Source organism: Telopea speciosissima, chromosome 1 (genome assembly GCF_018873765.1).
Source record: "Telopea speciosissima isolate NSW1024214 ecotype Mountain lineage chromosome 1, Tspe_v1, whole genome shotgun sequence".
NCBI classification, from domain to species: domain Eukaryota; kingdom Viridiplantae; phylum Streptophyta; class Magnoliopsida; order Proteales; family Proteaceae; genus Telopea; species Telopea speciosissima.
Genome location: NC_057916.1, coordinates 7,388,028 through 7,675,380, shown reverse-complemented (window position 1 = coordinate 7,675,380; position 287,353 = coordinate 7,388,028). Strand labels below are relative to the sequence as shown.

Here is a 287,353-nt window from a genome sequence, read left to right as displayed (position 1 = left end):
CCAATCGTGTGGCTTCCTGCATGGAAACCGTTGGCGTTAGTATCCTCATGTCACGGTATATGAAGGCATTCAAGGTGCCAGAGTTTTCCAATGTGTTTGGTCTACTACTTTATCTCATGATGAGTTTTTGAAGGATAGAAGATCAAATAGGCAATGGTTTGTTTACTACTGAATACTAGTTAGTAGGCACAACAGAAACTAAAATACCAATAGGATAAAAAATTAAGCAAATTTACCAGAGAGTGCAACAAGATCAACAATGTGAAGCCCCTGGAGTTTGAATTTAGTAAGGATTGTCCGGAATGTGTTGTTTGGTGCAGGAATGTTGTGGTTAGAACCACTTACGCTTGCACCTCTAGAGTCTCTTCTTCCCAATGGTACTTCCCAGGTAGGACCACCAGTCTACACATTTAACATCTCATCTTGGTCAGTTCATAAAAATTGGTTTTCTTAAGAAGGTAGCAGATTTGGGTTCTTACCAGGACAGTGGAATCTCTAGCAGCAAGAGCCAAGATATCAGCACAGGACACAGTTTCTGGGCATTCTTTCTCCAGAGCTGATTTTATCTCATCAATGACTTCAAACCCTCTTGTTGAGTTCCTGTTTGGATTTGATGTCTTCTCACTTATAATGGTACCAATGCTATCCAACAGAAGGGATCCATCACAGCCCTATAACTCAGAAAACATATGTTGGGTTCAGTGAGAGAAGAAAATATTACATGTATAAAAGAAAGAGAAAAAGGAGGGTGGTAAGAGTATATCATTCAATGTCAATTGGTGTATATGGACAACATATGGAGAAAGAACCTTAACAAAACAGTCATGGAAATGTAGTCTGAGCAATGAAGCAGCCATTCGAGTCTCTTTTGCAACAGCCTGTGCTACTACCGACTTCACAATCTCCTGGGCTTTCGGGCACGAGAGGTCATAGAACTGTGGATAGAGGTAACCACCATTGCTCTTCTGGGAGAAACATAGTGAAGCAGAGGCAAAAAGTGAAAGAATCATGAGAAAGCTAATAGAGAGAGCCATAGTTTTGCTCTGTTTTCCCTTCCCTTGTATAAGACCAAGTTCTTCTATAAAGCAAACCTTAAGAAGTGGAGGAGACTCTCTCTCTCAATTCTCCAGGTTGTTTGATATGAAAATTGAGTATGGGTTTTGGGTATTATATATTGAAGAGACTATAGAAAATAGTCCAGAGAAAGGAGGGGAAAAGATAATGTGGAGTTAGTAGCTTAATTTGCAGCATATGATTCTTTAATTATCAGAAGATTAAAGGGAATTTCTTTAAGAGATCCTTTCTAAGTGCAAGAAGTTGATAGCCTCACATTATCAACTTAAATCGTCAACTCTAAAACCACTATGACAAACAACCCCCATCAACTCCATCATCTCCACAATTCAACTCAGCTAAATGGGGTTGGCTACACAAATTATAATTCATCGTTTAATAATATTGAAAGTCATTTTTTTTTTCGGGGTTAATCCAAAGCCATTCTAAGTATAAAATAATAAGAATAATATATTTAATCTATATGAAACGTTTGTTCTATTTTCAATGTTCTTCGCTTTAAATGAATTAATGTTTTAATTTGTAGATCCACATACTTTTATTCCTTTCCATACCCTTTTTTCACACTTATATTTTTGCTACTCTTTCACAATAAATTTTGTCTCGGTATTTTCTGGATGAAGAATGATAGGAATCTCTTCAAGTAGATTTTTTTTTTCACAGAGAGAGAGAGAGAGAGAGAGAAGAATCTCAAATTTGGCCATGGAGAGCAGTGTTTAAGGAAGTATCGATTCGAATTGGCTCGTATCAGACAGATTTGCTCATGGTTTTCAATACTTTTTTATTAACTTTTTTAACCTTAGTTCGTACGGATCCATCGATATGCGATTGCCCCAGAATCGGTATACAGATTAGGTGATTTCGGAAAATTATCTCTTCCGGTTTCCTGCCGAACCCAGTTCCTCTAATAGGGAAGGGGGTGGGTGGACCCCACCTGGGCAGTGTGTTCGGCAGGGGTAGGGTGATCTTGATTTCCCCCCCCCCCTTTTGTTAGAGAAACTGGGGAACTGGACCAGACTGGGAATTGGAGGAGATAAAGCGGCAAACCAAAATCAATCCCCTAAAACCATGATGGAGAGAGCATTAACCTTTGTTCTTGTCATTGTTAGTGTTGACTCATGACTCAGAACATCTGCCCTCGTTCATTATTTTGTGATTCTTCGTTGTACTTTATGTGGTGTAGGATTGTTAAAGATGTGTGGGGGAACAGGTAAGAGTTTGGAGAACTACTTTGATATGTCAAAGACAACAACTTTTGTCTAAGAGAAGATCATTAGTGAGAGAATATTAATTAGGTAGCTCATTTCATAGTGCCATTCTGTTTGACTGGTCAGTCAATGGAAGTGAAAGTTCTCATCAGTCAATGGAGGTAAATGATTGAATTAGAGCCTGAAATTTGACATGATGGTTAATTTTGATCATTCGCTGGACATCCAATGGTCAAAATTGACACATCATCTTTCTCTGTGAAACAACTAGATGTGCCATCGGGCCCATCGACAGATATTTTTTCCTTCATGGACTCTACCCTGTTATCTTAATATTTTTCAGGAATGAACTTCAGTTTCAGGGTCATGAATCATTACTATACTACAGATCTTCTCTAGGGTTGTAGCACAGTAAGTTCAACAGCACCAGTAAGTTATGCTGATTAGACCCTCAAAAGAGCAAACATTAGTTTGTCAAAGAACCAATGTGCTGATTCATCTGTGGGAGGTGGCCCGGCCAGAGGCTAGCTAGCAGTGAAGACAGAGTAACCGAATCGTTGTCCCCTCCAATTCGCTGCCCCCTCCAATTTCTCCAATTCCTCACATGGGGGTGGGAAGGACCACCCTACCCCTTGCCAGAAAACACTGCCCAAGGTGGGGTCCACTCCCCCCTATTAGAGGAATTGGTGGAATTGGAGGTGAATGCGAATTGGAGGTGATAATTATTCCAGAGTAACCCTGGGAGGGTTGAAGAACTAGCCTTTAGTTTTACATTCCAACATTTAATAATATACAAATAATGAACCAACTAATATAACATTTCAGAACAGCCAAAGGGTACGAGATTTGAATCTGCTAAAATTTATATTCTCCCATCAATTATCCAGGAGACATCCAAGATACATATTACCAAACTAAATAAGGAAGACAATTGATTCATATCCAAAACAAGATTGGGTTCAGTATCTGTTAAGGCAATTATATTCAACTGGAACAAGAAAAGAGCAATTTCTAACTCACAAAGCAGAATATTTATGGAATATCATTTAGAAACTTAATATTCAACCTACTCATATGATTTTCTTTTTATGGAAATGTATTCATCAAGCATTACCAACTGATGATATTATATGCAAATGGGTTGAACACATGACAAACTCATTAAACTAAAGAAGAATCACCAACTCATTGTCATTCCATAAGTACTGAATTACAACAAGAGTTTGGAAAGGATGATATTAAGTAACATATTAGAGGGTTCCCTCCCATGTATGGTAGTAGTTGTTGTTTCTAGCTTTGTATATTTTTGCACACCCCACCCACCACAAAAAAAAACTTGTGGCAAAAATGAACCCAAACATTTATTATGTACACATTTTTCTTACATAACAAAAGAGCTTTCTTTAAATTTAAAACAAAATATTAAAACACTAAACTAGTTTTTATGGCCGCTCTGTCACAGGCACTTGCTCAACAGAACCATGTGTTTCAACATTAACCACAACATCTGAAACTTCACCACCACACCCACACCCTTCAACTTCCCTTCTTGCATCAGAGACCTCTTCCGCAGTACTAATGCAATAGCTGCCTCTCTCTTACCCTATGTTCTCTCTCTCAACCCCTGTTTGAACAGAGGTTCCAACCTCATGTCTAATTCTTGAGGATTCCGGATAAGATTGTACTTCGTCAGCCTGGGCTTCAATTCGATCGTCAGAATGGTCAGTCTCAGCTTTAGGAGATGGTAAGAGGGAGAAGCGACAAAGAGGACAGGTGGTGTGGGTAGCAAGCCAGTGGTCAATGCAATCCATGTGAAAAGTGTGGCCACATGCAGGTATTTGTTGAAGCTTATCCTCAGCTTGGTAATCCCCCAGGCATACTGAACATCTGCATAAGGCCAAAGGGTGTTTTTAAGTGAGAATTGGAAGATAATAATTAAAAGATCATAATGAGCGGGAAAAAATAGAGTAATTTGAATGTCCTATATTTTCCTACAAAGATATTGAGGTACTCTAGAGTTGTCCAATGTTTGCTTTTCTAGAAATACCATTATTGCTAATAAAGTTATATCCATAACAATGATTTCAGTGCTGGGATCTTTGATCATTTTTGTAATATGTCTCCCCAGCAAGGCAATCTTAAGAAACCAAATATCCTGTACCTCCAAACAAACTAAAACGGTTAGCTTGCTATAGAGCTTTAAAAATGAGACCCATGACCAACCCTAACAGACACTTGTGATTCCCCATATTCAGAGATCTCTCTTCTCATTTTGTAATTGGTCCAGTTATTGAGAGGGTTCAAAGTTGGAAACAGAAGCTTTCACCTTCTCTGGTCCGAGTCTTTGGTTGATCAGGCAACACCCAGATTTGAACTGGGGAAAAGGTTTGCAGACCCCTATCTTACCACTTGGCCATGCTGCCAAAACAATACAAAACTCGTTATTAAAGAGGCCTCCAATTGCTTGGAAATTCTCAGCTATACGGGGGACTTGGATTGTGAGTAAACGCAATTTATCAAGAAGGTGGTCAACTTTCGCATGAAAGAAAGTAAAAGAACGAGAGTTTATGCTATTGTTATCAAACTTTTCATCATCCAGCTCGAACTGAATGCAGGCGCACACAAGCAATAAGTGTGCTCCCATGTCAAGGCATGCTAATGCACAATGGATAAAAACTCTTGTAATATTTGTTTTATTGACCCCCTTGCAATGCTCTATTTGAAAGTAGGAAAAGGGTGGGGGGGGGGGGGGGGGAGGGAACAAGAAGGGAGCTAATTCATATGGAATGAGAGCTCATGAAAGGAAAGTTCATTATGTTTAAAAGTCAGCCCAACATGGGTTAATTGATTATGGAGTACATGATATAAAAAATCTCTGTTGTTTGAACCTTGCATTCCACGGTCCTCACCAGCTTATCCAGGAAAATCCCTGATGAGCCGGATCCAGAAGTTCTAAAGGTATTGCAAACTTTAGATTTATCAAGTGCGGGATACAAACATGTGTTTGAGATGGCACAGTATTGTCCATAAGATGGAGAAATAGAAGGGGAGAGGGGGGGAGCCTGCTTAAGGGAGTGAGATGACAATTCGATAATGCTAAATGAGTCAAGTTCATAATTGGCACACAGATTTGTTAGAAAAACCTTTCCTCTACCCACCCTACCCCTTTTAAGGCAAACATAATGGTTTTATTAACCAGTGGCTACATCAATAGAAACTCACACTCAATGTAGGTCAACTACCTACCCCTTAACCAGGTTCAGAAAACCATGCTGATTTTGATTACTTTGAAAGGAAGATGATCATCCTTCAATAACGTGATGGCATAAAAATAAAAAAAAACCTACAAGAAGGATGGTCCTTTATCAGGGAATGGCCTTGAGAAAGCTTTGGAGAACTTGGACCAACCCAATCCAACCCAACCCAACCCTCACTTTCAGCCCCACAAGGTCTTCCAAAAGGTGTGGCAACCCAAGAGATACATCCAGGGTGCATCGCACTTAGTGGCCCATGGATGTGAATAGCCAGCTTAAAACACTAATTCGACCATACTGCTGTATGTGGCTTGTCTAATTTCCATTTTATTCAGTTCAGGCAGTCTACTAGTCCCATTATCTAAGTTGTCATTTCAAATTCCACATTCTAGCGGAATTATGAAGCTGATATTCAGTCTTTATTTTCTTGAAAGCAAGTCAAGTGTGATTTTCTAGTTTCAATTTTGTGTCACGTTAGGAGTTGGATAAGGCTGGATGCGTACATGACTATAGAACATATGCTAGACTCTATACAACAAAAACTCGCACAGAGTTTCTTCCTTGTTTTTGTGGTTATTGGGCATTTTCTAAATTAATGTACTCATGATTGGGTTATTCCTCATAGATTTGCTTAGCTGAAAAACTGAATCAATAGTTCTTGCATCAACAAAAAAAATACTTATCCTTCCCAGCTCATCTTACCTAATACTCTTTCTAGTTCATCTACTAGTTCTATTTCTAGGGGTTGTTGCATGATAAGATGGTAATAGCTCAGCTGCCAGCATGAGGACATGCTGTAACCAAAAAAGTGAAATAAAGTTAACTTCTAATCTGCTTCCGAAATTAAGACCTGTTGTAACTGATACTCCCTACAACTGGACACAAAATACCCTTTATGGGTTCCAAGAGTGGGACCCACAAAGCAGGAAAAAAATCCATTTGGTCTTCCCTCTTGTACAGTTCTAACCTAATCCAATTACGAAACTTCAGGAGATATTAATTTGTCCCAGTAGAGAGCCACGCCTGCAATCTGCTTGGTCATTGGGTAGGAAGAAGTGTCATGAGAGTTTTGCCAAAAAAAAGTGTTGTTAGAAGTTGTGCCACATTGTCAAATATGGTCACCATCTTGCTGACCTTTTCCATGGCCATCTTATGCAACCAATAAAAAGGTTTGGGGTGTCAAGCTTATTTAGATATGCTTCATTCCAAATGTAATTCTTGGCATCAATGTAAGCTGTTTTGAATTATCCTTCTCTTTTAACTATACTGTCCAGATAAAAATAAATAAATATTGGAAAACTAAGAATGAGATAGAAAGCTATATGCTGGATAGAGCAAGTAACATGGTTTAACTGTAACTAACATCAGACTTGGTATCCTTGGGGAGACAGTGAATCTAAGCCATTGAACTCCAACAAGAAGAAATGTGTACTGAAAAAAAAATTAGATACATGGAGAAATAGAATAAAGACTCCTTGATTGGTTAATAAAAAAAACAGAAAATTTGAACATGGACAAGAATTGGACCAGTGAAGGATGCAAGCATTAGGTCCGAGAAGTGAAAAGATCATGCAGGAGAATTCTGAAACATCTATGTTGCACTATTATTTGTCGAAAGGAGCATGCCAGAACTAGCATTTAAGTATCAGGATCGGATCAAGCATGTCGACCAATTGATATTGGGATTGGTGGAGACAGATCCACTACATGGTATCAATCCCCCAAAAATCGACCAGGATAGGGTGGGATTGATCAATCCAGATCAGGATGAGCAGAATCCGATCAGATCGGATCCTGGATCCCGAATTCTAAATGCTTAAAAACCAGAAATTATAAAAATCATTCTAGCTACTTCTCTTCATCAACTGAAAGTAAAAAACCAACCGTTCGGACAAAATTAGTAAATCACCAAACAATATATCTAGAATTTCCTTTCATTTTAGTCCTTCCTAATCTAATTTTAATCCACCTATCCACAGATGAAACTTGAACAGTTGAACCAACATGCAGTCGATGGACTGGGGGGGGGGGGGGGGTTGGACAACCATGACTTTCAAGGTAAAACGAAAACTTATCTAATTGAAACAAACTACATCATCAATTTGTTTTTCTCAAAAGTAAAAGGGAAAACTTAGCCACTAAGATGGTCCATCTGAGTCATATCTGGATTAGTAACGAATCAATGCATTTTAGCATGTTGATTCAGAAACAAGAACAAGAACGCCACCAATAAGTTTTCCTAAATTATGAGATTAAAAGTTTTTGACTGTAGGCCAGTCCAAAAGTTCAAAGATGTTGAAGTAGCTACAGCGTTTAGCTTGTTCACAAGTTTCTCAAGTAGTTTGACTCATCCTGAGATCTTCCCCCCCCCCCCCCTCTCCATTTTTGCATCCCTATATATTTCTGATGAATTTCATTGTTATCCATCCAAGAACGAAAGATGATGTTCTTCAACTAAGATCTTAATACTCTACTAACAACTCCACTAAGATCTAGATTTTTCAAACTATTGGAAGAATTTTCAAGACATGGCCAACAGTCATTCCATGTTAAAAAACTGTAGATATAAATAATCTTAGAAGATTCTTTAAGACATAGCCAACAGTCATTCCATACTATAAAACCATTGATATAACTACTCTTAGAAGAATCTTTAAGACATGGCCAACAGTCATTCCATACTAAAAAACTGTTGATACAGCTAATGGAAATGATGCAAAGTCCAAAAAAGCAAGCAGTAAGTACTCAAAGAAATCCCACTCACAGTGTATCCTTGACAGAAAAGCTTTCCTTGAATACGATTATCGGTAGCATCTCTCTATGCTCCTTCTTCAAACCTAATTCTGATGGCTGCAACACAATACCAAAGTTATAAAAGGAAAGTACATCTGTGAGTAAAACATGGGGAAATGCCAAAAACATAAAATCAATAAATAAGAACTAATTCATAATCTTACTCTGGAGATGGGTTCCGAAATCCCGTTGAATGTCCTCATCCGCAAAGATGACCAATCAACCCTGCCTCGACGAAGATAGAAAAAGTAAAATAGGAAAAGAAGAATAAAAGTGAAGATAATTGGTATGGAAAAGATGAAAGCTTGGTATAGTTTCAGTTCAGCTGAAGCTGTTGAGCAACAAGCAGGCGAGTCTGGATAGTTATAAGACATCACCAACCGCCCTCAAAAGCCTCAAATCCCATAAATAAAATAATAAGTTTAAAAAAAACAGAGTCAAACTTGAAAGAAAGATCCCTACGATAAAATAAGACCCAGACCAGAAAAAATAAACAAAAATTATGAGAATTAAATTTTAATGCTATTGAGACGAAAACCAGGAAAAAAAAATCCAGAGCAAGAAATACACCAAAACAAGAATCAAACAGAGTCAATCCGCTTCAAAATGAGAACTACTCAACTCAAAATCTCAATGACCCCAAAATCCGTCTTACACTAAAAACCCAAAAGTTGGAAAATAGCTAGAATTTCAATTAATCCAAAACACAAGAAAAAAAAAAAGGATCGAAACAAGAGAGAGAGTCAATGACGAATAAACAGAATACAACGGCAGAAGGAAGAAAAGAAAGGAAAATCAGAGAAGATCACATTAACTAGAATGCATAGTTGAGGTGATACATAGAAGAAGGAAGGAAGGCCCTGAATTAAATCAATGGCTTGAATTCAGCTAGAAGAAAATGACAGAACGAAATTATAAAACTATAATGGCTACAGAAAGCCGTTGTCCATATCAAAGAATAGGACCGTTGTTCTATCAAGAATAGACTAATTAATTAAAAAAAAAGGGGGAAACAGTTTTGATGGTTCCTAGGTACTTCTTAAATCATCTCAATCTGTAACTAGAAACCCTAAACTGAAAACTCACAAAACAAAGGTGTAGATCACAACCTCAAGCACCTTGAAACTGAATCCAGTTGAGGACTTCAATATTACTCAGCATTCTCTGCATCTCAATTCTCAACTCTCAACTCATAACCGATAGAGTTTTAACGGATTTATGATATTTTAAAAATGACAGCTGTCAACAGTTGAAGAAGCCAAGAAGATTCCCATTCAGTGAAGCTGACCTTATGTAAGGTATCAATTTCTGAACGTCAGATTGGAATCAGATGGGAATCTAAGTCTAACTAAGACTGTATGATACTATCTTAATGTTGATTTGTTTCTTGCTTCCAATCGGACGGTTGAAACTCGATACCTCATCGGAGAAGTAGGAGATTAGCACAACATCAGTTGACCCAAACATCCTTTCCCCATAGATAAACTAATTAGATTTTGGAGATCAGCATCTGATTCTGATCCTGAGTTGTGCTTGTGCATATGAATGGAGGATGGAGATCAAGTTTTGAATAATGGGTCCCACTTGATTTTTTAAGAAGAGAAAACTTGAGAGATTGTTTTAGGACCGAGTTTTCCTTAAGCCATGTTCAAGGGAGAATCTTTTGACGAGTGCATTCAATTGGTGTCGATAGGGTGTCGCCCAACCTAGGGGCTATATTTGACCATTTAAAAATAAAGGGATGTTTTAGGACCCTAGGATGGTGGGTTTTCTTCTGTTGAGAAAAAAAAGAAATCTTTTGATGGGCATTTTATTTCTGTCACATGGCAGCCCAAGATGAATATTATGAATATGTTGGCCAAAAGGTCTTTCTTTATCATTGGTCAAAATTCAATTAGATCTGCACGGTAGTAATTGAATCAAACTTGACATGTAAACAAAGGACCATACACTCTACCTCTCCACAAAATTTAGGCCAAATCCAACCTATAATGTGACAAATATTAAGATTGTAAAAATAGAAAACAAAAACCCTAAAGTGGGGGACTTATAACTTCCCTCAGGTTCCCTACCCGGTCAAGTTCGTAGGTTCCTCTCATAGGGAATAGGAAATGATGACCTCACCCCCTGCCCGAACACACTACTCGAGTGGGGTGAGGTCGTCATTTCCGCCCTCCCTATGAGAGGAATCTACGAACCTGACCGGACAGGAAACCTAAGAGGAGAAAAATTCAAAGTGGATGGTGGGTCAACCAAGAAACCAATATTACTCTTTTTAAAAATTTTAGCATCTAATTTTTCACTTTCTATTCCCTAATGATGTTATAAATTTGTAAGGTACAGCACTAATAGTGCAAAGTGAAGGTCAGATGCTACCATCAGTACCAGACTACCTAACAGCCAAAGAACCAATTTCAAAACCAAGTGATAGCACCTTTATTGACATATATTTAACTAAGCACCTTCAAATGAATGGTTATTTCTTTTGGTAAACCAAATGAATGGTTATTAAATATTGACTTGTTAACCATTATGTTCAACCATTTTGATAATCTTTTTATTTATTTGAGGTAAATTTTCATAATTACTTAGAGGAACCTACCCATCAATGGAATTTTTTTGATCCTTATCCATAAAGGTCATCTATTTTACTATAGACCGGCCATATATACCAACTGGTCCTCACAATTGGCCTAGCAAAACCATAACCATAAGTTATGAGAAGAAGAATCATAATCGTAATGATAATAATGGTCACCTTGCCCATATGTCACCACTTATTGGTAAACCAGAACCTTTTAAATGAATATACTATTAGAAAGAGGGGTTCTCTAAACAAACGGCATAGAGAAGCACATTTATGAGGTACGGTAAAATAATATCATATATGGGAGGGCAGCGAGGTTATTCATGTGAGGAGGAGAGAGTTAGACACAAAGGTGCAAGCGTACCCTACTTCAGTGGCTTAGAGAACGTTTTCCCATACTATTATATGAAATTGATTTTTTTTTTTTTTTTTTCCTTTTAAAGGGAGATGGATCTACACGCTACAACAATAGTAACAATGACTCAGCCTTATCCGAACTAAATGGGGTTTGGCTATATGGATCCTTGCCTCTCCAATCAGCTTTATTTGAGGTCATATTTGATACAAGGCCCAAAAAAGAGAACGTGTTTTAAACGTGCTTAAAATAAGAATGCTTTTCGTTTGCCCTTTTTTCTCATATGTGTAGGAAATATACAACAAACGTGTTTAGAATGGTAAAAAACGGGAACGCGATTAAAATGCAATTTTAAACGTGTTTTTTTTTTTTTTGCTAACTAAGAACATGATCATGCCACCTCAAACGACTTTCTTGAAGCTTATCGTGTATCAGACAAAACTACTTTTAAACCAGTTTTGATCATTCCTTACTTTATCCTTCCTAGTTTTGCCACACATCCATCTTAACATCTTTATCTCCGCCACATTAAATTTATCTACATGATGCATCTTAACTGCTCAATATTTCACATCATACATCGTAGCCAGTCGTTGTATTGATTGTGCTATAAATTTTATTTTAAAGTTTTAAAGAAAAACATCGATCACACAAACACTCTGAGAGATGAGTATCACATATTACAATATCTAAAATTCTTCACTTTGTCATATATTAAGGAATCACTTTCAATTTCTATTTATTATTTAACATGTTGATTTAGACTACTTGTGAAAAAGAGAGGATGAGAGATCTTTAGATTAGTCAAATATTCAATTTTCGTAGGTACCCACATCAATTTTATGGTCAATAATATACTTAATTTTCCCACATAACACTAATCATTGAAATACCTATTTTAGTTAAAGAACAATTCTTGAGAAAGATAACTTTGTCATTTTTTTGCTTCCCCATGTTGTAAAATGCAAAATGATTCTAGGTTAAATGTACCAAATGAAGTTCTAGGATAACAGATACATGGGCAGCCTGTATAGGGGGGGAGTAGGGTGGTCATTGCGTCCATCCAATGTGCCTAGGTGCAGGCTGCACTACGACACAAAGAACCGTGCCCTATATATATATATTAAAATAATAGAATATACTGACACATGTGGATCTCTCTAAGTTTCCAACACCTATCAATATTGTAGTAATAAAACAAACCGGTCTAAGACAAGACCAGGCTTAATTCTCTCTGTCCTCAACCATGCCTCATTTGTATTCTCTTCCTTTCCTTCTTCCCCTACTTTCTTTTTTTCCTCCCAATAAGTAAACTCTGACACAAACGTCTCACTCATCCCTTCTCTCACGTCTCTCTCTTGCCAACTCACTCCCCACTTCTTTTGGAAGCAATATTTTCTCAAGGCAAGGGATAGTACACAGCCTAGGGCGAACCAATGAGGGGCTGATGAAACGAGAGAGAGAGAGAGAGAGAGAGAGGATTGTTCGCACGCCCTTACGCCTAGACACGAGTGGTGAAATGATCACCCCACCCCTATGTTGAATGCCTAGACATGCTTTCTCAGTAGCCTCCATGTTGACACAACATGCTTTTTCATTGGTCCTCACGTTGACATAGGGGCCGTGTGACCAAGCAGCTACAGTTCTTGATTATTGAACTAATTCATTTTCGGTTTTTTTATTTTTTGGGTCTGGCGGTCCATATAACAAAACTATTCTTAGGTGCCTTTTATGATGTGAGAATGGATTGTTCTGAAATTTTGTAGATAGATAGAGCCCTACATCTCTTTTTTAAATGATAAGTTTTAACCCGAATATAGTCGGCCACATGGTAAACAGATCATTGAAAACTTAGGAATTTGATATGAGATACCTTGAGGAGAATACCTGTGTAACCATCTCAACAACATACTAATTATAACTGGAGTACCTAGGGAGAATACATTTTACTTAGAATAATTGTGTAACCATCTCAACACCATACTAATAATAAAAAGGAAAAATTATGTTTATCATTCCTATAGTTTGAAAAATTACACTGATCCCCTTAAAATTACACTTACCCCCTCCAAAAGGGAGGTAGATGTAATTTTAAGAAAAATCAATGTAATTTTTTCAAACTATAAGGATTTTTTTATAATTTTCCCTAATAAAAATTACATTAGGACTGAATTTTGCCAGAGGATATTATTGACTTTGTATAGTCGGAGGAATTATAATGACCCTAGATAGGTGCTTGAACCCTACTCTACAAGTGGTAAAGGAAAACTTCTACCATTAACTTTTGTGAAATTTAAGGGAAAAAGTTCTTTGTCCGGGAGTGTGGCCTACGCCAGCACTCCCATGAGTCTATTTCTCTCCTCATGTGAAAAGACACCTCTACCCCCTTGTTTTAAGGAGGAGAGAGATAGACACATGGGAGTGCTGGCTTAGGCCACACTGCCGTACAGAAAACCGCTTACCAAAATTTAATTACCATGTTTGGTATATTGATAAATTAATTATACCATTATTCTTGGTAATGATTGCATAACTCTTCTCTTGTTGGAAAAAAGAACTCTGTCGGGGAAACACACCCATGAGTCCATCTCTCTCCTTCCCATATGAAAGACACTTTTACCCCCTTATCTTGAGGAGGAGAGAGAAAGACACGGGAGTGTGGCATACGAAAACTACGTCCCTTTGTTTTTATTTTAGTTTCACGTCACCACCTCAGATCTAACAAAATGACCCCTAAGTAAAATTCTATCACTATAATTAGCAAAATCATTGCCTGTAATGGTTATAACTTCCATCTTATTTTTGTTTAAATTTCACTTTCCTTCAACTAGATCAGATGGAGCCTAAGGGGCAAGGATTTTTTTTGTTTTTTTTTGGGGTTGGGGGGGAGTGATTCCAGCCAGTAACAAAACCAAAAAATAAATTTCCATAGATCTAAGCATCACACAGTTGTGATCAAGGGTAGCTCAAGGTTCCACCCATATATATCATTCATGTTCTGAAACTGCCGGAGGCCAGATCTTAGGAAATTCCTAAGGAATCACAACCCGTCAAGGTAACCTGCAGTAGAAGCAAAAATACTCAGTCGTAGACACCTCACATGTAATCCAGCCATGTCTTTAACCAACCAAGGTGAATGTTAACTTCACCCTTAGTTACGATCGACTGCATGCGAAATCATTTTATTTCTGGCCAAAAATAGGGGAAAAAATATGTTCCTATTTACAAATTTAAAATGCAAAGTTTTCCTTCACTGTAGTTTCTCCACGGGTGAAGTGATCCTATGAGTGGACTCTTCGGTCAACATTACACTCCCACCCCCCCCCCCCCCCCAATTGATGAAGTCGAAACTACCCTCCCCCTTGATCATCTGATGGTGCCAAACTGCCAATGCCCATGGTGAAGGGAAACTCGGTCCTAAAAGATTTTTCACCTTGACAGTGCATGTCCCGAGAAACAGTTGCCCAAATACAGCATGGGTTTTCTCCCTGATCCACACACACACCTAAATAAAACTAAGATTTGTTTTTTTTTTTTTTTTTTTTTACAGTTTTGCAGAGTCCTGGCCAACAAGGTCTATTTTGAAGCAATTATATAATGCTTGATCATGCAGTTGTGGGGTTACATTTAGAGTTTAGACCATCATTTTCTCAGGTACAGAAGAATTCAAGTCAGAAAACTAATATTTCAGCAATTAAAGACATACCTGACTTTGCCAATCATCTACCGAACAATAAAATGTCCTTAGTTATTATACAATCATTCACCATAGTGAATAATATCTTATATACAAAGGGTTGTGTTAAGAGTTCAAGGGTTGTTAAGCATCCCGTACCTTGAGCTTGACTTCTCTGGGGGAATGTAGTTGCTTCTTTGGGCTTGAAGGAGTAGGACCAAACTTGGAAACCAGATACTTGAAACATGGTAGAAGCACAAGGTAGAGTGCACCCAAGATGAATGGAGCCGCAATGAGCCAGCCAAGCAACTGTAAGAAGTAACAAGTTTTTAAAATGAGAGAGATTTCAAAATGTCCTGTATGATCTTCAATCAAAGAGATTCAGACAACGTAGTAGACTTATGGCTTGTTTAGCATATTCATTGTGCATATTCATTACGTTCCAGTAAAGCTAATAGTTCAAGAAGAAATTTAGTGATGCAGAGTTACCTTAAAACTTATTGAGAGCTTCCTAACAGCCAGCCAACAAGCCAAACAAAGGGTAAAACAAGGCAGACTCATTGATGCTGTTTGGGTAGGTTTTCAAGATACTATTATTTGTTTCAAGTAATGGAACACAGCATTACTGAGAATACCCGGAACGTCTGGAACAACTCCAAGCAAAGTATTCAAACAGCTACTTGGTAACAGATGGCTGTCTATTGACCACGTGCCGACAAGATGCCAAAAAATGCAAGTGACCCATATGGTTTGGAAAGTGGAGATGTGTTTACAGAAGTGGTAAGCTATCGTCTATTGATTCAGTAATCGAAAATGTTCAGCGCAACTCAACTATACTTGTCCCTATTATATGGTCCAGCTACAAACTATAGCTAGGGCAACACCTTCAGTTCAATCATAAGTTGTCAAACCTTTTAATATTCTCCCAGCAAATCTCCTATTTGGTTTTTAACTCAAGCTAAATACTAATCAAAACAAAAAGGAAAATTCGATAACATCAGAAAGCCATATACCACACTCACTATCAAGAAACATATGATCATAGAATGGACATGGCAGAGACAAGGCTGGAGATGGGCAGATGGAGCAGGAAAGAAAATATGAGAAATGCTCATAATTGCAGGAATTTAGAGGCATAGTCCCCAAAGCAAATAAAAAGGAGGGGGGGGGGGGGATTGATTCATTCAAGCATCATATTTGTCAAGGTTTAAAAACACGGAATTGGGTACAGGATCGGTCTCCATCAATTCAATTTGATTCGAATTCAAATCGACCTGGAATTGGCCAAACTTGTTTGACTCAGTCAGAAATCCTTTATGAAGAATCAGGGTTAATCGGAATCGGCTTCTGTTCATTCGAATAGGAAAATTCGGTCGATTCTGATCTGATTTTTAAAACTTTCATAACTGTAGACTAATTCCTATACAGAACTCAACTAAAAATGAATAAAATAACATAATACTTGCATGGCTGTGATCATTTGACCCTATAATTGTTGATGCAGAAGGTCTCCCAAGTGGTGCCCAACAATGATGGATTTCAGTCCCTCTGGCTATAATGTTCTTATTATCTCCCCTCACACCAGTGTTTTATGCAACTGGTCCCAAGCCCGGATAAAGTAGGAGGGTTGGTGTGTCAGGTTGGCAGCCAGCATTGTAAAAACTTTAGCCAAACCCTTTTTCATGGATCCTATAGGATCTATATAACTGACCCCATTTAGTTGGGATAAGGCTGAGCTGAGCATTTATCAACCCCCCCCCCCACCCCAAAAAAAAAAAAAAAAAAAAAAAAACAAAAACCCAAAAATCTCCTAAGCAGTGCTTAATGATGTTAGATGCCAACCTTGTGCCTAGTGATGTGCTTATTAAGAAATCAATCTCTAACTCTTACCTTTTGGGGAATTGTTGGCTTCTGTTTGTTTAGAAATTGGATTTTAGTTAGGCAGCTACTTCTCAAGAATTTTTGACATTGCCCTGCCCCCCACCCAGGATGCAAGGAACAGGGTTTTACATTGGCAGGCGGCCACTGCCTCAGTGCCTATGTAACAGGGATACTGCCATCTTTGGTCATCTGGGAGCTATGGAAGGAAAGGAACAACAGGAGACACGAGGACAAGAAGCGGACAGCTAGCACCATAATTGAATGCATTAAAACCTGGGTGAGGGAACTTCACTATCCGTCAAAGGTAGGCACTCACGGATCTGCCAGAGATGGACTACTTTTGCAGTGTCTTGGCTTGATGCCACCTGTCCCCAGGAGGAAGCGCCCTATCCCGGTGTATTGGTGCCCCCCGTTTATCTCAGTTAAGCTGAATGTGGATGGTGCATGTCGTGGTAACCCAGGCCTGGGCGGCGGGGGAGGGATCATTAGGAATCGACAAGGGGAGGTTCTGGCTGCTTTCTCTAACTTTTATGGCCCTTGCACTAATTCTCTGGCGGGGCTGAGGGCTTTAAGGGATGGGCTGAAGGTGTGCGAGGAGATGGGTCTTTTGGACGTGGTGGTTAATTGTGATTCAGAGGTAACAGTCAAAGTAGTTAATATGAAGAGGTGTAGTCTGTGGAGAGTATGGTATCTCTTTAAGGAGATTCAGGACTTAGTGGTTGCCACACGGGCCTGTGTTTCTTTTGCCTTTCGGGAAAGCAATAGAGTGGCTGACTGGTTGGCCAATCTTTCTTGTGACACTGAGACTTCAGCCAGGTTTCAGCCTGGTTGCATCCCTTTGGGACCTCTGCAGGTCATTCTTCGTGAAGACAAGGGTGGTTTACCAGTTCTACGGAATTAAAGCCTTTGCTTCTTACTCATGTAAGGGTGGGTTAGACTTTTTGAGCGGTGTGTCCTCTTGATGTCGCGGGTTGGGGTAAGGCGGTATGTCCCCCCCTGTATTCTTTATTATTTTATTTGTTTTTAATAAAAGCTTAGGGGCCAGCCCAGGTCCCAGATAATATTCGGGATAAAAAAAATAAAAAAAAAAGGTAGGCGGGTCTGTCTCACACTAGAGAAAGCAATTTCATTTCTAGTGACAAAGTTAACCCCTAGTTTTATGGAAATTTATCCATCATGTTCAATTCTCATTTTTTCCCTAATCTTTTACATCTAATACTTTTCTTTCAATATTTTAATATTTATGAACAACCTTAAGAAAATAAATTTCAAAAAACTACAGTTAAAAAATCATGATCTCAAGGTCTGGAGGAAATATGTTGGGTAGAGAGGGGGGTACATACCGCATGGGCAATGCTGAGTAGGACTTCCCACGAAGCTTGGCCAGTAAATACTTTCTTTAATGCATCAGAGGTTAATGGGAAATGAGGACCACCAGAAATGACTTCCCCAAAGCGCAAGAAAGGAATCACCAGACTGAAAACAAACACAGCAATGACAACGAGAACATGAAGTGGATATAGAATTCTAGATAATCTGAAAAATAAGCCCAAACAGTCAAACTAATTCTCCATGCTCCAATTTGCAGACTTCCCTAGTTTTGAAAACATATAAATGTGGCTGGATCTGCCAAATGCATGGTTATTTATTTAATTCTTGGGTAATTTAAGAAGGGAGATTACACATCTCATGAACTACATTCTAGGGTTCTCTTGCCCCTGCGAAGCCTCATTATTAGTTAAACCTTTATCCTTCTTAGAAATTAGACATGACAAATGCTATAAATAAAAAGTAAATCAAACAAGAAATGCCCAAAAATCACATTCTTCACTTCTTTTACAAATAAAATAAGACACAAAATGAAGGCCACGTTCTTCTAAACAGTGGGAAATTCTGCAGCCTTAAATATAGGAATGTGCACCATATGCACCTGATAAGTATCATACTGTATTCTCTTTATTAGGAGAGTACAGATATTGAATCAGACTGACAATTCTATTATAGCCAATGTATACTATTTCAACAACTGCCACAGATGCATCCCTTTGGAGGATTAACTCTTTATTACATTTTCTGGACAAATTGATGCACAGGCAGAGAAACAAATGCAATGCACATCTATGATAGGTTTAGTTTTATCAGAGTTGTCCATGGCATGCACCCAAAACAATACATACAAATGCCCAACAGAGAAGAACAATGCATACAGGCCTATGCTGTTGCACATAAAGCATGAAGACGAGAGATGCCTCAGTAAGCGAAGCTGGAACCTAGTGTGTATCCAAAGGGCATAATTAGTTTTTGATAATATTACATGGTGACTATGTAAAAACAACAGGTCAACTTGTTTGTTGCCAGAATAGGTTGGGTTATGGCTACTCTACAATTATATGATCCTCTATTCTATATCTTTTATATCCCGCGAATTTCAAGGAGACCCAAAAGGGCAAGTATCAAGAAGCATATAGGCATTATGAAAGTGCTGACCTCATTTTTTCTTTTTCCACTTCCTATATTGGGTTTGTATGTTCAATGTATGTGTCCTAACTCCTAACTGCTTGCCCATGTGAGTGGCATATATGCATTCTCGCATGATAAAATGCTTGAGTTTGAATTCCATATGAAAGTAAGGAACCTAAATTCACATTCATATACATATGTTACTTTATCATCTAGTGAAAAAAAAGGTGTATCCAGTGCACGAGGCTCCCGTCACTGCGGGGTTTGGGGAGGGTCATAATGTATGCAGCCTTACCCCCACTTCACGGAGAGGCTGGAACATATATTTTAACTGAGATTCCCTCTACTCAGAAAACTTCGTGACAGGCTTATAAGTCTTAACACGAGCTCCTCGTACAAATTATCATTCATTAATCCAAATCACCGCTCAGTCTCTGGCTCTCTGCATTGCTAGTTTTGAAGCAATGCAGTCACTTAAGGCTCCGTTTGTTTCACAGTAAATATTTTATAGGAATTACTTAAAAGCAAAAAGAAATTGTATTGGCCAAAAAGGCAGAAATTATTTTATGGAAAAACAATACAAAACTTGGGAAAATGGCTTCAATATTAAACTTCTAAGGAGGAAGTAAATGGCAGCTCAATACAAACAAATTTTATAAATGAAAGCCAATTTATTGGGAAAAAAATTTCCTCCAAAACAAACAAAACCTTAAAGAAATAAATTCAGAAGGATTTGATGATACAAGATAAGGCTAAATATTGATTACCTCAACTCTACTGGAGTAGCAACAAAGTTTGCAAGCATCACACTTGGAGAATGACAACGTGAACCAAGCAGCGCAATAGCCATCCCACAAAGAAAGAAGGTGACCCCTTATAATTGCAAAATGAACTTCAATATCAGATGCTGATGATTAAAGTAAAAAAAGGAGAAGAGCATTCAAACTGCCTCAGATATCAGGATACATTTTTAAAAGACATATATGAGACATAAGTGGCAATTTGGTGCATATTTAACAATGTTGAGACATCAGCATCACACATAAAGATTTTTTAATAGACCAAAGAAGATAAACAGATCCATCAGAGTTCAAACTGAGCTCAAATTTGAACTTACTTGTCCAGATGATAGATGTGATGCAATCAAATTTCAAACCAAAAATAATGAGAAACTCACCAACCAGGCCGGCATGATTGGTTTTCATTTTTGGACTACTTCATCAACTACTATGGTCTCAAGCTTCTCTAAATCAGTTATAAGAAGGATAGAGTATCAGACATGCAAGCCTCCAAAATCCGAAACAAGGACCGAGGCTTGAACAATTAATTGATACGTATATCTCCAAAACAAGTCATTCTAACTTCCTCCTTCGAAGTGGAAAGGCACACTCACATTGGAACTGGTTGATAAGATTATTCAAGAACACTTTCTACTTTCTTTCCTCCTTTTCTATTATATATATAAAAAAAGGTAGGTGAAGTAAGTCAATAGTAGGTCAAACTATGAGAATACATGTTTTTTCTGTATTATGGTGCATGCTAGTACAAGTGAAAGGAACAATCAATAGGAAATATAGGATAAAAGGAAGCATCCAACTACGATCAACGTTGCACTAACTTACATTCAAGAGACACACAGAAGTTTCTAAATGAGTGTCCAGCTGTGTCCGGCTCAAAATACACGAGAAATCTATGAAGGGGGAGTGGTGAACAAATCATATACTGTTTCTGTATTCAACTTTGGAAATTTTTTACTTACTTCGATAGTTTTCTCCGCTGACAATTATAAGAATGTAGAATAATCAGGCCAATTAACATGGCTTCAAATACTCAGTAGCTAATCTCAATTCAACTATAGGTTCAAACCATCCTAGCCGAATCATAACTTGGACTGCTGCAGGGGCATATCCAGGATTTCCTGGGGCAGAGGGGGAATTAGACTTCTAGCAGTTTCAAATAAATGAATAAGGGGAAATTTCTTTCATTCCCCTATACTTGGCCTATATTAACCCAAACTCCCCTAACCAAAACTTGTTTTCTAATTCCCCCAGAAAAGTGAACTTCCACCTCTGTTTCTCCATTGGTAATTCAAAATTCCTAAACTACACCTGTCCCCTCCCACAGTACCCCTCTGGCAGCACCCCCTCCAGCCTTCTGGCTACAAAGTACTCCCCGTTGTTGGGTACATTGTCTCTCTTGCATCTTGTACTGTTTAATACACTTTAAACTCACTCCTCTTTCCTTGAGAGGAAAAAAAAAACTTAAAACCTCATTGCAGAACCCTACTTTCCTCATTTTAAAGAGGAGCTACAACTATGCCTCAAATTGTTCGATCTCGTCTTCTCCCCTTCATTTCCAAGAACGATAGAACCTTCTGTTCTATCGTTTCCACAAACCCTCCAAAGGATCCAATCATCTCTTATGCATCTCTTCTAAATGATCAACTTCCTCCTCCTCCACCTCCCGGTTCTACGCCCCAAAAGAAATCATGGAATTTCCTCAAGTTTGGCATTCTCGGAGCTCTTACTGTAGCTGCTGCCCCTGCTGGTTATGCTACTTACGGTAAGTTCCTCTTCTTCTATTCTTTCAGTATTGCTTTTTTTTGAACTATTTCGTTCATTGTGTATTCTTGGTATCTCTACTTCTGGTTGGGTTCTATCAGCATTTTGGGAGCAACCTACAATCAGAAACCCCTTCTCGTTTCTTGATAAATTAATATTGAAATATAAGCACCCTTGTTTCTCTCGGATTCACCTTTTCACTACAATCAGATGATTCCCGTGTCTTACTTTCTGAAATTCCTTGTTGCTTGCATTGCAGTTTACACCTTGAAAGAAGTGGATAACATGAAAAAGGCTTTACAGGAACCTGAAAATCCTCAACCCCTCCAACTACGAAGTTGCTACCTTCCACTATGCCTCCTCTCGCATTGAAATCTCCAATGTGCAGCCTCTACTACCGCATCTGATGGCGCCCTTGATTATGTATCTGCAAACTTCGGTGATTCGTCCACCAGTGCAGGTTTCAAGGTCTCCGGGGCAGACCCACTACCAATGGACAGGCGACCGTTACTGCCGACACAGTTTCAGTTCCCTCCAATAGGGCTTCCAGGCTCTTCCATGTAGGCATCAACGGTTTCCTAAAGGACAGAGAAGACATGATGAGTGCCAGCAAAGATGCCGGACTTGCATTGCTTAAGCGACCAATTCCCAACAATGATATCAAACAAACCGATCCAGTTTGGGGTGAATCAAATAGCTTGAGCCAGAAATTGGGGAGATGCAGAGTGCCGGAGGGGTACTGCGGGAGGGGACAGGGTAATCTAGGGATTTTGAATTATCAGGGGAGAAAGAGAGGTGGAAATTCACTTTTCTAGGGGAATCAGAAAAGAGGTTTTAGGGGAGTGATAGAAATTTCTCCAATGATTAAGAATAAATGGTTAAGGACATTACAATTGATTATGATTCATATAAATTAATCTATCTCCTCTATTGAGGAATTTTTACGAAGCAATTATAATTAACGTCATCACTCATCACACCTAATAAACCAATTGTTGATAAGTAATAAATCCATCATGAGATCAATCGACAAAGAACTTTACAGGAAAATACAGAGGAGATAGTAGTAGTAGCCTAATAATAATGATGATGATGACTATGATATTTGCTTCTTTTCACCTGATTCCTGGGGAGGTGGGAGAGAGAGAGAGAGAGAGATCTTCAATGATGCGGATCTGGAACCTTGATTAGAAATTAAAAACCAAATATAAAAAAAAATAAAAAATTTGGGCCAGTGGCTGTTAATTTATGCTATATTCAGGAAATACGAGGAAAAAATTCAAATTCTGTGGACCATGGTTAGACGTTAGGGGATCTGCCACCTCTGAAGTGCCAAAGTTCACTTTGACCAAGACACTAGGACAAACACCAACTTATAAATTGGAGGTGGAGATATTCCTTAGATAAATATTAGCAGTAAGGCATCCTTATTTAAACTCATGCCATTCTTAAGAAAATTTACAAATGGACAAACTTCAGAAGAAAATGAAGTAAATGCTACAAATCCATACCTTAGGGTCAGTCTGATGTCCAACAAGCCAACAAAGCATGCTGGAATTCAGGCTCAAGAAAAGAAGCTAGGTTTTATGGTGTTTTCTATGGACTGGGTTTTATTTATTAGAAATTCAGTAGCAGTTTCAATAACTGAAAATTATGTTTCAAGTGAGGAAAGAGAGCTGGAATTTAGCAGGTTTCAAAGAGAAGTGATGGTTTAAGACTTCTTTACTTATGAATCAAGTCTTCAGAAACCCTCCTCCCGCTGATTTCAAGAATTGGATGAAAATAATCTTAAGGAACATATATAGTGATACCATTAGTTTGGTGTTGAGAATCCTTGTACTTTTATTCCAATGCCTCAGCCTGTCTCGTTTTTGTTACCATTGTTTGTACTTTGTAGGCCTTTTGTTTATCCAAACCTTCCCCCTCCCACTTCTCTACAAAGCCCTTTTAAGAGAAAAACAGTACCTGGAATGCCTGACTAGGGCTCTGATGGGGTTTTGTAAATCTGGGGATGGTGTAGTGACATACAGATTAAAGAATATGCATATGTATGTGATCACTGTATATGTTAGAAAAAAAAAAGAGGTGTATGTTAAACAACTTCCAGGGTAGCTGTATAAAAATGCTACTACTCACATTCTAAACTCAGAATCTTCCCACCCCCTCCCGCTCTTTTGGACACTACTAAGATAACTACATGGTTTCAAGCCACCAAAATTTTAGCACTCTTAAAATTTAAGTTGCTGAGCTCATCTGATTATATTACTGTATACATGTGTTTTGTATTTCAGTAGCATCATTTCTCAACTTGTTAAGTGGATTGAGTTCAAAGACCAGAATACAGAGATGCTCATACCACATATGGGGAATACTCCCAAAGTGAAGCCAAGAGCTGTCGAAAATGCAAGTTGCTTCGGTTCTGCACCCCTGCAAAAATTGGCAGAAAATTGGCAGAAAATTCATGAAGTTGATCACTCGTTAGCAAAGATTATACATACGACCTTCAATCCAAAAACAAAGAAAGAAAATTTCTTTAAGCGATACCAATCAATTCCAAAAACATAGATTTGCTAAATTTTACAGTTCTCGAACAAATTAAATTTTGATTTGAATATCTGCATAGAAACTTGAAATGAAATACCCTAATGAAAAAGGGGGGGAAAAACGATATAAGGGCCGCCACCCACTTCGGTAGAGCAGAAATGTTGGAGACACATTACCTATGGAGAATTTGCAAGAGAGGATCCACCACCTTCCTGTTGAACCATGAGATCAACCCAATCCTCGCGATCGGCATTTCCAATAGAAACCCACCTTGTGAACAGAGAAAATTAAGAGGAAACAAAACACTTTTTATTGGGTTCCCTCGAAATCAATCATCAAGCCAAATTAGGGTTTCTTGGATAGTAAATTTGTAATTTATCAACCAAAGCCCCTGTATTTTAATTTTCTTTTCCTGCAACAGGAATTTCATTCATTCAGAATGAGGTTGCAGTTTTCAAATGAAAATTTTCAGATTCTTTACTTTGATTTTCTGTTAATTTTAAAATCCTCACACGTTAGGAATGGATTGTAGGCACATGACATGAAGAATCAAAGAGCAGAGGAAACTCATTAAAAATGGCGGATTATATTCCTTTTTAATTATGAATTGTCTTTATAGTTATCTTTAAAGAGGATGATGATCTGTTAGTTGGCATGGAACTGTTGGTGAAGGAAGAGGAGGCGTTGGAGGCAAGCAAGAGTGGAATTAATTCCATAAATTAATTATAACTCAATTATATAACACATTTTCTGGACACGTGTAGTAGGCTCGTTCAGACAAAGACAGAGAGACAAGAGATACAGAGAGAGAGACAGAGCAGAGACGTGTTGTTAGGTTACTCACGAGACAAGTGTGTGTTGTGTATCTCCCAGTCAAACAGATGGAAATGGAAGGATTGGGTTAATAAAAGGGTTTTAAAACACGGAATCGGAGATGGAATTGATCATTGGCAATTCTGATCCGGATCGGATCGAAATCGACTGGAATTAGTCTTAAAAATACCTTAGAATTGATTCTCAGATTCAAAAACAGGGAATAACTAGGGTTTGTGGGTGTAAATCGGTCATGTCGAATCAGTAGAACTTGAGATCGATCATGGACGATTCATCAATCTAATGGATCTATTATAGAAGACAACAATTAGGTTAGCACTGCGTATTAGCAAGAGTAGGTGTCGCAATCATGGATTCAAGAATCCGAATCAGATCAGCCGATTCCAAGCCAAATTGGCCGATGTCAATTCCGATTCCTGCTGATTCGTTTTGACTGATTCCCTTTCAAAATCTAGAGTTAGGGAAGATTTCGTCCAATTCTTGTCGATTCCTAATATATTCTGGCCATTTTTCTATTTAATCTTATTTGGAATCGGCTGAGACGAATGATCCTAGGTGTGTCAATTTGGCCAATCATTCTCTAGTTGAGATTCTAGTTTTAGATCCAATTATATGATTCTAGGTGAAGGGAAAAAGAATGCCGCTTGGTCACGTGGTTCCTGTGTTTAGATAATGAAGGACACAAATTTTTATCCCTCAATCCATTGTGATCAAAAAAATCCATCCATGTCGATAACCCTATGTGTGCTTTCATTGGCCCTTGCGATGTTGTAGGGGCTACACATCCAATCGGCGATCTTGTGCCCATAATGGGTGCATTCGTGCAGTAAAACCCTGTATATTTATAAAGGGTAAAAGAACTTTATACCTGGTCGCATGGCTCTGTGCTAAGACACAGGAGCGTGAAAAATTACCGTCCAACCCCTTTTGAAATAAAAAATCACATCCGTATTGATACTTATGTGTGCTCTCTCATTGGGCTCGTGCTAGTACAACAATCTCTTGCCCATTTATAAATTTAAATTTCCAAAGCCAGGCCTGTGGAAACACGGGCCGGGCTGGACTGGCGGCCCATTTCCATCCCATAACTATATGCTACTCATAGCTTACTGTGATGCAAGGGGGGATTCATGGTGGATGCAAAATCACATTTCCAGAGAATTTCCTTTTTAAGTTATTTTTAAGGCTTCACATCGAAGATTAAGTAAAAATGGCTTTCAAATACTCTGAAATTCATTCAAACCAAATCATACCAAAAAACACACTAGTACACACTAAAAGAACAACAACAACAACAAAACGTTGCCATGATGATGAGTGGCAAAACCATACAATCTGTAGGCCTTTGGTTTCCCAAATCTAATCTGAATTCTAAGATTCATGAAACAGTTTTGGGAGAATTGAGTGGAAACAGGTGAAGTAATTCCGGTTCAGCATTTCCCGGTCTGCACCGCGGTGAAGAATGCAAGTAAAACCGTCTTTCTTTGATTGCTTTCTCTTCTTCTTCTCTGTCAATATCAGACACTACCATCGTTGCTTCTTCTTCTGTGATGAAAAGGTTTGAGAAAGCCTTTGATGGGGTGCCCAAAGGGCTTGCAATGAAGCTGAAATTAACAGACTCACAAGTGGAGAAAACTAGTTCCGTGGAATAAAAGCCAGCTTTTGAATGTTGGAGAATGGTTGGACCCGGTTTGATTTTCAAACCGGGTTTTACTACCTCCAGCTTTGACATCATGTATCGCCGTCTCTCGTAGAGTTTGGACATTTGCCTCTTGAGGCCTGAGACCTTTGGTGTTGCCCCTTCGTTGCCTGCATCATTGGATGAGAACTTAGGGGATGATAATTGGCAATCACCACCGTTGGGGGATAGACCGGTTAACCGCTGAACAAGCTCCCGGAAACCGGTTATATCGGTCTGAACGAACATTGTCAAGGGTGCTGGTTTATCCATCATTCTATTGTGAATTGGTTACTTAAGAGAAAGTGTGTATATATATGTGATTGTGTATGTTGGGAGTCTAAGAGAGAAAGAGAGATCTTGTAAAAGTAGGTAAAATTGGTTCCACTTTATTAAAGGGAAATCAAGACCACAAATATTGGCTTATGACTCTATATCTATATCTATAATATAAAGGCCTAACTTGCCAAGAAAATACAGGGATAACATTAAGAAACAATTAGTGTTTGGGAGAGACCCTTTAGTGATATGGTCACACCAATGAGAGTGAGAAAGAGAATTCCTAACTTACCAAGAAAGAAGATGGACAAGCAGCTTCAAAGTCACAACGAACAAGCTTATGCTGCTGATTTGTCTTCTATTGGCTCGCATTGGTAGGCTCTACCTAAATCGACCAGTTGAAGCCTAAGACCGACTCGATCAATTAATAATTGGGCAGTCCTAGTGCAAGGTAGTGGCTCGATGATCACCTAATTGGGACTGACCGATAACGGGTTATTCATAACTGGATTAACCTGTTTAAGCTTTTTTTTTCCAATTATAATCTGTTTAACGAGCGTTTATGACCCATTCATAGCCCAATTAGTCAATTAGCCCATTTAAATCCCAATTATAACTCGAGTAGCCCAATTACCTTGAGTCAGAATTGAAAGTCAACCAACCAAATAGAAAAGTATCCATGCCTTAGCCTATGAGGGCGATTACCTAAATGAGTAAAGGCCTTAATTTGATGGGGACCAATTAAGCCGACGGAGCCCGACTGCTTGACACCCCTAGCTTTACCCATTCTATCATTACCTAACAACTTCGGAGAAGAGTTTTGGAGGGTGCTGACCAAAGCATTTCGGAGCATTGATATGTACATCGAAGGCATAATATACAAAGACTTTAACAGTTAGATCTTTAATTTTTCTTATTCAGTAACTTATCTAAGTGGAATCAGCTACAAAAAAAGGTACCCAGTGCATGTGGCTTCCGCCACTGTGGGGTCTGGGAGGATCATAATGTACTTAATTTTATCCTAACTTTGCGTAGAGACTGTTTCCCAGTTCAAACTTATGACCACTAGGTCACAATAGAGCAACTTTACTGTCGCACCGAGATCTGCCTTCTTATTGAATTTTTTATCATGCCTCCAAAAAATTGTATCGACTTAAGAAGTAAATGGGTTCTTTTGAATTGTAGATGAACAAAATGTACAACTAAGACAACTTTGAGTTGTACCAACCAAGTAACCAACTGATTAAAACACCCTTAAATCTAGCTGATTTTTGTAATCCTCTTATAAATTTCTCCAGTTTCATATTTGATCTTATTTTTTTACTATTATTTTATTCTTTAATAAATAATATAGCAAAAAATCAATTAAACTTACCTCAGGTAACGTAATCCCCAAATTTATTAAGGAATCAAAAACTCTAAAAAATCATAGATTTTAGAAAATCTCTGATGCTTCCCTATTCCAATTTTTAAGGCCTGACCAAATTTAGGCCGATTCTAATTCGATCTGATCCGGTCCAAATTGATGGAGATTGATCTCATGTCTGATTTTGTATAATTGAACCTTACGTAAAGCATCTTTTGTGATAGTCCTTTTAAAGGAGCACACAAAAGATGCGACTTGCTTAGGGCTTATTTCTCTATATGAGATCATCAAGAGGCATAAGTGCATAACAAACACCCTTTAAGATGGTCTTATTTTAGTTAGTTCGAGCCCAAATTTCTAATTAGAATATCTTATATAGACTGTTTTTTCCTCAAGCAATGGTGGAGGAGGAATTCCTTCACCGATGACCATTATTGCACTTGGATGAGTATTAAGGAACCATAGAAGACAATTCGGACCTCCAACAAATAGGATAGGGAGTAGTAATCTAGTAATACAGTAGATTCGATAGTGTTTCCTTCACCGTTGGTGATCAACGAAAATTTTTTCCTAATATCTTACTCATCTTTGACCCGTAGGGTAAATTTGAGTATGAAAGCATTATTTTTTGTAGCATAATCAAAATTTTGATTAAGATTTGAATGGTTGGGGTAATGGTTAAATAGATGGCAGATGCATATGATTGAGATTACTTCCATTCAACATTTAACTTCATTGTCATCTATCCATCCAACAATAAATATTGCATACTAACTCTTGATTAATGATTCAATAATAGAAAAAACAAAATTATAAAAAAAATTAAACGTTAGCCATTTGGTCGAGATAGACTACATAATTTTACAGATATCTAATGATCGGACCAACCGAATTAACACTCAAAACATGGCAAAATTGAATCATTTACCACCCATAGAGGCCTCTCTAAGATTCTTTCCATATTTCCATTCCATGTGTGGATTGATAGTCGTACTGACAGCCGAGCTGCATTAGGAGATGTGAGTGGGAAACAAGGGAAGTAATTCCGGTTCAACATTTCCTGGTTTAGAACGGGGAGAAGGATGTAAATAAAACCTTCTTTCTCTGATGGCTTTCTCCTCTTCTTCTTCTTCTTCTTCAGTAGAGATAGAAAGGTTTAATAAAGCCTTAGATGGAGTGCCCAAAGGGCTTGTAGTGATAGCAAAGTTACCAGATTTGGAAAGAGAGAAAACCCGGTCCATGGACTCAGATAAACCGGGTTTTACTATCTCCAGCCTAGACTTTGTATGTTGCCGCCTCTCATGGAGACTGGATTTGGGTCTCTTGACACCTGTGACCTTCACAGTTGCCCCTTCAATGGTAGGAGGTAAAGTGGTTGATTGACGATCGCAATCGGTGGTAGAACCGGTTAATCGTTGAACAAGTTCTCGGAAGCTGGTTTTATCTGCCTGGATGAATGTGGTTGATGGTGCCAAACCTTGTTCGTTTGCCGATTTTGCCATCTGCCTTTTGCCACTATGAACTCTTCAATCTATTGCATTTACATAATAATTTTGGATTGATGTTAGAATTCAAGTGGTCGGTCAGATGGAACTAAAATTTTGTGAACAAATAGACCCCTAGATGTCCCGGTCATAAGAGACATGCTTGCATGGACATACGTTGATGTATTCTAATACATGAGAGGTTATTTGATTGAATTTGGGACTTATGACTTTAAGATAAATAATGGACAACCCTAAAATGCTAAGGGCGTATCCAATGCATGTGGCTCTCGTGACTATGGGGTCTGATGAGGGTCATAATGTACGTAACCTTACCCCTGTTTTCACAGAAAGACTGTTTTTAGACACCCCTGATATCCTACTTATCCGCAATTAGGTGGCCCACCTCAATAATGTAACTAGCCTACCATACATGTATGATAATTTATGTTTAAAGACATCTGTGATGATGTCGTGATGATGATGATGGATAGTATAAATTGGCCGTGAATATTAGATAGAGTACCTAAAAAGGGGCAGAAAATTTTCAGCCGCCAAGAGTGTTAGCTTAGAATTAAGATCAATGGATTATATATTAGGTTAGCTATAGGTAGGCATAGAGTAGTTAATCAAATAATATAACCAAATTCTTAGACCTGTTTTCTTCCATGCAAAAGCCTTCCCGTCCCCTGCCGGCATACACATGAAACCTTGAATCAACTTGATCTCGAAGGTGATTCATAACCCTTTTGGGTCTTGATGAGGAACAGGACTCTTCTTTTCACAAGGCTAAAGGGGTTGGGGATCTGTATCTTGATTCATCTATTTTGGTCCCAAAACAAATGAAAACAACAAAAAAAAGCTAGGGTTTTGTTATTGACAAACTTCTTTGTAGTCTTAGATTTTTCAATACGAACTTTATTTTGCTATTTTATGGTCAAATCCATTTGGGTTAAAACTTAACATATGAGTAGCGAAGAGACCTTGAGGTCTAACTATTCATAAAATTTCAGTCTCGTCCAACTTACCACATGGTAGAACTACATATATACCTCCGTCTATAAAACCGTAGAAAGCCATGGAATCTATAGTGTTTCAAAACTTTGAAAGCGAATTTGAATTTAAAAGAGAGTACGCACAAAAGAAAATAAGAACCTCCCTAACCCATTAGAATCCAAAGCCCTCTCTATATATGGAGAAGAAGAAGAGGAAGAAATGATATATTGTAGCGTACCTCTAGAGCCTGCCTTGATTACTTTCTTGGCATCCAAGAGAAACAGATCATTCTCTTCTTAAGCAAATAAGAGCTGCAGGAAACATTTCCTCACCACAATGTTGCATGTTAATTTCTTCTATATCAAGACGAGAGAGAGAGAGAGAGAGAGAGAGAGAGAGAGACGTATTTAGGTAAAATTGGACTTGTTCTTATTCCACCTTTTCAACAAACAGTAAGGTTCTACTTGTCCGAACACTGGCATCAAGGCTTTTTCTTAGGAAGAAGCTTCTCTCTCTCTCTCTCTCTTTTTATTTCTTTTGCTGATGAAGTCATGAAGTGGTAGGAGTAGGAGGTAGGGATTAGGGACTGGATCAGAAAAGTTATCGTTACCTCATGATATTATTATTGGTAGTCTACTTGTTCAACTCACCCAAAACTCCACACCAATAAAAGAGTTGAGTAGGGGGTGGCCGGGTCAGATTAGATTGCCAACCTTGGAGATGTGGGAGTGGGTGTTTTCTAGGGGAAAAGTATACATGGTAGGATGGAATTTAATGATGACAGATATTGTCATTTTGTGTTCTGAAAACCAAACAAGGAATTAATTCAATTCATTAGCTTAGTCAAACACGAATTTATCTAGACATTCGATATTTCACACGACACCAGAGTGCAGTTTTGAGTTACAAATTATCCAATAAGGAGGAAAAGCTCAAGCATCTACACACTGGCATCGTACTTTTTTGTAAATGTGCAGAATAGAATCATAATAACTAGATTTGAGTTTTTCTCTTAATTGATTAATGAAACAACTAGGGGATTTGGTCATGCACACACAATTGAGTGCAATTTGATTAGGAGGAACGAATATTTAAAGATGAAGAAAGTTTGGTTGCCCACCCCTTATATAGATAGTGTGGTAGTTTCTCATTTCCATTATACTTTTAGTGGCATTGATTCTTAAATTATTGTACATTCCACTCACCACCCTTACTTCTTTTAGTGTATGTTGCGTATCGAACATGAAAAAATTATAAATTAGACCTCTAGAAAAATCAAAGAAATGATAATTTGTGATGACAAAAGTTTTCTTTCACCGTAGATGAAGAGAACATCCATGGATCGAGGGTAATAATTATTCTCCCCTGTATACTGACAAAATGTCCTTCACGAGTCCTAGAGTATCATTCAATTACAATGTTAGCCATAGATCGTGGGTGAGGAAAAACTTGGTCCATTGGTGATTATCATATATATACTTTTTTCGATAGATAATTACCACGTTCTTTTTTTGGGGGGGGGGGTAAAATTACCATGTTCTTTGGGATACTAAATTTGGTCATAACTTTGAAAATTGGACTAAACCAACAGTTACATCGGCAATTTTGTGTGCTCCTATGTCTGGGCATAGGATCCACATGACCAAGTAATATTCTTTTTCCATGAAATTTAGGGAGAAAGAATAGTAACCGATGTTGTGCCTGGGCGTATACCTGTTCCAGACATAACCCAACACGAAAAGACCAACGCTACTCCTAGTCCTTTCTACCTTTCTAGTGGACATCTTTGGTCTTTTCGTGTTGGGCTGTGTCTGGGCACAGGTACATGCCTAGACACAACACCGATTAGTGTTACTTTTCCTTGAAATTTATTAAGGAAGGGAATTCCCCACGCCGCTAGGGCGGGAAAATCTCTCATTCCATACCAATTGAGGCTAGGGGAGTTGTATCATTCATATGGGCCCCACATGATCGGGGGAATGGAAAAATAATAATAATAGAATAAACCATATGAGGGAAGGGGAGGGGGATACAGTAATTAGAAGCTTTTACCCTTCTATTAAAATTCTTAAACCTATAAATCTTATATTATATCCTTTGAGTAAGACATATGTTTGACTAATAAATCATCTGGCACACTTCAACAATTAAATCAAGTGAAAAAAAGACAAAAAGTGAACCATCCAACGATATCTAGAATGGAATTGAACAATTTGTACTAAGTAATAATGTAATCGTCATCCTCATCTATACCAAATAATCTATCCATAAACAAAACCACTTTAATCGATCATAGGCTATAACGTTTGCGTCATGTGTAAGTTCTTTTCTACTCTTTCTCTTAAAAAATGGATTAACTGGGGAAAACTCATTTTAATTCTTTTCTACTCTTTCTCTTAAAAAATGGATTAACTGGGGAAAACTCATTTTAAACTATCTTTCTTGATAAGCTTATCAAGATGCATGCATGATCACGTATGTCAAATGCTATTTTATTTTACGGAGAATGTTTTTTGTGCCAAGGCCGTCGGCTGCGCCCAGACACATGGGGTGGGTAAAATGACCACCCTACCCCCTGAATGGCAGACCCATGTGTCTGTGTGTTTTCCTATAATCTTATTTTCAAATCTCTATTTTGTCACTTGAAAATTTTGGTTTGAACTGAAATCATATTTGCGAGGAAGTTAGGACCATGAAGTCTACTAATCCACAAAATTTAGGTTCCATCAAATATGTAACATTACAAATATTCAAGCCGCGATAAATTAATCAATCCGCGCCTTTCTGATTAGTTCTTCCCAGTCATTATAATTTGAAGATTATTTTATGGGAGAATGTTCTCTGTGCTGCAGAGCAAGCTGCACCCAAGCACATGGGCAACCTATGCAGGGTGGTCACTGCGTCCACCCTCATGTGCCTGGGCGCAGCCTATGTTGCGGCATAGAGAACATCACTGCTTATTATATATAAACCCTAAAACAATACGCAAGCTTATAGTTTTAGAATCAGTCATAACATGCGAGTGTACGTAGGTTTTGGGACTAAGAACACGAACACGAAAGGATTTATTAAATCTGTCCAGGTTAAATTCATCTTCGAATAATTTAAGAATAATATCTCCATGCTCCATAGTGAAAAATAACACATAATAATTAATAATTATAATAATAAGTTATTATTGTTTTTAATGAGTGTTATATGACAAGTAACCTCTTTTAATCCACTAGATGTTTAACAAAATGGAGATCTAAACCAGCTAATGAGAACCCTGGCTTCCAAGACCAAAGAGATTAATTAGTAATACCAAAAGTAATATAATAATTTTCTTTTATTTAGTTTGAAAAATGTTGAGAAAGTAATGCATACATAAGATGGCTCAATGCAATAATCTAATCTAATCTAATTCTTAGGAGAAATAGAACATTAGTTTGTTTTGGTGACCTAGTCAGAAAAAGGAAATGAACCAGGGATTTAAATCATGGTATTGGTACTCCATTCGGCCAATATGATATGGATCATCCGTATCAGGCTGGATTGGATCATTTTGCCCTCAATTTAGACAAAAGTTGATTTTTAGACCATTTTATCCTCACAAGATACCTACAACAATGATCTGTATTGACATTAGTCTCCAACGATAACAAGATTATCGGTTGATATACCAATACGATACCAATACTTAATTCAATGGCTTGGACATAATTGATGACAATTCTGCCCGGGCTTGAAATGAGTACATTGCTGTGGACTTGATGTTGTGTTCAATTAATTGGATCTTAACGATCTGTATTGATATATTTTGTTTAATTTTCAGAAAATCATCAGCGACATCCCCTGTAATAGCCCGTTAAATTAATGCAACTTCATTAAATACCAAAATATCAATTTTAGTTTAAAAATTAATAGAAAAAATCTTTTAACTGTTAATTAGTGATGTCAACATTTTAGTATTTTTGTAAAGATATTTTTGCCCTTCCCCCGTACAACAACTGTACATATTTTCGTCTTCCTAAGTCGAACAACACTTCTCGTCTCTTTTGTTTTTTCCGATCGCCGCCGCCGCCGCCGCCTCCTCCAGCCCTCCTTCGCTCGGTCTTACTCTCCCTCCCTTGCAACCCCGCCACCATCCTCTCTAGTCTCCCGTGCCCCACCATGCTCTCAGCAATCCAACCCCATAGAGCAGAGACTCAATACGAAAGCCCCACTTGCAGATCCGCCGCAGACGAACAAGAGGAAAACAAGAGCCCATCCTCTGTAATTCACTACAGCTCGTGGTGTTCAGATTCTTTACAAACTCCAAATTTGGAAGATCAAGGAAAGAGTCCACCGAGATCCTAAACTTTAAAGTCAAAGATAAAAATAAACACTACTTACCCACTACAAGGAATTTGTCAAAAACGCAGGGGAAGAAGGAAACCAAGTTTGCAATTTCTGATTGAGCAATTGGATCACAGATTCCCAGAGTTGTAAACAAGAGAACACTACGATAAGAAGGGCAAAGCAAATTTTCCTTTATTGGGTCACAAATTTTCCTATAGGGCAAACCTCTAAAATCCTATTGAAAAAAGTATCTTCGAGAGAATTTCATTTCACTCAAATTGTTTCTTTCGATTCACTTGGATCCCTGCAATCGTTCTTCGAGTGAGAACGTTTTTTGTTTTTTTTTTTTTGGTTCCGGAAGAGAACTAGGGTTTTGATTCGAGAACAGAGCAATTAATTTGCCATTATATTACATGGAATTCTCAGGGATCGTGTGCAGCCCACAGAGGATGGGTTGCTCGTATTAGATCTCTCTGCAACTGTAACCATCCATGTGATTAGTCTCGATGGAAGTAGAGGATCCTCTGCTCTGTTCTAACCAGCCAGGGGAAGAAGGTGGGTGATGGTGGCACTTGCCAAAGCCTGTTCTCCCAACCAAGGATGGAGGGGAGTGAGTTGTTGAAGGGGAAGCGCCCTTGAACGTATCCCAGATTTCCAATGGCGCTGGAGAAGTGGGGAGAAGCCGGTGCGAGAGGAAGAAGGAAAGGTGCAATGGCGCCGATCAGTTGCACGCACAAGGGTGGGTTGGTTGAGAGAGAGAGAGAGCAGGAGTGGCGGTGAAGGGAGGGAGATACACTTGCGGGTTGATTGAATGATTGAGATACCTTCCATTTCATCCAACAGCTTAAAAGATGCTAATGGTATAGGGTATTTTAGTCATTTGCATTCAGCTCGGTTAACTCCGTTAATTTTTAGATCAAAATTGATATTTTGGTGTTTAGCGGAGTTGCATTAATTTAACGTGCTATCGGAGGGGGTGTTGCTCATAATCTCCCTTAATTTTCTGTTAAAAAGGCTAATATTTCCAAAAGCCCATGCTTTGGACTTGATCTTGTGTTCGATTAATAGAATAAACAAAATTTAATTGAAATTTAAAAAAAATAATCAACAAACAGGTCTTTATTTTTAAAATAGTATAAATAGTAACATGTAACACAAACAAGAGAATTAGAAGCTAATTCTGCTCAACCTAGAGTCTTTGTCCAAACCATTTCGTTCTCGTTTATCCAATGACAAACTTCAATTAGGCCTGAGCCAAAACCCAGCTTAAAAGCAATATGGTTTGGATTCCAAGTTGATATATCATAGTGGCATACCATGATCGCATGATTCACTTTCTTCTTAGCATGTATATCAATTGTGTATACTTTTAATTTTTGTAAAACATGACAATAATAGACTTGAAATGGGAATGATTGACTATGACATAAGGCTGGTGGTTCAAAGAGGTTTCCATATATGAGTTTCACAGTTCCAATTGTGACATTCTCATAAGATCCTTCAATGCTCTCAGTACTCCATAAATGTACATGGTGCCCTAATCTCTTAACAACAAAATCGATTAGATCCTCAGCAGATGTTGCACATGTACATTGCTCGCCTCGAATAGGGCTCTTCTCACATGTCTTGAGGGTTTCTTGAATGTACTCATCCATGTTTGATTCATCTACCACACCAAAAAGCTTCTTTAATTCCTTGATTTGGGCAAAGGAAAATGGGATTTTTGATGCCAGAGAACGCGGCAAGAATGATTTATATGACATTGGATCCCTTAGATCAGGGATAAGCATGAAACCTCCTTCTTTCACCATTGACTCTCGGAAAAATAACAATCCCCCTTGGCTGGCAACTGACAATGGTGTTTCATTTGGAAGCTGGCCATCATATTTCAGTTTGGCATCATTCCATGGGACTATTGGTGGCAGGGTTGTGTTGTTGGTTGTCTTTTTCTCTAATGCATTTTTAGAACAAGCAACATTGGCTTGCTTACAAAATGATGGCAAGTGGGAAGACAATTCATTCTCTTCCACAAGTTTTATAAATACTGTCACCTGATGGAGGCTTAATGGAGAAGCCTTTGCAGCTAACCAATGTGGAGGTTTTGGAAGACCAATATACTCTTCCCAATACTGTGAGAACGCGTTTTCAGCTTGAGAATGCTGCATTTTCATAGAGAAATTGGTTAACAACCAAATAAGAAATAGCTACTTTGAAATGAAAGGGTAAGAGAAAAGCATCATATATATCTTACACTTATAAAGTATGCTACTGTGAGAAGTCCAAGCAATAGAATTGGATGTGTCATGGTGGAACTTAAACAGAGAACAAAATGAGACTGGTTTATAACTTTTTGGGAATGAGTTGTGTTGCTGCATGGAGAGGGGTGTAATGAATTTATACAGAGGGAAATATCAAAAAAAAAAAATAAAAAAAGGGAGAAGTTTATGTGAGTCCCCTAAATTTACTTGTCAAATTTCAATGCCAAATTGAATCTTATAATCCTATTGTATTGTCATTTTTCTTCTATTTTAGCCATACATTTATTTTAACTATTTCTACACAAGTTTGAATGTCTAATGAGCATTTAAAGCCTTATTTTGCCATGGTGTCTAACCCAATAGGCTCTAAACTTGAACCCAAAGGGGAAGTGAATTATTCCATTTCCTTGGTTGCCAGCCTTGTAGCAGTAACATTCTGCTAAAATGGTAATTGCAAACGAAAACAAGAAAAGACAACTAAGAAAAGCACACGTTCAATGAATGGGACCTATACCTTCTCCTTTTAAAAGCTTATATAGGTCACTTAATTCTTCTGACATTCATAACTTACCAAAAATTTGGATCTTAGAAATTTTCTGAAATGAAGACACATCAACCAAAAAGTTGGTTTCCTAAAGTTTTTTCTAATTAAGCATATATATATATATATATATATTTTATTTTTTTTTATTTATTTTTTTATTATTTTTTTTTTGAAGAACCTAGTCCATACATTTTTCAGATCAAAATAACCCCCCACATGGTTAGCCCGAGGAACAATACAACTTGCCACTCTAGGAACCAATTTTAAGTTTCGGGTCAAACTGCATGATTATGGAAGGCAAACTTTGAGAGGTTAGGAAACTTAAAAATGTAATAATAGCAAGAATTGGTAAGAATAATTTAGGCACAGGAAAATAACACAGTTGTTGTTTAAGGAATTTTTGGGAGTACATAAACTAAGCTATGTCTATTGTAGCAACCTGTAAAATTTTCATTGTTAGAAGCTTTATGGGAACAGTGTTTTAACTGACAGGCTCTAGGGGGTATCTCTAGACCGGCACCAACTTTTTTCCACATGCAAGGGTGATGTGGCGATTTCAATCATATAGATATATAGAAATGGTTTAGGATTGCCCAAATGTAAAATTTCAGACCTAGATTCAAGCATATACCTTCCCATGAATTGACATATTTACTTATATTTTCAACTGTTTATTGTTTTTTTTTTTTTATTCATTTTCACTAGATTTCAAAGCTTTAATTTGCCACTTGGTAACTCTTTTTTGATTAAAACTTGATGTGAACAAGGAACTTGGGCTCTACTTGTCCACAAGTTTCAGCTCTATCCAATGTGTCATATGGTAGATATTTGTAGCGATTTAAAGATAACAAACTTCTCCCAAGGCTAATAGACATACATGAAGAAAAAGATTTCTTTTCCCCCCTCTCATCTTCTTTTCTACCATCAATACTTCAAGTGGATTGCAATGCCAGCTCAAATGATTAGCCCTACACAAGGTTTGTGAATAAGTAATTGTATGATAATGAAAGGAATAACCCCCTCCTTACAACCAACTTAATTTTTTTCCACAATCTTCTCCCAATAATTTTTTGTCGTGCTCAAAATAGCAATACACATTTGTGTAATGCAGTCTGCTTACATTTGAACACTCAAAACTCACTTATTCAGCTTTTTCAAAAACTAGGAACTACATCTTTGAGTATACTCCTTAACAAGCTTTGCAAATGACGAGGATTTTATCTCTAGCAATTTGGTTGGGGAATCATATTCATGTACAAGTCCTACAAAAGAGAAGAAAATATATTAGTCTAATGGCAAGCACTAGAAAAGGTTGATAAGACATCTTATTGAACTCGATCAACTAAATCAATTTGATAGTAGTATAGTAATTATTAGCCACTAACCATTATCGAGAAGGAGGACCATATGAACATCAAGAATTGATGTTATCCTATGTGCGATTGTGATGACAGTAGACCCTAAGAAGTGTTGACTAAGGGTTTGCTGAATTAGATAGTCAGTCGCAGTATCCACTGATGCAGTAGCTTCATCGAGCACTAACACTTTGCTCCTTTTGAGTAATGCTCGCCCTAAACAAACTAGCTGCCTTTGACCCATACTCCAATTCTCTCCATTCTCAGTAACTGAGACAACCATCATATGCTATTCAGGATATTATTTTCACTAACTTTTCTTCCCCTACTTTTTGTTGGGGGACTAGGAGGAGTGCACTAGAACTTAGATATATCATACAATAATAATTTTTGAAAGATTTTTGCACTTGTGCATATATGAATAAGTGTTGTGCAACTTTGGTATAGAGCAAATGTGAGCAGAAACCAACCTGCAGAAGCAAGCTTTCCTTCTTTCTTTCTAACTTCATCACCAAGCTGGACTCTATCTAAAGCCTAAGACAACAAAAAGTCCATGTCAACTTACCACATTGCTTTATTATTCCAAATGGAAAAGTATTGACCATTAAAGATGAGCTAAGCAAAAGATGAAATGAACAAGCAAAGGGGTTCCAATTAAGTGGAAATGAAAAATAGGACAATAAAAATAATGCACTTCTCAAGTCCCAATGAAAAGAATCTCTTAGGACAAATTTGCCTAAAGATGATTCAATGCATCCAATGAAATGACTTCAATATTTCACGAGCAAGGATTTCTAAAATTGAAAACATAAATAAATAAAAAGACAATGACCATGTGAAATGAGTTTATAGAGTTATATGTCCCCACCAGTCAATTGCAATGTGTTTGTTTTGTGTGTGAATCATCAGTGAGCAAAAACTGTCCATCCTATCTGTGTCAATATTTAAAGATTTCCACAACTATGAAAAATAAAATCCCACCTCCCAAATCTGTTCATTAGTGTACTCTTCAAGTGGGTCAAGATTGCTTCTTAGAGTCCCCTCAAACATTGTTGGGTCTTGTGGGATGATGTTCAATCTTGACCGCAAGTCATGAAGGCCAATCTTAGAAATATTGATACCATCAATCCAAATCTGACCGGTTGCAGGTTCAAGCATACGGAAGAGAGCTTGCACAAGAGTTGATTTACCACTTCCCGTTCACCCAACGATGCCAGTCTTCATTCCTCCAAGAAAGGTGCACGTGAGACCTCGCAAAACAAGAGGAAGGTGTGGGGCATACCTTATCTACATACAATATTATTAAATAATCAATTATGAAGTTTAATAAAATTCCATAAGAGTAATAAGAATTATCTAATAATATTAGGGTTTAGCGGGTCTATTCCACAAAAATGATAAAATAAGTATGGGAAAAAAAGACTTCAAGAATCTAGATTGGGGATTACCTGCAAATCAACAATATCAACTTTCCCTTGCATTGGCCATTCATGACCTGGCCTATTATCTTCTACCAATAACAGGGGTTCACTAGGGATGCAGGCGTATTGTAGTATTCTCTCAACAGATATGAATCTAGTTTCAAGTTGGTTAAGATCCCATAAGACCCCATGCATGCTAAAACTAAGCCCATATGTAACTGCTAGACCCATAACACCTTCAAAAGAAAAAAGAAAATAAATTCAATTCAATTGAAAATCATTCTTTAATATGACCAATCAATCATGGGCGTTGCACAAAAGGGTGATTTTATTAAAACTCAAGTACAACTCTTTACCAGGACTAAGTACTCCCTTCGGTAGTGAAATCAAGAAAACCAATGAGACAGCATATGTAATGGATGCTAATATATCCATGCGTATGCATAACCACTCCATTGCACCAGAAAAATGAAATTTAGGTCGGGAATACCCATCCACCAACTTGAGGTTTGTATCTATAAATCTCTCTTCTTGATCGAAACACCTGATTGTGGCTGAACCTAAACTAGATTCAGCAAAATGTTGTATAATTGGAGCCTGACATACTCCAAATAGGCGTGATAGTTCACGTGTTGCAGATATGTAGTATTTCTACAAGACGAGATTAACAAAAATAAAAATTGGTACAAAGTAAAAGAAAAAAAATTTGCAATGAATGTATAATTAGTGATGAGAAAATGATAAAGTTTTTTTTTTGTTTTTAAAGCAAATTCTAATGTGGGCCTACTCATTATAAATGGTTGATAGCAGCACCATCATCATGGATGAAATGGTAGAAAAATATTTTATTCTATTTACTTTACTTCAATAGTTCTCTTTTGAATGGTTACCTTTTCTATTTTATGTACATTACTTATATGCTAATTATATCTTGAAATTCCTTTTCCCAAATTCATAGAGAAGAATAGTAAACATGAACACAGGTATATGAAATTTGTGATATCCATTTTCATTTTTTTTCTCAAATTTTTAGTGATATTAATAAATTTTAAATTATATAAATAACTCTGTCTATATCCAATTTTTTTCTATATATAAATTTTCTAATGATGGATTGGACTATATGGTCTTATTCATTGTCGCCAAAAGAACATGAATAAGTAATTTAATATAAAAACTGTAGTGTAGTTCAGCCTAGCTAGGTATTTCTCTTAGGCTTAGTGCAATGTTGTCCCTTGCTTAGCATAAAGTATATGGCTCACACGCTTTACTTAGGAAAGAAAAATGGATGTTAAGCAAAGATGGAAAGAAAGAAGGAAAGTAAAAAAGAAAAAACGATAGGAAGGAACAAAAATACTTCACATTGGAAATAATCAAATAATTAATAATGTAGCACATGTTCCTAGGTGGTCCACCTGGATAGTCATCTCTTGACTGCCCAAATATCAGCCACATAACAGTTTCATTGTTTCAACTTTTGTCAATGTGGAACGTCCAAATCACCAACTATCCATGCATCAAATTTGAGCCCTAAATGATTGAGAATTCAACTTTCAAAACTTTGGGCAACTTCATGTCAGTCATTAAAATACAAGGGTAGAAACCCAAACACAATGAAACGTACAATCAGATTTGATCCGAAACTTGACACAGGACTAACCCAAATGGGGAAGAACTATACAATGATTGTCTTGTCAAACCACTAAGGCAAGGCTCTTAGTCAGGCCGTCTAATGGACATTTTCCCTTTAATACTTAATATTTAATTATTGAACCAATTTAAAGTTTAAACTTGCCTTTTTCATTTTAAAATTATCTATTTATTTGTTTTCACAGTTTTTAATCGATTTATTATTTAACTAGTGCAAAAGATGAAAAATTATTTATTAAGTTATTATTTGAAAATTCTTCCCTGGTCGACAAACCAGATAATGGAGTAAGGGTGTCAATATGTTCGATTTTCGTTTTTCAATTTGATTCAAGATACAATATGTACAACCCAAACCGAATAATTTTCATAAACTCAAAACCAAAACCGAACCGACTCAGTTCAGTTTTATTCATTTCCTATATGGTTTATGTAGTCGGTTTCGTTCAACTCGTACATGGTCTCGGTAATTCAGTGCAAATTCGATTTAAGTGGAAATAACCTACTGAAACAAATGAAAATGGGAAGGAAATTGCAACCTCATAAAGCTATGGTCCCACAATGTCAAATCCAATATCTTTTAACCCTTTTTACAATACTCAACAAAGAAACTCATAGTAGGTAATTTAACACAACTCAACAAAGACACATGATAAAGTTTAGTATGGTTTAGGTTCGATTCGGTTTGAATACGTTATTTTTTATTAGGTTTGGTTTAAAAGGATGGTTTTTGTCTAAAAGCAAAATTGAACCAAGTAAAAGTTCACTTTTTAAAACCATAACCCAACCAAAATTTTTTGCTCGATTTGTTTTAAACGGCTAGTTTTGATTTATCTTTTTGTTTTCGGTTCTATATTGACACCCTTAAAGGGGGGAGACCTAATTCCACCACATGGAAGAATCAAATGGTAAATCTGTTGGATATAAAGGTCTATAGGAGATGGTCTAGATAGACTAAATAAATTTTAGACCCAAATTCAATCATTACCCTTTGTAATATAATATCTTCCCATGTATGTCCATGCACCCCCTTCTTGGCCCTTGCACCCATGTTATATCCGTAGGTTTTTTATGATTTGTTTTGGCATATGGCCTACTCTGTTTGAGCTGAAACTTGACATATGAGCAAGGAGCTTTGGGATCTACTGTTTACAAAATTTCAGCCCAATCTGATTTGTCATGTGGGAAATAGAGGCACCAGACTATGGCTTAGTTATGTGGACCGTAAGACTAAAAAACCTTCTCCCTTTATTAGTTGTTAATTTTTTGTTAATTATTAACTTATTTTTAATTCGAGCTCCAACCGACAGAGCTACCACTAGCTAGAGCTAATTTGTCAATTATATTATTCCAAAAGCAAAGCCATGTCGCTTTAGGTGCACTTTGACAACATTGGCGCTCTATGGTCTTTTCTTTTCAAACAATTTTTGTAAGCGAAAGACTATATTGCTTGTATTAATTTACATGAAAAATATGTAGTTGGAAAAATGGAATTTTGCATGTATTTTTTACAAATTCAAGAAGAATATTGCAGTGTAGGTCACAACTTTCACACCTAAACATAAATGCACCCACCACTAAATCAAATTTGGGGTGAACAAAAAAAAATTAAGAATTCAATGATCACACAGCTTTAAAAACTTTTATTATGGTTTGTTAACCATGGAAAGATATAACAAAGCTTGATTTGAAAATTTAATCATGAGAAGTGGAAGTGGATAAAGAATTACCTGGTACCAGATGCATATCACAATCATCGGAATAAAAATTATTAATATTTTCCATGCAACCTGTGACATTACTATAACAGTTCCCATAAATCCTACGACCGAGATAAGAAGTTGTTCAATTTGATTTGGAATAAATGTATCAACTGTAGTTTGATCTATGGATACCTGTATATAAAAATAGAGTTTATTTAAAAATTAAAATTATATCAAATTTTATGATGATCAAATAAGATCGTTTGGATCCCAAGAGTAAATAAGCATATTTACTAACCCGATTTAGAATCATTCCACTTGGAGTAGAATAAAAAAATGACTGTGGAGCACGAAAAATGCAAAAATGCAATTTGTTGAAGAGCAAAGTGGATGTCTTGTACCCAGTAGTTACAATGAGCGTGGACCTTATAAGTGCACAAAGAGAGCTTCCAATGATCAAAGCAACATAAACAAAAATGAGAGTGGATTCTTCTACTAATAGGTTGCAATTCCTCTGAAATAGGAGTAGCCAACACCGTCCAGTAACTACTAAGTATTTGGAGAAGCTCAACGAGAATTTGTGCCAGTAATATGAATGGAACAAAAGCCCCTTTATATGTTGCGTTAACATACTTCCAATAGATTGAAAGACTAACTCCATCCTTTTCTCTCTTTTTTTCTTGGACAATCTGCCCTTCTAACCCAACTAGTTTTTCAATTTTGCAGTTTTTGGGTTCTCTTTCCTCATCAGCTTGAATAGATTTCTCGCTACACTGAATATTACCATCTTTCTCACTATTAATTAAACTATCTGAAGCAATTCCATAGTCGACATAATTAAGGTTTGCTAAAGCTTTCTTATGTGCACCCACTAATTCCGTAAAGTCATTTCCTAAACTAATAATTTTTTTGTATTTTCCTGCTTGAGTAATCCTTCCATCTCTCATAACCTGCAAAACAAGAAAAAATAAATAATTACTCTCAAGCAAGGTTGAGGAACTAGCAGTCGAAAACAGAAAGATGGAATATTCTTACCAAGATAAGATCAGCACAAGGTAAAAACTCTACTTGGTGGGTAATATAAATTACAGTTTTTGAACCCAGTATTCCCAGCAAACATTCCTGTCATAAAAGTTTAGATGTTCTCTTCAACAAGAATTTTCAATTATTTAAAAGAGTCAAATTGGCATACCTATTAATATAATCTATTTTTCATAACGATAAATGACTTTAAACAATAGGTCTTATGCAAGAACATGTATCGTGTATATGTATGTCTTGTTTATTTAAACAATCATGATGATTTCTTCCTTTGAGAACAAATTCCATTTTTTGGTAAACAAAATTGTGATGTAAGCAATGTAATGTAAGCTTTAAGCCAATTTCATCAAAGGCAGAACACCTTAAATAGATGAGTTCCTGGGTGAGCATCCACAGCACTAAAAGGGTCATCAAGGAGGTAAATATCAGCATCATGGTATAAAGCACGAGCAATCTGGATTCTTTGCTTCTGTCCGCTACTCAAGTTGATCCCCCTCTCCCCTATGATAGTTTGATCCCCAAAGGCACACAATTCTAGGTCCTTCTTCAATGAACATGCATCAATGATCATTTCGTACCTTTCCTTGTCCATCTCCTTGCCAAACAATATATTGTCTACTATCTTGCCACTCTGTATGCAAGGTGATTGTGCAACGTAGGCTTTTATCCCATTTAACTTAATGGTTCCAGATACCTTTGGCACTTCCCCCAATATGCATGAAAGTAGGCTTGACTTTCCTGACCCTATAGAACCACAAATGGCTACTCGCATACCATGGTGCACTCGAAAATTAAGATCTTTTAATGTGAGACTAGAAGAGTGAAGATCCCAAGAGAAATTTCCATTAACTATCTCAACTGCAACCTCAACATCATCTGTTGGAAGTGTTTGCACTGTATTCGGATGAAGATCATCGAGACAAAGAAACAAGACTATCCTATTAAGGGAGACTTTAGTCTGAATTACCATGGAGATTGTATCTGGTAGATTATAAATAGGAATTTGCAATATCTCAAATGTTGCAAGTGCAGATAGAATGTTTCCCGACCCTAGCGGAATTCCCATAAGCATACAAAACCCGAAAGTAGCCATGGATACAAACATGGGAGCTGAGGAGTAAACAAAGGCATTAATAGCTGATGTATAAAGTAACTTTTTTAACCATCTTGTTTCAAAGTTCCTAAGCTCAATTATCTTTGCCAAAAACTTCATCTCCCAACCCTGGAGTTTGAGAATCCTTATATTCTTTAGAGCTTCAGATGTCGCCTTCATCCTTCGATCCTTTGAATCCATCAATTCCCCTTGAAATTTCTCTTGTAATTTTCCAATTGGAACATTTGTTAACATCAAAATCATTGTGGAAACAAAAGCTACAAGTGAAGCGAGCCCAAGGTTCTTGTACAAGATCAACAATGCTAAAACAATTTGGACAGGGACCTTCCATATATCATGCAAGTACCAACTGAAAAAACCAATCCTCTCAACATCAACACTCATCAAATTAATGTTCTCCCCACTAGTGTGGATCTGTTTTGATTGACTTGAAAGCCTGAGACCCTTCTTATAGATTATTGAGAATAAGGCAGCACGGACCCTAATTGCCATCTTTCGCAATTGAAAGAATAAATGTCTCTCTGAGAGGCACCTTATAAGCTTTGAAAGAAAGAAAATAAATACTAGCACAAAGCCTTTATAATTTAGTTGGTGAGGGTTATTGAGATACTGAACAAAGGTGTCAATAAGGTATGGTCCAACATACGAAGCCAATGTGCATACAATGGAGAGTAGAGTCGTCCATAGAATTTCTTTCGATGTTGAGAAAATTAATGCCTTCACCAGGTTGAGTGTGCTTACCTGACCACCATTATCACCAAATTCAAGTTTGTTCCTAAAACAAGCAAAGACTACTTTGGCACTATCACAATTGGTAACTTGAGGAACGTCTTCAAGGTCCAATGTTTTTTTATACCCAAGTGTAAGCAATGGGCCCATCCAACCAAAAATAAAACTACTAAAAAGATTAGCATTTGCATAAGGAGTTACATCCTCTCCACTGACACTTGATCCCTGCCCATAGTCACTATTCAAAAAAGGCTCCAACAGATGGAAATCATCATCTTCTCGTCCCTTGGCAAATAACCCAACATAAAAAAATAACAAACTAGCAATAATGGATATAGCATCAGAGACCCATAATAGGAATGGCAAGGATAAATGTTTCCAATAAAAATGAAGATGTATTACAAGATAGGAACAAGACAATAGGAAGTAGAAGAAGCACCAAATCCTTAGTAGAATAGGAAACCTGTGCTTAATTGAATAGGAAAACTGGGTGTGCAAGCAAGCAGAGATCATAAACCAAGTGAGTGTTCTGAATGTAAAATCCAATTGGGCAACAAGTTTTAGAAGAGACCAACCTAATCTATACACAGAGAGATAATTTAATATGCATAATAGAAAACCACAGAAACATAGACACATGCAAGATATAAGGGCTGACCAATAGCATAAAAAGTACGTATTTTTCAATATTGGTTTTGAATTTTCAAGGATAGGCATTTTGCGTCTCTTGCAAACCCATGAAATGGATAAAATTAATAACAAAATTAGGTGTGAAGAAGCAGAAAAACCGTGCAAAAAAATGGTTTCAGAAGACTGTGAGAAGAATATAAAGATATTCATATCATTGTTTGATTCTTTTAAAGCATCCATATTTGCAATTTTCCTTTCTTCTGTTTATAATTGGTGGCTCAGTTTAGGCGAGTCCAACACAAATCCTAGAAGCCCCACGTTGTGAATTGATGCAGGCCCATTTGCGAAAATGTTGTGGAAATTCCAGCATTTAAATACCAATGCTCCATTTCCATCTTATGTTCCTGAAAGACTTAGAAAAAAAATTAGTCTCAATATAACCGTTTAGTTGATCTTGTTAATGAACAGATATAACAGAAAATGTTTGAAAATATAATGAACAAGAGAATTGATAAAATTTTCTTAGAAATCAAGAATGGAAGCAGCTGTATTCATGTATGATTTAGTCCATGTTCAATTAAGAACATGGATAGATAGAATAGAAACTGAATAATATGAGAAGAAATAAAACAATAAATATTTTAGAATTAATATATTGGAGCAAAATTCAAGGAAAGACAAATAACTTCATATCTTAAGACACAAAGTGATGCAACGCAGTAGATTTCTATAGAAAAATAAAAAACTAAACTTCTAAAATACTAGATCCATATAAGAAGTTCCAAATAATGTAACGAAAGATATAACACCAACAGCATAATTAACTTGTGAATAGAACTGTCAAATGTTGACATACAGTAGTAGGGCCCAACCATTGCCACTTGATGATCATCGAATGCAAGGGGTAATAGTGACAAAACATGGAACTAACCACACTCAACCTGATTTTATCCATAAATCAATAACTACATTAAGTTATACACCAAGTAAATTGATTCATTCGATCCATCTCAAATAATCAATACCTTGTGGAGAAATGGAAGTCCAATCCATATGGACCTCCAGATAGTTCAATTCTTTGTGTATTTTTGTGTTCTGTCCTCCTTCGGCCGTCCCTTGGGGTTTTTCGATGTGGATCAACTTTTGAACCCTTGTAGGTTTTAAGGTACTTTGGGTCCTCCTAGCACCTTATAAAGCATGTCTCTGAATGGCTAATGGGGTAGCCTCCTAGTGTTTGTACATTGTTTTTCTTTTTCCTTTTCAATAATTTGATATTATCTCTAAAAAATTACAATTTCATTTTTTGTATACGGTAATCCTGAACTATAAATCAATCACCCGTTGAGTAATTCACTAAATTATAAGTGACTCGTTTCAATCCATTTCATATGATCAATACAAATTCATTTATTATATACAATAACTGGCCAGAACTTTTTCTGGTTAATTAGCAATTGGGGACTTCAGGTTGTGTGGCTTCATTCTTCTTGAAGGTTGCCTTTAGTGTATCTCATCACTCCTCTTTTTTTCCCTTTCAAATAAAATTGAAATCAGAGGCAAGATTGGTTCTGACAACAACATTGTTCTTGATAATGGTAGAGATTGACACATTGTTGCTAGTTGGAGCATTCTTATCTCCTTCTTAAATGTAATTCGCCCTCCCTAGAGCTTTCCCTATTGGGTTTTGCTCCCCCAACCCCTCTCTCTCCTTTCTCCCCTCCTCTCTCGGATGCTTTTGTAACTATTGTGTTTTTGTAGAATATAATTTCCATTCACCCAAAAAAAAAAAAAAAAAGCTTGGTGGAGAGAGAGAGAGAAGAAGAACTAAACAAAACCTTCTTGCAACCTAATCATATGTTGAACTAATTTCCTGGTTTTTACCGTGTTTCATTGATTCTGAAACCTCATAGATAACAATACAAACCTCAATCCTGCTCAAAAGAAAGGAAAGAAAAAAGGAATCACACAGGTTTTCTGGAGAGAGAGATAGAGATGCACCTTGACGAAGAAGTTTCAAATTGTTCCTTGTTTCTGGAATCTGGAGAGAAGGACTTCTCAATGAACCAAACAATTTCCCTTGCACCTCTTCAACAAACTTGGACCCTGGCCTCAACATGGGAAGCGCCCAGATGTCGGAGAGCAGACTGCGCATAACCTCCCACACCCTGAGAAATAGGAAAAGAAATATTGTTGGAAAGAGGTCGACCTAAAATCGGAGGATTTTCTCAGAGTTTTATTTTCTCACAGTTGATTGATTAAGGGCGTCCATTTGGGATCGGAACCGTCCCAATACCGTTTCGTTAAAATCCGATATCGGACCGTTCCATTTACTAATGAGACAGTACTAATATCTGATTTTGGTACCGAATGATAAATGGGGCAGGACGGTTCTAGGATGGGATTTCCAACGGTATCATACCGAAATATCAATTAGTCTTGGATGGTACCGAAACTGCTAGTACCCTTTAAAAGGAAAAAGTATATAATATCTTTTTTTTAAAAAAAAAAGAAAGGGTATAAAATTACAACTCATTAGGGCTGAACTAATTGCCTTTTGAATACAAAGAGGAACAAGGTCAATAGCCGTAGCTTGAAGTCTCTCCTCCACAGTAACCTACTACGGTGCTACTCTCTCCTCCCTCCTCTCTCGACCAACTACATCTACCAGGTTCTTCCTTTTGCACTTCGTACTTGTACCATACTACTATGTGACATTGTGATATATATAGAGTTTTGTTTGGAAAAATAAAAAAGGAAACACAACGGGATTCTTCCATTTTGTAGGACTTCTCTAGATTTAAAAAAAAATGAGAAGCTTATTACATGTGATCTCGGGGAGTTTGAAGAAGTAAAACTATGATTTCATAATTTAAGTTGTTTTATAAAAAGCAGTAGACAACTTAAGATTTCATGATAGTGAAAAAATTCCACAAACACTAATCCGCCTTGTTAGAAACAATTAAATTTCTTCTCCCTTTTTCTACAGTGCCTAGAACCGTTTAAGAATCGGTACCGTTCCGTCCCGTTAGTAATCCAGACTAGGATCTAGGTTTGGTCCAGTTAACTAAATGGGACTGTACTGGGATTGGCATTTTTGGTACCGGTACTGGTACCATCCCGTCCCAAATATCGGAACCGTCCCAATTGACACCCTTACAGTTGATGTGCTCACACACTCACATCCTTAACATCCGCATCTCACAAATTCACCCTCAAAAAAGGGAAAATTACAAGATTACCTATAACCGAGTTTTACTTTAGAGCAAAACTAAATTACCAAGTCTTTCATTTAACTAATATAGCAACAACAAAGATTGGAATTACAAAAGTACCCAATACAGTAACCTCTATATGTAACCCCTACGAATTGGACATTTTTGTCCCTAAGATCGCACCGACCTCTCTCTCCCTGTGGGTGATCCCTTCTCCTGAAATTGGTGTTGCATCGCCTAGACAATTCATTCTCCTCCATAAGTTTCATAAGCATTGCCACTTGATGGAAGTTTAATGGAGAAGTCTTTGCAGCAAGCCAACGTGGAAGGTGTGGATGAAACCTATTTGCTATTCCCAACTCCCCTTTAGCTTTCCACCAGGTCTCCAGCATGTGTCATCTTCTCTCCTCCTCTTTTGGAAAATACTCTCTTAGGAGATTTCCTACAGATATCTGTCAAAATAAAAGACAAATTCAACTCAATACAACTTATCCCAGTTAAATGGGGTCGCTACATGAATCCACTTTCGTCAATCAACTCTGTTCAAGCCATACTTAATTCCAATCTTAAGCTAAGTATGTCTTTACTCATCACTTCTTGTAGAGTAAATTTAAGCCTGCCCCTGACTGTTTTAGCATAGATCCTAGCAAAGGAATCCTAATAAATATGCAAAATTAATTAAACTAAGGTTCAATGGAATGTTTAGTGTATATATGTAATATCTTACATGCCAGTCCAATTCTATTCTATCTCGCATTAGTTCCTTGATGGGAGGGTGTATTACCATCTATATATCAGATTCAAGGTCCTCTCTCTCTCTCTCTCTCTCTCTCTCACCTGCTATCACACTTGTAACGACGCATAAAAATTCCATGAAAACGAAACAAAGAGAGAGGGGAAATGATGTGTTAGGAGTATCCACTAGGTAGGACCAGGTCCAGACTCCAGTCTAGTCCGGCCAGTCCTTAATAGCTCGACCAGGTTTTAATATCTTTTATTTAAGGGAAGATTATGTTTACCACTCCTGTAGTTTGAAAAAATTACATCAATCCCTCTTAAAATTATGCCTACCCCCTTCAAAGGAGAGGTGGATGTAATTTTTAGGAGGATCGATGTAATTTTTTCAAACTACAGCGGATTTTTTATAGTTTTTCCCCAAAGGATCGATGTAATTTTTTCAAACTACAGAGATGGTAAACATAATTTTCCCTTTATTTAAAAAATATCCAAAAACCTTGAAATATTTGAAATTTCATAATCGTTTAATTATAAATCCAAAATTCACGATTTAAGTGTCGTTGGAAACAATCTTCTGAGTATTATTTAATAGTGTTAAAATTGGAAACTGGTTTGGTCCAAAATGTTTTAGAAAATCTGTTCAACTGTGGGTCCTCAAGCCAAAAATTACATTTTTTAATACGAGGGTCTTTATTTTGAAAATCGCCTAATTATGAAAAATAAATCGATTTCAAGGCCGTTTGACTGATCTACCTTATAAGACTATAGTATTTTGTTAATTTTAAGACGTACTATTTTTGTAATTTCTCTAAGATGATTTAAATTATTAAATTCCCACCAAAAAAAAAGATTTAAATTATTAAACCGAGGCTACATAAGGCCTCCTCAACCAAAATTACGCCGTACACCAACTTATTGGGTTGCAATTCACCATCACTCCAAACATCCCAAGGGTGAGAAAATTAGGTGACCATAAAAGGGTGATCATGTGGCTATTTTAAGTGTATAGATAATTAGAAAATGGTCTAATGCGGGGGCTATATATCAAATTTTAGACTTTGATTCAAACATATACTCTCCCATTTATTGGCATATTCACCTGTATTTTCAATTGTCCATTTTTAAAAAGTTATATTTTTAACTAAAGTTTCAAAAATTTATTTTGTCACTTCACTAACTCCATTTAAGTTAAAACTTAACCTTGGGCCCTACTTGTCCAAAAAGTTTCAGCTCCATCCATTGTATGACATGTGGTAGATATTTGAGGCAGTCTAAAGATACCGCCAAACTACTTAACTTCTCCCAAGGTTTATATACATGCATGAAAAAGATTTCCTTTTTGCCCTCTCATTTTCTTTTCTACCCGCAATACTCAACTGAATTCCAATGCAACTTAAATGATTACAGTTAACTTTGATATCTCATCCACCGTCTTCTTCTGACAAAATTTTAGCATATTTCTAATAGCAATGGTCCTTAGTCTAACGTAGCCTGCTTACATTTGAACATTCAAAACTCACTTAAACCTCTTAATAATTAAGAACTACATCTTCGAGTATACTCTTTAACAAGCTTTGCAAATGATGAGGACTTGATCTCTAACAATTTGGTTGGGGAATCAAACTCCACTACAAGACCTGTTTAATACAAGAAAACACATCAACAGATTAGGTAAGCATAAAAAAAAGGATGAGAGGACATATTACCGAACTCATCTGAGCCCATTTGATTGGGGTGTACTAATTACTAGCTACTAACCATTATCGAGAAGAAGGACCGTATCGATATAAAGAATTGATGTTATCCTATGTGCGATTGTGATGACAGTAGAGCTTGAGAATTGTTGCCTAACCGTTTGTTGAAGATAGTCAGTCGCAGTATCCATTGATGCAGTAGCTTCATCTAGTACAAACAATTTGCTCCTCTTGAGCAATACCCGCCCTAAACATATTAGTTGTCTTTGACCCATGCTCCAATTCTCTCCATTCTCAGTCACTGTAAAATTTATACCATATGAAAATGATTTAACTATTTAGGATTTTATTTTCATAAAATTTTCTTCCCTTATATTTAGTCAGGAAAGGGCTCGGACATTGAGTTGTGCACTAGAAGTTAAAGATAGCATACAATAATAATTTTGGAAGGATTGTGCACTTGTACATGTATAAATTGATGCTGAGAAACTTTGGTATAGAGTAAATTTGAGAAGAAACATACCTATAGAATCAAGCATCCCTTCCTGCTTTCTAATTTCATCACCAAGTTGGCATCTATCTAAAGTCTAAGGCAACAAAATATACATGTCAACTTACCACCTTTCTTGATTATTCGAGATAATATAGAAGTGATAATTAAATATGAGCTAAGCAAAAAATAAAATGAACAAGAATGGAGGTGCCAAGTGGAAATGGAAAATAGAGCAGTGAAATAGTGCACTTCCCATGTCCCAACTAAGAGCATATCAGTTTGAATGCCATTTCTCTTCTATTTTAGCCATTCATTTATTTTAACTATTTCTACACAAGTTTGAATGTCTAATATGAACATTTAAAGCCTTATTTTGCCATGAAGTCTAACCCAATAGGCCCTAAATTTGAACCCAAAGGGGAAGTGAATTATTCCATTTCCTTGCCTTCCAGCCTTGTAGCAGCAACATTCTACTAAAATGGTAATTGCAAACGAAAACAAGAAAAGACAACTAAGAAAAGCACGTGTTCAATGAATGGGACGTATACCTTCCCCTTTTAAAAGCTTATATAGGTCACTTAATTCTTCTGACATTCTTAACTTACCAAAAATTTGGATCTTAGGAATTTTCTGAAATGAAGACACATCAACCAAAAAGTTGATTTCCTAAAGTTTTAGTTAATTAAGCACATATATTTTTTTTATGAAGAACCTAGGCCATACATTTTTTAGATCAGAATAACCTCCCACATGGTTAGCCCGATGAACAATACAAATTGCCACTCTAGGAACCAATTTTGAGTTTCCGGTCAGACTGCATAATTATGGAAGGCAAACTTTGAGAGGTTAGAAAACTTAAAAATGTAATAATAATGAGAGTTGGTAAGAAAAATTTAGGCACAGGAAAACAACATAGTTGTTATTTAAGGAAATTTTGGGAGTATATAAACTAAGCTATGTCTAATGTAGCAACCAGTAAAATTTTCATTGTTAGAAGCTTTATGGAAATCGTGTTTTGATTGACTAGCTCTAGAGGGCATCTCGAGACCGGCACCAACTTTTTCCACATGGAAAGGTTATGTGACAATTTCAATCATATAGACATATAGAAAAATGGTTTAGGAATGCCCAAATGTAAAATTTCAGACTTAGATTCTAGCATATACCTTCCTTATATTTTTCAGCTGTTTATTGTTTTTTTTTTTTTTTATTCATTTTCACTGGATTTCAAAGCTTTAATTTTCCACTTGGTAACTATATTTTGATTAAAACTTAACGTGAACAAAGAACCTAAACTCTACTTGTCCACAAGTTTCAACTCTGTCCAGCCATATGCTACATATTTGTAACGATATAAAGATAACAAATTTCTCCCAAGGCTAATAGACATGCATGAAGAAAAAGATTTCTTTTGATGGGATTTAAGCATCCGATCATTTGGCATCATTCCCAATGCTTCTTTTGCTGGGAAAAATAACATCCCCTAAGTAATAGTGTTCCACGTACGTTCCTTCTTTCTTTTGCTGGAAATTTTGTGCTACATTTTTTACTCGGATTGAACAGTCTTCTGAGTTGTGACATATCCTTTCATCATATCCCTGTTGCTTACCTAAGTATCGTATATGGTTTCGATAAATACAATATTAGAAAAGGAGAGATTTTAAATTGCAAATTATTTTGATTAAATACACCTTAATCCATGGAAATTGAAGCAACAATGCTAGGGTTTTTTTTTTACTCGACTAGCTATTTCACTACCTAGGCGCGGTACACTGCCCTTATGTCCAGACACAGGGGTACATGAAATGATCAACACACTCCATGGAAAGGCTGAAAATCTCGAGGGTGCGGTGGTCAGGGGATGCGCTCTGCACGCATCCAGGTATCTTTTTCATTGTTTCAATATCTTCCTTCTTTTTCTTCTCCGACTATGAAGGAGTGAGACTATAGATATGATTGCTTCACAAAAATATTAATTAAATTGTGATTGACGAAACTTATAGTTATGAAAATATATGTTATAATAGTAATAATAATAAAAAAAACCAGACTAGGTGAGTTTTATGGATCAAGTTCCTCTCCTGCAATTCCAACGCCCAAGGAAGCATTCAACAGTGCTGGATTACTGGGTGTACGGGGATGTGTGCCTACGTGGGGCCTAGCACATGGCCTAACGTGCCCAACAGCCTAGTATCGTTGGATGCCCTCTTGGGCATTCCCTGGCTTTGCGCTTGCAGAAGAGGAGCTGAATCCGAGTTTTACATGACTAGAGCAAAAACATTGAATCAATTTGTACTAAGTAATAATGTAATCGTCATCCTCATTTATAGCAATTAATCTATCTATAAACAAATCCACTTTAATCGATCAAAGGCTATAACGATTGAGTCATGTGTAAGTTCTTTTCTACTCTCTCTTAAAAAATGGATTATTGGGGAAAACTCATTTTAAACCATCTGCCTTGATAAGCTTATCAAGATGCATGCATGATCATGTATGTCAAATGCTATTTTATTTTACGGAGAATGTTTTCTATGCTAGGGGTGCAGGCTGCGCCCAAATATATGGGGTAGGTGAAATGACCACCCTACCCCCTAAAAGGCAGGCTCATGTGTCTGGGCATAGGCTGCGTTGCGGCACAGAGAAAATCAGCCCTTTATTTTAATCAAATATCCTCTTATATATTGGCATGCATCCTCCTGTATATCTATGCATGGTTGCCTAAGTTCAAACACTACTGTGTGTGTTCCTATAATCTTATTATCAAATCTCTATGTTGTTACTTGACAAATTTTGTTTGAACTGAAATTATATTTACAAGAAAATTAGGACCATAAAGCGTACTAATCCACAAAATTTGGGTTCCATCAAATCTGTAACATTACAAATATTCAAGCAGCGATAAATTAATCAATCTGTGCCTTTTTGATTAGTTCTTCCCGACCATTATAATTTGAAGATTATTATATGGGAGAATGTTCTCAATCTGTGCCACAGCACAAGCTGCACCCAGGCACATGGGCAGGGTGGTCATTCTGTCCACCCCATGTGCCTGGGCGCAGCCTATGCTGCGGCACAGACAACAACGCTCCTTATTATATATAAACCCTAAAACAATATGCAAGCTTATAGTTTTAGAATCAGTCATACCATGTGAGTGTACGTAGGGTTTTTGGGACTAAGAAGACGAACACGAACACGAACACGAAAGGTTTTATTAAATCTGTCCAGGTTAAATTCATCTTCGAATAATTTAAGAATAATATCTCCATACTCCATAGTAAAAAATAACACATAATAATTAATAATTATAATAAAATATTATTATTATTATTAATGAGTGTTACATGACAAGTAACCTCTTTTAATCCACAAGATGTTTAACAAAATGGGGATCTAAACCAGCTAATGAGAACCCTGGCTTCCAAGACCAAAACCAAAGAGATTAATTAGTAATACCAAAAGTAATACAATAATTTTTATTTTTATTTTTTGTTTGAAAAATGTTGAGAAAGTAATGCATACATAAGATGGTTCAATGCAACAATCTAATCTAATTCTTAGGAAAAATAGAATATTAGTTTGTTCTGGCGACCTAGTCAGAAAAAGAAATGAACCAGGGATTTATATCACGGTATTTGTCTCGGCCGATATGATATGGATCGTCCGTAACAGGCTGGATTGGATCATTTTGCCCTCAATTTAGATAAAAGTTTATTTTTAGACCATTTTATCCTCACAAGATACCGACAACAACGATATGTATTGATATCGGTCTCCAATGATAACAATACTATCGGCCGATAATACTAATAAGATACCAATACTTAATTCAATGGATTGGACACAATTGATGACAATTCTGCCCTGGCTTGAAATGAGTACATTGTGGTGGACTTGATCTTGTGTTTGATTAATTGGATCTTAATAACCATCTTAGAGAAAAGTTTACAGGTTCTACTGTTTAATTAACACAATTGGATCAACTCTGTTTAATTTTGTGTCAAAAAGGCAAATATTTCCAACAGCCCATGCTACCTACTAGCTAGTATTTCTTGTCCTGGCAATAGCTAACCAGGAAAGATGGCATAGAACAAATTTGTGGCTTGGGCCTGGGCATGTAGAACTTGCCTTCAGTGCATGTTCAACTCCTCCAGTGTCAGATTTAATAAGGCTTTGGCTATGAACAAACTTGTACAGTTAACAAACTTAGCAAATTCACAAATGCCACAACGAATTACAATCTAAACAAAAAAAAAATGCAACTTGAAGATTAGAAACAAAATGCTTTTATCCAACACTAAAAGAAGGGTCAATGAACCCACAGAGCCTTAAAATTAGTGATGCTGAAGAAACCAAAAACGATTCATAAGTAGAAGAGACTGTTATGTGCAATAGTCCCACATCGGTCCCATAAGGGATTGGATGTGTCATATAAATATTGGGTTCCCTCCCTTAGGGCACGTGACCAAGCAGGTGAGCTTCCAATCGAAGTTCTTTTTTCCATTATTTAATTAACTCTAATTATGATTCACATGACCAATTAGATAATGGTCAAGTATATCTCTTAGTGTTTGATTTGGATTCTAAATTAAGGAAACCTAATCTAAGCCAACTAAAGGGAATAGAATTCTATTCTATCTCGCATTAGTTCCTTGATGGAAGGGTGCATTACCATCTATATATAAGAGTTAAGGTCGTTCCTCTCTCTCTCTCTCTCACCTGCTATCACATTTGTAACGACGCATAAAAATTCCATGAAAACGAAACAAAGAGAGAGGGGAAATGATGTGCAAGGATTATCCACTAGGTAGGACCAGGTTTTTTTCCTACAAAAAAAGAAAAAGGACCAGGTTTTAATATCTTTTAGGGCTCATGTTCTCAGTGTCGCAGCAACAGTGCTACGCCCAGACACATTGACTTGCCACTTAGGGCAGGGTGGTCATTGTGCCCACCCCCATGTGTCGGGCGTAGCCTACACCCCGACACAGAGAACATTATAAGGTAAAATACCTTATAAGACGTATTTTATTAATTTTAAGATGTACTATTTTTGCAATTTCTCTAAGATGATTTAAATTATTAAACCGAGGCTAGATAAGGCCTCCTCAACCAAAATTACGCCTTACACCAAATTATAGGGTAGCGATTCATCATCACTCCAAACATCCCAAGGGTGACACAATTAGGTGACCATAAAAGGGTGATGATGTGGCTATTTTAAGTGTACAAATATTTATAAAATGGTCTAGTGTGGGCTATATGTCAAATTTTAAACTCAGATTCAAACATATATATACTCTCCCATTTATTGGCATATTCACCTGTATTTTCAGTTATCCATTTTTAAAATAGTTATATTTTTAACTGAAGTTTCAAAGATTTATTTTGTCACCTTTCCATTTAAGTTAAAACTTAACCTTGGGCCCTACTTGTCCAAAAGTTTCAGTTCCATCCATTGTATGACATGTGGTAGATATTTGAGGCAGTCTAAAGATACCGCCAAACTACTTAACTTCTCCCAAGGTTTATATACATGCATGAAAATAATTTCCTTTTCCTTCTCATTTTCTTTTCTACCCGCAATACTCAACTGAATTCCAGTGCAACTTAAATGATTACAAGCAGCTTTGATATCTCATCCACCGTCTTCTTCTGACAAAATTTTGGCATATTTCTAATAGCAATGGTCCTTAGTCTAATGCAACCTGCTTACATTTGAACATTAAAAACTCACTTAAACCTTTTAATAATTAAGAACTACATCTTCGAGTATACTCCTTAACAAGCTTTGCAAATGATGAGGACTTGATCTCTAACTATTTGGTTGGGGAATCAAACTCCACTACAAGGCCTGTTTAATACAAGAAAACATAGCAACAGATTAGATAAGCATAAAAAAAAGGATGAGAGGACATATTACCGAACTCATCTGAGTCCATTTGATTGGGGTGTACTAATTACTAGCTACTAACCATTATCGAGAACGAGGACCATATCGATATCAAGAATTGATGTTATCCTATGTGCGATTGTGATGACAGTAGAGCTTGAGAATTGTTGCCTAAGAGTTTGTTGAATTAGATAGTTAGTCCCAGTATCCATTGATGCAGTAGCTTCATCTAGTACTAACAATTTGCTCCTCTTGAGCAATACCCGCCCTAAACATATTAGTTGTCTTTGACCCATGCTCCAATTCTCTCCATTCTCAGTCACTGTAAAATTCATACCATATGAAAATAGTTTAGCTATTTAGGATTTTATTTTCATAAAATTTTCTTCCCTTATATTTAGTCAGGAAAGGGCTCGGACATTGAGTTGTGCATTAGAAGTTAGAGATAGCATACAATAATAATTTGGGAAGGATTGTGCACTTGTGCATATATAAATTGATGTTGAGAAACTTTGGTATAGAGTAAATTTGAGAGGAAACATACCTGTAGAATCGAGCATCCCTTCCTTCTTTCTAATTTCATCACCAAGTTGGCATCTATCTAAAGTCTAAGGCAACAAAATATCCATGTCAACTTACCACCTTTCTTGATTATTCGAGATAATATAGAAGTGATAATTAAATACGAGCTAAGCAAAAGATGAAATGAACAAGAATGGGGGTGCCCAGTGGAAATGAAAAATAGAGCAGTGAAATAGTGCACTTCCCTTGTCCCAACTAAGAGCATATCTTAGGTTTGGCCTAAAGGTGATCCAATGCATCCAAAGAAACGATTTCAATATCTCAGTCGAAAGGATTTCAAAAATTGAACTCAAAAAAGGGAAAAAATCAAGATGACCACTACAAATCAATTCATAGTGATACATATCCCCAAACAATAAATTATGATGTGTTCATTGTGTGTACGAATCACCCGTAAGAAGAAGATATGCCTATCCTATCTTTGTCATTGATTGAAAGGTATTCATCAAATAAAAAAGGCCTACCTCCCAGATCTGTTCATCACTATATTCATTAAAAGGATCAAGATTGCTACTTAGAGTACCCTCAAACATTGTTGGGTCTTGTGGAATAATACTCAATCTTGACCTCAAATCATGAAGGCCAATCTTGGAAATGTTGATATCATCTATCCAAATCTGACCGGCTGTAGGTTCAAGCATACGAAAGAGAGCATGTACAAGAGTTGATTTACCACTTCCCGTTCGTCCAACAATGCCAATCTTCATTCCTCCAGAAAATGTGCATGTGAGACCTCGCAAGATAAGAGGAAGTTGGGGAGCATACCGGACCTACATACATATTAAGTAATCAAATCATGAAGCTTATCAAAATTCCATACGATAAAAGAATTGTCCAACAACTTTATATTTCAAAGGGCAATTCTTATGAAACGATGAGGTAAGAAAATAAAGATTTGAGGAATCTAAATTTGGGATTACCTGTAGATCAACAATTTCAACTTTCCCTTGCGAGGGCCATCTATGATCTAGTCTATTTTCATCTACCAATAGAGGGGGTTCACTAGGGATGCAAGTATATTGCAGTATTCTCTCAACGGATATGATTCTATTTTCAAGATGGGTCAGATCCCATACAATCCCATGCATACTAAAACCAAGCCCATATGTGATTGCTAAACCGACAACACCTTCAAGAGAGAAAATAAAACAAAATAAATTCTAAATCATACTTTTAAGTGTGTAGTCAATAATGTTTACATAAAGGATGATTTATTAGAAACCAAGTTCAAATTTTTACCAGGACTGGGTATTCCCTTCGGCAATAAGATCAAGAAAACCAAAAATATAGCATATGTGACGGATGCCATAATATCCAAGCGGAAGCATAACCACTCTATTGCACCAGAGAAATAAAATTTGGGTCGGGAATACCCATCCACTAGCTTGAGATTTGTGTCCATAAACCTCTCTTCTTGGTTGAAACACCTGATTGTGGTTGAACCTAAACAAGATTCAGCGAAATGTTGTATAATTGGAGCCTGGCATACTCCAGCAAGTCGTGATAATTCTCGTGCTGTAGAAGTATAGCATTGCTACAAGTCAAAGGTTCATAAAAAATAAAATTAGGTACAATGTAAAGATATGTAATAAATGTACAGTTAGTAAAAAAATGATACTTTTTTATCAGGTATTTTTAAATGTTAGCTGTTTACATTTAGATTGTTGATGGTGACACCTTCATCATGGATGAAAATGGAAAAATACTCATTCAGCGAGAGAAAATCAATTTACATGAAGATTTTTTATTGTAAAAATGGATTTCTTACATATATTCTTTATAAAAATTAAAGAAGAATATTTAAGGTTTAAATCACCATTTTCACACCCAAGCATATATACATCTACCACTAAATCCATTTTGGCATGAACAAAGCAAATTCAAATTCAGTAATAAAAAAAAAAAAAAACTTGAACCAACTTGTACTACATGCTGTTAACCAAGGGGAAGACATGACTAACCTTGATTTGGAAGTGGAAGTGACTATAGACTTACCTGGTACCAGATGCATGTCACAGACATTGGGATAAAAACTATTAACATTTGCCATGCAACCTGTGACATTACTGCAATAGTTCCCAGGAATCCTATGATTGAGATAAGAAATTCTTCTATACGAGTTGGAATCGAGGTATCAACTGCACTTTGATCCATGGATACCTGTATAAAAAAATAGAGTTTATTTAAATTTTAAAATCATATTTACTTTTCATGGTGAGAAAATAAGGTTATTTGGTTCTAAGAGTAAATAAGCATATCTACTAATCCGATTTAAAATCCTTCCACTTGGAGTATAATCAAAAAATAACAAAGGAGCACGAAATATGCACAAATGCATTTTGTTGAAGAACAAAGTGGTTGTCTTATATCCAACAGTTGCAATAAGCATTGACCTTATAAGTACACAAAGGGAGCTTCCAAGAGATAAAACAACATAAATAAATATGAGTTTCGATCGTCTAACATGAGGCCTCACATCCTCTGAACCGGAAGTTGCCAACACCATCCAATAACTACTGGCAATGAGGAGAAGCTGAAAAAGAATTTGAACCAGCAATATCAATGGTACAAAAACCCCTTTATATGCAGTAGTAACATACTTCCAATAGACTGAAAAACTAACTGCACCATTTTCTCTTTTCTCTCTTGGATAAGCTGCACTTCAAGCTTAACCTGTTTCTTCATTTTGTAGTTTTCATATTCCCCTTCCTCATCATCTTGAGTAGATTTCTCGCTACCCAACATATTAGCATTTTCTTCATCATTAACTAAAGTATCCAAAGCAACCCCATGTTCGACAGAAAGATCTGACAAAGCTTTCTTTTGTGCACCCACTAATTCCATAAAGTCAGTTCCTGAACTAAGAATTTCTTCATACTTTCCTACTTGAGTGATTTGTCCATCTCTCATAACCTGTCAAATAAGAGAAGGTAAGTAACCACTCTCAAATCTGGTTGAGGGACTTTAAGTTGGAAAAGAAAGATGGTATCTTCTCACCAGAATAAGATTAGCAGACCGTAAAAACTTTATTTGGTGGGTAACATAAATGACTGTTTTTGAATCCAAAATTCCCAATAAACACTCCTGTCACAAAAATTCGGATGTTCACATTTAGTAACTCAAAAATAATATTCAACTATAAAAAGAGCCAAGTAGTTATACATATTAATATATTTATTTTTTACCACGATAAGTATTTTCAAAATATAGGTTATGCATCGCTAAATATCATGTGTCTATATATCTTGTTTATTTAGACATCCATGAGATTTCATTCTTAGATCAATTTTTAGATCAATCTTAGGCATGATTTGGTATGATTTATATTTCAATTTCATGGGATGATTTCTAATTCGGAAATTGTTTGGTTTGATTATGCATTTTATTTTAGTGAAATAGAAAACAAATTTCACTGAAATTTTGAAATAAATGAGAAGTTCTATCATGAAATTGAAATTGCATTCGCTCTTTCTTTTTAATGAGCACATGGTTAATTTAATGGGCAAAGTGATAATTTCACATTAAAAATAAAACACCGTCCTTTTTTCTCTTGATGGTCCCACCACTGCCATTGCCACCACTGCCACCATACTACCACCACAATCACCATCATGCCACCGCCACGACCACTACCTTGCTACCACCACCGCCTTAATTGCCAACACCACCCCTTCCCAACCCTGCCGCACCCTGCCACTGCCATCACCACCATCTCCCAAAGAAATGTAGAGAATATATTCTTAGAAATTAAACTACCAAATGGATTTCTTGTTCTTGAAATATATGAGATTGATGCAACCAAACAATGAAAATTAATTTGAAATTGAAACAAAAATCATACAAAATCAGGCCTTAGTTTCTAATGAACAAAATGTAATGTAAATAATGATATATGTAGCTTCAAGCAAATTTCATTAAGAAAAGCTTTAGAAGTAGAGGTAAAGGGGAAATTACCTTAAAAAGATGAGTTCCTGTGTGAACATCCACAGCACTAAAAGGATCATCAAGCAAATAAATATCAGCATCATGGTATAAAGCACGTGCAATCTGGATTCTTTGCTTTTGCCCACCACTTAGGTTAATCCCCCTCTCCCCTATTATAGTTTGGTCCCCAAAGGCAAACAATTCTAGGTCCTTCTTCAATGAACATGCTTTAAGGATCATCTCATACCTTTTCTCGTCCATCTCCTTACCAAACAATATATTGTCTATAATTTTGCCACTTTGTATCCAAGGTGATTGTGCAACGTAGGCCTTTTTACCATTCAATTTAATGACTCCAGATACCATCGGCACTTCCCCTAATAAACATGAAAGTAGGCTTGACTTGCCTGACCCAACAGAACCACAAACAGCCACTCTCATACCACGATACACTCTAAAATTAAGATATTTTAATGTGAGAATAGGGGAATGAAGATCCCAAGAGAAATTTCCCTCAACTATCTCAACTGCAACCTCGATATTATCTCTTGGAATCTCTTGTACTATATTCGGATGAAAATCATCGAGACAAAGGAATGAGACTATTCTATCGAGGGAAACTTTAGTCTGTACTACCATGGATATTGTGTCTGGGAGATTATAAATGGGCCCTTGGAGTATTTCAAATGTTGCAAGTGCAGATAGAATCTTCCCCGACGCTAGCGGAATTTCCATAAGGATACAAAACCCAAAAGTAACCATGGATAAAAAGATGGGAGCCGATAAGTAGACAAATATAGTCATAGCTAATGTATAAAGTAACTTCTTTAACCATCTTGTTTCAAAGTTCCTGAGTTCAATTATGTTAGCCAAGAATCTCATCTCCCAACCCTGGAGCTTGAGAATCCTTATATTTCTTAGAGCTTCAGAAGTCACCTTCATCCTTTGATCTTTTGAATCCATTAACTTCCCCTGAAATTTCTCTTGTAGTTTTCCTAGTGGAAGATTTGCTAACATTAAGATCATTGTGGTGACAAAAGCTACAATTGAAGCAAGTCCAATGCTCTTGTACAAGATCAATAATGCTAGAACAACTTGAAGATGCACCTTCCATATATCGTGCAAGTACCAACTGAAAAGACCAGTCCTCTCAACATCAACACTCATCAAATTAATGTTCTCCCCACAATTGTGGCCTTGCTTTGATTGACTTGAAAGCTTGAGACCCTTTTCATAGATTATTGCGAACAAGGCAGCGCAGACTCTTATTGCCATATTTCGTAATAGAAAAGACAAGTGTCTATCTGAGAGGCAATTTATGAGCTTTGAAAGGAAGAAAATCAAAACTAGTGCATAGCCTTTGTATTTTAGTTGGTGAGGGCTATTGAGATATTGAACAAAGGCATCAATAAGGTATGGTCCAACATAAGAAGCCAATGTGCATAAAATGGAGAATAGAGCGGTCCATACAATTTCTTTCCACATTGAGAGAATCAATGTCTTTCCCAGCTTGAGTGTGCTTAACTGGCCACCATTACCACTGTCATTACCATCAGAATCAAGTTTATTTCTAAAATGAGTGAAGACCGCATTGGCACTATCATAATTGGCAAGTTGAGGAACATCTTGAAGGTCTAGTGTTTTTTTACCCCCGAGTACAAGCAAAGGGCCCATCCAAGCGAAAGTAAAAATATTAAGAAGATTGGCATTTGCATAAGGAGTTACACTCTCTCTACCAATATTTGATCCTTGTTCGTCGTCACCATTTTTATGACTAGAACTATTTTTCAAAAGAGGCACCGAAAGATGGAGATCTTCGCCTTCTCGCCCCTTGCCAAACAACCCAGCATACCAAAAGAACAAACCAGTAATAATGGATAAGACATCAGAGAACCATAGTAGGAATGGTAAGGACGAATATTTCCAATAGAAACCAAGATGTATAACAAAATAGACACAAGAGATTAGGAAGTAGAAAGCCCACCAAATTCTTAGCACAATGGGGAACTTGCGCTCACTTGAATAAAAAAGTTGAATGTACATGTAAGCAGAGATCACAAACCATGAGAGTGTTCTAAACGAAAAATCCAATTGGAAAACGAGCTTTGGATAAGACCAACCATGTCTATACCCAGAGAGGCAGTTTGATACGCATAAGAGAAGATCACAAAAAGACAGACCCATGCATGATATAAAGACTGACCAATAGTGTAAAGAGTATGTTTTTTTCCACATTGGTTTTGAATTTTCATGGGTAGGCATCGTGCATCTCTTGCAAGCCCAAAACAAGGATAAAAATAATAACAAAATTAGGTGTGAAGAAGCAGAAAATCCATGAAGGAAAAGGATTCCAAAAGGTTGCGAAAAGAATATCCAGATGTTCATATCATTCTTTGATTCTTCAAAACCATCCATGTTTATAAACTTTCTTTTCTTATGTTTGTAATTCGGTGGCTTAGCTCAGTCAGGTCCAATGCAATTCCCATAAGTTTTACCACATTTTGAATTGATGCAGACTCATTTGTAAAAATGTTGTGGAAACTTTTTGAGAAAGACTTAGACCAATAATTGAACCTCAATATCACCGTTAGATGTAGTTGAACCTGTAAATGAACCCAAAAAAAATGAAATTGTTTGAAATTATATAAAGAGAGAGAATTATTCAATTCTTTATAGAAAAATAAAGAGTGGAAAAACTGCAGTTATATATGATTTAGTCCATGTTCAATTAAGAACATCAATAGAGAGGATATGAACTTACTAATATCAGATGATTTAAAGTTCACATAATTGAGCAAAATGCAAGGTAAGGAAAAGATCTTTTATCATAAGAACACCAAATGAAGCATTGTGTCAGACTTCTATGGCAGAAAAATAAAACCTTGCAAAATATATACCAGATCCTCATACGAAGTTCCAATAATGTAACCATACAAATAACATCAGCAACATAAACAGAGCTATCAAATGTAACATACAATAGCCATTTTTTTAAAGAAAACCTGTCCAACCATTGATGGCAACTTGAAGATCATCGAATGTGAGAGAAGGGTAGGGGAGGGAGGGGGGGGAGGGAATGCTAGTGACAAAACAAAACGACCAACCACTCTAAACATGTTCTTTATGAATTAATAACTGGATGGAGTTATATCAACTAATTAAGTGATTTCATTTTCATCTCTTTGAAGTTTCAACATTTCTATGGTCAATCAGCTGCCACTGTTCATTGATGATCACAAACCTCTGTTTTAAATCTCACACCTGCTAGTACAAAACTACCTCAATCCTGCTTAATAGAATTGAAGAAAAACAAGAATTCCACATGGGTTTGCAGAGAGAGAGAGAGAGAGAGAGAGAGGTGCACCTTGACGAATGAAGAAGCCTCCAATTAAATTAACCCGTGTTTGTGGATGATAGAACGTTAAACTTCTTTGTGCGTACTTCTTCGTCGGACCAAAATTTTCCTCTGCACCTCTTCAACGAACTTGGGCTTTATTGGCCTCTTCTAGTACCTTATCTCAACACGGGAAATGAGCGTGTATGAGTTGGCTTGAAAACTTCCTGAAAAATTACAGGTCCGTAACCTCTGGAAGGCGCAAACTTCCTGAGAAATAGGAAATAGGAAATAGGAAAGTGGTTGAGAGATTGCGTTGGATGTCCAAACCCTTGGATCTACTATAAATAGGGTTCCCCTTTGCAGTTGAAAATACAAATCTCAGACTCCTGGTAGAGGAGACTTCAGAATTCAAGATCTCAAACAGTTTAGAACTTTATACAAAGATAAAAGATAAATTGAAGATAGAAACAAAAAAAAAACAAAAAAAAACCCTGGAAATACTTAAAACACAAAAATCGAATCACTGAATCTCTCAAAGACTCAAAATCCATTATGCAAAATTGCAAATCCGGCCAATTGGGCGATGCCACATAGGCAAACATGAGATACCTCAGGGGCTGTCCCTGCAGTACCACAGGACCCTTGGCGTCTCTAGATAAGACCCCACGGCCACATTGGGAGGGAGTTCCTTGAATTAAAATCCTCTACAATATCGGTGGGGCAGCGGTGCACATCCGACGGCACAGCGAGAGGCCATGTGGCACACATGGCTTCCTTAGTTTAGAAAAAAAAAAAAAAAGGCACACGGAGAGAAGCTTAGTTAGTAAGTTCGTATATAATACACGTATTATACATGTATCTAAACGTTTAATTCAAAAAATATTTTAACATATGTTTTCGTATATATGGTAAAATACTCATTTTCTAAGTGCACCAGTATTATACATTATTAAACACGAATTAAATGCGCTAATACTTTTTAATTTAAGTTTAGTTTTGCTAAAAAAAAACACAAACTCAAAACTTAAAGAAGAAAAAATGCAAAACAAAATTTTCACAAAATACAATTTTGGTCTTCTTCTCTTCGAACCCTAGCCGTTGATGCCCCATTCCATTCATCTTCTTCATCTCCGTTCTTCATTTCGATTCGTGATCAGCAATTGCAGCTGGGTAAATTGGTGATTGCGAGAGGCAAATGAACTTCATTGGTGATGTTAGTTCATCTTAGAAATGAGTTCATTGATGTGAGCTCATCTTAGAATTGAGTTCTGGAACACATTATGCCTTATTTTTTTTTTCTAATGTCAGATGAGATACTTTTATTAATATTTTGATTTGTTAAATGATAATCTTATGAGATGTAATAGGGAATACTTTGTTGTGAGGTTTCTTTTTGATAAAATCATTGTCTATATACTATTATTTTGTTTATTAGGTGGTGTATATCTATTACTTAATGAATATATGCCTGTATTTTTGCTTATAGAGTGGCCGTATTAAATACATAATTAACACGTATCATATTATTATCGTATGCGTTTTATTACAACAGATTTTTGAAAAATATTATTGCCGTCTAGTCCATTTAATTGCCGAATGTATCCATTCCCGTCAAGTGTCGTTCCCAAACTTACTAAGGAGAGAAGGGAAGAGAGAGAGAGAGATTGTTTGCCAGGGAAACTCTACTAGTTTTGCTCCAAAAACCACATCCCAACACCACTCCAGAACCCAAGAAATGTATAGAGAGGGTTCTCCTTCACTCAATGAGAGAAGGGTTTACTCTCTCCTCTCACAGAAACCCCAAAATCACCAAAATACCCCAGCAAACAATTGAAAAAAGTAAGCAAAATAGGTCATTATTTATCCTCCAAATAGCTTTCATATTGAGAGAAAAAAGTAAAATATTATCTCAAAGAATTGCTTTCATATTGGATTTTTCTTGGTGGATTGAGCATGTCTAGCTAAAAACTTTATGCTGGACAATTGAAAAAAAAAATTATATTAAAGCTTGAAAGACACAATACGCAAGCAGAATAGGTCATTAATTTATCCTCCAAATAAGATAAGCGGTAACATGTAATGCAAAGAAGAGAATTGGAAGATAATCTGTATCTTCAAATGTTGCTCAACCTAGAGTCTTTGGTCCACACCACTCCATTCTCAATTATCCAATGACAGATTTCAATTAGGCCTGGGCCAAAACCCAACAGCTTAAAAGCAGTGTGGTTTGGATTCCAAGTTGATGTGTCATAGTGGCATGCCATGATCGCATGATTCACTTTCTTCCGAGCATGTATATCAACTGCATATACTTTTACTTTTGATAAAACATGGCAATAATAGACTTGAAATGGGAATGGTTGACTATGGCATATGGCTGGTGGTTCAGAGAAGTTTCCATGTACGAGTTTCAAAGATCCAATTGTGGCATTCTCATAAGATCCTTCGATGCTCTCAGTACTCCATATGCGTACATGGTGCCCTAATTTCTCGACAACAAAATCGATGAGATCCTCAGCGGAAGTCACACAAGTTCTCTGCTCGCCTCGAGTGGGACTCTTCTCACATATCTTGAGGGTGACTTGAATGTACTCATCCATCTCTGATTCATCCACCACAGCAAAAAGCTTCTTCAATTCCTTGATCCGGGCAAAGCAAAATGGGATTTTTGATGCTAGAGTTCGTGGCAAAAATGATTTATATGATGTTTGATCCCTAAGATCAGGGACAGGTATGGAACCTCCCTCTTTCACCATTGACTCCCTAAAATATGGCAATCCCCCTTGTTTGGCAACCGACAGAGATATATCTGGGAGGTCATCATACTTTACTTTGAAAGCATTCCACTTGGCTATTGGTGGCAGGTTTGTGTCATCCATTGTCTTTTTCATTAGTGCATTTGTAGAACAAGCAACATTAGCCTGCTCACAGAACGAGCATAGGTGAGAAGCTAATTCATTTTCCTCCATAAGTTTCATAAATGATGCCACCTGATGGAGGCTTAGTGGAGAAGCCTTTGCCGCTAACCAATGTGGAGGATGTGGAAGACCAAAATGCTCTTTCCAGTATTGTGAGAAAGAATTTTCAGCTTCAGAACCCTACAATTTCATGGGGAATAAATAACTAACAAATAATAAAGATAAAACAAGAACAAGAAATAACCACATTCAAATAAATGGATAATGTAAAGACATCAATTTTCTTACATTAAAGTATGCTACTATCAAAAGTCCAAGCAACAGAATGGGATCTGTCATGATGGAACTGAAGCAGAGAATGGAATGAGTTGGGTATGTGTCTTTGTGGGGAGGAGTTGGGTTCTTTGCATGGAGAGGGGGGTGTTTATTTTATAGAGGGAAAGTTTAGTAAACCAACAAATTAAAAAAGTTTCCAGCTGATCAACACCTTTGTTGGTGCCAAATTTTTTGGATTGAATTGCCCTTTGTCTCACTCCACCAGATAAATGAAGGCAATGGCAAAATTGGAATGTGATGTAGGTGTGTGTGTGTGTTTGGCAACCAGACTTTACTAAATAAATTGCAGTTGGTTTCAAAGGTACCAAACTATTTTACTAAGTAAATTGTAACCAACTCTACCTTCCTATTCTTCCTCGATTTTTAACGTCCTTCCTCAACTCCTCCACCTGATGAGTTTTGGGGAGTGGATAGTGGCATTTTCCTTTCTTAGAATCCTTCAAGGAGAGTTTGGAATAAACAACGAATATGTGAAGAAGGGATTTAGTTTTTGATTATCTTTTTCCATGTCCGCTAACAACAGCAATGCCAAGGAAAGTCTCTGTCAGTCCCTAAACAGTTAAACATCTTCTATAATTTCCCAGTTTCCCCCATGAAAAGTGAAAAAATTTCTCTTTTGTGACTACCATGGAGGCAAACTTCCAACTACCTTTCAATCCTTAAATAAATTTTTAAATACCAAAATTACCCCTCAATTCGAATATAACTTACCATCCTAGCCAAGGAAAAGCTTCAAGAACCTAATCATTAATCGTATACATCAGCACATGACAATTGAAAATACAAGGGTTGAAAAGGACAATTCAAATTGCTAAGAAAAGTGTTCAACGAAAAGGACCCAAACCTTCCCCATTTAAAAGGTTATCGATCACTTATTTCCTCTAACGTTCTTAGCTTACCAGAAATTGGAATGTTAGATATCTGAAACAAAAACATAATAATCAAAAGTTGATGTCCTAAAGTATTATTTGATTAAAAAGATCTTTTTATTTTTTGTGAAGAACCTCAACCATATGTTTTTGCAGTTAGAATAACCTCCCACATGGTTGGCTATAGGAACAATTCAAATTGCTGTTCTAGGAACCAATTTTGAGATTTTCAAGTCAGAATGTAAGACCATGGAAGGAAAACTATGAGAGGAGGGGAAACTCGAAAACCACAACAAGAATTGGCATGAAGACATAAAGAAAAGTTAAGGCAATTGTTATTCATGGAAATTCTGTAATAGGTAAATTACAATATGTTTAGTGTAGTAACAGGCAAATTTTCTCTTTTAGAAGCTTTATGGTGAACAATTTTTTGAATGGCAAGCTTTTGAAGGTATGTCAAATTTTCCCCAAATATATAGTGTTGGCCACATGTCAAATTTTTCTCAGATTGAAGCATATAGCCTCCCACATATTGGCATATTCACTTGTATTTTCAGCCGCGTTTTTCTTTTTTAAAGATAACATTTTTTCACTAGATTTCTAAAGCTTTATTTGCCATTTGGCCAACTTCATTTTGGATAATGGTAGATATTTGTGACGGTCTAAAGATACTATTGGACCACTAAACCTTCACCCAAGAGTTATATATATGCATGAAGAAAACTTTTTTTTTTTCTCTCATCTTCTATTCTAACCCAATACTTCAACTGAATGCATGCCAACTCAAATGACTAAAATCAGCCTTGATATATATTCCATCATCTTCTCCTAACAAAATTTTGTCCTACTCCAAATAGCAATCCACCTCAGTCAAATACTCTAATGCATCTAATTGTTTACATTTGAACAATCAAAATTACTTATTTTGCCTTTCAAAAACCAGGAAATACATATACACCTTAACATGTTTTGCAAATAATGAAATTGATATCGAGCAATTTGGTTGGGAAATCATATTCCAGTACAAATCCTGCTTAAAACAATAAAACATATCAATCTGATCAAGCAAACACCAGAAAAGGATGAGAAGATGTATTAACGAACTCAACTGAACCCATTTAATTGTGGGGTACTGATTACTAGTTACCAACCATCATCGAGAAGGATGTCCAGATCAATATCAGGAATGATGTTATCCTATATGCAATTGTGATGACAATAGACTGTGAGAAGAGTTGACTAAGCATTTGCTGAATTAGATAGTCAGTCACGGTATCCACTAATGGAGCAACTTAATTGAGTACTAACACTTTGCCCCTTTTGAGTAATACCCACCCCAAAATGACTAGTTGCCATATCCCATGCTCCGATTCTCTCCATTCTCAGTCTCTGTGAGAACTAACAACCACCATATAAAAAATGTTGAGCTATTCAAGATCTTATTTTCATTAACTTTTCATTCCCTTTTATTTTGCCGGAAAAGGGTTGGGGTCTAGGAGGTTGGATTGTGCACTAGAAAGATATATCATATAATAATACACTTGCTTGTGTAAATTGATGTTGAGAAACTTTGGTATAGAGTATATAAGTTAAGAATCCAATCTATAAAAACTTCCCATCCTTCTTTCTAACTTCGTCACCAAGTTGGAATCTATCTAAAGCCTAGGATAACAAACAGTCCATTCAACATACCAGCTTGCTTGATTCTTCAAGAGGACATAAAAATGAACAGCCAAATGAAAATGGAAAACAAGGAAATAAAATAGTGCACTTCCTAGGTCCCAACCAATTAAGAGAATTCCTTTAGGCCAAACTTGGCCCAAAAATGATTTTAATATCTCAATAGAATGGATATCACAAATTGGACTAAAAATAAAAGGAAGATGACCACAAGAAAGGAATTCATATAGACTTTATAAACTAGATCCAACCCTACAGTACTTGAATTAATTAAATGCAATGTGTTCTTGTGCTTAATGCCTCTTTAGTTTTTAGGTTTCGATTTAACATTTAAATAAATGAAACATCTGAGATCAATGTCTGACAACATTCAATGAGCAAGCTTTCAGTAGTATTCTTTTTTTTTTTTGCACAAAATAATTTTATTTTCATTAATAAGATCTACATAGTATACAACGCAAAAAACAAGCCATATGTGTGTGTGGGACATATATCTCTGTTTTAATAACAAACAAAAATTTTATAAATATAACAGCAGCAATAAAAAAATGGATCACAACTAGAATCAACAACCCTCAAACCCCCTTACACCCATTCATCCTCCATCAGAAGAATATAATGCCTCAAATTTTAATGGAAAATGAAAGTTTTAAAGCCTTCCCCAAAAAGTCAGACACATTCACATCATTGCACTCCTTGTGAGACGGAACAAAAAAGGGTGTGTACCCAAAGCATGAGGCTCCCACCACTGTTGGGTCTAGGGAGGGTCATAATGTACGCAGCCTTACCCCCGCTTCACGAAGAGGCTGTTTCCCGACTCAAACCCACGACCACTAGGTCACAATGGAGCAACCTTACCATTGTGCCAAGGTCCACCCTCTAAGACAGAACCCACACAGTTAATGTCCAACAAACATATTTACACATAGTAGACAAGTTCAGTTCTTACCTTCTAATAACCTACATATCGATCCAACCAAAGACACAAAACCAAAGCAAAATGTAGCATCTTCCATAGCAATTTCCCCCTCACAACAAATCTCCCTTTCGGCCATGATAAGAAGATGATATCAAATTCCTTAAAAAATAATGCCATAATCCAGCTGAGAATCGACAAGTAACCAAAATATGCAAAAATCAACTCATTTGAATTTCCACATGGAACACACTTACTTGCCAAGGCCACCGACGTGTATGAGGATCTTTTCAAATGACACCAGCCAAGCAAATGCTTTGACCCTTGGCGGCATTGGTTCCCCACTGCTTTCTTAGATCGGAATCTTGTAAGTCTCCACCTTCTCTTATCAGCTTTGGGACCTGCATCAATAAATCATGTAGAAGCGGCTCCAACATAATACTCCACTAGCTGCTCCTCATTCAGAGAGATATCACCCCAATTGAACTTCCATACCACCCTGCGCCCCATTCTCTTCAAATATGAAGAGATAGCAGCATTCACATTCACTCCTTGGTATAGATTACAATACAATATCACCCAACCAGTCCAGTTGTCTTCCTACAGTCTTGTTCTTTCTCCAATTCTCACAATCCAATCCACTCTTTGTAAATATATATATTTTTTGTATTTGGCTATTCCTTTCCAAATACCCAACTGATAAGACAGCCTCACCTCCCATGTCTTCAACCCCACACTTCCAAAGAGTCAATTTAGGCCTGCCCCTGGAACTAAATGGGGTCGAAATCAAAGATACATGTCAAAACAGAAGAGGATTCAACTCAACTAGTCTTATCCCAACTAAATGGGACTAAATGGGACTAAATGGGGTCACAATACAGGTCCTCTTTTGTCAATTAACTCTGTTCATAGCTATACTTGTACCAGTCCCCTAACCTAAGTATGTCGTACCTCACCACTTTTTGTAGAGTCAATTTAGGCCTGCCCCTGGCTCTTTTAGCATGGATCCTAGCAGAGGACGAGTCCTAATAAATATGAGGAATTTATTAAACTAAGGTTGAATAGAATGTTTAACGTAAATGTATAATATCTTATATGCAAATGTAATACCCAATAGCAGCAGAAGACTTTTGCGGGCAGGGAATGCAGTTGTATTTGGCTAGTCTTCTTTCTTCTTCTTTTCTTTATTTTAAAAATGTGATAAATATTGTTCATGAAATGATTTATTTTTCCTGAACAAAATATCATACATATTTTTTTATCACATATACGGGCTATTAGATGCAAGCATGAGAAAATAGGTTATGAAGAGGGGCACGAGAGAAGAACACATACCTTTAAATTGAGATATCAAGATTTAATAACTCTAATTCAGAATTTGGAACATGACTAGCCAAGTTCAACTGCATTCCCAACCCATCAATGACACAATAGATCTCGTCGGACCTTGGATGGGATGTGTCTCCAACCAGAAACTTATGCATCCTATTATCCACTTCTATCCAACTATATGCAGCTGTTTTCCGCACTCTATTGCCAATCATCATTTTCCTCACTTCTAATGCTTCTTGCCATCTCCCCACATCAGCATATATGTTAGAAAGAAGAACGTAGTTCGATGAGTTCTCTGGCTCTAAAACAAGTAGCTTCTCAACTGCCTGCTCGGCAAGCTCTACATTGGAAAAGATCCTACAAGCACTCAGTAAGGTACCCCATATGACAACATTGGGCTCCACTTCCATTTGACATATAAATTCAAATGCCTCTTGTAACCTCCCCGATCTACAAAAGAGATCCACAATACAAGCGCAGTGCTCAACCTTTGGTATAATGTTGTGATCTGATCTCATACTCTTAAAGAATTTAAGTCCCAGTTCAACAAGACCTGCATGTGTGCAAGCAGTTAACAAGCTCACAAATGTTATGTCATTTGGTTTCACCTCAGTTTCTTTCATTTTGTCATAAAGAGCAATAGCATCCTCAGCAAACCCATTAATTGCTAGCCCTCCAATAATGGAATTCCAAGAAACAATGTCTCTATGAATCACCTGATCAAAGACTTGACGAGCTTTTCTGATGTTCCCACATTTAGCATACATATCTATCAAAGCAGCGCACACATAGACATTCAAGGTCAATCCTTCACTTTCTATGTAGCTGCCTATGCGCTCCCCATCTTCTACTGAACCCATCTGAGCACAAGACGATAGAGCACTCACTAATGTTACATCATTTGGCTGGATGTTTTCACTTCTCATCAAATCAAAGAGCTCTAGAGCCTCATTTGGTCTGCCGTTTTGGGCATATCCCGTGATCATTGCACTCCATGCAACGACATCCCTTTCAAGCATCCGATCAAACTCTTGGCGTGCTTCGTCGACAGCCCCACACTTCACATACATTTCCAATATCGCAGTTGATACAATCATATTCATACACAACTTGTTTTGATTGATTAATTTCTTAACTTTCAAACCCATCTCCAAGTTCCCTAACTTGGCACAAATAGATAGAATAGTCACCAGAGTCGTTTCATTTGGCGGAAATTTCTCAGCTTCCATCATTTCGAAAATACTCAGCGATTCATGAAGATAACCATTATGTGCGTAGCAAGAAATCATGGAATTCCATGAAACAACTGTTCTCACAGTCATCTCATCAAACAATTTCCGTGCAGCTAAAACCTCCCCAGATTTAGAGTACCCAGATATCAAGCAGTTGTAAGAAACTGGATCCCTCACCACAATTTCATCAAAAACCTGCTTGGCAGAGTGCAAATCACCAGTTTTCGCATACATATCTATCAAAGCAGTCTGGATAAAGACATTTGAAACAAACCCACACTTCATTACAAGAGAATGGATCTGTTTTCCTTCTTTGATCGCCAACAACGAAGCACAGGACCTAAGAACAGGTGGAAATGCATAACAAGCGGTCTGGGTTCTATTATGGTATATGGAAGAGAATGTCTCTATAGCTTCCTTGTCCAAAGATAGTTTGGAGTAAGTGGAAATGATAGAAGTACAGAGATATTCGTCCGGTTGAGGTATTTGATCGAAAACAATGCGAGCATAGTCAACTACGGACAAATCTAACAGTCTCCTAACGAAGAGTGGGGAGACACCAGGGTACTTTCTTATGACGAGAGTATGGATTTGCTTCAGCTGGTTCTTGTGCACAGAAGATCCAAGCAAAGATATCAGATATTGCTCCATATAGAGGGGGAGAAATGGACTTTTGTGCACCGACAAGTTTCTAGCATTCCTCTGCATATGGAATGGAACATAGTCTGCAGAATAGCCGTTAGACCACTCCTCCCAGATCAGTTGCAAAAGCTGTCAGAGTAAGCATTGCTTCTTAATCTCAACAACCGCCCTCTTTCCCCACCACAACATCATCCATCGATTCCCTCACCTTCTCTCCCATTGAAGCTAGTCCTTCACAGACTCCATACTCTGATCCCGTCGCATAGACCCAAGCAGAGTCCTTCAAGCAATGGCACAGAGTTGAGGTGGTTCGACCGCAACTCCTCCTCCTCGACTTCTTTGTCTATGAGACGAGAATTTCTCAATCAATTTGTCATATAATAATACGTACGCAATGCCTGAGGTCAGAGGTGTAAGAAAATTAAGAACTTCAAAAATTACTCAGATACTCTCGAGTCATCAAGCGCATCTGGTGTAGTGGTATCATAGTACCCTCCCACGGTACTGACCAGGGTTCGATTCCCTGGATGCGCAAACCATTATTTTTTATTTTTGGAACCACTGCGGAGTTATCTGGTCTTTGCTTTTGGAGCCACTGCCGGGTTATCTGGTCTTTAGATTCAGTAGTCACATTGGCATACTGTTTGTGGCAACTTTAATCTCTGAATGCATCAAATCAGATGAAATGTTGGGGTGAGATCTGTGTATTTCATACAGCAAATGCATGGAAAGTGTAGTTCTGTGCTCACATTTCTTAGCCAATCATGCATTTCCCAGATTAGATTATACTGAACCAGTTACAGCCAATGGATTTGATTGAGTCTTAGTTTTAGATCATATCATTCAAACTTCAAGTTAATAAATATGAGAAGAAGAATATCCATGAATCAATGAATTCCTGAAAAGAGTTGTATCAGATAAAGTATTCAGTTCAGAAGTTGCAAAATGAAGGCACAGTTGCTTTCCAAAATCAAATGTCAGGAGGATCAATAAAGACAACAGAAAATTGCAGATGCACAAAGGCCTTCTAATTGCATCCAATCTGTAGGGAGGGAATTAAAATGTTTTGCACTCACTGTTGGTTTTGGTCATTAATTGCAGTAAGGTTGTTGATAATCAAAGCAAAGGACTGGTAAATAAAAAAATCCACTGCATGACTGAAACCAGTATCGAATGATTATCAATGTCCCCAACTCTTGACAAAACCCATATGACTTTGGGCCAAAAGCAAGTTCAACCCCAAGCAAGTTGATTGTATTTGAAAAAACCAAAAAACAAGTTGACTGTATTTGTGAATCACAATTGAATCCCTGAAATATACATGGAACCGTAGATTGGAATACAAAGAGTTACCAAAGAATATCGAATTAGGCGGGTGATTCAATAATACACAAAACCACCGAGAAAGACAAGTATAGAAGGCCCAAGTTCAAAATCCCTACATACAAAATTTTAATTTACTAAAAATTGATGGATCAAAACAAGGGGAAAATGCCTATCAAAGAAAAGAAAATCCTTCGTCAAGGCATTCTGTTCTAATTTCCTGCATAAGGTGTTGAAGAAGAGTGGGATTGCTGGTGACAATGGCATCTACACATTCCAACAGCATTTTGCGCATGGAAACTTGATCATCAACTGTCCAAGCATAAACCTTCTTATTGCTCCCATGCAAAATCTTCACAAGTTTCTCATTAATCAAAGGGTGGTAAACACCAACAACCGTAGCACCTTTCATCCTCAATAAGTTTGTTCTAACACCGGTTGATGGATCCTTCATAACAATGTAACCAACCTGCACAATAGCACCATAAAATAAAGTGAAAGGAAAAAGTGATGTTAGATTCAGACATGCAAAAATATAATGCTTTAGTGGAAAGACAATAATTTAACTACTAAGGTTCAATCAAATTTGGGTAATAGTATCTCCTATCCTTGCATCCCTTTTGCAAATCAATTACCTGTCACTGAAAAAGGTATGATAGCACTGTCTTTTTGCCCTTAGGTGGCATGCTGAGCCGCACTAGACTAAACACAACAGGCTAAAGCATGACCTCTCTACAAACTGGATTTGAAACAAGACTCTATCCAAACCTATAGGCCCAAAATGAAACCCAAGCCAGACCAGGGAAACCCTGCCCTTAAACCTCTCTAGCAAACCCTGCACTAAATTGCAGACATCAGGATTGAAATTTGGATCACTGCTCTCAAGAATTGCTGAAATGGCCAGGTACTGTATGAATGATTTAAATAAAATTTACAGGATCCTTTCTTTCAACTTTCAAATCCATTGATCAAGATTGAAAAATTCAGGATTGAAATTTGGATCACTGCTCTCAACAATTGCTGAAATGGCCAGGTACTTTATGAATGATTTAAATAAAATTTACAGGATCCTTTCTTTCAACTTTCAAATCCATTGATCAAGATTGAAAAATTCACACCCTAATCCATCGTAAGTTCTACCAATGCGCCCCTTATAAATGTACAAAGGAAGAAAGGGTCGTAAAAAGGAAAGAACAGTATTTTCTTAAGAAAAAATCCCTTACTGTAGTGTCTGATGAGAGATTAATCACATCCCTCACTAAAATGTCACTTTTAGCCCAAACTAGGCAGTTTTTACATCGTGTCTTCTCCACCTGCAAAAGTTTTTAAGGAAAGCCTCAGTGATTACATTGAGGGAGAGAGAGAGCATCAAAGAGTATGAAACTCAACCTCCAATTTTCAAGTTGAAACAGCCCAGGTAAAAGAAACTTTCAAATCTATTTGCACGCACTAATGCACCTCCTACAACAAATTGGTTAAGTAGAAGAAGGTTTAAATTTCAATATTTGCAAGAGAGTTTCCAGGGCAATGATACAAGTTATAAGCCCAGTCACAAAATCCTAATACAACTTGCGTTTCACCATACTAGGAAAGAACCAGGATTTGTTTCTGATGAAAGTCAGATCCAAGTCACATTAGTCTCAGTGGTGAACCCATAGAACACATTGCACAAGGAAACAAGTAGTCGATGAGAAAATTGAGCCAAACTAATCCCAGAGCTCTTAGTACACCAAGTGAATCAGTGCATTCTGAATTTCCACTACTGTCAGGAACATCAGTGTAGTCAAATTTCCTCACGTAGGAGCTGAACCATAGTGAGGCAAACCTGTAGAACCTCACCAAGGCCTAGGCAAGGAAGTATTACCAAAGAATCTTGAAAGGGTCCCGAGACCAATGAGAAAATAACATCTTTCTGTCCTTAGTCATTGGCAACTCGCACCAAAAAGGAGAAAGTTTGACTATATCACCATATCCACATCACAGAAGATGAAGAGATGAGCCAAATAGTCTTCAGCATGAGCTTCACTTGAGACCTTTAGGATTATCAGTGCACCTTTTTGCTTGTCTTTACCTTTTATTAACAAACAGAGAGAGAGAGAGAGCTTACAACAGAAATAATGTCCCTTGCAAGCCCTTGCTCATATGATGGAGGCCCAACTTTTACATCCAGTATCACCTGCCGAACTGACCTTGACACTGACTGCAAGAAGATAAAACAGCTGCCATGATTAACGGAAAGAACTTTTTTGGGGGGAAAAATCCATACATATAATTCAAGTCATGCTACATAATTCAAGTCAACCTAGACATTGTCAAAGAAACATTAAGTAAGTAAATGTATCATATTCATTAAAATTCCAATAATGAGAGAAAGGGAAGCTGACAGAGCGGCAAATCAACAAACTAATTCAAGACGTACCGTCAAAGCATCTTCAATCATAGGAATATCTTGATCATCGAACTGTTGTAGGAACTGATGCCTGCCACTGAGTTCTTTTATCTAAAACCAAAGGGTTGGTGATAAATAAAAGAATGTTGAGTTTTGAACAAATGTTAAATTTTGCCACCTATGTAGCTGCTTATAAACTAACGAACTATTTGGGGTTTGAAACAAATCATGCTCCACCATCACACCAAAGAATCTGCTTGATTCAATTACCTGGACAGTAGCATGATCCTATTTTAACAAAGTATAAACCTATAAAGGTTAGAAATGCATTTCCCAAAGCATAAACGAAATATGACAGATGCAAGTTGTCAAGGTGACTAGGCAACCCATGGCATTGGAAGGGCAGCTAGCCTAAGTGACAAGACTCCCCTCAAGGTGCCCTAGGCACGCAATATATCTAATAATATAATATAGCAATGATAATTTTATGGGAGGTTCCCTACAACACCAATTTGGGATGAATCACCCACGACACACCAATGGCGATGCGAAGAACGGTATCATCCACATGGGGCCTACATGGTAAGGGAAAGAGAGAGAAAATAATAAATAAAACCCATATGAGAGGGTAATAGTACACTAACATGGTAGGAAACTTTATATAATTATACTTATTGCAACATAGAAGCCATATCAATGCAATATGATATAATTATATTAGTAATGACCGAATATGAGTAAACCAACATGTAATAACAAAACATAGGATAGGATACAAATAAGCATATTCATCAAAAAAAAACAAAACAATAAACATAAATCAACGTAACCTCTTGAAGTGTTAAACTAAATGTGTTGTCGTCTCAGGCCCAAGGAGCCTAGACACCTAGGCGATGCCTACACAACTATGGACAGCTGGTAATGATATTAGCCAGCTACATCCTCGTATATGAAAAGTTCCCAGTTAATTAAAAAGTTCTCTGTTGAGACATGATCAGACTTTGAAACTGAACCATTTCACTAAAAACTCCAAAAGTCTAAACTCTCACACAAACACAAAAGCATAAGGATATTCAATAGTATTCAACCCCATCAAGTTGGTGGACGAAAGCCTTGAGGCCTAGGAAATGCCAAGGTAACCAAGGTGAAGCAAATGGCCATATATATGTCAATTCAATGTCTTTCAATTCTGGCTGTCTTCCCCTTCTTTCCCTTCTCTTTTAACTATTCTTCCACCACTTTTTTCTCCCTCTCTTTCCTTTTTATTCCCCTTTTTCCCCATGACTCTGGCCTGGAAACCTTGGTACTTAAGTATCCAGTTGCTTAAGACATTCCAGGTCATGTTGTGGCCTAGGCAAGCCCTCGACAACTATTACTTCAATTACACTATACACGTACCTTCCATATTAAAATGCATTTTTGTATATCTTGAAAGCAAATTAAACCCAAATGAATACCAGAACATGACTTTCCCGGACCTGAATTTGTTAACTAGGGAAAATGGATGAGACAATTTATCACTTTGTGAATCATCAAAAACTTGATATAGGTTGTAATTAATGTATCAACCAGTGAAAATAGCTATCAAAAAGTTGAGAAATTAAGGGATAGAAAAATTAGACTAGGGGGCAAAGAAAAGGTAGTTATGTGTTCTAGGGTAGATAAAATAAGGTTAATATGACCATAGGGCAATGATCGAAGTCAAAACACAATATGGCAGAATAGGGAAAATCAAATAAAACAAAATCCAAGGAACTGAAATTTGGATCAGATAAATCCACTTACTAGGGTGATATGTCCCTTCGAAAATCAAACAGATCCAAGGGTGGGATCTGTCATTACAGAAATAGAAATTTAGCCATTAAAATAATTCAGCAACTAAAAACAAGTAACATAACTTCCAATCAACAGGTATGATGCCTACAAAATTAAGGACTCACAAACCACTAACAGTAACAGGGAGAAACAATAAACCAAAAGAGGGGATCAATCCAAGGGTTGGATTGTCCAGAATAGCAAGTTAATAGGAACACTGACAACAGACCTGCAAAACGGAGGATCTCAGTAACATACGATGGGCAGGAGGACAGTAGGGGAAAACAGATGGAAACATAACTATTAGAATTGTGGACTGACATGAGGTCAGTCGAAACAGCAAGAAAACCTGGACTGACAGAACCGTGGGTAACTAAAACTCTTAGAAACCTGCAGAAATGGTTATGATAAAACAGAGACAAGAGCATAGTTCATAAAACACTAAACAAAAGTGAGGAATCCTAATGAAGAAGCCACGGCTTACCTTGCTAGACAGAACTGACAGAATGACAATGGAAGAAAATAATAAAAGAAAGAAGATGGAAGAGGGGGAAAAGAGGGATATGACCTGGCTTCACCACCACCCAACCTAGGCTTCATCACCTAGGGTTGCTGCTACGTCACCATAAAAACAAAGCTTCATAAGAGATGACACCTTTTATTCATGTCAAAATCGTGGGAGCTATCTCCCTCTTCTCTTTTATTTTTAACAGCCCAAAGGCATTACAAGAAATAGAAAGTAATAACATGGAAAGAAAATAAAAGAAAAAATACTACTAAGCTTTGCCTTCTTAACAGGCTAAGTAGCATATTACATAAATAGAAACTACCACTACTTGGTCTCCAAGCAACTAACTAGTCAACAACTGGGGCCAACAGAATCTTAACAATATAAACATTACAAGGCTGGCGGTAGGCTCTTATGGGCTTAAGTTGGTGCCCTAAATAAGTGGGCTGTTATGGACTTAAGTGACTTTACATGGCTTAACCCATATGGGTCCAAAACAGGCTGATAAATAAAGACTTATTCCTAGCATAGGGCTGTTTAGATGGCCTATCATGGGCTGTTTTAGACAGCAAATTTGGGTTGTTGGATGACTCTTTCTCTATTGAAGCTGGTCTTGCACTGCATCAGCTAATAGGGTAGGTAGAGCTGAAACCAGTTCTGGCTCAGAACACACTTCAAAGTCATAAGGGTACAATGTAGGAAACTTTTCTTTCGTCACCATGAACAGCTAATATGGCAATTCCAACCATTGCATAGATTGGGTACAGAGACAAATTCAGTCATATAGCCACCACGTATTGTCATTTTGTCCTATTTTTGGGCATCCTTTTCTTTTCAACCAATTCAAAAGCTTTAGACTTTTTATGCATTTTCAAAGCTTTATGTGACCATAAGGACAACTCTGTTATGCCAATTTCCTTGATGTCTGAGACGGGACCCTGGGTCCTACCTGTGGATAAAGTTTGGGTCCCATCTGATCTGGGACTTGCAAATATTGCAGCCACAGGGCAAGCATTCCTATGTAGGCCGTGCTGGAAACCAAAAGGCAGGAAAGAAGCAAACTACTAGTTGTGATTAAAAATAAATGGAAAAATCAAGAAAATCGATGGATAAGTAAGGAATGAGAAAATATAATGCAGATGCAGAAAAGAAGAAGTTCAGTCCGGACAACTAGAACTCCATGACATCTATCAATCAAGGTTCCCAAAGAAGAAAACCCATTCTCATATAGGTAAAGAAAACACCCAGTAAAACCTTATTTTATGATAAAACTTAAAGAAAATTACGAAAACCCTCCATGACCAGGAATAAGCAAACTTTTTATAAAAAAGGGGGGGGGGGGGGGCAAAACAGAAGACTTGATGAGTCAATGAAGGTTGCCAGCACCCATAATTCTATCTCCTCTTTGACATGAAGTAATTTCTAAACTCCCAAGTGTGCCCTGGAACAGAATCAACTCCAACGAGAGAATCAGTTCATTTGATGACCTTAATCACCCAGGAACCCTGTTAGAGAAGTATAAAGATTCTTCTCCAAAATTTCATACAATCTGGAAGACTGGAACTTCCTTGAAGGAGGTTTCAACCTGCAAGATTCTATAATCACCTTCAACAGACATGAATTCCAACTCATCAATTTAATGTCCCACAATTGTGCCAAAATACCTGCTTCATAGTACTAAAACTAGCGAAATTTCGGTCAAGATATCGAATATTTCGAGTATCTCGACCTGTCCGAAACGAAACGCAAGTCCGATATGAAAAAATGCAATATTTCGAATATTTCGGAAATTTTGGTCATCTCGTTTCGGAAATCTCGGTAATTTCGGTCATCTCGTTTCGAAATTTTCGGAAATCTCGGTCATTTTTTGCATTTTACACCCACAGAAAAATACCATATTTCGACCGAAATTTCAGTATCTCGGAAATTTCGGTCAGACCGAAACACCGAAACAAAACGAGATTTAGTACCATGACCTGCTTATAGAGTATGGCAAAGCAACTTGCTGATATAGATAATCAAGTTTCCTCTATTATCATGCAGTATCTAATCTACAAATATATTTGTTTAGTTAGAATTTCATGTTATGTAGCAATTTCTCACCTCTTTCATGCTCAAGTGCCCAACTTTTGCAGTTTTATTACCAGATATCCGCTGCAAATCCCTGCCTGTGTCATCTGAGTCAGTGAAAAAGTGGTTTGAAGAAATAATTCTAGAAATAACATGACCATATGAAAGTGATAATCAAAGAAGAAACAGAAGGAAATTTTCCTCACGAAAACCATTGCTAGGTAAGAAGAAAATTGTACCCTTCTATCCAATTAAAAGTTTGATAGATTTTGCTTCATCAGTTTCTGATAAGTATCAGAGGATGCATTCCTCAATATTGAAATAATACCCAACATGTCTGAAAACCATTTAAAATGTGGGTTCACTTTTATGAAACACTACAAGAAAATAGTTTAAAATGTAAAAAAGTCCTATGAAAACCAGATAAATGCTTTGTTGGTGAGTTAAAAAACTACAAAAACTCCTCACATGTCGGGGAAAAAGATGACCATTAGACATTCAAGTTTCAACATACCAAGAAAAAATAAAATGTGATGATATTTAGACCATTCCATGTTGGTTTGACGATGTAAAAACTGATAATAGTATGCCCGAACCCTCCACTGATCAGTCGCTATAAAAAAAGAAATGTAAATCTCCAACTCCTAAGAAAACCAAATTCAAATAACTTACTGAATAACTTCTTCCCTTTCTCTCCCCCCTCCCACCAACCCCCCCCCCCCACCCCAAATGACAGAAAATTAGCTCCAAAGAGTTTGGTTACAAAAAACCCAGACAGCATGATTGCCAATGGTCCAAACTCCGGTTGTAATATAGAATGTGATCATTCTCAAAATTTCTAGAAGTGTCAAGAGTACCAATTAAGACTTTTCTTTTCCAATAAAGCAAAGGCATTTAAGAGAATTAGGCTTGCTACCCAGAGTAAATTGATAATCAGCCTGCAGAATTCAGAACTTACTCACATATAGAACTATAAGTGGAAATTTCTGTGTGGAAAAAGTTCTGAAACAGTACCTGTCATGGAGAGCAAACAATGATCCATCTGAAGTGCGGGAAACATCAATCTCAATGCAATCTACTTGAGAAAGAAGAGCAATGCGATATGCAGACATCTGCAAGCAGAAAAAGGGGGGGGGGGGGAATGAAAATATGAAAATTAATTTGATTATTTGAGAACAATGAATATGGCACTCCTTGGATAACTTCCATCAAATTTTACTAATGACAAGGGAATTGAAGGAATCAACATTAAAATTCAGAGGGAACTGTTCTTATGTATAGAAACAAAATGCTCTCTAAGCAGCAAATGAGAAGTAGAAAAACAAAATCAGGTTATTTGTAGGTCACTAAGCTATCTTTCTAAATAAGTAACAGGGAGGTTGACCAAAATACAACCCATGGGCAAACAAACCAAATAGCTATATAATAACCAGCACCCTTGTTGAGCTAAGACAGATGCAAAGACACCACAACATACATACAGTGTTGGGAAAGGCCTTGGTTGAATCACCCCCATGAGCGCAGACAATTGGAGGATTATTTAGCCAACCACACTTTTTAAGTTGCATCTGCAAAAAAAATGTATCAACAAATAAAGATCAAGAATCCCCTTCATTGATTCCATGTCAACACCTCAAAAAGAACTATACATATTAGAAAAGTTGAATCTCAACCCAACAAAAAATAAGAGCAACATTTCAAATAGAGCTAAACCGTATCAAGTGAAAAGCCTTCAGTGCAAGTCTGAGTCAAAGGCAACCAAATGAAAATTAAAAAAAAAAAATTAATCAGCAGTTATAGCACCCATATAGGTAGTGAAAATTATTGATATCCCACCGCATTGCGTTAAATAGTGTAGTGCGTAGAAAATTAAATTCTATGCCATCTAATAAATGTTGGATAGCCACCAAAATTGGAATTAAAATTAGATGCACATTAGAAAGTCTAACTCAGGAAGGTTAAAAAAGATGAATTGGGGGATTTGTACAATAATATTTAATGTAAAAAACTAGGAATTCTCTCAAATTTCACCACTTATACACCAGTAGAAAAGAGGACATAAGGGGATGTAAATGATTTACATTCTCCACCTTGAGACTTTCTGTAGGTTTCTTTTTTGTTTTAAATAATCTTCTCTATCTTAGATATGATATATCCTGAGTATGCCAAACTAACAAGGACTAGGAAGACATGAAATCTAAAAATGACTCCCACTAATGGGTGAAGTGTTGGAATCTGATGCATATCCAGTATGCACATATCATCCATTTCCATGTAACACTAACAACATGTCAATGGGGATCCAATTGGGACTAGCTGATGGTTTTAGCTAATCAAGGAACTTTAGTACTTGGATGCAGGAATTGATCTTCCATCCCATCTTACTCACTTATAAGGCAGTGTCCTATCAACCATTATGAGAAAATTTTCTCTACTTAGGGGTCAAATCCTGGGAAAAAAGATTAATAATTTGCTTAGGCTCCATCTGGTTGCAAAGGAATTGAAATTACTTTAAAATCAAAATAGATATTTTTGTAATCATGATATGTAATTATCTTGAACTCTTACTAAATATGGTAAACATACATTTCAAATGGAATCTTAATTTTCCTTCTCAAACCAAGGAATTTGGCTGCAAATTGTAGTAAAATTTATTAACCAGATTTGGAATGTTTAGGAGTTAGTTATGAAATCATGTTAGGTATCGATTACCAAAAATTCCATTCTAGTTTTGATTTGATTCCAATGTCCTACCCTTTGTTTCACTTGCAACCATATGGAATATAAGGGAAGAGAATCCGCGGCCAGTGATCCATCAAATAGGATAACATGAAATCTCATTTTGACCCACAAGGAAGAGGAAATGATTATTATTTAAAATTTGATGGTAAGACAGAGTATATCAAACCAAAATATAATCAAATTCGAGATCGTTTCAAACATCAGAGAATCACTGATCACGCAAAGTGGGAGCAGAATTTGCTAATAAGTGTTTAACAAACACATAATATTGGAAGATTATAAACAAATGAGCACGAACCATAAGAGATTTAGAGAGGGAAAATTAGAAAGAATGACTAAGAGAGCCAGAGAAAGAGAATTGATGAAAATGTAAACCTGTTGAAATCGCCGGAGTCTGAAATGGAAGAAAATAGGAGGAATTACAGCCAAGAATGCAAGAATCAGAAACAAACGGAAGAATCTGCGGTTAATAGTTCTCGAGAGCCGATTCCACCCAAAACCTTGCCGTTGGACTTGTCTCCTAACTTGTGTCGGATTCGCCATTTTCAGGAGACCTAGAAAGAGAGAGAGAGAGAGAGAGAGAGAAAGTTCTCCTCTTGTGAAGAATCAGAGAAAGAACCTGAAGAAGGCTGGAGCCAAGGTCAGCTAGTGAGCTAGAGCACCCTCATGGCCTCATCCCTCAATGGAGCCTCACGCGCTCGTATGGGTTATGCCGTTATGGTATTATTCCTTGACCGCTTCCGTCTGTTCATAGAGCGTTGAATTAAGCATATTGAATCTACTCATCTACAGGTATTCGAGGTGCGGCTTGCAATATTTTACGAAGGACCGAGTTTCCCTCCACCCACGGGCGGGAGAGTGGGAATGGGGATCGACAGATATTTTGGAACATACCTAAAAGTAAAAATCCTAGAGGGGTTTCTAAACCCTAGGATAAAGATCCTGTGCATCTGGGTAGCCGGGCTGTATGTGCAGCGCATACTCAAGGTGCTGCACTTTGACCACCTTACCCCTGCTTGAACAAGGCGCTTGGGCAGGGGTAAGGTAGTCAAAGCGCACCACCTTAAGTCTAGCACTGCATATGCAGCCCGGCTGCCCGGATACACAGGAGCCAAGTCCAGGATGGTGCCGATCTAGCGATTGTCCTAGTGGTTCACTAATCCCTTGGGAGAATTGCGTTAGAACTTAGAAGCATGATCGGTAGTTCAAATCTCCTTAACGACATCAAGTTCACCTGTGGAGCCCATGTGGGTAGCATATATATTGATTCCTTGTGGGTCTTCTCTTGCCTCCTTATGGGGCCCTGATGACCAATAAGCCCTTGACAACTACACCAAAAAATAAAAAATAAAAACAAAAATTGTCCTTTAACAAAAGTACCCAAAAGAGTATCTTTCCTCTCTCTTTTTTCATAGGTGTTTTAAGTTTTACCCCTTACTCTCTCCTACCTCTTTATTTTCACATGTGTTATTCAATTGGTACAATTTTGGGATACCGAAACAGTTTCAATAAAGTTCATTGCAGATATCTGGATATATTTCATATCGATTCGGTACAAGTATCTCATACCGATACCATATCGAATTGATTTGATTTTATTCGGTATAGGTATTTGGTACGATATCGATACGATATGGTGTATTTTTAGTATTACATCCATACCAATATTGTACTGAATACCGACTCTTATGATACCATACCAATTTATTCGGTACAATTCGATATAGATAATTTAGTACGAAAATGGTATTGGTGTATGGTACTTGGTACACATTGACACCCTTACCACCAGATATCTGCCCCCACCCTAGTGTCTCTTCCCCTCCCCCCAAACCCTGCTCCCACCCCCGACCACACTTACTTCCCTCTTGTTCCTGGTTTTAGGTTTGTCTTTTATAGATTATTATCGTCTCCAATTCCTAAAGCTTGGCAATGCGGCAATGCTAGGTTGAGATGTCGACACGTGGCAGCTCAGACATCCAACGGTCCAAGCTCAACATAGTCACCCGTTGGATGTCCGAGCTGCCACATGTCGACATCTCCACCTAGCACTGCCGCACTACCGAGTTTAAGGGAATTGAAGAGGATAATTTTTCGTCTTTTATCACCGTTGAATTTGTATCATTTATCTTGATTGGTTGGAAGGGTTTTAGTAGTGAAATTTTCAAGAACTTGGAGTCTTCCAAGAGAGTGGAAGATGATGGAATTCTCCTAAAAGTGGAGAGTGGAGTTCTCCAAGAAGTGAATAATAGCAGAGTAGGGTTTTCTAAGAGTGGAGAATGAGTCTAAAAGAAGGAGATTTTTTTACCTTAGATGGGTGTACTTTTCCTACATCCACGGTGCATGAAAACTTTCTCCTATTAAGAAAATGTGTAATTTGATAGCTGTACATATTGGGTTAGAGTTTCCTTTTTTGTTGCACCAATATAAACTTATCAAAAATCAGAGTTTATATCATAAGAGTCAATACATTGTTGTGCATGAATCCACACATGGTCCCTTACTTCCTTACGCACACAAACCTTTTTTCTTTTAATTTTCTCCTTTTCGAAACCGAGCAGGATCAAGTAAAGTTGAGAGATAGAAGTAACCTCACTGTCCAATCATATTTTAGAAAATTAATTTTTATTTTTATCCTCCCTATGTTGGGGGTTTCCATTAATGCAAGGAAACTAAACAGGTATTTATAATTAGGATATTACACCAATAATAATAAGGTAATATCCTGCTATTGGTGTAATATCCTAATTTTGCAGTTTGAGAAGAAGGGTAGTCGAGCTAGGCTTCACAATAGATGGACAATGTTGTGGTGCATATTGAGAATCAAGGTATGAAGACTACATCCAATTGTCTTTTCTATGAAGTGAAGGTACATGTGGTAATTGACTGCATAATGTTTGAGAAAAGTTTGGAAAAAAGAGTGATTCGAATTTTAGTAACTTTGAATCAAATCATTTCAATTCTCATTATAGTAATTGATGGATTAATTCTAATAATCCATGTTTTTCCATTTCTTGTAGAACTTTCTGGAGACGAAGGCACTGACACTGAGTGAGGAGTATGTCTATTTAGCTAAAGAGATGCTGTCTCAAGTTAAAGCATTAGGAATCTACAGATTATTTCGATTTTTTGTATTTATTTTGGAATTTGACAAAACTTTTGTATTCCATTGTTTGGATCACAACTTATTATTAATGTCTAAGTTTGCATCATTTGGATTTAATTTTGTTTTGGTGGAACAATATGTTAATTACTGAAAAACAATATGGCTGGAAAGAAATCTTAGAAGACATAAAGGAACAAAAAGATCTTACAAGATCTAGGAGATATTAGCATCAAACTAAAAGGCTGGGTTACTACCGTTGTTGATCTTGTTTGTGTTTCTAAATTGGGACTGTCAATTAAAGCTAAGCACCTCGATCGCATTATTGAAACTTTCTGGTGTAAACCATCATTCCCATGCATCAAATTGAATATTGATGCTTCCTTTTTGGGTAACCCAGGAAGAGCTGGGGCAGGAAGAGTGTTTAGAGATTCCCAAGGTAATATTATATATGCCTTCAAAGAATATCTTGGGATATGATTAAAATTAATTTTGCAGCTAAGTTTTATGCCTTAATCAGAAGTCTTCATTTCGGCAATGAGATGAGATTCTCGGATATTTGGACTTGTCTCCTAACTTGGCTCGGATTCGCCATTTTCAGAAGACCTAGAGAGAGAGAGAGAGAGAGAGAGTTCTCCTCTTGTGAAGAATCAGAGAAAGAACCTAAAGAACGATGGAGCCAAGGTCAGCTAGTGAGCTAGAGCACCCCCATGGCATCATCCCTCAATGGAGCCTCACGCGCTCGTATGGGTTATGCCGTTATGGTATTATTCCTTGACCGCTTCCGTCTGTTCATAGAGCGTTGAATAAGCATATTGGATCTATAGGTATTTCAGGTACGGCTTGCAATATTTTACAAAGGACCGAGTTTCCCTCCATCCACGGGTGGGAGAGGGTGGGAATGGGGATCGGCAGGTATTTTAGAACATACTTAAAGAGGGTTTTGTAAACCCTACGATGGTGGCTGAACCATCCTATACCACTATACGTGGAGGAAAGCTTTGTCTTTTTACAAAATTACCCAAAAGAGTATCTTTCCTCTCTCTTTTATTTTACAAGTGTTTTTATATTTTTACCCTTTACTTTCTCCTACCTCTTTATTTTCGCATGTGTTTTTCAATTTGCACAGTTTTGGGATACCGATAAGGTTTCAGTACAATATACTGCACATATACGGATATACCTCATATCGATTTGGTACAAGTATCTCATATTATTACCATATCGAATCGATTTGATACAATATGGTGTATTTTTAGTATTATGTTTATACCGATATTAAATTGAATACCGACTCTATACAGGTATCTCATACTGATACCATACCGATTTATTCAATATAATTAGATATAGATAATTCGGTATTGTTGGAATTTTTCAAAATATTGATGTGGACTTTTAGTCCCACATCGGCTACGAAAGAAAAGCTCATTGGGTTTATATGTGTTAGTAGTTAATAGTTATTATTATCACATGTAATGCTAGAAAAGATTGTACGGTGCACTTGCAAGCGAGGATGATGACCGTCCGAGCGCGTACGCGGTACGCGTGTGCGTGCATGCGCGTGCGTGAGGCGCAATGTGGCGCTTTAATGGCACTTCGCACGTGCGCATACAGTCCGCCTGATTTATCTTGGGAAGCAGGTTTGCTACAACCCTTTGCAGGGTTAGGAGGGTGCAAATACTGTCTTAAGGACAGAACGATTTCGTTCGACTCAGACCATCTTTCTGTCCTCTCCTTTTTGTTTCAGCTTTCTAACAAGTACGAAAATGGTATTAGTGTATGGTACTTGGCACACATTGACACTCTTACCCCCAGTTATCTGCCCCATCCTAGTGTCTCTCCCCTTCCCATACCCTCTATTTCTCCCTCCCCCAGCCTCTACCCCCACCCCCGACCACACTTACCTCCTTCTTGCTCCTGGTTTTAGATTTGTCTTTTGTCATCGTTTGGGTTTGTGTCATTTATCTTTATTGGTTGGATGGGGTTTAGTCAACAGTCCGAGCAAAGTTTTCAAGAACTTGGAGTCTTCCAAGAGAGTGGAAGATGATGGAATTCTCCTAAAAGTGGAGAGTCGAGTTCTCCAAGAAGTGAATAATGGCAGAATTGGGTTTTCCAAGAGTGGAGAATGAGTCTAAAAGGAGATTTTTTTTTTACCTTAGATGGGTGTATTTTGCCTACATCCCCGGTGCATAAAAACTCTCTCGTATTTGATGGCTGTAGATTTTGGGTTAGAGTTTTCTTTTATGCTGCGCCAATATAAACTTGTCAAAAATCAGAGTTTATAACATAAGAGTCAATACATTGTTGTGGATGAATCCACACATGGTCCCTTACTTCCTTACGCACACAAACCTTTTTTTCTTTTAATTTTCTCCTTTTCGAAACCGAGCAGGATCAAGTAAAGTTGAGAGATAGAAGTAACCTCACTGTCCAATCATATTTTAGAAAATTAATTTTTATTTTTTATCCTCCCTATGTTGGGGGTTTCCATTAATGCAAGGAAACTAAACAGGTATTTATAATTAGGATGTATATTACACAAATAATAATAAGGTTCTTTCATACAAACTCTAGTTTCTATAAGAAGTAATACAACAATACCAACAGAAACAGCAAGAAGAAAACACTAAACGTTTTAGAAATTAATTAAGATGGAACTATGGAACTAAAGTTCTTCTTATTGGATAACAAGACACTATGATCATCAGAATGTAGGTAGCTAGAACTCATTGCATTGGTTGATGTCCAAACATTGCTGTTGTTTTCTTTTATTAATTAAGGGCACTTGTGTTTTAGTCCATTGTGTGTGGTAGTCATATGGGCATAGCATGGGCAGACATCTTCATTGCCAGAAGTACCAGGAGGAACACAATTGCACTTATCACAGCAAACCCTACATCCCCTCATGCAGCGGCGCTTCTTCGACGCTTGTCGGCACCTATTCTTACAAGCTTTGCTACAACCTGAAACTTGGAAACAATGGTAAGGAAATTAGGTGATCATCATGAGAAGAAGGAGAACATAATCACAGGAGAGTCAAATATATTGTGAGAATATATATATGGTATAAGAGAGAATTAAGTTTGTCATACCTATGGTAGCAACTTCGTTACTATTGACCTGTGATTATTGATTAATACAAAACATATTAATAGAATAAAGAAAAGGATAAAGATAAGAAAATATAACAACTAACATTTATTGAATTTTCTTTAAGGCCCTGTTTGTTTGAAGAAGAAAAGTGAAAAAGATAAAAACAGATGAGAAATCCACTTATTACATCGTTACTTTCTCAAGACCGGATCATGTTCTTGTACAAATACCACCACTCACATGGAATCCATTATTTCTGTGAATCTCACAGTGGATTCCATGTGACTAGCCGGGGAGGGCCTTGAAAGGTACCTGTACAAGAACAATCTTTTCTTTTCTTTTCTGTTTTGAAGTCCAACTTACAACATATGAACATATGGGATTCACCCACACAAGTTTTCCATCGTCAAACAAACAAAACCTAGTTGAGACTGATCAACTTACCTCTTCAACAGTTGCAACCACATGAAGTAGAAGGAGAGAGAGGACAAGTAAAGCAATAAGAACCCTAGAGACAGCCATGGTATGAGATTAGCTCGAAATGCAGAAAATGACAGAAACAGAAGAAGCTTGGGCCAGGAAATAAGTAAAGTTTGTTGTGGGACAAAGTGGAAAGACTATGGGGTGTGTTTATATAGGAAGCTAGTGGAGAGGAGGAGGTGCATACGAGGGTAATGAGAACTCGACGTGAGCATATCTGAGATATAAGAGGAAATCCAGGATTGCCAGGAAGAAATGTGCTGGACTCTCCCTTCAAGGTGAGAGCGGGAGGTGCATGCAAGGCAAGGTCGTCAATGAGATCGATCTCCAAGTGAAATTAATACTCGTTTGGGTTGCTTTGCACGCCCAGAAAGGAAGTGTTGTCGCATAAATGGGCACTGAGGGCTCTCCCTTCAAGACTTAAAGAGTCAACAACACCGACAGTATCAACTCTCAGTGGACGAAAGAAGTAAAGAAACCATTGATCCATCAACTCCACTCCAACTGTCCAACATCGATCGGAGTATAGAACGAGCCCAAAACTATCTGGACAGGTCGTGTGTAACCTCGTTTGGGAAAGGTTACACAATTCCCCTCTCGAATTTTTATTGTATGCGATTTCTTGACCGGTGTGGTTTTCTAGTGCCTCTCATAAAAGGAGGGTGGATCCCACCTGAGCAGAGTGTTTGGTCAGGTGCCCTGAGTAGGTCTCACTCCCCTCTTGTGAGAGGCACTAGGGAACCGCACCAGTCAGGGAACCGTAGATGATAACGATTCTTCCCCTCTCTTCTTTTCCCGTAAAAGAAAGGTTCCAAGGATGGGTTGTGTCAGTGTGTGATCATTCTAAAAGAATTCCAGGAGACAAGTCTACTTGACCCTAGAAATATTCGAGACTGGATTATGTCCTTGTACAAGTGGGTCCCACAGTGGATTCCATGTGACTGGTCCTGGAGGAGCCCGGATCAGGTCCATGTATGTGGTCCGACTTTAGACCTGATTCGTGTCCAAATGGAATCCATTGCCACCTTTGTAAGCCCCTCAGATTTCATATGGGCATAGGTCAGGTCCCCAGGTAGGTCGAACCACGTACGTGGACCTATGCTCGCCCTAGAGGGCCTTGGACTATACTTGTATAAGGACATGCATGATCCGTGCTTGAAAATTTCTCGTTGAATCTCTGGTTCTTCTCTTCTACCAAACCCTACTGATCGATGTTTTCCGTTGATCAAAGGGGAGGCTAGTATTTGTGATCTTCTCAGAATTAGCCTTAGTGCCTAGTGGTTTTAATTCTCTCTTCCGTTTGTATCCTCTCCAGGTTCCATGCAGCTTGATTTAGCTGTAAGGATGGGTCATTTTTTTTGTTGGAGAGTTTTCTCCATAGTTTATTTTTTCATCTCTTCTTCATTTTCATTTTTGTTCACAAAAATAAAAAAAATAAAAAAAATAAACTTATTTGGGAAACCCAGTTCATAGTACAATTTGACAAAACGGTTTAAGCTGGTTGTGTCAATTGTGATATTTAACGATTGGATATATATATATATATATATATATATTTTTGGTAACTTGAAATTTAGGTTGGATATCTATGTTGTGTTCGATATGTATTCTAGGTCGATTTTGCATTTTCGGAAGTTAAAAAGGGTAGCGTTTGATATACATTTTTTGAATGTATTCTAAGTTAATTTCGCATTCTCGGAAAATAAAAACAACTATTTTTATCATCCGATAATGTGAAATTAACTTAGACTAGTTGTTTTTATCTTCCGAGAATGTGAAATTAACTTAGAATATATTCCAAAAATGTATATCAAACGCTACCCTAATTAGAAATGGTATGATTTAACCACATATCAAATTTTAGTTTCACATTGAATCATTTAACCTCTCGTATCTGTCCATTAATCTCCCACCTGCCTAGTATCTCAGTTATGTCTCAAAAGAAACTTCAAACCCAACTATTTATAATAACAATACTACTCTTGCACCTAAGCGTTGAATTTCAAATTTCAATGTTCGCTATCGGTTTCATAAAAATGGGTAGATTGCCAGCATTCTATTTAATGACATCTCTCGCCCAAAAAAGATCCAAGCAGCTTCTACCCTCTCTCTAATTATATGGATTTGCCACATCAATCCATAACTCCCTTAAAAAGTATTTATAACGGCATCAATTTCTCTACAGTGTATCATGTATGTATCATGGGAATTTTTATCCTATGCAGTTACTGCAAGGTGCAGTGCCACATCGTGCGGCGGTTGCAAAGGCCATGTGCACCATGTGGGACTCACTGTGCCACATGGCCTTTGCTGTACCGCACGATGCAGTACTGCACCATGCAATAATAGGAGAGGATAACGATTGTGTACCATGGTAGTGTTGTGAGCGTGAAAATTTTGTAGATTTTTCATCCATGCCTTCAGTTTGGTTTGCTTAGCCCCAAAAAAATATGACTTTGGGTTCAGTATTTTTCCTTCTCGATTCCATTCAGGATACAATATGTGGTGCCTTTTGTTAGAAAAACAACGTAATAGAACGATGATTCTACAGAAGAAAATAAAGAAGGAAGAGAAATCACACACACAAGACAAGATTTATGTGGTTCACCCCCAAGAAAGAAGATTACATCCATGGTCGAACGATAGAACGAATCCACTATTTCTGTGAAGCAAAGATAAACCCTCACTCTCACATCTCTCAAAGAGATAACTATAATATATAGGAAAACCCTAACCTAAAAAGTACAAAACTGACCCTAAAGACCCACCCGATCTGGTTCAGACTTCACCAATAACACCTTTCAACCCATTTTACACGATTTAACAAAGAAACTCATAGTAAGTAATTTCACTCAATTCAGCAAGCATGATTGAAAGGTTTAAATGGGTTTTGATTTTTGACACTTCATTTGATTTGATTCATTTTTTATGTGATTCAAACTAACGATTTTTAGTCTAAAACTGATACCTAACCAAATGAAATTTCATTTTCCAATATCAACACTGAACTGATGTTTTTTTTATTCGATTAAATTTTAAACGATCGATTTTGGTTTCATTTTTTGACTTAGGTTATAAATTGACACCCTTACTAGCCCCAACTAAGTATTGGGATTGTGACCTGCCTCATATGGGTGGGAAGGGCGGGGGATTGGATCTTAACGAATAGGAGATTTCCTTGTAACACAAAATATACAACCCACTACAAGGTGGGGATCCAAGCCAATTGCCACTTATGCACATGTGAGGAAAGCACTCTTAGTGATCACCAGAACCCATATATGGGTTTAGGTAGGGATATAAACAGATCGAATTCGAATTGAATATAACACTATCTATAATGGCATTTTAATTAGTTTTCGAACAGATTTGGATAGTTGTTAGAATATTGAAGTTTGTGTATCTTCCTACAATCCTTATTCACTCTCTTTTACACATCTCTCTTTGGGTCATATTGTGTTTTATGTATATGGATCTAATACAAGAATAACAACCAAAGCAAACACAAGGAGAAGATGGAAATATGGAATCAACTTTTCTTTATTGGATAACAAACACTATGATCAGATTGTAGGTAGCTAGCTAGTTAAAACTTATTGGTTAATAATCTCCAAACATTGTTCTTTTGTTCTTCTAAGGGCACTTGTGTTTTTTTCCATTGTGTGTGGTCATATGAGCATAGCATGGGCAGACCTCTTCATTGCCAGAAGTGCCAGGGGGAACACATTTGCACCTATTACAACAAGACATACATTCCCTCATGCAGCGCCGCTTCCTCGATGCTAGCCGGCACCTCCCCTTACAAGCTGAGTTACAGTCTGAAACTTGGAAACAAGGATAAGGAATCATGAGGAGAACATAATCCTGTGAGAGTCGAATTTGAGACTATGGCTGTGTTTGGTATGCATTCTCAAACAATAAAAATAACTATTTTTATCATCTGAGAATGTGAAATCGACATAGAATGCATACCAAACGCTGTCTATAAATACATATATGGTGCAAGGAGAAGTTTGTCATACCTATGGAAGCAACTTGGTTACTGTTGGCCTGTGATTATTGAAGAAAACACAGAACCTCTTAGTAGAAGAATTAAAGAGAAGAAAATGTAAGAATTGCCTTCAAGATGAGAAGTTTTATATATATTACCTGTTCAACAGCTGAAACCACATGAAGTAGAAGGAGAGAGAGGACAAGTGAAGCAATAAGAACCCTAGAGACAGCCATAAGGTAGGAGATTAGAAAGGCAGAGAATGAAAAAAGAGAGTAGATCGAGAAGGTTGGGTAAGACTAGTGGGTTGTTTATAAACTTCCAAATTGTTTCTTGTGGACAAACAGTAGAGATTTGCTATGTTTATATAGGAGGAGAAGGGGAGGGAGGTGCATGCGAGGGCAGTGAGAACTCGACTTGAACATACTCATCCGAGTTAAGCCGAAGGTTCCACATGCCACGAATTTGGGCTGGCCCTTCAAGAGTGAACACACCAAAAGAGGGAAAGAGATAGAGTACTCGTCTATATATTGTAGCTTAAAGGGGGCACTGAGGGCTCCCACTTCGAGTTCAGATCTGCTACCGACTTCAAGGGTCAACACCGACATTGTGAGTTCGGTGACTTAAGAAGTAAAGAAACCATGGTGGAAGTCAATGCAGAGGGCCACCAAATGGCCAAAATTGTCCCCATAGGTCAATAAGTTCACAATACAATTTGGCAAAATGGGTAGACCAAGGCCAAACATGGATTTTTTTCATAAAAAAAAAATGCCAAACATGGAGTTCATCTCCTCTTGAGACATTTATGAGTCTTAGACCTTTCAATCTTCCGATTGAAGGGGATGGACCCTATATTATTTATATCCATACTAGGCTTGGGTTGTTTCATGCCAATTTGAGGGGAAAAAATTCAGTTTCAAACCCTAAATAATTTGGGGAAAATGAGGGTAATTTGATCATTTTAATCTTTAATTTTGATGGGTTTTTATCAGAGGGGCATTTTAATCATTAGATTCCCTGAAACTAACGTCTAACATCCTAAATTAACAGACTGGACCAAAGTGCTACACTGTTTTGAAAATAAGGGGAGTTGACAATTAAAAAAGTTATTATTAGAAGACATTTGGACAAATGGAAATTTTCAAAGGGGCATTTGTTAGAAACCCAAAAAAAATAATAGCATGTTATGATGGCTATTAGTTTAGCCCCATTAATTTTATCAGATGTAGGAAGGACTTATGATTGATCAAGTGGTAGACTTGTTGAAATTATTAGATAGTTGTAAGATGCAGATGAATAAACAAGTTTTTAGCCTTTAGTGGCCTTGCTGTTACGCATTATCTTCCTTTATGAAACATCCAGTTTGAACGAAATCAAACTTCTCGCTTTCTGTTGTGCGCCAGAATCAGCAGAACTGCGAGTGCCGAAGATGTTGGTGAAACAAGGGGAAGAAGTTGCAGAAAGGTTGAAGGAGATGAAAACAGTGCAGACGATGAAGGTGAAAATGAACCCATATATATGTGAAGCAGTGGGGCGGGTATTCTTCTCAACCCGGTACATTAATCTGGGTATTGCACTTGAATTTGGTCATGAGAAGTTTCAACCGCACGATCTTGCAGTACCACGTGGCGCTCACTGGAGGCCGCACGGCCAATGCACCACCAGATTGTGCACTGCAGAGGATCTTTAACCACTGAACTAGACTCTTATCCTTCAGAGTGAGGCATTATTAGAGGATCTTAAAGAGAGTGTGAGGGATTAGAACTTAGAAGGCAAAATAGATACCTCTTCTATTTAGGCCTGATTTGGTATGATTTCAATTTCATGGGGGTGATTTCTATTTGGAAAATTATTTGGTTTGGTCTTTCCACCTTATTTCAGTGAAATAGAAATCAGATGGAATAGAAATTCTGAAATAGTCGAGGAGCTGTTTTCGAATTTCTATTTCATTTGATTCCACTCCTGCTCGTTTTTGACCATATTAATGTATACATATTGATCATATCAGGATCGAGTTTTTTGTATTCAAGTCTAGGGGTGTCAATTTCAAGCCTGACCCCGTATGAAGCCCAAACTGGCCTAGCTCAATTAATAAAAATGTCGGGCTCAAGCCTAGCCCATTTATAATCAATCGTTCCCGGTGTTCGATGGTCACCCAACTGGCCCGATCGAATATAGGCCCGCCTAAGCCTGACCCTATAATCACTATATGGAATTCTTATTTTACCTCCAATACCCATAAGCTAAAGATATGCAATGTTAAGACATGCTTTTAATATAAAAATGGGGGGGGGGGGGGAAGATAGGTTAATTGAACCTTACCTTCGGCCTAATGGTTGGGGATTAGAGGATTTGTCACATAGATATGTTTTTAGTCACAACCCGTTTACAGTTCAACAAACATTTAGCTCAATAAAAGACCAATTAAGGCCCAGTTAAGAAAGCTCAATTAAACCCCAGCCCAATCAAACGAATATAAACCGTATCATACCCGTCCAATGTAAGCCCAATTAGATAAAAGGTCAGGCAAGGCTTCAAAATGGTCAAGCCCGACTAGGCCCGACCAATTAACACCCCTATTCAAATCTGTTTCTGTGATGAGTTGCATCAATTCTCGTATTTTTATCTGCTTCATTTTCCCAAGTTCCTCTAAGAGAAGGGGTGTATCCCACCTGATAAGGGTAGGGTGGTCATTTCTATCCCTTCTATCAGAGGAACTTAGGGAAATGGATCTGACCAGGAAATGGAGCAAATAAAGGTCCCTCAATTCCCACATTGTGTTGAATGATGGCACTTTGACAAACACGCCAAACAGAGCCTTAAAATAAAATAAAAAAATTTGACTAAGGCGTTGCTTCAGTCACTGATTATGCTATAGTCCCTTCACAAGTAATTGTACTATGAATGAAAATCCACTTATTATATTATACAATATTGACCCTTTTGTCTTATTTAATCCATAGTCCATACCAGATGGCAGTTATCAGGTTATACAGAGAATTAAGCGTTTTTCTTTATAATCCTTTCCTTTTATACATTATTTAGCAATTTATGCATTCTCACATACCTTATGGACAAAATCCCTGGCCTCCGTAATAAAATGAGAAGATTCGGGCAATTCGGGAAACACATAAAAGGCATGGATCGCGTTTGGATACTCCACCAGCTTTACTTCTTTCCCAAATCTCTTGAGCCACTCATAGAACTTCCTCTGCCTGTCCCGCAACGGATCAAACCCTCCCACCACCACCATCGTCGCCGGATACTTAACTTTACTTATATCAATTGCCCTCGGCCCACTCACATTCACTGCTTCATGATCTCTATTCTCGCCTTCCGGTAAGAACACCTTCCACATCCAATCCGTCCTCGCCACCGATATCAGAGGCGCGTTCACCAAACGAATCTCCGACTCAGTCCTCTCTTCGCCGCCGAAGAACGGCTGTATCGAGATCTGACCGATCACTTTCACTCTTTTGAAATCAGCTCTCCCAGATCTGACGGCGACATGGTGAGCAAGATTGCCGCCGGCACTGTCACCGGCAAGGAAGCACTTGGAGAGATCGGCATTTGCCGGGAAACCAAATTTGTCGAAATCGGTTTCGTCTAGGAATTTAAGTGTGTCAAATCCGTCATCGTACTGTGACGGAAATCGGTGCTCTGGTGTGAGACGGTAATTGACAGAGACAATGACAGCTTGGAATTTAATGGCGAATTGACGGCAGACTTCGTCGTAGCCTTTGGAATCGGCTGTGAGGAGAGAGAATCCTCCGCCGTGAAAGAAGATGATGACGGGGAGAGGAATAACGTCACCTTTGGTAGTTTCGGTTGGGGTGAAGAGGCGAAACCAGAGGTTTCGGTTTGCGTCGACGGTGACGTCGGAGGTTTTGACACCTCTTACGGGTTCGTTGTTGGCAGGGGTTTTGAATTCTAAGAGCTTGAGCAAACGGCGGTTGATGGTGCCGTTAGGGCGACGCACGGTGTCTGTAACTGCGGAGAGGATGGTGAGGACGATCTTCGTCTTCCATGGTAGCACTGGTGACGCCATTAAAGTGTTTGTCGACATTTTCTCTCTCTCAGAGTTGCAGAACACACACAATATGTGATGATGAGTGGTTCATTATATTATGGTGGTCGTTTTCTTATTTCTTTACGACTTTTCCATCTTCGTTTTTTTTGGTGAATACTTTTCCATTTTCGACTTCCATACGACAACAACTTATGGGTCGTTTTCAACCCATACTTGTTAGTTTTTCCATTGACAATTTAATTCTCAACCATGGTTAAAGGAATCGGTATCGGATCTTATCGGCAGATTCCTGATCGATACGATATCAATGCAGAGGTATTGATTACTGACCATGAGTAAAAATATAAGGAAAAAATGTCGCAGCGCGACGTGTATAATCCCTTAAGCGCAACGATAAACGCAACACTTTTAATCTCATCCGTTGAATAAATAAACTTAAATCTCAATCGTCGATTAAATAATCGGCAATTGGCTCTCTAACCAAGTAAAGTTCCATTCTCTCTCCTCTCTCACAACACCACAAACCATCTCTCCGACAATTCTCCGATGGCTCTGCATCGCTCCGATAATCAGTTCAAGATTATAGGCGAAGGGTGATGACTCGTTCTCCACTGATTACAAGCTTTAGCATCACCAAGCATCAACAACCAAGTGACATTTGAAGCTTTGATCAGAGCATGGAGCAAAAAATGAGAGTTTTTCTTTTGTTATTTGTTTCGTTTTTGGTTTTTGGTTTTTTTTTTTTTTTTTTTCCTTCTTTCTTTAATCTGCTTTGATCATGGAGGTTTTAGAGGTTTAGAGAGAAGAGATTCCATTTCTTTTACAGAGGTTTAAATAGATACATGATTATGGAACCGAAGGAACATGATTATGACCAAAAAAATTTATTACAGAACATAAACTCCAGGAACAGAAGGTAGGGGAAGATCAGAAGGGATGGAACCGCCATGAAAGTCTTTCAGCGTCATGGTGGACCAGCTGAAAGGTTTCTTCTTCGACATTCTCCCTCTTTAGCTTCGCTACTCTCCTATCCGCTTCTGTTCTCTCTCCTATGTGTACAATTACAAAACGACAATCACTCACTCTTTGAGTCTTTGGATTGCGCAAGAAAGACAGAACTCAGAAAAGAGAGTAAAACCCCAATCTGGAAGATGGACTACTCTGATAGAATCTAGGATCCTCAGGCGACCTGCACATCTTGTTCTTCTTGACTTCCGCTTTCCGTTGCTAGAACAAATCAGATTAGATCAGAAATTTTCTCTCTCTCGCAGCGTCTTTTTTTTTCTTGTTGATTCCTCCTCCTCCTGAATCCTGATGATGAAATTTGATTTGGAGGAGGAGGGCTTGTTTAAAAGCTGTTTCTTGAGGCTGAAGAGATGCGTTCGCTGACACGTACAGCCCACTAATAAAACCAACGATTGGATTGAAGGTAGAAGATGGAAGCCCTGCTCTCCCTCTCCATCTTTCCAAAGACGACGATGGCGGCGAGACCTGCTATAGAGAGGAGAAAGAAGAAACCTGTTGTCACAGTGAGCAGGTTGAAGGCTTTTTTTTTATTCAACGACTAGGATTAAAAGGTAAAAAATAAACGGCTTAGATTTTCCGATTGCGTTTAGTGGTTAAACGAAAATCACCATTGCGCCGCTACCACCCGCTCAAAATGTAAATAAAACATATTTTTATTGAAATTTAGGGGATAAACTCATCTGATTTGAGTCAATACGAACCAATCCAGATCGGTATCAACTGAAACCAATACCGATCTCAATTACTAAAATCCTACTCTCAATAAAAATTGAATCAATGAACAACTATTAGTTTGGTTGGTTGGAGATTTGCCGGTTGAAGTACTCCCCCCCAATTGAAGTCATAGGTTGAACTCTCTTGGTCATATTAAGGCTCCATTTTTCTTCCCTTTTGCATTTTTCATCCCACTTGGGTGTAGTTGGCCATGGGCCCTTGATTAGGATAGTCCCCCCTCCCAAAAAAATTAGATGAGACTCGCAGTTCAAAGGTCAAACTTCAAAGTATAAGTGGCCCTTTAGTAATTCACAGTTTATAAATTAAATATTTTTTTTAAATTAACAATACTTTTATACCCAAATTGATGGGTGTGCACCTACACTCCCCTGAGGTAAAAACTTTATGGACATATAAAGTCTCTATGACCCTTGTTCATATGTCAAGTTTTAGCCCAATAGAAAACGAATCCAACTTTAATGGGTTAAGAACCTAGAACTATGACGGGGTACATAGACATATATGGGAGAAAATATTGGTAAGGTAAATGGTTGAATTTGTGTCTGAAATTTGACATGTGACTTATTTAAATATTTTTCTATATATTCAAATGAATCCAGGAATGAGATCGGACTAATAGTGAGAGCTCAAGAAACCGAAAACCCCAAAAAATCAGAATTTTCCTATTGATTTTCTTATTGTACATGTAAAATCAAAATCAAATCAGATCAAACCTAATTACAAATCAATCATAAAAACTGACAAGCAATCGAACCAAATCGTATCAAAATTGAAACTTTTTTAACAACTTGATTTTTGGGTTGGCCCAATAACAGATCAAAACTGATTCAACCCAACCAAAATGTGACTTATTATCATTCTTTCACGTGACAGAACAGAACAAATGTACTCATCCACCAACCACGAGAAACTTTCACCTAACAATGAGATCTAATCATAACATGGCCATACATTGTGCAATTGGTGAATCTCCCTTGTACTTTCAATGGTCCAATTCTTGTTTGAACTAGGATTGTTCTAATTTTATTTTTTTCGGATGGAGGGCTCATAGGTCACTAGGGATGACCGTCTTCACTCAAGGAAGGGTGGTCAAGGCCCAAGGGTGATGGCAGAGGGAGGGGGGAATAATAGGATGAATGCATCCGATGAAAACGGGGGAGGGAGTCGAACATATTATCTCTCTCTAGACTTAGGTCAGCGCTCTATTGCACTAGCAGCCATCACCATGCCAAGAGACACCTCCTTAGGATTGAAAAAAACGAATGAAACCAGCCAGTTTAGATGGGTGCAGGGTAGGAAACCCACTCTAAGTATGGTAAAAAACGACAACTGATCCCATTTTCCATTTAAAAAGTTGTTCCTTTTTTTTTGGTTTTTTTCTTATGCAGAATTGCTTGTTGTCTGCATTGACTTGTTTAATTGCTCATACCTCTCTCTCTCCCGAACTTTGATCGTTATGATTCTTTCACCAATGTAAAGATGACTCGGAGGGCTACATTTCTCATGATATCACATTCAACTCAAGGTCAATGAATGGACCACGAAATTGAGTTACAAACTGATACATCTACTGAAAAATGTTTCTAAAGCGATGACTCCCAACTCCAACTGAACATTCTTACTCCATGAGGGTGTTGACTGTGTTCAGGGCTGTCAACGAGCCAGGCTGAGCTGGGCTTGGCCTTAACCCTAACCCAACCCTAAGAGCCGTAACTTAAATTCAAGCCCAGCCTGACCCTGCTAGGTCCAAACATACCCTCAACCCAGCCCAACCCTAGCAGGGTTTTCCCAAGCTCGTCCGGCCCTGATTGGCTTTGAATATCATGGTTGACGGTCCATTGAGTAGTGGAATTAACAAAGCCCATCACAGCCCACTTAACAATGCCCTTAGGGCAGGCTCAGGCTGGCCCGGTTTTTTGACACCCTTAACTATGTTGACGACAATGAGTAACACCACACCCAAGGTACATTGCTCTACAAGACTTTGGACATTATAAATTGAGATTTGATATTGGAAGATATTAGATGACATGTCTTGGAACTTACAATGAATTATGGAATATGTATAGTAATTATCACCTCCAGTTTGCTGACCGGCCCAGTTCCCCAGTTCCTCTAATAGGGGGATGGTGGACCCCACCCGGGCAGGGTGTTTGGGCATGGGTAGAGAGGTCATTTCAGCCCCCCTTTGTTAGAGGAACTGGGGAACTGAGCCGCTCAGCAAACTGGAGGTGATAAAGATCCCTACGAATATGTATATATGTATTAATTTTGGATATTACAATTGATTTAAACATTAAAAGTGGGTATTCAAGTAAAAATTCCTCAATTTATAGGAGAATAGGTGTTTTTTTTTTTTTTTTTGAAGTATAGAAGTCACCTTGTTCATAACCCTACGCTCCCTTGCATGTATTGGCCGTAGCCCCACAAACAGAAACGAAGCATCACGTATTTGTGCTTGCTGAACTACCCACCTGACAATAGACCAAAAAACTACCCACCTGACAATAGTTAACTTGTCGGACCACAGAAATTAATCAAACAAATTGGGCTCCCACTAATAAATATTTACGTCTATTATGGATGGAGGAGGCCCATAGACCCATGGGGGAAAGTTGGAGGATGTTGGCGGACGGATGCAATTTAATTGCACAACCCATCGACATGAATTCTCATAGTAAACCAGCTGTGATTCTTGGGGAAAGGTTCTCTCCAATTCCAATTCCAATTCCTCTTCAACCATCCATTCGACAGCAGCGGGGAGAACTTGAACACAGATGTTGGCAGGTGTTGGGATGCGTATCTAAGTTCTCCCAACCATTAATTAGGTAGTTGGAGAACTTGAATATAAGTTCTCCCAACCATTCTCAGATGCGTATCTAAGTTCTCCCAACCATTAATTCCTCTTCAACCACCCATTCCACAGTAGTGGGGAGAACTTGAACACGCATTCTCAGATGTTGGCAGGTGTTGGGATGCATATCTAAGTTCTCCCAACCATTAATTAGGTGGTTGGAGAGGAATTGGACGCCCAAGTAATTGGAGAGGATCCAGATCCGTGCATTCTATGATACCCACTCTTTTGTCAAAAATTTTAGAAAAATTTAAAAGGAAGGTTTTTCTTCACCCCTCACCATTAGTGATGTGACTAAAAATCCCATCTCCTATTGTTTTGGGGTCCAAAGTATATCCCTTTCCTTGAACCATCGATGGTAGGTATCAATGCCCATAATGAAGAAATTTTCATTCACGGTGAGAGAAGAGAAACTTAGTCCTTTAAAATCGAAAAGGATGGCAATACCTATTCGGAATTCTTGATGAATGGCTAATTGGATGGAGATAAAAGGCTTGCGTGTCTCATCGTATCTTGGCAGCATGATCCTACTGGGCAGCTCGACAGTAGAGGATCCAAATTGCAATAACTGAGTGAAACTTGAAACATAAGTAGACACATGAAACATTTAATTATAAGAATCTATGAAAATTTCGTCCTTCAACATTTTCTTAAAAGCAACATGTGACATGCAATACAGAACCAACCTGGCGAGAAATTTTGAAGCTCTCTCTATTTACAAGGGAAATAAAAGACACTGAAACTATATCAAATCGGAGCCTAATTACTGTGAACTGTGAAGTGTAAATCTCTCATTAATTTACTGAACAATAATGAGTTGCATTTATATATGCTACACAAACCCAAGAAGTTATGAGGTTGTTAGGTAAGAGATGCTACCGTGGGATGAGCAATGGTAAGGAAAACCCTAACCTCAAGAGAATTTTTTAAGCCAAAGCATCTCCAACCAAAAAAAAAAAAAAGCAGTTGGGCCCTTTTTGCCACCATAGTTGGAATTTTTATCCTCTCAATTACGCTGTCCATACTTGACATCAAGTACATCTAATAGAGAGACGTGGATCCCACCTCGGGCAGTGTGTTCGGACAGGGGTATGATAATCATTTCTGCTTCCTCTGTTAGATGTACTTGACGTCAATTACGGACAGTGTAATTAAGAGGATAAAGATCCGATATACGTTTGATTTCGTAACAAGAAGTATCCTTTTGTCTTCATAAATAAGGAAATACCCATCCAGGCTCTCATTAATAACGTTTAGAGGGACATTTGCGCAATAAAAAGGACACACATCACAAAATCCGAAATTGGGGATACTCTACCTACTTGGGAACATGTGGGTAGGTTCATCTACCATGTATAGCTCATAACAAAGCAGAATTGGCATCCAGATCCAGTAGTAGCATGGTAGGTGGCCAGGTTGGTATAGTCCCACCTCAGCCCAATCCAACCCCACCCCATCCCACATGATTGGGCTCCTCTCTAGCATATCCCTGAGTTGGAGAACGTCCAGCGCCGCAACAAGCGTCAATATGTGGCCTGAGTGATATTCAGACGATGAGGAATGATGAAACACAGCTTGGGCGTGGTGCATAGGTGATAAAGAGAAGCACTGAAATCCTTATTTCTAGCTCGATCCACGCTGTTCGAATGGCACCCAAGCACTAGATGATATCCAGCTCGGGGTTGCGTCGGAGAGGAGCCAAGTCGAACCCTACCCCTAAGATTTTTCACTTACTACTTTCCTCAAGTCCAACCCAAGTTTAGGTTGGGTCATCCTTGGACTGTTTGGGCAAGTTTTATAGGTTTATCAAAGCCTTAGTTTTGACTTCAGTAAACAAATAAGATTCTGCACGTGCCGTAAATTATAGATTTGTATTGGATCTGTATTAGATTAGTTTATGGGAAAAAGGAGTCTCTCTAATGGGAGAACGCATGCAGACATTGATCAGGTGCACGGTGGTCATTTTGCACATTGTGTGTCTTGACACAGACGTAGATCCTTTCTAATGCATCAGCACCCATCCAATGATTGGGCTCATCTCAACCGTAGGATGCGCAGTAGAGAAGATCTGATTCCATTTGTCAGCTTCAGGACAATCAAACAAGTAGATTTGTTTTTTATTTTTTTATAATTTTATTTTTGAACAGATACAATCAAACAAATAGATGCTGTGAAGCCCAACTCAACTGCCCAAGAAGAAGACATTCAGAGCAATCACTTTAATTATTTTTGATACTTCCATTACTATTTGCTCACTTCTTTAATTACCTAATTGGATAGTTTTTATTCTCGATCGGTTACCTTCTTTCTCCCTGAGTTTGAGATCAATCATGTTTTTGATTTACTCACTTCAACTCTCATCTTATCAGAAATTTGATGAACAAAATCTCTTGCCTCCTCCATCAACTGTGAAGTTTCAGGAAGTTCAGGGAAAAAATAAAAAGCATGAACTGCACTTGGATACTCTATCAGTTTCACTTCTTTCCCAGACCTTCTAAGCCATTTGCAGAACTCCCTCTGCCTATCCTGCAACGTATCGAAACCTCCCACCACCACCATCGTTTCAGGATACTTTACCCCCATTATATTCACAGCCTTCGGCCCCGTCACGTTCACCGCTTCGTGGTCTCTGTTCTCCCCTTCCGGCAAGAAAACCCTCCATACCCAATCCGTTCTTGGCATCGTCACCAAGTATGCCTTCGTAAGCCGGATCTCCGATTCCGTCCTCTCTTCGCCGCCGAAGAATGGCTGTATCGATATCTGTCCGATCACTCTCACGTTCCTGAATTCCGCCTCTCCGATCCTGATAGCCACGTGGTGAGCAAGATTTGCTCCGGCACTGTCGCCGGCGAGAAAGCACTTCGAAAGATCGGCGTTCTCTGGAAAATTGGGGATTTTTGCGTCGTCGAGGAACTTGAGAGTCTCAAAGCCATCTTCGTACTGTGATGGAAAGCGGTGCTCAGGTGCGAGACGGTAGTTGACGGAGATAACGATAGCGGGTATCTTGCGTGCCAATCTGAGGCAGAAATCGTGGTAGAAAATGGAGCCGGGGCTGAAGAAGGCGAAACCTCCGCCATGGAAGTAGACAATGACGGGGAGGGTGACGTCGGCTTTGGCGGCGTTGTCGGTAGGTGTATAGAGACGAAACCAGAGGTTTCGGGTGGCGTCGACGGTTACATCGGAGGTTTTTACGCCTCTAACGGGTATATCTCTGGCTTTGGCTTTCAGGTCAACGAAATCGTGTATACGGCGGTTCATGGTGCCGTTGGGACGCTGTAAGGCGTCCGTCAGGGCAGAAAGGACAGAGAGCACGATCTTTGGCTTCCATGGAAGCTCTGGTTGCGGCCCTGTTGATGTCTCTCTGCACATACTTACACACAAACTCTCTCTCTCTCTCTCACTCACTCACTCTGGTTGAGAGCTCAGCAGTCAGCAGAGTCCAGTGACCAGTGAGATTGGTGAATGTCGTTTGGCTCAAAACAAACAGGTGCCGTGCCTAACCTTTTCCCTTGTTTGGGAGAGGAAATCGTAAGCAAAGGAAAGTTATAAGGCAATGGCAAAGCGTCAGGGAGCCCACCACCTGTCACCCTCTCTCCTCCCCTTATGAAAAGGAACTCCTTTCTTTCATGTCTCCAGCCTGTGATCAAAGCGACATCTATGATCTATCGCATTCTCTTGTCGTCTCTTCTCTTCTTTTCTTTGGAAAGACGCCTGCCTACCCTCTTGTGTTCAGCTTGTGATTGACGTATATCGCTAGCTTACAAAAAATTGGTTGCATGTTTAATGTTCTCCCGAGAGGTGTTAAAGGGAAAGCAATGGGGATCGTCTTTAGTCTCAAATTGTCTCTCTTTTGGCCTTTTTGTCAAAAATGATGACACATAATATACTGAGGCCTCGAGGGTTCAAAACTAGGGATTTGGCTCCTGTCCTGCAGTGGCAGGAGCTGGAGCATCCAGCACCCCCACAGATGGTGCCACGTGGACTGCTCAACATCCAACGGTTGGAACAACTTTAACCTCCAAACCCTTCATCTTCGTCAGATCACTCCTTAACCCGAAAGAGGATTTGGCTCTCCCCTGCGAACAAGGAGACCAGGCGCCATTAATCCTCTTCTTCAATGGCTTCTGACGATGGTCATCTCTGCCAGATCTGAACTGAACTCAACACAAGGGTTGAGAAGCAGAGAGAGAGAGGAAGAAGAAGAAGAAGATTGAAAACCAGGAAAAAGATAGTAAAACTTCAATATCTTATATTGTAATAACATTTCCTTCTCACAACGATTAAAAGAAAGAAAAAGGGAAATTTTAAAAGAAAACCTATGCAAGTTAGTTGAAGTATTGCAGAGAGGCACACCATGATCAAGCTAAAGCTTCAAGCACATCTACAAAAGAAAAAAGGGCTAAACGAAAATTTACACAGGTGGAAAGTTTCTAAATCTTTCTCTGTTCATGTTCCTCTGTTTTGCTATTAATAACTCAAAAATGGTGAGACTGGTGTGTTTGAGTTCATGGGATGTAGAGATGTTGATCACTGTCGGCCCATTGATTCTGACTCCAATAACTTTGATCCACTGAGCTTCCCAAGTTGTACAGTTCTTGATCTCCATTGCTCCGCCAAGCTAACTCTGTTAACCTTCTTCCATCTCTGGTAGTGTTCTTGCTCTGCATCTTAGCCATGTTGTCCAGCACAGTCTGATCCATGAACCCCGCTGTTAACTCTGGCATCTTCATCTCATCACTCACGCTCACTATCTTCTGGTCTCCTTGTTGTTGTTGATGTTGTTGGTGATGGTACCGAAACGGCTGAGAAATTAAACCCCATACATGTCGGATTCGAAGCTGCCAACAAGCTCGTAAAGCTCCTGATCTCTGGGATGTTGGAATAAATCGATCCGAATATGGACAAAATCCCAAAAGCCAGGATCTCCATAGGGCGTTCAAGAACACAATCTAATAAATAATAGAAAATAGGGATAGAACCACTGACCTTGTTTCGCATCCATAGTGATGATGATTGCAGCGAAAAATAAAGAACAAAGATCTAGGTGCTTCCCCTCTATTCCCAAAGTAACTGGCCTGATGAGAATACCGAATGCGCAGGGACGATGAACACTGAATATCTCCCTCTCTTTCTAGAATGCACTCCTCAATAGCAATTGAGAATAATAAGTTGTGTTGGGTAGAGGGGGGACCTAGCTCTCCTTATATAGTAATCCCTATAGGTCCGACTCATCACACCCCAATAGGAATCTATCTCGCCCACACTAAGCCATCCACATTAGAGCTTCTAATATAACTTAATGACCCCACTTTATTAGACCAAAACCCTAATTAGCCTGGTTTAGGGATTTAATTATGTCCATATAGAATTTTATTAGAACTAAAATTCTAACATTCTCCCACTTGGACTTACATTAAATTCCTTATTTTTAAAAGGATTTAAAAACAGTTTTGACCAAAACAAATCACAGGCTAACAACTCTTTAAGAAAACTTTATGTGCACAATTTTTAAAATAAATTGGTCTAGAGGTCATATTAGAAAGTTAATCCTATCCCATAGAGTTTTAGACACCGAATCATGGCGGTAACTGCATCTATGAGCAAGCGACACAGAGCCTTCCATGGTCACGAGAGCCCTCAACTCTACTAACATGGATACAATGTGGTAGTGTGGCAACGAGATAATAGTCACGCAGTGATTCCTTATGTATTATCCGTTTATCAGTCCAAAATTTCTCTTCTTTAAGTGGCACAGGCTCACTAGAGAAATAAACTTCGTGATTCTAACGAATCTGTATGTCTCATCAGAAATAACTCGAGTTATACTTTATGTGTTACAAGACATACTTTTAGGCTAACAACTTAATGCCCCAGCCTTGCTTAAGGTTAACACATTCCTTAAGACTTTAAAATCAGAAATATATACATCATGTCAATAAATAAAACACTCATGTGTTTAAAAGAAACTGCATGTAATGACACCTGATATGTATATAAATCAAAGTTTACCATAAGGTAAAAATACAGATGAAAAGAAACTTTAAATTGAAATGAAGCAAAATAAAACAAACTCCCACTAACTAACCACATCCCATGATGCAACTAAGCCCATGCCCATGACATGTCTCTCAAAAACACAAGGGCGAAGACCTTTGGTTAGGGGATCTGCAACCATATCATCTCGTACTAATATGCTCCACTTGTAATGTCACCTTCCTTTACTCTCTCCTTTATGGTCAAATACTTGACCTCCATGTGTTTAGACCCTCTAAGTCCTTTATTGTTGTTTATAACCAACACAGCAGAGTCATTATCACAAGATATCTGGATGGGTCTATCCACAAAATCTACAATAGTCAACTCCTTTATGAGATTTCGAGCCAAATAGCCTGAGTAGTAGCCCCATAGCATGCCACAAACTCTGCTGCATAGTCGAAGTGGTCATCAATGTCCGCTTTTACTCTTCCATGATCTTCGCCCCTCCGCCATCAAGAAAATATAACGATGTGGATTTCTGTCATCCTCACGGCCAGCAAAGTCGAGTCCGTATACCCCACTAGCTTGAGTTCAGGAACGTGTCTGTAAGTCAGCATATAATCTCTTGTCCCCTTCAAGTACCTCAATACTTTCTTAGCAGCAACCCAGTGACTAAGACCAGGATCTGACTGATACCTGCCAAGAAGTCCCATCACAAAAGCAATATCCGTGCTGTACGGACTGAGCATACATGATACTACCAAGTGCGCTAGCATAAGGCACCTTCTTCATTTCATCCCTCTCAGCTTTATTTTTCGGGCACTGTGTCGAACTCAGTTTGTCACCCTTGAGAATAGGAACATTCTCAGGTTTGCAATCCAGCATACTGAACCTCTCCAGAACACGATCAACATAAGCCCTCTGAGAAAGACTTAATAAACGGCGAGAACGATCCCTATGGATCTCAATCCCAAGAACAAAAGAGGCCTCACCAAGGTCCTTCATGTCAAATTTCCTAGATAAAAGTTGCTTTGTATTATGCAACATCCCTAGGTCACTGCTTGCAAGCAGGATGTCATCCACATACAGAATGAGAAAACAAAATTTGCTCCCACTGACCTTGTGATATATACACTGATCCACTTTGTTTTCCATAAAACCAAACGAAGTCACAACACTGTCAAATTTCAGATACCACTGCCTAGAAGCTTGTTTGAGACCGTAGATAGACTTCTTGAGTCTACACACAAGATGATCTGAATCATCCACTGCAAAACCCTCAGGCTGAACCATATATACTTCCTCATCAAGATTGCCATTGAGAAAGGCGGTTTTAACATCCATCTGATGCAGCTCCATATCAAAATGAGCTACCAATGCCATGATCACCCTGAAGGAATCCTTCGAGGAGACTGGAGAAAAGGTCCCATTGTAGTCTACTCCCTCTCTCTGAGTGAATCCCTTGGCTACCAGCCTGGCTTTAAACCTCTCAACTTTTCCTTTGGAATCTCTTTTGGTTTTATACACCCATTTGCAACCAATGGGCTTACAACCTTTAGGTAAATCAACAAGCTCCCAAACATCAATATGTTTCATTGATTGTATTTCATCTCTCATCGCATCTATCCACAAATCTGACTGAGGACTAGAAACAGCGCCTGAATAAGTAACTGGATCGACCACACAACCAATATCATAGTCATGTTCTCCCAGATAGACCTCATAGATAGGTGATATAGCTGACCTTCTCTCCCTGGTGGATCTCCGTAATGGTGCCACTACTGCCTCAACCTGAATCTGAGGAATCTCAGCTGGAACTGCATCAATGATAGGATCCTCAACCACATCCTGAATAAGAAGAATCTCATCAGGTGCTACATGAATGTCGGGGACGGTATCAATATCAGGCTCCTGAACTCCAGCAGGTGTAACCAATGGCACAGTATGCCCCACATCAGTCTGAATAGGTAGAAGAATGGGCACCGATGTACCAACCATGTGACTATCTTGAACAGTCTGAGAACAGTCATTCTTTTCGGCCACATCAAATTCTAGAAACTTCGCTGTCTGTGACTCCACAATCCTAGTGCCACCGCAGGGATTATAAAATTTATATCCCTTCGAATGATCTGGGTAGCTGACAAAGTAGCAACGAGTAGTCTTGGGATCCAACTTGTTTAAAGTTGGATTATACAACTTCACTTCCGCAGGGCACCCCCAAACTCTAAGATGATTTAAACTGGGTTTACGGCCGGTCCATAACTCAAAAGGTGTAAGAGGAGCGACTTTAGTAGGTACACGATTAAGGATATAAAGAGCAGTTTTCAAGGCTTCACCCCATAAGAACTTAGGTAAATTTGTCCTACTAACCATACTCCTCACCATGTCCATAAGGGTACGGTTACGTCTTTCGGCAACCCCATTTTGTTCAGGACTTCCTGGCATAGTAAACTGACTAACTATTCCAGAGTCCTCAAGGTATTTGGCAAACGAGCCCTTAAGCTGTCCAGCATCGCCATGTCTGCCATAATACTCACCCCTACGATCAGATCTAACAATTTTAATAACTTTCCCTAACTGTTTCTCAACTTCAGTCCTAAAAATCTTGAACTTGTCAAGAGATTCAGACTTTTCTTTAATTAAGTACAGGTATCCATATCGGGAATAGTCGTCAGTAAAAGTGATGAAATAAAAATTTTTACACAATGTGATGAATAGGGACCATCGATGTCAGTGTGAATGACCTCTAACAGTCGGAACTACGGTGATCAGTTTTCTTCTTTATTTTGGTCATCTTTCCCTTACAACAGTCTACACAAGTTTCTAGATCACTTTCGAGAGTAGGCAGGATGTCAGACTTTATCAGCCTTTCCACTCTTACCTTAGAAATATGACCTAGCCGCTTATGCCACAATGTGAAAGATCGTTCTTTAGGTAAGGGTCTTTTAGAAACAACACTTTCAACATTACAGGAGACGTAGATATCAGGTGGGAGACAAACACAATCTGTACAATCCGTTGGACATAAAGCAGGAACCAACTTTAGTTGAATTAGAAAATAAATTAGCCATAGTATTCTTTATTTCAAAATAGAAACCACTAATGTCCAAAACTGAAACCGAAATCAAATTCCGCCTAAAGGACGGTACATAAAAAGTGTTCTTTAAAGTCAATTTAAAACCAGAATCTAATAATAAAATGACATCTCCCACGAACTCTACGTCAGAATGTCCATCATTTCCTACGACCAGCCTTAATTCATCCTTGTTTGGCCTCCTCCGGTTTATGAACCCTGTATGGTAAAAGCAACATGGTTAGTTGCACCGCTATCTAGCCACCAAGAACTGGATGGGGCTTCGATAGATTGGATTCACAAACAAAAGCCAAAGAATTATTACCGATGGCGCTTGGGCTTGAGTAACCAAGCCTTGTATTTGTCGCATCCTTCTTCATGTGACCCTTCTTCTTGCAAAAGAAGCGCGATCACTCTCTTTCTTCAAAGAGTCTTTCTTGGGTCCCAAATTGTTAGTCCGATCGGATCTGTTTATTGGGACTTATGAGTATGGTTTTTAGACTTTTTACTCTTACGGGCTTTGGAAGTAAACAGGCGTAGGCTTTTTCTCTTTCTTCGTTTCTCTTCCTCAGACACAACCCTAGAAATTAGGTCATTAATGCTCCAGACTCCATCTTGGGAAATGTAGTTGGTTTTTATGATGCCAAATTCAGAAGGTAGGGTATTTAAGGCTTGATGGACAATTAGGGCATCTGGAAGAGGAATGTCTAAGGCCTTGAGTTTAGTTTGGTAATCAACCATCCTAATAATGTAATCCCTAACACCCCCAGAACCATCATACTCCATATTAAATAACCCTTGCAGAAGTGTCCCAATCTCAGCATTCGATGAAACTTTGTATCTCTTGAAAATTGCATCTAGCAATTCCCTGGCAGTACATTTCTCAGGCAGATCACTTTTTAGGTGTTCTGGTATCGACCTCTTTATGGACAGTATACTGAGTCGATTACTCTTTTGCCATGCAGCATGCACAGACTTTTCATCCTCAGTACTATCAGCAGTTAGTTCCATTGGTGTGTCCATAACAAGGGACGTGTACACATCTGCCATTTCCATAGCAAACATAATGTCCTCTTTCCACTTCTTAAAGTTTGACCCAGTGAGGAGCTCAATAGTAGCCATGTTATTATTGACAGAGAAGGTGACTGAAAATTTAAACAATGAACAATAATAATTAAAATGATGCAAGTACACTTGAAAACTTTATAAGCTAATGAGAATTTTACACACATCATTGTGAAATCACCTTTGGGCTGAATTCTCAATATGCAATTGTAAAAATCCCTACATACCAGGGGCCATGGGAATACAGCTCAACTTTCAAAATCCACCACCTTTGTGTGTGCAGAATTCTAGGGTCAACCTATTCACAAGCATACTGTATATGTACCCCTTCAAGTACCAATACATGACCACCACCTTTGGGTGTATGACCACACATTAGAGTTGAAGGACACCCCACAACTGTATGAGACCGGTGTTTCATAAATCCAACAAGGAAGGTCGCTTTGGCGGCTGCATCCTGTCGAACCCATGGAACTCTCTCTTGGGATATTCCAAAATTACTTACATCCTTAAACAAATTGTGTTATTTTATACTTTATGACAAGGGGCTTTAAATGTCTTAAAATTAACACAAAAATAATAATAATACTGTTCTTCAAGGTAGGTATTCCAGCAATTCAGAAATTGGTTCGGTTCCCAATAGAACGAACCGATAAATTACATAAAGGGCATGCATCAAAAGAATATCAAAAATATTTAAAATATTCATATCTGATCAAAACAGATGGCACCACTGTGTAGAGCACAGAAAAACAGAGTCAACGCAAAAAACGGGACCCCAAACGGAGTCTCGTAGCCCCCAGAAAGCCCGGTCAAAGTTCAAGTCAAAATCTGGTTGACTGTACTGGTCAAACCGGTCTGAAAGTCAAACCAAATCAATTTGGTTCAACCCCCGGTCCGATCGAACCGGTTCAGACCCGGGCCAATCGGGTTCGGGTCAGACCAAATCGGGCCGTTAGTCGGGTTTTCGGGTCAGAAATCGGGTTGACCCGACCCGAGCGGCGCACGTTAGCATCGCCTGTACATAGAATCAGGCGCACGATAGCAAAACCCAGATTCTCTTTTTTTTTTTTTTTTTTTTTTTTTTTTTTTTTACATCTGCCGACGAGTGAAGATCACCCGCAGCTGCCGCCGGCGCGTGAGAGCGCGTCCGGCAGCCACCGGCGGTGATCCACCCACCGAAAACTCTGATTTTGCGAGCTCTACGCCCCCATGTGATCAGATTCTGTTTTCGCCGGTTAAAAAAATCGGCAGAATGCCAGTGTCCGTACGGGTTTTTGGAAAACTGGAAAAAACCCTAAAAACCTTGATTCGAATCGAAAAATTTTTGATTCCCTTATTATGTTCTATTATTTTGAATCCATATAGGTTCAAGAACGGATCTATGGTGGCTCTGATACCACATGTTGGAATAAATCGATCCGAATAGGGACAAAATCCCAAAAGCCAGGATCTCCATAGGGCGTTCAAGAACACAATCTAATAAATAATAGAAAATAGGGATAGAACCACTGACCTTGTTTCGCATCCATAGTGATGATGATTGCAGCGGAAAATAAAGAACAAAGATCTAGGTGCTTCCCCTCTATTCCCAAAGTAACTGGCCTGATGAGAATACCGAATGCGCAGGGACGACGAACACTGAATATCTCCCTCTCTTTCTAGAATGCACTCCTCAATAGCAATTGAGAATAATAAGTTGTGTTGGGTAGAGGGGGGACCTAGCTCTCCTTATATAGTAATCCCTATAGGGTCTGACTCATCACAGTCCCAATAGGAATCTATCTGGCCCACACTAAGCCAGTCCACATTAGACTTCTAATATAACTTAATGACCCCACTTTATTAGACCAAAACCCTAATTAGCCTGGTTTAGGGATTTAATTATGTCCATATAGAATTTTATTAGAACTAAAATTCTAACATGGGAAACTCCCACCGTCCGACGCCTGCTTGAGGTTATCCAACAACGGCGGCTCGAAATCTGTGTTCAGGTTAGGGTTCTAAGTGACAAACAGGCTCGAATCGTGGAAATTGAAGAAACCTGTTGTTGCTGCTGAAGCAGAGCTTTGACGAAGGCACAAAAGCTGCTTCGTTTGTCGTGGTTGTGTGGCTGGAACTCTCGCTGCTGGAATGCGAAGTCGTTGATTTCCTCTCCTCGTGTGGTTTGGGGTTAGATTTGGGCAAAGAACGAATACGAAAGAGAGAGAGATAGGAAAAGAGAGGGATCCGACGGATTACCTAGACCTGGCGGAGGTGAGCATCGTCGGAAGCCATTGAAGAAGAGGAGTAATGGCGCCTGGTCTTCTTGTTCGCAGGGGAGAGCCAAATCCTCTTTCGGGTTAGGGAGTGACTCGACGAAGATGAAGGGTTTGGAGGTTAAAGTTGTTCCAGCCATTGGATGTTGAGCAGTCCACGTGGCACCATCTGTGGGGGTGTTGGATGCTCCAGCTCCCGCCACGACAGGACAGGAGCCAAATCCCAAAAGTAGCACAATGTAGACTCCAATGAAAAACAATTACTTTGAAATCTTTAGTGAAAAACTATGAAGGTAGTTTTTTTTTACCCACAATCGAAAGAGAATCCTTAATTGAAGAGTTACAGAGTGGGTATAAGAGAACATGTCAAAGATATTATCGACTTCATACTATAGAGGGTAGAACTGGGTGTCAAAAGGTCTGGGAATGACTGAGACCAAACTCAAACTCTTAAGGAACTTTAGTTTTTGGCTGGTTTCGGTCTGGTATGATTTTTCAGCTTTTCAGTATTGGGTTGATACTAGTTTAGATTTGTTCGCTTTCAAGGTTGAACCACAATGAAATCTTATATTTATAACATATAGTGAAGAAAGATTTAGTAAAAACACTTAGAATCACCTTCCCCAAATCAAACAAGTAAATAATCAAAAATAGAAAAATTGATTTGATGTGTTCATGTTGTAATTGGAACATAAAGGCATAAATTGCAAGGTGAAAAGATTTCCTGAAAACCAATAGCAATCTTTCCAAACTTTACAAGCCTTCCACGAACTAAGTGCACAGTTGTTTATGAGTCCGAATTGATAAAAAAAATCTGTGAAGACCCAAATATACACATAAGTTCAATCCATCTCTCAACACTCTTAATTCTGTCACTGAATTAGTGTATTCCCCATAGTAATTTGAGAAAGTTGGCAGCACAATACCATCCTTGTTTCTAATAATCCCTCCCCCACCACAAAAACCTGAGTTACCTTTGCACGCACCGTCCACATTAAGTTTCACTGAATAGAATGACGGGTACCAATAAATAGGAATAGGAAGTTTCTGCTTAGTAGGTAGCAACTTCAAACCCAAGCATTGTAAAATAAGAACCTCTCTTAAAAGAGGGACATGCTTTGAAATTTGAAGGGTATGGAATATGTCTCACCCAATCCTTAATTTTTTCAATAATTGTCCCCACTGTATGACAGTTCTCCCCATGTGTTCTGTTATTTCTTTTACATCAAAGGTCTCTTACAATGAGAGACGGTAATGGGTCTGTAATGAAGCCACATAAACCTTTAAGATTAGCATGATCTTGCCAAAATAAAATTCTACTCTTCATCTCCTGAGTTGGAGCAACTTTGAAGCAGTTCCACCACAAAAAAGGTCCCACCGGGATTCGAACCGAGGTCGCTGGATTCAAAGTCCAGAGTGCTAACCACTACACCATGGAACCATGTGTCCCAAATGAAATCAAATAATTATCATTATAAGGGAAAGATAACTAACATGAAAACCAGTGACAAGATAACTAATATTGAAATCACAAAATGAACCTTACTATCAAATCATTCTTTTAACTATCCAACTAATTTTGTATGGTGAATAAGGAGATCAATGGAAGCATTGTTACAAATCAATTTCCCAATCTCTGTCCATTTTTCAATTAGTTTGATAAGGATCAAATCGATTTGATTTGGTCTAGGTTTTATCGATCGATTTTGATTGATTTTACCAGTTCAACCTAGGCTTTGATATCCCTAGCAGACCATTTATGATAATTAACATATGTGGACTCGCTTTCTCTTGTCGGTAAGTATATCTAAACTTCTAAAGTGGTATTGTTATGACCCCAAGGGGTAAGCTCAGTTGACAAAAGACTAACTCGTTCCATTAGTATTGATGAATTACTAGTTTTTAGGGGGAGTACCAAGAGTCCGGATCCCGATTATACCAAACACAGCCTAGGTATTGTTGTAGGTACAAAAACTTTGTTCTTGAGCCGTGGAGTCCATGGCTGTTAAACTCGGTGAGCAACAATGGAGAGAGAGAGAGAGAGTCCCCCGTGGGGGTGGGGTTAAATCAAAATAAAAATGGAAAGAAGAACCCCCACCGCCCCCACCCTGCCTCCCATCACTGCCCTCACCATTGAACTCCCTGTAACCTATATAAAGAAAAACAGTCAGAGAGAGAGAGGGGTTGGAGGTGAGTTGTAGGAATTTAGTTCGTCTCCAAGGAGCCCAACACGCCTAGGGTGCTGCCAACTATTGGACTGTACCGCACACATCCCTAGGCATGTGCCGAGATGTGTGCGGCACAACTCAACCGCTGGATGCCCCCTGACAACACCCTGGGCAATGGCCTCCCTAGAGACATCCCGATCCGAGTTGTAGCCCTTGAAACCTATAAAAAACGTTCAGATTGAGAGAGAGAGAGAGAGAGAGAGAGAGAGACTAACAAACCCACCGCCGGGGGCAGGCGCTGTGCATCACTGGTTTGTTGTCATTATACTTTTCAAAATTTATTTATTTTATGCCGACAAGACAAAGTGTTTGAGGCAAGCTCTTGACTTGGGGTGAGTAGTAAAACAGGACTTGAATGGTGACAATAAATTAGTCACATCTGACATAATCTTTGCAAAAATTGACCCTACCTTCTATTTGTACCCAAATTCCACAAATTGGGACTCGGTTATGTGTGCCATAGGGCCGTGCGTTGCACGCTGCCAAGGAGTTACCATTTTAAATTTGATTTAACAAAGTGAAAAAGTGGGACCCACCATGACTATAGATGGTGGGAGGTTACAAACCCCACATGGCCACATGGCACAGGAGGTTAGCACTTTGGAGTGAAAGTGGCCCCAATACAAGGAAGCAAGTGGAAGTGGTGGTTATGGGAGTTACCAAGTCTATCTTCTATAAAAGACAAAGCCAAGCAAGAAGTAGGAGATAACCCAACGGATCAACACAACTCAATCTGCATTTTATCTTTATTTTTATCATTTCCAGTCTTCATCTTTCAGGATGTAATCATTCATCCCTTCTATAATTTTTGCTGGAGTTGGGTTCCAACCACCAATGCCTCATTGGCTTGTGTTTCAAGAGGCATTCATGTAGGCCTTGCTTGGAGAATAACTCCAGCAACCATGTCTTTTGGCCCGTGTTTCAGAAAACAACCATCATCAGAATCAAGTTTGCAAGCTTCGACAGATCATCGCTAAGCAAGATGTGGGAACCTCAACGGATACGCTACTGGCAACAAGAGATTTGGTGTGGTTACTGTAGTTTAACACCAAGTTGTACATGTTCAACAATCTGTAGATGGCAAGTGTGAATGTCTTCAATGGCTATTTAATTGTCAAGCAACAATTTGATTTCCAATCTTCTTCTTTGCTTTGTCCATTGCGATATGCTTTTACTCAAAAGACCTTAGAGCTACTCAGGCATGGAAGGATCCCCTTCTCGTCTTGGTTCGAAGTCAGAACGGGTCATTTTTGACCTCTTAGAAACGGCCATTTCGTCAGTCAGGACAGGCCATTTTGTCTCTGTCTGAAGGTAGAACAGGCCGTTCCGTCAATCAGGACAGGCCGTTTCATCTCAGTCTGAAGTTAGAACGGACCATTTCGTCCTGGTCGGAAGCTAAGACCGGCCATTTCCAGTTTCGTTTGGGCCTGCGTCAAAGGTCCTGGCACGCCCGCGCTACCTCCACCACGAGCACTATGCCTCTGTGTGTGGGTGTTGAATTTTTCACCAACACATTTTGGCACGCCCGATGGGACGCCAGAAAGCAAAATCGTGATGGTTCAAGGAAGAAGAAGTGCTGATGAAGGATCCCATTCCTGAATCAGGCAAACCAGGGGCAGTAATATCCATTCCTGACAGTGGCGTCATATTTTGGTCAAGAGCCCAAATTAGAGACCGATAAAAATACATCCACAATCCCATTCGAACTTGTGTGGCCTCGTTCAAACGGGATTGTGAGGGGCATTGTTTGTACCAAAATTCCACAAATTGGGATTCGGTTATCTGTGCCATAGGACCATGTGTTGCACGCTGCCAAGGAGTTACCATTTTAAATTTGATTTAACAAAGTGGAAAAGTGGGACCTGCCATGACTATAGATTGTGGGAGGTTACAAACCCCACATGGCACAGGAGGTTAGCACTTTGGAGTGAAAGTGGCCCCAATATAAGGAAGCAAGTGGAAGTGGTGGTTATGGAAGTTACCAAGTCTATCTTCTATAAAAGACAAAGCCAAGCAAGAAGCAGGAGATCACCCAACGGATCAACACAACTCAATCAACATTTTATCTTTATTTTTATCATTTCCAGTCTTTTTCTTTCAAGATGTAATCATTCATCCCTTCTGTAATTTTTGCTGGAGTTGGGTTCCAGCCATCAATGCCTCATTGGCTTGTGTTTCAAGGGGCATTCATGTAGGTCTTGCTTGGAGAATAACTCCAGCAACCATGTCTTTTGGCCCGTGTTTCAGAAGACAACCATAATCATAATCAAGTTTGCAAGCTTCGACAGATCATCGCTAAGCAAGATGTGGGAACTTCAACGGATACGCTACTGGCAACAAGAGATTTGGTGTGGTTAGTGTAGTTTAACACCAAGTTGTACATGTTCAACAGTCCGTAGACGGCAAGTGTAAGTGTCTTCAATGGCTATGTAATTGTCAAGCAACAATTTGATTTCCAATCTTCTTCTTTGCTTTGTCCATTGCGATTTGCTTTTACTCAAAAGACCTTAGAGCTACTCAGGCATGGAAGGATCCCCTTCTCGTCTTGGTTCGAAGTCAGAACGGGCCATTTTTGACCTCTTAGAAACGGTCATTTTGCCAGTCAAGATAGGCCATTTTGTCTCGGTCTGAAGGTAGAACAGGCCATTCCGTCAATTAGGACAGGCCGTTTCGTCTCAGTCTGAAGTTAGAACAGACCGTTTCGTCCTGGTCGAAAGCTAAGATCGGCCGTTTCCAGTTCCGTTTGGGCCTGCGTCAAAGGCCCTGGTACACCCGCGCTACCTCCACCACGTGCGTTGTGCCCCTGTGTGTGGGTGTTGGGTTTTTCACCAACACATTTTGGCACGCCCTGTGGGACGCCAGAAAGCAAAATCGTGATGGTTCAAGGAAGAAGAAGTGTTGATGAAGGAACCCATTCCTGAATTAGGCAAACCAGGGGCAGCAATACCCATTCCTGATAGTGCCCCTGTATTTCGGTCAAGAGGCCAAACTGGAGACCGATAAAAATTTATCCACAATCCCATTCGAACTCGTGTGGCCTCGTTCAAACGGGATTGTGAGGGGCATTGTTTGCACCCAAATTCCACAAACTGGGATTCGATTATGTGTGCCATAGGACCATGCGTTGCACGCTGCCAAGGAGTTACAATTTTAAATTTTGATTTAATCAAGTGGAAAGGTGGGACCCGCCATGACCATAGATGGTGGGAGATTACAAACCCCACATGGCACAAGAGATAAGCATTTTTGGAGTGAAAGTGGCCCCAATCAAGGAAGCAAGTGGAATGGTTGGTTATGGGAGTTACCAAGTCTATCTTCTATAAAAGACAAAGCCAAGCGAGAAGCAGGATCACCCAACGGATCAACACAACTCAATCTACATTTTATCTTTATTTTTATCATTTTCAGTCTTTATCTTTCAAGATGTAATCATTCATCCCTTCTGTAATTTTTGCTGGAGTTAGGTTCCAGCCACCAATGCCTCATTGGCTTGTGTTTCAAGGGGCATTCATGTAGGTCTTGCTTGGAGAATAACTCCAGCAACTATGTCTTTTGGCCTGTGTTTCAGAAGACAACCATCATCAGAATCAAGTTTGCAAGCTTCGACAGATCATCGCTAAGCAAGATGTGGGAACTTCAACGGATACGCTACTGGCAACAAGAGATTTGGTGTGGATAGTGTAGTTTAACACCAAGTTGTACATGTTCAACAGTCCGTAGACGGCAAGTGTAAGTGTTTTCAATGGCTATGTAATTGTCAAGCAACAATTTGATTTCCAATCTTCTTCTTTGCTTTGTCCATTGCGATTTGATTTTACTGAAAAGACCTTAGAGCTACTTAGGCATGGAAGGATCCCCTTCTCGTCCTGGTTCGAAGTCAGAACGGGTTGTTTCTGACCTTTTAGAAATGGCCGTTTTGCCAGTTAGGACAGGCCGTTTTGTCTCGGTCTGAAGGTAGAACAGGCCGTTCCGTCAATCAGGACAGGTCGTTTCGCCTCAACCTAAAGTTAGAACGGACCGTTTCGTTCTGGTCGAAAGCTAAGATTAGCCGTTTCCAGTTCCGTTTGGGCCTGCGTCAAAGGCCCTGGCACGCCCGTGCTACCTCCACCACGTGCGCTGTGCCCTTGTGTGTGGGTGTTGGATTTTTCACCAACACCTTCTACCAGATTATTGCAATAATTGTTGATCTGCTTTGGGTGAATCTTCTCCAGCCATTTCTCGATTACCTGCCATTATTTCTCCAAGTGGGCTGGACTGAGTTCTAAAAGCTCTGCAAGGGGCTGGCCTAGCTCACAAGAATCTAAAGATTGATCCAACTTATCTTCTCACTTTCACCCCCCATGGCCCAAAACCCTTCTTACAAAGTATCTTTTGTACCCAAGAGCAAAGAAGAAGAGGAAGAAGATGATAAAATCTACAAGAGATACATGGAAATTGTTACTACTACACTTTCCTACCACAACACAAGGTTGGTCAGGTAAACCATGTACCAATACCAAGGCTTTTGGTACAACTGTGGAATTCTTGGTGTTGGTCCATTGGCAGTTCAAGATCACTTCAAGGCACTACCCTGTGACATTCTTATTGCTAGCATCCCCAAGTGTGGCTCAACTTGGCTGAAATCTCTAGCCTTTTCTGTCATGAATCGCAGATCTCATCCTCCAACACAACATCAACAACACCCTTTGCTCTCATTCAATTCGCACGATCTCGTGCCAGGATTAGAGACGAAGCTATATAACAACAACTTCAATGGCAACAGAATTCCTAACCCAGATATCCTTCCATCGCCTAGACTGCTTGGCACACACATGCCTTACACATCACTACCACAATCTGTAACACTTTCAGGCTCTCGGATTGTTTATATTTGCAGGAACACCAAAGATAATTTAGTATCATGGTGGCATTTTCTTAACAAGATAAGGATGAACGTTTCCCTGGAGCCTATGAAACTAGAAGAGGTCTTCGAGATGTTTTGTGAAGGGGTATCTGCATTTGGGCCATTTTGGGATCATGTGTTGGGGTATTGGAAATTCAGCTTAGAAAGGCCTCAAAATGTGCTCTTCCTCAAGTATGATGAGATGGTGACTGAACCATCTCTTCACTTAAAAAGGATTGCAGAGTTTATGGGGTGTCCCTTTTCCTCAATGGAGGAGAAGGAAGGGGTGGTTGATCAAATAATAAAACTCTGTAGTTTCGAGAATTTAAGCAATTTAGCAGTGAATAAAATTGGAACAGGTGATAATGATTTTCCTAACAGTGGCTTCTTTAGGCAAGGTAAAGTTGGAGACTCTGCAAATTACCTCTCACCTGAGATGATGGAGAAGCTTGACTGCATCACAAAGCAAAAATTTCATGGTTCAAGCTTAACACTCTAAATTAAATAAGTGAAATTTGGGATTGGAACTGGGTTTTGCCCTTTGTATTCAGATTTAGTTAAGTATTGAATGTTCTCTTTAGATTTCTTTTGTTCTTGATTTATTAATAAATTTCACATTTCATTGTTTAAATTGAAAACGTATCGATTGGTTATGTTCATTTCATACCTAATCAATCAATCAATCAATCAATCTGATTACATACATGAATGAACGAAGGAAACCATCTCTGTAATCCATTAGAGAGGAAAATTACCTGTTAACTAATCATAGTCCAAGATGATTCTAGTAAAGAAAAGGACATTAGTTTCTGCACTTCATGTTTAGTGACCTCAGAACTGCTATGGAAGAGGGAGGGGTCACTATAGACAAATTGAAAAATAGTATGGAGATTCTGGTGGGGTGTGTGGTCTTCTTCAGCAGATGACAGAACCGATCTTGATATGGATATGGCCTCGTTTTCTGACCTTTTGGAAGCCTGCAAGTCTTTGCTTCCAATAAACACTGAATTCAAGGGGCAAAACCCAGTCCCAATCCCAACTGTCACTCATCTAATGTAGAGTATTGAGTGTTCGGAAATGGAACTAAAGAAGAAGGTGAGAACTTGAGGCATCTGCCAATACTCAAACTAAATCTGAATCTGAAGAGAGAACACTCAATACCATGTATGTTCATGCTTGTTTACAATACTTCAACCACTAATGTGCAGTCTTCCATGTAGTCCTGAATTTTTGAATCATTTATTATCTTTCTAAGCTAGCATCATAAGATAATATACCAATGAAGTTTAACAAAATGGTATCGTACATTGAAGGGCAGCGAGATTCCAATGCCATATTCATCAACAATTCAAAAAAATAAAAAGTAACTCTGAATGGAAAACAATAATTCCAAAATTAGAATATGAAAGAAAATTCATTAAATTAATCAACATAAGAATCTTGATGGAATTGAATCATCATCTCTTGATAAAAAACCAATTGCTCTTCCTTTTTGGGTTAAAGAATCATTTACATAATTAGTCATTGATTTTCCTTTTCCTATGAGGACTAAATGCAACTGTATATATATATTTTGGTCATTACATTTATGTGCTAACAAATTTTTTTTTTTTTAGAAATGATAAGTTTTGTTTATATTTCCATGTTCTCAAGTAATCTTCAAATAACAAGAAACAATCAGATCAAAGAATCACAAATTTCTGAATCAAAATCGAGGTTGTAAAGTGTTTAACGTTTCTGCATTTTAGGTTTAGAATCTCATCGGGTTGAGATGATCCGGAAACCAAATGGGCTTGGGCTTCATGAAATGAGCAAATCAATCTCCGTCACCACCTTCATTGTATTGCCAGGCCAGATTAAAGAATTGGAGAAGGTTTTTATCCGGGGAAGTCCAACAGAAGTGCGGGAAAGAGGAGAGAGAATTTAGGGAAAAAGATTGTAAACTTTAAAACTGACCGTTGGATCACACTAGAACACGTAATGGAAGTGGTTTAGGCAGGAGGAAAGTGTCTTGAAAGTTGAAACAGAAGACCAGAATTAATTGATTAAGGTTTGATCATCTTTTTAGGGTTTCCATCATTTTATTGAATATAGACAGACGTGTTATTTATTGAATGAGTGATTGATTTTGATTGCTGTCTAAATCAGCCGACTGAGTAACCTGAGAAGCTCAGGAATCCGCAGAAGTTTGAACTAGTGTTTGAATTGAAACGATGGATATGGATGGTTCTCAGGTTACTCACACTCTACGAATGTCTGTTTTCCACGAACCCTTTCTGGGGGATAGCTCCAGAGGAAGCCCTTGGCATAAAGGTATAATGGATAATTCAAATTCAAATTTAAATATTCAAAATTTGGACTCATCGTTGAGCAAGTCAGAGCTGGCCATCGTAACTCCTACTTGTCAGAATAGACTTTTGAGTTGAAGAAATGGATGGAGTTTTCAATAGAATTACTGCACTTACGAATGCCTAAAACTGGTTCTTAAACTTTCAAATTAGTAGATGTGGTGGGATTTTTCATGTTGAATTTTCAAGTGAAAAATTGGGGGAAGTGATTTAAATACAGTTAGAATATGGAACTGGCAGCAATCTTCAGTCTCAGTTGAGCCCAAGCACAATCAAAAGAGTCGGTCTCTTAAACCTTTGCTTCGCTGGTGGTCGATGCAATGCGCAGTCCGAATCTCCCGGCGGGAAGTGGTCATTTCTTTAAGATCATTCTTCAGTCCAATGTTAGAGAACGACGGCTAGTAATCTCTCTCTCTCTCTCTCTCTAACGCAGTCTGGTTTTATATTTCAGGAAGAAAGATCAACTCTTTTTCTGTTTTTTGATTTCCGGTTGGAATTTGGAATATGTTGGTTTTTATCTTAGTTACAATTTACAAATGATTTGAGAAGGATCAAGGAAGGCTCCTTCTTGTCTTCAATATCAGTTTTTATTGGTCTTCACACTCTCACATACCACACTTATTGGACGCTTGTGGCTACAGAGGCCTACATGGGTAGGGCCGGATGAGCTGCAGATCGTGGTGGATATGCAGCAATGGTGGGGTGCAGGGGGTTTGCTGAGCCGATGAGTGGGTAGATAGGGGCTGTGGGAGGGGATGTTGCGGGAAGGAGAAGGGGTTGAAGAGAGAGAGAGAGAGAGAGAGAGAGAGAGAGAGAGAGAGAGAGAGAGAGATAATAATTGATAGATTTAATGATTGAGATGTAGAGAGGGGATCCAATGATCAATAAAATGCTACTTTGTAATATTCCATTACACAACTCATGTGTACATCATTTTCCCATGATTATGATACTTTAGAAATATGCTGGACATTATAAAAGTTCAGCTGTTTATTCGAGTGTTGATCTGTTAGTTCAGAATGAATCATGAAGTTCCAGTCATCCTTGTTCTGAGTTCACTTCTAATCCTGAATCTGATGATGGCTGCAGCGTTCTTGCATACGAAAAATTGATTGAGGTGGAGAACAACCTCTGAGCAACTCCACCAATGTCATTGCATTCCAAGTATAGTCGATCCAGGACAAAAAGGAGAGAGGGTGGGCTACATGGGTCATTTTACTCCAATCAGTTCTATTCAAAGCCGTACTTATCGCTACTACTATGATAATTTTCTTACCTCATTTCTCATAGAGTCGTTTTAAACATATCACTGTCTCTTTTAACTCTTTCAATCTGAACCAATTCACACCTCCGAACTGAAGCATTCAAAGACCTTTGTTGCACATGTTCATGTCACCTCAAACGATTTTCTCACAACGTATCATGTGTATTGATGCTATTTCTAAATTTGCTGTAATTTGTTCATTCCTTATTCTATCTTTTCTAAGTTAATTAGTAATTTATCTCAACGTCCTCATTGCAGCTATAGTGCTACACTAAGTTCATTTCTGTTGCTTTACTACCCAACATTCAACTTCATACATCATTACTAGTTGTATAACTTTCTTAAAAAATTTTCTTTTTTCAATGGAATACATCATCATACAACACTCTGAATGCACCCTTACACTTCATTCACTCTATTTCAGTTCTTTGTTTAACAATTATCCTCTATTTCTCTTTCCTTTATTTTTTGATTGAATCTAGGTACCTAAAATTTTCATTTTACTCATCTCCATATTGATCACAACATATAACTCTGTTTTTGATTTATTTATCTTAAAACTTTTTGATTCAAGGGTTGATCTCCATAACTCCTGTAACAGATCAGAACACTAAGTTACCAAAACCAAGTGGGTGGAGAAGAGATGGAGAAGAGGAACGGGGACTGTTAGAGACAATGGTTAAACTTAACCAGTCCCCCCTCACTGCCTTTATTTATATGTTAGATTACAAAGAAGGACTCCTAATCATATTAGGATCCACAAACATAGACATAATAGGAAATTAGAAACTAGACTAATCCTAGTTATAAAACACAATAGAAAAGGAGCCAAGTAGGGAGGAATCTCCATTCCATTAAGTTATTGGAATATCCTAATCGAGATTCCCTTCACCCCTAATGCTCGATATATACTTCAACAACTCCAACTAGGCATTTTCCTTGCTTTTGTTTCATCTACTGAAACAATATCATCAACAATAGACATGCACCATGGGATTTAATTTTTAATGTCTCTAGGCAGCTCATCTATGATTAGTGCAAACAAATATAGGCTTAGAGTTGATCCTTGATGTAATCCAATTGTAATTAGGAATTTACTACTTGACTCACCACAACTGTTACACTGGTCATTTCATCAATATACATATTTTTAACCATGTCCTCATATTTACTGAAAACACTTTTGATGCAGAAGACTAGCTGTTTGGCAAGCATTATGCTAGAACCAAACATAAGAAGAGGGTTGGTTCACTTAATCAAAAGGTGGACCAATCAGCCTTGAGCTGGGAGTTGCTGGATCTCTCAAACGTAGATTGTGGGGGGACAAAATAGTCTTTTTATTACAAGCTGGCCAATGGGTATCTTAGAGGTGGGGACCACGCTCCAAACATTGCAAAGAATCTCCATTGGGGCCCACAAAGAAAGAGAGAGTCGGCTCCACTTCTAGAAGACTTGAAGATTTTATTTTAGTTTTTATTTTTGGTTAGTAACTTAGTCAAAGAGACTTTCTATTTCAGTTATTTTCCGTTTCAGTTTAGCACTTGCAAAGCAAGTCCCAGCCATATAGGAGACTGCTATGTTTATTCCTTTATATTTTTGACTCATTCCTTGAATCTATTTATTTGTAACAGCCCATAGAGGCTCCCCATGATTTTAATGAAGTTGACTTGAGATTGCTTTGTGCAAATTTGATTGTCCTATTGTGAGGATGAAGGGCTGAGAGAGCCGAATTCCTTATCCCCTTTTCCTATCTTCTTCTCTTGTCCTACTCGATCTCCACTTGTGCTGCTGCTGCTGTCTGTGACTGCTACAAGTGCTGGAGGTTCCCTTGAAGGCCTGGTTCGATCCATCAATTGAAGATAAAGAGCTGCTGCTGTTATTTCCACACAAGGAGGCCATAATCACTCCTGTGATTCCAGTTCTGTCCAAGTTTTGCTGCAGATTCATGCTTGAATAGCTCCACAACCAGCCACTGAAATCTCTTGTCCTACTCGATCTCCACTGGTTTGGGATTCTAGTTTTCTCTGGTTTGCGAGTTCTTTCCTAACCTTCAATTTTCGGATCTTCTTCATATCCCACAAGTTAGCCATTGGAATTGGATGAAATTTTCAGCAAAGATTCCCCTCACTGCCTACTCCTCTCGATCAGCTTTGGAGTCCATTCCGACTTCTGATTTGCTCAGATTTGTTTACTTTCTAATTTCAGCTTTTATCTCTATTTTGAATTATGGCTTTATTTGGGGCTAGGTTGACCCTAATCTAGTCTTACATTAACTTTATTCTTTAACACTTTCCAAATTAATTCTCTAGCTACTCTATTAGAGTCTATTTTTTAAGTCAATAATAATAACTATGGAGGTCCTTCTTACATTCTTTAATTCTTTCCATTAGTCTCCTAAGCAAGTAAATAGCTTCCGTAGTTGATATTTTTTATATAAAACCAAATTGGTTGTTCAAAATATTAGTTTCTTGTCCTAGGCGTGTTTTAATTAATTTTTCCCATAATCACATAGTAAGACTCGTAAGTTTATTCCTCTTTAGTTATTTGTGCTTTCTGATCTTGATTGGAATAAAATGTCTATGACTTCTCAACTTTGTGGAGATAACTGAGTGGCGCTTTCCTTGACCCCCAGATAGCTTCTTCCTCAGTAAGCCATAAACAGTTTCCTTGTCATTTATTCCTTGTTATTGCATTCTCTCTCTTTCTCCCCCCCCCCCTCCCCCACCACCACCACCACCCACAATTTTTTTTAAAAAACCTCTCAGCTATGTGCTGTAATAAATTTAAACAAGGTATCCAAATTTCTACCCAAATTTTGGTAACCATGTAAGTGATTTGATTTGATTTCATGTGAGCAATTACAGTATACTTTTTCAGGGGTAAATAAGAGTTCTCTTTGATTTAGTCTCAGTTAGTTATTTCAGGCCGCCTTAAATTTTCATCTTTTATTTTGACGATAATTTCTTGTCACCTCCTCGGGAAAAAAATGTAATAACAATTAGGGTAATAAGTTAAAAAATTTCAATTACCAGAAATTGATATTGTGACCTGTTGAGTTGCGTATCACCTTATTATTCTATAGAAATTTCAATCTGTCAAAATTGGAAAATGCGTTTTCTCCCTTCCAACTTTAATAACTGAAAAGGGCTTAAAATCATGATTTATTATCTTTATTAGTTGTTTTGATATAGCTGTAACTCACTAGGTGTTATCCGAACCATTCTCCATAAAGTAACTCTTATTTGTTCATCAAGACCACTGATGCAAGTTGTTAATTTTTATAGAGAATTGAAGTACTCCTGTTAGAAAGCATTGAAGATGTTTGTTACAGTGCCAGCACCAGTAGATATCTATTTAGAGCTCTCTAAAATTGGAGAAGATAATCCTTTTTCCTTTTATAAATCATATGAAACTTATTTGGTTCTCCCCCCCCCCCCCCCTCTCTCTCTCTCTCTCAGAGGATTCCTGTAAAGTTTATCAGGGAATTGAGAGACGAACTTTCCGACAGTGCAGTTCTCCAGGTTCCCAGTGGTAAAATCTGGCCTATAGGATTAAGGAAATCCAATGGGAAGGTTTGGTTTGATGAAGGCTGGCAGGAATTTGTAGACTACCATTCTATACTTGAGAATCACTTTTTAGTTTTCAGATATGGTGGGAATTCAAAGTTCTATGTTTTTATATTTGATACAACGGCTTGCGAGATAGAATATCCATGTGATACTATGGATTATGAAGAAAACAATCTTAAAGGTGGATGTAAAATTGAGGAAATCGAAGAGCAGTCCTCCGAAGAAGAAATCTTTAATGTTCCCCAAAGGCCAAGCCAAACTACTGCTTCTTTAAGAAAGATGATGATTGATGAACCAGAAGAGCAACGCATTACTAAAATTAGAGGTAATCCATCATCTCCATGTATTTCAGACTCTTTGCTGATATAATGCAGTTTGATGAGTTGCAAACTATTTCACATTATTTGGGCTACAAAAATGCAGAAAGAAGTCGTTTGATGCTGGAACAAGAAGAGAATGAGAACATGCCTGCTGCTCAAAGGTATGTGTATGCAAAGGATTCAGTGTCAAGAATGCCTATTATGGCCCAGGAAAGAGCACAGCAGCTCCAAGCGGCCACAGATTTCAAGTCTTCAAACCCTTTCTGCATGGTGAAAATGCATCCATCTTATCTGTCTCGTCTTTTTATTTTGGTGAGCTCCAAACTTAGACTCGATCAAAGTTTAAGTACCGTATAGTCGTCACTCATCATATATTCTATTGCCTTCCACTTTTATATTGGACTAGTGAAGGGAATCAGATATCATCTTCGTGGGTAGACCATACACATTTCCTTGCAGAAGCAGGAGCATAAAAGATTCATGCCTAAACCTTTGTTCAACTTTGCTTCTATTGTAATCTTAATCTAACAAAGTTGAAACATTCAATTTCTTTGATTTTTGCAGAATGTGCCCGTAAACTTTGCCAAGACATTTATGACAAGGACCTATCAGGGAGTCACACTCCAGGTTCCAGATGGAAGGTGGTGGCATGTGCGCTGCTGTTCATCACCTGAAGGCTCCACCAAGGTAACAAAGGGGTGGAAAGAGTTTGCACAGGAGAATAATTTGGAAAAAGGTGATATTTGCATCTTTGAGCGAGTTAAGAAGAGCCCTATTGAGTTGAAAGTGTTCATATACCGACTCACTGAATATGTGGCAGCACAAAAAAGTTAGGTGAGTCCATGGTTGCATTAGACTGTAACTGTAAATAGTTAATTTTGAAAAATTAAAAGTACAAAACATAAAAATTAGAATAAATTATAAATTAATGTTGCATAGAGATAATACATAGTTGCAAATCACACCCTTATTACTTCAACAGATACAATGTGGATGCTGTAACCAAGGATATGTGTATTTTTTTTATGCAGCTGAAGGACAGACAATATATGTCAATGTCGGATCTGGTTGCAAAGTAAATTAATCGAGGCTAAAGATTTTCTTGGAAGGATTCATAATTTTTGCCAATTTTATGATTCCACAATCTCACTTAATATTGTGGTAACTTTTTACCCTTATTGTATTTCAGATGAGAAGCTTCGATATGAACCATCTAGTGGTAGTAATTTCATATGGGCATTTACAATATATATACTGAACAATACTTGGCTCTAGGTTAGCTTTGATCAGTTCCCTACCTTTTTTCCCTTTTAATCATTTTCCATACAGGGTATAATTTAATTCTGTTATCCAGGTTTTAGACCATTTGGTCCACAGGGTAAAAGATAAGAGCTAGGGTGTGATGACCTTGAGAATTAAGAAAGTTACAGCTTTATCACATCTACAGAGTCTGTTAGAAGGATAATTGAATATTTGTTGATTGATTTTAGCATTTCATAGAAGATTCTTCAATGTAGATATTTGTATGACACATTGTAGAGTAAACTTTCTTAAGCGATAGTGACATTCATTTTAAATTCTGGACTGGATCTATGTTTTTTTTTTTTACAAAAAAAAGAACTCTCCATTTTAATTAGGGAAGTAAATGGATAGTCGAAAATCTGTTTCTGATCCATTTTTGAATCCATTTACTGGTTTCCAAAGAAATATCTGAATCCGGCCGGATGATAATAGGATTTACTGGTTTCCAAAGAAATATCTGGATCCTGTTTTATTACTAATACTCTTAGTTGAATGCATTTTGTTTTATACATAGAAATGCCAGTTTATCAATATGGAAGCTTTCTCCTAGACTGCCCACTTAGAATATCCTGTCTGTTTAACCAAATATCAACTTCGCACATCAAATGGAACTGAAATTTTGTGTAGAGGTAGGTAGATTCCAATGCCCCTTATTTTCAATCCAAGTAGAGCTTGCTAAGTGGCAAATTAAAGCTTTAGGGAATCTTGTATTAAAAATAAAACTATGGTTGAAAAGAAGTGAATGACTGAAAATATTAGTAGGGTAAATACCACTAAAGGGGGTGGGGTAATTATACTTGAATTTTGTACTGAAATTTGACAAGTAGTTTAATCAAACAAAAGCAAAGACAGGCTTCCTGTAACTTTTTTCCATGGGAAGACCAATGTAGTGTATTCAATCATATGGTTCATTGAATACGATTGTATTGTGGCCAATGTAACAACTATAAGATTTGGTGGTGTGCGTATCCACAATAAAATTTTTTGCTTGAAAAAGACTGTATTTGGAGACGGAAGACAGGGAAGCAAAGAAGACAATGAATGATGATGGAACTAGTGAGATTTTCTCCATTCTCTGCAGCATGAGTGACTCTATGCAAACCTTGGAGTGAATCCAAGTTGGTTTGAAGCCAAATCCCCTTTCTCTTCTCTCTTAGGCTACTACTTTCTTCCTCTTCCCTATTCTTTTTCCACCAGTCCTAATTTTCCCACCTTTAATTAAATTTTAGCCTCAAACACAGTGGAGATTCATCAATTAATAGCTAGGAGGCACTAAAGATACATTTTTGGAGTTTGGTAGTGACTAAGCACTTGGTCATAGTATTCCAACGCCATGAATCCTAAAATGAATTTTCTGCACTTGTATTTTGCAAAATTCATCTGTAATGGTTGCCATTAAAATCGGATTTTCTGCATGTATGCTGTGAGTGATTTTCTGCATGCATGTTGTGAGTTTTGTCTCAGTAGACCTTTACAAACCCAAATTCACTTAATCTTTAGACTTGTAATAGAATTGTGAAACCTTTCCTTTAGTTGCTCAGATCTTGATCAAAATTGATCTATTATTAAGATTTTCAAGTTAGTCACGATAATAATTCCTGAAATTTTGCTCAGATGGCAAACAAAAGAATAAAACATTGCTTAACTAGAGATAATGTGTTTAAATTTGAGAATATAAACTTATAATTTTGTCATTCTGACCAAAAGTCTTCCAACTAAATCCTTTTTTTTTTTTGTGTCCCAAATCCTTTCTGAGAACCATTTAAATTTGATCTTGTAAAGTTTAGAGATCTGTCATGGGTTCCCCACTTCCCACTATCCCCCAATTGGGCTTTGGTTTATCACTGACCCATTACCATTTAGGACCTCTCCTTATGGTCTTTAATCTATCTAGGCACATAGAATCCTCTATAAACCCCATTGTTATTTCATATCTTTGGCACAAAGGCCCAATTACAACTTTTCTTTGTTTCCTTCTACACATTTAAATCTCACACTTCCTCTCTTCAACATCTCTTCCTTCCATACAGGTTATAACCACTCTGACGTAGCAATTATAACATGTTTCATGTCATCTGTTTGCATGGAAGAAATCTCAAACCCACAACCATTCAAGATCTTCCAGTAGCATCAATGACCAAACCAGTAAGAATGATTAATTAGACCCAGAGGTGAAGCTTGAAATGTGGCATTAGAGTTAGCTTTCAAGTACAGAGTATTACAGTAGATTTTGTGGTCAAGGGTCCTACTTCTTCCCTTGGCTATTCTCGGTTGCGTCATCTGATGGGTTATCATAGGTCAACATTTTAACAGTTTCAGTGGGTGATGCACAGTAGCTGCTTGGATCAACTTCCACAACTTCTGATGCTGATGCTGGTGCTGGTGCTGATGCAAGTGATCGAGCTCGGAATATGTGAACACAGAATGCATTACCCATTCCTCGGATGAACTCAAAGATGCAAGCATCACCATCTGACAGATTGTTTTCTTTCTGAAATACAAGCCATCCAGAAGTAAGGTTGAAGCGACCATCTTTACTTCGAACTATCTTTACTGTCTGTGACATCCCATGAGGAACCTGAAGCACCATGCTCCCCTTGCTTAAAAGTTCATACTGAAATGCCAGAGCCTTTGGAACAGTCTAGCACACCACAACATAAGAATGCAAGATAAAATGAGGCTTAATAAGCATGGAATTCTCTCTCTCTCTCTCTCTCTCTCTCTCTCTCTCTGTGTTTTGGGTACTGCACAAGAATTGTGAATTCTGAAGGGGGGAGGATTATGCTCAGAGAAGGCAAATGATTCAGAATTCACAATTCTTGTGCAGTACCCAAAACAGAGAGAGACAAGATGGACCAGTTCCAGAGGTAAACTCACTACAAAATATTTTCTGGAGCGCCTCAGAATATGTATGAAATGTGGGTGCTCTGTTTTGAATGAGCTAACTGCTTCAGGCGTTATGGTACTTTTAATGCTTCTTTGCTTCACCGGTACAATGGCTCCACCTACAAATTGTAGTAACATAAATTCTGTAAAATTGCAAATGGATTATGATCCTGAGTTGGTAGCTATTTCTTACTTAAAAAGTAGAATAATCCCAATAACTCACAATTTATTGCTTCCTCACGTTCTTCTTCTTGGTTTCCTTATGTGGTAAATGGGTAATTCCTTTTCACAAGCACTTCTGTCATATACTGTGACCCTAAACTTTGATTTGCCATTAAATTCGAAAACCAAGAAGTCCCCAACTTGTAAAGAATGGTACATCACAAAAAGCTGCCAACCCCTTTGTAGAAACCAGCTACCCTTGATCTTCTTCACCCTCACACGCCATGATTTCCCATTAGTACTTTGAAGGATGAACTTTTTGGGCCGATTCTTCTTGAAATGCTTCACGAAATCTGATGGGATTTTCTGTAAAAAAGAATAAAATAATTCAAGTCAAACTAATCGCATGTTTCAGAATTTTTTTTTAGTTAGACCCTAATAGTTTCCTCAAAGATTGCTGCTGATCCTTTTGTTCTTTTCTTCTCCTCTTTAGAAGACAGAAGGCCACTTCCAACTAGAAAGAGTCTTTTTATTAAAACAGAAAGGGTCATTCAAAGAGCTTAAGGATGATGCATCTGAGAAAGATCTGCAAATGTCACTAATAGAAACAAATTCTAAGAGAATAAAGAAGAGCAAGACCTGGTGGGAAGGCTTTGGGAACAAGGAAGGAAAGAGAGGGAAAAGGAGTACTTACTAGGATTCATGCAGTTTTCCAACAAATGTCTGAAGATCACTAAACAAAATAAGGAATTGAAGAGAAGTGGGTTTGGGGTGGGGGGGAGATGCAGACATGCAGTGCAGTGTATGGAAGCTCCTGTTCTCAGTTCTTACCAGTCTTCTTGAGAAGTCACCAAGGAGTACTTTGAAAAAGGAAGGTCTATGTCGTCGCTCTCTACCCATTGAAAACTGGTGAATTTGAATTTGTATTTGGGAGGAAGAAGGAAAACAGTAGGGCTATTCTTCCCAATTTGCCTTTAAAGATGAGGATAGAGAAACATAGAGAAGCACGCCTCCTCCACTTTCATCAACTGAGGGAGGGAGGGGGCTTTAAAAAGAGAACGCAAGGACAATGTTCCTCAAAAGGACTTAACAGTGGCAAAGCCTCTGAAATCATTCAAAACCGATAAAATTCTCAAAAGACTAAACTGACAAGGATATATATATATATATATATATATAGAGGGAAGGGAAAATATAAAGTGCTGTGACAGTAGTGCCTGTTGCACTGGAAAAAGCATTCTAATGGCATTTAACTACAAAGTGGGTAAAAAAAAAATACAGGGGAGTATACGTTTATCTAGCTCAAGTGCTCAACAGCTAGTGTAACTGCATTATTGAGAATATTGGGTTAATTTCCAACGGTCGGAAAGACGTCTTGTCAGCCTGTGACATACACTACCACGCCAGGGATTCTATCATTTCAAAAGCTAAAGCTGAATTGAGTTAGATTTCAGGTCTCAGAGCTCAGGAACTAGCTAGCTAATTTATTTTATTTTATTTTCTCCTCATGGGTCGGATGAAATAGACCTTTAATCCATAGATTCATGGCCGAAATTGAATTCTTAGTAATAATAGATGTGATGTGTTCTCTGCTGTAACAACTGTTAGTCAGATTTATGGGCTCCTCCGTCACTGGAAACCTGTATACACTCTGTTCTATGTGGAAGAGAGCATAGGGGGGAATTCAGAGCTTCGATCATCTATTAGGGAAGTCTTTGTACGAAATTCAAAATTTTGAGCCTCACCTCACCTCACCTGCCATGTGGCTAATAGTTGCCCTGTCCAAGAAGCCTTATTATTATGTGAAATCAAATCAAAATGGAAATTTTCTTAAAATCATTTTTCACATCTTTAGTTCTCCACTCGGTAATGTGGACCTCTCTCAGCTGGAATTAGCACACACATGATCCAGTGTTCCTTTATCCAACAGCGGCCACACCTGGCACGCATCCCAGCACACTACCCAGCCGTCAGATGCACACTCAGAGAGGGGATCTGATTCCCACGATAGGGGAGGAGCTGAAGGCAGAACTTTTGCTGCCAACTAAGCCACCACATGGCAGAAAAAGAAAGCTCATGGTCTCCGTCATTGTTGCAAGTAAAACCAAGAGAAGAGATGTAAAATCAGTTTTTAAAAATGAAATTTTTTTGACATAATTATGATTAGGAGAGAAAACACCATTTGGTCACGCTGGCCGTGCACCTGAACCAAAGGGAGCACACGCCCAAGCCAAACATCATCCAATATGGTGGCAGGGTAATCATTTTGCCACCCATTTGCCTGCGTGTAGGGGCTCCACCAAGCAGCCTTCTTCTTCCCAAATACCTCAAAGGCTCAAACTCTTATTAATGATATTAATGCCAAAGTTTCTATGCAGTCATTGGATGGGGAATTGGGACACAGGAAAAGGAAACGTCACCCACTGGCACCAGACATGCCGCCTCTGCACCCCGGCATGGGCGCTTAAACTGACCACCCCTACGATTAAGACACCTGCCCATGTAAGGGTTGCAGCGGTCATTTCAAGCACCTGTGTTAGGGTGTAGGGATGATGTGCGCTGCTCGACCCGGTGGGATTCTTTCACCCTTTAATTTAATAATTAAATTTAAAATATTTTAAACAAGGAAAATTATCAACGTCACCTTCTTCCGTTTGCCTATATTTAAGGCACATCCACTAACTATCATAATATCAATGGTTTCTCATTTTTGAACGGTATTAACCATTAAAATTATTTTGACCAAAATACCCTTCACACTACAACATTAAAAAAACCTTATCTAAATCATTTCTTAAACACCCCCCCTACGATTAAGACACCTGCCCATGTAATAATCCAAAGGTGTTAATACATTTAAGCTATTATTTTAATCCACCCCTCCTATCTACCTCTCTCACCCGCCCACATCCCATTAAATCCGACCCGTTTTTCCGAGCGACAAACCTTATTGCAGAGCTCTCACCTCATCTCCACTACTTGAGCGAGCAGCGGCGAGTGACGGCGAGTGGCGACGAAAGGCGACGAAACCTATCGGCGACCGGCGACGAAAGGTAATGTGACTTCTCTCTCCTTCTCTCTCTCGGATTTGGCTGTCCCTCATTTTTGTTCCTGAAAAACCTTAATGAGGTGATATTTGGGTCATTGCTAAGTACCCTCTCACGGGATCGTGAAATAGTAATTAATGTTGGCGATGGATGTTTCTGTAAGGTGGGTTTGTTCATCCGATGTTGTATTTGTAAGTGATCGATTTTAATGATTCTCTAGTCATCATAAAAGAGATGGGGAAGGAATCATCCTCATCAGATGTTGGAGGATGTAGGCTTGTATTTTCCTATCGGTTCAAGATCTGAGATCAGTATGTTCATCTACGATGAAGAATCTAATAGATTCAGAAAGGTGAAAATTGGGAACATATTAATTTTTCAGTCTTCTTTCTTCAAATGGTAGTTGGCTTAAAACTATTACTGCTGATTATTAGACATCAGGGGAAATGCCCAGAAATTGTTACAATAAAACTGAAGAAAGATTGATTTCTCTTCCCATTTCATTCTTTCCCAATGTTTGTTTGGTTTTCTGAAAGTGGTTATAGAATTGAAAGAGAAAATAAAATGTCCAGATTTAAAGCTGGGATTTCCACACTGTTGGAAGTAATACTGAGGAAGAGTATATGCCGATTTCTTGAAGTTAAGCTCTTTTTAATGGATTTGCTATTGGTTTTCGCATCGGTAATTCGATTTTCCGGCATTTTTTATTGGGGATCTACTGCTGCAGTTTCCGGCAGGAACTCTCCAAGGTCTTCAATGGATGCATAGCTAGGTAGGTAGTCCATGATTTTCGTCGCCACTCCGCGCCTCTCGCTCAACTAGTGGAGATGAGGTGAGTTTCAGTATGAAAATGGAAAAAATGAAACAGGGTAGAGATGAAGACGATAGGTTGCAGTGGATGTTCTCCAATGTTGTTAGCTGAGTGTGAGGAAGAAGAAGGGTTTGTGGGTGTTTTAATTGAAAGGGTAAAATAGGCACTTCACCCGAAGGGTAGAATTGTTTTTTAAAAAATATTATATAGTTGCAATCACCATTTAACTGACAGTAGGGGGTCTATGTGAAATTAGTTTGATAAAATAGGGGGTGACACTGATAATATGGTAGTTAGTGGGTGTGCCTTAAAATATAGGCAAACATTCAGGGTTGGCGCTGATAATTTCCCGTTAAACAATCATGTAAGTAGTGATTCCAAAAGTTTCCGTTTTACTTCTGATTTAATTTCACTTTACCCTTACTAGGGATTTAATTCCCTTCTCTTACATTCTACAGAAATTTTAAATCCCTGAGCTTTTGGACCAAAATAGGCAATCCAGAAATCCAGTCCACAGCATCTCTCAATGAAGCGTTGGATTCTAAATATACTAACCAAGTTGCAGAACCCAAGGAACTGCCATCGACCATAGACATACCTCCTAACCATGTCTGAAATTGTAAATTAATGTGCAAAGAGTTTGTGCGGCACTGTGATGGAATCAAGCTATGGAAACCATCTCATGAAATCAGATCCACTAACACAGTCAATGCAGGTCCAATTCCAATATAAAGTAAGAAAAAAAAACATTCAATCCAAAAAACAACCCTGGTCTTGATGATATCCAAGTACTCAGCTTACTGGGTTTGAACCCCACAAACTGTCCATCCAAGCAGAGGTTAATGAAGGTGTGTACAAGGAAAGAAGCCATTGAAGTGCCACTCTTTAGGATTTCACGACCTAAATTACAAAATTGTTACAGTTAGCAGCCTAGTTATAGCATATCTAACACATCAGCTTGTGTTGGAGTAGGTACTTCAAATCAAAACAGAGGTTAAAGTCCAAAATGACAACCATGGAGCCACATTAGAAAGATATAATACAACACAGAGAACATATAATCATCATGAACTGGAGTCCAATATAATGTGATATAGTAGTCAGCTGAAAACCCAATCTTAAGTGTAGAAACACAAACCCAATTGCAACAACCAACCTTGGGGTTTGGTCAAGCCTAGACAGAGAGATCTTTCAGACTTTGAGTCAGGGTGAGCTGGGCCAGGCACTGGAATGTTTCTCATGTTTGATCTGTTTCCAGACTAAGTATTTTAATTTTCTTGTGTGTATCGGTGCATACATGCATATGTTTGTGTGTGTGTACCCGTGCAGGTCTCAGAAGAAACGGGTGGAGAGTATTAACATGGATCAAAGAATCTTGCAAATTTCATCAACATTAGCCATACTCCATACAGATTCATTTAGCATCCAACCCAAACACTGTAGTTGCCAAGAAATGGTGCTGTTCTATCTGGGAAAAACTGGTTTTGTGCATGCTTTATTCTATAGCTTTTTTTTCTTTACTTCTATTTCCTTTCTTCCAAGTTATAACAACTACTATTACGAAGAAAGAGGAAAGCAAACAACTTCTGCAAAAAACTTCTATTAAGAAGATATAGAAGGAAGCTGTAACCTGGTCAAGAACATCCAAACCCTACATACAAAAGAACTACGTTGAAACAACGCAAAACACGAGGATGGTGGCATAAATAATTAGTATTCACCAGATGTGCAACAGAAATACATAAAAAAATCTGAAAAATTTTCAGGTACCATATCACAATACAGTTGATACAAGTAACAAATGTTCTAGATCGAGTGCCAATAATTATTTGTTGTATTCAATTTACAACAAAGTAATTTTCCCTGGAAACCATAATAAAGAACTATTAAATTTTGGAATACACAAGAAAACTCTTTAAAATGTTGTTTCCAAGATTAGTGTATAATAATATAATGGTTGTGTTTCCCTGAGACATAATACTATGGTTGTGGTTTCCTGAGACATAGGTCCTGGGAATGTCTGTACCAAGAATACAATTTGCACACCAGCTTCCAGGTGGGTGCAACTAGGACAGCGACAATGGATCTAGCATATACCAATGTGACTACCTACCACTCAAACATACTCGTGACCCGCAAAGTTATGTCCCCTACGATGTCCATATAACCGTGTAAAGGTAACACTACAATAACTCTATATGTTAGTGAACAAGTGTCTAGCGCACTTCGTAGCTTGTGATGCGTAAAAGCCCATTGCTACTGGTAGGTCTTGGGTTCAAGCCTCTTAGTTCACACTTTCCCTCTGCTTTAGAATAGAATAGAGTAGGACTGTAGGACCTATCAATAAAAATAAAAAAATTAATAATAAAAAAAAACTTGTATATGTTAAAAATTAACTCTTCCACCCTAGGTTTGAGGAATCGATAGAATCCGATCAAAATAGAAAGAGGAATCAAGTCAAATCCGATCAGAATTAGGAAATTTCGATTCTGATTCGGGCTGATTCAAATTGACATCGGCAGGGACTGATTCCATTTGATAATGCTTACTTGAACCATGCTTCCACCCAATCATACGAATATTTCAAGTGTAATATATACATCTAGAAAGACATCATTAAGTCTGAATATACACATCTTTATGCGCCATATTTGAGCTTAAGAGTAAGAAACATTCAAAATTGGGTCAGTGCAGATTTTGCCTTTCAAAGGCAGTCAGGTTTGTACGGCCCAAGTTGCAACCTACTCATAACTAATGCTGCAGAAATTGAATCTCAATCTTTTAGCATAGAAATTGAGTACTTCAGTAATTTCAAAATGAAACTCTGCCTAGTGAAAGGTTAAAACTGATGCTGCTTGCACCCATAATATTCACAACCCCACATTGGATTTCCTCTGTAAAAAGTGCCTTCTACATTTACATGAATATAGAGCATCCCAAGAACAGAGAATATATGATGAAGAAAGTTCTACATTTACATGAATATAGAGCATCCCAAGAACAGAGAATATATGATGAAGAAAGGAAGCTTACAAGGAACTCTTTTTTTCTCGTTTTGATAAGTAAGAAGTCTTACAAGGAACTCTTGCTACGTCCACGCCCTCGCCCTCGCCCTCTCCCTCTCCCTCTCCCTCTCCCTCGCCCCCTTCCTCGAGCACGCCCTCGCCCACGTCCACGCCCTCGTCCAGAGGCTCCACCTCTCTGAGTTTTCTTTGCACTGCAGCCCAGGCGAGGAGTTCTGAGGCAAGTCAGGGGAACCATTTCTTCAACCGCTCGAAAGATTTGAACTTTTAAGACAATTTCCTCCTGCTCCTCCTGCTTCTGCACTGGATCAACAAGCTCGAACAAACAAATGTCATGTTCCTCTATGTTGTTCTCCAGAACAAAATTAGCCCAACCCTTTGAAAACGTTCCACCAACAGGGCTTTGTCTGGGTTTAAACATGACAACCTTTTTATGGCCTTGGCAACAGAGAGTGCAATATTTGTTGTTTGGAGGAAAATGCTTCAGGGCGAAGTCGTAAGGGATCGTCTGCAACATACAATGATTTGGTAGATGAGTAGGGAATAAAGTTATAGAGATGCCCAAACCAACGAAGCAGAGCTCAGCTTTATAGTTACCAACAGAAATCCTCTATAAACATGGGACTTTCGCATAACGACCAAGAATCTCTCATTCGAAGAAGCAGCAAAGGCATTGTCAGCCAATTCCAGGGCTTTTTTCTTTTCTTCTTCAGTTGCAGGTCTTCTACCGGATTTATGTTCACGAACAGTGTACTTGAAGCCCGGTGGCGGAATTTCACCTGAAGAATCCCCTGAAGAATCTTCATCTGGTTCATCACTAAAAGCCGAACCTTCCAATCGAACAACGTAGAAGCAAATCAGAATTTCAGAACAGAAGACCGTGCATACACTGTATTACAATAACCAAATATATTAGAAGGGCATATTAGCAAAAGAAAATTGGTACCAAAACCAGAAGAATCGTGCTCTTCACTCCTGAATTTCCGCTTGGCAGTAACGGGTCTAGTGGTCGGACACGGTGTCTTAACCCTAGCAACAGGAGCTTCAGAGGGAGTATGTTGAGTAGCTGGTTGCTGCGGCAGCGTTGGGTGTGGCTTTACCCTGTCGCTTCGATGCTTCTTCGATGATCCAAAAAGGTTGGGTAAACGAGAGCCTGAAGGTGAAGCTTCCTCGTAATCGTTCCTGGTGACACGGCAGCCACGATTCTCGACGAAAAAGGAACAAGCTTTCTCACATAAGCTTTCATGATCGAAAATGGAGACATCGAAATGTAAATGCCCACTGTATCTAAACACCAACAGATTCCCTGCTTCTAAGCAATTATCTTTAACGAACTGTGACCATCCATTTTGGAAAAAGAAACCATCTTGTGTTTTATTCAATTCCACCTTCCAAGTCTTCCGAGCAGGACCTTTCAAACTAACAATTCCACAAATTAGCTCCTTAACATTCTGAACAAACTTACTCGGAATGCTCTGCAATTATCATAGAACATGGAAGTCATCGATCAATAAAACCCCTCAGAGAAATAGAGAGAGAGAGAGAGAAAAAGGGTAAAAGTAGACTTACGAGCTGGCGATCGTCACCCTGAGGCAGAATCTGGTAGAATCGCTTGGACTGGAATTCAGTCCAGTAAACATATTCGTGAATGCAGCAGGTTTCATCCATTTTTTGGTTCTAACCGCTCCAAAGAGACCAACGAAGAAGAAGAAAAGGGAAAGGCAAGAGAGGACTTAAAAAGGAAAATAGTTGGAAAAGTAAGATAAGAAGTGACGGTAGACGAAGCCTGAAAGTGAAATAAGTGGTGCTTTCTCAGGTTGCAGTTTAACCAATAACCTCACCTGGTTCTGGCTTGCTTCCTTTAACATAGAAAACCCAAACGAAACATCATCTTCTCTGAGCCGATTTGATTTGATTTGACTGATCAAAGAGTGTATGAACATGAAATTTTCTTAGATTTTGTGGCATTTCTTCCTCTATGGATTGGGGAACTTGGGTTTATAGCTTACTCTTTCTATCTTTCCCATCCCATGGGCCTAAAAGTGAACCATTAAATTTCCTTGTTACGCACTCAATGGCCTAATTAGTAAAGACAACTGATATGGTATCTCTAACTGATTGCTTGAATCGGGTCCATAGTTCGTAATCTTGGATCGGATTGGACCAGTATCGGCTAAGGGCAATCCCGAATCTTGATCGATCTGATACCGATATCAATCCAATGGTACGATCAAATGGTACAAAAATAATAAAATTCAGTTTTTGTTAAAAAACAGCGGTAAATCCGTTCGATCCAGACCAATTTTGAAATGGAAGGTGACTTTTTATCTAGCCTTCTTTGGAGGACTACAAAGAAGTACTTATATTGTTTTTGGGAAAAAGATCCCTGTCCCGTAGTGTGGTTTATGCCACCACTCCCATAAGTCTATCTCTCTCCTCTCTAATGTAAAAAGACATTTTTGATCCCTTATTTTATGGAGGAGAGAGATAGACATATGGAAGTACAAGCATAGGCCACGCTCCCGTATAAAAAATTGCTTCCCATTATTTTTTCATACAATAATAAATAAAAGGAAAAAAAATACTATTTTTTTATTCGTCATTTGTGTTCTTTTATTTCTTTATCATTTCATCTTCTTCTTTTTATACAACAACCGGTAGAGCTGCTGGGGCAACCATGGCCAAATTATGACTACGAGAATCATCTGAAATAGCTGGTGAAGAAGAAGACGAGGGGACGGGAGTGACAACCACCTCGATATGCTCTGATTCGTTAGAGATTATCTGAGACATCCTCTTCATCTCCTTCCCTTTCCCCCACAGCACCGCATACAATCCCATTACTATCAATACAGCCCCTACTAAGCTGTACAAAAAAAAAACAATTTTTGTAAATAAGATTCGCATCACCATATATAGAAATCAGTCCTTGTAAATTATTAATGAGAGAAGTTTTGATACACACTATCTGTATGAAGTACCATCAGATGGACATAATAAATGCTTATTTGAAATGACCATAAAGCCCCCCACCCACTATTGAATGCATTGATGCACGAAATCTATCGTGTACCAATCTTAGTTAGTAAATATGTGTATAATACGCATATCCAAATTTTTTATCATATAATACTTCCGTTTTTGTATTTTTCCATATTTTTATAAAAAAACGTGTTTTTTAATCGATCGAGTATTATATTCGTATAATATGCATATTATACATTTTTTTTAAAAAAAAAAAAACCCAAAAGATTAGAATTTAGGGAAACGATTTCACTTTCCCTTTTGTCCCTTTTGATTTGCGTTGAACATCCAACCATAGCAGGCAATAGTAGTCGCCCTCCATCTCCAATCATCCTCCCCATCTCCGTTCAACAAAGCGGCACTTAAGTCTTGTATTCTCCTCTTGTTTCTCTGATCTTTGAACTTTGATAGTGATAGTGAAGCGAATGAATCTGGTGTGATATTGGCGAGAACGGCTCAATTTCTATTCTATTTTATTCTTGTTTTTCTGTCTCTTGTAGCTAATGTATACAGTGGAGATCCATATCTGGAACTCTCCCTCTTGTCTTGTGTTGGTTAATTAGTGGAAACTCATCCCCCTTCACAAGAACACATCTGGTTAAAAATATATGGTTATCTCATTGTAGATAGAAAGAAATGTAATGTTGGAAAAATGATTTAATGATAAGGTAATCAACTTGCTCATCTCATTTTCAGACAATCTACATTCATTTCTTGTAGATTATTGATATTTTGATATGTTAAATGATAATCTTAGAGATGTTATATAACATATTATATTATTGTGTTTATTTTAGTTCGTAAAATCATGATATTATTTTGTCTATTAGGTGGTGAATGCATGTTATATAATGAATATATGTCTGTTTTTTTTAAAGTATTATTGCTGTCTATACCGTATTATACCCGTATTAAACATGTACCATATTATTATCGTATGTATTTTATGAAGCCGAATTTTTGAAAAGTATTATTACCGTCTAGTCCGTTTAATTGTCGTACGTATCCATTCCCGTTCAATTGCCGTTCCCGAACTTACTAACTAAGGTACCAATACCTTCCCCATTATTAATTGTAAATTCTCCCTATTGAAATTTCAAAGGTAATTGCGATAATACAAAAAGAAAATAACTTTACCTTCCAAGATAGAGCTTCTCATTGAGGAGCAAGGAGGCCACGATGGCTATCAACACCAGAGAAAGAGGACTGAAAACTGATACGTACAGTGGACCCTTTGCCCTTATCGCCCACGCTATCATCGTAAACATCAACCCCATTGACACTATTCCCTACACAACCACCACCACCACCACCACCGCAAAAAGACATCCATTCATTAATTATAAGAAATAAAACAAGCTAATTTAAGAAAGTAAAGAACATAAATAAAAGGGCAATGTTCTCTATGCCGCTGAGTAGGATGCGTCCAGCCACATGGGTGTGGACGCAATGATCACCCTGCCCCGTGAGTAACAGGCCCATGTGCCTGGATGCAGTCTACGCTGCGGCGCAGAGAGCATTCATAAACTCCTTCATGTTCATCCATGTAGAATCTTATTGTACATATACCCCGTAAGCTACTGTCCAAAGCCTGATATTCCATCCAAGCTTCCACTCCTCCCACTTCCTCTCTGTACATAAAGCATATATAACGCTTTGTATTGACCCCATAACACACATAAGAGCAGTCATTGATAAGTAGCACGGATATCTCTCGCCCATCTTTGTCTACAAAGGCAAAACCAAAACACAAGGAGGGAATAAGCTGAAATCAGTCTAAACCGTAGATCGATGTCCAGCACATCACTGATGAATAGGGCTTATTCAAATCTAAGATTCTGATTTTTAAAATTAAACATGGCACAGAATGGAAAAAATTTTGCTGCTACACTAGCAAGAATGTTTCTGTTACCTGCTTGCTGCCAGCCAAGGAAATGGAATAATTCACTTCTCCTTTGGGTTTATAAATACCCTTGTAGGGTTTTAGTATTTTCTAAAGTACCCTTTAAGAGTCCATTTCCTTGGCTGCAAGTGAGATAGCAGGAACATTTCTGCTACAAGTGTAATAGCAAAATTTCATCTGCTCAGAATAATGTCAGTTACAAAAACATACCTGAATAATCAACCAAAGTGCGTACGTTAAACAACAACCAAGGGCTAGTAATGAGCCCAATACGAAATTACCAGTGTGTGATGCTGATGCGGAGGTTCTGCTCCCAAATCCACGGGTAATGTCAATTTTAGTTGACCAAATGTTGATCTCTACCCCTTTGTAGAAGGTCAACACCATTGCTCCTCCTATGCCTATAGCAGTCCCTACCAGCTTTGCTTTCCCTGCTAGAGTCCGGATCCCCAATCTCTCCAAACTTTTGATTAATATTGACGATCCATCAATATATTATTAGTAAACATAAAAGGTATGCTTACGAGTCTAGATTCTCAACCCATGTGGGGTGGTGTTACAATTTGAATCGTCTACGGCGCAGTTGCCCGTCTTGCTTGTGTTGCGTAGATATAGGGCCACATGCAAAGACCACCTTACCCCTGTCCGAGCGCCTTGCCTGAGTGGGGGCAAGGTGGTCTTTGTGCACAGCCCTATGTCTGAGCAGCATAGACAAGACGGGCAGCTGCACCACAGACGACCTGGATCCTCTGTGTTATCCCATATGGTGAGGGTCAATGAGGTGGAATCTTCACCCCCCATTGTCAGAGAGTTAGAGGGGATCAGAGATCAGATGAGCGAAGAATCCATTTCAATGTTAGCCACCCCAATGTGGGGTGGCATCCCACTTGGGTAGAGGATTTAGACTCCTTATTAATAAATGAAGTCAAGAGTTGGGAAACCCAAAACCTTACCCAAAAGTTGCAGCCATAATGTAGGTTATGGCTGGAATAAGGTTTGTTATGGCCATTGCAAATGTCACTGATGTTAACCTTAAGCATGCCACGTATAAGTTCTGAGACATCGGTCCCCTGGTCAATAAGAAGGAAGAAAATTAATTATTAGGGAAGCTGTTTTCTGTCCGAAAATGAATGTAGTCTACAGCAGCACTTTCATGTGTCTATCTCTCTCCTCCTTAAAACAAGGGTGTAGAACTGTCTTTTCTTATGAAAAGAAGGGAGATAGACTCATCGGAAAGGATGACTTACCCAAATAAGCCACAAAGGAATGCTTGGAAGGTGACCATCCACGTCAACTGTGGTCTGCTATTTCTGTGTGCAAGAAGTAAGTTCAGAAGAAGAGATTACTCATAATTCATGAGAAGCAAGTAAAAATAGGAGAAACAATGCATTGTAATATTACATTGATGAACATGCATGTGGTCTGGGACTGTATGACTATATCAACACTTGGTAGCCCTAATAAGGGCCCATGTTCTTTGTGTCACAGCGCAGGCTGCGCCCAGACACATGGACCTGCCACTCAGGGGGGCAAGGTGGTCATTGCACCCACCCCCATGTATTTGGGCCCATATATATCTATATATGCTAACTCCCAAGTTTTAAATCCTTGCTCTTTATCATAGCTTGCTAGTCAAGATTCAAATCGGTGACTTGAATGAATCAACTCAACTTAGGGGCACTAGAGGGAATCGAGTAATCATAGTTAACTCCAAGTGCATAAGACTCAGCTGAGTCAATCGAGTTGAATACGGAACCAATGAGTCAAACCTAGATGTTTCGTGTTGATATATACATTGATGTTGGTGAAACAGTAGTGAACATGCTATCGGAACAGAAAGTGCTTATGAGAGCAATGCACATGGATGCTTTCACATGGATCATTTTCTGCCCATTCTAAAAATCAAACCGGAATTAACCTGAACCCTAGAACAATACCTTGGATCAGTGATGATTCTGTGAATTGGGATAGCGGATCGGTCAACTCGGCCGATCTGCTCCCAATTTCTTGAATGGATCAACCTACGTACGTACCTTTCGACGAAGAAAGCAAGGGGAGCCATGAAAATGGTTGCGAAGAAGCATCGGTAAGTAACCAAGATTTGCTGGTTCATGCCATCCTTGGTAGCTAACTTGAATAATAAATTAAGCCCCACAGTGATTATCTGAACCAGCACCATCACCATCACCGGTTTCAGTCCGTGAATTAAGTTACAGAGATGAGCCATATGGGCTTGGAGGGTTGGAGGTAGGGAACAAGAACAAGAACAAGAAAGATTCATCTGTGCATTAGGGTTAAATATAACTCGTACTACAAAGAACACAATTGTAATTGTTGTCTCTTTGTTGTACATAATGGTGATGATCGATGACAGGTAAGTAATAGCTAGACAGAGTGTATCTTTATAAAAATTCCTATGATTTCCTTTCCTTTCCTTTATTTCCATTACAACAACGTCATCCCTGATTTCACCAAATTCAAATGCCAATAAGGGCAATTTGGCTCTCCCTCCAGCTGTGGCGGGAGCTGGAAGGTTCAGCCTAGCAAAACAAGGGGGGGTGTTTGGTCATTTCACAGGTGGGACTCAATTGAGCCCCCTGTAAAATGAGACCATACTCCCCCGTTTTTCTTGAGGGATAGTTTTGTCATTCATTTGTTTATTATAGATGATTTTTATATTATATTTCATGGTTTTTTAAATTGGTTAAAGTTGATTCCTTGTTATTTTTTATTTTTTGAATATATTTTTTTATTTGTTTTAGAGCAAATTACTTAGACCTCCCTTGACCTTTCTGACAATTTAGGAAACCTCCCCTACTTTTTAAATTGGGCTTCTCTTAGCCCCAGTCCGTTAGTTTTTTAAAGCTAGGTAACGGATAAATTTGAAAAACTTAAAAAAATTGCCAATTATAATTTTTTTACCTATAAGAAGTTACCCTATTGCCCTTACACTCTTTCCCTTCTTTTTCCTTCTGCAAACCCACTTGCTCCCACCCCTCTGCAACCCCATCCACACAGGTCACAATCCCCACTCTCCTCCACCTGAGAAACATATTAAACTTTTCTGTGTGTGTGTCTCTCTCTCTCTCTCTCTCTCTAACACTTTTTTTCTTGAAGAGAAGGAGAAGTAAATGCTTCTTAAAGTATGATGATTATTGGACCAGTTTTTACTGCACAGAACTTCAAATGAACCCACGATCTAGGGCGAATTAGATTCACTTACAGAACAAATCTAGGGCAACAAACCCACGATCTCATCAAATTGCACTCCCAGATCACCAGAGAAAACCCTAACTGAACCCAAATCCTAGATCACTAACAGACGAAAGCAAAATGAACAAACAAAATGATATTTCCAGATGGAGACACTTAAATCCTCACATATCACGGAGATCCGCTGAGAAAGACACGAATCAAACCAGCTCAAACAAGAATTAAGAACAATACACCGAACATTTGGTGGGGGAAAAAGTAGATTTTTTTTTTCATCAGACAAAAACAGATTGGATTTGAAAAGGAAATGGCAGGAGAAGTCTAAGACAATAAGGGAACCTCTTGCTTGGACAAAGGCTTCCACTGCATAAGCTGAGAAATCTGCTTATCAATGTGGCCATGGGAGTTCATATTTCATGTCTGGAAATTGTGCAAAGTTCTATGTTGATGGGTTTGATGTGAAGCAAAGTGCGGAACTGAAATTGACCAGACCTACCTCAAATGTTCTGAAGATCCTGCAAATCTGGAATGAACCCTCTTGGATGATGGGCTTCAATTTGGGAAGAACGGAAATTACTAATAATTTATGGTCTGATTTCTGAAACTCTGTTTTGTAGAATTTCGAATGGTTAGAATGAATATATTATTCTTCAATGATGTACTGAGCAAAACTTCTTGGGAGACATCAAATTGAAGGCAAAAATTTTGAAAACGTAAGTGCCTTATTATCTAGGTTTTCCATGTGGGACTGATGTGATAAAGATGCCGCAGAGGTTGGTTTTGGAGAGAAGAGTGCTGTTGCATTTCATCTGGGTTCAAGGTTTACAGGAGGAAAAAGATTGTTGTGGAAGTGAAACGAGAAGTATGAGGAGATGGGTTTTGGAGAGACGAGTGTTGTTGCATCTCATCTGGGTTCAAGGTTTGCAGGAGGAAAAAGAAGAAGAAGAGGAGGCAGAAGAAGAAAAATGGGAAAAGATGCGTTGTTGTTGTCTTTTGTAAGTAAGGGCATTTTGGTCACATCAGGTTAATTATTAATACCGTTAACGGCCTGGGGCTAAGTGAAGCCCAGTTTGAAAAGTAGGGGACGTCTGAGTAGTTGTTAGAAGGGCAGAGGAGCTTCCCTGAATTGTCAGATAGTTTAGGGGAGGTCTGAGTAATTTGCTCTTTGTTTTAATGTTTTCAAGCATTCAATGCATTAGCCAAGGTTATTACATTGTAGTAGTGATTTCAATAAATATATTGGGAGAAAGAACGTCACCTGGTCGTTTGCTGTCGCATGTAACTGCGTCTAGACACAGTCGGACACGAAATGACCACCGTACCCCTGCCTTTCTATGGGGCTGGGGGGGTCATTTAGTGCCCGACTATGTCTGGATGCAGGTACACGTCACAACGCACTACCAAGAGCATTCATTTTTCTAAATATATTATATCTATTAATATATTTTTAAATGTGTATTTTGTTTTCAGTATATTAACCCTTGTTTTGTAATCAAACATATTGAGCATGTGTTTTAATCCTAACTTTGTATTTTAATTTATGGACAAAATATTGTCACAACAACCACACAAAAACGAAATCCCATGGCCCCTTCACATACCACTATTCATGTGGGAGGTGATATATCCTAAATGCCCCTCAAATGGTGCCCCCTATTTGAAGATTTAGAATGGGGAAACCTTAGACGTCCAGCATAAAAAAAGGGGCATCAAAAGAAACCTACTCACTTTATTAATTTATTTTCTTGTATTTTATTTAATTTTAACCAAGTAAATAGAAAGAAGAATTTAACTAGGTTGACTAGGTTGCCTAACACATTCTCTGGATCACAACTTGACCCATACCCTAGTTTTTTGTTTGACATGTCCTCATTGAAACTGTTATGGGGTCATATTCGTTTTTATGGGGCTTAAACCCTGACCTAGGGAAGGACTTCCTATATCCTTCTCTCCCAAGACGAAGACTCTCACAGGGAGATGTGGGGATTCCATTACACTAGCCGCGTGCAATGTATATTGTCTCAAGTTATGATTCTTTGCACGCCACATATTCTTCATATCTCAATATACTACATGAGATAATTTGCCAAACTTTACTCTAATATCACTTGTTGGAACGAATACGTGAACAAAAAAAAAAAGAAACTAATCACACATGAACCTAAAAGAATTAAACCTATTTCAACATAAATGCCGACATCCACTCGAGAAAACCAAAGAATTTTTCAATTGTTAAAAAATATTGTACCCTACTCCAATCATGAGTCATGACCACTGATATCATCTTCTGCCTTCAGTTTCTACAGAGAAGAGCCCATGTCTGGTGTGTATATCTATTGGCATAAAGTGGTTTAAAAATCATCTTTTTATTTGACAAAATGATCCGAACAGCACCCTGCCACCCTAATACAGCCAATATGTATTGATAAAATCCCTTACGCTCCATTTGGTTGCAAGGAGAATTAAAGGAAAAAAAAAAAAATTTTTTACAATCATTACCCCATGTAACACCATATGACAATATCAATAACTCTAAATCATTCCATATTTAGGCTTTGCACCCAATTCCCTTTGGTTTAAAATGTAAAATAAATATGACATGTAAAATGTATATTTATTATATTTGATAAGAAATTGAAGTAGTTTATACAATCACATGGGACATGGGGTAATGATTATAAAAATTTATTTTTTAAGTTTGAAAATTTTCTCTTCCCTTCCCTTTAATTCCCCTTTAATTCCACTTGCAACCAAACGGAGCCTTAGTCCATTCGCCAAAACTATTAGTTCATGTGGCTCAAAATGGAATACATGATCATTGATCACACCGTAGATTTTAACCCCCAAAACGTTGAACCTTCCCGCTAACACGCCCCTACCCTTCTTTCTATCTAAAATTTGTATTCCTCTTCAACAGGAAGGTGGGTTAGAGCATTTAAAACAGATTCTTACCCTTTCAGCTTGATTGGGTTGTACAATTACTGGGATTCTCATCATCTAAATAAAATTCGGTGGTTCTTCATCAATCAAAAAATAAGTACAAATAAAAGTTAAAGGTTACTACCCCAGTTGAAAAATGAAAACAGAAAACAAGCAAACAGAAACTAAATTAAGCTTGGAATCTGGTCCCCATGACAGCAGAAACAAAGACCCTTTATCTCGACCCCTCCAGAATCCAAATGTTATTAGTGAGTCTTGGCTTTCTAGACTCCATTTGTTAGGGATTCCATTGCTTGTTTTCTAAGTGTCTTGTCTTGGCCTCCTGCAGTGGGTAAATAAAACCAACTGCAATGAAATTTTCTGTTTAAGTTGGCTAGTGTATCTGAGTACACAGATTTGATAATGTACAAATGCCCACAATAATTAAACTAGATTCTGGAGAGAGGAATGAGGCTCCCATACCGTTGCTAAGTTCATGTTCCAATTCGTAAATTCATGATCAATAGGTTGAATCATAGTTAGTTAAAACAGGAATGGCAAAAAATAAAAATAAAAACTGTTTTCAGTATGGCGACTTAAAAACATCTTAGAATTTGGACATGACAGCCAAAAAAATCTGATCAAACATTTCAATGACTGGCAAAATTTCGAAAACGAAAAAATACGAAGTTTTAAACATTAGATTTGAAAACTACATGACCAAAATATGGCTATAACCAAGGGTAATTATCAAACCGGAAGCTTCAATAGGCATTCAATACTTGGCTTTTGGAGGAAAACCATCTATATAGATAATCAAGTATAGATCCTTGAGACTCTATAATACCAAAAGGCCATGACAGAATAAATTTAGTCCACAGCAATGATAATACACCCTACTAGAAAATCATTATTTCAGAACTTTTCTAACTACAAATTGAAGAGATTATTCTTTGCATCAGGGGAGGCATCTCTCTATCCAGGTTCCAGACTGGAAACTTTTAACTCTCTTGCATAAGCATTCAAATTTTCCAAAAACGCTTCAGTATGTTCTACCGGTTCTCCAGGAAACAAACTGCAAAATATACATTGAATCAAGAAGTCTACAACTTCAATTGTAGAACTGATGGATTCTATCACACACCAGTACCACATTAACATTGGGGTGCTTTACCACACCCAAGGAGAGGGGACTAATGGAAGGCCAAAAAGGTTTCACCTACATCTACTTCAGGCCCCTTCGATCAACAATGGAGATCCACTAATTATTGAGAATACAATTCTTGAACTATCATCATGTTCCTGGAAGGAGCCATCAGTGGAAGCCAAAGACTGTTAATAACATGGCAAACTCCTCGACCAATCAAGGAGTGGAGAGAAGTATTGTGTTCCTGGGCTCTTTCCCTCTGCTGGATTAGTAATTTCATTTCCCCCCACCCCCAGCCCCCTCGTATCTGTTTCCTTTTTTGTATTGCTTCTGTTCTTAATTCGAGACTGTGTTTTGGGAGCTGATATATGTGTTTGACATCCGAGTGTTGTCACATGTTTGGGGCTATGTGGTAAGCAGGAATGGGTGACTTTCACAATTCAAACTGTTTAAATAATTGAGAAATCTAGATAGGTCACTTGTCAAATTTCAATCTCTAATTCACCCATCCATTTGGCTCCTTGTCCTCAGTTACCCAACTGAAATTTACATGTAGTGGCTCGACAAAACAGTGAATCTGTTTGGTTTTTACCCCCCTATTTGTTTTTTTTTTGGCACAACTATATACATAATGTAAAAACAGTTGATGTGTTTTATTTTAAATATTTATACAATAGAGTATGTCAGATTGATGGATTAACAATAACTATGAATTTCATCATAATTAAAACAATAAATAAATAAACAAATAAAACTTTGCAATAAAACATAAAAACCTAATGACAATGAAATGGAAACAAAAACATTTTCATAATTTTATGCAAAAGATTGCCACAACGCCAATGTGCAGTTTCCCTCACATGAATTTTTTCATTATTTTCTCATTTGCTCCAATACCTTTTTCAGGACACTGGTGTGGTGTGCAGATTCCTCCCCACATTATCGGCGTGGGGACCCCTCTCCCTAAATTAATATACAATTAAACGATAAAATTAGAGAGAGAGAGAGACTGAAGGATGGGTTCAATGATACTTCCAAACAATATTATAGTTTTACAGAAGAAGTGGAAAAATAACGTAGGAAGGGAATTTTGGTTGAGTGATATTGGTGAGAAGTGGGGAAAAAAATGTAGGAAGGGAGTTGAGAGAGAGAGAGAGAGAGAGAGAGAGAGAGCTATAATGGGTATCTTCCTCTCTGAAAGAAAAAAACCAATGATCAGTTTGGAAACGTCAGCGAATGAGATTGTTTCTGAAAATGGAGGGAACGAAAGTGGGGCTGGGAAGGGTGGGTGCATTGGTGTTGAAATGTGAAAGTATAATTCCTTGAAAACACTGACAATGTGAAAGTATAATTCCCTTCAGAATGCTCAGTATAACATCCTAGAATCACGTGCACCATCCTGGTTTCGGAGAATACGCTCCCACCCTTTGTTACCTTTTTCTCTTTCAGTGTTTCAATCTCAATATTAATACAAGGTTAATGGTGCCTGATATAGGAACTAAGTTCTGAATAGTTGGTGAAACCATGCAACCTGGTCATCAATCAAAATGACACCTCAATGATTAACACATTTAATCATCTGTTAGAAGTAATACTAAACAACCAGAGTCAATAATAGCTCATCAAGTATCTTTAGTTAGCCAAACTAGAGAGTGAAACTGCCAAATTTAAGAGAGGATCTTAACCCCATTATCAAGGCATTAACTTAAAAGGAAAATATAATGACAAATATTTATTCAAAACATCTGTGATCCAAAAAAAATAAAAAAGAATGAAGGAAGCAATTCTCTTGTCCCTTCTCATGCCATTATTATTGGGTCCCTAGTATCTCCCAATGTAACCCATAATAGACTATAACGGATAAACAACGAACTCAACTTGAAACCAAAATATATATAGAAATATATATCATATATGCACAAAAAGAGATTTGCTTGCGCTCACCATGAAGCATGGTAGAATGATCCATGGCGTTTCCAATCACCGCTTCTGTCCTCGAGCACCAAAATAGTTAAGAGCCAACCTAGAGAATCGGGTTAAGCTAAGGATAATTTGGAAGAGAGAACGCCCCTTCACAATACCCTCTCGAAGCCCCCTAGCAGTTCTAGCTAACACTGGTTCCATCCTCTGGGTTCTTTGATTGGTCTGCTCCTGCACCAATGCTAATCAAGTGAAAATGAAGTAAAACCCATCACTGAAATCCGCTCAAAACCTCATAATCAACCATGACGATACAGAAAAAAGAGAACCGAATAGCCAACCTGTTGGACTCATGGTCGTCATGCGACGCAACCTGTCCTCAGCCAAGCGAACAGCTCGAGTGGAGCTTTTAACACCTTGAGTTATCTCCTGTCTACACAAGCAAATGGGCATGTATATAAGTTAATAAATCAGCCAGACAAAAGAGGATAAAATAGAAGTAATGATGAGAACATAGAATTCAAATGCAAACCCGAGATCACTGAGCTCCATGGTAAGGTCACTGATCTCCATGCCGGATAACCGGACGGCAGCCATAGTATCGGGAAGCTCCTCCCTCGTGACATCCAATAGCTTCTCTAGTGATTCGGCAGCTCTCTTGAAAGCCTAACACATCCCACATTGAACAATATAAAGAATTTATGTGAACTAAAAACATACATAAACAAACATTTTCCAGCTGGGGCTGGGCTCGAGATTACGAACCAAAAGAGTCGGGATTGCAGAAAAAAAGAGCCAAGATGCAGAAACAGCTACCTGCAAAAGAAAAAAGAAAAAAAAAATTAACAGTGAAATTTAAGAAAGGGAAAAGAATGACCGAGAAGAAACCCTAGGTGGGGAGGGGGTTGGAGAAGAAATGCCGAAATTATACCACGCAGGCGATGACATTTAAGATGAAGATGTGTCGATGGGTGAGGTTCAAGTCGGTGAGATGGAGCGAAAGCGGAAAAGCGACTGACAAAGTGAGAGGAGAAGGTGAGGGGACAGTTGTAGCAACAGCAGTATCATCGGACTGGAGAGAAATGGACGAGAAGCGAAACACAGGGAGGCGGAGATGCGACGGAGGACGACGGTGGTGAGTGCTGTGGATGACGCTCCGACATAAGAGGGACGTTGGGTTCGCTGCTGCTGCTTTTTGCAGGATCCCAAGCCTGGAATTTGATCGCACCGAACATTGGTTGTTGACGAGACAATGCGAGAGATATGACACGATGCAACTCTCTGGTCACAGTTCACGCTACCTCTCCGTCTTCGCTTTTTAATACATTTTGGCTTGTGCTTCTAAAATCTTAAATCTCAGGGAGCCATGGGTAATTTAGTCATTAAACACATTAGAGAGAGCGACGAAGAATCTTCTCAAGACCTATATGTACACTATGTACTTTTCTTTTTAACTAGTAAATTTTATTTCTCGTTCTCACAAAAAAATTAAAAAGAGTTCTCAATATCTAAATTTTTAGAAACTTTGGAGAAATTGAATAGCCAGCGAAAGTAAAATATGAAATGCATGGTTGGACCCACAACTAATTAGAGTTTCGAATGTGTCCAATGATCGGGATAGTATCTATCCATCTATATGGCAAAATAGATACCTTGTGAGGTTTGCCAAACCAAACATAACCAAAGTTAGTCGCTTTTGAGTCAGATCCTTTAAAACTTAAGGGAGCTAATTAATGGGTAATTCAAATGGACAAATGAGAGAGAGAGAGAGAGCCAAAAGATTTCCTTTTTCCTTCCATTTTACATCTCATATTTACAGAATAATGCCCTCTGATCTCTACAAAAATTCTTTATGAACCCCAACACTGCCAATATTTTTAGCCAGCTTGGTACAACTTTTGAACACATTTCCTTATATACAAACACCATTTTAAATAGAGAATAACAATAACAGCACCTACAAATGAGATCCTCCCCCCCCCCCCCCATCTTGTAATAACTTCTTTTGGATAACATCTGTCACAGATCTGAAACTCCTCACTGCATTCTGTTTGTCGATGCCTCAATCGGCCAATGGATCGACAACCAGATTAACAACTCAGCTAATCTAGATAAAGTCTACCATCCATCACAGTGTCTTCTCATCATCCCTGTGCACTTCCAGGACTATAGCATTGCAAAAGAAACACCTTTGACAGTTTAGAAGGTGCCTGGTTATGCAGCTATAGCACGATGCATGAGAACATGGCTCAAACCGAGCATCTGCCACGGATGTATAGCAGATGCAGCACTGGTCATCGTCATCCTCCTCGGTCTCACCACTAGAAATTATCTTCTTTGCTTCCCTTGACTCTGTCCTGCTTCTAAGGAGGCCTGAGAATTGCTCAAGTTGCCTTAGTCTTGTTGCACAAGGGTTTCCTCTCAAGGATCCAGCCTGAAAAATTGAGGTGGGAAAAAAATTAACACCTGTTACAGAGTTACTGACACATTTAAAAGAGCATCCCAGTGCACGAGGATCCCGCTACTGCAGGGTCTGGGAGGGGAATGTAGACAGCCTTAACCCCGCTTCGCGAAGAGGCTGTTTACATGTTTCGAACCCGCAACCTGATGGTTGCAATAGCTCAACCAGTTCCTGGAACTGGTTACACATTGTAAAGGTAAAAACAGCCAGCATAATGAAGTAAAAAATATTCAAACAAAGACATTAAGTGAGCAAAACTGATGTTTCCTAATAACAAAGATCAAAGTGTTGGCGTTCCAAAGATAATTACATCAGACCCTCTAATTATAGGAGTTCCATCCATATATACAATCGAGAAAGCCAGTATAAAGAACTGATATCAGGATATGTCAATCAGAAGACATGTACACTATCCCAGTTGATAAATATTGTTTTAGTCAGGGTAGACTTCGCACTCGTCTTTTTTTCTTTTTCTTTTTCTTTTTTTTCTTTTTTTTGTTTTTGTGGGGGGTGGGGGGGTGGGGTAGAGGGTGTGTGGAACATGAGAAGTGCAATGGCAAGTATATCAGTTTACTGAGGGTCCCACTTTTCTTTATGGTCTAGACCGAGCTGAGGGTCCTACTTTTCTTTATGGACTAGACCGAGCTTTCTTCAAAAAATAATTGGTATCTCACTTGACGATGAGTCCCACTTTCAATACATTGTAACCATCTACCACTTGCCAGCTCACTAGAACCTACACTTGATGTACAAATGGGCACCACCAATCTTCATTCATCTGGTAAGTTGCATCCCAAATGAGACATGGTTAAAACATTGGAATACAAGAAGGAATACCTAATTGGGTCATATAATTGATATAATTTTCCATGTAATCAATCTAACGACAGCCTCTCTATACAATTGCTTGATTAAGCCACGTCAGCCTGTTAGAGTTGTTAGTATATCTTGTGGGGGTAGTTCTGTCATTGTCATATTATAAGACATGACCAAGTTGTATTTTTCTTGTTCTTATTTTATTTCCCTTTACCTCCCTAGGGAGGCCTGTGTAATTTAGAAGAGATTATTAATGAAGTAATATGTGTGTTGAGAATCACTCAACACACACAATCGATTCTCTCATTCCCTTCTCTTCTTCTCTTCTATCCTTCTTCTTCTTGAAGTAAATCTCATCTCTCTTACTAGATTCGATCCATCTTTAAGTTCCAACTTGGTATCAGAGCTAAGCAATCTGGTTTGAGAGTCGACTAAGCTTTGCTGTCTTGCTCTTCACCTCTCTTTGGAACCCTAAGAGGACAAAGGGGTTCCATTAGAGGCTGTACTATGTGAAGTATACATATACTACACTATTTGGTGGTTCATTCTTCAAACCCACACACCATGGATGAAGTTTAGTGGCTGTTGTTGAAGATTGAAGCTCTTACAGCCACCCTGTTTTTTCCGCCAGCTGAAGGAGTGTTTCTCTCATTTCTCCCTCATCTTCTCATCTTTTGGGAAGAGGTTTGCTGCTTGTGGATCGCCTAGGGGTACCCTTTTGAACCCCCCACCACTCGGTTGAAGAAAGAGCCTGTTTGAGGAGCATAGCTCCAAACTGTGACACTTTCAAGGTACCGTCAGCTCTGTTTTTTCGTCTCTGGCCTGTTTTTTTTTTAAGCTCAGTATCGTGGATGTGTTTTGGTGTATCCGAATGGAGTTGTTTGTTCTTTTAACACCTGTTGTTGCTATGGACTGAAGGTTATTGGGTATTAGAGCAGTTTGATTGATGTTATACAAGCCTTTACTGCCTATACACTTGCCGTTTTTTGGTATTGGTTCTCTGTTTGGTTGCTTTGGCTGTCAGGGACTTCGTTGCTGGTCTGCCTACTTTGTTTGGGTTGAGGGTACTCCCCATTTGAGCAACCCACTATTGTTTGTTGGAGTGTCTGCCCATGATGTCTACTGTGTCTGGACAAGATTCTGAGGTCAGTGGACCAACTACACCTGGCAGCCTAAGTAGTGGTTTTCCAACCATGGCTTCCTTTGATAACCCCAACACCCAAATCTCTATTGTGAAGTTGGACAATACCAACTACTTGGATTGGTCTCGGCCTGTGAAGTTGTCCCTATGCAGTAGGGGAAAGTTGGGTTACATTACTGGGTCTATCACAGCTCCTGCTACAACTGATCCAGGCTATCTCAAGTGGGAGACTGAGAACTCCACTGTTATGACTTGGCTTATATTCTCCATGAAACCTAAGATAGGTAGGAGGTTTATGAGCACGGAGACTGCGAAAGATGTTTGGGATAGTGTCTCCAAAGTTTTTGATAGAGTTGGAGATGCAACAAAGGTGTATCAAATTCTCCAAAAAATCATCCATATGAAACAGGGTGATAGGAGTATCTCTGAGTACTACAACTCTGTTATTAGCTAGTGGGAGGAATATGATCATTATAACAACCTCCAGTTGTCCAACTCTGATGATCAGGCAAAGGCCAGGATCCTTATTTTGCTTGGAGGTCTTAACCCAGAGTATGAGCCTCTTCGCCTGCAAATCTTAGGAAGATATCCCTTTCCTTCTCTGGATGAAGTGTGCAGCTACTTGCAAAGTGAGGAAACCAGGAGAACCACTATGGATATTGCACCATCAACAGAGAGATCTGCTCTTGTTTCCAGTTCCCACAGAGACTGGAAAAGTGGGGGGAAAGGCCAAGGGCTACCTCGTGGAGATCACCGTGAGAGATAAAAGTGTGATCATTGTGGCAAGCTTGGACACACCAAGGACAGGTGTTGGGATCTTCATGAACAGCCCCCTGGTATGCGTGGTAGTTCATCCAGTGCCCGGGGAGGAAAGCGAGGGGGAGCTAGGGCTCACTCCGTGACATTTGAGTCTGAGTCACCTGGACCCCAGCCGGCCTCTGATTCCCTCTCACAGGATGATATTGCAGCCCTCCGTTGCTTGATGTCTCACCTTGGAGCGTCACTCTTGGTTCTCCCTCTGGAGGGTCTTCTATACGCCTCGCTGCGGGTCTCATCTGCCCCTCCTACTGCACCCACCTGGATTATTGACTCTGGAGCCTCTGATCACATGACTGGTATGTCACAGTACTATGATTCCTACTCCATTTGCTCTGGCCGGGACAAGGTAAGGGTTGCTGATGGTTCCCTTTCTTCTGTCTCTGGTAAGGGTAATGTGCGAGTCACTCCTTCTATTTCCCTTGAGTCTATCCTTCATGTTCCTGATTTTGATACTAACCTATTATCAGTGAGTCACCTAACCAAATCCTTACATTGTTGTGTCACTTTCTTTCCTTCCTATTGTGTCTTTCAGGATTTGGAGACAAATAGGGTTATTGGTAGTGGGACTGAGAAAGGAGGGCTCTATCTTCTTGAACCACGGTTACCTGCCCAATCTACTGTTGCAGCTTATGTTTGTGGTCGGAGTGACCGTAGTACTCTGGAGTCTGTAATGCTTTGGCATCAGCGTTTGGGTCATCCCTCTTTTGTTGTTATGAGGAGACAGTTACCCCACTTGTTTACTTCTTTTCCTTCATCTTATGTTTTTCAATGTGAATCTTGTCTTTTTGCTAAACATTGTCGCACATCTTATCCTTATCGTGGTAATAGATCTACTGCACATTTTTCTCTTGTTCATACTGATGTTTGGGGACCTTCTCCCACTACTTCTTTATCTGGATTTCGTTACTTTGTTTCATTTGTGGATGACTATTCTCGGTCTACTTGGACTGTTTTGTTGAAACAAAAGAGTGATGTTTGTGATGCTTTTAAGGATTTTTATCATCTTATTAGTACTTAGTTTGGTACCCGCATTCAAATTGTTAGGTCTGATAAGGGGGGTGAGTACATGTATGGGGGGCTCCAATAGTTCTTTACTGATAATGGCATCCTCCATCAACTGGCTTGTGTTGACACCCCACAACAAAATGGGGTGGCTGAGCGCAAAAATCGCCATTTGCTGGAAATCACCAGGGGTCTTCTCTTTGGTATGCATGTGCCTAAGACCTTCTGGTCTGATGCACTTCTTACCGCTGCATTTCTTATTAACCGGATGCCAACTCCACTCCTTGGCTCCAAATCTCCCCTAGCTCTTCTTTCTCCTCAATCCTCAGCTTTCTCCTTGCCTCCGAGAGTCTTTGGTTGTGTTTGTTATGTTCATGTCAACAAATCAGCCCGTACCAAGCTTGACCCCAAAGCTCTCAAGTGCATCTTCTTGGGCTACTTTGATTCAACCAAAGGGTATAAGTGCTACCATCCTCCTTCCCGAAGGCGACTTCTCTCCAAAGATGTCACCTTCTTTGAGTCTATCCCTTACTTTTCTTCCCCTCAACATTCTGTTCAGGGGGAGAGTACTAGCAGTGAACAGAATGCTGATGTCATTCCCTTTCTATCTCCCTTGCCTACCTCCACTTCTATCCCCTTTCTTTCTGACTCAAATTAAGCTATTATACTAAATCTAACAAGACTGATCTTACTGAAAATATCTTCTTTCATATGCTAAAACATACATGTTAAATACCCCAAGGGAGTAGCTCAGTTGGCAAAGTCCAACACCTCACAATTAAGAGGTCATGAGTTCAAGTCTCCTAGGGGCCTACCTATCAAAAAAACATACATGTTAAAAACTAAATTACAAAAAAAAAAAATGTGAACTTTCAAGGTGATGATGCTCTATCACCACATGGAACACTTGGATGGGCTTCCATAATATACAGGACTCCAGGCCAATCTCACTAGTCAAGTTTCTAAACAAGCTCAGAAGTGGTTACATTGCAGGATTAAAGTTTCTTAGAATTTTATAAAAAAAAGTATTTAATTGCAACCCGACCAATGATTGGTGTAGTATCTTCTGGACCCATCCATGTTTGCCATGCACCAACCTCTAATGTAAGGCAAAGTTCAAAACCCTTGTGACACTTATCACCTTCTATTTATTTTATTCTACTTTTATAACTATAGTAGGTAATAATGTATATAAAATGCAGATTTAATGGAGCCAAAGGCATCTAGCCCCAACATGCTACCCACAATTATGTAAGTGGGGGTTCTTGATATATTTGAGGGTTCTTCTGCCTTGGTTCTAGAGATGAAACTCCTTTCAGAAATCACCATCTACCAAAGGATGACAGACAGCACATATAAAAACCAGTGTATTACCCAGACATTTGATTGTTGTTGATGTAGACAGGTTCCTGGGCCAGAAATATAGCCGCAGGAACCTAAGGGGTAAAGTCCATGTTACCACCAAAGTGGACCAGGCTCGTGGGTCCTTTGGGCCGACCAGCCATGGTCTGGGCCCTACCCTTTTGGGTTACAGGTTCACTCAAACAAGACCGTGGGGGCTGCTAATTGTTTGTTTCCTTTTTGGTTTTACCAAGTCATTATATATGTAATGGACCATTGGAGTCCTCACCACTATTTTAATGAAGCTTGAGTTCTAGTTTTTACCAATGGCTGTGTAAACAGTGTAGGAGAGAGTCCTATGAGGTGAGAGGCCAGGTGCAAGTGAGATACTCAATCCATTACCCTGTCGTCTTCTTCTATTTCTTGTCCATCGATTCCCTGTTCCTATTTTGCTGTTCTGCAATTTTAAAACATTAGAGAGACCTCGAAAGCTTGCTGCTGTTGCTGGAGATTGCTGATAGACATTAGAAGGCTATCCGAGTTGTTACACAGATCTGTTTTGGAAAGACAAGAACACAACCTGCGGCATCTATTGTTTGGAGTTTTTTTTCTTTCCTGCTGGTAACTTCAAGCCCCAGGAACTGAAGACTCATTCATCTGATGGTGGTCATCTTTTAGTATTATGTTACCCTTCTACAGGCTTTCTTTTGACAGGAGTTTAAGCCAGATCCAAGGGATGGATTGGCTTCCATTTGTGAGTTGCTATTTTCTGAGTTCACTTTCTAATTTTGTGTCCTCTTCATAACTTTGTGTACAGCCATCAGATTAGGCTGAATTTTTTAAGAGTTTTTCAACCCTCTGACTCTACCCTCGACTGGAACATTAGTTCCATTCAAGCACTCTAGTTACTAATTCTGGAGTCGGGAGTTTTCTGTGAGAAAAGGTTCTCTTGTCCTGCCGATAGGCCTAAAGTTGACTGTATTTGTTAATGCTGTGGTCAGGCTTTAGTCTAAGTTACTGATATATATTGTTGGGTGTGAAGGTTCTTATTCGCCTACTGTTTAGGTGGTTCAATTGTTCTCTGTTGCTCAAACTGAGAGTATAGTGAACTGTTGTATGTGTGAGTGATCTTACTGTGGGCTATGTTCATAGTTGCCTAGTTGTGACTTAGCTCTACATTACTTGTGACTTGTGACTTAGCTCTCCCCCTCCCCTATCCTGTATGGAGTGCAATTCTAATATAGTATTCAATAATACTACCTCTTTAATATCATTTGCCGTGTATAATTATTTCATGTAAACATGAAGTTTGACAACCTCAGAGAAGCAGTATACCAAATTCATTCTGCTCCAGAGAAAGCTTAGAGAAAATTGCCCTTGCTAAGATGAGCAAGCTACATGACCCATCAACCAAGAACTATAGATTTTACCTTCATGATTCAGATATAAGTAGCATGCTCCAAGAATTTAAAACTGCAAATCAGATTGGATATGTTCATAGTTGCCTAGTTGTGACTTAGCTCTACATTACTTGTGACTTGTGACTTAGCTCTCCCCCTCCCCTATGCTGTATGGAGTGCAATTCTAATATAGTATTCAATAATACTACCTCTTTAATATCATTTGCCGTGTATAATTATTTCATGTAAACATGAAGTTTGACAACCTCAGAGAAGCAGTATACCAAATTCATTCTGCTCCAGAAAAAGCTTAGAGAAAATTGCCCTTGCTAAGATGAGCGAGCTACATGACCCATCAACCAAGAACTATGGATTTTACCTTCATGATTCAGATATAAGTAGCATGCTCCAAGAATTTAAAACTGCAAATCAGATTGGATACGCATCTCAAACTCACACACACACACACAGAATCAATCTTCAAAACATATTGAGTTGGCCAAGAACTAACCCAGTTATACTCCAATAGGTACTGAAAGCCGCACTGAACAGTAACGGGGCAGTCCATGCTAGCAAACACTGCCAGAAGATCATTCTGAAATTCTGGATCAAGACTAGCATCCAACAAATTCAAGATAATCCCCACAAGAGGCGCTAAGATCATTCCTCGGTTTATTTTGTCTTGAGATTGGCCCAGTCTCCTAAGTGGCCTGCTAGTATGACAAACACAAACTCAAAAGCAAGAAAATGATGGAAATGTAAAGAAAGAAATAAAGTAAATATCAACAAAAGACACGAGGATTTACTAAGGACCTCAGTGATTCATTAGTACTAATAGAAAACATTGCAGGTCAACAAGATAGTAATGAAAAAGCAGACATTTGTATGGGAACTTACAAGTCAAAAAATTCAGCATCCGCCGCTGAAGTTTCGTGGTTCAAAATAAACACGATCAACTCAGTCAACCTCCGAAGGTTCATATCAGATCCTGCAAGGAATGCTTGAGGGATCACATGGGTACAGAATTCCAAGACTCTTGCCAGATTGCACGAGAGATCGAATATAACGATACACTTCCTCTGCTGCAACTCCAACACCTGCAAAGTATATATTACAACAATTAAATAACACATCAAAGAAGAAACACCAGACAAACAAACAATTCTTGACGACACCTACAGAATCCCTGAGACGATTTGGACATGATACATGCACTCTCGAACAAAGGGAGCAAATACCATTTTTACCAATATGCAGTTACAGATGCCAGAAATGGATTTAGGTCTAGGCAATGGAATGGATCAACCTTGAATCATGAAAGGATAGGAACACTAATGTAAATCAGTGTTTGACTTTTGAAATAATTTAAGATTATTCTTTTTTTGGGGTAAATCAGCAAATGATATTTATAAGTTCCAAAAATAATGCAAGTGGCAATAGGCCACATTTTATTCATCAAGATTCAACCTCAACCTAAACCTAAACAAAGCAGGCAGGATGAATCAATCAAAGCACATAACCCAGTGACAATGCAGCACAGCCTACATTTAAGAATTTTCTAAGGCTGAACCACAAGGGATGGTGATGGAGAATAGGTTAAAATTGATTAGGGTTTTGAGAACTAGAAGATATTAGAGGAAGAATAAGTAATCAGGTGCTATTATGGGACTGAACAATACCTGAGAAGAAATAAGAAGATGAAGAAGATGAAGAGAAAACAGGAATTAATAGAAAGAAGAAGGGAGATTGGAGAAGATACCCTTCAGCCATAGCTGTAAATCAATTCATATGGCTTGGAGGCAGGGTTCATATCCTTAAATAGAACTCACAAAATATAACTCGGTGACCCATACTAGACTCAAAGAACTACTTAATTGATCCACTAAAAAGAGCATAATTGGGCTACTAAACTTACTAGGGATTAAAGTCTAACTACAACTTCATAAATCCTAATGAAACTAGTATCAAACAACCACTCACAAACTCCTACTTGATGCAGAATGATCACCAAATAGGGCTTATTTCTTTAGAAATAGGCCTAGGGTTGGGTTATATACATGTTGGGCCTTTGTTCCCAAGGGTTTTTTATGTATTAGGCCACTTTAATGAGCCTAAACTAGGGGCATATAGGTTGCATATGGGATTAGCCCAATACTTAGTTTATTTTCCTATTTTTAGATTGAACCGGTTTAGAATTGGTTGCATCCAATTGGTTCAATTGGTCCAATTTAAGTGAAGTGTTCCTATTGGTCAATAGGTCCTTATATCCTATTGGCTAACATGGGATCTACTTTAAATTAGTTGTTTTTAAGTTAGATTCTCTTATTTTAAGTTAGTAGGGGTAGTTAGGATATTTTACTGTTTTAAATTAGTAATTTGATTGTAATTAGATCTCTTCCACGATTTTAAGTGAAGAGGAGATTAGATTGTATTAGGATTTGGCTTAGGCCTTTAATTATAAATAAAGCAACCGTGGGAGGCTCCCCCACATTTGAGATTTGAAATTAAAATACAGAATTCGTGGCTGTCTTGCTGCTGCTCCTTGCTCTTCAAGAGTGTGTGCATCCTTGTGGGTTATCAAGGTGGAAGGGTGGGTGGAATCCTACGACTCCTTACGCCGTGACGGCTGGGAGGGTCTCTCTTCGAAGGTGATTTCATCCTTCATCCCTTAACTTGCTGCCGGTGGAATCCTATAGTAAGTTGAGATTTAAATTTCTGTTTTTAGTTTCCTTCCCTCCCCCATTCGATCCCTCTTGTTTTTCTATTTGAATTTCCAAAACCCTAGATCATCTAGGCATTATCCAGCCATCATCCTACCTCTGTTTTACACCAAAATCAGAGCACAGCCTTCCCATACCATCTCCCCCACTCGACCAGACTTGCTGCCCATTCTGTCCAGCCAAACCCTAAAATCCCTCTTATCCTTTAAACCCTAAAAAACCCTAATTTTCTGCTGGGACATATTCAGCCATCAGAAAACCTCCCTGCTGCAGCCGAACCTTCCCCCTAGTCCCTCTAACACTCGACCTTAAGCCCTGCCCCTGAATCCTACTGGAAACCCCAGTTTTGGCTATTTTCCTAATTTTAAAAACCCAGAACCCTAACCCTAAATCTGCAGAATTTTGAAACCTACCCAAATCCAGATATTTTTATATCATAATGACCCTCTAAACCTGCAGATTAAAACCCTATAAACCTCATTCCCAATATCCAACCCAAACCCTAGGAATTGACCTAAATCCTAGTGCTGTCCATTCGAACCATCAGCCCCTTTTGTTATTTGATCCGGTTGTTTGGCTCCCAGTAGGTCTCCTACCTATCTAGGACTACATTATTTTGGTATCAAAGCCATGGAACAGCATGGTAATCAAGTAGTAAGTCCATCAGCAGATCCTATGGCTGCTATGTTGGAATTGTTCCAGAAATTTGCTGCTGAACAAAGGCTGCATATGAAGCCATCCTGGATAGGTTGCAACGATTGGCAGAACAAAGAGTAACCCCTGCCAAAGATTACAGGGATAGACTCAGAGGTTCCAGAGAAGACACAGACAGGTATAGAGAACACATATTTTCATTGCCAAAGGAAGTTGAAAATAAATCTGAAGTGGCAGATAATTGTGATAAAAAGAAAGAGACAGCCCCTATAGCTTCAAAGATGGACAGTCAACATGTAGAAGACCCTATTGAAGTGGTCAATGTCGAAGAAATCAAGGAAGACAAAGCGGAAACAGCAGAAGATGAAGAGGTGGTTGAGAACACTCCACAAGAAGGCAAGGACCTTCAAGATGCTGTTCTTGAAGAGGTGAAGCTTGTGTCTCATGCGTTAGATGAGAAGGTTGCTAACGCTGAAGACTCTATGGACGAGACATTGACAGTTGCTGCTGATTCAGCAAGCGAACACATAGAGTTTGTTCTGCCACCATGATTCTTCGAAGAGAAAGCTCCACGCCTTGGAGATTTTATCCCCAATGTTCCTGCTTCACAGGAATTCTGTTTGGGGATGGTCAAAGCTGCTGGTCACATGTTGATTCCCCCTCATCACTACAAAATTCAAGGACGAATTTTTTCAAGTTGGGGAGAGTTGATGCAGAATGATCACCAAATAGGGCTTATTTCTTTAGAAATAGGCCTAGGGTTGGGTTATATACATGTTGGGCCTTTGTTCCCAAGGGTTTTTTTATGTATTAGGCCACTTTAATGAGCCTAAACTAGGGGCATATAGGTTGCATACGGGATTAGCCCAATACTTAGTTTATTTTCCTATTTTTAGATTGAACCGGTTTAGAATTGGTTGCATCCAATTGGTTCAATTGGTCCAATTTAAGTGAAGTGTTCCTATTGGTCAATAGGTCCTTATATCCTATTGGCCAACATGGGATCTACTTTAAATTAGTTGTTTTTAAGTTAGATTCTCTTATTTTAAGTTAGTAGGGGTAGTTAGGATATTTTATTGTTTTAAATTAGTAATTTGATTGTAATTAGATCTCTTCCACGATTTTAAGTGAAGAGGAGATTAGATTGTCTTAGGATTTGGCTTAGGCCTTTAATTATAAATAAAGCAACCGTGGGAGGCTCCCCCACATTTGAGATTTGAAATTAAAATACAGAATTCGTGGCTGTCTTGCTGCTGCTCCTTGCTCTTCAAGAGTGTGTGCATCCTTGTGGGTTATCAAGGTAGAAGGGTGGGTGGAATCCTGCGACTCCTTACGCCGTGACGGCTGGGAGGGTCTCTCTTCGAAGGTGATTTCATCCTTCATCCCTTAACTTGCTGCCGGTGGAATCCTATAGTAAGTTGAGATTTAAATTTCTGTTTTTAGTTTCCTTCCCTCCCCCATTCGATCCCTCTTGTTTTTCTATTTGAATTTCCAAAACCCTAGATCATCTAGGCATTATCCAGCCATCATCCTACCTCTGTTTTACACCAAAATCAGAGCACAGCCTTCCCATACCATCTCCCCCACTCGACCAGACTTGCTGCCCATTCTGTCCAGCCAAACCCTAAAATCCCTCTGATGCAGATTCGTCACCGAAATGGGCTTATTTCTTTGGAAATAAGTCTAGGGTTGGGTTATATGTATGTTGGGCCTTTGATCCCATGTGTTTTCTATGTAATAGGCCACTTTTATGGGCCTAAAAGAGGGGTACATAGGTTGCATACGGGATTAGCCCAATATTTAGTCTATTTTTATGTTTTTAATGGAACCGGTTTAAATTGGTTGCATCCAATTGGTTCAATTGGTCTAATTTAAGTGAAGTGATCCTATTGGCTAAGAGGTTCTTATATCTTATTGGCTAGTAGGGAATCTTCTTTATTTTAAGTAGTTTAAGTTGTTTTTAAGTCATTAGGACTCTATTTTGAGTCTATTTTAGTTTCCTAATCAGTTTAAGTTATCTAATAGGTTAGGGATTGGGTTAGGCCTTTCCTTTTCAGAGTAGAAGTCTATTTTTGAGTCTTTTATATAAGGTTGTAAGGGGGCAAAGCCTGGAACACGAATTTGATTAATGAAAAGCTTTTTGTTTGCTGCCATAGTTGCTGCCCTGCTCTGTTGAGTGTTGCTCTGTTGAGTGTGCATCCTTGTGGTTCTATCAAGGTGGAAAGGGACTGGTGGAATCCGGTTGACTCCTTACGCCGTGACGGCTGGGAGGATCTTCTTTCTTCGAAGGTGGCTTCAGCCTTCAACCATTCAAACTGCTGTTAGAGGATTCGAGAGTGAGTTTGAATTTATTACTTTCTGTTTATCCTTTCTTCCCTTCCCCAATCAATTCCTTTTCTCTTCTGTCCTATTTTCATAAACCCTAGAAGACTCTAAACTCTGATTCAGATCTGCTCCTCCATTGGAATCTGATCAGATTTGGACCATAACTTCCCCTCATCACCATCTCCACTCGACCCCAGCTGCTGCCCATTCTGTCCATCCAAACCCTAAGATCCCTCTTCTCCATTGACCCTAAAAACCCTAATTTTCTGCTGGGACACATTCAGCCATCAGAAACCTTACATATTGCAACCGAATCTTCCCCCTAGCCACCCTCTAACAGTCGACCTTAACCCCTGCCCCTAAATCCTACTTTACACCATAATTTTAGTTGTTTACCTTATTTACAAAACCCGAAACCTAACCCTAATTTCTGCAGGAAATTAAAACTTATTCAAATCCAGATATTTTTATACCATAATGACCCTCTAAACCTGTAGATTAAAACCCTATAAACCCCATTCCCAAATTCCCATCCTAAACCCTAATTTTGCCCTAAAATAGCCCCTAATCAGCCCTAAACAGCAGGCTTACCCTAAGCTTGGTTCTACTTGGTTCCTAGTGGGATTAATTCCTATTCTAGGACTACATTACCCTCTTATCCTTTAAACCCTAAAAAACCCTAATTTTCTGCTGGGACATATTCAGCCATCAGAAAACCTCCCTGCTGCAGCCGAACCTTCCCCCTAGTCCCTCTAACACTCGACCTTAAGCCCTGCCCCTGAATCCTACTGGAAACCCCAGTTTTGGCTATTTTCCTAATTTTAAAAACCCAGAACCCTAACCCTAAATCTGCAGAATTTTGAAACCTACCCAAATCCAGATATTTTTATATCATAATGACCCTCTAAACCTGCAGATTAAAACCCTATAAACCCCATTCCCAAATTCCCATCCGAAACCCTAATTTTGCCCTAAAACAGCCCCTAATCAGCCCCAAACAGCAGGCATGTCCAGACCTTGCTTTTATCTGGCTCCTAGTAGGATTATCTCCTATTCTAGGACTACATTACTACTGCTACAAGGGAAAGACATAAAATTAGTGTACCCCCCTTGGAATAAATTTTTGGGATTTCTTATTGTGCCCATTACAACCAAAAACACCAAAAATAGAGGCCTATAACCAGCTAGTACCAAAACGAGGACTATTCTTGTATTCTTGTATTCTTGAGACTGCATTACCCAGACAACCAGTTGCCCAGCTATAAGTTGCATTTAAATTGTGTTAACCTCAATCAAGACCAACTCAGTTTCAATCAAGGTTGTAACTCCAGGAAGATTGGGCAGGACTGAACTGGGCCAAATCCAGCACTCCCCTCACCCCCACCCCCACCCCCTCCCAAAAAAATGAAAAAAGACATTTTGGGGGCAGGGGGAATCTTCCTCTGAGCTCAAAATTCTGATGTTTGGATCGCATTTAGCAAAATTGTTCAAGCAGTGCCTGAGGTGATGGATGATTTGATGGCAGTTATCAATCATGTATCTCAACTAAGGGTGTCAAAATCAAACCGAAAGCGAACCGAACCTTTTAAACCGAAACCGTTTGATAAATAGTTCAGTTGTGGTTTCAAAATTGAGACCATTTAATTAAACAGTTTAAACCAAACCGGACCATTTAACCGAAATAAACCGTTTAACACTCTTAGATGTACATAAATGTGCCTGAATCAAACAAAAACTGTTTACCGAAAACCGAAACGTTTAAATCGAAGCCGTGAAACTGTTTAATAAATGGTTCAATTATGGGTTCAAAATTGAGACTGTTTAATTAAACGGTTTAACCGAAAACGAACCGTTTAACACCCTTAATCTCAACTGTTCCTGAGGTGAAGGATGACTTGACGGCAGTTATCAATCGTGTATCTCAATTCTCAACTCAGGAGATTCCTCCTTCCAATTCAGGGAGCAGTTAGCTAAATTGCTCAAGCGGTGCCAGAGTCAAGGCTCCTCTATGAGTCCTATAGAGCCTAAGATTGTCAGGATGGGGTACCCATAATCTCACATGATTTCTTTATCAGAAACTGAAAGCTAAAAAACAAATAAAGAAAATAAAGAAAAATTAAGGAGATAAATAAATAGATCAAGAGAAAAAAAGTATCGAATCCATCAACACAGTAATTTTAAGTAGCAATACTACCTGGTATTTTTCTTGCATCTCTCGAACACAAACAGAGAACTCGGTCATTGTCCAGCTGAGAGTGTTGAAGAGTCGATTAAGGAAAGCTGAGAATAATGCTTCATCATGGATGCATGTGTCCCGTAATAATCCCTTCATAAAGAGAGTAACAAAGAAACATGGGATAATTAAGCTGAAAGATTACACAGGGGACAGTTTCCAATGTCAAAGCCAAAATCAATTTGGAATCAAGATATTGTGAATCTTTTCTGAAATAATAGAAATTTGGTGTAAGACCTAGCTTGAATTACTTGAAACTAGACATATCCAAAAAAAAATTTAGGAATCGATTATCATGGAGAAAGAGGATTTGTGTATTCTACTTCAAATACTTGGGATAAGACAAGATTGAGTAGAAAGCAAACGTAGAATCAGTATGAAAACGCTAGGAGTATCAAAATTCAAAAACTAAGTAGGCAGAAATTAAAACATTGCGTAAGCATAATAACCATCAAAGTCACAAGATCACCTGGAAAAGAGTTGAGGATAATTCTCCATGCTTCGACGAACCAAATCCAGAACCTTTGAAAAGCCGCAAAAGTATGTTTGTTACAGGAATCCAAGATCGATTGTCAAATGCTGACAGCAATGCTCTGGGCAGAGTCTGAACAGATGCTGCATTACTCTCAAAAGCAACCAAATAATCCTTGTACTGTAGCAAGACTGAAATAGATTGAAGAAGAAGATCTCTTAGATCTGCGCTTGATATCCGTGAGTCGTTGAAGTGGGTAACAATAAAAGTTACCTGATAGTCAGAAGAAAACAAGTGATAATTCCTTTGAACTCCATTGAAGGTATAAGCAGAAAAAGATTAACCAAAGCTATCTTATAGATTTAAGCTCCCATTGTGTCAGATTAAAAACATGTTCATAGCCTAAACAATGGCAACAAACAACTTTCAACATGATACAAAGCAATTTCCACAAAACACCATCATTACCTGCACAAAGGAAGACGTCTCTTCAAATTATACAGGCAGTTAGGCATAATATGTTAATTTCCTGGTGAGAGCACCACATTTACTAGCACAAACATTCTAGCCCACTAGAATGAACAATAACACCAGATCCACGTTTCTAAAGCTTACTGACTCAAAGACAGCAGGCATTAGATTCAGATCCCGTGTATCATCCATATTGCATTGTGCATCTGGGATCACAATTGACCATCCAACTAAGGAGATTCCTAGCTTTAAGAATGACCAGGTTGAATGATCATAACTATCTGATTTTGTAGACTTTCCCCCCAGACAATCACTGAATGCTCATAAATGAATTCAAGCGCAATAAGGTGTTACTCCATGGTTCTAAAACTCACTGAAATTTCGAAGGGCCCGAGACAAAATGCCACACGAATTAAAGAATCAACCATGTTTCGGTCGAAATGTCAATGTTTTGCTGAAATCGACCCTATATCATACCATTTCGGCGATATGTTTCAACAGGGTATTATATAATACACTGCTTCGAATGTGCCTGGTCGACTCGACCTGTTTCACCCCTTTTCTCTGCGGGAAGAAGGAAAACCCACATTTCAGCCTGATTTTTGCCACCTCACCTCTACACAGTACACACTACTGGAATACAGTGTTGGGAGTTGCCACGTCAATCCAACGACATCGTTTGCTGCATATTGGTGAAGATTTGGCCACATTCAACATTTCAAGGTATGAACTTCTTCCCAAAAATGATTTTTTCCAAAAAATATGATAAATACCCAAAAGTTGGTGATGAAAGTTTTATGTCAGACACCGGAGCCAGATCTACGGCCTCACGAAGTCGGATTTTTTTTCTTGTGTTTATATATATATAGTTCTGGTTTCAAAAAAATATGTGAAAAAAATGGGTTAATATCAACTATCTGGGGCTCAAATGCATATATGTTAGTCACCATTGGCCGATCTTCAGCCCCTCATGGAGTCGGATTGTGTTTTCTGTAGTTAAATATTTCTTTTTGTTTTTAAATTTTAAAAATATTTTAAATTTTTTAAAATATAGGGAAAAGTATTATGTTTCGTTTGAAATATAAAAAAATTATGAAAATAACTTCAGGGTGTTTGAAGCGCATACGAGGCTTATTTAACATATATTACTTTCGTTGTATTAGGCCAATAATTTTTTTTAAAACAAATTGGGAAAATTCATTTTTAATTAAGGTAAAAATATAAGGGTTAGCAAAAAAATAATAAGTAGCTATATAGTTGCTTTATGACCAAGTAAGTGGTCACGGGTTCGAGTCTGGAAACAGCCTCTCTGCGAAAGCAGGGGTAACGCTGCGTACATTATGACCCTCCCCAAATCCTGCAATGGCAAGAGCCTCGTGCACTGGGTACGCCCTTTTTTTATAGTTGCTTTATGGTCTCAGTTGATGTGCCTCAGTTAATAATGGCTTGTTTTCTTCATGTAATAGTACGTTGATGAGATAATGGTTGCCCAAGGAGGAGATGATGGCAGTGGAGACATAGCATGGAGGCATGGAGTGCCAATTGGGGGTGACAAGAGAAAAGCACAATGTAATTACTGTAGTAAAGATCACATGGGAGGTGGGCCCACTCACAGTCACAAACTGGATTGTCCTTTGTGGACAACTACTACCCAGCCCGCCAGCCGTACATGCTGGCAACACCATCAAGTCACAGTGGTTTGGTGGCTGGTTCTTCACAGTACGGTGACCTATACCCTAAAAGAGGTTACCTCCAGCATGTAGATGAGGCCATTTACAGGGTAGTTGTAGAGGACTTCAAGCGTTTCTTTCAGCACACTATGGCGTACCCAATATTTGTCATATAGTCGGAGGAAAATTGGTATTGGCACCATGAGTCCATGAGTGGGCTCGATCCTCCACGTAACACTTTGTGGTATTAGCCATTAGGATGGCCTAAGGGGGTCGACTTTGTACTCATGTATCACCACACAGTATTGTATTGTTGGGAGTTGGGACTTGAGACTTGGGTCTCCATGAGTTTATGTTACATGTACTTTGTATTATTTCATAATTAATCAATATTATGTTCATTCATAGTACATAATTTACTTGTTTTAATTGCCCTTTCTGTCTTTTAGTACTAAAACAAAGTGTAGAATAGGCAATATTACACAAGGTATACAATAGGGTTTGGCATATACTGCAACCAAGTAACCCCCCCCCCCGGGCGCGCTTGTGAGCTGCTGTATGGATTCATAAAGAATCAAAGGTAGACACTTTCAATCCTACGCGGATTAATAGGAGAGTTAACTTTCTCCATCTCATCCTTTTCTTTATCCTGTTACATTCTATTTTTTGCTGCTTTTATTAGCAGTCGCCTACCACACTGTTTATTTTAGAGTCAACTAGTTATCTAACATTAGAATTTTATAAGCAGACGATAACATGTACATCATAATTTTAAAAATTCCAATACCAAGCACATAAAGACTGATATTTGAATTCACAAGAAATGTATCAGAAACATCATTCAATGCATTACGTAGCACTAACTTCCAACTGGACATCAGCACTTCACCCCATATATTACAATCATATCAAACCTTAAAAAGTATAGGGTTCGTTTTTGTGCACCATTGGGTATGTACATGGCCGGCGTTTCGGCCCTTTGTTCAGTAGGGGGTAGAAATGGTATTACACACCTTCCCCTCTCCCCCATCTGACAGCTGAAGCAACAGCTGTGTACATACACGGCCGTGCACAAAATTTCTTGCCAAAAGAATAAAACCAAAAGGCAGAAAAATTCTTGAAGGATGAGACATACAAATGAAGCGAGTCCATGTTTGAGAAAAACGGTAGAAGGAACAAATGGAGGATCACTCCTACGCAATGCATGAAAGCAATCAACCTGCAATAATAAATTAAAGCAATTAACAAAAGCACGAGCACAAAATATCAGACAAAATCAGTTTAAAGCATAAGCATTTATAGAAGCAAGGTAACTGAAAATCACACCTACACTGAAAAATCAAAATTCAAGCATAAAAATATATATGTATTAGACATATTTCTCATGTCAATATATATGTATTAGACATATTTCTCATGTCACAGTTTGTTGAAAAGCAGGAGCCAAATGTGAGATTAAATAGTTGAAGCCACTGGTGACTCTCTGTGAGCATCTTTGGCAATGAAATCACCCCTGGAAGCACAACAGTCTACAGTGGGTGAACTGTAATTCTGTTCCTCACTGACCTCAAGTAAGGTGGCCAATCCGCTAAAAAAATGCAACTCAACTCAACTCAACTCGGCCTATCCCATACCAACTAAATCATGTCGGCTACACGGATTCTTATGCAGTCCTTAAACCTTAATTCCCAAGTCAAGACTTAAGGTCATTAGGCTGCTGACAGGCCAGGTAATAAAGTTTCATAGTTGCCAAGGCGACTAGGCAGCCCAAGGCGTTAGAGGGGCGCCTAGGTGACAAGTCACCCGCCTAAGTGGCCTACGCACCCTAGGCGTGCAGTATATGACTATATGAAATATAACAATGATAAATTTATATAATTATACTTGCATATAACATACAAGCCATATCGATGCAATATGATATAACTATGCTAGTAATGACCTAATATAGAAAATCAACATATAATAAAGTAATAAAGAAAGTATAGGATATAATAAGTATATTCATTGAAAAACAAGCAGAGGGTGGACCTAGGTGCAACGATAAGGTTGCTTCGAGTCTCCGGAAACAGCCTCTCCACGAAGCGGGGGCAAGGCTGCTTACATTATGACCCTCCCCAGACCCCGCAGTAGCGGGAGCCTTGTGCACTGAGTACACCCTTTATTGAAAAACAAAGCAATAAACATAAATCAACGTAAACTCGTGAAGTGTCAACAAGGAGTGCTATTGCCTCGGACCTAAGAAAGAGCCTGGATGCCAAGACGACACCTTGACAAGTATAAAAGTGAGTAATCAAGGAGTGAGAAGCTGTCAATATAGGTTCAGGCTTAGCAGAAAAATCCAGCACACAATGATTTACATGCTAACAGTTATTGCTAAACCAGTAAGACAAAACAGAATAGTATTGCAATCCGATTCAAGTAACAGAACTCAGGTTTAAAAGGATTTCTGATTCTTAGATCAGAATATTTACTTAAGGGTTCAGATCTGAAACTAATGAATACTAAATGATAAATCTAAAGCAGCATGTATGAATCAGATGACTGGAGAACAGAACATAAACAAATCAGATGTTGTTTCTATGCTAACAGGATATATAATAAAGCTGACCTGTTTCAGAGAAGTCCCGATAGCAAAATAGCCTTGGAGCAGCAGCCCAAAAGAAAAGGGCATAACAGGGTATCATAGGGGAGAATAGAAGAAGGAAAAGAGATTGATGGGAGGAAAATACAAGGGAGAAAAGAAATATGAGAGGGAGGAGAGGGGGTGATGAACAGTACTCTGAGAGAGAGAGAGAACAATCCAGATTTCATTCACATTATTAATCGTAGGGAGGCAAAGCCTCTTACAGATATCTATATAACTGAACTGAACTGAACAAAAAAGTGAAATAAAACAGAATTCTAAACTATCTTAGACGCTCCAATCATTGGCTGCTGTTGGAGAGTCCCTAATTGACTCAAATAACTAATTAATAAATAAGCAAAAGACTTAACTATCTAGGACACTTCATAAACTAAACTAACTTGACTACTTAAGCACATGGGACCCACACAATCTTATCTATATACTTAATCCCGTATACAGAATTAAGACCCCAAATATGGGCTTATAAAAGAGGTCCATTGCATTAAAAAAGGGCTTACCCAGTGCATGAGGCTCCCGCCACTGCAGGGTCTGGGGAGGGTCATAATGTACGCAATCTTATTCTTACCCCTGCTTTCGCAGAGAGGCTGTTTCCAGAGGTCCATTGCATTAATAAACCCAAAAATAAGAAGTCCAAGGTCCATAGAAACCAACCATGGGCCAAAATAAAGTCTTGGGAAACCCGATTGGCCCAATTGGACAATTTTAACTGCATCAGATATTTTTCACGAATCAGCTCTATTTAAAGCCATACTTGTTACTAGTCTTGGGCTATGCATTTCCTTCCTCTCCACGTTTCCTAGAGTCATTTTAAGCCTACCCCTGACTCTCTTAGCTCCTTCAATCTGAATCAAGTCATCCCCTCCAAATAGGACCAAAGTCGGTTTATTATTACGAACTAAAAATTCTAGAAAATAGTTATTGTGGTTATACTGACCGAGCCACCAAACTGTCCACAAGGCCACTAGAATAGTTTCTTGTAACCTTAATCATAGCCCAGGTGGATAAAAAGTGATCTATCCTCTTTGTTCATCCTTTCATGAGGTCCACATATATCCACAACAGCTCCCACTAGCCGAGAGGAGAGTCAGATAGGCTTATTTCCATCATCCGTACAGATTGTTGGGCGTCAACATAAAGCAGCCATAGTTCAAAATCTCAGTCAAAACCAACCGAGATTTCGCAAAATATTTCAGTTTCAACAAAGTTCAGAATGAAACTGGGTTGGACTAAGTAGGAATGCAGATTTTGACCGAAATTTCGGTTTTGACTCGGTTTCAGTACAAAACAATGCATATAAAAGCACTGACCCATTTCATGAGTTTCGAGTGGTTTCGCCAGTTAGAGGAGAAAAATTCAAAAAAAAACCTAGATTTGGTATTTTTGACCAAATCGCCTGCATTTCTTGATGGAACAGAATGTTGCGGACTGCTACAAAGGATCTACAGCGACGATTTGCCACATTTGAGCAAGATTTGTGTAAGATTCAAACTTATAGAATAAGGTATATACCCTTTTCCCTAAAGGTTTTGAGCCTTCTTTGAACTCTGTGGTTCTGAAATAGAGTGGGAGGAACGGTTTTGTAGGGGTGGTTTAACCTTAGTTGTACACTTGTACTTGACTACTTGTAACACTTGTTGTATCTATACTATAACACTTTGAGATAGTATAAATATTAAATGGGTTTTCTACATTCTTAATGCATATTTACTAAATTATGAGTAGAATAGGCTATATTTAAGAAAGTATTTAGCAACCTAGGGTATGAAACCAAACTACCATTTTGGGTGTTTTTTTTATACAATCTGAAGGTTCCAATATGTTTAGAAATATTTTAGGGTTTCCCAGAAGTTTCGAGCCAAAATATGGTCATTTGACAATCGAAATGGCCAGCCGAAACAGGCCTAGTTTGGGTCGAATTTTGGTTGAAACCTGAAATATTTAGGGTCCGACCCTTTCGAACCTTGGAAGCAGCACATTAAGGATTGGAGAGGAATTGTTACAGCTCAATGAGCCCCCTGCAATTTGTCGAACAGTTGGTACTTGGTATCACCAGAAAAGAATTATCCCTTAGTGAATTCTAGATATGCAGTTCTGATGAAACACAAGAAGAAATTAATCCTTCCACTGTCATTATCAAATACAAAAAAGCATTTTCGTAGTAGCTCAACATAAAGAAGGGAAAACTCATCTGGGCCAAAGGCCAGCTACAGAAATGGAGCTAGTGACAGCAGCAGGGCTAGATTTTTCAATACAATATGAAATGTCAGTGAAACATGCCACAAGCAATGAATTTATTATTCATTACAGTTGAAGTCCAGAAATGAACCATAAACATCAAATCATAGCCCAGTTAACTACAGTGCATAAGATGAAGAAATCATTCCCATACCAGTGCTTCAAGATAAAACTCGGGAATATAAATGAACAGTGAATCCATCTTGGTAAGAACCAAGAGCAATTCAACAATCCACCTGCATGTCGCATACATTCCTCTTTGCTTCCACTGAGACGACAGCGATATGCGATACCTAAAGCAGAAAAAAAAAAAAAAATTAGAGAAAAGAGGATAACGGATGCACAAGGGAACTTGATTTATACTCAATACTTTTTTGCATGAAAGGGTTGATTTAGTAACAGAACACCTAAGGCAGAAAAGCAACAATTGGAACCATAAAATATCATCCTAAAAAAAGGGCATAAACAGTGCTCGAGGCTCCCACCACTGCGGGGTCTGGGGAGTGTCATAATGTACGCAGCCTTACCCCCGCTTTGCGGAGAGGCTGTTTCCCGACTCGAACCCGTGACCAGTAGGTCACAATGGAGCAACCTTACCCCATTGTGACCTGGGGAGGGTCATAATGTACGCAGTCTTATCCCCACTTCGAGGAGAAGCTGTTTCCCGACTCGAACCCATGACCAGTAAGTCACAATGGAGCAACCTTACCGTTGCACCAAGGCCCACAACGGTAGGGGATATCACCTCTAATATCTAAAAATATGAAGAGAAAGGCAAGCTTTTTTCTTATTGTCAGGAAAGATTCATTCCGATATCTAACAACTCATTCTACATAAGCCCATACAAAAGCAACAAATAAGTTTTAACCACTAGTAGGGGATAGCACAAACCAGAACAATACAATCACTAAGAAAATCTATCAAACACACAGAACATAGTAAAGTGGGGGAGGGGAACAAAAGAAAATGGAATTAATATAGTAAATAAAAAACAAGGATCGCTTAATGGAAATCCAGGGTTTCTTTCACAACCACTTTGTTTTTCTTTTTGTGGTTGGGTATGCTTGGGAAGGGAGGGATCAGTTTCTGTGAAGTAACTTACAGCTACTGTGACTATAGCTGGATAGAACCAGGGAACTGGTGTGGAAGCACAATTAATAAAAAGGAATGGTACGATTACCAACTTACTGTCAAACCTAAGTGTCACGTCATGACATAGAAAGATTGAACCCATCTTATAGATTAATTTTCAGTTCCAAACAAGTAGGGAAAGTAACTAAAAAGTGAGTTTAAAGTTTTACAAAAGTACGAGAATGACACTTCACTGTAGTGGAATCTAGTGAACTTTCTACACGTTTGAACACTTTCTGTACTTGTCCTTATCAATATGACCACTAACATGTATGCAGAGGGGAAGCATGTGGACAAATGTGCAATGGACACAAACATAACTAGGTGCTGTTAAGTGTAGTTTTCTTTGGTCATTGAAATAAGAGAAGAACTGCAATAAGCAATGCATCTCAGATAGAGCCTGTGGAGAGCAAGGATCCATGTAGCAGACCCCATTTTGCTGATATTCTCCTGACTTATTGGGCTGTGACTCGTTCCTCTTACTTGCATCTTACATTTTTTCTTTTTTTCCATCTTTCGTTTGTCTTTTTTTTTTTTTCAGCTCATTTCCCATCTCTTCATCCCCCTTCTTTGTTTAGACCTCAGTTTTCCCTACTTTGTTTTGTTTGGATCCATGTAGCCAACCCGATAAGGCTGTTTTTTTTTTGTTGTTGTAATAAGCAATGCATCAAATTAGGACCAGGGGAAGGGACATAATACGAACCATAACAATTAAATGGGAAGGGAAATCTCCACAGTATAAATGAGTCTATGCCAAATTAAGAAAATAAGCCCCCCCACCCAACTGCAGCAGACCTTGGCATCCATAGTAATGTTAAGCCAGGTCGCAGTAGCACAGGCATCAAACAAGCACAAAATCTTCACAGGACCCTTCTAGGTTTACCGACTTATCCAATGTTGATGAAGAAATCAGCTTGCACTATCAACATCTCAAATAATCCGAGAACTATTTCATGGAAACGAAGACAAGATCAACTGCAACTCATCTCAATTTTTCTTTGTTTTATCAGTAGAAGAGAGAGTACTAGGAGAGAACGTAAAAACACCAAATACAATAGAAATCATACGTTGGTAAAAATGCAGAAAAGCATTAAAGTTTAGATTATTCAATGTTTAGCAAATATAAAAGCAACCATAAACTAGAACTTGTACATTACTGCAAACACTCAAAGGCAACACAAACTTTTCAACTCATCAAAGCAATCAACTTTTCATTAGAGCCAGATTATCATGCTTATTGTCCAACAAAAACAGACTAAAAGCAAATTATGGATCCTGAAAAACATACAAAAAAGGGAAAAGTGATCCAAAACAGTGTATACAAGTTGGAAGTTTTTTAGCCAGAAATGGAAATTATTAGATGTCTTTAAAGAAATATATACAGGTGGCAGTAAATTAAATACGAGTTTTGCAGTCATTTTTCTTACCATACACAATGTCTAACACAATCGATTAACTCTTCTCGATAAACATTCCGAGACTCCTTCAAACGCTTTAGTTGTTCAATACAAGCTTTTTCTTTAATTTGTTTGTCAGTTTCCTCCAGAAGAGATATTGACTGCGACTGATGAGACATGTAGTATGATGCCTGCATTAAAGACAAGGAATTTCAAGGGTTTGGTAAGGAATTATAAATGCAAATAAATTCATTTTAGAGTAATATGGATTTCATAGCAATAGGTGACCAAAACCCAGTTACAAGTAAATGATACTGTTTTTTCTGCTCATGTGCACACTGAAAAGGTATGCAAGACTAGGACATACACTACAGAGAAAATTTATAAGCACTTACCAGTACCATAGAATGAACCATAATTGATGATCTCTGTACAAGCATTATTAACTAACAATGAAGCATAATTGTTGATCTCTGTAAAAGCAATATCAGATCAAAGAATCTCTTCTTTCCTTATTAAAGACATTTTTTTTTGGTGGGGGGGGGATGGGAGGGGTTAAAGTTGCCCCAACACCAATGGTGAAAGCTTCACCGTCAACAGTCCATGAACTGGGAATAGTAACTAACCATGCTGGAATCATTTGGACGGCAAAGAAGAATAAGAGAAAGGTACATTTGGTCCTTCAAAAAGTTTTAACTGTACAGTTAAGTTTTGTTGCTAATATTTATTTTGGGTAAATTACATCTGGGGTACCTAACATTTAGAGAAACTACACCTGAGGTACCTCACGTTTGATATATTATGATTGGGGTACCTCGTGTTTTATAGATATTATGTTTGGGGCACGTCACGCTTCATAAATGTTATGTTTGAGCCTTTGAGATACCTTCTATTTTCATATTTCCAATTTTACCCCCACATCACTTTCTCTCCAATGGAGGAGCAAAACATCACCACAGCGCCACCGTCAACTCTGCCACCCCAAATGGTATATTCTCCAGTGCCCATGACAATGCCACTTCATCAGCCCATTACTCCACTTCTAAAGGGACTCCTCTGGTCTACCCTCCCTATACCATCACTGGCAGAGCCCCGCCGTTGCTTTTACGTCACAGGAGGTCATAAAGAGGAAAAGGGGAAGGCCCAGGAAGCATGGTACTCCCGAAGTTATTGGTGGAGGGAGAAGGAGAGGAGGCTTCGGGGTTTGCGGTGGAGGGGGAGAGAGAGAGAGAGGTTCGGAGCCAGAGATGGTTCTGAAGCAAAGAAGCTTGACAGTAGTGAAGTTGGTTGATGGTGTTTTTGTCGGGTCAACATTTCTTAGTTCTCCTCCTCTGAGTTCCCTTCCCTTAACCCTTTTTCCAACAAGGAATGCCGAGCAAAAATGACATTGTGATGAAAGATCTACAACAACTGCTTCAGTTGGACCTGTCGTGATCGCATACTCTGTTTAATTAATTCAAATATGGTGCTCTCCTAGACAAGTAATCGGTAGCACTTGTCACTATCGATAGCTCTATCTTGCGCTCTTCCCTTACTTGCTTCAATATGAGGATTGCATTGAAGGAGCAAGGGAGGCGATTAAGAAGCACACGGATGTAGGACCACTGCTAGTCTAATGTTCGAGCGATGCATCTTGTGTATATCGCATGCAGAAGTAGGCAGACATTTTTCAAGGATAGGAATGAGCCTTCACATGTCCTAGGGGTATGTGCAGGGAGGGACAGAAGGCGAGGTATGCGGGAGGGAGGGAAGAATGATGGAGAGAGAGAGAGAGTGAGAGCACAGGGGAGGACGGAGTGCTATGGAGAGGGAGAAAAGGGTGGGGGAGGAGGGAGTGATGTAGAGGACGGCAGCCAGTGATGCAGGGAGAAATTGGCTCACAAGGTTATAAATTCAACATTTCAATTCAAATGGGTCGAAATTTCGACCTAATTCGTGAGTTTTGACAGTTTCTATACAAAGAGAGGAAGAAAAAAAAACCAGAGTACCCCCAGATTTCGCATTTTTGCCAAAGCACCTACATTTCTTGGTGGAATAAGGTGTTGGGAACTACTACAATGCATCTGCATCAAAAGTTTGCCAGATTTGTACAAGATTCGAATGTGAACGTATACCATTTCTCTTGAAAATAATTTTTTGCAAAATAATAGGTGAAATATTTAATGGTTGGCCTTCAATTTTTTATATGTTCTACACTGTAGGCCAATCTACGACTTCACGAAATTGAATTAATCTTTATTTTTATATTATTTTTTAAATGACTGATTAAAAAATGATTTTCTTGAAATTGTTTTTTTTTTTTTTAAATAGGGTTAATAGCAACCTACCTGGGGAATCTGAGGCCAAACTACTATTTTGGGTGTGTGTTTTTACCATCTAAAGGTTCAAATATGTTTAGAGATGCTTAATTAGGGTTTTCCTAACATTGGACCACTGAAATGTAGCAGATTTCGGTCGAATTTCAACCAAAATATTTAATATTTCGGTTTCGACTCTAAACCTTGAATGAAAGGAATGAGAAAGTGAGTAAAGGAGCTGCTCCAAATACTGTAGCAGAGCCCCTTTTACAGCATTATAGGAAAAATTTGCCCACCAGCAATGTGAAGAACAGGCAAACAAGAAAATAATACAACCAGGAAATTCAACAAGTAAAGCTATTACATAGGTGATTTATGGAGAGAGTTTTAGAGAAGAAACATCTTCATTCTATATTCAGTTATAGAAAAGCATATAGAAGGTTACGTAGGTACTAGGTAGATCGTTTGGTGGTCTTGGAAAGAAAAGTGTTCCTAATATGTGTATCAATAAAAATAATGATGTGTATACTGGCACTATAACGAGTTCAGAACTTTTTGTGAACAGACAAGTGCCTGATCACAATTGACTTATACCATGATTCTAAATTGAACCTACCTCTTTCTATTGATTACGGATGGGTTTACTAGTAAAACAGAAGACAAGTTCCATGGAATGTGCTGTTTGCAGAAGATGACAGTGTTGCTTGACAAGAATAAAGAAATGGCAAAATCCAATTAAGAACCATGGAGAAATGCCTTGAGTCAATATACTTTCAAGGAAGGTCAGATTATTATATGTATCACACACTTGGACAAACAGGATAGATAGGGTGCAACTTTAGTACAATCGAGAGTATAAATGGAGGTGAAGATACCTCAAAAGGGTCAATTCCAGTGACTTGGTTCAATAAAAAATTTGAAGAGGAAGTTGCGCATAGCCCTCAGATCAGGATGGACAAAAGCTAAGAGGACCTTACGGAATCTGGAGAGTTGTGTATACAGTGTTTAATATCAAAACTAAATGCCATATTCTGTCAGATTAGCGATGGGGCTGAATATTGGGAAATGAAGAAACAACACAACACATATATAAGTTGAGTGTAGCTGATATAAGCCAGTAAAAAGGATAATAGCAAGACTAAGGAATTTAAAGAGTAGTGTCAATGGTAACAAGTTGATAGAGTAGTTTGGAATTACAGACGGCACGAGGATGGAATAACCGGTTGAGCACCCCCAGGCTGCCCCTAATGGTTATGGTATGGCATGGCTCTCAACGGGTTTTTGTCAAGTATGGCACTAGGAAAACCCCTTCCATCTTGCCCCACCCTAAGATGGTTAAGATATGTGCAACGAAACCAATAATGCACCAGTGAGAAGTGACATGGTCAAATTAGAGGAGATAAAAGAAGTAAAGAACAAGACGAAGGCTGAACTATGGAAAAGTACAAGGGTTAGTATGGTGACAGGTGAGCAAAGACACGAGTATTTGTGAGTTAACAGCAGGTATGGCCTTAAATATAGTGTGACGGAAGAACATGATTCGTGTAGCCAACACGAAATAGTTAGGATATGACACAATGAATTCAGTTTTCATGAAAATAAAAAGAGGCAAATTCCAACCAAAGTAACATAAAAAAAAAGGCATACCCAGTGAATGAGGCTCCTGCCACTACGGAGGTCTGGGGAGGGTCATAATGTACACAGCCGTCCTCCCACTTTTGCGGAGAGGCTGTTTCCCGACTCGAACCCGCAACCACTAGGTCGCAATGGAGCAACCTTACGGTTGCACCTAGGTCCGCCCTCGTTCCAACCAAAGTAACATCATTTAAGTTAAAAGCCAATTTAACAGGAGCATTAAAAGGGGGTGGGAAGTATTTCCTCCTCAGACCATATCCAACCACTAAAATAAACACAAGGAATTGATTATTTAAGTAGCAGTACGTTGGAACAGGTTCAAACAACAAATTTTATGTTTGAAATCATGGCAAGCTAGCTAGCTCTACTCAGCACAAATCATAAATAGAATGTGATCGTTTAGGATGAAACAAATCACTACATAAAAAAAAGGCATACCCAGTGCACGAGGCTCCCACCACTGCGGGGTCTGAGGAGGGTCATAATGTATGCAGCCTTAACCCTGCTTTTGCAGAGAGGCTATTTCCAGACTCGAACCCGTGACCACTTGGTCACAATGGAGCAACCTTTACCGTTGCACCAAGGATGCAACAAATCACTACATAATAAATACTATTTGTTGATAAAAACATTACAAGTATAGTTGTGAAAGTAGCAGCACCAGAATCTCCTCACCTGTTTAAAATTAGGAGCAAGACCCATATGATATAATAGCAGCATGGCATCTAAAAGTTCCTCTTCTCTTAGTGTTGCTGAAGACAAATGACTTGACCTCGTTGTTACACTCCTCGGATGATGTTGCAATGGCCGGTAAGAAAATTCAGGTTCGGATTGGTCACTTGAACTGGGTTTATTGATCATATCATCATTCAAACTTCCAGTGCTGCACTCTGCAGCAACATGAGCAGATCTATCCGGAATGGGACTGCAATAAGCCCGTGATCCTTTGAACCTGAGCTGAATTGGATCCTTAGTAATCCCTGTGAAATCAATATCAGAGCTTGAACAACAACATGGCTTTTGCCTGGTGGAATGTGTGACTTTTGTTTCTTCATCATCCATACAACCTTCCTCCCACTCAAACAGCTCAGTTTCTCCATCATTTGCAGGGTGAGAATTCAACAGGTGATTGAAGGATCCCCCAAGCCGAGAAATGTCAGTACGATGAGGATCATTTTTAAGGAAAAAACCTACAGGGAAGCTTCGCTGTCCACCTCTGTGAAGAAAACCTACATCATCTCCAACTTTTGTTCCAGTGCCCTTTATCCATCTACAGATGTCTCCCTCTGGAAACCCTTCAGATAGGAAATGGAGAATCACCGTATACAGAGAAACAATGACAGAATTACTAGAAACTCCAGGCGGTGGAAGGTTGTGATCAGCACCTCTATTCTTCAATAATAGGTTCTGTAAAAATGTCATGAAAACTGACCCAGGTAATCGGAGTGGTGTAATTGGAGGTATGAACAGTATGACCAAGCAACAAAGCTTCCGATGCATCTCCTCAATCTGTAAATCAATCTAGTATTAGTAAACATCATTGAAATTTGACAGAAACTTGAACCAGAAGTAGATACTTCACACAGTACAGTCCCCAATATGCTAAGAGGCAAATGCATTAAAGCAGCAGGGAAAGAAATCTGCCTCATCACAAAAACAAGAGGCTTAAGCATGTCAACTCAAGCCTCAAGTAAGTTGTAGTCGGAGTCGAGCATAGTTGTCAAGGCGTCACCTAGGTGTCGAGGTGCCTTGGTCACCTAGGATGCCTTGGTCGCCTTACGTCTAGACCTCCTCCAATGCCTTGGGTCACCTAGACGCCGTGACAACTATGGAATCGAGGCCTACCTACTGCATGAAGTCTAGAATAAAAAAACATTGTTTTTTTTTTGCAACTCATCTAGTTGTTACTAGTAAAATCTAACTGGAATATCTTGCTGGTGTGTAGGTTATATGTATTATGAAAAACATGTGTCCAACTGTTCACACAAAGGATTATTCCTCAACACCCTACCAAAGATCCATGACCCGTTCCTCACACAATGAAATTCATAACTACATATTGCCGGCTTCTATTGTTCTTCTTGACACAAAGAGAAGAGGATTAAAGGCAAAAGAAAATTATTTTGTGGTGCACTTGATGCAAGCTGATTTTCTACTCCAAACTCTCCTTCTTCTGCTACTTGCCACTTTCTTTTCTTTGTGATGATTTCTGGGAGTAAATGGTGGGGGGAAAGGGGCAGTACGTAAGGTAATAAAGGAAAGGGAGAAATCCAACATGAAAGCATAATGCAGAGATTGGAAGGCCACATATTGAAATCTCTTGAACTCTTTCAAGGTAGACCCAAAGGGATTGTAAGGTGAAAGATCTCAGGAGAGTTTATTCTTCATTCAGTACCTGTCTTAAAATATGAGCAAGTTTTTCTTCTCCAAAGGAGGGAAAAAAACACAGCAAAAGGGAACTAGATTCCACAAAATTTTGCCCTGTATACCAAATCCAATAAGAAAATTATTCTCTAATAAGCATTTCCATGTTACCAAGGAATACCCATTCTATCAAACAGATTGTCAAAGTTATGCAACAATCTTGATCAGACCCATATGCGTTTAGAGCATAAAATAAATACTTGCCAGCACCCATCCCTTTGCCACAAAATGATCTGCCACAGGAATCTACTAAAGAATCATGGTCCATATAGAAAAAAAGATATATAAGTGAATATGAGGTGTCCTTACAAACTTAACCAGAAGCACCCATTACACATTTCAACCACTGAAGAAAAGTATCTCACCCCTCAGACCCATGCTTCAAATTGTATGAGGAATAGATGATAATGGTTGTTATTATTATTTTTTTACCTACAAATTGGGGTCCTCCCTTTCACCACACCCACGGGGATGGTCTATAAAACTCATAACTATTTCTCATTTCCTCCTACTACAGGACGATTGCCTAGCCAACACATGGATCTGGATCTACCCAAACTCTTATGGTTCACACCAATATTACCCACGTATCCATTGGATGTCAAAGGACCTCCACAGAAGGTAATTTACTGCAGAAAATTTACCCTCTTTCGCAATCAGCTTCACTACAGAACCCATTGATATTGCTAATTGTCCACCCTTTCCAAGTGAGATTTCTATGTTCTGTATGGCCACGCCTAAGGACATGTTGATTGAAGTACAATCTTCTTTTTGATTGATCAAAATCCCTTCACAAAGTGTACAAGCTTCTTCCAAGGAATAGGGCTTTCAAGATGTATATAACATTATGATGATATCTAGACAAATAGATCATATAGAATACGGCTTGTTTGTCAAAAAGCTTTTACCAATTCTAACAAATTTTCCTTTTGGATTTGTTGCAATTATTCTAATTAGATCCTTTCAATTTCTGAATCGAAGATATGTTTACGAAGTTCCTCCAACTTACTGAAATGCAGTACATTTAGTAAATTCATTAAGTCAGCTAGCTCCAAATTGTACGGATTTCTTCCAAGCAATGTTTCCACATACCATTGCTCACACTGTTCACACCCAAACAGTTCATCTTAACCTCATAGTCATTGACTGGAGGTCCTTTCAGAGCCATTGACTGAATAATAGACCATCCAGTTGGAAGTTGGAATGATTGGATCGCTTTAGTAGTTCAAACAGACATATTGCTGAGCAGGTAAGGTATATTATTCAATCAAAAATCATTAAGAATCATGCGAAGAGAGAAATCCAACCACAAACCATCCTGCACAATGCATCAAAGCCATAACCACCATGCCAGTTTCATGTTAATAATGAGATACATTTTGCTCGTATATCAAAATATTATAACACACCTACTTAGATATGACAGTTCATGTACTACCCCAAATTCTGAGACCCTAATGTGCAGAGCTGACTTATGTCATTTTGGATTTTCAGGGTGTTGAGGGGTAGCTTGGTACAGGACTCAAGCAGGCATAAGGTATGTATGTTGGATCTTCTGTGTTTGATGCTTAATGTCCTATGGTAATGCATGTTTTTTTTTATGTATGTACGTATGTATGTATGTATGTATGTGTGTATATATATATATTATATATTATATGTCTGTACCTATGTATATGTCTATTCATTAAAAATCATGCGAAGCGAATTTTGTTAGCCAGGCAGGGAATAGTGGAGTAGGCTCGTCGACTGGTACTAATGATACAGCTCGAGTGCTAGAGCAGTTACGGAAACTGCACCAGGCTGTCTTTAAGGGCACGTCGGATGATCTGCTGGCTGCCACTTCTTGGATTCGTGAGATAGAAAAGATCTTTGAAGTGTAGCAATGCACAAATCAACAGAAGGTTGCTTGCACTACATTTATGCTACAGGATGATGCAGATCACTGATGGGGTACGCTCACCTGAGAAGTGTTTTTAGACGCTTTCAATAAGAAGTAGTTTTCTGCAGCCATGAGACAGCAGGAGGTGAAGTTTCTGCAGCTTCAGCAGGGTTTGATGTCCATGATGCAGTATGAGCGGCAGTTCAAGGACCTGTCCCGTTTTGCACCTCACCTAGTGGGTACAGAGGAGCGCCGAGCACGCCAGTTTGAGAGGGTTTGAGGCCTGACATCTGAAGGCTTCTCACTGCTTTGCAGCTGGACACTTATGTGGAGGTTGTGAAGAGGGTGATGTAGATAAGTCACCTAAAAGGTTTATTTTAGTGCAAATAAGCTTTGGGTTGGGTCATATATGTATTGGGACTTTGATCCCATGGGTTTACCTTGTAATTGGCCAATTTAATGGGCCTAAAAAATATGGTAGAAAGTAAGAAAACGGGATTTACTTCATAGTTTAGTTCGAGTTCTGTTTTGAGTCTATTTCCTTTATTATTTCACTTTCTTAGTCAATTTAGGTTACCTTATTAATTAAGGATATGGTTAGGCCTTTCCTTTTTAGTGTCTAGGTCTATTTTTAAGTCCTCTATATAAGTTTGTAAGGGAGGCCAGCATTGTACACGAATTTGATTAATGAAATATTGGCTTTAGCCTTTGTGAAAATCCTGAGATAGGATGGGTGAGATGCGCAGGCTGAGATAGCCAACCCCACCTTTCCCCATCCTCTTCCATCGATTCTTGATTCCAAACCCTAATTTCTGTTAAATTGAGTTCAAGAGTGCTACAAGCTTCTGGGAGTTTCTTTACATCTACAATATCATTCAATTGCAGCTCCAATGGCTTCAACAGGTTATTAATTTTGTGGGATTCTTTCTTTTGGTTATCTTTTGAGATCTCATCATTCTTCTCCAACCAATTTTGAGATCCCATTGTTCTCTTTGGGATCTTATTGCTCTCTTTCTTGTTCTTTGGAATTTTTTTCATTTGAGTTCCCATTGTTCTCTTGTTTCATCATATGATTTCTTGTTTATTGAAGGTTTTTTTTATTTGATCCTGCCTGGGATTAGACCTATTCTGGTTCTAGTTTTACATTAGAGGGCTCAACTATATGAGGGAAATGTTCGGAACGTCACCCAATCTGAGAGAGATGATCGACGGCAGAGGTTCAAGCCGAATCTGATCAGAGGAGGACGACCATCTAGGGGGCCCACAGCAGCAAAAGCCAGAGGATCAGCATGAAAGTGCATAACATACAGAGGTTTTAATCTGATTAATTATGGATGGGTGCTCATTCATTTGAATGGGCTAGAAGCCTAACATATACTCCGCTAAAATGCAGTTTAAACACATTTTTTTCATACTATTCGAAGTTCGAACAAGATTTTACTCTCTATTTGTCATTTCTGGAAATTATGGCTTTTTCTCAAAAAGAATCCATTAGTTCTCATATCAGGGGCCTTTCACCTCCAGGATGTGTAAGCCCTAGATCAACAGCTTACAAGAAGGGGTTGGCAAATGGATCTGACAAGAAGTAAAAATTTAACTTTACACTTTTTAAATTTCTCAAATTATTTTATAGAGATGAAAATGCCCTATGGGGCAAGTAAAGAGAGTCAAGAGACTAGACCAAGATTTGGATTTTGTAAAGCCAATACCCCCCCCCCCCCAAATACACATGAAGAGAGAGAGAGAGAGAGTGAGTCTCACCATCTTTAGAATAGAAATTATATGGAAAGTGGCACCACTTGCAATTCAGCTGATAATAATTGGAAATTACCGAGAATCATGCCTCTACCTTCAAGGTATTTGCATACTAATGCAAGAGCATCATCCACCCCAAGCAATTACTCCTCTCCCACCCCAACTAAGAATCCATTCAATAGCAGCAACTGGAGATACGCAAGCGCAGAAGGTGAATAAAAGCAAGGGAACATAGTTTCATATCTTCCAAGATATGATGAATGATTTTCTTTTTCAGGTTTGAGTCATTTGATGGGTTATTCCTGCTAAAAAAAATTTCCAGGGCTATTAGAAGGTCAAAACTTGTTTGCTTAACATGGTTTTTGTGGCATTTAAAAGCAAAATTTAGTTACCTTCGAAAAGAAAAAAACTATCATGATTTTAATATTTGAAAATTTAGTCAATCGAGAATTTTAGTTTAGTTTTTATTTCACCTTTTTATTTTCTTATTTTGGGAACACATGAATAGATTAGTTCAAAGAATTAATCAAGGAAAAGATTATTATAGCAGGAGAGACCTAAATGGACATGTTGGAAGAGATAGTAGAGGCTATGAAAGAATTCATGGAGGATATGGCTTCGGAGATAAGAATGAGGAGACTTTTATTAGAATTTGTTGTAGCTTATGAATTATCAAAAGTAAACACATACATTGAAAAGAGAGAATAACATTTAATAACATTCAAAAGTGGGTAAACATAAAAAGAGAATTTCAAAACTGGACTTCAAAACTCTGTTGGTTATCAGTTTCTATGTTCGTTTTTACTTTTTAGCAAGTACTGCTGTAACTAGAGAAACAAGTGAAGAGTTACTAGTTCCATGTCACTCTCTTTTTTTGTTAAGAGAATTTTCCTTTGAGTTTATTCTTCAAAAGAAGCAGGGGTGGGGAACTTATTGTACTACATAACACTACATAACAAACCAGATGTGACTTGTACAAATTTTTAGAATCAGAAGTAGATTTTGCGGGAATTTAATCCTTCATTTTTCACTTACAGAAAATGTTGTTTCAATCCCCCCCCCCCTCTACTTCCACTTATATTTTCACCGCAATTTTTCAATGCTTGCCGTTTGACTTGCAGCATTTGGAATTAGAATAAATTTGATAAAATATGGCTGTAAATGCTAAAGCAGCACATACAAGGGCATACCTTATTGATTGCTCCAGACAAAGTTGTAGTCGTCAGCATCATACTACTTTCATAGGACACATCCTCACATGATCCAGGCCACCAAACAGATGGCATCAAGCACTGCAAATCTTGCTTGTTCAAACCCTTCCTTGATAGAAAGCCTTCAAACAAGAACTCAAAATCTGACAATTCCCACCAAAGTACCATCAGTTCTACGCGTCTTAGAATATGACACACCAATGCAAGATAGGAGTATGACCCCGAATATGGGCATTCTGTCAGAACTAGGGTTGCTATTTTGCAACTGCAAGAAAGAGAACTAATGACATGTTGGAACATCATACGAGAGCCTTGAAATTCTAGAAAGAGGTCAATAACTCCATCTAAGCTCTCGAAATCATGTGGTGGCTGCTTTCTAAATGCATCCATCAAGAATGATACAAGTGGACCCCAACAAACATATTCGACGCTTCCCAACTCCATATCAACCACACAGAAGAATTCCTCACAGATTGCATGAGCAATCAGTTGGAATAATTCTTTGATTGGCGCAAATCTCTTCAGTCTTCCCAATTTCTCAACAGAGGTTGAATCAGCCTTCTCCATCCGTTGCAATTCCAACAGCCTAAAGAGACATTGCAGTAAGTGGGTGGCAAGAGAGTTCACTGTGGGAGGACTTTGAACAGGATAGAACCCCTGAATAGGATATTTAAAAGGGTGGGCTCCAAAATTTAAATTGCAACGCTCACCCTGAGAAAGAGAAATAGCTGGATAATAACCAAGTCCAGGAGCCATCTTCCGAACATTATCGAATGCTACTCCAAGTGGTAGACCATTCCTATAAAATGATATTTCATTCCGATCCAAATCTATACAGCAACCAATGACATCACCAACAACCCATGACTGGCCATATGTCTCAGCTTCCTTATTCCATTTGCTAACCCTCCTCCCATCAAAAGCATATGAATCTTCAGCATCTCCTACACCCTTATGTTCTGTGAAGGGACACGCAAGTGTAGCCCACCCAAGCTGCTGTATTCCTGAAGTTTCCAGAATTACTTCATACATCCATTTCCCTTTCCATACACAAGCATTCGCCCTTACACTGCTGAACATAGCTTGGCTCTCTATGATCAAAGGTTGCTTGATAATCCTGATATCACCGCAGATACTGGCGTCATCAATTGTAACATTGTGGGGTCCACAACCACTATCAGTAATACATACTCCATCTCTGTCATGAAGAGCAGCATCCTGGTTATCCCTAAATTTGCAGATATCATTCTTCAAAATAGAATGGATTAGACTCGCTTCAATTGGAGTAGGCAATGGTCGAACAGATTTGTAAGGAAGTTGAAATATATGCTCAAGAGTTCGTTCTACAGATTGGTAGCCAAAATCATCAAAAAATGAAATGAAATGGTTTTTCTGAGGACTATCTCTCTGATCCTCGGTGGTTAATATCACAGCCAAACCAGAAGTGAGCCCACCAATCCTCTGGCCGTCTTCTGCCATTGATGGGGAGGATAAGCCCTTCCTCCCCCAATAATCAAGCACCTACGGAATGTCAGATATAGATCTCCCAAACTCCTGAATAAATTATCTTCCTCCACATCAAGCTGATCAATTTCCAACGAAAGCCAGCAGCAAAATGATCCTCTTACCCACAAAGAAAGTTACAAACTCGAACACAACTTACATATGTTCATAACCAAATCATTAAGAAACTCCACTGCACACAACAATCAAAAATAAATATAATATAGATTAGAACAATAAAAGTCTCGACTACACACGGGCACTGCTACACCAAATTTACCCATCCCCGCACCCATTGAAATTCAACAATTAATCAAGGGAAGGCGTTCATGGTTTGTAGAAAATCAACGAACACAGGGAAAACAAAAAAAGAGAAAAAAAAAAAAAAAAAAAGAAAACCAACAACCAATTCTGATTGAACTATAAACCAAAGAAGTTCACCAATGAATACAGGAAGGGAAAAAAAAAAAAAAAAAAAAAAGGGGAAATTTGGGTTGGAGGAGGAATGAGAATTTTTGAAAAACTTACAGGTGTCTAAACTCTAAGAAATCACCGCATAAGAATGAAGTCAGGTTTATCTTCTGCAGAATCTGCTCCTGCTCATCAGCCATGGAGGCGGCGGGAGAACCTTAGGGTTTCCAGGAGCTAGTAATAGAGACAGCAACGTGAAAAACTAAATAGCGATGGAGAACAGGGAAGAGAACAGGAGAGAAGAACACGCTAATGAAATCGTTTTTCTGGTCCCTCGCCAGAACTCGGGAATTCAACGAACCACACGGGCAAAAGCAGCTCTTGCACGCTGACTGGAGCCCTAGGATTGTTCTGATGAGTTATGACTAATGACACGTGTTAACCTCATTTAGAACAACAATTGGCCGATTACGTGGTTCACGTGATATCATACACTCACTACAACAGCACTTTACCAAAGTCCAACTTTCGTTTTGGATCGTAGATCAAAATGTTGGTCATCACATCACACGGTCAGAACTTAGTAGGATTTTCCTATATCCATCTATACCTGAAACAAAAGATAACTATGCCAAGCTGTACCAGCTTAGCATTTCTCGTTAGTTGTTTTGCTGGCGATTCCCACGCCGTTCGTTCGTTAGGATTTCTCTCGCTTTCTATTGTTTCAATTTTCTGAATAGTAAGTCAACTTTTACTTTTCTTTTCTTTTTCTTTGAAGTCAAACTTGCAATGTTTTTTACTTTTCTGAAGGGCAACTATGATTCACTGCGCTTCGACCCCACCTAATAATCGAACGGGTGAGATCTTCAAAACCATTGGATTGAAATCAAACCAACACAATTGATGAACGTAATCGACAGGTGCGAACAGTTCTTTTTCTCCTCGCTGTGCTTGTCATCGCCGCCGTCGTCATCCAGGATTCAACGAGAAAAGCCAAATTGGCTACAAAAAGGCTTTATATTCCGTGAGGTGGGGGATGGGGGAGGCTTTTCACGGGTGAAGTTCCAAAGAAGGTGACAAGGAACCACCAAACACGTGCGGGACTTTTTGCTACAACAAAGATATATTATACTTAGAAAAGGTACACAGAACCATATCATAATTGAAAAATCAGATTTTTCAACTCGATTCATCCTCCTAAAAGATTTAGAGTTCAGACGAATTAGGACAAGTCATGGTGAGTCATGCTTTTTTAAGATTTACCCATCAATGCAATGGAAAAAAAAAAGGGTTCCTTTTGTATAATTTTTAAAGCTTGAGTTTTTAGGGTTCTTAACATGCTCTTCTAGGTCATACACTCATATTTCCCTCAAAGTGTCTATAGATCATATTCTCTTTGGTTGTCCTTTTGTAAAAGAAAATTTCGTTTGAAAGTTCTTTGTTCTATTCTATCCCTGGAAAATTATCTCCTGTGATTCTCTGCCCGTTACAGTTTCCTAGTGCCTTTAATAAGAGCGGGGTGAACCCCATCCGAACAGTATGTTCGGGCAGGGGGTAAGGTGGTCATTTCCGCCCCCTATGAGAGGAATTGTAGGAATTCTACCAAGCAAGGAACCACAGGGGATAAAGATCCTTTCCATTACTGGTGATTTCTAAAACTCTATCTTTAACTTAATAGTTGGGATCTCCTCTTTTCTAGAGACGAGAAAAAGGCATGGAAAAGTCTATCTCTTTCTTCATTTATTAGATGGTATCTATGGATTTCCATAAATGATCTTAATTTTAAATCCAAAACTTGGTCTCCAGATGTAATAATTAAAATTTTTGAACGGGCTTTTGATGAATTCCAATGGCCCACAGCTAAGCTCCAACGGCCACATCCAACAGCCTCCCCTCCATTGAGCAAAAATACTTGGGTCCATAATTTTGGTGGTGGAATTGGAATCGTTCTCCATAATCATTTGGCTCATCAAATCCAAACTACCTCTGAACCATTTCACATTCAATCCGCAATTCAAGGAGAAGTCATTGCAATCTAAAGTGTTTTCTCCCAAGCTCATTCACTCGACCTCAAAGGGGAGAAGAGTTTCGGTATATCTCGATTCATATAAGAGGCATCTACGCCATTAACTGAGGAGAGAGGAACTGTACACCCTAGTCACGTGCCGCCTTTTTCCCAATTGTTTTTTAAACCAATAAAGACTATATGAGAATCTTTCCTATATTCTCTAAATCACTTCATTAAGTCTTTTACAAATAAATAGCTTCCGTCATTGATACCTTGTCATAAAACAATAACAAAACAAAAAATAAATGTAATCTCCACGATGAATTATTCTAGCTAGTTGCCAAGAATATCAAGTATCAAGTATCAATGTGCATAATAAACATCATGATTGACAGTTATCACCCTTACTATGACAAATACTCCAATAATGTTTTTGAAAAAATATCAATTTGACTTACATTGAGATATAAGAACTAATTTCTTTAATTAGTAAGGATTAAGTTGCAAACTAAACTATAGAAGTAATGCTTGACATGCTCACCTCAACATCATTAATAAATAGCCTATATTTGGAAAACAAGGTTTGTAATAATAACTACTGTAAAATAACCAATTAAAGATTATTGAAGTAAAATGTTAATTAATTTTTTCACCCAAAAAAAAATGTTAATTAATTTACAATCTTATGTAGACTACAAAAAATATCAACATAAAAAGTATTATTATATGTATTTATACAAGGTTTCTTAGATCCGGTATGATGTGTACTGTAATTATAACAAATAGAACCCATTTCATGTGGGATATTTTACAATTGGCTTACTTAATTTTAAACTAATTTATAGGTATATATGTTTAATGAAAATATGTTGACCTAATTTTAACATTCAATAAAAAAAAAAAAGTGTAAGTTAAAAAAAATAAAATAAAATTATGCCAGTGCCATCACTTTCATTTTTTTTATTTTAGTTTTGATGAAAATTCTCATTATCTCCTCCATTTATCTTATCTATTTTAAATTCCCTATTAACTTATTTTGGACATGAAACATCAAAAGAAAATGGCAATTAACCTTATAAAATCTATGAGCCTCACTAGGGTGTCAAAAAATAAATGTTTATTAAAAAAAAAAGTATAATACTATGAGAAAAGAATGTTGTTTGGTCGTGTGCAATCTGTGCCAAACACAAACCCTAAAATGACTGTCCCCTCTCCTACAAAATGAAAAATTCTTCCAATCGATGTCCCTGCACGTCCTCTCATTGGCCCCACACTGATGCAAGGGTCATGCGACCAGGCTGCATTCTTCTTCCCTTAATACTCTTTACAACACCATCATTTCCAATTAATTTTTCAGAGGATGATAATGAAGGCCACGTACACTTTTTTACTTTGTCAGATCATATGTATTATTGTTAATGTCATCATATACTATACTAAGTACTAGTTATATAGGGAAGTAGTTAAAAAGAAGCACAATAGGAAAAGTCATTCTAAACAAATCAACCTTCCTTGTATACCATATGGAAGCTTCTAATGGTCCATCAACACCATAAAGGCCCAGTGGTTGTGCCTTCATCCAACAATTCACTTGTCCCTACATTGCGTCTGCAACATGTCACACGCACACACACAGAGTGGTCTACCAATGTTGCATGCAATGAGAGTGCAAAAGAATTCCACTGGTAGAATGAGTGTTTCCTAATGGAATTAGGAAGGAGTGAAAGGCAAACCTCAGGTGGGACAGTCCTTTTTCAAGTCACCAGTGATTCTCTTGAGAAAATGAATCAGAGCAGTAATTTAGGTTGCATTTGGTATGTATTTTTGGAATGCATTCTAAGAAATCGATCATACCAAGCCCAGTATTAGTCTTTCACCCATAATCTTATACACTTAAGATCCACTAGTTCACATCGGGTGTGTGAATGTAGTGTGTGTTGTATATATCTGTCATTCCATGATCTTAAAAATCGGTTAACCTTTTGGGATTGATGTGTAGTTTGTGTGATTACTCTTTCATCAAAAAAGGACCCACTAGTTATTTAACATATAGTGTCTTAGGCACCCCCACCTATGAAGATCTCAACTCTTAATCGTGGTTAAAGAGATGAATAACTAGTGGACTTTTTGAAATTAGATTGTATTTGATACGAATTTAAAATGGGTGGGTATTTTAACTATGGAATGAAAACAAGTTTATATCCAAGCAGCCAAGTCTTTGGATGTTTTAAATGAAGTTTTAAGATTTCATAAACAAAGGGAGAAATGGCCTACTGGGGAAGGTTTTAAGATCTAAGTAGGAAGCACACATAGTTCCTATTTAGGGTCCTAGGGAAGGGACCACACAAAAGATAAAAAAGTTGATAGTTGATGTATGGATATATACAAAGTTGCAAAAAAACTGGTAAGGATTCAACCATTTACTTGGTGGAGAATATCTTTACATGAGAGGATAGTAGATCCATTAAATGTGGGGGTTTCAATTCTACTTTCAACTTAGTTTCAATTTTCAACTTCCCTATCACTAACAGGGTAAGAGGAGGAGATTGGTCCATATAAACTTCTTTATTCCATTAACTTTTATATGGGCACACCCTAACCAAATCCTACCCTAATTATGTGTATAAACTTCTTTATTCCATTAACTTTTATATGGGCACACCCTACCCAAATCCTACCCTAATTATGTTTTAGAATTATTGGCAGATGTGGAAGGTGTTATAAACCTACAAGCAAATGGTCCCTTGCATGGTTTGAGGTATCGGATCGGATTAGTCGATTTTGGTTGGATCGGATCGGTATCGGTCGAGACCGTTCTGAGACCGCTGTACGAACAGGGGTAAAAATGTATAAAAAAAAATAATAAGAAAACAGGGATAAAAGTGTCATATTTGCCTAGTTTAAGTGATCCTGATCCATATCGACCGTTCCAATCCCAATCCAATCCGATCCGATCCAATCGATACTGAGATCACGATCCATGGTCCCTTGTGTTTATTTCTGTTGTGCACTTTTATATGATTACATAAACCTACCTATTTAAAGAAGCAAAATGGTCCCTTGTGTTGTGCACTTTTCTATGATTACATGTGTAATCATGCTACACCAATTATCACCATTTTATTTAGCTTAGCCAATAAGACTCTTGCATTAGTTGATGTTGGATTTGGTATGTCCATCAAATTCAATTTAATTATTTTATGACATTGATTTACATAATAGTATAGAGTTGTTAGTTGTCCTTATGTTTATACTTAATTAAATCTTTCACAGTTAGGGATAAAATTAAGCAATCTATCTACTTGGTTACCACACTATATGTTCTAAGGAATGAAAATTAGTGCAAGTATACATATCTATATATATTGAATTGCATCACATGATAATTCTTGAATGAACTACTGTGATCAATTGTAGGAGAAACATGATTTTCATTTGCAGTTTGTAATTGGTCCCCAAACCAAAGAGGTTCTTATCATTGCAAGTAGGTGTTATGGATTTTGGTGTATTAATGGTTGTTCCTTGGTTATATATCAATACACTGAATTCCTGATATTTATCTACGAGTGAAAGAGATGCTCAATAAGAAAATAACTTCTCGTATTATGGTGAATATCAGGAGATAGATTAAATTTGATCATAATTGGATAGAAATTCCAAGCTCGATGGCATATTATTTTTATGTTCATCGATGGTTTGGACTCTCTCTCTCTCTATGTGTGTGTGTGTTATTTGGTCTAAGAATAAGGTTATGAAATCTAGCCTGTGTAGAGATATTTTCTCTGCTCCCTCCTAAGCAAGAATTGGCTGTGGGTATCTGCCTCTTCCATGTGACAGCTGACTCCGTCTAGTGTTGATTTCCCTAGGACAATACTGCGCTTGTGGATCACCAGGTAACCCTAAGCCCCTCATATATGTTTGATTGAATACCCTAATGCTACATGAAACATGATCAATAGATTAAAAAAATCATTATTTAACAACAATTGATGAATGTATAAAGATGTATTTTTGTCATATAAATAGGGCATACCTAATGCATGAAAAAAATATCATAAGGTCACAACTCTAGTCCCTCCCCCCCTCCAAACGATAGAAAGAAAGTTTTGGTATAACACAACCAAGTACAGTTATGAATTGGTTGACGAATAATTATCACCTCCAATTCGCGGGCACCTCCAATTCCTCTAATAGGGGGGTGGACCCCACCTTGGGTAGTGTTTTTGGGCAAGAAGTAGGGTGGTCATTTCCGCCCACATGTGAGGAATTGGAAGAATTGAAGGGAACAACGATTAATTGGTTGACTTCGAAGGTAATAATATATCAATACCTAGTTCTTACGAGCTTTTATATTAATAATAATTGAAATTGATATGGAATTCAATTGATGTTTTGTATATCCGTCTGGGATTAAGATTTGGATATCTAAATTAAATTTCATCTATTAATTTTTTCTTAGTTTTTCAATAATTTTAAGACATATAACAAAAGATATAATAATAACTCTCCAAATTCATAGCTATATCTGATAATTCAAATAAAAATGCAAATAATTAAAATTATACAAAATTAGATTGAATCACACAATAAATCAGCATTGCATCATTAATACAATCATTGCCACGTCAATAAATGAGCTCTTGCACATAAAGGTGGGCATCAAATATCAGGGCACATGAGGGGTGACATCACCCAAATATGATACGTAGGATGGTAAACCAAGCAAGAACTCCACCGACTTCTAGTTTGACCTTATCCAACCCAACAAGCCTAATCCAAAGCATTATTGTTCAAGCTCTTACCTAAAGTTGTGAGTGGGAGTTTTCAAAGTTTGTCCTATGCTCTAAAAATTGACCAAGAAATTTTTCATTGCTTTGATTTGTCACTTGGCCAATCTATTTATGTTAAAACTTAGATATGTGAAACACTACTAAATTAAGGTTCCGTTTGGTTGCAAGGAGATATTTTGCATTTTTCTGTAAAATAAAATTCAATTCTTAAGGAAATCCCTGGCTGTTTGGTTGAAGGGGAAATGCAAATATTAAGGCACAGGCATGCTGAGAAAAATCCGAATCCCACTGGTCCACTATTTGTCTCCACCTTCTTTGTCTCTACGCACAGAAAGATCCTCATCGCCAGCATTAGCCCGTTTAAAATAAGGCTGTTCTGGCCCATTGTTTGTTAGAGGCCCAGCTCCCATCTAGGGTATGGGTTGGGCTAATCCTAAAAACAAATTATAGGCCCATGCCCAGCTCATTTACATAATTCCACTTCCACCCCCGTGATCTTTGGGATTCAGATTTCCTAACAAGGAAAAAGAACGATTTCCTATTAGGGAAAAAGAACGCTGGTACAAAGGGAGAAAGAACAGTGGTGTGTGTGGGCGTGTACCTGGGTCAAGACACAGTCCGCACGAAAAAACCGCCACACCCCTAAAAAGGTGGAAAGGTTCAGGGATGTGATGGTCTTTTCGCACCGAGTTGTGTCTGGCGCAGATACACACCAACACAAAGCACCGGTTATCATTCCTGTTCCCAAAAAAAAAAATATATCACAACATGGATCTGAACTATTAGTTTTAGAATTATTCAACAAAGATTTGCACTCTCAGTTTATAATTTGCTGCATTCTTCTTACAACTTTAAAACCATTTCAAGCTGAGGGTATTAGGGTACTTCATCACAAAACTGAATAAGAAGAGAATGTATTGGTAGTATGGCTAAAACTCTCAAGGATTGCAGAAATAGTCATAGATTCGTCGTTTTCAATGCCACTCAAGTCCATGTAATGGTGCTCATCCTTCTCTTCCGTCAGCTCCGGTGTTGGAGGTGGCGGCGGTGGTGGTGGTGGTGGAGGAGGTGGTGAAGGAGGAGATGGAGAAGCCAAAAGAGGATAATAAAAGTTGGTTCTAGCACTATCAATTCCACTGAAAGAAATGGATGCAAGATCATAAGCTAACGCCGCTTCCTCCGCCGTGTCGAACGTCCCTAGCCAATGTCTCTCTTTAGTGAATGGGTTTCGTATCTCAGCAGCATAGCGACCCCATGGCCTTCGACGAACACCAAGGAAGATAGTAGACTGTCTGGATCGTCTCCTCGTATTCCTGAGTTGCAAGTAAAAACGGTAATCTTCCATCTTGATTGGTTGGTTCTTGGAATCCTAATTAAGAAGAAGATTGGTGGAATGAGGGAGTGGATCGAAGCATCAATTTATTCTGCTTATATAGGTGAAACTAAAGCATAGTCGTTCATCAAGAATCTCATCAAGGGAGGACAATATAGTAGTAGTCAACAGAACTTCTCTAACTTAATTAGTTTATTAATGGGGTTAATAACCATCACTATCATATATAATTTTGTTTTATTAGGTAAAAGTACAGACCATACTAAGAGTTCATCACATGTGTATGAATGTTCCTCTAGTGGCTGTTTCTTTTCTTTTTTCTCTTCCTTATTTTCCTCCTCATGACACTACTTAATGAGGCATTTTGCGCAAATCCCTGCACTCTAATATCCATTAGGCTATGAGTACATTTTAATCCCTCTCTCTCATATGATGTATTGGTATCAAATTGGCCGGATTGCCCACTTCATATCGGTATCAACCAAGGCCAATACCGATACTTAACTGATCCTGAATCGGGAATCAGTACTGATTAAGGGTAAAATCATAAAAAAAAAACCCTATTTTTTAAAATCAAAAGTAAGGTTAAAATTGACTGATCTGGGTCGATCCGCATCGATATCTGTGGAGATCGATACCATCTCTGATACCAATATCTCAATCTCTGCTTTCTCTCTCTCCACCCCCCCCCCTAAAAAAAAATTTCATGTGTACCGTTTGAAAGATGTATATGATTATGGAATTTGGCGTATATATAAGAAATAAATTATTGGGAAGCAGTTTTCTGTACAGGAGTGTGGCCTACACTAGCATTCCCATGTATCTATCTCTCTCCTCTTTAAAACAAAGAGACAGAGGTGTCTTTTCACATGGGGAGGAGAGAGATAGACTCATGGGAAGTGCTGGCGTAGACCACACTCCCGGACAGAGAACTTTTTCCCTAAATTATTATATGGGAAATAGATCTCTAATTGGTGGTGCTTTCTATGCCCTCTCATAGTGCATCGTGAGATGACGCCTCTACCCCCTATGTAGATACCCATTGGCCCAGATGCTTGTGTAGAGACCATGCGACCACGTAGAGATATCTTGCCCTTATTATATATAAGCATACAATTCATATTTATATGTTAAATTTTATATGAATAACTGTAAGGGGTTTTCTTCCCTATCACTATGCTTAGTGAAGTATAATGTTTCACTATTTGCTACTTGGCAGGTTAGTCCATGTGATAGAAGACCCCACATATATTTCAATAATAAAAATTACTTAAAATGAGTAGAGGAAGTAGTTAAAATTACAAAAGATGTCATTTCGTATTTCATATTCAGCATCTCCATTTGATGGCATCTTGGTAATTTTATCAAAACTTTGAATTAGAGTTATAACTACTTTCCTTGCTTACTTTGGACTAAAATTGGGCTTAGTGATAACTACAAGATTATGGAGTCCTTCTAGGATCAATACCTCACAATTAAGAGTTTATGAGTTCAACTATTCTTAGTGCCTATCTATACAAAAAGAAAAAAAAAAATTTAAGAGGCTCTTAGAGAAATGAAGTAAATTCTAAGAAGAATTGAATCCCAATAATTGAATAATTAAGTTGGTTTTAATTAGAGTTGATAAGTTTTTTTATGAGTTTCTTCTTTTAAATACATTGTCTCAGAAGGACTAAGGACTAAGGGCAATTCTTTGTAAGTACACAAGTTAGTGCTCCCCATTGGCAATACAATTAGGTAATTGTCCCTTCAATATACAGAAATTAATTCTGATAAATTTGTTTAGATCTTCTTGTTGCTGTTCTCTCACTTGCATTGTAAGCAAACATCCATTTTGATTTGTTTCTTAAGTGCGCGAAAACACTAGCTTAAAATCTGAGTTGGTGGGTCTTCCCATATTTTAATTGCATTTAAGAGAGCCTCTCTCTCTCTCTCTCTCTCTCTCTTTTGTGTGTTGTGTTCAAAAGGGTTAGGTGAAGCATATATATTGCCTGCAAATAGGGAGAAAGCTAGAAGAGTAATAAATTTGTAATATAAGATGTAAATAATAATAATGGTACTTGATAAAATTCTTTTTAACTACACAATTAACTTAGTGTTTCCCATTCATAATATAGTCATTAAATTAAATTATCCCTTTAATATGCTGAAATTAATGATGATAATTTTGTTTAGATCCTCTAATTGCTTTTCTTGTACTTCGTTTTGTAAGCAAACATCCATTGTTTAATTAGTGCAGGGAAACAACTAGCATAAGAATCTGAGTTGGGTCCTTCTGCTATTTTAATTAATTTCATGTAAGAGTGTATGACAGCAAAAAGGGCAAAAAAGTTTTGACATGCTCATGAACCTGAATTCTTTCCATTAATACATATATGCATTGCATCTAAGGTCATCAACTGTGTCTCTGTGTGTGCAAATATCTATATATATTACCTGCATATAAGGGATTCAAAGGGACAGGTTCTGGCTAATTAATTCAAAACTGATTAATGATATAGGAAAGAAGAAGAGTAATAAACTAGTACTACTATAAGATGTAATTAAATAATCATGGTCCTCAAGTTCTATAGGTAAATAGACAAAAAAAAAATTTAAAAAAAATTTAAAAGAGCCTTACCCCCCTTTTTTGGAGAGAAATTGTTTTCTAACTTGAACCCGCAACCATTAGATCGCAATGAAACATTCTTACTCGGTACACATATATTATCCTTCACCACCAAAACATGTAATTTCACAGTGTCATAGGTAAATGACCTAAGGAGCGGCAACTTAGTAAGAAAATGGGCTGGTGCTATTTTTTTTGGTCTACTTATCTAGCTTGTCCCATGAAACTTTGACTACAACTACAATAGGGGAGGAAAAGGGAGAAAAAGAGAAGAGGGATGGATAGAGAAAAATGTACGCTAATGGCACAAAATGAAGGCAGAAGAGTTGAACTCATGACTTCTTGAGAGCCTACACTTTACTGGTTTGTACTATGAATTATTACAGCATTCGATATTTTTCATGAGAGTATCTACATCAAGTAAATGAAGGGATGAGATTTTTTTTTTCGAGGAAATGAAAAGGAGGCGGGATTTGATTCCAACATAACTTTATGATATATATTTATAAATAAGACCATATCTGGTCCAGTATGGGATAGTGCAGTGTTATTGGTTCTTTGCTGGTGTTTCCTCTTTTTGGACGGTGACTTTGTAGAGAAGTTCGTGCACAAGTGTTTTGCTCTCTCTCTCTCTCCACCTTGGTTCTGCAATAGCCAATAGCACCAGGTGTTTTGCTCCTTTTGGGCATGGATCATATATGTCTGTTCAAACAGGAATCATGCAAGCTTTATAGAATTATAGACTTATCTCTCTTTCCAACATTTTTTTTGGGTAAACATCTCTCTTTCCACCTTGGTTTTGCACTAAGTGTCTCTAGCTGGCATGTATTATTCAACAATGGCCGCAAGGGTTTTATGCCATATCGACGACTGGATGGGGAGAGCTGATTCCAATTTCAGGGGTATTGTGGATTTATAATTCCAAATTTCAATGGAGTAACTGTAAAACTTGTAGAGGGCAGACCTTGCTGCAACGGTAAAGTTGCTACACTGCAGCCTAGTGGTCGCAAGTTTGAATTAAGAAATAGCTGTCTCTGCAAAGTAGGGTAAAACTGTGTATATTATGACTCTGGCCCTGCAGTGGTGAGGTACGTTTTGTTTTTTTTTGTTAATTAAGAAGAGCGTTTTTTTAGACATGAAAGTGCATGGTAATGGTCTGAGTATCATAGGCATGCATATCAATACACGAAAGGATATTTGATTGAATTACGCTTGTGAATTTGATATGTGGTTAATCCATGCAATGTCCCTCTATCCAAGAATCAAAATTGTCACATATCTGTCCATGTAGCACAATGATGATGAATCGTGAAAGAAACCTTTCTTTAACTGTACGTGTAAATGATTTTTTTGCCGAATAGGGATTTAGGCATATATACATTTTTCACATATATACATGCATGTGGGAGAATTTACTACAATATCCATGATTAAAATACTAATTGATTCAACATTATACTTTAAAATCATTAATGGGGAAGAGAACGCTAGTTGGTCATGTGCGGTGTGCGGTTCTTTCGTCCTGCCACAGGGCCATGCGAAATGATCGTCGAATTTCCATCTTTCTATGGGGGTGGGACAATCATTTCACACGGCCCTGTGTCTGGGCACAGGGACCGCGTGCCGTATGCGACTTGGTAGCGTTCTTTCTCCCATAATTAAGGAGTCTAAAAGTTTATGAAACCTCAGCCTATTGATTAAAAATGAAGAGTAATAATTTGAATTAAAGCAAAATAAAATAGATAAATATTATTTTCCTTATATTATATTTTAGTGGGTTTACTTTAATATTGAGCTGCTATGGGCCGGTTCCTGGCTTCATAGTTAAAGCCCAAAGACGACCCAAATTACACCAGCCTTCACCAAGCTGTGACTGCAACAAGCCTACAACAAAATCCAAGGCCCAAGCCCACCAAATATGGTTTAGGCCTCTAATTGCCCCCACTGTCAATCTAAATACTATTTTCTCCCTCTTCTCACCTTTACATCTATTTTATGGATGTAAGGTATCAATTGAGATTACCAGTGCACGAGGTTCCCGCCACTGCGGGGTCTAGGGAGGGTCATAATGTACGCAGTCTTACTCTTTCTTTCGCATGAATTCAAACACCATATCTACAACATTGCATGAATTCAAGAAAACCAAGTATGGACTGGCTTGCGCCCACCCTAATCTTGATGGGAATTCTCAGCCGCTTGGTTGGGTTACGCTAAACTATGATGGATCTATTAAATAGGAGATGGGTGGTTATGGTGCGATTGGACGAGATCACTTGGGTGAGCCTGTATTTGCAGTGGCTGGAGGAGTTAGGGATAATAATATTGTCCGTGTGGAACTCTGTGCTATAAGAAGTGGTTTATTGAGAGCAAAGGCTTTTAACCTACAACAGGTTCAGGTGTGCTCTGATTCTCTAGTGGCAATTTAGATGATTGTGGGACTTTCCATTCCCTATGGGACACCTTGTGGTTGATTGAGGAAATACGAGACTTGCGTGATAGCTTTTGCAGTTATAGTTTCATCCATCATGTCAGGGAGATCAATAGTTGTGCGGACTACCTGGCTGGGTTTTTGCATTCTGCACATGAAGTGCACTTTTGTATTGATAGTCTTCCAGAGGCTCTTTACACGTTATTAAGGAATGATGCTAATGGAAAGACCTACTACAGGCTGTAAGTTATTATGATACCCTACTAATATAAGCTCCTTTTAACCCAAAAAAAAACTCTTGATGGGAATTAATGGGCTCTCTTTGAGGCCCAAAGCCCAAGCCTAAGTCATTGCTTAGTATAACAGCATGGGCTAGGCCTACCTTTTGCCCTATCTCAAACCTGGACTGGTCATACCATTATGATTGAGTGCACCTGTCGGCTCTAAGCTCCGCTCCTTCGACTGATTGTTCGTATTGGATCTCAGGTTCTCTATTGCACTCCCAAATAGAGTTATTTTCACTTTTCCCTCACGGTACTTGTACGCTATAGGTCATTGAAGAATACTTACGCTTAGAGGGTGGTCCCCCTTTCTCGCGTAAAAGCGATCAGAATTCGAACACGCCGCGTTTTATTGGGAAGGATCGAACCATGGCATGCCGCTCCTTCTTTGGCCCGATCTTCCAACCTTTTCACTGCACGCGTAGGCTTTGAAGCCAGCTGAAAAAGGCTAGCGCGCGTAGCAAAGAAAACGGTCAAGCTTTAGCTATTTTGTTCTAAAGCCCATATGGTCATAGTTGGAATGGGAAGAGGAAACTAGAATTAACAAAACAAAACAATACAAAATTGAATCATACACTAACGAATCCGAAAGTTACCCACGGGCTTTGGGTCTAAACTCAACATATTAAACTTGGGGTAGGTTATATATAATAGCAAATTAGCAATCACATACACACACACCCCATGACTAAGAGACGACAAACGCTACTTGGGTACGTGCGGTGCACTGCCTCTGCGCCTATACACAGGGGAGTGTGAAATGTCCGCAGTGCCCCCAGAAAGATGAAAATGTAGGGAATGGGCGGCGGCCATTTCTTGTCCCTATATCTAATCGCAGGGGCACTTCACCACATGCACCTAAGTAGCGTTCTCTTTCCCATAAGATTTTACCATCATCTATAATCTTTCCCAATAATCGTTTTGCCATTTATACATATTTAAATCATTTTTTAACAATTATAGTCTTACACACACAAACCCAAGATTTTACCATCCTCTATAATCTTTCACAATGATTGTTTTACTATTTATACAGATTTAAATCATTTTTTTTTACAATTATAGTCTCTCTCTCACACACACACACAAACAAGATTTTACCATCCTTTATAATATTTTCCAATAATTGTTTTTCCTTTTATACATATTTAAATCAATTTTTTTAACAATTATGGTCTCTGTCTCTCTCACACACACACAAACAAGATTTTACCATCCTGTATACTATTTTCCAATAATTGTTTTTCGATTTATAAACATTTCAATCATATTTTTTTTAACAATTATAGTCTTATACACACACACACAAACAAGATTTTACCATCCTCTATAATCTTTTCCAATAATTGTTTTGCTATTTATACATATTTAAATCTGAACATTTATATAGTGTTAAATACATACCTTGATTGGATGCTTGGCTGTAAGTTGATAGAGATTGAGTTATATAATATCCATGTTTTAATAGTTCGGATAATTAATTTATAGTAATTCAAGTATATGAGTATATCTTCTAAACCATCTGGTTCAACCTTTGACAGCCCAAGCCGGGCTAGATTTAGGCTTTTATTGGGCTCACATTAGGGATGGGCTTCTTCTAAGTCAAATCTTTGGCTAGGTTGGGCCAGCATAACCAAATTATAAGCTTGTTGGCTAGGGCTTGAATTCACAAATTGAGGTATTGTTCTTGTTTTACTGCTTGGTATGGTGAGTAGTATAGTATTTGAAAGATTAGTGAAATGAAATAGATCCACTTGATTCAAATTTCAACAATACGTCGTGATTCACAACCCTACGTACGTATCAAAGACATGACATAATCGAAATGTTTTGGATCCTCAGATATAGAAATCGTTAATTTTTTAGAGTAAATTACTGGCTAAAAAAATAAAAGATCATAAGGTAATCAAAGAGTCATTTAACCATATGTTTTAGAAAATTTATGTCCTAAACATGTTGGTGTTAATTTTTAATATTTATGGGAATTAGACCTCGAAGGGGAAGTGTCATTCTTATGATTGATCCGACAAATATACGTTTAAAGCAACATAAATATGGTAATTCCTACGGATATTATGATTTGAAAGATCCAAGACCGGGTAGGTAGATGAGATTCACATATTAAAGAAGTATGGTTCCATATTTATGTAATAATCGGGTTTATCTGACAACGAAAGCACAATAAAAGCAAACAAGCGGGTTAAGTGGTGCAAAATCGAAGTATAAACTAGTTGAGTTCGTAACAAAATAAATGAACTATAAACTAGTTGAGTTCACAAAAGATAAAAGTTATGAACATTACTAAACGAGCAGATTATGCGGTGAATGTCAAATCGAACAACAAGCAAATTGAATTTAACAAAAATCGTAAGATAATTAAAATTACGAAACGAACATTAGATTAAAATAAGATTAAAAACTGCATCTTATGATCATAACCAATAAAAACACATAAATTCAACTATAAAGAGTAGAAAAAAAAAGGGATGCAATTTTAGATATTAGGTGCTAACTAGGGGACTATATGGAAAAAGCCACTACTCTTGGACCGTTTGCCCATGACTTAATAGCCCAAACAGGCCACGGATCGGTTTAACATGTTGGAGCGGGGGGCTATTACAGTTCTCAAGCACAATATCTTATTACGTTTCCTTCCAAAAACTGTAAACGAATTTTAAGTTCCTTTTTTATCTCAGAAAGGATATATAACAAACAAACAAAAAAGAAAAAAAAAAAAAAAAAAAAGGAAACTCAACACGTGCCGTCCGTACGCTTTATTTAAACGCTTCCCAATTTCAAAACCTCAAACCTCCCATTGACAGTATAAATACCCACACCTCTCTCTCTCTCTCTTCTTCAGAAACTCTCCTTCCCGTAAGCGTCTATAGTCCTCTCGCCTGTCGCCTCCTTCAAATTCGGGATTAACCGCGTTCGCTTCACGCCTAAGCACCATTTCTTCTCTATTTCTTTTCCTGTCTGAGTCTCTATCTTTCTCTCTCTCGAAACGATGGCGAGAGGTACGAAGAGGAAGGCGAAACAGATTGAAGAAAGCAAATCTACTGAGGAACTCCCCAAGGAATCTACAAAAGCTTCCATCAAAGCAAAACGAGTCAAAGCTTCTGCTTCTCGTAAACATGAAGTCGAGCCTGAATACTTCCCTGAGAAGCGGAATCTGGTTCGTCATTTTTTTTTTCTTTTCTTCTTCTTCTACTCATATTTGTTTCTCGAATTCTTGTGGTTGGATTTATTTTCTGCTATAACATATTTGAAGATTTTCTATATAAATGCAAGGTTTGATTTGTTTTCTGTTGCAATTGAAAAACTTCAAAGCTTAATTGAATGTTTAGTCTAGTGACTATCCAGTGTTTTGTTGAGTTACAAACTATTTAGATGTAGTGAAAATTGAATACAATGTCGAGATGTATGATTACCAGATGCTGCTGCTGATGAAGCTATATGCGTAGTAATCAAGTCAGCTGCACATTGTCGTTGGTTTCTCTTTCATTGATCCGGATGCTTGTTTCTGTTTTGCAGGAAGATCTGTGGCAGGCTGCATTTCCTGTAGGCACAGAGGTTTGACTAAAACTTTGTTATTTTTCTTATATTATTATTACTACTTCATAATTCTCAAATGTGATATGCCTATATGACATCAACTCTTATTTCTGTTTAGTTTATTTTTTTTCCTCTTCCCATTTTATGATTTTAGCATTAAGTTCAAACTTCTGAATCATTTCCTAATGTTATTTAACACACACAAGCTGAAAATTTTGATATATTGACTGCAGTGGGATCAATTGGACTCGCTCAATAAGTTCAAGTGGAATTTTTCGAACTTGGAAGTAAGTGCAATTTTCATGTCCTTGGATGCTGTGCAGTTCAACATTACCTTCTTTTCTCCCCCCCCCTCCTTTGAAGAAGTATGCATATTAAAGATGTAGCCAGTAATCCTGGCTTGCAAGAAGTTTTTTTTTATTAAAAAAAAAAACATAAATAAAGCCATCAAGAATTTGTATAGTGCTGAAAGGTCTCCTCAATTTATGGTTAGAATGCATTTGAAGAGGGTGGAGTTCTTCATGGAAAGAAAGTTTACGTCTTCAGTTGTACAGAGCGTAAGTATCTTATATGATTTTGTATCATTATTCTTCTGTAGAATATGTTCGCTTATCATAATCACTGTTACAAGTTTCTTCTTCGCAGATGCAAAAAAATTGTTATGACAGCCACATCCATCGGTTTTAAATAACTTTTTATGATTCCAACTTTTATGTTTGATGTTCAGTTTGTTATTCCACCTCCGCATATGTTATATTTCATCTTGGTCTTTCATGAGAAACATTTCAATATTTCTTTTCCTTTCTCCTTGTGTGTTTGAAAAATTCAAGTTTCCAAGTATGTGATTTTACTGTATTTTCCTTCCACTCTTCTTGTTTTGCAATTTACATCTATTTCTGTCTTTTCAGCTCAATTGGTCGCCTACAAGGATGAAAATAAAATAATCTGCATACCTGTTGTAGTGGCGGTAAGTTAACCGACTTGCTATTTTTCACCAGTGTTTCGAGACTCAAATTATCTCCTCAAGTTAACCTACTTTGTCCTGAATCTAATTTGAGGTTCATTTGGAAGTCTCATAAGCCAATTTATTGTTGACTATATTTTGTGGTTTTCTTTTCTGAATCATAATCTAGAGGAGAGCTCTTGATGGCTTGTTTAGCAGCTTTGTCAGTTAATGTGCTTTATTGAACAGGTTGTGTCTCCTTTTCCACCGTCTGATATGATTGGTATCAAATCAGTCCAAAGGGAGACCGAAGAAATAATACCAATGAGGCAAATGAAAATGGATTGGGTTCCTTATATTCCTTTGGAAGATAGGTATCTTCTTTCCATATTCTTACTATAGTGATTTTTAACTATGAGAAAAAGATTGCCCCGACGCTAGAGTGCAGATTCCTGCACCTGCCCTCTCACATCCCATCGTGGACCCCACACACTCTCTCTCCTCATTAAAACCCCCTATGGGACGGTCCGTCCTGTTTCCCACCCCCTCATTGGGTGGAAACTCCACTCTGGCGGCATAACAATCCCTCTCCCAGTCTCCCTTTAACTATATATTTCCATCCAAAGAGATCTTCTCTCTTTTTCCCTTTAGTCTAATGCACAATACTATTTCATTTATTTCATCATTGAATCTCTAGTTATCATCTTACAGGAATAGTCAAGTGGACAGATTGAACTCCCAAATTTATATACTGAACTGCACTCAAAGAAGGTAATCATGCTTCTCCTGATTCCTCCTCCCTCTTTACTTTGTAATGATGATGACTCTTTGTTTTGCACTAAATCTTTTTCATTGTATAGATGGAGTGTTGCACCCATTGTTGCTTTGTCTAAGTCTCTAAGAGGAAAGCATGTGGCATGGATTATATCACTTAATTATTGTGTTTCCCATTTTGTATATTTTGGACGTATTAACTTTAATTACCTTTTTTTGTTTTTATTTTTACTTTTACCGGGTGTGCCAGCCAAATCTCAAAGTTGTAAATTTCACTGTGGCATATCCTAGTTATATTCTAGTTTAAGTTTCTTGTCTGTCCGTGTGTATATTCTAGTTTGTGAGATAACAATTGGATGTTTTTTGGCTTGAATGAATCCACACGCGCATATTATAATGGTTGGACGCTTACGTGTACTTGTGCACTCACAGACTTGTAACCTGTTGATGCTTGGATATGAATATGGTGATTCGCTTTTCTTCTTTTTTTTGGGGGGGGGGGGGGGCATTGTGTCTTCTCAACTGGTGCAGAACAATTCAAGATAGAAACTTCTTTCTTTCTTCCCCCTTATATGGACCACTAGACCAGAAAACCTTCTCCCAGAAATTTTTTTAGCTCTTGATTGCATGGAAAAAGTGGCAGTCAAGGTTAGCCAAAAGTGGAAGTGAAGATTAGCCTTCCTTAGGAGCTTCAACCCTGGAATGGAGCTTTCAAGGTTTTTATTCCCAAGTCCGGTTGTTAGAGTGGGAGTACCCTGTTGCGTATATAAGCAGTGAACGCTTGCTGTCTCCGTTGCAAGTGGTGCAGCATGAATTAAACATTTTGTTAAATCTATTACAAAAAGTTTGACAAGCTTGTCTACCATGTTTGTGACATGGAATGTTCTCGAGAGCATCTTTTTGAAAACGAATATAAACTTTTTCCAATGATGTTTGCTTAGGGTTGGTTGGGACGCTAAGAAAGCAAACCAATGGCTCATCTCTTGGATCTTCCCACTGTGGCTCAGTTCCCACAAAAAGGGGCCATGTTTGCATCAAGCACCGGAAAAACTTCAGTAACCAGACCACCAACTTCAGTTCCCACAAAAAGGGGCTTATGGTTTCCTGTTTTATGCATCATGTTAAAAGTGGATACCCTTCCAGGGATATGCTTACCTATATATTAAAGAGGATTGCTTAGACATATCATCATGTTCTTAATACATAGCATGGATCATTCTTAAATGTTTAATGTCATTGATCTTTGTCAATTGGGTTTCATGGACGACGACAACTAGTTTGTGTGGAGCCTATTGCGTCAAGAAACTATCAAAAGAGTCCTCTGGGATGAAACTCACAAAGAGAACAAACAAGCAAGGGAGAGCCAGTCTTCTCCGGCGGGGGACTCTCCGATGCTTAAGTCAAGTCTCTTTAGCAGCAAACAATTCAAGAGAACTTGAGAGAATAAGTTAGATGATTTACCTAACTCGTAGGCCTCCTATTTATATGCCAGACTAGGCAGAGGTTGTACTTCACTAGGAGACGATGAGTCTTACGCTCCACGCTGAGCTTATCATGGCAAGAGTCCTATTAGGAGAGTGATGGTCGGAGAGTCCACCATTAATGGGAGTTCCTATGTTACTGATCAGTGGGAGGTCTTGTTTCCTTATAGAATATGTTTGTTGCCTTCTCTATGGCGATCATGTCCTCACGTGACTATGTTCCTTGATCTGGGTCGGTCAAGTACCGCACGGGTATAACCCGACGGGTCGAGAATCGCTCTACACGGTTGTGGCCTTGCCACGATCATGTTAGTATTGGCAAGCCTTATTTAGGTATATCAGAGCCAAAAAAAAAATAATTAGACAGTTATAACTCAATATCCCAACTATGTATAAATTTCAACCCAAACAAAGATCCTTTACTCACATGTTAAGTGGTAAAAAGTAAAGCTTTGAAAATCTAGAACCTTTGAATAAAGTGTGTCGGTTAATTAATGATTAACTGTTTTGAGAGACTAAGTGAGAATATTTGAGTTTGAAATTTACTCTAGGGAAAAAGGTGGGTGAAACATGTAGTCGACCCAAACAAAGATCCTTCTTAGATCCTTCTTCTACTTCTTATTACTATTTTTGTTGTTCCTACTGGGATCCATGTAGCCAACCCCATTTAGTTAGGATAAGGATGAGTTGTTGTTGTAAAAAAGTGGGCTTGTGACCATGTACATGCCCCCTTCATAATTTCTTTATACTCTTCCTAATTTAATGATGTGGGTCTCCTCTACAGTGCGAGAATCTTGCGGTGCATTGCAATGCGTGCATGAGAGCTCGACACGTGGAGTAAGCTTCATCCAACGGTGCAAGCTCGATGCAAGGCAGTTTTTTTTTTCTCAAGCTCCGCATCGTTGGATGTCGCTTCTTCCACATGTCGAGCTCTCATGCCCACACTACAGTGCACTGCAAGATTAGGGCATTGTAGATAATTTTTTTCCCTCCTTATCTATGAATTGAAACCTGTCTAAATTCATCTCTAAGCATATATGATGCCAATATAAGGGGGTATCATAACTATCTCAGTCCCTTTGTTATTTGGTTAATCTATATCATTCCTTAAATAACTAAAGTTGGGATAGGACACGGTTTACATTAGCCACATGGCGATTTTAAAAGCTCAATTCAATTACAAGTGAGTGTTATTTGCATGCAGAGCAATAGAACGTGGATTACTTTTGCATTGTTGGAGTGATCACAAAGGGAGCATTCCCACATGCTTGCATGCAATTAGTACTTCCCTTTAATCATGTGCATCCATAATGTATTGGCGTTTTGTTGTATTTTCAATCATTTATTTATCTAAAAAATTTCATTTTCTTTTTTGGTGAATTGCCATAGTTCCATTTTGTTTTGAAGAAGTTTTCCTTCACGTCGCATGAAGGAAAAAGATAGACATTAGTGATTGTCAATGCCTGCCCTCTATTTATGAATGGTTGAAAATATTCATGTTATTGTTGATACCCTACGGACACCATTCGAATCCCCTCGGTTGAGAGAGAATCCCTTGACCATGGCTAAAGGAAAACTTTCTTAAGGTTATAGAAGGTTTTCACCCCACCCTTTTAAGGGATACAAAACATCTATACTTTTACTCCATTTGGTTATGATAAAGGTTTGCCCTTATTTTTACCCTGTAGGGCAAACGTAAAAATTCTCATTACCTATCAAATAAACAAGAAAATTAATAAAACATTATCAATCATAACGTTTTATGAATGGTAATTGGGTTGGATAAACTGGGCCATGTGTATAGTCCATGAGTCATGGCCTCATGGGTTGATTGGAGGGGATGTATATGTGTTGGCCCTTTGGAATAATGTACATATATGTATGGAGGAAAATAATGTATACTTACAAAATCACCTTGATCTGTACCATTCCAATTGTAAAGACACCGACCCAAACCATCTACACCGGTTGCCATTATTCCTTCTCTATTGACCTTTACACAGTCCGACTCTTGTCTAAGAATCTTTCTCTCATACCTATCGCCCTAAGGAAAGGTACTCACTCATGTACTCATAAATCCCTTTTTACTCACCCTATTGCTCAGTTTGTTTTTCACATCTTCCTTCTTCCCTTCATACCTTTACCCTGACCTTATTTGTGCACTTTGCTCTTGATGCTTATCAAGAGGTGGTGTTTCATCTTGGGTAAAAATCAGCTATGGATGTGGAAATGGATGTACTGCATTATCGCCAGAAGTGAACTCTGGTTGATTTACTTTCAGGTAAGGGGCTTGTGAAGTATCGTTGGATGATTACCATTAAGTATAACTTTGATGGCTCTATTGAGCAACTTAAAGTTCACTTGGTTGTTAAGGGATACACTTAGACATATGGGGTTTAATACTTTGAGACATTTTGTCCTATGGTTGTGGCCCGCCTGAACTTTGTTCGCATTTTTATTTATGTAGCCATTACTCTTAACTGACCCTTATTTTAGCTTTACATAAAGAATGCATTTTGTATAATGATTCAATTGAAGAGGTCTATATAGAACAACCTCCTGGGTGTGTTTCTTAGGGGAAGAATACATGGAACGTAAGTAAGCTTTGCAAGGCAATTTATGATTTGCATACGTTACCAAGAGCTTGGTCGTGGGTTCACACATCGCTACTCTAATCACTCTATGTTTATTTGTCACAAAGGGTCCAAGGTGATAGTTTTGTTGTGTTCGTAGTTTATGTTAATGAAATTATCATTTTTTATAATGATTTACCTGGTATTGAAGGTGTCAAGGCCTACTTACAACAGGGACCCAAGTCGTGGCCAGAAAAGATCCTGCAGCTGGCACCGTTGCCTTCGAGAACAGCTAGCTTCCAGGCATGGGGGAGATGAGAGAGAGAAGGGAAGATGACAATTAGTACATATTGGGGGTAAAATCACAGATGACGGTGTCTCAAATCGGGAAAAACAAATTTTTTTCCCTTACTCGATGATTTGCGCCGTTGCTCGCTCCCATTAGCCCACTTGTTGGTGAAGGCACCACAGAGCCACTAGCCATTTTGTATTTTAAGTTTGGAAAAGAGTTTTCTGCATAGGAGCGCGACCCTGCACTAGAACGAGGCCAATGAGAGTAAGTGAGAAAGCATCAACTAGGGTGGGATTTCTGCCTTCCATGGGGGGAGGAACGGTCACTTCGCACTATAATGTGTCTGGTGCAAAAGCTACAATCTTGGACAATCTTTTTTCTCTTTATTTATTATATTTTGACAAAAGGTTTTATGCACAAACGTGTCTTCAATTGTCCGATGGAGGATAGAAGAGGATGTGTAATTGTAAAAAAAACCTAACACGATGTAGAGAAGAATGGAAATCGCAAACACAATCACACAATGCATACAAGAATTTACGTGGGTCTTTTTTTAATCCCAGGTACCTTGTTCATAGGGGTGTAAATGAATAGCCAAAATCCGTTTTTGAATCCGTGTTCGTATCCGTTTAGCACTATTCGAATCCGTCCGAAAGCTAAACGGATGCGGATACAGATAGGCATAGCAATCTGAAAAGCTATATTTACATGTAAACGGATAAAATATTCGATCCGTATCCATTTAGCACTATCCGAATCTGTCCAAAAGCTAATCAAATGCGGATGCAGATATAATACTATCCGAGCCGAATCCGATCTGTTTACATCCCTACTTATTCATCAATTTTTCACCCAAAAAATCAATAATGAAATAGATTAAACTGGATCAAATTAAAATTGATTCAGATGGATTCAACAACAGACCAAAACTGATCCAACCAGATTGAAATTGGACGGAATCAACTTATTGAGGGATTTTTATCCTCTCAAGTGTGGTGAACTGCTTAATGGACCTCACTTGAGAATCCAACCGTAAAATCATGGGCAGGGACGTCTGGCGTCTTTTTATCTTCACAAATGTTAGGTGAACAGTTGGCTTCTCAAGTGAGGTAGGGATCTTTATCGCTCCCAGTACTGGGGGCGGTCAAGTGCCATCGTGCGGCTGGGCACCACCCATGTGTGCACGGTACAGGGCCCACTATGCACACATGGGCGGTGCCCCAGCCGCATGATGCGCACTTGACCGCCCCCAGTACTGTGGACGATAATTTTCCGTGAGATAGGCAGTGCACCGCACATGAGAGGAAAAACCATTTCATGGAGCTGCAAAAGGTTCGAGCGGGCGGCCCTACCAGCGTGGTGGGCCCAATCACATGAATCACGTGAGGCTTGAGGGGTCTCCTGTAAATAGGAGTAACTAGAAGGTCTATTTTATATTTCCACCAATTAAAATCTCGCTGTCCGTCTTTCGTCGTTTGCTAAAAGCCGGGGAAAATGGGTTCCATAGACACACCACCACCGACAACGGAAAACGGCCTGACCACCACTACCTGCAACGGCAACAACAAGCAACAACAGACTCAGATCGGCGACGAACTTGACATCTCGGCGCCGGCGTTTGAGAAGACAACGGAAAATGAAGCATCGAAGAAGAGGAAGGCAGGGGTGCTCCCACTGGAGGTGGGCACGCGCGTCATGTGTCGTTGGAGAGACGGGAAGTACCATCCTGTCAAGGTCATCGAGCGTCGCAAATTGCATTCCTCCGACCCCGATGATTACGAGTATTACGTCCACTATACCGAGTGTAAGTCTTCGTTCATTCCTGTACTCTGCTTATCAGTTCCTTTTTTGCCAATTGAATTGGAGTCCTTTCTTAGGGTCAGGGTTTTCACTTTTCCGGCAGTTAGGTTACAATTCAAAGGGGCACGATCGAGTTGAAATCTAGTTGTTCATTCGGGAAGTGTTATGAATAACACATCTGTTAGATTTTTTCATTCTAAGCAATATGGGTATTTTAAGTAATATGCAGAGGGTTATTTATTTTAAATATAGAATATCTTCACAGTTCGTTCGATTTCTTACACTGGGTTTGAAGGAGAAAGGTAAATAAGTGGAAATGGTGGTTGCGTTGATACCTGTCGATCCCTAGTTATCTACGCTTTTTTTTTTTTCCCTGGTGAATTAAAGTTTTGGACCTAATTATCTATATTGCCCCTCCCCACTGAAAAAGGGGAGCAGGATGAAGGGGAAGCTGCCCCAGCATCAGCAGCAGCGCTGGTTGGGGCATAAATGTTATTGACCAGGTTTCCGTAGACAAAAATTAGTAGCAGTTTGCACTTGGAAACATCAAAGGTTGGGCAACTTTTCTTTTAATGGAAGAACAACTTTATTAGGATGCGAGGGAAAACTATAAACAACTCACGGTCCCAGTTTCTCTACCAAGTACCAAAGGTGGAACGCTATCTGTCCAACAACAATCATCTTCAGGAGCAGCACAATAAGAAGCCAAAAGGTTGGTTGTTTCATTGAATGCTTCAAGGATATATTGAAATCTAATACTTGGAAAGGAACTAGCAGAAGCTCAGTCTCAGATATCAAAGCCAACTGCAGTAAGTCTTTATTCTCACGTGATTGGGTCGTCATTCTTGATAAATTTATTGATATTGCTAGCATTAGATAGGACTTTTAACATTTATTTTAAGGAGAAGAAGGATTAGTGTAAGATCTGATTTGGTGGGATTAGATTAGCATCTTGGAACATTGGATCTTTAACCGGTAAGAGTCTAGAATTGATGGTTGTTATGAGGAGATGAAGGATTAACATATAGCTTGTATTCAAGAAACTAGATGAAAGGGTAAAAAAAGCTAAGGAGATGAACGACTTTAAACTTTGGTACACATGGGATAAAAGTAATAGAAGTGGAGTGGGCATATAAAGATTCAAAGAATGATGTGGTCAATGTTAAAAGACTTAGAGATAGGATTATATCCATTAAGCTTGTGTTAGAGAAAGAAGTTGCCAATATAGTTAGCGCTTAAGCACCTCAAGTAGTAAGTTACAATTTTGGGAACACATCGATGGATTAGTGTAAGGTTTCAGTCAAGGAGAAAAGATTATTATAGGGGGTGATTTGAATGGACATGTTGGGAAAGATCATAAAGGCTATAAAAGTGTACATGAAGGATATGGTTTTGGAGAGAGGGATGAGGAGGGGATCTCGGTTTTAGATTTTGCTGTGGCATTTGATTTATCCATTGTAAAAACTTACTTTGAAAAGAGAGATGAGCATTTATTTACCTTAAAAAGTGGGCATCGTAGTAGCCAAATAGATTTCTTCCTAAGTAGAAGGTTCGCTAATTTATTATGTAAGGATTGTAAGGTTATACCAGGGGAGAGCCTAACCACACTAAATAGTTTAGTGGTCATGGATATGTGCTTCACTACACAGAATTGTAATAAAGGTGAGTTTATTTGCCCTTGGATAAGGTGGTGGAGCTTAAAAGGAGATACTTTAAAATTATTTACTAATGAAGTGGTCAAACAAGGAAAGTGGGACTTTGAGGGAGACACTAATATGATATGGAATGAGATTACTTGTATTAAGAAGGTTGCTAAAGATGTCCTAGGCGAATTGAAAGGAAGACGTCATTCCTCTATAGAGACTTGGTGGGATGATGAGGTTCAAGCAGCCATTAAGTAATGTAGTCCTAGAATAGGAATTAATCCCACTAGGAACCAAGTAGAACCAAGCTTAGGGTAAGCCTGCTGTTTAGGGCTGATTAGGGGCTGTTTTAGGGCAAAATTAGGGTTTAGGATGGGAATTTGGGAATGGGGTTTATAGGGTTTTAATCTGCAAGTTTAGAGGGTCATTATGGTATAAAAATATCTGGATTTGAATAAGTTTTAATTTCCTGCAGAAATTAGGGTTAGGTTTCGGGTTTTGTAAATAAGGTAAACAACTAAAATTATGGTTTGAAGTAGGATTTAGGGGCAGGGGTTAAGGTCGACTGTTAGAGGGGCTAGGGGGAAGATTCGGTTGCAATATGGAAGGTTTCTGATGGCTGAATGTGTCCCAGCAGAAAATTAGGGTTTTTAGGGTCAATGGAGAAGAGGGATCTTAGGGTTTGGATGGACAGAATGGGCAGCAGCTAGGGTTGAGAGGAGATGGTGATGAGGGGAAGTTATGGTCCAAATCTGATCAGATTCCAATGGAGAAGCAGATCTGAATCGAGTTTAGAGTCTTCTAGGGTTTATGAAAATAGGACAGAGAGAAAGGAATTGATTGGGGAAGGGAAGAAAGGATAAACAGAAAATAATAAATTCAAACTCACTCTCGAATCCTCTAACAGAGTTTGAATGGTTGAAGGATGAAGCCACCTTCGAAGAAAGAAGATCCTCCCAGCTGTCACGGCGTAAGGAGTCAATCGGATTCCACCAGTCCCTTTCCACCTTGATAGAACCACAAGGATGCACACTCAACAGAGCAATACTCAACAGAGCAGGGCAGCGACTATGGCAAAGCAAACAAAAAGCTTTTCATTAATCAAATTCGTGTTCAAGGCTTTGCCCCCTTACAACCTTATATAAAAGACTCAAAAATAGACTTTTACTCTAAAAAGGAAAGCCCTAACCCAATTCCTAACCTATTAGGTAACTTAAACTGACTAGGAAACTAAAATAGACTCAAAATAGAGTCCTAATGACTTACAAACAACTTAAACTACTTAAAATAAAGAAGATTCCCTACTAGCCAATAGGATATAAGAACCTCTTAGCCAATAGGATCACTTCACTTAAATTAGACCAATTGAACCAATTGGATGCAACCAATTTAAACCGGTTCAATTAAAAACATAAAAATAGACTAAATATTGGGCTAATCCCGTATGCAACCAATGTACCCCTCTTTTAGGCCCATAAAAGTGGTCTATTACATAAAAAACCCATGGGATTAAAGGCCCAACATACATATAACCCAACCCTAGACTTATTTCTAAAGAAATAAGCCCATTTCGATGACGAATCTGCATCAACTCTCCCCAACTTGAAAAAATTCGTCCTCGAATTTTGCAGTGATGAGGGGGAAACAACATATGCGTAGCAGCTTCAACCATTCCCAAACAAAATTCTGGTGATGCAGGAACATTAGGGATGAAGTCTTCAAGGCGTGGAGCTTTCTCTTCAAAGACCCATGGTGGCATAACAAACTCTATGTGTTCGACCTTTGAATCAATATCAACTATGTATGTCGTGTTCATAGAGTCTTCAACGTTGATAACCTTCTCATCTAAAACTTGAGGCACAAGTTGTACCTCTTCAAGAACAACATCTTGAATGCCAACGATTTCCCGTGGAGTGCTGTCAACCACCTCTTCATCTTCTGTTGTTTCAGCTTTGTCTACTTTGTTTTCTTCAACATTGACTGTTTTAGTAGAATCTTCTGTTGGCGCATCAGCCGTTGGTGAAACTTCAAACACAGTCGATGCCACTTCCATTTGAGTTGACATGTTCGGCAGTCCCTGTGGCTGTACAGTCGATGTGGTCACCTTTGGTTGTAACCCTTTTAGAGTAAACAAACGGTATAGCCGGTGTCGATCAGGTAGGACACACGAGTTGTTTTCAGGTTCAATCCAACCTTGTCGCTCGTCCAACCAATTACAACCTACTGCAATAACGCTCCTTGGAGATAGTACCGGCTTACACCAAGCACCGTCAGAGTATGAGGAACACGCAAATTCAACAAAGACTTGACCTGTAGGCATGATGCAAATCTCTCCTGACTGGGACAACATATCCACCACAGATTGTGAAATACTGTTGTTACGTCGCCTCTCATCAACAACTAATATGGCTGTGCTCCCATTGGGTAGACGAACTCGGGTCTTGAAAACGAAGGGAGGTGGGTCTTTCGAAGCTTGGTTGGAGCTTCCCTCCGCCATAGCTCTGATACCAAAATAATGTAGTCCTAGAATAGGAATTAATCCCACTAGGAACCAAGTAGAATCAAGCTTAGGGTAAGCCTGCTGTTTAGGGCTGATTAGGGGCTGTTTTAGGGCAAAATTAGGGTTTAGGATGGGAATTTGGGAATGGGGTTTATAGGGTTTTAATCTGCAGGTTTAGAGGGTCATTATGGTATAAAAATATCTGGATTTGAATAAGTTTTAATTTCCTGCAGAAATTAGGGTTAGGTTTCGGGTTTTGTAAATAAGGTAAACAACTAAAATTATGGTTTAAAGTAGGATTTAGGGGCAGGGGTTAAGGTCGACTGTTAGAGGGGCTAGGGGGAAGATTCGGTTGCAATATGGAAGGTTTCTGATGGCTGAATGTGTCCCAGCAGAAAATTAGGGTTTTTAGGGTCAATGGAGAAGAGGGATCTTAGGGTTTGGATGGACAGAATGGGCAGCAGCTAGGGTCGAGTGGAGATGGTGATGAGGGGAAGTTATGGTCCAAATCTGATCAGATTCCAATGGAGAAGCAGATCTGAATCAGAGTTTAGAGTCTTCTAGGGTTTATGAAAATAGGACAGAAGAGAAAAGGAATTGATTGGGGAAGGGAAGAAAGGATAAACAGAAAATAATAAATTCAAACTCACTCTCGAATCCTCTAACAGCAGTTTGAATGGTTGAAGGATGAAGCCACCTTCGAAGAAAGAAGATCCTCCCAGCCGTCACGGCGTAAGGAGTCAATCGGATTCCACCAGTCCCTTTCCACCTTGATAGAACCACAAGGATGCACACTCAACAGAGCAACACTCAACAGAGCAGGGCAGCAACTATGGCAGCAAACAAAAAGCTTTTCATTAATCAAATTCGTGTTCAAGGCTTTGCCCCCTTACAACCTTATATAAAAGACTCAAAAATAGACTTTTACTCTAAAAAGGAAAGCCCTAACCCAATTCCTAACCTATTAGGTAACTTAAACTGACTAGGAAACTAAAATAGACTCAAAATAGAGTCCTAATGACTTAAAAACAACTTAAACTACTTAAAATAAAGAAGATTCCCTACTAGCCAATAGGATATAAGAACCTCTTAGCCAATAGGATCACTTCACTTAAATTAGACCAATTGAACCAATTGGATGCAACCAATTTAAACCGGTTCAATTAAAAACATAAAAATAGACTAAATATTGGGCTAATCCCGTATGCAACCAATGTACCCCTCTTTTAGGCCCATAAAAGTGGCCTATTACATAGAAAACCCATGGATTCAAAGGCCCAACATACATATAACCCAACCCCAGACTTATTTCTAAAGAAATAAGCCCATTTCGGTGACGAATCTGCATCATTAAGACTAGGAAAGCTAGTTTGAAGACATGATAAAGAACTTAAGGATGTAGAGGATCTACAAAGGTATAAACTTGCTAAAAATGAAGCTACGAAGATTCTAGGAAGAGCAAGGACAAAGAAATATGAAGATCTTTATAACTATCTGAGCACAAAGGGGAAAAAGACATTTAAAAATTTGCAGGAATTTCTTAGGAAGATAAATTCATATCGGGAAATGGGCAAAGGTGAGATTCTAGGAAGATCTGGTAATTGGAAGAAGGTGGTATATGGACTTATTTAGTACATGGCATATTATTATATGCATAGGATATGTAACATTGGCAGTGGTTTTTTATCCTTGAATCCACCTTCTCGGAAGAAACCTTCTTCCTATGAATTAGGAGGAGTTCCTCCAAATCTGATTTGAAATTCAAGTATTGGTTGTGCTAATGAGGGCTTAAGGGTGTGGAAAGATGGAAACGGGGGAATCTTTTCAATGAAAGTATATTAGGATTACTTAACTCAAGCTTCTCTTTGCAGGAATATGTGGGCATCCATTAATTATAGAGTGGTTGATAATCCTTGCGTCTCTTATATATATATATATATATATATATATATATATATATATAGAGAGAGAGAGAGAGAGAGAGAGAGAGAGAGAGAGGGAGACAAGTCTCTCTCTCTTTCTCTCTCTCTCTTTCTGCTTATATGCTTATTTTGTACACATAGGGCCATTGGCCCATTGCTGATACCTCTTACCACACTGCTTAGGTGCACAGTAATAGTTGCAAATTAGAAATGCATTATAAACTTCATTTTTCTAAAATATGTTGTCTGGTATTTATCACATGCCAACATAGTGGCTTTTAAAATGTTCTGATGTCTTTGTTTTGTGGTTGATATACATCACTACTCTCCGAAGGTATATGTTCACTCCTGAACCGCTCTTTTGGTGAACTAATTCTTTAGTTTTTTCGTTTGATAGGCAGAGATGAAATTTTATTAAGGAAAGATGAAGAATGTACTTTTACAGCTGTACATCCATTGTCTGTACGCATAAAGATCTGTACATAGCACCAAAAAAAAGAAAAAAGAAGGGGTTTATCTCTCAACAGGTCATGCTTGGATTATGTGTAGGCATTGCAAACCCTAAGGAAAACCATATATTCCTTGCACGACTTAGTGCATCTCATGATATATCTTCTAATAACAAATATGATGTGTCTCCAATTTTGAACCTGTTGCATTCTTTCCATGCACCCCAGGGAATACTTAAGGTTGAGATCCAGATGAGGCCAGCCAGTGAAAATCAATTTGGTGAGCCTTGAGGGTTTCTTGTGAAAATGGTTTCCTGAGGCTTGAGGTTTTCCTCTCACAGCGTGTTATTCATGCCTTATAAGTTGACATTTAGATAGAAAAGCATTGTATTACCATTGTTTGACTGTTGCCGTCAACAACTTTCGTTATTGTGGCCACTTTCATTTCATAATTGGCATTGAAATGTGTAATTTCTATTCTCATGACCAGATTCTGAAGCTATAGTATTTATTCTGTTTCTTGTTCCTTTTGCAGTCAATAGGAGGCTCGATGAGTGGGTTAAGCTTGAACAACTTGATCTTGACTCAGTAGAGACTGATGTTGATGAAAAAGTGGAAGATAAGGTATTCTTTGATGTCCATATTATTCAGTTGTCTGTCTTATGCGAGCAAGTCAATTGACGACATGTCCAGTACGAAGATTACATTAACAGTCCATAACTAGTGATACTACCTGCTATTGCCCCCATCTTCGATTTACGGAAAAGGTTCAAATATGAGTTTAAAGACTTCATTTCTATTTTTTTGTTATAATGTTTTAATGCAGATGCTCTTTTGTTTTAGTTCTATTGTGTATCTTGCCTGTTCCACCTTTTTCCTGCTTCCCCAACAGTTACATGTTTTTATTTTTGCTCATAGAGAGAATTTGCATCTTTACAGCTTGCAAGATATTTCTTACACATGGTCTTTTCAGGCAACAAGCTTGAAAATGACACGCCACCAGAAACGTAAGATTGATGAGACACATGTAGAGGTATGTATAAGTTTGTCATTTTATTGAATGGTTGCATAATGTTGTTATTTCTGGAAGTTTTTGTTTCATAATGGTCGCTAAATACTTTATTTTAGATATTGCTGCTGACAAATTATTGCAATTTGTTGAAAAAAGTGGCAAATTTGTTCTCCCTCCCCCTTCTTATTTACGGGAAAAAGAACTGCACAACGCCGTTGTGAGGATTCCCTTACACGACCCTCACAAACAACAAGGCCCCACATTCTCTCACCTCCATTAAAAACCCCATATCTGACGGTTCAATACCTTCTCCTTCCTTTTCGTGCCAAAAACACATGGGCGTTTGGGGGAAACCCTCGCCCCTTATTTATTTATCATTCTATATTGTTAAGGTGGAGGTTTAAATGACTCAGTAATGGATGATTTTTTTATTCTTTAATTAGATTATATTTCGATTTTATTTTCATGAATATTCTGTGCACATTGTGGGAAGTTCTCTCTTGCTCTCATTTACATTTGTTCCATCTTGGACTTCCCTTTTGATTACTCTGAAGGGATCCTTTCCTTCATTTTCAGGGGCATGAAGAGCTTGATGCTGCCAGCTTGCGGGAACACGAAGAATTCACAAAAGTGAAAAACATAGCAACCATTGAACTTGGAAGATATGAGATTGAGACATGGTATTTCTCCCCCTTTCCGCCAGAATACAATGACTCCCTGAAGCTGTACTTTTGTGAATTTTGCTTGAATTTCATGAAGCGAAAAGAACAGCTCCAGAGGCATATGGTGAGCTACGCCTCAACTTCTACTAGTTTTACTTAATTTGAAAAGCATTAAGTTGTACTTTTATGTAAATATGTTTGGAGTTGAGTGCTTTATTTATCTCATGCTTGACATCTATTCAAGTCTGTTCTTCTCATATGTAGACCATTATGTAGTGGTTCCATTGAATGCCTTTTGCACTGCTGACTTCTACCAGTCAATGCCATTGTTTTTGTGGTCACACTGCACAGAATGCTTTATAGACTTTAAATTAAAATTCTTGCTCACATTGCAATCATTACATAATTTTATTTTCACTTATTTGTTCCCTACTTGATCCAGTATGTTCCGTATTTAGTTACAATGTTACATGATACAACCGCCGTCACTGGTCAATTTATTATCTTACATTCATGTAACATATTTTTTGAATGAATGCTTTACAATGTGTAAGATGAACACCATTAAGATGGGTGGGGCATAGATGGTGTGATATGGGAGCAAAGATGATTGAAACTTGCCGGAAAAGGCCACTAAACAGGCATAGTTTTTTTATTTGGGCTCCTTGAGGACCTAGTCGCAAGCTTCTTCATTGGCTTGACATTGGACCTCCTTTTGATGGGTTTTGGATTGATAGTCCAAATTTCTCTTTACTTGATCTCATATCACAGGCATTGCATCCCAAATGGATTCCTAAATCAAATTAGTAATTGCTGGAGTTTGATATGGTTTTCCTATTGTAGTCTAAGCTACTAGGAATTTAGTATGGGTTTTTATTGACATTAAAGATGGCCAAATTATTGTTTCTTCGCATCCAAAATCTTATTTCGCAAATCAGTGGTTCATAGGAAGTGTAAGTTGTGTTCCCATCTGTTTCCAATATCAGTTTCTATCCGTCTCTTATTAGCAGTTGCCATAGGCAAAAATGGCACCTGGGCACATGCCTTATACGTGCACCTCGCTTAACCTTGCTTAGGTTGACTGCCTAGTCACCACGCCATGGCTGGGCATCACCTTGTTAACATTGCATTGCAGCACGGTCCAGATTTATGGATTTCTTGGGCTGAACTGCAAAAATAGGTAGTAGGGAATGGAGTAGGGTTGAGTAGATTTTATAAAAGTAGAACAAGTTAAGGGAAGAATATGGAATCACTGTTACGGGACTGTGAACAGTATCCGTGGACAATAACTTTGAAAATACTGAAAACAACAGTGCTGTGTAACCCAAAAATTTCCCCGTACATATTGATCTTTTTATATTTTTATTTGGGAGTGGATGGCATAGGATAGGAAGAGGAAATTGCAGCCTCCCTGTCGATCTGTTAAGGTTTTCTGCTTTTGAAGGGTTCTTGGACCTCTATTATGTATTAGCCCCAGAGCTGCATAGGAAGACTATGATGAAGAAGGAAGCAGGGGGTGCCATTCCATGATCCATAGCTCTTTTGGTAGAGAATACTTGACAATGATCCTTTTGATCTGAGATGGGAACAAAACGATCCATTGTGAGCTCCTAAAAATTACCCCAGGCCATGGCATTCCAGGCAGAAGTGTCCATTTTTGACATAATTGCCTCTTTTACCCTCAATCCATGCCATTATCCACTTTTGGAGCAAAAAGTATCTCCCAACACTGTGTCATGTACATGCATGCCATTTAGTGATCCCTTTAATTTAGGAAAATAGGTGCTGTTGCTCAGTCAATTTTATTTTTCAGTAACGTCTTCCTCCTACTAATCTTAACTTACACGAGAACTTTTTTTCGTTATTTTTGTCAAAACAGAAAGTGGATTAAAAAACATAAGACAAATGGTTTTATGACTTGTCCATTAGACTATCACTATTCTTCTCCCCATTTGAGCTTTCTTCTTGCCCCTTATTGGCCTGTATTTTCTTTTGTGAAGTAATGCATTCTATATTCTCCTATGTAGAGAAAATGTGATCTCAAGCATCCTCCAGGTGATGAGATATATCGCAGCGGCACGCTGTCAATGTTTGAGGTAAGTTATCATTTGCTTCTTTTATTGAAATGCGATTTTATTTAATATTCCCATTTTGGTTACTATGAAAACTAAGAATTTGTCTCCAGTCTCACCAAGTGATTAGTTATTTTGCCATTTCCAAGTTTTCATGTTTTTGGTTAAATAAGCTTCTACACATAATTGGGTTTTTAATGGTTACTTTTTCCTTTGTTAGAGAATTAGTTTCGGAGTTTTGGTTTACAAATTTTTAGTGTAACGTTATTTCCCCCCCTAATTAATTAGTTTTTTGTTCTAGTTTGTGCACTACATATTGTTGTTTTTTTCCCCTTCTAATCTGTGATCCTTGATTCCACCAATATCTCTTTGCTTGGTCTGCCTTGATGATTTGTAACAGGTTGATGGCAAGAAGAACAAAGTCTACGGGCAGAATCTCTGCTATTTGGCGAAATTATTTCTTGATCACAAGACACTCTATTATGATGTCGATCTTTTTCTGTTTTATGTTCTATGCGAATGTGATGATCGAGGATGCCACATGGTTGGGTATTTTTCGAAGGTAAGTGTTTCAGTTCTTTTGTTTCTTACTCAAATTTTTTATTTGAAGCACTCTAATGTAATCGATATTTCATACAGAAATGTTCTAACAGAATGCTAGAATGGCAGGATCGCAGGTTAGGGAAAACGGAGTCAGAATCAAGGAATTTTCTGTAACTTCAGTCAAACAAGTCAGAATGGTTTAAAATTTTAGTCAATAGGTCTGTTCTGCAGGCAGAACAGGTCTACAGTGTATGGACTGATCCCAATAAAAGAATAGTTATTTTCTGAAGAATCCTAATATCCCTAGGACTAATAGCAGCAAGTTCAGAATTGATGTTTGATCAGAAAATAACAGGGGATACTGGACCAGGTTTAGGGGGCCTAATGATGGAATTAGAGGGTGAGAATTGGGTAGGTTCTAGCTTCCATTGAAGAGAGTTAAAAAATGGCTATAAGTTTGGTTATCAAGAAAAAAGGGGTTTTTCTACAGCTGGTCAATAGGCAAGAAATGAAAGAGACTTTAAGATAATTAAAGCAGATTGACTGGGGTTTTGGGAGGCCGCATGAGTACATTTATATATATGTATATCCACATGCATGCAGTTTACAATGCTTAGCATGGGTATGATCCAGGCTCATGAAGGGACATAATATTATCTATTCTATCTTCTTCATTTTATGGCAATCCGTGTAGCCTGTCTATAGGTTGCTTAAACCTGTGGCCTGCCCTGTCAAATATTCAATTAGAGCTTTGGTTAAATGCTGTGGGCTGTAAATTGTGGGTTTAGCTGTTGATTTATCCCTTCCTGTTTCCTGGGTTTTCCATATATTATATATGGGAAGAAGAACGCTGCCTGGTCGCCTGGCCCCTGCACCAGCGTGGGGGCCAATGAGGGGATGCTCAGGGGCATCGACCAGGGAGGGATGTTTCGTTTTGTAAGAGGGTGGGGCAGTCATTTCAAAAGGGGGGGGGGCTATGTCTGGGCGCAAGCTGCACAGGACCAGGCAGCATTCTTTTTCCTATTTTCTATAGATTCATTTCCTTACTTTTGGTTTTTGCTTGAGCCAAATGATGAAAAACTGCTATGTCCAGTTCCTTTAGAGTATGGATCCATAAGAAGTCACCAATTCCATAACAAAGAAACCTGGCTTGAATGATCCTGTATTAAGAGCTAAATTGGCCAGGGGGATGGGTCATAATTATTACGCTCTATGGAGAATCCACTTGGCCCAACAACCTTTTATATATTTTTCTGGTATTAATTCTACGTTTATGTAGTGAAGGCTTTATTGGTGAACCAGCAGATGCATTTCCAACCCCTTTGGAAATATTACCCGAATGGTACTTCTTTCCTGTATTTCAAATACTTACAGTACTTAATAAATTATTGGATGTTCCTTTTTAATGATTTCAGTACCCGCAGGATTACTGAAATAATTTTTTTTGTAAGTGAATAAAATTCCAATACATTTTGTTGTTCAGAAGCTACAACCATGTTTTTCACTGGAATTTCGTTTTTGACATTTGAAGTCTTAAGTTTTGAAACTAATTTTTTGTATATCCAATGTCTGGTTGTTTAAAGGTTTTTGTTTTACACATTCTAATGTTGCAGGAAAAGCATTCAGAGGAATCCTATAATTTGGCCTGCATTCTGACCCTGCCTCCTTACCAAAGAAAAGGCTACGGAAAATTCCTAATTGCATTCTGTAAGTTCTCTCATTTATTTTGTCCATACTTTTTTTAACTGGAATAAATATCGATAATATCATAAATTTATTGGATCTCTCTCAGTGGATGTTGCAACCCAATTTCCGTAGATCGCACTATGTAAATTGTTATTTTAGATTCCTATTAATTTGGATGGCTAAGCTGAAAGCTCTGATTCCCTGTCCTGTTTTCTTTCTCATGATGCTTCAGTTCCTAATGTGCCTTTGTTGCTTGTATTTGTTATTTAGCAAGTATGCATGTAAAGGATATCGAGATGGGTTTTTTTTTTCTGAGGGGGATGGGGGAAGAGGAAAGAATCACAAGACCTGAGGGTTTGAAACCTTATCCATATGACGGCATATGAATGCTGCTCTGAGCAAAGTATCATGTATAAAGATCAAAGAGTAGCAAGACCTGAGGGATTGAAACCTTATCTGTATGACAGCATATGAACGCTGCTCTAAGCGAAGTATCATATATAAAGAGTTGCTTTGCCTTGTACGGTTGTGCCCCAATTATACCATTATTAAGGTGAATGCAGACTAACTGGTGTTTCTAGTGTTATCATGAAGTGTTGTAGCCCAGATGAGACTGTATGCTTGATTGTCTGATCTTTTGAGTTATATGCATGGCTACCTCCTGGATGGGTGGATCTTCCTTGCCCTTCTTCCATGTAATATTCTTCACCATGGTTGTACCTCCGGGGGAGTGCATATCTTACCGGGACAGTTGGTTTCATGATTTTTATGTGTCATTATTCTTCTAATAGTAATATACCAATGGAGATGCCTTAAAATTTGCATGGAACAACAGATGCATCTCTACTTAGGATTTGACTGCTTTAGATTGTTCTAATTGATAAATAGTTTCTTTCTTTATGTTTTGTCTGCTTTTGAAAAGTAGTTTTTGATGTGGATTTATCATTAAACAGCATATGAACTTTCTAAGAAGGAAGGCAAAGTGGGCACACCTGAAAGGCCACTTTCTGATCTCGGAATGTTGAGCTACAGGGGATACTGGACCAGGGTTCTTCTAGACATCCTGAAAAAGCACAAGAGCAATATCTCCATCAAGGTATGCATGGATCAAACCTTTACCCTTATGCTAATGAAATTTAAAACCTTGTTGTAGTTTTTCTTTCTTTTTGTCATCAGACTGGAGTTTTCTCTTATTTATTCACTTATCTTTAAGATCTCAAGGGGTTCACTATTTTCTCCTGCCACATTGGATTTGAACATTCACTGTAGACTGAAGAGTGATCTGTATTCACATCAAATGAGTCATTAAGAAAACGGATTTTTTATTGACACCTCTCAATGTGCCAAATAATTTTAACCTTACTTTTTTGCCCTTTTGGTACGACAATTTTTTTCCAGTGAGGGTAATAGTGTCCATTCATATGCATACTCAAAAAATGTGCATGGCAATGACACCTTTTGATAATGACATAATGATATGTCACTTTCAATTTATTTTTGAAAACCCTTTTACACCGCTATCCTAAAAACCTTTTGAGAATAAAACTAGGGACAGTTAATAGAAGCGTGTCAAGTTCTAAATGCACCTATGGAGGTGTCATTCAGACACTCCTAAAGAAAAGGAGATAAATATAGGCAAGGAATAAAAAGAAAAATGGAAATTGTACTGAGCACTCAAAACAGAATATAGGGCAATTTCAGGCCCAGCCTTCCCTGTCTCCGGCTGTAATTACTTAAGGTCTTGATAGCTGGGTCTAAATGTATGCCCAATTTAAAGGCCGGTCTCGGCTTCGCCTTCATGTGTGGCTTGGCCTATATTTATATGTATCACATAATAATGTGAAACATAATTGTATGTATGTACCCATGTGGTATTGTGTTAGTAGTCGATATGGTGTATACTGGATGATAAATGGTCATTTCTTTTACTTCAGTTATAGAAACCTGGATATTACAAAAGTGACATGGAAGATGGGATTAATCAACCCTTCTAGACTTGCAGCTTAATTAAGCTTCATCCCTACTTGGGCGATACACCAACCTTATTATTTCTTTTGTCCGTACTAATAATATATAATACACTAATACTACATATTACTAGGTATTATAATGCATGTTTTCTATACAGTAGTGCATCCTTCAATCTGTTCATCCATACAAAAATACACACTTAGCAAGTCATATTTTTCCAATCAAATCATGTCCTTAGATGGGTATATTATGTCAAAAAAGAAATCCTTGAGTTAGAACCTTCTCGTACATTTGTTGTTAGATGGGTAACCATGCATATACTCCGTTGACTTTTCCACAGGCCTGGTAGGTCGGTGGCTTCTATCCGGTGTATATTGGCCTATGCTCCTGCCCCATGGAGCCAATTCCTTTGATTGATGGTGTCCAATTCCTCATACCTTGTATCATGGAGAAAATTCTGGCAATGACTTCATCAAAGAAATTTTTAGGTGTTGCTTTGGGAAAGTCACTTTAGGTTCACTTTCAGACTTTTAGGTAACTGTTTTTATTTGGTTTAGGAGCCTTCAGTTTTAATTTTCAAACGAGTTGTGAATCTATTTGTGATGGGCAGGAACTTAGTGACATGACAGCTATAAAGGCGGATGATATCTTGAGCACACTGCAGAGCCTAGACTTGATCCAGTACAGAAAAGGGCAGCATGCCATCTGTGCGGACCCCAAGGTTCTTGATCGCCACCTAAAGGCTGCCGGTCGTGGGGGTCTTGAGGTTGATGTCAGCAAATTAATCTGGACCCCATATAAGGAGCAAGGTTGATACCATATCAGGTACCTTGTTATGAATTACAACTAGTGACCCTTGATATATAATTGTAAAAAGATCTAAACCATAAGTTGTATAAGGATGGATACGTGACTGATTTCTGGGCCCCTTTTATTTTTTTTTGGCCTTTCTGATGTCATAGTTTGAAAATAGTATTTGATATCATCACTGTTTGTGCTTTCACAACTAAAAATGATGTTGCTTGTCTGACAAAAGCACTATCAAAGTAATCTTGGAGGATCTTTAAAAATGTGGTTTACTTTTAGGCATTGGTTTATGATTTCGTGACTCACACTGGCTTGCGTCTTTGTCCTGGAGATATGGCTTGTGGTCATGTAAGCGTGCAATATATTTGAAAAGGAATATGGTTTATTACTCACCTAAAAGCAGAAAGAAGAGACACAAAGCCCGTCAAAGCAGCCATAGTGGGTAGTTCCTGTTCTTGCTTCTCGTCTCCTTCATGCTGTCAAATGCAGGGCCCAACCAGATGCTTCATGTTTTGCAAAAGCTCTTTCGGTGATTGAAAGCTCTACTGTAATTTAAATTGACTTTCAGTTCAGCCTGAGTATTCCAACTCTTAAGTAACCTTCTGTCTTTAAATGTGATGCTTACTAGAAATTCCACATGATCATCTGCACCTTGTCTTCTCTGGATGTTGACCTATGGGGATGATCCATGATGGTGACCGCGTTTTCATTGGAGCGTGGCATAGAAGAAAGACCATCAAACTGCCACCTCAGATAGATAACAGGCCTAGAGGCGGGGGAAAGCCTGGGTGATGGGTGAATGAGGACCGCAAGTAGGGGTGTCAAACAGTTGGTTCGGTCCGGTTTCGGTGGGGCTGATAATGGGTGAATGGTGATGGGTAAATGAGGAGCACAGGAGGGGTATCAACTGTCAAACAGTCGGTTCAGTCCGGTTTCAGTTGGGGCTGATAATGAATGAAACCTAAGGTGGGCCGAGATAGGGCATCATGTCGGTTTGTTTCTATTTTTTTCAGTTGGGTTTGGTTGGTTTGACCAGTTCGGTTTAGGGTTTGACACCCCTATGTGAGAACTGTCTGTTTGCAAGGGAAATGAAGGGACAAGAAGTGAACTCAAACTAAAATAAAATTTAAACTTTTCTATGACTTTCCAAATTTGATTATTAAATTTTAGGGAAGAAGAAGACTATCAGGCTGGTTTGAAGTTTGTGCTCAGGCGAAATGATTGCCCCTTCCCCTATAAAATGAAAAATCTCACCTGTTAAATGTCCTTGTGCGTGTTCTCATTGACCCGTGTACTTACGTAGCCTGGCAGCAATCCGTCTCCCTAAATTAAAAAATGGAAAATAAAATCTTCATTTGAAAAGTATGATTATAATATGGGCAAGAGATCTCTCCTTGATTGCATGGTCTCTATACAAGCGTCTAGGCCAATGGGTGAGCACGCCTGGGTATCTACCCCAAGGAGCAGAGGCATCATCTCACGGTGCCCTATGAGGGGGCGTAGGAAACACTACCATGTAGAGATCTTTTTCCCTTATAATATTTACAAGATTTTAAGATAATTACACAACCATGATTATTAAAGCTTTCAATTTGAAAACTGATTTTACTCTCCTAACTTTACCTTTTCTTTGCAAGCAGATAAAGCCTTCCTACATCAGCCAAATGGAAGAGGTTGATTATGCATTAGGCTTTTTGACAAATAAATAATCGTTTGCATCTAATAATACTTAACGGAGCAAAGTTGGTAGTTCCATGGATTAATAATATTATTTTTGGGAGAAAGTTCCCTGTCCGGGAGTATGGCCTATGCCAGCACTCCCATGAGTCTATCTCTCTCCTCTCCATTTGAAAAGACACCTTTGCCCCCTTGTTTTGAGGAAGACACATGGGAGTGCTGGCTTAGGCCACACTCCCGGACAGAAAACTACTTCCTATTATTTTTTTACATAATTTAACTAATATTTTTGGATATAATTTTATAAAATTAATTAATTGTTTTTATAGTAATATTATTTAGCGTAATGTTTAAATAAGAATCCATTAAATGCAGGCATTAACGTTTAAACTAGAGAACACGCAGGTGATACAATGAATTTTCTAATACTCATTTTATTATCTACTCCTCAAGTGGCTCATGTGATTCATACAACAATGAGTGCATAGAAAAGTCCACCCATAAAAAAATTTCACAAAAGTAATAGAGGCGTGGAGCATGAAATCAGCCCATATTTTATGAAAGAAACTCAAGAGTTTTAAAAAAATAGGAAGTAGCTTTCTGTCCGGTAATGTATCCTATGCCAGCACTCCCATGTGTCTATCTCTCTCCTCCTCAAAACAAGGGGGACAGAGGTGTTTTTTCATATGGGGGAAGAGAGAGATAGACTCATGAGAGTGCGGGTGTCGGCCACACTCCGAGAACCTTCTCCCAAAAAAATAATCCCTCCCAATTTTATTTTCAATAACTTCACGAGTTGTCACTATCTTTGACCCTCGTGTACCTTCCTTCTACATCCTAGCCCATCATCCAATCAAATTACTTTGGCTAACATTTTTTATGGTAATTATTAGCTTTAAAGGTTTCTTCAATAATGAGTCAAATCAAATCCTGAAGAATATTTTTCTGGATATACTTATTTAAGAAGGAGAAAGTTTTTCTTCACCCACCCACTGTGAAAGAGAATTGAGGGTCATAAATCTCTCTTTCAATATGAAGTATGGCGTTACCCTAAGTTTTTCTTCATCCACTTTAAAAGAGAATAATCGAGGGTCATAAATCTCTCTTTCAATATGAAGTCCGACATTACCCTTAAGAGTCCCATTCTGTCTCTACACCGTGGGTGAAGAGAAACTCAATCCTAACTCTTAAGAGAAAAAGAAGAAAGAAATATCGTTGAGAATGGAAGAAGAAATGGCCGAAGAGATATGGAAGTGGGTGTCATGTACGGAGTCAACCAAAGGTCAATAAAAAATGGAACACTTGAAGAAGAAGATCGGAGATTACTACTAATTTAGTCTCTTCTTAGTCATACACTATAGGGGCATAATCCAGAGGTTAACATCTTCACATCTATTATTAAGCATAGTTAGTAATACTAAAATAGATTAGGAGTCGCTCTCTGTACTGTAAAGTTGTTATATTTTGTTTTATAAATTATCAAAAACTTTTCAAATACATGGACTGATTCGTTAAGTGGGTTTTCAATAAAAAATAGATAGAAGATGCTTTTTGACCAATAGGCCTCTTAGACTAATCGCACGTGAAAACATAATTTCTACTTAAAAGATTTTATAAACTGGGGATGATTAGCTTAATAAAGCATCTAATCAGCTTTTCCACTAATTATAAAACTTAATTAGTTGTTGTTTGTTGACTATAAACCACTCTCTTTGTCTCACTCACAAGTCACACCCACTCTATCTTTATATTATCCATCGATCTCTCTACGTTCTTTAGATCTGGCTTGAGTTTCTATGCATGTAATTAAGAGGGAAGACTTCTTAATCCATTTGGGACACAAGAAATCTTCTGTTCCATCAATGTTTATTTTCACTGTTTTACTAAATTAATCCATATCTGCCTTAGTCCATCCGCATGTATTGAAAAAGTTAAATCTTTTCTAGAAGGAAAAACTTGATTATACTGTTTAAGAACATTACCTAATTCTATAATTATGGAGAAATTAATCTGCTAAGTGGAAGGAATCCTTGACTAATGTTTGATTTCATTAGGCATACCTGTAATTGGATATGGTATTGCTCTCCATCAATTCTGATTTAAATCAAATCAAAATCGGCCTAGAATTGATAGGAATCAATTGGAATCTTAGAAATTAGAATCAACTATATTATTGACTAAAAGAAGAATAAAATGATCCAAAATGAAGATCTAAGTGTATTCACCCACAGCTTGCTCGCTACCTTATAAAAAAGGTAAAAAGATAAGGGAAGAGGTTTTCTAGTGGGCATAGCGATAAAGGTAGGGTAATTATAGTGATAGGATGTGACTTAAAGGTAATTTGGAAACTATATTCAATAAGAAAAGTATTTATACCTTCCTCGTGTTGGATGGCTCCGAAGTCAGTTTTTTGGTTGACAAATAAAAAAAAAGGGAAAAAAATCTCTACTTGGAGGTGTTTTCCTATGCCCTCTCACAAGACACCGTGAGATGACATGTCTACCCTCTGGATAGATACCAAAACATGCTCATCGATTAACCCAAACGCCTGTGTAGAGACTATGCGACCAAGTAGAGATCTCTTTCTAAAAAAAAATTCTTCAAAAGATATAAACTTTTTTTCTATTTTTCGAAGAGGTGATTGGGCCATAGAAATGCATTTCAATCCTTGGTTTTTTAAGTTCTGATAACTTCATTGATTTTGTGAGTCATCCCCCACAGATCAAGATTAATTAAAATTAGATAAGAAAGCTTTGTCACAATACTGATAAGAATCACAATAGATTCTCATAATTCAAGACGCTAGAGGGCTGAATCTCTGCCACTTTGTCACTCTTCTAAAGAGTATAGGCTTTCCCTATGGTGTAACCGAGAGTTTGCAAATTGGCCTCCAAGATAAAGAAGTCCTATGGCTTTTGGTAATAGTTGTGCATTCACTTATTGTGCCCCCTTGAGCACTTCGAAGTTGTATTCTGTAATAAAGTAATATTAGAAAAAAAGAATTACTTATCTCCTATGGCTAGGAGATCAATTTAGACTACACTTGATTGAAGGAGTCTTCAAATATTCCCAAACTTAGTAACACATCTTCCTGCAAGTAATGAACATCAAATTCATCGGAAAAGTTGATGGGACTACGTCATGCCATTGATCACTCTCCTTAAAACTGTAGATGCTTCCTATGGTGCAATTTGGGTAATGCAAAACATCCTCCAAAAAATAGTCCTACAGGTCTTTCCAGTAGTTATTGCACGTTGAGACACACGAAGGATGTGTTCAATCAATAAAGGGAGGTAGGACTATGAAGACTTCTCAAAACAGTACATGAAATTGGCAAAAACTTGTGAGCGAGTGAGAGAGAGGCTGACAACCCCTCTTTATAGTGGGGATGTACCATTTGACACACTTGTCTGAAGAGGTATGAGACTTCAGACCCATCTCATGTTTGAGACACACTGTCCAATGTTCAATGCAATTTAGTTGGAAGTCTCTCATCTAAAGTTGGTCAAGCCTCTCTAGACTTTGGATGAAAAGCATTACGCAGAAGAGCTGTGTCAAAGATCTGGGTAGAGCCCTACATATAAAGGTCTCTAACCAACATCGGAAACATGTCAAAAGAAAAAAAAAAAATATATGACAAAGGGAGAGTGATAGGCAAACCGCTTGTGTGCAGTAAATTAGCAGGTTGGATCAATGGGGGTTTGAGCTAGGGTATCACACAAGAGGTGTTAGGGTTATTTCAAAAGAAGAAGAGAGATATAGATACAATGGGCACTATCTTATGATACACCGACGGTGTGTCCAGCCTTTCCCTTCTTTTAAATTTTTTGATATTTTTTTTTGGGCTCATGTTCTCTGTGCCGCAGTGTGCTGCACTCAGACACATGGGTCTGCCACTCAGGGGGGCAGATTGATCATTGTGCCCACCCCCATGTGTCTGGGCACAGCCTATGCCCCCAATACAGAGAACATTCTCCCTTTTTTTTTTTTGATAAAAACTTCTTTTGATACTTTTAAAAATCGTTTTTAAGCCAACAGCTTTTTTGGGGTCAAAAACCAAAAAAAATTAAAAATAGGCAAGTAAACAAGACGTGTTAATAGTCTGGTTTGCTGATGCCGGTACGTGCAAAGCATTCATTTTAGTGTCTTCGTCCGTTAGTTACTGTGACCTTTTATGGTAAATTAACAAGAATCCATGAAGCCTCACCAGCTTCCCATTTTGGAGAATCCCTGGCCATATCATTCTCTTCTTGGGATTATTTTAGAGAGAAAATTTTTGGGTGTCAAATGATCGGTTAGGTCCAAGTTTCAATCGACCTGAATGGATTCAATTTCAGTCAATTCTGTTTTTATACCTGAACTTTTGTAAGCTCATCATCCCAAATTAACCAAACAAAGTTGAGGTGGAATTTTGAAATGCCATATCAGCATTTTCCCATCCCACCTAAGTGCCTCTAAACAAACAAGGATGTTGTACTTAATTAATACCATTAAAGAACAACAAAATAGTCATTTTGGGATTACTCTTACCACACCAGTTTCTCCAACTCTCTTTCCACTGGGAGATTGTAGAATTGATGCGTGTAGCCCTAAAATCTACTAGTTTTTATTTTTATTAGATTAAAAGGAGAAACTCAACTTTTTCTTTAGGGTAAGGTACACGTACCCCTATGATGCACCCAATATTCCTCGTCCCCCTTAAGCGACTTAATATTTCACGTACCACTCCTGTTTTACACCCCAAATGCCAGATAGGTCCAATCCGTTAAATACCACAATTAGATGTCAATATTTTGACCATTTTACCTTTTGTTCTATTTTCTTAAATCTGAAAAGACTTAGTTTCCTCACTTATTTGTTGGACTAAACTAATAAAAAATGACCATTTTACCCTCTGTTTTATGTTTATAAATTAAAAGACCTAATTGCCCTCACTTATTACCCTAACCTAATTAGAAAATACTATTTTACCAAACTACCCTCATCTTCCCCAAAATGGTTTTTCTCTTGAATCTCTGGAGAGCGGTTTTCTGATTTCTGCATCTCAAAATCCTTTTTGCCCTAACCTCTCTCCATCTCAAAATCCTTTCTATTTTTGGTTTTCTCTCTCCATCTCAAAATCCTTTCTTTTTCTGGTTTACTCTCTCCATCTCAAAATCATTTCCTTTTTGGTTTTCTTTCATATGTTTCAATGGAATCTTCAAGAGTTTTTGCATTCATCCCACTCCGAAACGATTGCGAGGCCTGTTGTTGCTTGATAATTCCAATGAATTTGAGCTTTTAACTCGAGAGGGAGGAAAGAGAAAAGAACGACTTCCTTCCTTCCCTAAACGGAGACTCTCTCTATCTGAAATCTCATCCCTGATAGAGATACTTCTAATGATTTGATGAATTATTCATGTCTTTTAACAGTGTGGTTAACTGTTGTTCCAATTCTGCTAATTAATAATTAACAAGTAACCATTAACTCTTATTCATTCATATTCTGTTTTTTGGGCAAAAAAAAAAAGGTACTGTTATCCCTATCAATCGATTGTTTAATCTCTTATTTGAGTTGGTTTAATGTCTCTGATCCTATTCCTGTTATTGAAATTCAAAGGTTCAAACCCTGTTCTTAGAAGCTTTATTATCCGCTGATTTAAGACTTGCGGCTCTCCTGTTGTGTGTCTCAGTTTTAACAATAGTGTTTTTTTAGTTCAGGCGGATTTGCTAATCAGATCCTACCACTGTTTTGGGGATTCACAGGAAACCCTAGGACTAACACTCAACCAAAACTTGGGCTCCATCTGAGGCCTGAATCCCCCTGCTCCACATAAAAATCACTATTTTCTGAGTTTTCTCGATTCTATAATGTTTTCGTGTTTTTTCTTTCCCACTAATCAAATTAGCTTTTTCAGTAGTGTAGGGAGAGAACCCTCGACGATGGCAGTTCAACATGGATATGGAGTTCATCCATCATTCAATCCTAATCCAGGGCCTGAATCCCCCTACTACACATAAACTCATCGCAAACCGCGGCCAGGAGAGGGTTGCTAGCCTGCGGTTGCTTGACATTCGGCCAAGGGGTTAAGTTTCTCCCATTTGCGGTCTGCCGTGACCTGCAAATCCTAAAGTTGATATTTTAAGAATAAAAAACCATTTTGAGGAAGATGAGGGTATGTCGGTAATTATGCCCTAATAAGGGTATTTTGATAATTAGATTGGATTAAGTTATTAAGAACGAATACTGGGGTTAAAAGGGTCTTATCAAATTAGGTTAGGGTAAAAAGGTCTTTTCATATTATGAACAAAAAGGTCAGAGTAATTAGGCCTTTTCAAATTGATAAATATAGAAGAAAGGGTAAAATGGTCAAGTTTTCCGTTTCTTGAATTCTTTCTCCACTGGGTATGCAACGGTTAGGTTGGGTTGGTTTTTAAGAACAAATATTTAAGGGTAAAATAGTCTTTTCTAATTAGGTTAAGGTACTACATAATTGAGGGCAATTAAGTTTTTTCATTTATAAAAATAAAACAAAGGGTAAAATGATCATTTTTCAATTAGTTTAGATCAACAAATAAGTGAGGGTAATTAAGTCTTTTCAGATTTAAGAAAATAGAGCAAATGATAAAATTGTCAAAATATTGGCATTTAATGGCGGTATTTAACGGATTGGACCTATCTGGCATTTGGGGTGTAAACTAAGGATGATACGTGGAATATTGAGGGGTGATACGTGGAATATTGAACCGCTTAAAATGGATGCATTATAGGGGGTACGTGTACTGTACCCTTTTCTTTAATGTGGTAGGAAGAACCGAAGAATATAGGGTTGAGATCTTAGATTCAACTTCATACGTGGAAAGAAATTAACATGGAGAGAGAAAATTTAAACAAACCAAAAAGGAAAGAATAAACTCTATTCTTAACCCTTTTTTTTATGGCTATACACATAGCAAATCTCCTAAATTCCTATGATCAAGAGATTCAAATCCACTAATTGAGGATAAAGAGATTTATTTTTTCTATCCCTATCTTTTCATCTAAAGGCACCAATCCACTTAGTTTTAGTAAAGAGTCCATAAACTCTGGTTTTCCACCTATTCATTACATGTCACACACATTCTCCAACATGCTCTTTGACTTGGAATCCATCATATCTTTCATTGTCAATCCCACTAGTTCACAATAGGGTCCCAATTTTTTAATTCACACCATTTCAAAATTTCAATCTCAGCATTAGATTATTGTTTTTAAGCTTCACATAGTACCAACCTCCTCCACCAATTCAAGGTGTCAAAAGGGAATTATATTAGCAAGAATCAAGTGATATCGTCCATGTCGATTTACAAAAGTACCCCTTATTAATCCACTAATTGAACAACTAATCTACATTATACCAAGGGATGATAATGTTTGGATTAAAATCCTCTGCAATTCCTTCATCTAGCAGTGCCTTGCAGTTCAGGTCTAAGAACTCGACATGTGGAAGATGCTTCATCCAATGGTGTGAGCTCGATTGACTCAATTTTGTTGTCTCTCGGGATGAATAGAGAATCTCTTCATTCACGGTAATTTTGACGCTATGATTGGACTCTTGGAAGAGTGAGTTTCCTCGTCAACTCCCACCCCATGATGATGAAGGTTTGAAATACCCTTCTATCGGTCAAATTAGAAGGTTAGATGGTATGTATAGAGAAGTGTTACACTTACCTTTCTTGGTTGGGGGGGGGGGGGGTGAGATGGTAGCCGGGAGAAAAACAATTGCTACTACGGAGAAAAAATAGGTCGACCAGGTGACTTTATAGAGGAAATCTGACCTCCTTCTCTAAAAAGAAAATGCAAGAATTCAAGGTTGTACCACCAGGCCCAAACACAGGCCGGAAGAGAGAAATGACTGCCCTATTGATGCTTCAATGTGTGCTCTGCACATAAGGGCCACAATCCGCCATTGAGAATCCTTCCCCAAGTGGTTATAACCTCTCAGAACTGCTTAATGGTAAAAGAAAACTTGGTGCATACAAAAAAGCATAGATGACCACACTGCCTCATGAAGGTTATATATATTTTCAAGGAGAAAGTTCTTTGTGGGGGAGTGTCTGTTCTATGCCCAAACACAGAGGAGACAAAATAACCACCCTACCCCATGAAAGGTGATAATGATTGTCCTATTGATGCTGCCGCATGTACTCACATTGGCCCCCGCACATGCATAGAGCCCAACACTCCCCCAAGAGAGAACTCTTGCCCATATTTTCACTTTACTAAATACAAGAAGCAGACTCAAAATATGTTGGTACTGTACTAAGCAACAGTGCAATACAGACGGATTAAATGCGCAATTGCCAAAAAGCAACACAAACAAACGAGTCCTTAGGAACGTTTCCCTTTTAAGAGGTCTTCCAGGGATACATACATTTCCATTTTACTAATATACGAGAAGCAGGACTCAAATACGTTGGTACTGTACTAAGCGACAGTGCAACACAGATGGATTAATTGCGCAATTGCCAAAAAGCAACACAAACAAACGAGTCCTTAAGAACGCATGGCAATAAAGATACGTAGAATGGGCCAGGCAAAATGAGTGGACACGTGGCAATATCAACGGTGACACACGTTGACTGCATCTTCACCATGTAAAAAAGGCCGTGCGCTTTTTCAACATGGGCCCCACGCACCACAGAATGTCCAGAGAAAGCGACCCCAGCTTCTTCGGTGGTCCGGAAATTTGTACTATATTTCCCGGTCTCCTTCACCGGCTGCTGCCGGTTCCTAACGGGACTCATTCAAGTTTACTTTACTTCCTTAATTAGTTAATATTCCTCCCTTAAATAAAGTTTTAAGCGACCTAATTAACACTAAAAGTAGCCCAGAATCCCTGAATCTTCCCCCAAATTTAGCGACTACTCAAAGTGGGGGCCACATGGGCCCTACCAACCACCATCACCGTCATCATTTCATGGATGAAGAAACAGTGAACTCCACTACGACAGGTTCCGTCAAGTTCACCATTAATTCTAACGCTTTCCCTAATTTGCTTCGTTTATAACGGTTCCGTTACGGTCAGCTGTATCGTGTCGGCCTATTCCAATAATTACCATCTCACATCACGGTCACAATCGTAAGATCATCTGACCAAGTCAACTTTTATTACTGGGCAATGACCAATGGCCAATGGCCAATGTGCATCTTTCTTTGGTGGGACCTTGTGGTGTCCAAAGGATCAAATCTAATTTACCTCAACTAATTTACTAATGCTGCCATTGGTTCCTTACACATGAGCTCATCATTGTGTGTGTGTGTGTCTGAGAGAGAATCAAAATTTCAAAATCTAAAGGGTTTAGGTTAATTGGTCAAAGTTTTGGAAATTTGACTGAGGGTGTTAATTGTGATCATTCATGGCATTTGTAAAAGGAATAAAAGTAATTGAATAGGCACAGCACGCTTGGTTCATCTTGTTTAAATTTTCTTATACACATGGCAGTCGTCATGGGTCACATGTACAACCACTTCATCTTTTTTTTTTTTTTCTCCATTAACATCCATTTCATCTTTTTTTTTTTTTTTATGATAAGATCCATTTCATCTTCTCACTTTGCATGTGTTTGACCCAATGCTTTTTTGTTTTTCACACTTCGTGAAATAAAATCGAATTGGTAGGTTGAAGGTGCATTGGAGCACACAGGGTGCATCGATATCAAAAGGAGAGAGAATGTCAGAAGAAGAAAGAGTGTAATTGTTATAGCTTGTATCCTAGTTGCCCTCCAATATATGATACTATTTTGTCACACTTATGAGGTGCGCTCTCCCAATGACATTTGGTTAGAGAACTCTCACCCTTTTAATATATATATTCCTTGAAGGATCGAAATTTCTATATCCCATAAAAAAACAAAGAATCTCTTCAATTATGGATTTTGCCGTTTGAATAGAACTTCTAAAATGATTGGGAGAATAGTTTGTACATTTGTATACAAGAGGAGTTCATTATGACATCCTAGCGGTGAGATTCTTTTCACCTATAATAAAGAAAAACTTTTGCTTATTTGAACCATTCCTAAAAAAGTGATTTTGAGTTTTAGTCTTTTTCCATCACCTAGGGCTATCCACACAATCTCCCATGATTCTCAGGAGCCTTTGGGTGTTTTTGGTCCATATGGGCACACGAGCCTTGGGTTTGCATGATCTACTCAAAGGATGAATTGAGGATTTTTTACCACAGAAAAAATTATACATACAAAGAATTTTTTGTCCAAGGGCATGGCCTACGCTAATACCCTTGGGTCTATGTGTTTCCACCGCCCAATAGATGATAAAAAATGTCATTTCATAAAAACAATGTGAGAGATAGACACAGGGATGCTGGTGTAGGTCACACTCCCAACAACTACATTTTATACATATACATTTATGGGAAAAAGATATTTATTTGGTGGTGTTTATTATGCCTTTTCACAAAACATTGTGAGATGACACTTGTGTAACGATCATGCGACCAAGTAGAGATCTCATGCCCTATATTTATTTACACAAAATTTAAACAATTGGGATTTAAGACGCAATGTACTTGTTTTTGGGGTAAAAATTTAAGAGGTAATGTACGATGAAACAATTAATTAAACATCTTCCTGCATTACTCCATCACATTATGATGGCCGTGCGATGACGCGAGGAAAGGTATTAATATATTCTATACACGTGATGAAAATAGAGATGTACGGTCCAGATGTGTCACGTCAGCAAATCAAGTGGTGGTGCTAGGTAGACAAAACGTAACAAAGTGAACGGGACCTGTTTCGGATTTAGTAGCATATCGGATATCCGGTTTTAGGTAATTGTCGGAATATTAAATAAGGTTTTGACCTCATCCAAGGTGGCAATGGTGGGCCCAGGAGTGTGCCTTTGACCAAACGGAGGGGAAAGGAGCGTTCCCGGTTAGGTCTCTTTCCACGGTTGGGAGGAGAGAGAGAGAGAGTGTGAGTTTTGAGTTTTGACTAGAGTCGGGCAGCGGGCAGCACCACTTGGGCAGCTGAATACACTGCACGCCAGCTTCGCTCACTTAAGATCACCAGAAAGACAACAAAAAGATAATCCTAAACCATTTTCGAAGTAAAGTGATAGATATATTTGTAAGAGTAAGTAAAGGAACGAGAAAGGAAATTTTCAGTGGAGAAAAGAAAAAAAATTCAGAAAAATAAAAGAAGCGAGTTAAAGGTCTTCAAAAATCTTCAAAAATGGTTGAGAATCTACTGCAAAACCTCTGTTTGGAATCAGTGTTGTCATCTGATGGCTTAGGCTTTTGATTTTGATTCGGTTGAGGTTTCATTCGACTGAAATGGTGGAGATTTTGTCCAGTTCTTATGAATATTAATGAGTTAGGGTTTGGGATTATAGGGTTTTGCTGATGCAGAGTATCAGTGGAATTCGTGTGGATCTGAGGAGATTTTAGCTGGAGAGACATGAGAGTCATGGAGCGAGAGATCGCGACTTCGGTACTACTCTGGTTGGTCCTGGTGTTTCATCCGTTGACGAAGATCTGTGCTAATGTGGAAGGTATCCGCTTACGTCGTCCTTTTTGCAGGGTTTCTTTAAGACTTGGATCTTTGTTTTCAGTATTTCCGGGGTGTTGATTTCACGAAACGAGTGTGTTTTAAACTATTTAATGATTGCTAACATGATACTGGTTGCTGTTGGATCAAAACAAGACAGGTGTAAACGAATTTTCTGCCCAAGGCGTGGTTGTGTTAGTTATTTCAGATTTATTTCTCCCCTCTCCTCCATGTTATATGTTTTGGTGACCTGAATTAAAAATGAACTTAAAAATTGGGTAGTTATTTCAGATTTATTCCTCCCCTCCCCTCCAAGCTGCTGATCTCCTGCGATGTTTTTCTTTTTCCCAATCTCATTGCCAATTCACAAGGTTGGGACTTAGAGAACTGGTCTGACTTGAATACTTTCCTGGTACCGTGATAAACTCTTGATTTTGTAGTTGCGGCAGAGATACTGGTAATTGAATACTAAAGTCCCGAGTTGTATTTGCATGGAATTGAGACCCTAATGGGTTCTTGACTTGGGTAATGAGTTGGTGAAATTAAGATTGAACATTGCTTGTTCAACATGTGTTTGATGTGTTTCTATTTCTTTGAGCTAGTTTCATTAAGAAAACATGGTATCAAAATTGCACAAAGAATGGGCGACTCTAATAAATTTGCAGTGCTGTCTAAATATTATACTATTTGCTTCTTGGACTGCTAAATTCTCCTGTTTCTGTTTTCAAGTACGATTTTCCTGTAATGTCGTCACTGCTTTTGGCAATTGAAGAAACTGATTCTTTCTCTCTCTTGCTCCAGTCTTTGCATTGCCCTCTGGAAATTTATAAGTTGATTTACTGATTTTAATAAGCAAACTAATTCTTCTTCCATTTGTTTCTCCAGGTGATGCTTTGCATACCCTTCGGATAAATTTAGAAGATCCTAATAATGTCCTGCAGAGTTGGGATCCTACCCTTGTCAATCCCTGCACATGGTTTCATGTTACATGTAACAATGATAACAGCGTTATTAGAGTGTAAGTTTTTTACCTTTTGGTTATATAATGTTATATGCTTATTCTGTAACTTGCTGCTTGGAAGCCGATATTACTATCCACTTGCTGTTGACTTCATGTGGTAATGATTTCAGTGATCTAGGGAATGCAGCATTGTCTGGTCAACTTGTCCCACAACTTGGTCAGCTTAAAAATCTGCAGTACTTGTAAGTCATGCATCTATTCATTGACCTTGGATTTGATTTTCGGTTTATCGGATTATTGCTTGTTCTATATGTATTGCCAAAAGGTTTTCTTCTCTTGCTTCAATCCTGTGTTTTTCTTGTTTATGCTTCTTTTCCTTTTTTTGTAATAGAATCCTTGATTCTGTTAGTTTCTGTTTGGGTGTTCAATGTTCACAGGTATCAGTAAGATCATAGAAACAATTTACCAAAGAAAAAAGATCATAGAAACATATGAGTCAGAATTAATATTTATCAAAGGTTCAACCAGATAAGAAATTAGTGTGAAACATATGAGTCAAAGTTAATATTTATCAATGGTTCAATCAGATAAGAAATTAGTGTGAAGGATGTGGTAAAATATTAATTTTAGTTGTCACACAGACATACATAAGAAACACAGTCTGCTTTACCTAGAAAATGTAGATAGTAACTTCCAAAGTAAGAGAGGATTACCTTATAGTAACATTTCACCTGGTGGCAGGAATTCCATATATCCTGAGCTATCTTCATGTACTTTTTCTAATAGTTATAAGAATGTGAGTAAGGCTTATGTCAAGACTGGTTGTTGAACTTAAACTAATAACCCTGAACTGTCGTTGCTCAAATGTGGCATTTCTTTGCTATCCCTGAATATTTGATGTCCTTATGATGTAGATCGAAGCATGAAGAAGAAAATTACAAAAATAAAATTCAGGAGAAGTTACTGGTCACGCGAACATTAACTCGTGGTATGTGAACAGTAACTAGCGGTACTGTTCACGTGAACAGTAACTAGCGGTACTGTTCACGTGAACAGTAACTTCTCCTGAATTATATTTTTGTTATTTTCTTCTTCGTGCTTTGATCTACATCACCTTAATTCCTTCACTGCCTTTGACAATGTGTTGAAATCCTTTTATCCTACATCATGCATTGCTAGGCTTGATATCACATAGATATATGAAAAGTCAGGTTATTCCAGTTCTTATTGCGGACAATAAATTTGTAGAACAGTATGCTACTGGTTTGTGCTTTAATATTTTACTGATGGATTCTTTTCAATGATGCATCATGCCTGTTAGATCCTGAGACCATCGTGACAGTGACTTTAATCAGTTGATGTGCATATTAATGGATCAAGTGACTGCCGAAGCTTAATAATATTTAAGTGGTATGTATGCATAAACAAGAAAAAGCAAGTACTTAATATTAATAATCACACATATATTTATAAATTGGGAAGGGGTTTGCTGCCAGGCTGAGTGGCTGCTGCGCCAGAGTGGGGGCTAATGGAAGCGTGGGTACAGGCATCCAAGGGGAGGGACATGGTGGTCATTTCACTGCCCCATGTGAGAGGGCGTAGGGAGGCGCTGCCGAGCAGCGTTCTTTTTCCCTTATAAATTATATCCAACATTTTAGAACATACACAGATAAGGGGATACCAAGTACTTTTCTGGAAAGGTGATTGAGCTGTAAGGCTCAAGAGTCCCACAGAATCTGTGAGGTTGGAATTTTTGAAATATTAAGGGCTTATATCTGCAGATGGTATTTAAAGCATACGGATAAAATTTTTTAGTGAAATTGCAACTTGGTGGTTGCTGGTGAAAAGAGATGCTTGGTAACAGTTCATTTTAGTGTAGGAGACTGGTGGCAGTACCTGCTGAGGTGGTAATCATTTAAATTAGGTGGAAAAACCTGACCCAACCCATAACACACAACCATATCCACACACCCCTGCCAAATTAACAGATGATCAAAGGACTCATTAGTGTCCCTAATGGGATGGAAATCCAATGAATTTCACACTTCCTTTTCTTTTGCAGAAACCTTAAACCATTGTTTTCTCTGTCTTAGAGATCTAATGATGCAGAAACCATAGTAATCAAGGCTTTCTTGTTGTCTTTCATTTCAAGCTTTTGGAAATCTCTCCTCTAAATTTCTGAAGCTTTGAAGAGAAGTTCCCTACCTATCTTCAAACCAAAGCTCTCAACCCATTGATTTCCCTCTGAGAGATCTCCTCTAATCATTGAAGCTCCACTAGCTCATGAGGAATGACACATTGAAGCCGATTTTTGCTGGGATATAAAATTTTCAGATCTTGAAAGCTCTTGAAACAAGTTGAGTGGAAACTGAATGTTGTTCTGAGATGGAGTCTGTGTTTTGAGCAGGGGAAGCTCCCTTAAATGAATCATGCCACACCAGTTGGTGGAGCTAAGGTTGATTTAGACCACCCTGCAGATCCGGGTCTTGCAGTTGATGCCTGTCCAATCACTGTAATTTCAAAATGAATGACTGTGAAACACAGGAAGTGCCTACACATAGAGTTTTGGCCCGTGGGTGATTTGGTAAAGAAGCCAGTTGGAATGATGGCTTAAGACCACAGCTATTTCCCTTTCCATTAATATATGCATCTTGATATCTTCATCTTACTTTACATTTTTTATGTGATTCAATGATTGTACCGCGGGACCTTTACTTTACAATATGTAGCCTGATGTGTACTTGAAATGTTTTATAGCAGAAGCTGTTATTTGTTTGGAAACATGGAGATTGTTATTTTTTTTCCCGCTTTCTATGTGGAGATTCATACTATATTAATAGTCCAAATCTATTAGAGGCTTACATCATGGAAATTTGTTTGTGACAGGGAGCTTTATAGTAATAATATCAGTGGAATTATTCCTGGTGACCTTGGGAATCTGACGAGTTTGGTGAGCTTGGATCTTTATTTGAACAATTTCTCTGGTCCCATTCCTGACAGCTTGGGGAAGTTGACAAAGCTGCGTTTCCTGTATGACATCCTTCACTGTAGTTTCTCATTGAATGAATTATTAGTTTTGTGTTTGCTAGTCCTCACTTTGAGTTAGCATTAGTGTAACAACAAGGGATTACTTGGTTGTTGATTATATAAGGCTTGCCTAGGGATCAGGTACAAGATTTTGTTCTGATATGCAACGTGGATTTAAGTGATAATTTTTTGAGCCAAAATTATCAAGAGCAACGCTATGTTGCAACTTGTTTGGATCTTGGGACAAGAATTATATAGCAATTTTAACGCAAATTATTTGGGAGGACTTGTGCTGTCTATCAAAGTCAAGCAAGTTACTTGATTTGTTGGAATTGAGCCTGCAGCCGAATTTGTTGACAATATCTAGTGTAAGCCTGAGTTTGCATGTTCTATTTCACTCCATCTTGGTGGCCTGAAAAAGTTTAGATTGTTGTGGTGAGCTCTATTTTTTATATTTATTGTTTGGTTCTTATCACAATAAATTGATTTTCCCTCAAAAATTTCATTCCAGGTGGAGAAGGTTGAATCTCTTATGACTATCTTTGAAGCCATTAAGTCTGCATTTATGAACTTCTAGTGTAGTTTAGCCGCTCTCCTAGTTCGGTTCCTGTTTTTGCCCCCCACCCTTTTTTGTGTGTGTGTGTGTGGGGGGGGGGTTTGGATTAACTTGGGTTAACTCATCTCTCCTATATCAACTATCAAGTCCCTGTTATGATGGGAAGAAATGCCTTAATAAAGTTCTAATCACGAGGATTTATACTTGAGTACAAAGTCAGAGTTGAGTAATCCTTTCAAACTTGATGTATGACACTTCATGACTAGCTGGACTCCTAGGATATTTTTTCTAGATTGTCAAATGATCCTGGGAACTCCTTTCTTCCAGTTTGGGTGTTTATCTGTTGTTTGGAGGTATATAGGACACAGACTTTTGATCCCTTTTAAGTGCTGTATTATTGGTGGTTGGAACTGTATTTAGGTTTGCTCTATGTAGTTCAGGTCTGGAGATTACTCCCCTAACCCCCTAATTTCTTTGACATTCCCACTTTCTGGGGATGCAGCCCCCCACACAACCTCCCCTTGGAAAAAAAGGGGGTTCTCTCCTTCCTGTTTGTGCAATTGGCATACACTATGTGCACAATTTATGTCATTGGACAAGGAAGCTCACCTTACATGTATTGGTGTGGAGGAGGATGATACAAGTTTGTCAGGTTAAGAATGCTGACCTTAATAACCTGATTTTATGTTTGATTCTTATTAATTCAATGTCAGTCTCAAGTTGAACTATTTGAATGACAACTGTTTTCAGGAAGATCTGGTCATTTCCGGAGCTCTCCCTTGTTTGGCTTATAACTCCAACAAATGCTGAACCTGACCTGTTGCCATTTCTCTAAGGATTGTGTAATACATTTATTCAGTTTTCCTATTTTGCCTTGTGCCCACCCTAATTTCTCTTTAGCTGCATTGATTGGCTGTTTTTTCTGCTCCACTTGTTTCATTGAGGCTGATTCAGTGACTCAGTGTGGTGGGTTAACCATTGTAACCAAGTTAACTTTAGAACAGCAGTGAGACTTATTTTCTTGCGAAATCTGAATTGAACTTATTAATAATTTCTTCCAACCTTCTATGGGGGAATTGAGAATTAGCATGCTGTCTGAGGGCTATACCTTCTGCCCTGAATTTGGGCAACAATAGCATGGGTTGACAAGTGTTAGACACAGTTAAAAACAATGGAGCAACCTTACTGTTGCACCAAGGAGCTAACCGACGGTCTTAGCAGAAAAACCATAACGAACCCTTTCTTGGTCTGCCAAAATCCCCAAAACTGATGAGAAAAACTGCCAAAAACTGGAACAGGCTTCTTTTCTGGTTTGAGGTGTGGTCGGGTTTTAAAAACTATGAGAAGAACAAGGGGCAAATAAAAAACAACCTGGGGAGAAGTGAGAAAAGACGTGGATGGGGTTGAGTTAATGGCAAATGTGACTTTAGATGGAGTTGAATGGCCAAACAGGATTCGCTAGCTGACGCCATCTAATTTTGATAAGGGTTAATTGATTCAATTGAGTTATCCTAGTTTTCATTCATAGAACCTACTGATCACATCAAACAGACCTATTTAATGGTTGTTTCAATAACCAACATGTGTTAAACCTGCTTTAGCTTTTTTTTGTAAACTCTACATCTCAATCATAGATCCGTTTTCCTCTTCACTATTACATCACAGCTATACATCATTCTGCATATAAAATTACCTGTTAGGAGGATGTGGACCACAGTCAATAACGGTAATGCCTCTTTGAAGCGGACCTTCCAATTTAGAAGTGTATTTTTTCTCATTTGTAGAATATGTGTGTGTGTGTGTGTGTATTTTCGGCTTTCTCCTGATCTTTGTTCATCTACCTCTGATCTTCTTGGGCCCTGCTGTGTTTAGGCTCCCTTCTGATGCTTCTGGACTTCCAGACATGCTCTATTTACTTTCTATGTTAAATTTTAGTTTCTGATCCCTCCCCCAAAAGAAATGGTGAAACATTCTGGATAAGATTTTCTCAATTATTTAATTTGTGATTACCCACTCTTATTATTCTGGATCTCAACATTGTGCTTTCTTGTAATGCTTGTGTAAGGATAGCCGGCTTAACAACAACAGCTTGACGGGTGAAATTCCAATGTCTTTGACTAATGTCACTGCCTTGCAAGTTCTGTAAGCATCGATTTCATCTCTTTATCAGTCATGTATAAATTGTCCCGATTTCTTTTCTTCTCCTTTGTGTAGTTTTGGGTACTTGAGTCTCCTGCTAATGTTTTGTTATGCAAACTGCAGGGATCTCTCTAACAACCAGCTAACAGGAGTTGTCCCAGACAATGGCTCTTTTTCATTATTCACTCCAATCAGGTTAATTGCTCTTAAAGCTCCCCAAAATCTAATTGTCTTTTGTTACGTCTTAGTAGAAATGATGTGTTAACTCCAGCTTATTTTAATTTTGCAGTTTTGCAAACAATTTGGGCTTGTGTGGCCCGGTTACTGGGCATCCTTGCCCAGGATCTCCTCCGTTTTCTCCACCCCCTCCATTTATCCCACCACCCTCGGCCCCATCTCCAGGTGATCTCTCCCTCTCTCTCTCTCTCTCTCTCTCTCTCATGGGCATGTACACCCATAATACTTCATTTTCTGTTGGTACAGAATGAGTCTTGCCAGCCAAGGACTTTCTACTTTTATTACATGGAGTTGTTTTCAACTTTGTTATGGAAACCTATGCCCTGTTTTTTTTTTTTTCTTCTTTTCCCCGTTCTTCTAGTCTTTTATTTGTTTTGTGTATTGCATCATTTTATTACAAAAGGATGATTTTTTCTATCGAGGTTCAACATCCATGAGCCTTGACACTATTGACTTTGTTATTCCATCCGTATTTCTTTTTATTGTGATTTGAGCTGGGTGGTGGGTGTGATGAATTCAGATCTGTGTTGGACTAAATTGCCTTACTCTCTGTTAAATTCCATTCCAGGAGGAAATACTGCCACTGGAGCAATTGCTGGTGGCGTGGCTGCTGGTGCTGCTTTATTGTTTGCTGCTCCTGCCATTGGGTTTGCATGGTGGCGTCGACGGAAACCACAAGAACATTTCTTTGATGTGCCTGGTGGGTGTTTTAATCTGAGTATATTGAACTTGTTTTATACATATTCTTTAACTTTCTTTAAATCCATTTGCAGCTGAAGAGGATCCAGAAGTTCATCTGGGTCAGCTGAAAAGGTTTTCTCTTCGAGAACTACAAGTTGCAACGGATAGCTTTAGCAACAAAAACATTCTCGGTAGAGGTGGATTTGGTAAGGTGTACAAAGGACGCCTAGCAGATGGTTCATTGGTTGCTGTAAAACGATTAAAAGAAGAGCGTACACCGGGTGGAGAACTGCAGTTTCAGACAGAGGTAGAGATGATCAGTATGGCCGTTCATCGGAATCTGCTAAGGCTCCGAGGTTTTTGCATGACACCAACTGAACGCTTGCTTGTTTATCCCTATATGGCGAATGGAAGTGTTGCATCATGTTTGAGAGGTAGGCGTGGCATGTCATTCAATGTTTTGTCCTCCTTTGCTTGCTGTCATTCTATTCTCTTAATGCTGTGGTGTGGCTATTTTACTTGGGATGTTAAATTGCTTTCTTGTAGAACGTCCACCTGGAGAACCACCTCTTGATTGGCCTACACGCAAACGGATTGCTTTGGGATCAGCTAGAGGGCTTTCATATTTGCATGATCACTGTGACCCGAAGATCATTCACCGTGATGTCAAAGCTGCAAATATTTTGTTGGATGAAGAGTTTGAGGCTGTTGTTGGAGATTTTGGGTTGGCTAAACTTATGGACTACAAAGACACGCATGTAACTACTGCTGTACGTGGCACAATTGGACATATAGCCCCAGAATACCTTTCCACTGGTAAATCTTCAGAAAAGACCGATGTTTTTGGGTACGGGATCATGCTTCTTGAACTTATAACTGGACAGAGGGCCTTTGATCTTGCTCGGCTTGCCAACGATGATGATGTCATGTTACTGGATTGGGTACTTATTACATCCTTTCCATCGATTTATTTTTCTTTTTTTTTTTCCCGTCTCCTATCAGATTCAGTTAGCTCATATTGTTATATCTATGATAGTTCTTTTGTTTTTGTCCTATTTAATGCTAGGATTGGGTTATATGACTTAATATGGCTGACATTGTTCTAGTGTGTGTTTGCTAACATGGATTTAGTTTTTTGTTTTTCTTTAATTTTTTTTTTTTAAAATAGCAAAAATGATTTCCCTAGAGAGATGAGCATAATTATACAGTCACCACTGTCCAGAACGGGCATATTTGTAGGGGATGGGAATTGTGTCAAGACTTTGACTAGAGTTACAATGTCACACTAGTGAAGGTGCAAGCACCTGTAGGGCATTAATGAGATTGGAATTCTGTTAAGAGATCACTCTATACCTTGCTGTCTAGACCTCAAGAGTTTTCTTTTTGCTCCCCCTATCCCACAAAGATGAATATCACTTTTTTGTGGTTAGGTAGTTATGACGTATGCCACTAATTACCCACTGTTCTTATTCAGTTTCCAAAATAATCCCCTATTAGTCCCATAATTTTTCATTTAGATTTTCTTTTTAATTTGGGAATGTGACAAATAACTTTACTCATTAATTGATACAATGGAATAATATGGGACATAGAAAGACTTCTGGAATTTGTTTGCGGCTGCGTCATGGGAGTAGAGAGGGAAGAAGAGAGAAAATTATATAAAGAAAAAGTTGTATTACTCGGAGAGAAAGAACTATGACAAGAGTATAAGACTAACAAGAACTTACAAAGACTTACAAACTTACATAGAACGTAAACTTACAAGAATCTCTCATACGTGGAGAGATTTTATAAACAAAAGAAGAGAAGAAAAGAGGGAGAAGTGGAGCACTATACTAGTGGAAGACTAAGAAGAAAGTGGAACACAGAATGGAAGGATTAAGTATAGTGGAGGAATAAAAGAGAAATGCAGAGACACTAATGCTAAGGACTCATAGACTTACTCTTAAAACGTCTAACAACTGAAAAACACTCCCCTTTTATAGACCAAGGGGTTATAGTAAAAGCAAAAAAGTGTACAGTAAAAAATAAATGCATAGTGACATGTGTCTAGTGCGGTAAAATTATCTTCAATAATATTGATCAATGCGGTTATCATGGACATCGTTCTGGGATCTTCACGTGACGATATTGCCAATAAGATTCCACCTTCTAGCCAAGAAAGGTAAAGATCCCAGAACGATTACCGCATGATCTGAATCAGACAGATTAGGATTAGAATCATTGAAGATATTTTTATTGTATTTGACACATGTCACTAGTCATTTACTTTTTACTGTACACTTCTTTGTTTTTATTATAACCCCTTAGTCTGTAAAAGGGGAGTGTGTTTGATTTGTTAGACATTCTAAGAGTAAGTCTACGAGGCCTTAGCATTAGTGTCTCTATCTTTCTCTTTTCTTCCTTTACTAATTCCTTCCATTTTGTCTTCCACTAGTATTGTGCTTCACTTCTCCCTATTTTCTTCTCTTCTTTTGTTTATAAAACCTCTTCATGTACAAGAGTTTCTTGTAAGTTTATGTAAGTTTTTGTAAGTTCTTGTTAGTCTTATGCTATTGTAATAGTTCTTTCTCTGATAGTAATACGACTCTTTCTTCTTTATGTAATTTTCTCTCTTCTTCCTTCTCTCTCTCTTTCTGTTTAAAGTCCTTTGATTGTGTAAATGGTATTTAATTAGAGAGTTTCAGTTGTATGTTGTAATATACTTGGAGCTTACTTGAAGAAGCAAGCACTAGCTACTAAGGTATGTATGTGTATGTTTAAGTATGTGTGTATGGTCAATTAATCACTTGCATCTTACTTTGCAAGATACCATGAATCCTGATTTCCACTTAACAATGTACTCATGTATAGGACCAGTTTCACTAGATGCTGAGTTGAAATGTTCTGTCTTCACTTAATTATTGTCGAGTTGACATGTAGGGACTTCCACGTTTTCAGTGGGATATTCCTCATCCATTTTGGGGACTAGGATTTTAAGTCTTCCATATCAATGCAGGACAGCAAATAAATAAATAAATAAATAAAGATGAAAAACCAAAGTTTGTGTTGTTATTTTTTGCAATGGATTGTTTGCTTCCCTAGTGCTGTGCTCAGTCTATGCCTTCTGCAGAAATCATTGTCTCTGCCTCCTTTGGCATGCACTGACAATGTCGGAAAATTTATCAGGTTAAAGGACTCCTCAAGGAGAAGAAATTGGAAATGTTGGTCGATCCTGATCTTCAAAACAATTATGTCGAAGCAGAAGTAGAGCAGCTAATCCAGGTCGCATTGCTTTGTACACAAGGATCACCAATGGACCGGCCTAAGATGTCAGATGTTGTGAGAATGCTCGAAGGTGATGGGTTGGCAGAGAGGTGGGAAGAATGGCAGAAGGTGGAGGTAGTCCGACAGGAGGTTGAGCTAGCCCCTCACCGGAATTCTGAATGGATTGTTGATTCTACAGACAACCTACATGCTGTTGAATTATCTGGTCCAAGGTGACCTTTGTCATTGCTTAAAAAGAAAAAAAAAAAATGAAAAAGCAATTATTTACCCTCTTATGTATTTTTTTTTCTTCCCCTTTTAGTTTTTATGTAAGCCCATCTTTTGTATCCAAAAGTGAAAATTCCTCATATTTGTGCATATGAATCTTTGGTGTGGGCTATTTTTGTATCATCTGCTGCAGCCATTTCTTAATGATGATGATGATGATCATGTAATGTTTAAAAGATCCTGGATGGACATTTCACTTTCAGGGTGCAAGAAGGCAACACCCAAACTCGGCCTAAGGGCAAAACATCATGATCATGTGTGTGTTGTTGCGGCTCCATTTTTTTACATATAAAATGCAGAAAAGGAATACTTTCTTCGTAAGATTTTGCTTGATCCAAGTATTTCATGTACAAAAGGACCTGTGGTATGGAATAGTATTCTAAAGGTGTTTGCCCCTTTTCCATTTGAGAGTTTGTCTGCAAATGGGCACCAAAGGACCTGTTGCTAAGGAATGGTATTCTAAAGGTGTTGTCTCTTTTCCATTAGATAGTTCAGTTTGCCTGCAAGTAGGCTCTGGTGCGATTATTTCCATTTGGAAAGATCCATCCATGGGTTATGAAGCCCAATGGGCTTCTCTTTAGTAATTCAATCTCAGTTTTTATTCGCTACTCTGGATTATGGTCATACAAGACAACGGTATGCACAGAGTCAAACAAGGCTTGGAAAGGGTAAACGAGCAAAGATACTATATAAAAATGCAACATCAATGATCTAAACCCCAATCCTCCCATACACTTACTTAGGTTGTGTTTGGTATGTATTCTAAGTCAATTCGCATCCAAGAATATGAAATCAACCCTGAATGCATATCAAACGCAACCTTAGGTTTACACAAGCTATCCCTAGAACATAGAGTCCATTTATGCCTACCTGAATCACCTCCTCTCCAAAAGCAGCATTAAACGAATAAAAATATTCTTACACATCTTCTTTGAAAAAGAAAACAAGACATCCAATAGGTAGATACATAACTCTTAAGACAATTTTAATCAAAACAGATCTGCTTTTAGGAATCGGAACCAATCTATTCCATTACTAAATGGAATCAAATATCATAGGATCCTCAACACCGGAATCAATTTGGAAACTCCCTGATTAAAAACACCTCTAGAATCCTCTGAATGGGTGCCTGACATGGACCAGAAGCCCAAAATGCCCCTACGCGATTTCCAGGTATTTATTCATTTATTAGCCTAAAATTACATAAGATTAAAGTTTGCTACGCTGCCTTTGTACAAATTCATCTATATCCTTTTCACATTATAAACAGTGGACTCGCATTGACACACTATCTCTCTCGTTGTAATAACGTAGGCCCCATGTGAATCCCATATTGATAAATACCAGTTTCCAACCCTTAATTGCTGTGATAATTTGATTCGTCACGTTCATGTCGTCACATACAGTTTTCCCGCAAAAATTGTCCCAACCACTCAAATATAAAGAAGCTTGTGGCCATGACTATCCGTGACAACTGACAAGCAGCGAGGTTTTGTCACCCACCCAATGAGAGGCCCAAAATCAGACTCTCATCCTCTGGCTTGCCACGTGGAATTCCCCAAGCCACCACCTCATTCCCTTTGATTTACTACACCTTTCTTCCTTTTCGTACGTTCGTCTCCTGCTGTATCCTCCAACTCTCTCTCGTCTCTCTGCCGCTGAACTGAACCAAACCCCTTCACCGTCCCCAGAGGCCATGAAATTTATGTCGTAAAAGACGCACAGAAACCCTAAAAAGTATCTTAAGAATCCTAGCAATGGCAGCTTCTGTTGCTGCTGCCTCTATCATTCCACTACCGGAGTTCGCGTTTCTCCGTCCGGAAACCAGTCAAAAGATTAGAATTCCTCTGTCCAAACTTCAGTTTCAGAACTCTAGGTATAATCTATTTCTTCGGATTCGATTCAGAGCGGTTCAGGAAGAACGGATCGCAGTTCTCAAGGAACAGAAGAGAAATGATTTGTTGGGAGATGAAGTGAATGGCTTCAACCTGAACGGTAACAGAAGTGGCTTCGGTTATAATGGATCGGTTCCTAGCTCCAACGGCAGTGCCAATGTTGTTTTGGATGAAAATGGAACGAGTAATGGGAGTTTGGTGAAATATGCTGGCGGGAACGGCGCTGCAACAAAAACGGTGGAAGGAGAAGTTTCCAGTTGTAAGTCGGAGGAGAGGAGGAAAAAGAAGGTGGAAGAGATAGGGAAAGAAGAAGCCTGGTTTAAGCAATCTGGACGAGATAATATACAGGTTAGCAATCCATGTCATCTACTTCCTTTCACTTATTTTCGTTTCTATTGCAGAGTTTTAACTTTGACGAACAAGTTCTCCTTTCGTTTTTGTAATATAATCATACTGCAATCGTCTTGAGAGGAGAAATTTGTAAAGGAGTGAAAGTACAGGAGCGATAAACTACATATTTGCTGAATTGGCAGAGTGATCAAGAGTTTTTCGATTGGATATTGAGGTTGATTTTTGTAGGTGTTGTTAGGACAAGGAGGCACAGGAATGCATCCTTCGGTTACAGTGTACAAGCTCGCAGAGCTGTTGGATAGTTTGACGAACACTTAGTCTAACCTGACAATGACAATGCTCTGGGAGTTTGATAGACTGGGTTAAAGGTTGTGAAATAAAAGTTGACATTATATTGAAGTCCTTTACCGTTATTTCAGCTGAGCAGTTTGCTACCTAGTACCTGGAGCGGTTAACTTTTGTTTTTTTTTCCAAGACATTCATCAAACTGTGTGATCTTATTGTGAGAGATTTGGTCTTATTACCCTCTTATCTTTTTGTACTTGAACACTATTTTGCAGGTCTCTGTTGCACCAGGTGGCCGTTGGAATAGATTCAAGACCTATTCAACAATACAGAGGACCTTAGAAATATGGAGTTCTGTTCTAACATTTCTCTTTAAGGCATGGCTAATTAACCAGAAGTTCATGTATCGAGGTCAGTTACTTCTTTTCCACTCAACTAGACCCATGAGTAGTTGGTTTATTTAAGACTCCAAGTTAGCTTGTTTTTTAGTCTTGTCAAGAGCTCTTGCTTGTTTAAAAAGGAAAGAATGTAATAACCTGGATACAATCAGCCAGAATATAGTCACTAGAGGTAGTCTCTCCACTTATCTTGGAAATAATGGTTTCCTACTATAAGTTCTTTGGAACACATTATGGGTATGTTTGGGTGATTGATAAGATAGACGATTAAACAGATCAACAAAATTAGAAACAATGGATGGACCAAGGAATAAATCCATCCAACCCTGGAGTTGTACCTACCTATTACTCGAACACTTTGTTGATGGTTTGACTGTTTTAGTCTCTTCAAGGTTATCCAAAACTATTATCTATATTGCATCTTAACAAATTTTATTAATTGTTACTGTAACCACTGTAATGGTTATGGCCAATAATGTAACAGCTTATTAGTAATACTGGTTGTTATCAAATGTAAACCCCATAATGTCAGACTGTTTTAGATCTGCATAGCGTTGTAGCTTATTGTATTCGTTTCTTAAATTGAGTGCATAGGGCACTAAATTCAACCATAGGAAATAGAATATAGCTAACCACTATATCAACAATTGCAATCTTCTGTAACAGTAACAGTCCACTACTGCTGCCCCTGTCATTTCTGTTATTTAAAACCTTGAAATATGGTTGTGGGAAAAACTATGAATCAACCAGGTGGGTGTCTTCTGAAATCACACCTGAAACGAAATGCTCCTACTTCTAGGATGATATTTACAATTCTTACAGTTGAATAGACAGGTCAAGGTCTGGTTTAGCCACGTGAACTTTCAGCCTCAAATTCATCATCTACCGTCCCGTGTAATATGTCCATGCACCCCCGCTTAGTCCTAATGGTTTGTTTTACCTCCTTGCCAACTCGTATTGGGCTGAAGCTTGACATGTGGACAAGGGACGTTGGGTTTAACCTGTCCACAAAATTTGTGGTCCATTGAAGCTGCCACAAGGCAGATATTTGTGGTCAGGTGCGATTTTAGGGTCACCTAAGTGGTGTCTGATAAGAAGACGGGTTAGTTATTATGATGGTTAATTTTGAAGACACAATTGTTTTCAGTGGCAATTTTCTCAACAATTATTGTCTAAAACTGTTACACCTTATTGAAGGCACAATTGAAGGCACAATTGTTTTCAGTAAGAATTATTCTCAACAATTATTGTTTCGAGCAAACATAAGGAAGGATGTCTGTGGCCATGTGACAAATGTATATTATTAAAAATTTCCCCCCAAAGAAATAGACTCCCATGGCTTGCATAAGTATGAAATATATAGTTATTTTGCCTCTAGGAAGTATTCACCTTTTTGAAACCTTAATCCACTTGGATTTTTTTTGAGTATTCATGAATTTTGTATGTTTATATCTCAGTGACTGGTAAATGTGCAGGAGGAATGACTGAGCAGAAAAAAATTCTAAAGTGGAAAGCCCTTGCCAAGTGGTTAAAGGAAAGTATTTTGAGATTGGGCCCCACATTCATAAAAATTGGCCAGCAGTTCTCCACAAGGGTGGACATTCTCGCCCAGGAATATGTTGATCGGTTGTCTGAACTTCAGGTAAAAAAAATTGTGGTTGAAATATGACTTATTCATCCTTCATGAGATAGTATGTAGTATGCTTTGTCTCCCATCCCCCACCCTCCCAGCCAAAAAAAAAAGAGAGTTGTTTTTTCTTTCGCTCTCAAACATGGTTTATAGGTATATCTGTAGCCATGGTTTAAAGTATCTACCGATACTTATCAGTATCGGTTGATACCGATACATCTCTTTTTTTTCAAAAAAAAAAAAAAAAAAGGACTGTCTCGAATTGTATCGAAATGTTTCGGCCAATTGATACCATCAATACGTCCAGTAAAGGGTTCTGTGGGTGGTTTAATACGTATCGATACGTATCAGCCGATACGGCTCAATTTACCGATACATATCGACCATCGATACATTCCATAAAAAAGCCATTTTCACTCACAGACTCGATACAATTCCTAATTTAACGAAAAAATGAAGGAAAACTCTCAACCAAGAATCTAAAATCTTGCATTTAATATTGGTTTTTCACACTTTTAGACTAAAAAACGAATCAATGAGTGCTACAACATCATCCTTTGCATCATCCGATACTCTTCATGGCTATAAACGATTACAACATGTAAGATAACCTCATCTTTTATAACAATTTCAATTTAATGCACTTGTTTGGTTATACATTATTCATAATTTTAGTGTTTATGCATGACACTTGTCTAATATTGCTTATTTATATTGTTTTTTGATCCAAAAGTATATTTCCATGTGTATATTGACCATTTTTATGCGTATCTGTATTGTTCGATATGTATCTCCGATATGATATGATACATCTCTTAAAATCACCCAACCGATACGATACCCGATACCGATACTTTAAACCTTGTTTGTAGCTACACACATGCCATTTTCCTCTTCCCCTTATGCAGGATTTCAAGTACACATTGGTGTTGATATCATTCATCCTATTACTAGTTTCAGGCCCCCGAAAAGAAAGACCCTTGATGTGCCTAAATACCTACCTATAGTTCTAGATGCTTTTTAGTTTTTAATTGTCTATTTTGTTTGCATAATTGGTTTTGCGTTCTGGATTATTGGATGTCCATTTCTATTGCATAAAAATCTAATCATTTTTGGTGGTTAGCCCTTTATTTATAGTAATAGAATCAAAGAGTACAACTCCTAATCAAAGTAGGGGTGCTAATAACAGAAATAGAAACAACTAGGAATGCACACTCCTAGTCAAACTAGGAGTGCTCCCCTTGTCTATTCTAATAGAGATCGACAAGGAAAAAATACTAAAATAAAAGGCAAATTACAGAATAATAAAAACAAAAAATAAAGAGGGAGAAAGTGGGAGATAAAGTGGGAAAAAGGACCAGAATACCGTAGCGGTATTCTGGCCCATATATTCTAACACTCCCCCTCAAGTTGGTGCAAAGATGTCTCACATGCCCAACTTGGCTAGAAAAGGACGAAACACTTTGCCACTCAGACCCTTTGTGAACACATCAGCCAGTTGATCAGTATACTTCACATAGGGAACACCGATTAGTCCAGCTTCAAGTTTCTCCTTGATGAAATGTCGGTCTACCTCCACATGTTTTGTACGATCATGTTGGACAAGATTATGAGCGATGCTTATGGCAGCCTTATTGTCACAATATAACATCATTGGAAGTTGGACAGCAACCCCAATATCTTGCAACAACCCTTTAAGCCACAACAATTCACAGATGCCATGCGCCATCGCACGGAATTCAGCCTCAGCACTGGACCTAGCCACCACATTCTGTTTCTTACTACGCCAGGTGACGAGGTTACCTCCTACAAAAGAGCAATATCTAGAGATGGACTTCCGATCACATGAACCAGCCCAATCTGCATCAGTGTATGCTTCAACCTTCAGATGACCATTGGAAGATAAAAGAATTCCTTGTCCCGGAGCAGACTTCAAGTATCGTAAGATGCGAAGAACCACCTCCATATGAAAAGAATAAGGGTCATGCATAAACTGGCTGACCATACTAACTGCAATGGCAATGTCTGGCCGAGTGTGACATAGGTAGATAAGTTTGCCGACCAACCGCTGATAACGACTTTTGTCAACTGGTGTGCCTTCTTTCTCCTTGAGTCTTGTCGTAGCTTCTATGGGAGTGTCTGAAGGATGACACCCTAGCAACCCAGTTTCAGATAGCAGATCCAGGACATACTTTCTCTGAGACAGAAATATGCCCTTTGAAGAGCGAGCAACTTCTATCCCTAGAAAATATTTTAGAGTCCCCAGATCCTTAATTTCAAACTCACGGCCAAGAAACAGCTTCAACCTTTTTATCCCATCACCATCATTGCCGGTCACTACAATATCATCAACTTAAACTATTAGGAGAGTAACCCTATCACCCATACGTTTGATGAACAAGGTATGATCAGTAGAGAAAGCCACTGAAGAAGTCAAACCAGGGATGGAAAACACACCACCCAAAAAACCAGCAGCAAATAAGGAGCCCTCCCCAATATTGATTAAGTTAGGGTTTGGAAGAAACCCAAAAAAAAAAAGAGCAATCAATGGGGGGATAGTAAACCAAACAACTTTGCTGCAGATGAAGCCAGGTGAATCAGTCCAAGAGCCTGCAGGGTATGCCTTTGATGAAGAATAAAACCAAAAACAAACAGCAACTGTAATCAGCCCTAATCCCAATATCGATAAGGCTCAGGGTTTTGTTGTAGGAAAACCCTGAAAATAAGAGATCGAATGGGAGAAGGGGTCTTCAGTACCAATATGAGGCTGGAAAACAGCAGTCCAGTGTCGCAGAAGTGCTCCAATATAGGGAGAAGCAGTCCCAATAAACTCAGGCCTGATCTGCAATAAAATTTGGAAGCTCTAATTTCCGCAAGAGGGAACCAGCAGCAGCCATCGAACAGGAAAATTAGGTCATGAATTAGGAAAAAAAAGAGGTGAGAAGGGGCAGCAACTAGATCATAAGATCACCTCTGCAGTGCTGCCCTTAGATAAGGAGAAGAAGCAAGGAGAAGGAAGAGAAAAGAGATCAAGAGAGAGGGGAAAGAGAAGAGAACACGATGGGAGGGTGGGAAAAAAAAATTTAGGTTAGATCAATCGTGGTTTTGATACCATGTTGAGAGATTAACTAGTTGATTAATGCTTAAGTGATTAATAGCCCTTTATTTATAGTAATAGAATCAAAGAGTACAACTCCTAATCAAAGTAGGAGTGCTAATAACAGAAATATAAACAACTAGGAATGCACACTCCTAGCAAACTAGGAGTGCTCCCCTTGTCTATTCTAATAGAGATCGACAAGGGGAAAAATACAGAAATAAAAGGCAAATTACAGAATAATAAAAACAGAAAATAAAGAGGGAGAAAGTGGGAGATAAAGTGGGAAAAAGGACCAGAATGGGGTATTCTGGCCCATATATTCTAACAAGTAGAGATTGCCATGGATATAAACTGAGATTTTCGACCTTCTCATTTTCGACTTCTATCTCAGACTAGACAATTGTCTTGAATGATTGTCTTAAAATGAGTATAGAGACTTCACATGTTCTTTTCCCCTGATAGAATGGAATTCCATTTCAACTATATTTCTGAAATTCTGAATGGCTTCAAAAGTCTTCAAATTTTATAGAACAATAATTCCTTGTGGTGTAGTTATGCTTTGGAAGCATTAACAGCAGATTGTGACCTGCTGCTTTCCTGTCAGGTTATAGTTACTCAAGGTCATGCTATTGTATCCAAGTGATCTACTGAGGTCCATTAACAAATTTTGAGACAACCAGGGAGAAATTAGTTTATTTTACTTTATTTGGAATGCTTTAGATTCCTGCACATGATATATAGGATCATGGTTGGGTCTGACTTCTACAGCAAAGATGGCTGATTAAATGAGAAAGAATGAAAATTTCTTCTGCATAGGCACAAAATAGAAGAAGGAAAGATGGGAAATGATTTGCACCATATCTCTAGTTTATGAGTCAATTTTGTACCTTCTAGTCTAGAAAAAATGATAACATTCAGGTTAAGGAAAATAGAAGAACAAGTTGGAGAGAATAAACTGGTTTTTGATCTTTTTATAGTTTTTCATCTAGATTTGCATGCTCCAGTACTTTTGTGAGTTTTAAGATAACTAATCAAATAAAGGAGTTTGGCAGTAAAATGTCCATCTTATCATCCAGGTCTACAAAATAGATAGTACATTGAAATTGCTAGAAGAATCTTATCTCCATAATATTTCAGTTTCAGTGGAATAATATATTCGATCAGGATGGGACATGTTAGAGGTTTTCAGATGCATAAGTTGAGTTATTGATGTAGATAGGTTTTGAATTGTAAACTTACTTTTTAATTTCCTTTTGGCAGTCATTTCGATTGGTTGACCAGAATGAAATTTTACTTAGTCTCTTATTTAAAAAAGATAAATAAAAAAAGGGTGTACCCAGTGCACGAGGCTCCCGCCATTGCGGGGTCTGGGGAGGGTCATAATGTATGCAGCCTTACCCTTGCTTCGCAGAGAGGCTGTTTCCAGACTCGAACCTGTGACCACTTGGTCACAATGGAGCAACCTTTACCATTGCACCAAGGCCCGCCCTCAAATTGAGCTCCATATAAAATAAAACCAATCATATTGAGCTTGTCGAGGTCTGAATTCTATTGAAATTAAAAGGAGAAAAAGATTTATGATAAAAGTGGATCATGGCATTGATGTTATCAAGTTAAAAAGTTATGCACAGTGAGTATGTTTCATGGATGATGATTGATGGTGTCAAATGTTTTTCAAACAGAAGATAAGGTGAATGTTTTAAATGGATTGAAATGGTAAACGAGATTCAAGACTCAAGGCGCATCAATCTCTGTGTGAGACGTCTTCAACAGCTTATAATACCTGACCTGTATTTGTGAAGTACAAAAAGTGGCTTTTAAGATAGCTTTGTTTGAAGTCCAACTTTTTAGCCAAAGAAAATCTTAATATCCTTTATTTATTTATTTATTTATTGGAATTCCAAAATGAAACAAAAGAACCACCTTTAACTTATTGGTTGATAGCCCTACACCAAGATTTTAGCCAAAAGTTTTGAACCCTAAACACTATAGAAAATGTAAAATCTTGCATTAGTTACTGAAAATGTAAAAGTTTTGAACCCCAAACATGTATTCTCCTTTTGCTTGGTTTATTTTTTTTTTTTAATCTGCTCATCCTTTGCCACTTTTTTCAAATTGCTGTTATATATATAGGGAAAAAGAACGTTAACCAGTTGCGTGGCCCCTGTCCCTTGACACAGGAGCGCACAAAATTACCACGGTGCCCCCTGTGAAATTAAAAACCCCATAAATATTGATGCCCCTGTGCTCATGCAGGCACTACATGGCCGGACAGTGATCTCCTACCCCTATATATATATTTAAACATGAATAGATGTTGACCTTTCTCATTCATGTTCTTTGATATAAGGAACTTCATCTTCTTTCATTCTGCTTCTTCCGTCCAATGTAATGAGTTTTGCAGTTTGAATGCAGGATCAAGTTCCTCCTTTCTCATCCGAAATAGCTGTGTCTATAATTGAAGAAGAGCTTGGAGCCCCTGTTAATGATATTTTTGATCGGTTTGATTATGAGCCCATAGCTGCTGCTAGTCTTGGTAACCTGTGTTACTTTTACATGTTATTTGGTAGTGAATTTTGTTCAAGCAACAAATCCCCTGAGGTTATTCTTTTTGGATTTATGGCCTTAATATTTAAATGAAATTTGAGTTACCTGCTTTTTATGCACAGGCCAGGTTCACCGTGCAAGACTGAAGGGGCTGGAAGTCGTTGTTAAAGTACAAAGACCTGGTCTCAAGGATCTTTTTGATATTGATTTTAAAAACCTGAGGGTTAGTAATCAAACTAGTTTTGGGTTACCATGCTTCACTTAAAGAGTAAGATTTTTCAATATCTTTTATTTCGTTAATTTCTTGAAATGGGGTTGGGGGGAGGGAAAGGGTGGGGGGGAAAGGGATTCATGTAGTCCAACTCAATTAGTTGGTATCAGCCCTGATTGAGTTGTGTTTTTTTCTTGTATTTCTTGTTGTTGGACCGGTAAGGCAATCCTAGAGGGGGTGAATTGGAATTTGCAAATTTTTGCTAAATGTGGTTGTAAACTATTAATAAGCTCACTTGTTCTCTCAATCCTTAAAAGCCCAAAAAATGTTTCCAATTTGGTCCAAGTAGATAATATGCCTAAAGTCTTGACAGTGTCTAAGTCCCATTATAGGCCAATTCCCTCCCACCCCCAATTGGAATAGCCAACAATTATGAACAATTTGGTGCAATACACGTTTGACCGGACGTCCAATTGCAAGGTCTGAATGTCCCTTGGCTCCCAGCTAGCTGTTGGACTACTAACAGTTCAAATATATAACCGTTTTCTGGATGTCCACAGTCCAGTTCTATCATCTGGACGTCCCTTTGCCTGTTACTGAAGACATGCCTTTGGGACGGACATCCCTTGCCATGTCCGGACATTCGGTTCCATATCCTGACGTCCCTTTCTTAGGGACTGAGGACATTTCAAAATGACATGCCTCCAGAATGGATGTCCCTTGGGCTATCCAGACGTCCCTTTTAACAAACTGGATCTCTGGTCTGCAATTTTTTGCAGAATCTGGTTTCAGCCTGGACAAGAGTCCATCCTAGATTGTAAGTCACTCTTTTGACTTGGTCAACTCCCCATTGGTTGGTTTTCTCCATGAGCACATGGGTGACTTATTATACCAAATTCATGAGGCCTTAAAGGCTGGAGATAATTACATTAGGATTTTACATTGAATAAACAAATAACAATCTATCCTATGTTTGGTGAAGCTTGGTTGATCTTCCAGCTTGCTTCCAAATCTTGAATTATTCAACCCTTGATATGCTTGTGACTTTTGAAGCTCCAAGCTTCTGACTTGCTCTGTCTTGATTTGCTTGACTTTGAATTTTCAACCCTAATTGATGCTTGATTTGTCCATTCAACATTTTGAGCTATTGAGAATGTTTCTAAGTTCACACTCAACAAACACATCCATATTCCCAACACCATTATTCCCATGTTTATATTTTCATCAAAACATGGCAAATTGCAATATGTCAACACTTGCCCCTATAGATGAGAACCCTCAAGTCATGTTTAACATGCACATAATGAGCTGAGTGTTGGATATTATACTGTTCTTAAACAATTTTATTGTGGTATAATGGTATTGGGTGCTCAGACATAATAGATTGACCCAAAATCAGATGGTGCAGGGGGATTGGGTTATGAATGTCTGATGAATGTGCAAATGTCTTGTGTTGCACTTTCCTTCAGATGTTCCAATATAGTGACATTGATGCAAGGAGCAACTGACTTGAGATGCTTCTTGAGTTGTACTACTTTGTATACATCTCTAGAATGAAAGAATTCTGTTGATACTTGCATATATAAGAATTTTGTATCTTTGTTTTAAATTGACCAGCCTCTCTCTCTCTCTCTCTCTCTCTCCCTCTGACTATTGATATTCTGGTGATTTGGTCCCCCAAGGTAATAGCAGAATATCTTCAAAAGCCTGACCCCAAATCAGATGGCGCAAAGAGAGACTGGGTTGCTATCTACGATGAATGTGCACGTGTCCTGTATCAGGTTGTGCTTTTCCTCGGATATTTTATTATAGTGACAATGAGACATCCATGTGGGTACCAGTATTGGATACCTTTCAATTTGAACCACTTTAAAAGATGCACAATACTTATACTGTTAGTATTGGATGAGCTCAAGTTTCATTGTTAAGTATTGAAAGCTCCTTTACTTGTATGTAACAATCTAGCAGAAGACTGAATATGAACAGATAAGTTTGATAGAAAGCTCAGAACGCATCCTAATGCCTGCCGAATTTCCAAACAGTGTATTCAAGGTGTATAGGTGATAACCTCCCAATTTAACCTTTCATGCAAGATGCCACAGTGCACCTATTGGATGCCTAAGTGGCTTTAATCAAACAAAAAATAGATATTATTTTTCATATCTTTGAGTTATAAATACTCAAAGTAGCAATACTGTTGGCATTTACAGAATCAAAGTTTTAATCTTTGTTTATTCTGAGAGAAAATGAAGAAGGAAAAGGAAAAAGAAAAAGGATTATATAATATGCATGTGTAACTAGGAGGATTAACTGATTGAAGGGAAAAAAAGTTATGTACTTGACAAACTTACAAGAGCGTGAAAAGTGGACACTGAGCTCAGAAAGAGAGTCACAAATCCATTGCATGCATTACGTCATTAGAAATAAAGAAAGTTGCACACATGTACAACGTGGTAGAGCATTTTAAAGAGAGAATTGGATGCCCCAGATACTCTATTGTAAAAAGGGCGTACCCAGCGCACAAGGCTCCCACCACTATAGGCTCTGGGGAGGGACATAATGTACGCAGCCTTACCCTCGCTTCGCAGAGAGGCTGTTTCCCAACTCCAATCCATGACCACTAGGTCGCAATGGAGCTACCTTACTGTTGTGCCGAGGTCCACTCTCTCTCCAGAGACTCTATTGTCTTTCTTTATAAACCTCATTTGACCTTTTGTGTACATAAACAATGTAAGGTGACATTACTGAATTAGCCCATCCCCATTGTTGCCAACACTTTGGCTACACTGGTTTATTGTTTTCACCTCAACATATCCAGAAACTATCAATCATTAGTCTCTTTGCTAGCATTTAGAAAACCCTGTTGTGGATTTGAAATATTTCCTTAAACCACCTACCCATAAGAAAAACCAAAGGGAGGGGGGGGAGCTGACAGAAAAAGTTCAGAGTTTGGAACATGGTAAATTTAGCTGACTTGAATTAAATGAGGCTGATTGTCTCTTTAAGGCCTTATTATAAATTGACTTCTACTGTGGTGGGATTACCCCTGTAATATAGAAAATCAACCTCCAGTTCTTATTGTTATGTTGGAGGTAGTGTATAGTCTTTGCAAGTTCTCTTTCTTAGTGAGCTAACTGGGTGCAAACTAGTTTCCTCGTGATGAGATCTCGAATACCAATTAAGTGTTTGTAAGATCACATAGGAGCTTTAGCACAGCAAGCACTTTGATGTGTGGTGATGTTGTTCTAATGACTCCTTTCAAGAAAGGTGAGCTATTCAAACCTTAATCCGGCCTAATCTAGAGGGTGGAGTATTAGTGAGTTGACTGTTGCATTTGGTTTTGAGGGCGGGCCTTGGTGCAACGGTGAAGGTTGCTCCATTGTGACCAAGTGGTCATGGGTTCAAGTCTGGAAACAGCCTCTCAGCGAAAGCAGGGGTAAGGTTGTGTACATTATGACCCTCCCCAGACCCCGCAGTGGCGGGAGCCTCGTGCATTGGGTACACCCTTTTACTGTTGCATTTGGTTTTAAGTTTGGCATGCATCCAACACCAGGAAACATGGTGAGAAAGCCCGGTCGGCTAGAATGATTGTGGAAGTTATAAGAGGGTGGATTCATGAGATCCCTATGGACTATGCTTTTGTTAAGAACCCTTCTATGCAGGAATCGCTAATCCTTCAATTTTTTGGATTGTCGCATCATCCCCCCATTCGTAAGCCCCCAATCCCAGTATTTTGGTGCTCCCCCTTCAACTCTATAAAGCTTAATGTAGATGGGGCTTGCAGGGGGAATCCGGGTGTGGGTGGTGGTGGGAGCATCATTCATGATGGGGAGGGCAGGGTGGTGGCGGCCTGTGCCAGGTTTTATTGGGAAAGTTCTAACACCATGACAGAGATATGAGCCTTGAGAGATGGCCTTCTATTATGTCGTGAGTTGGGGCTCCGAGAGGTGTTGATTCGGATTCGGCCTCAACCCTCCGTTGTGTCTCCACAAAGCAATGTAGGTCGTGGAAGGTTTGGTAGTACTGGTTCCAGGATACTTTGAGGTTGGCGGAGGAGGTTCGTCCGGTGATGTCCTTCACATACAGAGAGAATAATAGGGCGGTGGATTGGCTAGCAAACTACGCTTGTAACATGCAGTGTGACAAGGATTTTATAGGCGACAGTGACCTTCCTATTGACCTGCGGCGAATAGCACAAGAAGATGCTCTGGGTTTCCCAGTTTTACGACAGTAGACTGGTTTGTCTTGGGTAGGGTGCGAGTTGGGTCTTGAGAGGTGAGTCGCTTGTATAGTTTGGGTTTGGGGTTAGGCGGGCATGTTCCCCCCTGTGTAATTATTATTCTTTGAAAATTCTTAATAAAATTTCAGGGGCTGGCCCGGGTCCCAGAGAATATTCGGGTTAAAAAAAAAAAAAAAAGGTTTGGCATGCATCCTGCGTTTTAGGCTTTGGTATAGGCCAAGACGATAAATTGTGAAGGATCAGGAAACTTAGACTAATAAAATACTTGTTGGCAATCTTAACTTACATGTTCTATACTGAGAAAATCTATCAAGGAGACTTAAGTTATGAAATAAATTGCTAATGTATAATTATTTCCCAGCAACATTAAAAACATTGAGTTTGTATAAATAAAACCCAACAATTCTTATCGCATGAAAATGCTTTTTGGTTTCTTTTTCAGCTTGATCTGTCTTTAATTTTGATATATCAAGAGCATTTATGAATATAAAGGAATTTATGATACAGTAAGTTTGCTTGCTTTTTTTTGCTGTCTACTTTCAAGAAAAAGATATGTTTAAGGGAAACATCGCCAATAGATAGTGAGTTATGTCAGCTAAAGGGGATATCAACCTATTGAATCCAAGCTTCAATTGGTTATTATTCTCATGTTACAGTGCTTTTATATGAATATAACTTGTTCTCAATTGGAAGGTGTTGCTTTCTTTTGACTTTCCATCTTTGTTCACATAGTTCTCCATTAGTTAACAATTCTATGATAACATTACTACTCTCAGGAGATTGATTATACCAAGGAAGCGGAAAATGCAGAATTATTTGCAAATAACTTTAAAGGCATGGCTTATGTAAAAGTCCCAACAATATACTGGGAGTACACTACACCACAGGTTCAACCTTTCAATAGAATCCAAGTTTAAACTCTCAAGCATTTGTATTCTGCATCTATCTTCTTTATTTAATAGGGCTTTACTTTTGGTTGAAGGTTCTAACAATGGAGTATGTCCCTGGTATAAAAATAAATAGGATAAAAGCGTTAGATCAGTTGGGTGTTGACCGCCAAAGGTAGGGATACTGTTCAGGAATTGTTATGATGGAATCATGTAGGAGTAGACTATATAGCTTTTGTCTATACCTGCTGTTTGAGGGGAAGAGTTAACTTTTCAATTGTTAACAATAAACTTGGTCATGGTGTGGCATTCTTGCAGGTTAAGTCGCTATGCTGTTGAGTCTTACTTGGAACAGATTTTATCTCATGGTTTTTTCCATGCCGACCCAGTGAGTTCATCTCAAAACTCTCACTTCATTGTCAATATGAAAGCATGTTAATATAAAATTGGGAAAAGTACTGTACTAAGTACGTAAAGTTGTAGATTATAATAGATTTGATGCAAAACATAGAAAAGATGTTTGAGCGAATGAAAGAAAAGGGAGCACTATAAGGAGACTTCAGTATCTAGATCAAGCCATCATTGCAAAGACCAAAAGTGTGAGATCAAGAATTCTTATCAATACCATAAATTAGTATCTACTTCTCATAAAAAAAAATTAGTATCTACACCTGACATGAAAGATTATAATCACAAAGTTAGAACTTAGAAGGCATCCTAGAGAATTAGTTAATGCTAATCGAGTTTATATTGACGAGGAAAGAGTCCTAATGGACAAATGGCAGTCTGAAGAATGTTACATGAGGAATGAAGATCTGAGGTGATCTAAGGTAAGTCTTCTAGTCTAAAGCAAAAGCTACATGGTAAGAATAGATGAGAAATGAAGGGCGGAAAAGATCATGCAAGGAAGTGATGTTGATCCAATTAGAAGGCCATTTTGTAGAACAATAACCAAAGATTTTGAAGCGGTTTCTCAGTGGAGGAAACTAAGCTGAGAATTATTCAAGTGGGAAGGCCTAAAAGGAACCACATGCTCATTACTCAACTCAAACCACCAGAATTGACAAAAGTAATTACTTTGATGTCCTGTTTTTAAGTTTTCGTCATACACTTTTTAAAATCCAGTTCATTCCTTCAAGTCTCAGCCATTTTAGTCCAATTTACTTAAGTTTTTTCAATCTCCATTGATCAAAAGAGTTGTTCTCTTCGTTAATGCTGGCGATGATTGTCACATGGTGGAAGATTAGGTGAGTATTATCACCTGAGAGGCTGAGACGGATTTTGAAGACAACAAGGTGAGAAGGTGTCATTGCTGTAAACTGATGTAAGAGGACACCAACTGAGGATGCTGGCTTCTTCAAAAAGAACATATAATGGATAATTATAGGAGAAACTTATAAAAATAAGGTTTATGCTATGTATTTGAGAGCTGAGGGTTCGGTATTCATCTTTTTATTTTTTATGTGAAAGAGACTTGGATTAAAATAGAAGGGAAATTTACAGATCTAGGGAAGGCAATACTACGAAGACCAGATGCAAAAAATAGGGAGATGAAAGGGGGAGGGATAGACTCCCAAATTACTAAAAAGTGGTGCAGAGCCCCAAAAGATGCTGATGCATCAGCAACATAGTTCCCTTGTATAGGTGTGCTGAAATATTTCAGTAGATTATAAGCATAAAGTTATAAAGTTAATGAGTCACACTGAAACTTTGGGAGAAGGTTATTGAAGCCCGTTTGAGAAAAGACTCATATCTCGGTGTACCAATTTGGCTTTATGCCAGGTAGATTCATGACAAAAGCTATCTACCTATTGAGGAGGCTCATCGAAAGATATAGAGATAGCAAGAAGAATCTCCAGTCTTTATTGACCTGGAAAAAGCATATGATCGAGTTCCTAGAGATATAATCTGGAATGTCCTAGTGAAGAGAGGGGTATCGAGTATTTATATGGATGTAATTAAAGACATGTGTGAGGGAGTGGTGACTAGTGTGAGATCTGTGGGAGGTCAGGACAAGGAATTCCCAATTAAGATTGAGTTACATCAAGGATCAGCTTTAAGCCCTTACCTATTTGCGTGCAAAATATCATGGACGACCTAACCAAGAGCATCCAAGACGAGGTTCCATGGTGTATGCTTTTCACCGATGATATAGTTCTGGTGGACGAGACTAATGCAGGGATTAACGCTAAGTTAGAGCTTTGGAGATCTACGTTGGAAACAAAAGGCTTTAAGATTAGTACAACGAAGGATTATATGATGTGTAATCTTAGTCATTCTATGTTGGGTACTGACATGATGCGAATTGGGGAAAGAGAGTACCACAAAGCGACTATTTTTATCTATCTGGGATCATTCATAAAAAGAAGGTGACATAGAGGATGATATTTTGCAGACAATTAAAGTGGGATGGTTGAAGTGGAGAGGTGTGTCTGCAATGTTGTGTGACCGATATATTCCTTTAAAGCTTAAAGGAAAGTTCTAGGACTGTTGTATGACCGGCTATGATGTATGGGGCAGAATGTTGGGCAGTTAAGAAGTGTCATATTAAGAAGCTTTGTGTAGCAGAGATGAGGATGTTAAGATGGATGAGCGGAAAAACTAGGAAAAATAAAGTAAGGAATGAGCATTAGAGCGGATTTGGACGTTTTTCCGATCAATGACAAGCTCCGAGAGAGTTGTTTGAGGTGGTATGGTCACGTCCAACGGAGGCCTAGGTACACCCCAGTAAGGAGGAGTGATATGATCCTGATTAAAGAAGCTAAAAGAGATAGGGGCAGGCCTAAAATGACCATAGGAGAAGTTGTGAGGAAGGATATGCATAGTCTAGGCCTTGTACCAAGTATGATCTCCGCTAGAACCTATCGGAGGGCAAGGATCCATGTAGCAGACCCCATTTAGCTGAGATTTTCCTGACTTGCTGGGCTGTGCCTCTTTCCTCTTACTTTCGTCTTTCATATTTTTCATCTCTCATCTCATTTCCCATCCCTCATTTTCCATCTCTTCATTCCTCTCTTCTGTTTTTTATTTATTTATTTATTTTTGTTTGTGTGTAAAGACCTCAATTTTACGTACTTTGTTTTGTTTGGATCCATGTAGCCAACCCCATTAAGTTGGGATAAGGCTGTGTTTGTTGTTATTGTTGTTGTAAAGAGTTGAAGCTAGTTGATGGAAAACGTCCAAAACCGCAGCTATCCTCCAAGGAGGGGTTGATGAGTTGGACTTCAGCAGATTAATACAACAACAACTCAGCCTTTGCCCAACTAAATGGGGTCGGCTACATGGATCCTTTCAAAACAAAGTAGGGAAAACTGAGATCCACACAAGGAAATGAAAGTAAGAGGAATGAAGAATAGAAATGAAGAAATGAGACAAGAAAAGTGAGAGATGGAAAATGAAAAATGAAAGTAAGAGGACAGAGGATAGCCCAGGAAAATCTCAGCTACATGGTGTCAACGACTTGGTTCCTTGCCGTCCAATAGGCTCTATCTGAGGTCATATTTGGCACAAGACCAAGGCTATGCATGTCATTCTTCACGACCTCACCTATGCAATTCAGCAGATTAATAATCCTTTGATTTTCGCTCTCCATAATCAGATGTTGATGTTGTCATCATATTATTTGTAATACAGGCAGAATGATCTGTAACTTTGAATTCTTCATTGCTCCAGCAGTAATAGAAAAAACACTTTCTTTTGTCTGCAGCATCCTGGAAACATTGCTGTGGATGATGTGAATGGGGGATGGCTTATATTTTATGACTTTGGAATGATGGGAAGGTACTTTCTGTTTTCCAAGCTGCTTCTGTCTGTAATAAATGTCGCTGTGATAAATCCCTTTCTAGAGTTATTAAGTCAAGTGATTTCTCCTTTTCCTTGCATTTAACTTACACTTTTTGGCACCTTGCAGTATCAGTCCAAATATCCGGGAGGGCTTACTAGAAGTATTCTATGGAGTTTATGAGAAGGATCCAGATAAGGTAGCTCTATACTTTCGGTAACTATCAGCTGGCTGGGTCATTATATATATTAGGTTGCCATTTGGAGTCTCCAGTACACATTCTGAAGGTTCCAAAAATGGAAGTACTTCTGTCGATTGCTAGGACCAAGATAAACGCTTTTGTTATTCTTAATTAATTTACTTTTGACTTTTTATCAGGGGTATAACTTAATTGAAAATTTTCTCTTCATACAGGTGCTTCAAGCCATGATTCAGATAGTTGTTCTCGTGCCTACTGGAGATATGACAGCTGTCAGAAGAACGGCACAGTTCTTTCTCAATAGGTGCTTTCAGTAAAGAGGTCATCATAAAGGCAAGCTTCTTGAATTTTTGTTAACTGTACTGTGATCCCAGAGTACAAATTGTACTAGGTGTACATATAGTTACGGTCGTAAACATTTCAAGACTTTAAGAAGAGATGGGATCGACAATCCTGTGCATTCTACAACGTATTTAGACTGGCAGATAGAGTTGAAAAGCTTGCTGAAGTCATCCAATTCTTGGTAGTGATTAAACAACCTGTTTTATGCAGTTTTACTACATCTAAGTGGTTTTAATGGTTTAAACTAATCTTGTTTCTATGTCAATATCTGGTCCTGGAATGACTTACCTAATTCCCCTTGCATCTCTCTTACAGGAGCAAGGTGATCTGAAACTTCGAGTTAGAACTTTAGAGTCTGAGAGGGCTTTCCAGCCTGTTGCAGCTGTTCAAAAGACAGTCGGAAGTGTAAGTGTAGCTGCACTCTAACTTTGAACAATACCATGAATCATGGTAAAAATAAAAAAAAAAGCATATCTAATTTACTGTGTGAATTTTCTTTTTATGGGGAGAAAGAAGCTGTTTCTCACAAGGAATCTAATCCTTCAATAGAAGTTAGATCCTCCCCAGTTTTTGAATCTTTTAAAATTTTGCAGGATTTTCAGAGAAAAAAAAAGAGATATACATGTTCTTGTCTAGTATCACTTGGAGATTTTCTTGAATAATTGGAGAAGTTTTCCATTAGTTTTTTCACACATTTACCCTCTGGACTGAAGCTCTTTTTTGAATAATCAACAGGCAGTAGCTGCTGGCAGCTTCATAAACCTTGCTACAATCTTGTATCTCAATTCAATTCGAGTAAGCTATCCAATTGATCTCTCTAATCATAATATATATATATATATATATATATCTGTGTGTGTGTGTATTTGTATATATATGTGTGTGTGTGGCAAGGTATCACTGGTTGGGCAGACCACAATGAGGGGGCATTTTGGAGGCAATTATGAGTTTAAGGGTATTTACCCTTCGTATACTGGGGTAGGGGCGAAGAAATAATGATTCCATCTCCGTGGTTTATTGCTCTAGACCACGAATTCCCTTAGCTGCACCGCCGACCAGCAAACTCTTTCCCATATACATATATTCAATGAATTTTTTGTCGCGTGTTTTTGTTTTTTGTTTCTGATAAAATGGTTTGTATGGTTAGGTGCCTGCAATGACAGCATATCTGCTGTCTGCATTTTTTACCATTCAAGTTCTGTTCAGTATTCTCAAGGTTAAAAAATTAGACCAACAGGAGAGGCTGATAACCAGAACTGCTTGAACCGCTGGTGAGTGAATTTTTGTTAGTTTTATCTTTTGAATAACATTCTTTTATCTGTGTATTCCCACTTCTCCTTACTGAACCATAAATTCTATCATTTGAATTGTTAATGGTTCATCCTCCGGTAGATTGCAGATGATATACTGGCATGTATTTGTGTATGGCCCTATATAATAGTAACTTTCTGTTGTGTTACTTGTAAACTCATGTTTGGATGATACCACCTATGTAGTATGTATCCAACTTTAATAGCAACAAAGTCAGCATCTCATTTCTAGTGTACTTAGCAGTTATGCGGACCATGTTGATATTGAAGGGATCAAGCATTTTCCAGGTTTCAACTTCATGTTGTGATACATCCACCACAAAAAATGAGTCTATAATTCCAGTTTTCATATCAATGGAATTAGAAGAAAAGAATTAAATATCTTTTCTTTGTTGGCCCTCCCTCCCCACCCCCAAAACAAACAAAAAAGAAAAAGAAAAAGGAAATCTATTTGCCAACCCCTGACATTGGGTGTATGACAGATAGGTTGCAGATTGACCTAATGTGAAGTTAGTTGTGAAGCAACCTCACTGTTGAAACGGAAGGACATGAGCTGAAGAATCGCAAATCAAGTGAGTGAATTTTCCAAACATTCATGTTGGCAGATGAAGATGTGAGAAGTCACCACATCAGCCACAAGGAGTTAAGTCTTGTTGAAACGGGCTTATGGCCTTAGGTTGGTGGCATGCTAATCTTGGTCCTTCATTTGAAGATAATCACCCAACGCTATTTTTTGTTGGAACTTGTGGATCATCCCATGATGTAGTTGCGAAAGGAGTTAAACACTCTTGCACTTAAATATATGTGAACAGGCTGATGCTATTAATGACAGCTTTGAGTCCAAGTATAGGTTTAATCTTCTGAGAGCCTTCATGTTCAGAAGCTTCATTCTTTCTGAGTAAGGTGTAATGTATATATTTCCTATGAACAGGTCATTATTGTATTATATTAGTCACCAATTGTAATTTTTTGAGGAAGAAATGTAAAATAACTCTTCCAATAGTGATAATTGATAATGGTATTGTATGCTGGATTATTCTCTGGCCAACCAAATTTCATGTCTGTCCATTTGACTTCAGTCATATAGCAAAGGGCTGGCTCAGTAACAGACATGAAATTGGAGGTGTGCTTATGAAAATTGGAGGCTAGCAGAACTTTGTGGGGGCTCCATACGAGTTAGTTATGATCATAATATTTTGTACATGTAATACCTGAATATCTGTTTCTGTTTTATGTCTTTTGTTAGGTAAAAAATGCAATTTCATTGCTGCAATCACGGTTTCAGCTATTTTGGCTGCAGAAATCATGGAGACTTGGGAAGCAGTTACTGCCAATGGTATGTGCCATGTTTTCAATCTTTGTGTACTTGTATTGTTAGATCTGTCTTTTTCATCCCCCCCCCCCTCCCCCGGACTTGTGAATACTTCAAATTGAATCAACTAGAAAGATTTACATTAGGTAGGAAAAGGGCATAAACCTGGGAGAGAGAGAGAGAGAGGGGGGGGGGGGGGGGGAACGAAATTTGAGTAACTGGTTTTCCAAAGTGGAGTTTGAA

The 287,353-nt window shown here is 38.4% G+C and overlaps 22 protein-coding genes, 1 long non-coding RNA gene, 2 other non-coding genes and 2 pseudogenes across 32 annotated transcripts in view; 7 read left to right on the top strand and 20 right to left on the bottom strand.

The window, feature by feature from the left end:
• The window catches only part of LOC122647439 (peroxidase 72-like), a 1,631-nt gene extending 435 nt beyond the window's left edge, over positions 1-1,196 (bottom strand). The window contains exons 1-4 of the mRNA XM_043840829.1: positions 810-1,196; positions 480-671; positions 237-402; positions 1-16 (exon numbers count right to left, since the gene is read on the bottom strand). The exon at positions 1-16 is cut by the window's left edge and continues 435 nt beyond it. Coding sequence (XP_043696764.1) covers positions 1-16; positions 237-402; positions 480-671; positions 810-1,034 — 599 coding nt within the window. The 5' untranslated portion in view covers positions 1,035-1,196. The remainder of the gene's footprint in view (positions 17-236; positions 403-479; positions 672-809) is intronic.
• Positions 1,197-3,625: 2,429 nt separating this feature from the next.
• On the bottom strand, positions 3,626-9,024 carry LOC122647454 (RING-H2 finger protein ATL58-like). The gene is made up of 3 exons (XM_043840851.1): positions 8,494-9,024; positions 8,301-8,386; positions 3,626-4,169 (listed from the first exon to the last, which is right to left on the bottom strand). Exons 1-3 carry the CDS (start codon positions 8,701-8,703, stop codon positions 3,881-3,883), a joined length of 585 nt encoding a protein of 194 aa, XP_043696786.1. The 5' UTR covers positions 8,704-9,024; the 3' UTR covers positions 3,626-3,880.
• A 5,935-nt stretch (positions 9,025-14,959) lies between these two features.
• LOC122656887 lies at positions 14,960-24,840 on the bottom strand. Its single transcript, XM_043851580.1, has 5 exons — positions 24,570-24,840; positions 24,206-24,276; positions 20,056-20,161; positions 18,172-18,304; positions 14,960-15,256 (listed from the first exon to the last, which is right to left on the bottom strand). The coding sequence occupies exons 1-5, from the start codon at positions 24,644-24,646 to the stop codon at positions 15,092-15,094; spliced, it is 552 nt and encodes a 183-aa protein (XP_043707515.1). The 5' UTR covers positions 24,647-24,840; the 3' UTR covers positions 14,960-15,091.
• A 1,719-nt stretch (positions 24,841-26,559) lies between these two features.
• On the bottom strand, positions 26,560-27,204 carry LOC122645289 (VQ motif-containing protein 31-like). The gene is made up of 2 exons (XM_043838613.1): positions 27,091-27,204; positions 26,560-27,039 (listed from the first exon to the last, which is right to left on the bottom strand). Exons 1-2 carry the CDS (start codon positions 27,179-27,181, stop codon positions 26,606-26,608), a joined length of 525 nt encoding a protein of 174 aa, XP_043694548.1. The 5' UTR covers positions 27,182-27,204; the 3' UTR covers positions 26,560-26,605.
• A 2,356-nt stretch (positions 27,205-29,560) lies between these two features.
• Positions 29,561-30,090, bottom strand: LOC122645299 (VQ motif-containing protein 31-like). Its single transcript, XM_043838619.1, has one exon. It carries the CDS (start codon positions 30,050-30,052, stop codon positions 29,561-29,563), a length of 492 nt encoding a protein of 163 aa, XP_043694554.1. The 5' UTR covers positions 30,053-30,090.
• Positions 30,091-36,534: 6,444 nt separating this feature from the next.
• Positions 36,535-37,732, bottom strand: LOC122672718 (polygalacturonase non-catalytic subunit AroGP2-like). Its single transcript, XM_043870196.1, has 2 exons — positions 37,602-37,732; positions 36,535-37,509 (listed from the first exon to the last, which is right to left on the bottom strand). The coding sequence occupies exons 1-2, from the start codon at positions 37,653-37,655 to the stop codon at positions 36,535-36,537; spliced, it is 1,029 nt and encodes a 342-aa protein (XP_043726131.1). The 5' UTR covers positions 37,656-37,732.
• Positions 37,733-39,304: 1,572 nt separating this feature from the next.
• LOC122672738 lies at positions 39,305-47,717 on the bottom strand (annotated as a pseudogene).
• Positions 47,718-59,614: 11,897 nt separating this feature from the next.
• LOC122648728 lies at positions 59,615-66,269 on the bottom strand (annotated as a pseudogene).
• Positions 66,270-69,779: 3,510 nt separating this feature from the next.
• On the bottom strand, positions 69,780-74,718 carry LOC122648724 (polygalacturonase non-catalytic subunit AroGP2-like). Its single transcript, XM_043841949.1, has 3 exons — positions 74,642-74,718; positions 71,819-71,840; positions 69,780-70,763 (listed from the first exon to the last, which is right to left on the bottom strand). The coding sequence occupies exons 1-3, from the start codon at positions 74,716-74,718 to the stop codon at positions 69,780-69,782; spliced, it is 1,083 nt and encodes a 360-aa protein (XP_043697884.1).
• A 1,000-nt stretch (positions 74,719-75,718) lies between these two features.
• Positions 75,719-77,712, bottom strand: LOC122672707 (pentatricopeptide repeat-containing protein At1g08070, chloroplastic-like). The gene has a single exon (XM_043870187.1). The coding sequence runs from the start codon at positions 77,654-77,656 to the stop codon at positions 75,722-75,724; it is 1,935 nt and encodes a 644-aa protein (XP_043726122.1). The 5' UTR covers positions 77,657-77,712; the 3' UTR covers positions 75,719-75,721.
• Positions 77,713-78,053: 341 nt separating this feature from the next.
• TRNAG-CCC lies at positions 78,054-78,124 on the top strand. The gene has a single exon. It is a non-coding gene; the product is annotated as a tRNA-Gly (tRNA).
• Positions 78,125-79,016: 892 nt separating this feature from the next.
• Positions 79,017-89,003, bottom strand: LOC122672729 (glycerophosphodiester phosphodiesterase GDPD4-like). The gene is made up of 8 exons (XM_043870207.1): positions 88,813-89,003; positions 87,177-87,263; positions 86,710-86,807; positions 85,729-85,789; positions 81,333-81,413; positions 81,021-81,113; positions 80,137-80,226; positions 79,017-79,382 (listed from the first exon to the last, which is right to left on the bottom strand). Exons 1-8 carry the CDS (start codon positions 88,978-88,980, stop codon positions 79,089-79,091), a joined length of 972 nt encoding a protein of 323 aa, XP_043726142.1. The 5' UTR covers positions 88,981-89,003; the 3' UTR covers positions 79,017-79,088.
• Positions 89,004-98,660: 9,657 nt separating this feature from the next.
• Positions 98,661-99,371, bottom strand: LOC122648630 (snakin-2-like). Its single transcript, XM_043841842.1, has 3 exons — positions 99,266-99,371; positions 99,139-99,166; positions 98,661-98,934 (listed from the first exon to the last, which is right to left on the bottom strand). The coding sequence occupies exons 1-3, from the start codon at positions 99,341-99,343 to the stop codon at positions 98,750-98,752; spliced, it is 291 nt and encodes a 96-aa protein (XP_043697777.1). The 5' UTR covers positions 99,344-99,371; the 3' UTR covers positions 98,661-98,749.
• A 2,774-nt stretch (positions 99,372-102,145) lies between these two features.
• Positions 102,146-118,146, bottom strand: LOC122648629 (probable carboxylesterase 18). Of its 2 annotated transcripts, XM_043841841.1 has the most exons (3): positions 118,136-118,146; positions 111,136-111,152; positions 102,146-103,171 (listed from the first exon to the last, which is right to left on the bottom strand). In XM_043841841.1, the coding sequence occupies exon 3, from the start codon at positions 103,153-103,155 to the stop codon at positions 102,157-102,159; it is 999 nt and encodes a 332-aa protein (XP_043697776.1). In that variant the 5' UTR covers positions 103,156-103,171; positions 111,136-111,152; positions 118,136-118,146; the 3' UTR covers positions 102,146-102,156. The 2 variants fall into 2 exon arrangements, with proteins under 2 accessions (XP_043697776.1, XP_043697775.1); XM_043841840.1 differs by lacking the exons at positions 111,136-111,152; positions 118,136-118,146 and adding an exon at positions 106,328-106,334 and having other exon boundaries at positions 102,146-103,182.
• On the bottom strand, positions 110,081-111,152 carry LOC122648628 (probable carboxylesterase 18). The gene has a single exon (XM_043841839.1). It carries the CDS (start codon positions 111,119-111,121, stop codon positions 110,081-110,083), a length of 1,041 nt encoding a protein of 346 aa, XP_043697774.1. The 5' UTR covers positions 111,122-111,152.
• A 3,347-nt stretch (positions 118,147-121,493) lies between the features above and the next one.
• On the bottom strand, positions 121,494-121,565 carry TRNAQ-UUG. Its single transcript has one exon. It is a non-coding gene; the product is annotated as a tRNA-Gln (tRNA).
• A 5,271-nt stretch (positions 121,566-126,836) lies between these two features.
• LOC122648721 (cytosolic sulfotransferase 5-like) lies at positions 126,837-127,733 on the top strand. Its single transcript, XM_043841947.1, has one exon. The coding sequence runs from the start codon at positions 126,837-126,839 to the stop codon at positions 127,731-127,733; it is 897 nt and encodes a 298-aa protein (XP_043697882.1).
• A 7,572-nt stretch (positions 127,734-135,305) lies between these two features.
• Positions 135,306-136,030, top strand: LOC122645391. Its single transcript, XR_006330450.1, has 2 exons — positions 135,306-135,569; positions 135,767-136,030. It is a non-coding gene; the product is annotated as an uncharacterized LOC122645391 (long non-coding RNA).
• Positions 136,031-138,189: 2,159 nt separating this feature from the next.
• On the bottom strand, positions 138,190-140,003 carry LOC122648713 (putative B3 domain-containing protein Os03g0621600). Its single transcript, XM_043841937.1, has 5 exons — positions 139,917-140,003; positions 139,163-139,451; positions 139,107-139,115; positions 138,915-139,066; positions 138,190-138,678 (listed from the first exon to the last, which is right to left on the bottom strand). The coding sequence occupies exons 1-5, from the start codon at positions 139,983-139,985 to the stop codon at positions 138,283-138,285; spliced, it is 915 nt and encodes a 304-aa protein (XP_043697872.1). The 5' UTR covers positions 139,986-140,003; the 3' UTR covers positions 138,190-138,282.
• Positions 140,004-146,015: 6,012 nt separating this feature from the next.
• On the bottom strand, positions 146,016-147,689 carry LOC122648709 (B3 domain-containing protein REM16-like). The gene is made up of 4 exons (XM_043841934.1): positions 147,536-147,689; positions 146,913-147,441; positions 146,564-146,796; positions 146,016-146,474 (listed from the first exon to the last, which is right to left on the bottom strand). The coding sequence occupies exons 1-4, from the start codon at positions 147,632-147,634 to the stop codon at positions 146,016-146,018; spliced, it is 1,320 nt and encodes a 439-aa protein (XP_043697869.1). The 5' UTR covers positions 147,635-147,689.
• Positions 147,690-150,995: 3,306 nt separating this feature from the next.
• Positions 150,996-153,106, bottom strand: LOC122648702 (WAT1-related protein At1g25270-like). Its single transcript, XM_043841925.1, has 5 exons — positions 152,927-153,106; positions 152,141-152,203; positions 151,847-151,963; positions 151,167-151,356; positions 150,996-151,070 (listed from the first exon to the last, which is right to left on the bottom strand). Exons 1-5 carry the CDS (start codon positions 153,076-153,078, stop codon positions 150,996-150,998), a joined length of 597 nt encoding a protein of 198 aa, XP_043697860.1. The 5' UTR covers positions 153,079-153,106.
• A 6,766-nt stretch (positions 153,107-159,872) lies between these two features.
• LOC122648688 lies at positions 159,873-161,770 on the bottom strand. The gene is made up of 6 exons (XM_043841909.1): positions 161,764-161,770; positions 161,024-161,373; positions 160,858-160,908; positions 160,625-160,758; positions 160,434-160,525; positions 159,873-160,334 (listed from the first exon to the last, which is right to left on the bottom strand). The coding sequence occupies exons 1-6, from the start codon at positions 161,768-161,770 to the stop codon at positions 160,153-160,155; spliced, it is 816 nt and encodes a 271-aa protein (XP_043697844.1). The 3' UTR covers positions 159,873-160,152.
• A 114-nt stretch (positions 161,771-161,884) lies between these two features.
• Positions 161,885-200,547, bottom strand: LOC122668009 (E3 ubiquitin-protein ligase RKP-like). Of its 3 annotated transcripts, XM_043864546.1 has the most exons (12): positions 200,266-200,547; positions 198,214-199,930; positions 192,348-192,471; positions 191,638-192,257; positions 187,061-187,221; positions 184,657-184,795; positions 180,753-180,836; positions 177,474-177,749; positions 176,966-177,097; positions 169,970-170,169; positions 169,584-169,785; positions 161,885-162,526 (listed from the first exon to the last, which is right to left on the bottom strand). In XM_043864546.1, exons 2-12 carry the CDS (start codon positions 199,711-199,713, stop codon positions 162,221-162,223), a joined length of 3,744 nt encoding a protein of 1,247 aa, XP_043720481.1. In that variant the 5' UTR covers positions 199,714-199,930; positions 200,266-200,547; the 3' UTR covers positions 161,885-162,220. The 3 variants fall into 3 exon arrangements, with proteins under 3 accessions (XP_043720481.1, XP_043720467.1, XP_043720474.1); XM_043864532.1 differs by having other exon boundaries at positions 191,638-192,471; XM_043864539.1 differs by having other exon boundaries at positions 169,584-169,782; positions 191,638-192,471.
• Positions 200,548-216,437: 15,890 nt separating this feature from the next.
• Positions 216,438-218,948, top strand: LOC122643598 (protein HEAT INTOLERANT 4-like). Its single transcript, XM_043837213.1, has 7 exons — positions 216,438-216,771; positions 217,131-217,169; positions 217,385-217,438; positions 217,645-217,708; positions 218,060-218,118; positions 218,344-218,468; positions 218,806-218,948. Exons 1-7 carry the CDS (start codon positions 216,604-216,606, stop codon positions 218,867-218,869), a joined length of 573 nt encoding a protein of 190 aa, XP_043693148.1. The 5' UTR covers positions 216,438-216,603; the 3' UTR covers positions 218,870-218,948.
• A 5,737-nt stretch (positions 218,949-224,685) lies between these two features.
• Positions 224,686-240,505, top strand: LOC122642717 (histone acetyltransferase of the MYST family 1-like). Of its 4 annotated transcripts, none has more exons than XR_006330086.1 (10): positions 224,686-225,018; positions 232,064-232,152; positions 232,502-232,561; positions 233,117-233,326; positions 235,230-235,298; positions 235,675-235,836; positions 237,431-237,524; positions 238,457-238,599; positions 239,815-240,008; positions 240,085-240,226. XR_006330086.1 is itself a non-coding variant. In XM_043836284.1 (9 exons), exons 1-9 carry the CDS (start codon positions 224,709-224,711, stop codon positions 240,286-240,288), a joined length of 1,341 nt encoding a protein of 446 aa, XP_043692219.1. In that variant the 5' UTR covers positions 224,688-224,708; the 3' UTR covers positions 240,289-240,505. The 4 variants fall into 4 exon arrangements, 1 of the variants encoding a protein (XP_043692219.1); XR_006330088.1 differs by having other exon boundaries at positions 239,815-239,962; positions 240,085-240,224; XR_006330087.1 differs by having other exon boundaries at positions 239,815-239,988; positions 240,085-240,224.
• A 12,635-nt stretch (positions 240,506-253,140) lies between these two features.
• On the top strand, positions 253,141-264,794 carry LOC122670804 (LRR receptor kinase BAK1). Of its 2 annotated transcripts, XM_043867795.1 has the most exons (11): positions 253,142-253,491; positions 254,373-254,505; positions 254,619-254,690; positions 257,335-257,478; positions 260,102-260,173; positions 260,294-260,365; positions 260,460-260,572; positions 260,976-261,107; positions 261,181-261,522; positions 261,635-262,029; positions 264,257-264,794. In XM_043867795.1, exons 1-11 carry the CDS (start codon positions 253,398-253,400, stop codon positions 264,569-264,571), a joined length of 1,884 nt encoding a protein of 627 aa, XP_043723730.1. In that variant the 5' UTR covers positions 253,142-253,397; the 3' UTR covers positions 264,572-264,794. The 2 variants fall into 2 exon arrangements, with proteins under 2 accessions (XP_043723739.1, XP_043723730.1); XM_043867804.1 differs by lacking the exon at positions 257,335-257,478 and having other exon boundaries at positions 253,141-253,491.
• A 1,461-nt stretch (positions 264,795-266,255) lies between these two features.
• On the top strand, positions 266,256-286,846 carry LOC122648683 (protein ACTIVITY OF BC1 COMPLEX KINASE 8, chloroplastic-like). The gene is made up of 17 exons (XM_043841903.1): positions 266,256-266,865; positions 267,429-267,564; positions 269,027-269,193; positions 274,697-274,817; positions 274,951-275,051; positions 276,722-276,820; positions 280,056-280,166; positions 280,262-280,341; positions 280,485-280,554; positions 283,873-283,946; positions 284,077-284,146; positions 284,362-284,460; positions 284,562-284,669; positions 284,804-284,893; positions 285,224-285,283; positions 285,636-285,759; positions 286,281-286,846. Exons 1-16 carry the CDS (start codon positions 266,380-266,382, stop codon positions 285,750-285,752), a joined length of 1,989 nt encoding a protein of 662 aa, XP_043697838.1. The 5' UTR covers positions 266,256-266,379; the 3' UTR covers positions 285,753-285,759; positions 286,281-286,846.
• Positions 286,847-287,353: the final 507 nt, after the last annotated feature.

Coding starts and splice junctions, on each gene's coding strand:
- LOC122656887 (XM_043851580.1), bottom strand. CDS start 24,646: ATGCCGATCGCGAGGATTGGGTTGATCTCATGGTTCAACAGGAAGGTG. Junction 24,277..24,569: donor CTCTTGCAAATTCTCCATAG/GTAATGTGTCTC, acceptor CAATTTTTGCAG/GGGTGCAGAACCGAAGCAAC. Junction 18,305..20,055: donor GCTACTCCAGTAGAGTTGAG/GTAATCAATATT, acceptor GTTTGTTTTCAG/TCTGGTGATTCCTTTCTTGC.
- LOC122648630 (XM_043841842.1), bottom strand. CDS start 99,343: ATGGCTGTCTCTAGGGTTCTTATTGCTTCACTTGTCCTCTCTCTCCTT. Junction 99,167..99,265: donor TGGTTTCAGCTGTTGAACAG/GTAATATATATA, acceptor CAATAATCACAG/GCCAACAGTAACCAAGTTGC. Junction 98,935..99,138: donor TAACCAAGTTGCTTCCATAG/GTATGACAAACT, acceptor TCCAAGTTTCAG/ACTGTAACTCAGCTTGTAAG.
- LOC122642717 (XM_043836284.1), top strand. CDS start 224,709: ATGGGTTCCATAGACACACCACCACCGACAACGGAAAACGGCCTGACC. Junction 235,837..237,430: donor TGGTTGGGTATTTTTCGAAG/GTAAGTGTTTCA, acceptor CTAATGTTGCAG/GAAAAGCATTCAGAGGAATC. Junction 238,600..240,084: donor AGAGCAATATCTCCATCAAG/GTATGCATGGAT, acceptor TGTGATGGGCAG/GAACTTAGTGACATGACAGC.
- LOC122648629 (XM_043841840.1), bottom strand. CDS start 103,173: ATGTCGACAAACACTTTAATGGCGTCACCAGTGCTACCATGGAAGACG.
- LOC122672707 (XM_043870187.1), bottom strand. CDS start 77,656: ATGCAGAGGAATGCTAGAAACTTGTCGGTGCACAAAAGTCCATTTCTC.
- LOC122647454 (XM_043840851.1), bottom strand. CDS start 8,703: ATGTCTTATAACTATCCAGACTCGCCTGCTTGTTGCTCAACAGCTTCA. Junction 8,387..8,493: donor TTTCGGAACCCATCTCCAGA/GTAAGATTATGA, acceptor ATTGTGTTGCAG/CCATCAGAATTAGGTTTGAA. Junction 4,170..8,300: donor TTTTCTGTCAAGGATACACT/GTGAGTGGGATT, acceptor GGCCTTATGCAG/ATGTTCAGTATGCCTGGGGG.
- LOC122648713 (XM_043841937.1), bottom strand. CDS start 139,985: ATGGGTAGAGAGCGACGACATAGACCTTCCTTTTTCAAAGTACTCCTT. Junction 139,452..139,916: donor GTGACTTCTCAAGAAGACTG/GTAAGAACTGAG, acceptor TCTTTTTTACAG/AAAATCCCATCAGATTTCGT. Junction 138,679..138,914: donor GCTCCAGAAAATATTTTGTA/GTGAGTTTACCT, acceptor GTGGTGTGCTAG/ACTGTTCCAAAGGCTCTGGC.
- LOC122648702 (XM_043841925.1), bottom strand. CDS start 153,078: ATGGTGATGGTGCTGGTTCAGATAATCACTGTGGGGCTTAATTTATTA. Junction 152,204..152,926: donor CTTGCTTTCTTCGTCGAAAG/GTACGTACGTAG, acceptor TCTTGCACACAG/AAATAGCAGACCACAGTTGA. Junction 151,964..152,140: donor TTCCTTTGTGGCTTATTTGG/GTAAGTCATCCT, acceptor CTTATTGACCAG/GGGACCGATGTCTCAGAACT.
- LOC122648721 (XM_043841947.1), top strand. CDS start 126,837: ATGTACCAATACCAAGGCTTTTGGTACAACTGTGGAATTCTTGGTGTT.
- LOC122645289 (XM_043838613.1), bottom strand. CDS start 27,181: ATGATGGATAAACCAGCACCCTTGACAATGTTCGTTCAGACCGATATA. Junction 27,040..27,090: donor GCGGTTAACCGGTCTATCCC/CCAACGGTGGTG, acceptor CATCCAATGATG/CAGGCAACGAAGGGGCAACA.
- LOC122670804 (XM_043867795.1), top strand. CDS start 253,398: ATGAGAGTCATGGAGCGAGAGATCGCGACTTCGGTACTACTCTGGTTG. Junction 254,691..257,334: donor CTTAAAAATCTGCAGTACTT/GTAAGTCATGCA, acceptor TGTTTGTGACAG/GGAGCTTTATAGTAATAATA. Junction 260,366..260,459: donor TCATTATTCACTCCAATCAG/GTTAATTGCTCT, acceptor TTAATTTTGCAG/TTTTGCAAACAATTTGGGCT.
- LOC122648628 (XM_043841839.1), bottom strand. CDS start 111,121: ATGTGCAGAGAGACATCAACAGGGCCGCAACCAGAGCTTCCATGGAAG.
- LOC122668009 (XM_043864532.1), bottom strand. CDS start 199,713: ATGGCAGAAGACGGCCAGAGGATTGGTGGGCTCACTTCTGGTTTGGCT. Junction 169,786..169,969: donor GATGCTGAATTTTTTGACTT/GTAAGTTCCCAT, acceptor TTGTCATACTAG/CAGGCCACTTAGGAGACTGG. Junction 162,527..169,583: donor ACCTATTGGAGTATAACTGG/GTTAGTTCTTGG, acceptor TCAATTTTTCAG/GCTGGATCCTTGAGAGGAAA.
- LOC122648709 (XM_043841934.1), bottom strand. CDS start 147,634: ATGGATGAAACCTGCTGCATTCACGAATATGTTTACTGGACTGAATTC. Junction 147,442..147,535: donor AGGGTGACGATCGCCAGCTC/GTAAGTCTACTT, acceptor TGATAATTGCAG/AGCATTCCGAGTAAGTTTGT. Junction 146,797..146,912: donor GCACGATTCTTCTGGTTTTG/GTACCAATTTTC, acceptor TTCGATTGGAAG/GTTCGGCTTTTAGTGATGAA.
- LOC122643598 (XM_043837213.1), top strand. CDS start 216,604: ATGGCGAGAGGTACGAAGAGGAAGGCGAAACAGATTGAAGAAAGCAAA. Junction 217,709..218,059: donor CGTCTTCAGTTGTACAGAGC/GTAAGTATCTTA, acceptor CTGTCTTTTCAG/CTCAATTGGTCGCCTACAAG. Junction 218,469..218,805: donor TATATTCCTTTGGAAGATAG/GTATCTTCTTTC, acceptor ATCATCTTACAG/GAATAGTCAAGTGGACAGAT.
- LOC122672729 (XM_043870207.1), bottom strand. CDS start 88,980: ATGGCGAATCCGACACAAGTTAGGAGACAAGTCCAACGGCAAGGTTTT. Junction 87,264..88,812: donor GACTCCGGCGATTTCAACAG/GTTTACATTTTC, acceptor TTTTTTTTGCAG/ATGCAACTTAAAAAGTGTGG. Junction 80,227..81,020: donor CAAGGGACATTATTTCTGTT/GTAAGCTCTCTC, acceptor AAACTTTTGCAG/GTGGAGAAGACACGATGTAA.
- LOC122672718 (XM_043870196.1), bottom strand. CDS start 37,655: ATGACACATCCAATTCTATTGCTTGGACTTCTCACAGTAGCATACTTT. Junction 37,510..37,601: donor CAGTAGCATACTTTATAAGT/GTAAGATATATA, acceptor ATGAAAATGCAG/CATTCTCAAGCTGAAAACGC.
- LOC122645299 (XM_043838619.1), bottom strand. CDS start 30,052: ATGGCAAAATCGGCAAACGAACAAGGTTTGGCACCATCAACCACATTC.
- LOC122648724 (XM_043841949.1), bottom strand. CDS start 74,718: ATGCCGCCAAGGGTCAAAGCATTTGCTTGGCTGGTGTCATTTGAAAAG. Junction 71,841..74,641: donor CACGTCGGTGGCCTTGGCAA/GTAAGTGTGTTC, acceptor TTTTTGTTTCAG/ATATCTAACATTCCAATTTC. Junction 70,764..71,818: donor ATCTAACATTCCAATTTCTG/GTAAGCTAAGAA, acceptor ATGAAATTGTAG/GGTTCTGAAGCTGAAAATTC.
- LOC122648688 (XM_043841909.1), bottom strand. Junction 160,759..160,857: donor CTGCAATCCCGACTCTTTTG/GTTCGTAATCTC, acceptor GGGATGTGTTAG/GCTTTCAAGAGAGCTGCCGA. Junction 160,335..160,433: donor GACGACCATGAGTCCAACAG/GTTGGCTATTCG, acceptor TCACTTGATTAG/CATTGGTGCAGGAGCAGACC.
- LOC122648683 (XM_043841903.1), top strand. CDS start 266,380: ATGGCAGCTTCTGTTGCTGCTGCCTCTATCATTCCACTACCGGAGTTC. Junction 276,821..280,055: donor GTGCACGTGTCCTGTATCAG/GTTGTGCTTTTC, acceptor TACTACTCTCAG/GAGATTGATTATACCAAGGA. Junction 280,555..283,872: donor GTTTTTTCCATGCCGACCCA/GTGAGTTCATCT, acceptor TTTTGTCTGCAG/CATCCTGGAAACATTGCTGT.